Source organism: Pseudochaenichthys georgianus, chromosome 6, assembly GCF_902827115.2.
Source record: "Pseudochaenichthys georgianus chromosome 6, fPseGeo1.2, whole genome shotgun sequence".
Taxonomy (NCBI): Eukaryota; Metazoa; Chordata; class Actinopteri; order Perciformes; family Channichthyidae; genus Pseudochaenichthys; species Pseudochaenichthys georgianus.
The window spans coordinates 27,653,417-27,901,158 of NC_047508.1; the positions used below are offsets into that span (position 1 = coordinate 27,653,417).

The 247,742-nt window shown below is 41.3% G+C and overlaps 1 protein-coding gene and 2 long non-coding RNA genes across 6 annotated transcripts; 1 reads left to right on the top strand and 2 right to left on the bottom strand.

Annotated features, from left to right (window-relative positions):
* Positions 1-12,513: 12,513 nt before the first annotated feature.
* Positions 12,514-19,601, bottom strand: nr2f2 (nuclear receptor subfamily 2, group F, member 2). 2 transcript variants are annotated; one of them, XM_034084675.2, is made up of 3 exons: positions 18,381-19,601; positions 16,919-17,446; positions 12,514-14,941 (listed from the first exon to the last, which is right to left on the bottom strand). In XM_034084675.2, exons 1-3 carry the CDS (start codon positions 18,820-18,822, stop codon positions 14,667-14,669), a joined length of 1,245 nt encoding a protein of 414 aa, XP_033940566.1. In that variant the 5' UTR covers positions 18,823-19,601; the 3' UTR covers positions 12,514-14,666. The 2 variants fall into 2 exon arrangements, with proteins under 2 accessions (XP_033940566.1, XP_033940565.1); XM_034084674.2 differs by having other exon boundaries at positions 16,919-17,464.
* A 1,401-nt stretch (positions 19,602-21,002) lies between these two features.
* On the top strand, positions 21,003-25,690 carry LOC117448724 (uncharacterized). Its single transcript, XR_004552368.2, has 2 exons — positions 21,003-21,309; positions 24,931-25,690. It is a non-coding gene; the product is annotated as an uncharacterized lncRNA (long non-coding RNA).
* A 205-nt stretch (positions 25,691-25,895) lies between these two features.
* Positions 25,896-239,122, bottom strand: LOC117448725 (uncharacterized). Of its 3 annotated transcripts, XR_004552370.2 has the most exons (7): positions 238,970-239,122; positions 238,378-238,445; positions 63,532-63,636; positions 27,167-27,296; positions 27,019-27,081; positions 26,319-26,395; positions 25,896-26,018 (listed from the first exon to the last, which is right to left on the bottom strand). It is a non-coding gene; the product is annotated as an uncharacterized lncRNA (long non-coding RNA). The 3 variants fall into 3 exon arrangements; XR_011643458.1 differs by having other exon boundaries at positions 25,896-26,395; positions 238,974-239,122; XR_004552369.2 differs by having other exon boundaries at positions 25,896-26,395.
* Between the last annotated feature and the right edge of the window lie 8,620 nt (positions 239,123-247,742).

Below are 247,742 nucleotides of genomic sequence, written 5' to 3' on the forward strand. Positions count from 1 at the left end.
AGCTGACACACTGTTGGGTCGTTTTTTTTCTATAACAATGCAGCATATTATATAAATTCAAATGTAAAATCAACATCTGCAAGAAACTTTATAGCTTTCAAATACAAGTAGCTCCAAAATAGCATTTAATTACATTGACTGAGTAGATGTAGTTAGATACTCCCCACCACTGCTGCTGACAATAAATCACACTCATGTGTCTGCAGGCTGTGATCACTATCAGCATGTGCCTTCCAGCATGTTCTTATGAGAGCCTCCTCTGTGACATATGGAGATGCTTCCTCCCACAGCCACACCTGACTGATCCTCTCCTCTCTCTGCACAGATGATATCACACAGCTCACTGCGACAAGATTCCCAAACGGCTCTCCTTTACAGTGAAAACATGTCATCTGACCATGTCGCCCGGCATAACCCAAATATTGTGCATTGTTGTTGAAGAGAGGTCAGGAGACTTGTGAGTCGTGTATTTCAGGCTGTGTTCTCTAATTAAGTATTCATGAAGCAGCAGTGGGAGCAAAGTATAGGTTTACACCACACTGGTGGTTTCCGACAGCTTCACCCCCATACCCCCCACTCCCATGTGTAATGCTCGGCTTTCCCCCCGCCGGCAGACAGGCCATCATTCCTAGTGTACTTCCAGCAATGATATCGAAAAGGTTTTTTGGTCAAGCCAAAGAGAGGTCACTCTAATAATACCCAAGGTCAGTGGTGGGAGCCAGCGAGTCTCCCAGTCATTATTCATTTGTTCACAGAGTTAATGACAGTTGCAGGGCGATGAGAACTTGGAGCCAGTAGCCATGTGATGTCACCAACACATGCCAAAGGGATTAGGAGGGCAGGCAGGGGACAAGAAGTGTGGATTATACAGGGAGGGAAAACACACACTACAACCTTTACTGCGCCGTCACCAACCATGTTACTGCTGGAGTTATGACGCGCACACATGATGTCACATAATTATGACAAGAGGCAGATATCATTGCCAAAAATAAGGTTGAAATACACCTTTAAAAGTAGTTTCTGCTTGTCATTTCAAAGTAAAATGCTCTTTTGGGGCTTATTTAACATGTTTATTACCCGGGGTGTGATTAGAGAAAAGATCATTGAAAACACCATTTATTTACAGTCGTTTTGTGACTGTAATAATATGGATGTTTTCATGCTGGAAGATGATCCAACAATTTCTGTTTCTCTCATTTACAACCCTTTTTTTGTAGTTTATAGTCACTACATTATATATATCACTGTTGTATTAGCACAGCAACAACAGTGGCATAAAAACGGGATCCGTGGCTTTCACACAGAGAGAAGGAACAATGAACACACCTTATTCAGTCGCTGGGCAGGCAGCGAACAATGAACCCCTCCCTCCTGTCTCGCACCGTCTGATAATGACCACATCCTCCTCCACTGATAGCGCTCTCCTTTTATCACCCACATGGGCATAAATAGAGCTCAGATAAAAACATTTCAGCAGGGATATTGTCAACTGTGTTCCAGTAAGTATAAAATAAAAGGCCACATGTTGCAGTATATACCTGCTGGTCACTTGATCCACGAAGCAAAACGTTTTCCCCTTCTGTGCCTATAACGCTCCATATGTTGTTTTTGTCTAAACAAAAGTTGGTCCATCTCTTTGTTGTAAAGCAGATATTCAAAGGAGATTCTCTCGTGTTCTTTCAGTTGCATCTGCTGAATAATTAGAAAGAGAATACTATGCATTTGGACAAATTGCTGCAGGAATCCACCAGTGTGGCCTTTGTCTCGGCACCTAACATGCAGATAAAGTAGATTCCCTGTTTGAGCATAAGGTCAGGGTATAAATATGAACTGCATTTTGCATTACTTTCAGATGAGTGAAGCTGTCAGACCAATAATATGAGCTTTCAGTCCTACTTTCTGCCACTTATCCCCCATTCTAGGACCAAGGGGTCATGTGAAAATTGAAAGTGACAGTCAAAGCAGCATGTTGAACAGGCTGATTGGGCTGAGCTGTCACGGCCCAGATCAGAGCTCTTTAACACCAGGCCTATCAGAGGTCCTTCTGTTGGAGCCAATGGATCCCTATACAGGCCACTTTATAAGAAACTGAAATCAGACCGGGATAAGAGAATATCTCTAAACCAGGAAACAGTGCAAACAGCCACATACTGTACATGCTAGATTCTGAAGCGATTGATACAATGGGTTCCAAATGATCAACACATGTAATTAGCAAGAAAGAAACAAAGTTTTAATAAGTTGTCTAAAAAACTTTGAAGAATACTTTTAATAGCAAAAACAAAGCCTCAGGGTTCAGTGGAAGTTTTTGAGCTCTCATTTCCAGATTCACATGAATGAAGTCCAGTGGTTTTCCTTTGTGGTCGTTTGAATGAAAATGTTTGTATCACCTGTTTTGTGGATGATTTAATGAGCGGGTGATGCTGTCACATGAAAGATTTGTTACTTCATCGAAAGCATTCCCTGTCAATTTACATTTTGTTTCATATGCAGCATTGCATGAAGCTCAGTCGAAAGCAATCAGCTTCCCGTCATCCATTCAGATGATAATAAATCACGTCATTATCACTTTTACTTGGGTCCATCTTTGAAAGAGAGGGAGAATGAAATATTTTTGTCAGGTGGAAGAATAACTTATGATCCTTTTATGTCCTGCTGAGAACCCTTGAAAATAATAATACACCACAGCAGAAGCACATGAACAACTGAAAGGCGCCGAGTGTTATAAATCTGATGGGATTTGCATATTTTGCCTCCCCAGCAAGAAGCAAGCAAACGAAATCACATGGCATCTGAAAAAAAGAAGCGCTTACAAAACACTCAGAAGTTAGGGTTCACATTAAGAAGGACATGTTTCTCCAGAACTCACTTGTGATTGAAAATGTGAGGATTTCAAGGTAAAAGCTTCTTGAGGAATATTATTGATTTATTTTTGCATCTGAAGGACTCAAAGTCAAGAAAATGATCAATCAAGTAATCAGTCATAATGTGCTCATTTGACCTTTGTCACTCTTCTGTTTGAGCATAAGTTTCTCTTTATTCCTCTCTTATTTCAACTTCAACAGATTTACTTTATTACTCAGTTCAAACAGATGCTTTAAGAGCATCTAATACAGTCAAGCCTAGGCTGTCAAATATTGTTAGTTCAGTCCGAACACTGACACACAAGTTAGTGTCAAATGTTGTCTCATCAAAGTTTAACATTATGTTGTGTTTCAAGAAAAAGCTGTCAGATTTATCAATAAACATTTTCAATGTATTCATGTGAATCCTGCTGGTAGTTAGTTTTATATTTTTGTGATATCACGTACAGAAAGTGAGAAGAAGTAAGTAGGAGTTAAAAGACTGACACATATTTGTGTGTGTGTGTTGATATGAGAAAGAGAGGCAGCTTTGTGTACCGGTGTTTGGCTGCTGTTTTAAGTTTAAATAAATAACCTTTCGTATGTAATGTGATTTTATTTTCTACATGAAGTCAACAAATACATATATAACACTCCCAGTGATAAGCTGCCTAACTCACGTTCATCCGCTACTGATTAACTTGAACACTTGAAACGTGTTTGTTTTGTAATAAGGCAACTTTCCAAATGATGGAGTCATTCGTTTAAAATAAAATAGTTTGATATTTAAATAAGACTTAGCAAGTGATCACCACAAACAGTAGCTACATCAAAACATTGTGTTTGGCTCCGGATTCAGAAAAAGGATCAAAAGTTGGTCAAAACCTTAGCAAAGTGAAGCCAAAGTGGGGAGTTATATCCTAAAATTAATGACAAAGTGAAAACAGTCTTAATATAAACCCTTGTGTATTTTCCCTTCTGCTTAAATACTGCCAACATTGTTGAATGTTGAAAACCCACTTCCATATTTTAACTGTAAAGCTTGTCCAACAGCAACTTCATGAAACACTTCAGAGTTGTTTTCCTTCACTCCTCCTTTCTGTCGACACACACAGCAAATTAGAGGGTGTGTAGCAGGTTTTGTACATTACATTTCCTCACATACACACAGGGAGACATTAGAGACACTTGCTTTAATTGTGCGATACATGTTTTAATGTAGGAACAAAAACTTGGGCTCGCCTCCTTCCTCTAAAGGATCAGGTAAAAAGGCTCGTCTCCTGCCTTCCAAAACGCGTCCCATGTCCATCCCAACATCACAATTCTCCAACCCATGTTCTCCCTTTTTTTCTGATTCCACTGATCTGAGCTTGAAATGCGAAGGCAGCAAAGCACTAAGCCTTCAAACGTGTGATTTTTTCAAAAGATCTCTAGAAGCAATCTCTGCCTGACTGACCCCTGACAGCTGCAGATCTCTTTATTTCTCTCTGCTGGCACTTCATTTGGTAGAAAAGCTCTCAGATTCACACCTCTGTCAGGCAGCACAAGTGTTTATTATGTGCATACACACAGAATATCCCATACAGTGCACACCTCAAAGGCATGCAGTCTTTTGACAAACATCCTGGACATTCTGAAAAGAAACAACAACATATGTTACAGTAATTCATGTTTCGTCCTCATATTTATTGCTCCACCATCTTATTTCTTTGCTAAACTAAAAGTGATTAAATATATAGAGTGTGTGTGTGTGTGTGTGTGTGTGTGTGTGTGTGTGTGTGTGTGTGTGTGTGTGTGTGTGTGTGTGTGTGTGTGTGTGTGTGTGTGTGTGTGTGTGTGTGTGTGTGTGTGTGTGTGTGTGTGTGTGTGTGTGTGTGTGTGTGTGTGTGTGTGTGTTTTCTTTGCAGAGCCATGGAGACAGAAACGGTGGAGATGCTTTAAACTCTGCCCCTGCGTCCTCTGGATGATCTGTTCCTCTGTGCAGACACATCAAGTGAAATTGGTTTGACTTCCTCCTCATGTTTCCATGTCTTCTTCGTTTTTATTCACAATGAAAATAACTTGATTCCACACTTTAAACTCACTACAACGGCATGCTGGGGGGAGAAATGAGTTTAAATTATCTCATTGTGAGATAACATGGTACAAAGAAGTACATACTGTAAGTAGCAGTTAGATTTAAATTCACTATGTTATTGTTTTGGATTATAAATATCCACATCACAACAGAATTACCTGAACAATAGCATGTGTTCTTATGTGCAGTTTGTCTTTTTTTCATGATGGCAGCTTCTCCTCCGTCCCTGGGAGTGCAGGCTCTGCTGGTGCCTCCCTCCCTGGAAATGAGACTGCAGGCTCTATCATTAGATCGGATGGCAAGTCTTTATGCAAAGTGTTTTGCATAATTACATACCAAAGCCAGAATAGCCACCCTCACATTTTATGGGTCACAAAGCATCAACAATTGCTGCATTATTGTCCACCAAAGTCCAGCCCCACCAATGACAAGCAACGGAAAAGAGAAGTAGAAGAGAGAGAAAGAGCTCGTCTGCTTAATCTAAGCTTGGGAGATTGCATTTTCTTTCTAATAAAAAGTAAAGAAGATTATTCCCAACTTGTTTACATATAGTTGTAAAGTTCAGAGGACTGGCCAAGGCTGCAGGGAGTTTGATCCCCGAGTCTACAACATGAGAGCTCCATGAAGTGTCTGCAGGTCCTTCAGCTCCCAACTGTCTGTGAAGAAGTTTGATTTAGAAAAAAGGAAACTTTTAGATGGAAATTAAGAAGTTCTTCACTTGATTTTGTTCATTTTATTTAATTCAATAAAGTACTTTATGAATGGCAAAGATACGATCGTATTAAAATAGTTCAATTATTGTAGGGAGTGTATGTAAAGCAATAGCTGTAGTAGGACTTACTATTGTTATAGTAATTATAATCAATATGTTGTATTATTATTAAATAGGTTTTACTCAACAAATCGAGACTGCGGCAGATTTTAAAAGTCTTATCACAATTTCTAATTAAGTCAATTGATCTGAGCTTGAAGGTTTAATTTACAAATCATGTTGCTTAAGTAGAAATTAAAAATAATAATGATGAACTGAAATTTTAAAAAAGAAATCCGATTATATTAATTGCATTACCACTTTTATAGACAGCAGAAGATATCAGAAATCAGAAATCAGAAAGATAATTAAAAACGGGAAAAAAATCGGAGTGACAAAGTTTTATTTTTAGAAAGAGAAAAGTATTATTGTAAATATTATTGTAAAAATATCAGTGTAATAATTACTGAAAACATCCTACTGATGTAGCTAATATCCGCCGTGAACAAGCCGTTGTTATGTTCACCCCCAACAGAGAGAACAGGGTCACAGAGGAAAACACAAACAAGATACATTATAAATAACTACATTTAAACAGTTTAAGAGACTGGTGAGAACGGAGCATGGTAATACAAATACGATAATTCAGATAGTGAGGGAAAGGTCAGATATTTCGATGTTTTTTGGGAAATACTGTTTAAAAAAGCGATGATATTTGAACAGGATCTACTTCACGTGTCAAATAATATTCGATAGATGAGACATATCCTAAAGTGACAGATCAAACGGTTATCACTAAATATTTGTCAAGGGCATGAAATAAAAATAAACTAAATCGAAATGTCTCCAAAGAGGACGGCTCTGGAGACTGCAGTCATGAGGTGGTTTGAATTTAATGTGCACCATATAAATGTTATTCCCAAATAAAATGTCTTAATTTCACTATCCTGTGTCACTTTTGTGTTTCATCCTTATTTTATTTGTATCAGGACAACCCTTTATTTTTAATTGAATGTTAAATAAATGACAGAATGAGTTATCTTCTTCCATAATGTAATTGTACAATGTCAATTAAAATAGTTTATAACGTGTCCTTTGTGAAGTTCCCAGCTCAAATGATCTCACAGCAGTTCCACACTGACTTTAACATATATACATATTAATTTGATCGAGCCATTTCGCAGAAGAAAGTCAGACAGTACCGGTGAGCCACAGAGAGCCAGCCGGGGCACCGGAGCACAGCTGAGGTTAAATGTGCAGAATAGCGCCATCTCGCTGCTGCGGGCAGACTCTCATGCACTCTGTCTCTTCCTCTACTGCTGAGACCCTCCGTGAAGATTTGTCCTTTCATAAGGTTGACCGATTTCTGTGTGCATAGCCAGCTATGACAACAGCCTGCATGCTGCTGTCTTTTGGCGGCCACCAGTTATATGTGTTATCGCTGTTCATTAGTGCAGGGGGTCCCGGAGCGGGGCCCGAGACCTGCGGGGGTCAGTGAGGGGGGAGGGGTGTACAGCGCGTCCCCAACAACTTGAGAAGTAGGCCTACTGTCATTCTACTGAATCTAATTCAACAAAAAAATGATCACACATAAACTAGTTCCCAAATCTGAGGTCCCGGGACGCTCCTGGGTCACAGAGGGAGATAAACAGAATCCTCCGGAAATCAGAGGAATCATTTCATGTCTCTTGTGGGTCATGATTGGTTTGCAATTGCGCATTTACAGGATGTTTAAATGTGGTGAGTCTGGATTTCTGCCGTCTGTTTATGGACAGTGTAGCCTACTAAATCACATCCAGCCACGGGAAATGTCAGATGTGTGTCCTTGTGAACACATTATTATTACCAGGCGCTTCAGAGGCTGCTGACATGAGAAGGTGTGGGAGAGCCCGGACATGAGGGCAGGAGGAGAGGTGGTCTCACACTTATTATCTTCACAATGCTCTGTTAGGTTAGGTTGGTTTGAAAATTCAAAAATAAACGTTTGATATTATGCAGACTAAGGCGCAGTCATTTGTTTGGGGGAAATAGGAGTAAGAAAATCGTGCAATACGCGAGCTGTGCGGATTTCCTGCGAAATGACGGTTGGATGTAAGATCATTAGATTTATTTATTTATAAAAACAATGTTTATGTTACGATGCAACAATAAGAATATTTATTTCTAACAAAACCAGAATAAAAAATAACTATCCAACTTCAATAACAATTAAGACCTGTAGGTCAAATACTCGCAAATAAATAATGCAAACATGCAGCCAAAGACTTAAAAAAGAGGTTAAAACTGTATGCAGGTCTTTGTTTTTCCGTGTTTAATCATCTTCAGGAGGATCCCAATAAGCTGTCAGCCGCTCCCTCTGATCCATTTAACTGAGGAGCGGAACAACATGTGCAACTGCAAGGAAACATGCAGCCTAAATAAAACGTCTCGGGGCGGTGGTGGAAAAAACAATCCAATGATAAGATATTTTTGGTATACTGAAAATATTCGGCATGAATTTGCTCCCATGAGAAGCTTTCTATGAATTTATAGGAAAATTAGAAGGACATTGTAGGTCCTTTCTTCACCTGTAGAGTATGTGAACATGAAGTTCATTGTGTTGGTGGTGGAAATGATGATGATAAACAATGAGAGTGATGATGAAGAGTGGACGAGAGAAAACGCTCAGGGTGTGAGTACGTTTTTTTTAGGTACATTCAGTCTACCACCAGCTTCGACCATGAATTACGCCAAAATTAATTTCACAGTTTGCGGAGGCTTTGCCAAGTTCGTGTTTCAAGTTTTGGTAAACCACACGCACGCACGCCCCCACGCACACGAGAACGTGCATTTACAGGGAGAAACAGCAAAGCGGTGTGAAGTGACACGAGCGAAGCATGGCAGGTCTGCCCGCCTCATTAATGCAACATTGATTAAACATTTAGTACTTATTTGTGCAATTTATGCGGCATTTTACACCCGCATAAACTAATGTCCAATGTCTTCAATAATATCACCATCACAGAGGAAAGCACCTCAATTGTGTGACCACAGAGGGGAGAGATGAGTAAACAGACCTGCACAGTTGACACTGTCAATTAAGATGTCTTAATCAGGCATTTCTGCTTGACCCACACCCACGCAGAGGGGCCTCCAAACCACGCACGTGATCTCTAACTTAATGCGTGCGTAAAAGCTTCACTGTGGTCACATACATTCAGGTTCTTTCTCCAAACTGCTTGAGAGTGACGAGGCTGTAACATTAATGCATGCGACCCTTGGAAGACTGACAACACTGCGGTGCGCCTAATGGGGATCTTAATAAAGTATCTATGTACCCCGAGAAACAAATCGATACAAGATGTAGGCCTATGGATCGATACCTATGAAGTAGTCCTGATGAAATAATCCGTTAGGGTTTGGGGAGGCTGAGGCGCCTGTCTAATATCCAGGAGAGTGTTTGCGGTCTCTTCCCATCATCCCTCTGCTGACCGCTCTCCCCGTGTGTGATCGTGGATATAAAAAGAAATCAAACTGCATGCTTAAAAAAGCTGCTCCCTGATATAACTCATTATTTAATTCCCACCCTTTCTGTCCAGCTTCTCCGGGAGATGTGGTAATCTTTCAGCCATAAATTCACGTTTATATAATAAAATATAAGCACACGTTATGTTTACTCAGGGGGCCAAATAGTAGCTTACTTCTGAAAGTATTTGATGTGCAATATTCAAGCTATCATAGATAAAGTTGACTGCTCCACTGCCGTTGAGATAGGCTCACCGTGAGCGCGCTTGGGTTTAAAGGAAACCGAAATAGCCTCCTCAAAAATGGAGGAAATTCATCATGGGGTATATTCCCCCTCTTGCACTAGACGCTGCAGTTGTCTTTATCGCCCGTATTTATATCACCACAAAGAGCTGCGCCCCTTTTGAATGTCTCGCGTGTTTTTTCTGCTTTTTTTCATCCATTGAACTTTGCCATGTTGCTGTTGATTGGTCCGTCTTTCAGATTTATTTTTTCTCAATTTTTCTTTTCTCGAAAATGAAAAATCAACGAAGAGCCGGTTTCTGAAACGTACCTACCCCACCTTTAAGAGGGGCTATAATGATCCCTATAGTTTTAATATGTGACCGGTGTCTTGTTTTCACTTCACGCTCTCAGGAGTGCCTAATATTTTTTCTACAACTTTCAAACCCGCTTATAGCCAATACCAAGGGACATAAAGAGAGCTGATGTTGTCAACAACATGATCATATTTGTTTTGCTCAAATTATTTCCGGGGGTCATATTGGATGTGCAACAATTTAGAGAAAATGAGTTATCCCTTAATGTTATGTTATTTTAATACAAGCCTCTAAAATTGATTCCTGACTTTTTATGTAACCTTTGATCCTTCTGATCATGTTAAAAACGACAACATCACATGGGGACTCTCCTCTCGGCAGAGGTGTCCTCGCCATCTCCTGCGCTCACACACAGACACAGTGGGATACAGAGTGGATGACAGGTGCTTAAAACACACATTACTTGAAAAGTTACAGCTTAATAGCAGTCGGCAGCTGCTGTCGTGGTTGTGCGAGGAGGCGCTATTCCCTTTGTGTTAAAGTGAGCCGAGGTCTCCAGCTACAGTTCCGGGGTTAGCGGGTAGATGGCACACTTTTCTTACATTTATGGGCAGAATGCGGAGCCTGGTGCACTAAGTAGAGGTGAGGGGCAAGGGTTTATTTTAATGGCCAAAGATAAAGTGAAATAATGTTTAGACAAATACAATTATTCATATATAAATTGAAAAACAATAATAAGAAATTATTTTTCAAATAAACATGAACAAAACAAATGTTGCTGTTGATTCAGCCTTTATCTGGTGCTATCGCCAATTTGTTAGAAAATAAAAACGGCAAAAATATAAATGATAATATTAATAATATTAAAAATAATAACAATGATTATGAATATTTTTTTAATTAACGTAAGTGCACTAACAAAGGGAACATGTGGCCCATCCAGCTGAGCGTTTGACCTATAGAATACATTGTAAATGAACTGCGTTTTCTTAGCCTCCAATAAAACGCATGTTGCATGGGCTAATTTGTCATAGTAATAGATAGTGCCAATGTGCAAATAATGTGCATATTTGTCGCCTAACTGGTCACGTATGTAGGCCTATGTCTGTGTGAAATGGACGGAGGAGGAGCGAGACTGCAAACCATATTCTTATCTTATTACAGAAATAGCCCCACTAATAGCCCGGGAGCCCTGAATAAGTTCTCAGCTTCAGAGCGTAAAGCCCATCCAACGCCGGCCATCACCACCGACTCTCCTGCACACACATGCCCCGCAGCCTGTGGCGTTTATATTGGAAAGAGGGGGGGGGGGGGGGGGGGGGGTATAGGGCTACCAGCTCCTGTGTCAAAAAGTTCCCACGTCAAACAGACGTAAATAAAAGTGACGTCACAGCGTGTTACACCTCATTAGTTTTTTTGTGCATTGCTAATAAACGCACAGCAGTACAAATGATAGAGTCCAGCCTATACATCACGCTCTGACAATTGAAATCAGCCCGGTCAGTGTGCAGATCCATCCCAACCTCTAGAATGTGTGTTTTACTGATTCCAATAAATGGTAAAGGTTGGTGGAGAGTTTTTTTCTTTCCTTTATGGTTGTACTGTAAATACTTGGTCCAATAATAGGATATTGGCTCACTGGTGTGGGATGTGTATGTTTGATTATCAGTGTGGGACTGAGTGTAATATACCTCAGAGACAGTTTGGCTGGACACGCAGTGAGAGCAGCAGTGTGGATAAATAGTGCTTTCAGCAAGAAGCCGAGGATAAAAGACCATCAGCATCACATCATAATCATCATTTTCATCATTATCAACAGCAACAAACCACACACTCACACATCCACATCCACACACACACACACACACACACACACACACACACACACACACACACACACACACACACACACACACACACACACACACACACACACACAGCAGAAACCGTGGTGAAGTTGGCGTGCACCCATCCTGATTAAGCCTCCATGCAACAAGGATTTTTCTATTTCAGGCCTAACTCTCAACTAAACCAATACTACTGGTAATTAATGATAGGCCAAAGGTCTAGCCGACAACATCACAACAGCCCCTAAGCATATGATTGACATTTTAACCATAATTTCACTTTTTGGCTATTCATATTTTTTTACATGAATAATCCTATTGTTTTTTTTCGTAGTGTGGATGTTAATGAAGCTCAGTGCAGTTGTACATGAATAATGTAGACAATAGTCGTTTTTGTCATAAGAACATTTGGATTTTCAGGTTTTTTTTCTCTATCGATATAGCCTAACTTATAATATTTGGATGCTAATATGTATACTGTATAAATTCATGCCATTAATATTGATGTGAGTGTCCAAAGGTGAAACGCAAATAAGGCGAGTTGGGTATTTCCCAATGAGGGGGGGGGGGGATATACTGTTATGAAATGTTATTATCTGTTGAGGCAGGGAGCCTTATTACAACTGTTGTATCCCATTTCTCAAGTGTGACTGACATCTGCCTTAAATTCATTATTTCGAAAGCATTTTTGCCAAATTACTGTTTTTATAGAAAATATTCGGAAACTTGTAGCAAAAAGTGAAGGCGTTGAGCGAGCCTGTTGGCTGATTGATTAATTATTTTGTAATTCATTAATCATTTTCATAGGGCAAAAGGGCAACATCCTGCCACAGCAAATTGACTCCACACACACCCCCCTCTAGCCGACCACACGCACATAAACACACGCACACACAAGGACAAGTTCACACTTGCGTTGGGGAAGTCAAAAAAACATGGAAATACTTGATTTTTCAAATTCATAAATTATAATTTAATACCAAGAACAAATTTACAGCAGAATGCTTGTTTACAATAAGCTAACACAAACAAACAAGAATTGTGTTCAACTATAAACTTTCACACACACTCACATATATCACTTGCAATTAATAATAATAATAATCATAAAAAAAGTATCTATACGTTATCAATACCCTGCAGTCATATATTTTTATATATTTATATAAAAACGTGGGTCAGTTTAAACTGTTCATAATTACAATCATGTATCATTCTCTGGTCCATATGTGGCCACGAACAGCCAAAGATCAGTGTTCAATCAGTGATCCCTTTTAATTCAACCACAACATGGTGTTTGTGTGTGTGTTGAAGAAAAGCCATCAAAACAAGGACAAAATTGCTAGCTTCCAAATACACACACGCACGCACACGCTCTCGCGCACACACGCTCACGCACACCACTGCACCTGTCAAAGACCAAGGAGCAATAACACTAAAGTTAAAATATTGACTCCTTTTTCTCAAACCTGCTCACCCTGTTTAAGTCTGTATAGCCTAATAATGAACGTTGTTTCTTTTCTTTTTTGTTTCTTTAAATACAAGGGCTAGTGTACTGAATGCACAGATTATATCTATACAGTCAAAAAAGAGAGAGAAAACATTTACATTTATATATCAAAGGTAAAATAGGTTAGCGACCTGTGGCCATGCATTCACAGTCTAAATATACATGAAAAAGAAAACATTTGTAGTAATATGTATATACATTAAAAACATAACTTTCAGTGCTACTAGCTAAGTCTGCCACTCAATTTTGAAAACGTTGTATTACCGAGAAAAAAAATGGCAACCACAGATTTTTCTTAATCACATATACTTTGTATAAAGGAAAAAGTTGTTGAAATGAATTGACCTATATTTACAAGAATACTGCCTCTAATCAGTGTTTTTCAAGTGAAATACACGACTGAAGTTTAAAATCTAATCGAGTTCCCCCAAAAATGCTGTAGGCTTACTTTAACAACATTTTGATAAGAAATCACATCATGCTTGTCAGGCACTTAATGCTTGAAGTGAATAAAGGGTGACATTTCAGGGACGCTTTAATAATACTGCTATTAAACACTACTCTGTCTAGGCTTCAAACTTTTATGACCCCTTGACCTCTCCAATTTTTTTAAACAAGTCAGGTATGCTTTCAGTGCAGTTTGAAACCACTGCAAACAGCCTTAAATGCAAATATAACGCATTTAGAGCCACCTGTCTTAATACCTCTTTAACAGCAGGATAGGCAACTTGTAGGATCTTTTTTTATTGAATCCAATTGGGGAACTGATGCCAAATATTCAAAGTTGGATGAATTGGGGAAGACTTTTCAGCAAATAATTTGGAAAACAAAGTGGATCCTGTAACTTCATATTAATAAAGAGCAAAATGTTTTCGCTGGGTCATAAAGTTGAACATGAAGTCCAAAGAAACCCCCTTTTCCCAGATGGTATTGGTCATCCTTAGAATATAAGTGCGCTTGCAGCATTACGCCTAGATTATAAGCCTAAACTCCTATTGCTGTGGTTTTAATTCTTTTTAGAACTTTTTTTGTACACCTTTTCAAAATAAATCATTGTCTTAGAAAATAACACCACCTGTACTACAGAAATCACATAGGCCGGTTTGAAACCAGAAAGGAGGAACAAAGAAAGTACAAAACACAGCTATACATGGACACAGGACAAGTCATTTGAGAAAAGGAAATTCACGTTTTCGTATTTTCCCTTTCTCCTGTTTTTTTTCTTCTTTTTACCCAAATTATCATTTTTAAATGCACTTAATACTTAATGTTCCTTATAAGGATAAACAAAATCCCTTTCCCTTTTTTTCTCATTTTCTTCTTTCATTGAAAAAAATGAATCGAAGCAGGTTGTTCTGCATGAACACCGGGAGCTTGTATCTGCCATTTTGAAAGTTCAGTGGATGTCTCAATTTTTTTGGAGTAGGGGGGAATTCACAGTCATTTACGTCAATGTCTTTCTTCATGAAAGCCAGCCCCGTGTAACAGCCGGTTGGTTTTTTTATTCCTTCCACAAAAGCAGCTATAATCATTGTAGTCTCGCAGCCCCCCCCCCCCAACCCCACCTTTTGTTTGTTCGTCTCCTTCTTGGTTTACTGAATTGACATGTAAGGCCAGTTAAAACTGCTCCCCGAAAGCAACATATCCCTGATGAGAGTTTCAATTGGGGTTTTACCTACCAATCGGACGAAAAATAATTGTTCTATGACCGAGGAAGAGACTGTGCGGAGGGAAGGCAAGCGGAGTAACAACTTCCCAAACCGTGTGGGCTGGTTGGGGTACTGGCTCCGGACATATTCCTCCAGGGCGCACTGGGACTTCTCCTGCAAACTTTCCACATGGGCCACATCTGAGAGGCCACAAGCATCTGGGAAGGGGAAAGCAAATAAACATTAATAAAGTGTGACCTAAAGTGTTTCTCTCACGAGGAGCTTTCCCTCACTGTGGGGATATACAGGCGGAAATTGATAGCCTGTCACATTTAGAAGAAAAAAACATTTTTAGGAAATTATTTTATCCCTTTATATGTAAAAATCCAGGGTATTTGTTAAGAGGATTGTTCTCGTTACTACTATATGTTTTTAATCTAACAATTGTTATAGTTAAAACATTACGCTTGGCGAATTATTATCAAGGCACAATTACAAAAATATAATTGCGCACTGCGAACTGAGTTTTATTGATTACAGTATTTTATAATATATATTTTTTAAATAGATAGGCCTACATATATAGATTTTTTTTAACCGAACTTAAACGATGGGCTATGTTTTAAAAGCAGGTAATGTCGAATTTTGCTCCGCCACTCTTACTTCTCTGCTCCTCCTTTTATCGCTACCATACCTCGGTCATTTCCCTCGATAAAGCCACTTAAAAGTGAGCTAAATAATTAAGCATATTCATAGCTAAAGACAGCGTTTTAGATGAGCCTGTGTTTCGCTGTCAGAGGCAGAGCGAGGAGGAGTGGGGGAGAGAGGGAAAGACAGGGAGACCTACTGACCTTTAGTGAGCAGAGATTTAGCTTGGAAAAAGGGGCCCATAGCCTACGGAGTTGCCGTCATACTATACCACCAGAGACGCATAATCACTATTTTTGCTGCTGCATGTGGGCGGCTGATGATTATGTGCCAAAAAAGGCTTGTACGCGCATTGGTTAACTTTGTAAACTTTATGCATGACAACAACCACCAAAGTAGCAAATGCGTGTCATTCAAGCTACAACACAAGCCTCCGGTCTCAGGCATGGATCAGACCAATTAAGCCATCAGGGCTTAATAATAAAAATGAAATGACATGAGATGTGATGTGATTTTTTGGAATAGGTTTACAAACCATCACGAGAACAATGGTGGGCTAAATGAAATACAGAGGCTGATGGCTTGCAGGTATGGTATCATTTAAAAGACGTGCACTCACTCAAAACCCTGTAAATCTCTTTCACACGGATTTTTTGATTTCCCTCTTTAATGGTGGAGCTAATGTAACAAAATAACTGGGAAGTTTGGGTCCATGACCTAGTTCTGGAGCAAGTCCAAAGACGCCTTGAATCGGCGAAGAACAAATGTTCTGCAAAATAAAAATGAAAGCCGCCCCTCCTGTCACTGCTTAATGTCACACACTATTGTTACAATCTGACATATTTGCAATTACAGGGTTTGCATGGCTTCTACATGTTTTTCCTCGGACATGCATGTCCCCTAAATGACACGAGAGCGTTGAAACCTGCGCTTTGCTTTTACTGTGTGCAAATGGGACATTAGGCTTGTCTTTCTTTTTCTATTCCCCTCCCCCTCGGAGCCTGACATCATTTATATCTGTCATTCCCTACAAACAAGACGTGGGGTATACACACATTGATAAATGGCGGAAAAATGAAAATAAAGTCAAAGTGTAGCAATTCATCTGCAAGCTATTGGTTTTGCAAACAGTGTTAATAGCTAGATGTTATGATGCTTAAAGTAATTATGGTGAAGTTACCGGTGTTATTTAACTCAAGATTATCCTCTAATATTTCAGTCATTCTCCTCTGTTTTGTTGTTAATTTAATTTAACAAAAATGCTTGTACAATTTCCAGTAGCCTATATTTCTGTGTTTGTGTCTAATACATCAGTTTATTAATCAGTTAATTATTATAATTTAGGAGCCTCAATCCTATATTCAAAAGTCGTTGACCATGAAGGCAGCACATGTGTACATTTAAGCAGGATGTTTATCTAAGACAAACAACCACCTCTATAGGCAGTGTGGGTATATTTAGGTCAGCGTTGATTTAGCTGATGTCAGTGAGCATGTTAGTGACATTCACACAGACTTAACTTGGAGTGTGCCAGTCTATTGTCTTACCTGTGGTGAAGAGCACAATTGCCTTTAAGCAACTATATTCAGCAGAGTCAACGTGCAAAGCTTTGAGCTTCTCCACTTGTTCCTGGAAGATCCTAATGTGGTCCATAAAGGCCACCACTCTGTCCGCAGACATGGGGGAGGCGTGAAGGCCAGCCGCCGCCAGGAGAGGAGCCACATGCAGGGGCATGGAGCACTGCGCGGCGTTCAGCACAAATAACTCACTCCACGTCAGCCTCAGCAGAGCCACCTGGTCTGTGATCTGAAGGTCTGGAAAGAAGGGAATATTCCTGGCCCACTCCACGGCGCTGAAGAGCATCCTGGCTGCTAGTTCACAAATGTTCTCGATGCCCATGATGTTGTTGGGCTGCATGCACTGACTGCCATACCGGGACGTCGGGTAGGGCTCCGCTCTCAACAGAAGAGAGATATATCCGGATAAGTAGGAATGGCAGTGCAGTGGGTCTCCATTTGTCAAGGCGAACTGACCGTGGTGAGGCTGTGTGGGTGGCACCCGTCCCCTTTGCACCGCTGCAGTAAAAAGAGAAACTACAGATATTGAAGCCTGAATTCTACAAATCATCACACTATATACACTTAGGCATACCTTTCAAATATTATACATTTATGGCTGAATCAAGAATAAGCATCAACAAAATATATTTCACACAGCATGTTTGCTGTAGCCTACAATATCACAACACTCATACACACATTGTGTTATTGCATAGAGTTTTAAAAGGTCGCATAGATAATGAAGCTGTAGTGAGACATATCATTGTGAAACACACGCTTTAAAACACGTTTTACACATATGGATATGTCTTTAAAATTATGTTATTCGGCAACAGCAACATGAGCTGGCTGTGAAGGAACACAAAGAGGGCAAGGGAGACCTTGCATGTTTAACCCTTAACCTACTTAGCAATTCATCTTGTTTTGCCATAAAATGCAGGCCTATATTCGACATATATTCAAATAAATTCTTAAGGTTAAACGGAGGCTTTGTGTGCACGATTCAAGCTGATGTCCAGCTTCAGACTCCGTGAACATGCGGGAGAGATGTAGCCGGAACACGCTATCTCTTAATTCGGTACTCGCCATAATAGCGCAGAAGGACATATTGTTTCATCTATTCAGTACAGCTGTATGTCTACGCTTTGTCTAAATATATATTCGATAGCCCTAACCCGGCCAGGAGTCGGATCGCATTTGTGAAATGCAAGGCTATAATGCGCTGGAGCTGGATACAATAATAGAGCGGCTAAACGAAGACCCGGCGAGCCCCGGCTCAAGCACAGCAGAGAGCCGCTCCATGGCGAGCTGCTGCCGCACAGCCTGGGAGGGAAGAGTCGGGGGAGAGAACATGCTACGGGGGCGACATTACATGGTTTCATGTCTAGAAAAGCACAAGCACACTTACACACACTCACGCATATAAATCAGAAACATAAAGTCCCAATACCTTCCCGTCTCATGCCGACTTTCAGGCATTTTTTGAGGCGGCAGTACTGGCACTGATTGCGGTGGTGTTGGTCGATTGGACAATTCCTGTTGGCACGGCATGTGTAAGTGAGGTTCCGTCTTACGCTCCGTTTGAAGAAGCTTTTGCACCCCTCGCAAGTAAACTGGCCATAGTGTTTGCCACTGGATTTATCCCCACACACCACACACTCGATGTGCTGTGGCTGCTGCTTCTCCGTCGTCTGGTTCGTCGGCGTGGACTGTGTGTTGTTCGGGGGTCCTTGGACCGGAATCTGAGTGGTCGGAGGGGCGACCTGAGAGGACAGATTTAACTGGCCTGGTTGAGGGGTGGGAAGGGATAGTCCTCCTTGGGTTTGCGAGGAAAGGGTGCCTTGGGTGTCAGCCACATCGTCCTGGGAGCCTCTCCACACTACCATTGCCATATCTATCAGTCAACGTAAAGAAACTTTTTGTCTGCCGTTTTGGTGTCGCGGTGAATAATGTCTCAAGGAAACGCGATAAACTGTGACTAACAGGACACACAATGTCAAATCTAACCTACGTTGAATCCAGTCAAAATCTCCCGAAAACTGTCGATTTATTGCTGTTGGAGATGTCGCGAAGCACGTTTTCAAAACTGATGCGATGGCGAGCTGAGTCGCTGCCTTGCGCTTAAAGGCCAAGTCCAGGGGCGCTTACAGTCAGCCATCCAGTACACCCATCAATGGGAAATGTAGGCTAAATATTAAAATGATCAACCGATAGCATGGAATATTCAGAGAATGATGGAGCAGCTGGTGGGTAGGACCGTGTCTGCAGCAGCAAAAACAATAGTGAGCACACTGAAGCAGCTACTATCAAGTTCCAGCACAAGTCTTGAAGGAAATCACCAACTGGGTAAAAAAAAATGCGTCTTCTTCCTTTTCTTGTTGAGAGGTAGCGCCAGAATGCGCGCAGCAGAAGCCAATGTTTTTGGAGAGTCTGGACGGTGAAGACAACTCTTCCCAAAAAATGCTGAAAGCACTAAAAAACAAAAACCACAAAAACAAAGATCACAACCTACAAACCTCCTTCGTGCAGTGAAAAATAATAGGAAAAAGGAGTAGAGAATCAAAGTGATCAAATATGTTAAAAAGGCGGAGGTTAGGAAGTGATTTGCGATTGGTAGGAGCCGGGCTGGCAGAATGCTTTCTCTCTGATCAGCTCACTGAGCTCTCTATATAGTGAACTTTGACACGACTGCTGCAACTTAGCACACGTTACCATGGAGATCTGCTGCCATATAAGGAAGGAGAGTGTGTTTGACTGGTCAGAGTTTAGGGACCTCCCCCTCAACCCCATTGGCTAGTCGGCACTTGTGCTACTTGGTACCTTGCCAGAGCCAGCATGGAGGTCGAGAGGGCCGCTTGGTCCTAAAACGAGACGTGTTTCGGGAATCATTTTTTAGTCACTCAAATCGTCCATACTTAGAACATACTCAATTCCCGGTAAAGCACTAACAATTGCATGAAGAAATAACACCCTACCTTAATCCATTAATTGCCTCGTATCGCGTAACACTATATCTGTACATTTATCAAATACTGAAAAATCTAAAGAGATTTTGTCCCGTGGACACAGGTGCACCTTCTGCACATTATATTTGCTCATTATAATAAAAACTATTATTTTTGCCGTAATGTTTATCCTTTATATGTGAATATAAAAGACATTATACACATTTGAGAACACAAAGAGACACTCTGAGTGTATGATACATGATCATTGGAAGTGTGCATGTTATTTAGGATAAGTGTGTAAAACAGTGAAGACTTATATGCACATTTAAGGCAGACGCAGAATTTCTCCCCTTTTCTCCAAATGTGTTGCTTTATTTGGACAGGCCAATATAGGCTACTTATTAGCGCTTCTAATCACACCAGGTACCTTTCATCACAATCCACACCTCTTATAAAAACGTTATTGATAGGCTGCTGACATTATCTAGCCACCCGCTGTAGCCTGCTAATCCCTCACGGCCGCAAATATCCCCAACGCACCAGGTCAGAGGGGCCAGACCTGGGTCTCCAAAGTCAGAGCTCTTTCTTCATGTGGTCAAAACATGAAATAACCACATCTTTAAATAGGGTCTACTTTTTAAAATGTCCCTTGAGGTCAAAGGCCTTGCACATTAATGTGAAGATGAAAGCAAAGCCACTTCCTGATAAACAACCCTATAAAAGTGTTTTTTTTGGGTCATGCATTAAATTACACCTCGGATATCGCCTTATAATAAAGACAATCTACTGCTTTTGGGATGATTGCAAACACAGTGAGGGATGCCGAGGATGTAGAACGGGGTCAGTGTCTGCTCAGAGTGGCTGCTCTCATGGTTAATATGTTTTTAGACTTGTATTTAAACAGCGGTAAAGATTGGTTTACTTTAAACCCAGAGATCAAAGTTGAACTGCAGGTAAAACTTCACTTGCAGCCCTGCAGATGAACCTATAGCCTGGCTGTGTCAGTCTACAGAGAGCAGCAGCAGCAGCATGCTTTGTCCCAGGATCTATTACAGTATATGGGTGCCCCCTAGCGTATGAAGTTTTGCTTCAAATAAGATTCAATTTAGAGGAGCCATCCGACACGGAAACTGCTTCAGTCTCTTCTCCCGCATCGACCAAACTAACGAGCACCATTTTAAACTGATGACTGTTTGTTTAAATTCTGTTTTACAGGACTTGGACGGCAAAGCTTTCAGAGTTGCCAGAGTTGGATTTACTTTTTGCCACTTCAGGCAATCCCAGCGGTGGTATTTAGAGCAATTATGTCTTTATTCTAAAACAAATGAGCCGGTTTTATTTTGTCTGCATGATTACTTTGTCGGTTTCATTTACAGAAGCCGTGAAAACACCCCGAAATGTATCCGTTTCTCCAGGATCCGACTTCGAACGGTAAGTACGTTTTGCGCACTTTAATAGGATAAATCGTAAAAGTACCTGTGTTTTATTTCTCAGTTCTAAATTAAATATTGTCTAAATAAGCGGACAGCATTATTTGTTGAAATAAAATAAATATATGGCTGCAAACAACGCATATAGTAGCGTAAATACACGATGTTTCTAGTGCGCATTCAACACGGGCGTATCAGTCACTCATACTGCTTTTTTCTCCACGTGTTCATTTATATGATGAGTACATTAAGCCCAACTAGGTTGCAAATACCCATTCATAAAGTTATTTGATAGTGATAGAGAGGCAGAAGGCTGTATTCTTATAAAAACCAAATGCATATGTGTGTGGCTTCTTCCGTAGCAGGGTGCATCTTCTCTCTTATTCAGAATATATTTTGTCTTCTCTTTTTAGACACACTGCTCAGAATGAAACTGGCAAATCTTCGTCTCCAACAGACAGAATCAAACACAAAAAGCACGCTGTTTATTAAGAAAATGTTGGCAAATGTCTGATCATGCAAACACTTTGGAGAGCCGGTAAGAACAACTGATTCACATCATGTGTTGATGAGCGAGGAATGGGTAATATAATAATATCTTCGGAGCAGAATATCTTTTGACTGCTTCTGGAAATAATACGTCTTTAGGCTACAGCAAAGCAGAGATCCTGTGCGCCTTTTCTCTCGCACAGTAATATGGCCAAAACGCGCGTGTACGCCGCTGCTTTGTGTGGGCTAAGAGGAGAGAGGGAGGAGGGGGGGGGAAGTCAGAACAGACACCTGTCTATAAGTGTGCGAGCATGCATTGTGAGATTCTGCTTATTAGAAATTATAAGGAGATTAGAAGATGCAATAAGACCTGTGATTAGAGCTGTAATTAAAACCTGCCAACATATTTCATTTGATTGCAAAAATAAACATCCAGTGTCCTTAAACACAGCCTAAAACAGCAATGACTATTGTGTTATTATTATTATATTATCCTTATTATTAATTAGCTCTAATTCAAATTAATCATTATAATTTAAAATGACAATGTAATCATTATACAAAATTAAGAAGCAACTACATAAACAATATCCCTATTTCTTTCTTACATCTACATCTCTTACAATTATACATTATGCAGAGAATAAGAAAGCCTTTATAATGAAATGATAATAGCCTCAATTAACCTCGCGTAAATCTATACTGGGTTGAAAATTGAACACCTTTTCCACGCATAAACAGTTTCACACTTACACAATTGATTTGCTATTAAACCCTCTAAAAGTCTTGTGCTGCAGTTTTTATTTCCCGGGTTTAAAAGTTTCCTCTGTGTGATTAGCAGTTGTTCTGCCTTTAGTCAGAGGATAAAAGCACTATATGCTCAGCGAGCCTGCACACAACAATAGCGCTGCCCAACGGGACCAGTATCGATTAAGACGAGACAGAGGATGTCGCCTGCACTAAATATTTACTGATCACACACAAATAGCTGGATCTTTAACGATTTCCCATGCTCGGGCTGGGAGTAAGGACCAAATCACTTTATTATTGTTAGTAAAACAAAGCACACGCTCTGGAACACAGGAGTGGAGATGTGCTGATTGAGATAAGTGCAGCTAAATTAATCGATAGTGAGTAGATAATAGTTGAGATTTACGGCCGTGCAAAGAAAACGCTTTCACTCATGTATCAAGTTAAACTGACACGTGCACTGGGACTGGTCATTATTTGTATATGCCAACGCGCACTTTAGTCAAAACAGTGTAAATGCAACAGATTGTAGAATAAAACCAAATAACTACCAGAGTGAATTGGATTAAAAATGATCGCATATCAATCAGATTTTTTCTTTTAAGATATAGCCTAACTAATCTAAAAAGCAGAGTCATGCTGACGGCGAGAAACCGTCTCACACTTTTTGTAAAAAGTCAAAAACTGTGATGAAAGTGCACTTTAATCTCATCTGCGCCTTCACCGAGTGCTTCATGCAGATAGGGGGGGGGGGGGGGGGGGGCTGACCCGGGGGTCTCCAAGTTCCCGGCCTGATTAACCCCTGCAGACCCGCGCAGGAGCAAATGTTAACCAGGCTAATCAACTTCAAGAGTCTCATTGAATTAGACCACTGTGGAATCAGAACAAATTAAATCGTCCAATTTAAAAAATAACACCAGGAATATAACATGTTTTTGACAATTGGTTGAGATTCAACTTATCATAAAATATCAAAAATATACAATAATTAATGTCAGATAACACACAGGTTGATTAACTGTTGGAGGCAACAGGTTTGAGCTTTTGTGTATACAATTAAAAAGCAATATTTTAATATTCAAAACGCTCTTAAACAGCCTCAAATAGTTTTTTCCTGCTTGATAAAGATCACTAGATTAATGGTGGTTGTGCCCCAAAGTCACAGCAGTTTTATCTGCTGTATTGCATTATATTAGGCATCCTCTGGTAAAGGCTTATCTATACTCTCTTTATAGCATTGCTGTAGTAATGTTGCTTGAATGCAAAGATGAAAAAAAGGACCAATTAGTCAAATGTGTGCTTGTACATGTGGCTTTATTTAGGCAAAGAATATTTGCTGACCGACAGTTTCAAAAAGTTACATCAGACTCATATATCACAATAATCATAGAATAAATATAAGCTTAACGTAACATGAGCAAAGTCTCCTCATATAAGGATAGTTTAACATTTTAACAAATGTAATTAAAGATTTGTTTGCCATACAGGTTTTAACTCAATAAATTATCCCGTGTGCATACTCTTATAGAACGTAGTTTCTTTTGATTTGCCTTTTTTTCTTTGTGGTTGAATACTGTAGGTTACACTAAAGCATGGCTTTTACAGACTTTAATGGAAAAAAGTACGACTTTAAGTTATGTTTCTCTCTTTTTGGCATTTTAATAATATGTTATTACAGAAAATTGCATCCATTATACCAATTAACAACCACTTAGTGTAAACATGGTGTGTGTGTGTGTGTGTGTGTGTGTGTGTGTGTGTGTGTGTGTGTGTGTGTGTGTGTGTGTGTGTGTGTGTGTGTGTGTGTGTGTATATGAGCATTTGATTTTATGCACACATGTAAGCTATAGAGGCATATACAGTGTGAGAAATACTAACATGTATAACATTCACCTTTTTATGCTTCAGTGTTAGCAGACATACATGTACATGTCTTAGCAGAGACATAACAAGTTCATTCAGTGGCGTAGATCACTTTCACTCTGTCTGCATGCCCTAAGGGCTGCTATCTAAAAAGGCAATAGATCCCAGATAGCTCACTGTGTTCAATTTGCCAATGATAGATTATAGTGCCAATTTAAACAGATAGGGATCAATTTGTCTCAATGATCACTCTTTAGGCTGACTGCCAGCATGCTCTTAATGTATTTGTAAATGCTGGTTGTGTGAGTCGTGGCTGTTTAAGTGATCAAAACTATGGAATGGAGAGATGATATGAGAAATGATAAATTATGTGTTGTTTTGGCTGCTAAAGACTGCATTGATGGAGCATATGTGGTGATTACTTGAGGCAGATGACCAGAAGGTCAATGGTTTAACTCTAAGGACTAGCTGGGAAAGTCTAGGTAGGGGAATTGTGTGATAAGTGCTCTCTAACCCGTAGGAACCACTGCTGAAGTACCCTTCGGCAAAGCAGCTTAAGGCCCATCTGTCCCAGTGGAGCCACACAGCGACCGGCAGCACAACACCGCGGTTGTTCCCGGGCACTTGTAAGATGTGTCTCTTCGAGTGTGACCTACCCTCCCTCTTCTTTTTAAAAGAGGGTGAGTGGGCAGTCCACTCACCTCACTTTTCTTTTTTTCATGTACTCAGACAGTGAAAAAAGTTTTGGAGAGGACCTAAGAGAGAAAGCTGTGGCAGCATTCAGTCCTGAGCCAGACACGGTTCACATGTGGCCCCAAAGGCAGCAGACGGTGTATTGAATTACTGTAACTCAAGGTGTAATGTGGTAGCAGGGAGGGATATGTAAGAATTACACAAACGGATGTAGAGGAGGCGTACTTCAGCATCAGGTTTCTAATTCGGCTATAAAGTGTTGAATTGTATGCTTAATGTTCTGAAATGTCACCTATTACCAATAATTAATTAAAAAGGCAGCCATAGTGATCATTATTAGATTAATCAATTATATCAAACTGCTACTGTCCTGTTAACGTTGCATCTCCAGTTTTTCTTATAGGTGTTAATTTACACTAAACAATTACGTGGTTTGTAGGAGATAACCCGTCCAACTACGCTGGATCAACACATGCGTGTTGGTAAACTTCAAACCATAGCCGTGTGTCTTACAGTATGTGGTGTATAATTGCAATTTGCAGTGTCACACCAGCCACATCTATAACCAATAAAGTTTTATGACACCATATGAGCTGTGTTTGTCTTTAATGTTGTGCACTTACATTTCCAGAATGAATGTTTCCTGTTTTACCATGACAGATTAATGTAAGTGTGTAAATAAAGCTTTCTTTCCTAACTGGAACTATTGTTATAACTATATTTGTGACATGCTGAATGACATGTGAGAGTACATCTGACTATTTGTGAAATTATTTTCTATTTAGAGTCTGCGTTTAACTTCACTTATATAGCAAAATCATTTGTGTGAATACAAGAATGTGCAAATGTACCGTGTTTTCTCTCTGCTAGGCAAATGTTCACGATCTGAACATTTGTGAGGAGTAGAGTATTCTCCTGAAATTGAAACATAGTTATGATTATTAAACTTTACAGCAGAAACATATTATATGAGGCGCTTCTGCTAGTTCCAGGCCTAAAGACTGCAGGCTGAGAAATTAATCAAGCTGAAATGTTTCAACATAAGAACTCGTCTGTCAAAGTGCTGCAGAGATAAATTGTATAACTATGAAAAAATTCAGCAGCCTGTGAATATTGACGATCTTAACTACATCTTTACTTCCACAGGTATTTAACATTTGTGAATGGAACATATTGTATAATAACAAATACTGCCATTTTAAGTTTTTCACTTACACAAATCCACATGTGATCAATGGTCCTTAAGAACTGATGGAGGGAATAAAAGGAGAAGACCTTGACAACAGCGATGACTGCGAATGAAAAACACAAGATGTTCTTGGAGGGAGGATGACCTCAAGGGGAAAAGCCATTAAAATAACAGGAATCACTTATTTACAGGATCTTGGTTACTTTATCGTCATATGAGGACATGCAGGAGCTGCTTCTAGGGCTCACACCATGAGAGCCAATACTCCCAGGATGATGTCATCACAGTCAAATGTTAGACCTGCTCCACTGACAATAAACTGAGAGGGGATTTGTGGACATGTGATAGCGCCCAGAGGTTAGACAGAGCCATGACTTAATGTGTTCAGTTAACAGTATTTGTTATAAGGTTCCAGTTTAGGAGTTATTTGCCATTAACCATGGTGAGTGAGGAAGTTATTATAAACTTATTAACAACTTTTGTCTGTGTGAGTGTAATATTTTCTGTCTTTTTTCTGAATTTATTATAGACATTACTGACTTGAAACATGTGCATTCACCTTTCTAAACACACCATTTCATTATGCATCTACAGTTCTTTAACACTATAGTAATTTTTTTATAATACACTCAATGCACTTAACAGTGATTATACCAGACTATAAACAATTGTCAGTATTTGAATATGTAATCCTTGTAAGTGAGGACAAATTAATATATTCATTACCTGATATGTTGTCATACCAGAGGAGAGGTCTTCATGTTTATATTATCAGAATCAGAACAGGTTCTGCAAAAAATAAAACAAAGAAAAAGAAAGTCAAACGTAGAAGACGGAGTGTTGACATCCAAGATAATTAAAAATATGAACTCACAGCAAACACTTGTGGATGAATCAACTTGGTGTGTCACTTTTGTGGATCAATCACCAGGCGTAACGGAGCTGTTAACAGCAGCGGTGGCAGAGTCTGTCTGGGTAAGAGCAGCCAGAGCCTTCGGAATAAACTGTAGGGCATCAAAGCATGCAAAGAACAAAAATGAACTTATTAGCCAAGTGTTAACACTAGCAAGATAAGAGATAATACATCACCACTGTCTTTGTACTGAAAAACAAATGTTATAAACTGGTGTAATTTCCATGACAACAGCTGGCATGTGCCCTCGGGCAGAAATTGTCAAAAAGAGGGTGGCCACACATCGCTTGTGCTGTCTGAAGTTGAGAAGCCTCATCTGGCTTGCAAAGAAGGAATATCAGAAGGGAAAAAAAACAACACAGATCTTCAGTCGGGGGCCATTAAATTATTATTTTTAGTAAAGAAAGGCTTGGGGCAGTGGTGTGCTGGTACTGAGGAGGTAGGTCCACAGTTCAGTTCTCTCAAAGCTTTAAAATTCCTCTCACTCCTACGCCTCGCCTAATCTCAAAGTGCCGTCTTTGGTGTTTAAATTAGACGATAAAGAATATTCTTTCAGGGTTTACCTCATTAAAAACTTCATGAATAGTCACTGTAATGGTTTGTATATTTTTTGGTGGTAGTTGTGTTGATACTGTGGGCATCACACTACAGTATTTCCCAAGGACAACAGGTCATATCATGGTAAACTGTAAACATATAATTCTTCATTTTGAACTAAATATCTTTTTAACTACCAAATCAATTAAATAATCCTAACTCATACATACTAGGACACGTGCAGTTTGTATTAATTTACGAATCAACACAAACAACTCTGCGTGTAATATTCCTGACGTGCACTTTGGCACATGCTGTATGTACAGTAGTTACACCCACACATTGGCTCACAAACTGACTTGCTTATTCACTACAATACAACCAGAGATATTATATTGCTTCAATAATCTGGAGTGTGATAATCCTTCAGCCATAAAATCATTAAGTATGATAGTAATCTTTTACACAGCTTATTTCAGAGGAGGATTTATAACTTTTCAGATCATTAGACTGCTTTAGAGTATACACTAAAAATACCTACTGGTTAATTTTTTGATCCATATTTTTCTCTATGAATTAAACAGAATTAAAGCTTATTGACCCTGTAAAACATGGGTGACTATGGGAACATAAAAGGTAATGAACAACTATATAAATAGATTTAAAGAAAATCTATAAAAAAATGGTTGTGAACAAGAAAATGAGTATACTCAGTATGGGGACATGAGGAATCATTACTACAGGAGCAGCAGGTTATAATACAACAAATGGAATGATTGCATAGATGAATTGAAATCAATAAGCATTGATAAAACACATGTTCTAAGCCAGTGCACGTGTTATTTATGAGCCAGACTAAAAACTAGCAATGGTGTGATATTTGCCTCCTTTATCACAGGATATAAAACCCCCTCTCTACTTCTGAACTTGCTCATGCCCAAATCAAACTGTAGTGATAAAAAGTTGTCGGGAAATGTAATACATGAAATAAAAGCTACAGTTTCTTCAAACAGCATATTGTTTGCAGCTCAAGGTGAAAATAATACCATAAACTATAAGGGAGCCCATAATAATGTGGGTTCACACAACCGCGCTGCAAAAAAAAGTAAGGCACATTTCATCAAGCTAATTGCCTGTTTGTGAGAGGGAGCAAACTTTCCTACCACCACTCTATTATGGAAGCTCTTTCTTAATCATAAATAGAGCCCTTGTATCCCAGAGGGACTTGCTATTCTAATTTACAATTGAACTAAAGACCAAAGCTATCAATCTTTCACAGACACTTTATTTCTGCCCCCCTTCTCTCTTGTAATTGTGGTGACATAACCATAAACAACAGAGAAAAGGCTGCTGTGACTGATCTGTGGAAATGACAGCATTAACACATGAGCTGCACATAAGCACTCCCATCCGCTGGGCATGTGAGTGTGTGCACACACACATCAAGGTGGAATGAATATTAAGGGCATACACGCAGTGACACAGGCTTGATTTAAGTAACGTTATTAGGACTTCTTCCTGACACATGAGGATTAGGCGTAATACCCTTCACGAGTCTGAAGCAAAATATCGCAAAACACAAAAGTTTGTGAGAATAATGTAGACTTAAATCTAAGTGCCACTTCTTATAATAAAAGGTTCATAAGTAGTAATTTATGGCATTATTTGAGGTTATTATACAGCACTTTCTAGTGTTTCTTTTTAATCAGTTATTGGCCATTTATAAAAGGAAGTTGTGGTGTTAACCCTTTGTTTTATGATCATAATATTATGACGGTTGGTAATCCATTTACATGGATTTACAGGAATTAAGGCCATACTGTACATTTTGTAGTTATACAAAAAATACTAAGACATCATAAGGGGCAGTAGTTTCTGACATCCAATCTGTAGTAACTAAGTTGATAATAAATTGATTTGTTTCTTTACCAGAAGGTGAGGGGTCTGAGGGGTCTCCCTGATAAATGAAAAGCTCACTAAAAGGGCAAAGTGTCATGCTGGAGGAGGTGTTTATCCTCCTCCAGCAGAGAGATCTTTCACAATCTGTCAAACTAAACATGCTCTCATTAATGCTTTGTTCTAAGCATTGATGAATGATGTATAAAACATCGATACATCTGTTACATTTCTAAAATCATCATCAAGGTTGCCATATATAAGCCATAAGTGAGCGGTCCCGAGAACTAATTTATCATGTTACATACTTCCATGTGAAGCCAGCGCACAGTGTATACAAAACGGGAACATGTCTCCACAGGTTCACGTCTTCCACAAAGCCCTGCCAAGGTCTCCTGCTGTCAGCGTGTTGCTGGGGAGCCTCGGACACATTCCTGCATGCAGCGGCGGTGCAGTGTCACCACCGCTGCACCATGCCTCTGTGATGACTTTAATGATGAGTCTTTTCGTTAATGAGTTAATGCAAAAACTCTCAATGTCATCTCAAAGATAAGAGGGGAGAAAGCGGTGCATTGTACACATAATGACAGGCTCCCTGCATGCCCCTGAGATGTCACGGGTCAGCCATGTTAAGAATGTGTGTGCCCAATCATCCACTGATCTTTATCTGCCGGGCCTGCAGCTAACCATGACATGGGCCCAATCAGGGGTGCTGATGAATGGACAAAGGGGCCCTTGAATTGTTGAAGCTGCCACATGACTGCTTCTCTACTAAATCATGATGACATTAGCAATCAATATACCTATTACTGAACAAGTTATTAAACATGTTCTGAAAAGCAACAATCTTTACAAACTACATACAGTACGTTACAAGGGTTTGTGATGTTTGTGAGCAACGTCACTGGCAGGTGCATTTTTGATTTACAACCTTCCATACAGATGTTTATAAAGACCAGTTTATACTAAATGACATATTACAAAAGATAACCACAACGTATCTGTTTGTAAAACAACCTAATGTTTGAAATCATAAATTGGATTCTAGAGGCTGAAGAAAAGAGTCATATGCATCCCTGCAGTCAAAAACAAAGACAACAATTTGTACTGCGACTGAGTTTGTGATGCAATTTTAATCTATTCACACATTCCCCCAAGGACTGACGTACAAAGTGACAAATCAGGACCATATATGCTTTCAGATAGCACAAGGAGTTGGAGTATAAAAGGTTAAAGGGATAAATTCCAGGCGTCACTGACATCATAAAACCTGACAAATTGTAATAACGGACTGTGTAATCCACACCACTGTCATCCTCATGTCTTCAAGCTCCCACTGACACAGTTATAGTCTCAGATTCAAGTCTGCAGCCAAGTTTAGACAAAAAGGCCCATCCGGTCCGTTGGCATTTGTCTTGTTTTACATTATCTGAAATCAAACGCTCTATTCCACTCCCATCGTTCCAATATAGAACAATCAGCCCAGCCATAATGTGGGAATGTCTGTAATACTAACAAAAGGACGCTGACATTTATACCCAACAGACATGACTTGACGGGGCATGGATTCCTGCAGTGGCTTTGTGCATAATACACTAGACTGGGTGGATGGATAATGACACTTTATTACGGGGTCATTATGGCAGGTAGCTCTCAACGATGAAAAGGAAGATCTAGTCAACATGGACAGCTGTGAGACAGGTGACCCAACATATTAACAAAAATGGCAAATGGGCATTATGGGACCAATGAATTCAAAAGAAGCTCTGGGGATAGATCAACATAATAGATCGGCCCGTCTAAGGATTACTAAGATACGCATCTTAAGGCTGGTTTAAGGAACTATTCTCATCTATTGTGACTAAGCTTTCCCACAGATGAAAGATGAGAAGGGACAATCTGAAATATTACAAATGAAGTGTTAAACATGCTTTATAAGATGCTTAGCTTTAGTGCTGTCCTTGTCTCAGGTATCCTGTCTTCCTGTTTGATTATCAAGCTAGCAGGTAATTAATACATTGCATTTATAGTGTCTTCTGACTCTATTTGGGTTTACTGTGAACACATTTGTTTACTCCTAAACAGTTCAGTGTACATATTGACACAATAGACTAAACAAAACCTCAGATCACAACCTCTGGAACAGATGTGCGATAATAACAGATGTACTGTCACTGCTCAAAGACAGGCTGTGGTACAGTTGTCATTCTCGGTCACCGCTTTAAATAACATCAGGCCAAGATAGAAGTCATCACTATGAACTTAAGCAATGATAAAACCTTGCCAAACTCAAGTTTAACACTGTGCTTAAGAGTCGGGGAGCATTTTATGTGGTTTCCAAATTGTACAATCGATCTAATATCTGCTAATTCACTGTAGGAACCTGCCAGAGTCCAGACACATTTGGCAGTTATTTTGAGGTCAGACCTTTTTTCTCCCTCTTCATTGATTCCCTTCAAAAAAAAAGTTTCACGTCTTTCAAACATAGCCAGAGTCTCACTGGACCTCTCACGAAGCCCAAGAAAAAACAATAACAATAACTCCAGTGCAAAATTAAATGTAAAAATGACCACATCTGCATTTGTTCTATTCCAACAGCTCACATGGGGTCTGGTTTCTGTTGGTATATCGATACTTCTTACAGAACTGGGATGTTCATCCAGTTCTTTTGTCACTATGCCAAACGTTTACCCAATGAGATCAGTCTAGGTGGCTGCAAATCCTATAACATGAGATTAGCCATTTTGACTTCACAGACAAGAGAATGACGTTAACTAATGTATGAACAATAGAATACCTCTGTGTGCATTCTGATACCTCGCTGAGAGACAGCACTTTGTTCTGGATTCACCGAGTTTGCTTTGAATTTACCGTCACCACCGGATCACTTGAAGGGGTTCATTGCCGTTTCTACCTAATATGTAATCTTCAGAGCTAATTAAAAACAAAGGCTTGTTTGTCCTCTGGACTGTACTAGGGACAGAGCAGTCTATTTTCTTGTGTGAATTTCTTAAAAGTGCTCACCGCAGCAAGTGATTCTCATCACGCACAGTATGTGCTATTAGTGGGTCACACTTGATGCACAAGTGGTTTAACACTGTACCCTGTAAATAGATGTTAACCTGTCAATAGCAGGACTAATAAGATGGTAGTAGCTCCTTCACCTTTAGTTTGTTCTTGTTCCTAAGCGGAGGCTGCATTTGTTTTTTCTACATGAGGATAACCCTAAAATTCCCTAAAGTGTTTTCTCTAAGGTGACCCATAAAAGACATAGCTGTCAAAGACAAGATATGATGCGACAATCTTCCCCCATGTGTAGTTCATATAAGCCAGTGATGGTTCATATTACATTGTGTGTAATCTCCATGAACACAAGAATCTGTATGCATCCGGACAGGATTTAAGTTTTTGAAGCGCTCTGGTTCCTGTTTAGAGTCTAAATGTAGTCCTAGTAATATTGACAAACCAACCTGACCAGGCTTCTTTTTTTTTTTATGGAGCTGAAGTAACAACGTGGAGAAACAAAATGAGGCAGAATGCATGGCCGAAATGCATTCAGAAACCATCAGCTACTGTCTGAAGATGTTTTAACTTTTTATTAGCTAACTGGCTACTTGGAAAATAATCCAGTTGTAGACATTAGTCTCTCAACTCTAGCTTTATCTGCGTCTCAAGTTGCTAAACGGAATGTAAACAGCATTTATTTTCAATGCTAAGACTTAACTTTCATTTTCACAGTATTAGGTAGGAAAATCCAGTTTATTTGAGATTGCTTGATGATTGTTGCGCTTGCTATTGCACTCAAGTGTTTTTTTTGTGATTAAAAAGGCTCTTTTTTTATCTAACAAGCAACTTGTATTTGGCAGTTTACAAAAAGCAGCGCAAAAGAGGAACTGAACACAACTTATAAATCGCAAATAATATTTTTATTGCGATATTCAGGTTATCGCATATCGTGCAGCCCTTTTGGGCACATGAGGACTTGATCCAGTTCAAGTTTTTTTTAACAGACGTCTGATTTGTTCAGCTGGATAAGAGCCTACAATTGCGTTAAGAATTTGCTGCATATTATGGCTGCATTGCGCACATGTATCCACCAATGATTTATTTAAGTTGATGTTATCACACAACAATTAGTAAGAAAGACCAGTGGGAAGGTTCAAAGCACAACCAAGGGTGAAAGTCCCTCAGCCAGTGAACTTTGTAACCTGTGGGTTTTCCATGTGACCCCACCAATAAGAAATGCCTTAGGTAATTTAAATCAAGTGGAGGTGTGTCACTTTCAAACAGACTCAGCTGAATAGCCGTGCCAGAGCAGCATGCTGCTCCCCTGACCAGATGTGTGGGGCTGTTTTTATTACAAGAGAAGGAGAAGCTGATAGTTGCAGGTGCAAGGCTGACTTGAGGGCCAGCTTTGCAGGCCTTCATAAAGGGGATATCCATTGCCTGCGTTTAATCAGAGCCGGTGGGAAGGGATGGGATTCATTGCTCTTTGATGGAGAGCACTGTTATGAAGATGGACAGTCACTTTGCTCTCTAAGTGAAACCATCGTTTAGCCTCAATTCCCAGAGAAAAGGCCCATTTGTTATCCACGGGGGAGTGCAGCAGGGGTGGCTATGCTAGGTGGAGGCTGCATACATTTTCCACACAGTTCCAGTGCATACAATTATGGTCTGAGAAAACTGCCTATGCCAAAGCCAAAGTGACATACAATACACACACACACACACACACACACACACACACACACACACACACACACACACACACACACACACACACACACACACACACACACACACACACACACACACACACACACACACACACACACACACACACACACACACACACACACACACACACACACACACACACACACACACACCCCTGTGTATGAACTCTGCGTGTCTCTGCATGTGTGCATACAGGGTAACTCACATGTGTTATCTACTGTTAGTGCACATGTACAAATAGTCATAGTGCAACTGTGTTATTAATTTAAAACTAAACGCTGTAACATTGAAATATGCAACTAGTGCTGGAAAAGAAGATCAGTATCAGTTTAAAGACAAATAAACGTTTTTCTTTATTTTAACCATTTTTAAACTTTTGCTTTCTACAATATATGTACTGCAACAATGTAAAAGCTAAGTAAAAGCTTGGTGTAATAGCATACTTACTGCGATCAAGGTATTGTAAGAGAACATCAAACACTTGTTTAGGTAGGCAAAGATTGTGGTTACCTTTAATAAAAAGATGAACATTTATTTGACTATTAGTTGGGCAAAAACGTATGGTGTGCTGTGTGAAGGTCAGACGAGTTACATGCACATCAGACCATGTCTAACAATACTTCCTGCATTTGCTCTGTATGCTAATAAAGATGTGTCCTATCATCCAAAAATGAATGTGATTCTTTAAAGACACCTGGCTGAATTATCACCACTTTCCTTAGCTCCAAGAGTTGATTAGAAACCTTTAAAACAGTGGATCCTATTAACAGTCTGCCCACTGTTCCAGTCCTGACCTCTATGAGTCTGTTAAGATTCATTTGAGGACAGGTTTATCAAACAGTTTATTCTCTAACAGGAAAAGAATGAGCCTTGTCACAGCAAGTGACACGGTGAAGAAGACATGTCTATGTGTCGCCCTAATTCCTCACTTAGTCATCCAAGAGGATGAGAAGTACTCCATGTATCATTCTGATAGAGAAGGTCCACTCGACTTGTTCCTGATTTTGGACTCCAATTCTAATATGCTAAGTGGGAGTGTGTCTGAAAGGTTAATATATAGGAGACAGCCTTTGATTGGACATGAGTAATTGTTAATGATAATAAGTAACCAAATTAAAGATAATTCATTTGCTGAATTAGATCTTGTGTGACAGGCCCACAGCAGGACATAAAGACGCACTAGCAGAGACTCACAAAAAACTCAACACACTGTTATCAGGTCTGACATGTTCCTAGAAGTCTGGCCCCCTGCCACAGTATCCTGGCTTTAGCTTTTAGTGATTTTAAATCTCCTTGCTGTATCCACTTTCAGGAATTTTCCAGATCCATTGTTTTTGTTTCTAAATAACCACGCTTGACAGGCTTACCATGGACGACTGCTTTATAGTATCAGGGTATCTGTGTCTTTTCAGCCACATGTTGTATTTCACACTTGCATTGCCCTGTCTCAGCTATCATGGCTTTGTTGTGTTTAATGGTATCTCCAGCCTTGGACCACTGATACCAGCTGAGCGGTCAGAGTGTTAGCACTCCTCAATATCTATTACAATTAGTTTTTGATTAAGGAATCCTGCTTGGCTATTTGAAGCCTTTAATGTTGTGTCAACTGGATGATGATGGAGAGAGCAGCATGGACGCCTCCCAGTAACAAAGCGGCCAGTAAAAGGCTCCGAGTGAACCATTTTATCTTCTTAATGGAAACCAGATGACCTCTCTTTTCTTTTTTTCCCTCTGTTTTTTAATGTTGAAGTTTTTCTTGAGGCGATACCAACTCAGAGTACTCACTCACTCACTTAGGTAATCTAAGCCAGAGATTTTGGCAGCTTTATTTCCCCTTATCAACATTGGCTTCGGCCAATGGTTTTCACACTCTCATAGACCTGGAGCATAGCATACACATCAGCAGATCTACTACCCCAAAAGTTCCTCACAAACAGGATTTACTGAAACAAATGAAACTACATTTTAGTTTAAGTTAAATATCTCCTAAACTACATAGGAAAGGCATGTTTTGTATATTTAAATAAACTTGATTAATATTTGCGAACATTCTTAATGAATGTCTCTGCGAAATATAGTTCTTATCAGAAGAGAGTGGGATTAGGGGACTTGACAGTGTTTTAACAATTAATTCCTAAATCCTTATTTACATTAAAACGATTTGCTCTTAAAAAGATAATGTATTACTAAATATATCTTTAGCAAAACAAATCATAGACAACTGACTTTCATCAATTATTCTGTGGCACATAATCTATGTAAAATGCTGGATAATTTATTTATGATAGATAATTAAACTATTATGAAAATGTTATGCAGCAAACACTATTATAAAGTTTGAAAGCTGAAGCAAACAGTGCAAAAGTAGTCCAAAGATTGCATGAATAAAAAGTAGTCCAAAGATTGCATGAATAAACATGTCAAGAAGTCCAAAGGTCAAACGACCACACTGCCTTTCTGTATTTTAAAAAGCTGCAAAATATTCAAGATTCATGTTCGTGGCACCCTGGTGGTTTTGAGTGATGATCACATGTTGAAGCAATTCACTGAGAAATAAGTTCTCCCTTAACTCACTGTTTAGTTACGAGTAGAATGTGAGAAAGCAATACAAATACTTCTCTTAATTGTATCTAAATTAACAAAAAGATCTTCACAGAAATCCTTCAATGAGGGTCTGTTGAGGTTTAAAGTGCTTTTTCCTGCTTAGTCAAAGCTGGGATTGGAGACGCTCACTGTTACTCATTCTGACACTGAATAACTAGCAAACTTCCCTTTGAGTAGAAAAATGATAAATCAGCAGGGTGCTCAATTACTGATTACAAAAAACTATGCACAAACACTGTCTCACTCTATTATGTTTCCCCACAAACTGTAAAATGCAAACTTCTTTTCATGGTTTTTTATCAAGGGAAACATGAATTCTCAACATAATGAACATCTTTTCAATGTCTGACGCAGCTGAGGACTGCTAGCCCTCTCTGTCACACTCACAAACATGAGGTGGAGATAAAAAAGTCCTGGCATGCAAGCAGTCTGATAAGTCGCAGCTTGTGTAGTTTTGTTTAGTTTACTTAATCCCTGAGCTGGAAATGACCTTGTGAACTTAAGTTGGTTTGAATGTTTTTTCCCCTCTACTTCTTCTTTTCTCTTTCTCATTTCAATCAGTCAACAGCCACCTCTATATACAATACCTTCATTTCTTTCTTTCCCCTTTTCAAATATTCAAGGTGGTATAGGTGTAGCTGCCATCGTGTGTGTGTGTGTGTGTGTGTGTGTGTGTGTGTGTGTGTGTGTGTGTGTGTGTGTGTGTGTGTGTGTGTGTGTGTGTGTGTGTGTGTGTGTGTGTGTGTGTGTGTGTGTGTGTGTGTGTGCCACTGCCTCTGCTGTTTTACCAATAGGATCCAGTACTTTCAGTCTACTAAATTCACACATCACAGGTCAAAGATCGCTGTCCTAGAACAATTACACTCACTCTTTTAGCACCAGCTTCAACCTGCTTTGACCCAACATGCTTTTGAGCACACATGGCCTATAACCTTGCCAACCTTGAATGAATCATTACCATGACCTGTTTATCTGATTGTCATGCAGGTAACTATTAATAAGTGTTTGCCTCCCGATGACCTCTGAAAATGGGCATGCCGCCTTTGCCCCACAAATGTCATTCCTATCAGAAAAGTTGGTTATTTTTCTTTTAAAGTGGCTGCACCCGGGACTATAATAATTCAACTGGGCTAGCCTGATAAACACCACATTCATATATTTGATTCTCCACAACTTGTTTTCAATTTCTTTTGAAAACAGCCCACTCATAGTTCATCCCAAGTACTGGGTTTTCTATTATGTTATTACTTATATTACTTGACCATTTGGGAGAAAGCACAAAAGAGGGGAAAAAAAAGAAAGAACAAAACAAGGATTAATAGAGAGGCTAAAATTGAATCTGGCTGAGATTTCTATTGGCTTTGTGAAATCCTGCCATTTCCCAGTGGCCAGCCGTGTCGCCCATCTTGTGTTTAGCTGATGCAGAATGATAACTCACCAGTTGTCTTCCTCTGTGAGATGGGTAATATATAGCTGAGAGGCGCACTGACATAGTTATAGCTGTTGGTGTCCTCGAAAAGACAAGGAGAGTCAATTACGATAGCAGAGCAGAATGCCTGTACGAATGTCAACTCCCCGCGCAGACGGCTGTGATAAATAACACCTGACCTCACACCAGGCGGTGGTTTCTCTGCAGGGCCCGAGACAAGCCTGCACGTGGAAATGTGAAATCAAGGCAGAACGTGGGGCACTTTAAGAGAAAGGTGTAGGGCATTGCACGAGAGGACAGGGGACGTCTGAATGAGCAGCAAGACATGTCAGGAAACATACTGGTGTTTACTTTATGGCAATGCTGTGAAGATATGAAACTTCACTCTGGGGGTGTTGTGGCAGGCCCTGCTGTTATTCATACCTGCTTATGACAAGAAAAACAAAGCCCTGTCCTGCTCATACTCTATTTGTCCGCATGAGACATAAAGCAGCAGGTTGGTCTGCCCGGAACTCCCATTGCGCTCTTCTGAGTGTAATCTTTGTTGACAGAAAGCAAATGTGGGTATCAGGTCACTTTCTATGGCTTCCAGTAATGCACCAGCACAGTGTTGTGAACCCAGCAGAGACAGCGTGCAGATTGTTAATGATCTAAGTGCAGAGAGCTCTGGGCATGGCTGTGGACAGACTGGATTATTACTGACTGTAGCAAGGTGAGGGTAAAGCAGCACAAAAGTGAGCGCAGCTGAATGTTCTCACCCTCCGTCTGCACGTGCATGTCCTGTCTATATGCATGCATGCAAGGCGTGTGTGTAAGGGGCAGAGAGGGGCAAGTGGGGGAGTCCCAGGGGAGACATGCTGGCTGAAAGAGGGGAGGAATGAGCAACAGGCAGACACAAGGGCACAGGCAGATGTGTGCAAAGATAAATAAGGAGATAAATCACTGAGTGTCTGGGCCCAAGGCATTTGCATTCCTGAAATGAAACTCCAAGGAGAAACACTGGTGTGTACGGAGCTTCAGTGACTTTAAATACATACAGTGTGTATGTACATGAAATGTGTGTGGGGCAGAGACAAGATATTTTAACCCAGCAGCTTCACAGAAAAAAGTATCACATTACTACATCAACTATTATCCTGCATGCAACCCTTATGAAGTCAAGCAACTGCAACAACTCCTGGCTGGTTTAAGCTTTTATCACACATTGTTTTTAAATGAAATAATGAACTCGAGCAAATTGGAGGTAATTTTGATAACAAGCATTCCTCGGCTCTGCTTACATAAATGGTGGAAGGGGTCACCTCCACATTGCTTATTTTGAGCAGACTGTGTTTGATCTATAGAGGTCCTGGGTTGTCTCAATGTCACAAAGACAGACACTCCCCTTCTGGGAGTGCAGCACTCCGCATGTGATTTCATGTCCACAGAACACCTCAGATAAAAGTACGCATTTCAATTCATTTCCAAACCATGATCATATTTTCCCTTGCATTATGAGCTGTGTTTAAGTATCAACAGAGAGAAAATGGCTTTGGAATAGCCCTCGTGCTTTCCATGTTTTAAGAACACAATAAAAATATCGCAGGCTTTACAACGTATTTAACGCACAGTAAAGACATTTAGAAATGTACGGATTTCACTTCAGAAAGCAGTTATAGTGCTCTTTGAGAGTTATGCGAGTATTAAAAAATGATATTTAGCCATTCCAGCATAATCCTTCACCCTGGTCATAACTTCACCAGCACTGGGACTTTCCCATGAACAGAGCAGGCAGAGAGCTGCAAACACTCATGGTGGGAGGCTCTGGGTGTGTGGGAGGGAGCATGAAGGAGAGACTGTCATCACTAATTCCTCGCCAGGCAGTCCAAGAAGTGTTGACTAACTAATGACCGTGTTTAACAAGTGAAGTGTATCATGCTTGAGGAAACACAGCTGGATATGGGTCCTGTGCATTGAGTGACTTGGAGAAAACAATTCATTGTCTTAAATGCTATCCACCCACAGACAGTTTCTCAAAGCGAGGAGGATGCCTATTCATGAATGGAGCGAAGAGGGAGTTAAATAGGCAAAGGGAAACAGCTGGATTTTTTAGCAGGATGGTTGGCGGTTGGGTCACAGAGGCATATCTCTGTGGTACTGTGGTGAGAGTGGAGGATACAACGGTAGTCCAAGACTCGTAAATGAGGGGTAGAAGGATTAGGATCTGAGCGCAAGGAAAAGGAATGCAATTTCTCTAAAGGATGTGCAAAAAGGAGGAGAGAAACTGTTTCCTCTGTAAATCCTACTCTGTATCGACTTTGACGACAGCAGCTCATTTAGAAGAAATATGTCATCTTTAATAATAGGTCAAACTGAGTTCAGATGTGTTGTGGGAACACTATGAATAACATACATTAGACTGGAGAAAGTTAAATCACCTCTGTCTACCACAAAATACCACAATATTACATGGGATTTAAGCATATGTTATGAACTTGTCTGACAATTATTCTAACTCAAATGTGGCACCTGGCAGCTACACTAACATGTGTTGGGATGATGCAGTGGAGCCAAGTTAATGTTTTATATTATAACTACAGCTCTCCTGGCCAGACTAAGGCTCATGCTGTTTTGTATTTCTCTCAAGAGTGTGTTCATAACTCATCTCACATGCCAAGATTCTGTTTGCTTATAATGAGGCAGAAAGAGGGAATTTTATTTTACAGCATCGCTTTGGTTGAATGGTGAACTAGTGTTCCCTAAAATGTCCTTCTAATGAGCATGTATTTAGCTCACAATCATTTATGACCAGGCTTTGTCATATTTTGACCCTATGATCTAAATTTGTTTTCCATATTTATGGCTTCTCCATTACCTTATTACCTACCCCGTACAGTATATGCCAATTCAGCAAATCAGAAAGTTATTTGTGGGAATATTCACCACTTTTTCAACCCACTCTTCTAGATACTAATTTAATAAATATCCTTATAACTGAAAAGTATATTTGTTTGTAAGGAATATAACGCCACCTTTTTTAGCAGCGTGGCTCTAATGCAATGTCAGGAAACAATATATAGTTTGAAATATCTATAACAAAGAACATTTACTGATGTACAAAACTAAAATGGTGAACATGCTAAACAACAGCTTTGTAATTAGAAGGATGTTAGCATTATCATATTAGCATTTAGCACAAGGCAGTGCTGTGCACAAATAGGAATGCTTGACTTGAGCTTCAGTTTACTGAATGAACATTTGACAAAAAAAACAGCCCTAAGGAAAATGCTATTGTTGCCTAAACCTCATTAAGGAGGATCCAGATGAAAACCTTGGTCCAAAGTGTAAAACGATTCCTGTTCTTTGTACGTCTGACGATCTCTTTCATTGCACAATTACGTAACCTAACAAAGCATACTTGGCGAAAACAAGTATATAAATGTCATTTTTGCAAGACAATAGATTAGGTTCAACTTGGTCATTTTGCTGGAGGTTGTGTGACTAGAATGAAACGTTTTACAACAAAAGGTTTCCAATCAACATGATCCAGGCAGCATGTATTGTACCTTCATGTTGTATTTGGCAGAACAAATTATTAGGATATTAACATGAGACAAGGCTAATAGGTATGAATTAGAAACGTGTACAAAAACAGTACAAATTCAATTTCAGCTGTAAAAGTCAACCGCCTTACTTCAGCCACGCACGCACGCACGCACACAACACTCTGTGAGGAAGCTGTCCTAAGCCACTTCAATCTGTGCTATTTGATAGTGTTTGTGAAACGTTTACTTGTGACCTGCGCTCTCAAACTCCGTAAGCCATCCACATGACTGAGGGAAGTGAAGGGCCTTTTAAGGCCCTAAGTATTGCCAGAGTCCTCCTTATATTACTGATGATATCTGTCCTGAGGAGTTTGCTGACAAGAGCCCAGGGATCAGAAATAGCCATAAAGCAGATGGGAAATTACATCTTATCCAACACATACTGAAATGGCCTGTCTGTTGATAGAAAAGGCTCACTACGGTGTCTTTAAGCGGGGATTTAGCCTTTGACCCATCCTCCGCAAGCCCATGGACACTACTACATCACTACTCAATTGCCATAGATAGCTTTACACTGCACAGCATCACACTGTGTTGTAAAACTAGTATGTCTGAGTGCTAAATAGCAGTCAGGGAAATCCTTAAGCAAACCATCTGGCACAAGTACATAATATGTTCTTGTACAGACTTGAGCAAATAGATGGTATTGTTAAACTACAGTGATAAGACATGTTTGTACAAATTGTTCTGTATGCACTCTCACAGCACAGAGTTTGATTGAATATTGGAGAGACGAGAGCGCGAGACAACATTAATCCCTTAAGCCCTTCAATGATGGCCTCTGACCAGGCCATATGAGATCCACTACCCTCTACTAATCTGCTCCAAACAGTGACGAACTCAGAAAGTGGCTCTTGCATTTAACAAACTGTTGACAGCAGGATTATCCAGTTTGTGGCAATGCAAACGTCAGAAATCCCTCATAAATGCATGTTTCTTGTTGTAAACTTTAATTTATTTTTCATTTTACATGTTACATTTTGTTATGATATAAATGATGATACAGCTTGATCACTAGACCTCTGTGGGATAGATAAAGACAGATTAACAGCACTACTGTGTCTACTGTATCTATAATCTGAAAATAAAAAATAAAAAGTTGTGTTTATGCTTATAGCCACTTTCACACCAAGTACTTTGCCGTACTTAGTGCCCCGGCACTTATAACCCCAGGGCACTAAGTACCAATCTCGTTCACACCGGAAGTACTTTTCCCTGAGGGAAGATTACGCAAATGAGCCGCTGACGTCACTTCTTCTTCTGCTTTGGGTTTACTGGCAGGCCGCAAACAACTTTACGGCGTATACTGCCACCCGAAGTCCCCGGAGTTGGGGACTGGCTTCAGTAGAAGCTGCCCGGGACTCCCAGCCATGCCCGGCACTAAGTACTCTTTTTGGTGTGAACGTGACATAAGGGGTACTAACGGAACTAAACGGGAAAAGTACGGGGGAAAAGTACGGGGTAAAAGTACTCCGGTGTGAACGCGCCAAATGATAAAAAAAAAAAAAAGTATAACACTAACTTTCCTCTAGAAAAACACTACAAACACATACTCCTTTGTATATAAACATGACAAGTATATTTTAAGGATAAAACACTCTTACAACATTCATTGTCGTAGAATAGATATAAATTGTTATTCTTTTATAAGTAATTGGTATTAATTATCTAAGGACTTTAAAGCTGTAGTTAACAGTGTATTTCTGATCTACCAGGTCATGGAAGGGGCAAAAGTTTAGCTGGCACTTGGTCCTCGTCTTGACCTTGGTCTTTTCTGTGTATTCTGCAAGATATCTGCATACCTGTCTTTCTTTTTGTAATCAAGGTCCCTCACAGGAACTAAATGTTAGCCAGAATTGCTATAATAATAAGATTTGTAGTTTTACTTTGTAATTCATTAGTTGTTTTAAGCATATCAAATAGTATGATCAGTTTACATTTGTTTAATCACAAAGAAACATCAAAATGCTGGGGTCAAAGGAGGATCTTTTTTTTTTTTTTTAATCTTGCTTTGACACATGACTTTTGAGATCTCACAAAATGTGTTGCTTATCGCTGTCTAAGCCCCGAACCTACAAACAGAAAGGTACTATAGCATAAAAGAGTAATTAGGAGATATTAGGAGGTTTTACAATGTTGGACTACAATCAATTACATGTGTAAGTCAAAACAAGGCATACTGCCAGGCTTTTCAAAAACAAAACTTTACTAGAGCAGTGATTGGTTAGTCAAAAATGATTTTTATTTCAATACATTGACCTTTTATTTCAGACTGAGCATATACTCTAGCAGAGATCTATGATTTTGTCCTCTCATTTTTATGTATCTGGACAGTAATAAAATGTGCTCAGCTAATTAGCCCACTCAACCCTGCCAGCATCTGTGCCAACGGCACAATGATTGCTCAATAAGGTGACTGCTCATAATGTTCCTGTTCCTGTGGCGTCTTGGTTGCGACAGTTGACTCTATGGCAGTGCCTGGTTGGTGCGCACGATGCAGTCCATGGAGCTTTACTGTAATAGAAACATGGCCAAGTGTGGTTGTAGCTTTCCAAAGCCACACCTTTCTTTGCATTGTACTCTGCTTTAGATCTGAATCTGCTCGTCTTGAGGATGCAGCAATTCCATGTTTTCTCACCCATGAGCAATTTCCTTTTCCAGAGAGGGAAGAGTGATTGGCTGGGAGTTTGAGGTTCTGTTTCATCCTATAGTTCCCATGATCAAACCGATTAAAACTCACAGTTAGAGTCCCACTTCCTGATTTCGGGATTGGACAGTGGAGTTGTTGATGACAGTTGCCTGTCGCAAAAACAGTTTGGTAGCCATCAGGGACCAAAGCTAGACCCATTCAGTGAGCAGGAGGCATAATCCTGTTTTTAACCAGCCTGGCAGCTTAAGCGAAAATGGGGTCCACCATTTGGATTCACAGATGATGAAGCTGTCTTCCCAGCTGGCCTCTAATCTAACGGCGGGTGAGAGTACGCCATGTAGCTATGCCGCCACTCACCATAATATGCAGTCATCCTGCCATACAGTGAGCAGACACATTTGAGAACAGCCTGCAAAACTGAATGTTAAATCTGCCACTTTCTATTGTCATCATGTATTTTCCTTTGCAGCATCCAGACTTATTAGAGGACAATCCACAAGAAGCAAGGCAAGACCAACTCTCTTTATTCAGTCTAGTTCCCGTTTGTGACAAGCTCTTTTTGATTGGGCTCTTTACAGTCTGTAATTGCTGGACAGATTGGCAGTGGAGAGCACAGAGGTGGCCCTTTGTCTCTCGTGGACTGATGAGCCATAATGTGCAGAGTGGCGTTGCCCCTGACCCAGGCTCACCCAAGTTACATCCTCGCATGTTCTCAGATTGCTAGCTCAGCAGAAATTCAGGGGTTTTCATTCAGACACAGCAACCCAAGTTAACAGACACAGTATTTCTGAAGCATTTATTTGTAGTTTTAGTAACTACTATCAATCTGACAGACTTGATCCTTTAACGTTTTGGTTTGTTTTATTAATTCATGCATTTAACATCTTCATAACAAATACAAATTGTTCTGTTTATGTATTGAGAACATTACCTAAACAATGTCAGTATGTTTCTTTTTCTCCAACAACTTTGCTGGAAACAAAATGCCAATAGAGGAACACATTGTGGCAATTCAATTTAAAGTGGACCTATCATGCTATATTTGAAACCTATATTGTAGGGCCATACCTATATAAAGTATATAAATATATATATTTTTTCAAAATACCAAACAGATCCTGCATTTTAGCCATGCCTCATTTCGCTCTATTTGCTCTTTCCAGCCCTGTTTTTGCAGGGGGCTGATTCTGTGAGCTGCAACTGACCACACCCCCCTGCAGGAGAGGGGAGTTGGCAGTTACTTTGGCATTAGGGCAGGGATATCAAGATACTTTCCAAGGTTTGACATAATGAATTGTGCTACTTTTAAAGCAAGCAACGATGTTTTCAAATCTGTAATCAAAAAGCTCCTCAAAAACACTATCGAAGCAGTTCCTGCCGTTGCTACGTTAGTTCAAACAGTAACAACGGACTATTTTTCTTAGCAGATGCTTGTCAATTTAAATCAATACAACAATTTTTTCAATCAATAAAATCATTTTCTAAATCCAATATTGGGAGTCATGTCGTTACTTTGTTGAGAATGTGGCCATGTAATAAGCAGGATAATGTGCAGCAACGCACGATCTAGATCCCTCCGCTTTGCGTCGGGCTCCTGATCAGCCTGCCGGTGTTCTTTTCCCCATAATGACCGCGTCGGTATGATATGATTACATATGATTATATAGAGTCATTATTCATTTGTTTTAAAGCAGGAGGCGCAAACATTTGCCTCGGGGAGGGAGAAAAAGAGCCACAGCGGAGAATAAACAGAAGGGCAACCATGGCAACCATGCAAGGGAAGTCTTCTTCGCTGCTTTTGTGGCAGACTACAGCGTCACTTACAGGCCTGGCATATGTACTACAGCGTCTCCAGCGCTTTCGAGCAGCAATGGCCGGCCGTGGCCCAACCTCTCATTCCCCTGATTGGTGGAGAATTGACCAATAGCCGTAGCACCACCGTCCTGAAGTCAGGACAGTGTTCAAATCTCGATCAGTCTGTATCAGATCCGTTGCAGCCCCTTTTTTAGAGATTTGGGTATGGAGGAAAATAGAGAGGGTTGTGTTTTCTGACACTTGGTGAGTTCCCTGGAACACCGGGGATGCATATTCATTCATAAAAGACGTACAAAAGTGCATTTTGCATGTTAGGTCCCCTTTAAATGAAGTGATTGAATTTCATATTTTAAATGTAATAAATGAAGTTGTAATAGGAGCTTGTCTGTCTTTACACAGATCAGAAATCTGTCTTGCTTTTACATTTAATGTGACAGAGAGAAGATATAGCTTAGGCTTTATGTAGGCTAAAGGTAAAAAACAGGAATGGCAGACCACGTGGGTCACAGTATGCACTGGAGGCCAATATATCAAAAACGTTTAAAGATCCACAAGAGAGGAAAAGCAATGAAATTCTAATTGACCATTTGTGAGTTTAGGGAAAGGGAAACGAAAAAGTACAAAAACACAAGTGAATAATTTCAACTGGATATAAAGAGCTTAAACACACACACACACACACACACACACACACACACACACACACACACACACACACACACACACACACACACACACACACACACACACACACACACACACACACACACACACACACACACACACACACACACACACACACACACACACACACACACACACACACACACACACACACACACACACACACACACACACACCATGTATACATCACTTCAGGGGACATTACATTGACTTACATGCATTTCCTGGAGACTTATCCTAACCTTAACCATAACCAACACATGCCTAATCCTAACCCTTAACCTTAACATAACCCTAACCAAGTCTTCACCCTAAAATGAATGATTCCCCTCATGGGGACCTCCAATTTGTCCCCATAAGGGAGGCGAGTCCCCACATGTGACTATGTAAACAGAGTTAGGTCCCCACAAGTATAGTAATGACACACACACACACACACACACACACACACACACACACACACACACACACACACACACACACACACACACACACACACACACACACACACACACACACACACACACACACACACACACACACACACACACACACACACACACACACACACACACACACACACACACACACACACACACACACACACACACACACACACACACACACACACACCTCAGTGTTCTCTGGTTGGCTAGGAATCAGACATTTGCTGAAAGAAAAATCCCTCCAACTCCCATCCTGATAGAGTCTATTGAATTGCAGACCCCACACCAAGACTAATAGCAATGGGAATCAGCTGAAAATATGTGACATAATCACATTAGTGTCCTAAAGAACACAAAGCCTATAGTCAACGTTGCTTGATCAAGGCACATCTGGAGGGGAACGGGACTTGAAACAGAGTCCTGCCTTTCCCCTACTGAAATGAAAACAAGCTGTTTCACTATGCTTCCAGGCCAACGCAGAACAAGAACTTTGACACAGTAATGGATTGCTTCAGCAGCCGCACAGCTTAATGTGAAGATGCCAGAAAAAAAAAAAGAGAGAGAAGTGAAGATCTTGAAAGGTTTCAGAATAACGCCCACAGCTTTCCCAGTGCGTTTGAACTCTGACCTGAAAGACTGAACATTCAAAGCAGTTTTTCCTCCTTTTCCTTTGAAAGTGACTGTAAAGCTCTGTGCCGCTGTCCCATCTGCGTTAACAGTTGTGTCCTATTATTCCAATGGGGATATCTGCTCTGTATTTAAGTTGGTAATAGATAAACATTAAGAAAAAGCAAGAATAAAGAAAACACGCTTGCAGGTATTGAACAAAAAGAAACAAACGTGTCAAAGAAAATCCATGGAAAATAAATAAAGGATCATAACTTTTCTAAAATTGTGCACAACAATTTAGAGTATCCAGCAGAGCACATATAGAGAGGTGACAGTCATTATAACGCCTTTCGCTTCAGTCCAAGTGTTCTTTTAAAATATGAATGCCAGTTAATATTTTCCAGAGGTCCCTTCTACACACTTTTAATGCCCACTTTTTGTCTTCTCTATATCCAAGGAACAAAGACTGGTTTCTGTTTCTGCTCTCAGCCTGCTGTGCGAGTAAGGGCCTGGCCAGCCCATTAACACCCACCTCAACATGTTCCATTCCAGCATTGGGAGCTAATTACAAACACTGGCTAGGCTTAAAAACCTCTTATAGACAGCAAAGAAAGAAAGAAAGAAACAGCGAGAGTGAGGCGTTTGAGGGCGTTAGAGGGAGAGAGAAAGAGAGAGTCGGTGGGGTCTTAAGAGTGGGGAGGCCCCAAAGAGGCTAATGAATCCATAGGCAGCTCCACCGCTCTGCTACTGCGTAAATAGTTGTTCACTATATGCACTGCTACTTAGGCAAAATGGGGCTTCAAAATGCTCGGCTTTTGTCACTCATCAAATTCCTCAAGAGCACAGGCGCTGAAAGGTGTGCCTGTGTTTTATTCTCCTTGTGCCTCTCTTTCTTTTCTTCCTTTCTATCCCTGTGAAGTGGGGGGTAGGTGGGCCAGCAGGAGTGGCCATAACCCCTAAGGTGAAGCTGTTCAAATCTGAAGATAGAGAAGAGAGAAGGTGTTAATAAAAAACATTGGTATGGAGGGTTTAGAAAATGTGGTTAGTAAGGACAGCTTGATGTTGGTTTTTATATTTTATCAAGTGTATTTTTCTTTGGAAAATAAAACTATTTAATCTGTACTTTGATATGCCCTTTTCACAAAATAAAATGTAACATTGTCACATCGAAAAGAAAGCTTTAGCTAAACATTTATAAAACTTTACTAAAGTAATTTCTCTGAAACTACCTGGTGTGTAAATACAAAAGGATGAGAACCTTTCAAGGCAATGAATCTTTTGTAAGTTAGGATCAACTCCTTTGTGTCAGAAAATGTATTCTAGGATCTAAAACATTGAAAGAGAAAGTCAAAAATCCTTGTGAAGCGACTGCCCCGCTTACCTTTGTAGTTCAAACTACAAAGATACTGCAGTCTTCTACTGCAGATCTCTCCCCTAATAAATCTTTGCAAAAGACACATGACATGCATGCGGCTGACATTCGCTCCAAGCTGTGGTTAGCGCAGTAGTTCCCACATGTAACTGTCTCTAATCAAGTCCCATGCCTCGCCGCCTGAGGCACAGAGATCAGACAGATCTCAAAGTGTGCCATCAACCACAAATTACAGCCCTTGATTTGAGGTTAACTGAGAGCCACTCCTCTAAGAATAACAGAGACAGTTGTAATACCTAGATTGGCATAAACCTGTGACAGAGCTTAGGAGTAACACTTGGTATCACATTTGGTATAGAACCGTGTATTGTTAAAGTAAAGCAGGTTAATAGGGACACTCTTTCTTTGGATAGCGAGTATATCATTATGTAGGATTTGTCAGAAGAGGGGAGAGCTGGGGGTCTTGGCCCAAACACCTCGACTCGCTGATAGTCTGGTCTAGTTCCATAGCATGTGTGTAATCCAAATTATTTTTGACTTTTTGGAACACTAAAGCCCTACGCAGGTTACATCTCCAGATGCCAAATTCCTACTACAGAAACCCGTAAAAATAAAGAGAGAAAACTGTTTTATTTCACCTCACACGGAAGGTTTTATCATGTGTACTTTTTGGCACGTAAATAAACAGAGCATGGGTGAGCGGTAGCCTCATAAGAAGCAGCACAATGACAAGCTGGGTGCCAGAGTTTCACTTTTTTATGTCCAGGCTTACTTTGCAGTCACCTTATTCAGCGCCTTTAGTTACCACATCATAAAGCTGAGGCAGATATTTTCTCCTTCTCCCGGCACCTACTGCTCCTAAATCTACTTTTTAAGAATGCGTGAACTCGTTTGTTGAGATGTGAGCCAAAGTAAAGCAAAAAAATGAGTCATTAGTTGACTGTGGCGGAGGGGTGCCCCAGATGTAGCCCTCTCGCTGGCTTAACAGCAGAGTGTGTGTGTGTGTGTGTGTGTGTGTGTGTGTGTGTGTGTGTGTGTGTGTGTGTGTGTGTGTGTGTGTGTGTGTGTGTGTGTGTGTGTGTGTGAGTGTGTGTTTATGTGGCTCGTAGGCAAGCAGCCAAGAGAAAGCGGCCTCCTACTGTTTAATGACAATACATTTACTGCCCCACTCCATACTGCTCTTGTATTTTGTAAACAAGGTTAATGCTCCTTTTAATTGAGCACCTGGTGACAGAATATGACTTTGCTTATGGTGACATTTACCTGAAGACTTCATCCAACCACAGGTCAAGCTTTTTAGAGCTTGCAAATTAAAATGCACAAGTGTTTGAAATTTCTACATCGTGCTCTCCAGTTAATGGTGCTTATATTCTCACTCCTGCGTGTGAAAGTCTGCATCTAACTCTAATTATTCGGCACATATTTCTCTAGCACAGTCTTCTGTTATTATTCACAAAATGAAGTGAACTTGCTAAGAATTACGCATTTCTTATTCCATCTCACTTAAGGTGGTTCTTATTCAATAAATAAAAACTTAGAAGCCCTTTATCACCTCAAAAGAGGGATTATGGCTAATTGAGCATTGTAGCCAGATAATTGGGCCCGAGGACCCATCCACATGGAGAGAATAACCCTCCTAGTCTGATTCTGAAAAAGAGACAAAGCCAGGGGGTGGAGTAATGTGAGTTAAGGGATTCTCACCAGCTCTTGTGAGAGCTTGTTTCACATACACAGCTCAAAGTGGAGCTAATAACTTAACGCTAGTGTGTTTTCACTCTTGAGGGGTCTTTCTCCTTGGAACCTAGAACATTCTCCCAGATCCTTTGGTAAGGACTCTTGAGGGACTTTGTTGAGCTTGCCAAATTCTTTACAAAGACTCTCCCTCTCTTTATCTGCCTCTGCCTCTGCCTCGCTTTCGCTCACACACGCATGAACATACGCTCACCGCTCAACACTCAGTGCTCAACACACACACACAACTGTTATTACTGGCAAAATAAACTTTTTCGAGCTAAAGTCGCAACTTGTTTTGGTTCAGTGAATAAAATGCATGCTTCTCTAAGAAAATATTCAATAACTGATTTAATAATTGCATAAACATTTGCTTTTATTTTTGGCTGAAGAGAGGATCAAAACTGGCCCGTCTAAATATGAACTCCACTACAAACAGATCAGATAGAGACTGACCACTTTAACATTCACAGGATAATCCCGACACACCCTTCTCTTTATTTTTACTTCGCTATAGTAATTAAAAATGTCTATAAATGCTTGTTAACTAAAAAAACAAGGAACAAATATCAAGCAAACCAATACAGTTCAATGACATGTACTATACACATGGTACATTAAACACTTTGCTTTTATTCAACTATTTTACTCAACTTCTAAACTACTTCAAATGAGGGCTAAACCTGACTGTGTCTTTCCTCCATAATGTGAAGGTACATTCCTGTCATCACTGCACAACACAATAACCATATCTACTGTTCTTCCTTTTCCTGTTGGTAAAACTGTGAGCTCAGTGTCCTGTCTCTATATCTGCAAAAACACAATGTGTGAAAAGCGCTGGAATCAGCACTGACCAGTCTCACTATCACCTTCTACATACAGCGCATTGTTGCAGGGTCAAGGTATCCCACTTCCTCTTTACATAACAGGCCTGGGTATACAAGCAGCTTTTCTTTTAAAGTGTGCCTCCATACCTATTAAATATATGTACACAAATATTTTCTTTTCAAACGATTTTCCTCCATTTCCTCCTCCAAGTACCTCAACGCAGTGAGATTTTCTCCCAGAAAATACTCTTTAAGTCAGAAGCTAAGCTAGTGGAAGTAAGTATAACACTGCTAATGGGGACTCAATCCTTCTGCAGTGACCCTTACCCTCTCCCATCCTATTTCAAGACAAACAGTCCACGACTGCCCTTGACTCCTCCTCTGGTGTTGCAGCTTGATGGGCATCAGCTCTCTCTAAGTGTGACCCTTGGTTGACAGTTCTCTCCAAGCCCTGAACTTAAGCTGCCTCTTTCTAAGCCCGGTCTGACGACAGGGGCATCAAGTGATCACCGGTCTCGGTTTGAGAGCACGCCCCCCAGTGGGAGGCTTGTTAGTGATCCTCCATTGCTCACAAGAGGAGATGCCCTTCCGTTTCCACTGTCTAGAAACTGTACTCTCAGCGAGTGCAGGTAAGAAATTAAACTTCCCAGTTTTATCAGTTCACAAATCGAAACTATGGTCTCAAATTCCCCAGATTAACCCATTGTAACGACATAAATGTAGTGTGTTCTCCCCACAGGCATCCCTTCCCTTCATTTCAATCAATCACGGAAAGGCTATTAGAATTATTTCATTCATTCTGGATAAGGTATTATTAGGGGTTAGTGTCACTCGACCACTGAAAACAACATGTACTCGTCCATAACCCTTTAGTACAGATGGCAGAGATAATCCTATCAAGAAATCACACTTCTACACATTACACACCGACTGTTTAAAGATCAATATGCATACAACTACATAGCTCTAAGAGAATTTCCAATATTGATGGTCCACAGTTGCTAACACAACTCTAATTGTGCCGATGCAGCTGTGCTCACCATCAAGACCAGGTTTCAGATGAAATAATGGGTAAGGATTTAATAGCTAGCATTTTCTAACTGAGCTACAGGAAAAGGTCACAATGAAACATATGGTGAATAATAGCTGAAGGAACGTCACAAGCAGTATGTTGCCTTCTGTTAATATCGCATCGGCATCTATCTGTGGTGACCTGTGTGGCGACTCTGGGATGAGAGGCAAAGCATTCTAAAAAGGTCAAAGATTTACTTTGTCTAAATGTTTCTCTAAATGTGACTCCAACCAAAACAAACATTTTAAAATTGCACTGTCTCAGCGTTTGAGGAAATGAAACTCTGTCTACTGTCATTGTGAAGTTCTACCCTGGGGAATAGATAAAGAGTTGAAATAAATAATGCTACAGTAATTGAACTACAGAATTTGCTAAGGAGCGATCTGGAAATTCATTTAAAGCCAGAACTCGGAGATAAGAGAAATTAAATGCTTAAAAGAGTGACCATTTGTGGTGGTGTTACATTGTTGTTGCGTCACGTACTAATGTTAACCTGGATTTATTTCAATGGATGCTCACATTGTGCAAGCAAGTGATTTTCAAAGGGGATGTGGGGACTTTAAATGTCGACAAGGCAAAAGGAAGTACTTCAGCTATTATGTCAATCTGAAATTCTCTTTTAATCGACCTCTCTTTGATTAAAACACTTTAGTTTTTTGCTGCATCTAATCTAAAACCCAAACTGTTCTCTAGTACCAGATGCTAAATCCACTGACAGAGGTCAGCAAGCAAGCAGAGAGCATTTTCAGTATGTGTATAACAAAAAGACAAATCTAATTTAAATGTTTCCCATTGAACCTAAACCTAAACAAGATCACACAGTTTGAATGCAAACAGTGAAATGTTTAATTTGATTAGATAACAGCAACATCTCTGTGGCGTAGTAAAAGTGCTGCGCACTGTACGGAGGACCAGTGGTAGCAGTCAGCGGTTAAACCACAGTAGCAGAAAGGTTAATACACTCAGCACATGTTGCCTCTTACAACAGGTGGTGCAGCACGATCGGCAGCTCCCAGCATTCCAGCTTTTCCATGCTGGTGGCCCCTGGTATTCTTGGATTTACGCTGCCTCCCCTCCTTTCAACCACAGAGGCCTGACTGACAAGCTAATCGTTGGGCTGGGATCCCCTCAGCTATTGATTCCATTGCAACACAACACCTCCCAGTCAATGAAACTGCAATATAATGCTTGAGCTGCAAAGAAAAGGGGAGTATTAGCGTGTTGAGCAACTGGAAGAAATGTGCTGCTCCTGCTGCCTCCGCTGCTGGCTCCTCGCTGCAGCTGCTGGTAGGTAGAAACCGAGCGGCACAAATAAAGTAGGGAAAAATGTGTCTCAGGGGGTGGAAGCTTGAAGGGGTAGGTTATTAAAAGCCACAAAGTGGAGCCCATGCTGGGCATAGAGAAATAGCCGCAGCATGGTAGAGGCACAATGGAAAAGAAGGGGGTCTGCTTTCTAAATTGTTCTAATCCTTTGAGTGTTTTATTTCATTCGGTTTTGTAGTTTAAAAACACTGCCTTGGATTGTTCCTATGCTTAGGCTCAGCTACAAAACATCTAAAGCGGTAGGCTTTTTTAGACCAAATATACTTTTTGTAGATCAAAAAGCACAATTGCCGTTTGATAAATGTATTTAATTTTTAATAAAATATATATTATTATTATGTTCCAAAAGTAAAAAATGATATTCCTTAAGGTGTCCTTATAGATTACTGTAGAAAACAATTATTTGATCACTTCTTTTATTTTTTAGAAATCAATAGCCAGCTACAGATATTGATCTGTGAGGCACAATGGCTGCAACAGTAACCGCAATTAGTCGTATTACTGTTGGTTCCAGTCATTTAGTCAAGTATCCAATTTCCATGCTGTGTGAACACTTAATTAAAACAAATGTGTTACAAATATATATTGGGGATCAGCAGCCTTCAAAAAGCCTCTTGTGGCTTGGCGAGTCAATGCAACAAGGAGGATAGCAAATCAATGTTGTTGGTCACTAATGCTATAGGGATTTAATCAAACGTGAATACTAACATAACACCCAGAGAGGACAGTGGCATTATGGCTATCTGTGAAAAAGACCAAACGTGCTGTGTGTGTCCAGTAAGACTTGAATATTTGTATTATATTTGGTCACAAGCATGTCAAGATAATTGAGCAAAATATATTTGGATGCAGTCCAGGCTGTTAATTCCGTAGCCGACGTGCAAACCAATTATTGGTAGCACAGGCAAAATCTGTTGTTACTGTACAGCATATAAGCAGAGGTCAGGATAGTTCATGCTCACATAAGAACAAACTGAAAAGGGACATACACAGCTTATAGCAATTCAACCTGATGAGGACTGAGACTAAAACGGCTTTCTATTAGCAACGGACAATGTAAAAACAACGATATATAAGTGTAGCGCATTTATTTGATAAACCCATTGCCCCATTGATGATCAAGCAGGGTCAAAAGAAATGTCAAAACAACCTACTTCTGTTGCTGGTTTCCTTTGAGATATATATACTGCTCCCCAAAACTGGTCGATAATGTGCAAATGGCACATTCACACATTTTCACTACACATTTTTTACTATTCTAACTTCTCCTAATGAGTTTTTGAAGCATGTGGTTTCAAGAGTTTAGGGAACTTAATTAGACACAGTGTAGTTATATACATCCGGCAACCGGGAAAAAAAAACCTTTCCAAGTAAAACTGAGCTGAAAAATAATTAGTCAATCATTAGAGGTAAAACAATATTTTTAAAAATAGGGTTCAAAAGTATGTACCATTTTTCAAGACCGTTTAGCAAAGCCAGGTAGGGAATGAGCCTTGTGTAGGATCCTATAAATCTCAAAGCGTCTGGGTCACTTAGTAACCAAAACCAGAGCTCAAATTGAGCGTCGCTCACTATAAAGTTTAGCAATGAAACGATTAGTTATTCTAATTATTTTTACCTTTAATAAACTATTTGTGATGAAAAGTGCCCAACCTTGAAACAGGTATGACTCTATGCAAAGATGCCCTAATCATTTTGTCGTGTTCAAGATAATGAAGGAATCAGTAGCAGATGGTTAGTGCCCCATAAATAGCAGAGGTAATTAGAGCGCCTGTCAAAATAGAAATGTGCTGTTGGTTCAGGTAACAACAAAAATGCAACCGATTCTATAACTGATGGCCCAAGTTTTCTCAAGGGTGCTCGGAGAATCCCTTAAAGAGCAGAACAGATGATTAGATCATCTTTAAGAGTGTAATTACTGGTTGGTTAGTGTTTTCAGGATGTTTCCCAGTGCCAGATGTGTTATTGGACCCAGTGCAGATGTGTGAGTGTTATCCTACAGCTAAGAGCTAGAAGATTAAATAAAATGTTTTCTGCAGTTAAAGGGAGAGGAGTACTTTGAAGAAGAAATGCTGAGAGCAGCAATATAAATGTTCATGCTGTATTCATGGTTACCATTTGTTCCAGTATACAGAGGATATATTAATGTTTTGTTTATAAAATCAAGCATTGATGGTGCACTTCCTCTGTGAACCTGAGTAGACAGTGACATGGTTTCCAAGAGATATATTCCATATGTTTTATTTCAGCTAATGACCTTATAACTCAAGTTTGTGGATATTTTAAAATGGGCCGGTCTGTGATTTATGTCAGGGTAATGCACTTTAAACAAAAATGCATAAATATAAAAAAAGTACTTAAAGTCCTCTCTGCGCACGATAAAGTGTAATCCCAGTTTTAACGTTGCATAAAATAAATAAACTTGTATGTGGTGCTGCATGATTCATCGTTTAAATATGACAGCAGCTGTTATTATTGCAAGGCTTGTTTTCTTAAATTTATTTTAATTGGATATTAGAATCTAGGTTACAGTTTTTCAGGTCATTCTTTAAGGGAGACATGGGCCAAAATATCTTCAAGTACAAGAGGGCCAAACTGAATATTCCCTGTCCCCAAACAATGAGCCTATGCTCTGCATAAACAGCACTGCTCCCACAACATTGTTCAGTCCTCAGCCATTTCTAGGCCAAACTGGGACTCCCGGGGGTTTACAGAAATACCCACAATATCAGAGCGCCTTTTTATTTCTTCTGCGGCTCACCTTTGTTGATTCAGAGAACCACAAAAGTCAACTAGAGCAGCTCGACATCTGACAACAAAAGGTCATGAAAACCCTCCCTTTTGCTGGGTTTTGGAGTTGGCAGCACTTTTGTTCTTTTAACAATATATATTTATAGGCAAATCATACAAAACAATCCACAGTACACAGTAAATCGAATGGATTTAATGTGAGTTAAATAAAATCTGTAATGATATCACACGTCATGTAAAAATAACCAGATGTCACAAAATGAACACCATTCACCCAAAGTTTATACCTACCTTATAATCAAATCCAAAGATTTATCTACAATATAAATGATTATCTTCTAATGATCAGTCATGAGTCATCAACTCATAGTCGATATTTGTGTTTCTAAAATACAATTCTAATTGAACCGTGTTCAGAAAAGCCCCCCTTACAGTTCTGCAGCATGTAACTTGTAACACTCGAAATGTCAGGCATTGCACAGCAAATTACTAATTTCCTGTCTGTGTGTACGGCAGCAGGAAGTGAGAGATACATCCTCCCCTCTGGCTGAAGGGAAGGAAACAGTGTGAATGGAGAGGGGATGTCACTGACCTCTCTGAAGAGAGTCAAGGCTTGACCTTGAAGCCTCGCTGACTAAACAGAGGACTTAAATTACTCAGGGCTGAACATGGATATCACCAGCACAGCTCCCTAATGATCTGATCCTGTGTGCATAAAAATGATTCCTTCATAGAAATACATATTTTAAGTTCAGATCGATTATATATAGTTTCCAATTTGTCACAGAACTAATGTTACTGATACAGACCATAATCTTAACTGAAGCACAACCAATTGTGTAACTTTATTCCATGTTATACGGATTCCCAGTATTCGTAGGTTATTACAGACAGTGGCTGTTATCAATATCCACCTTAGGTGCTTATCCAGTCGAATAGACATACTGTCCTGAAGTCAGCACTCATCCCACAAAACCTAACATGCTACATGTGTTGGATCATAAAGGTAAGAAGCAACTTCCTGGATTTATGAGCCTACAACATGGGATGAAACCATTTGGTTTTTATTATTCCATTTACTCTTAGTCGGACCACAAAGTGGTTCTGAGAGCCTGTTTTATGTATTCAGCTGCCTTCCCCTCAACAAGCATGTGGAGCCGCTTAAATAAACCATCAACCAGAGCACAGCTGCAACAACAACCGATCGATCGGAGGCAGGTTACCGTCTGAACACTGCGCCGCCAGCACGCTGGCTTCAGCAGGTGGGGTGGGAGTTGTAATTTGCTGCTGAAGGGCTTTTGTGCCTGCCTGACTTCAGAAAAACTGTAACTTGTGCCTCCCTTGATAGATAGCCATGAAGGCTGATAGAATGTGTGTGTTTGGGTGAGATTCTCCGCTGTATAAACAATCGACTCCCTACCTTCCACAACATCTGGGAACTCTCAAGTATTGAGGCAGAAACAAATAACCAGGGACTTGTTAGTTTCTGATTAGATTTTAAACAACTCATCATGGCTCATGGAGTTCCCCTCACTGCGCTGCGTGGCCAGTCGCACAGGAATACACAAGATACAAAGAAATCCCAAGACTAAAAACAAATGAACATCAGTATTCAGACGTAAACAAAAACATATGCTTACATGTTTTTTGAGATTTCAACCAGTTTAAAAGAAAGCCTTTTTTAGTCAAAACAAAACAATTGGTCCAACCGCTCAAAAGACACGGCCTAACTGGCTTGACAAACATGGCAATCTCTCAGTGGTATTTAATTCCTTGAATTCTGTGTTCTCACTCTCCATAATCTCCTCCTTCAAACAAAACAAGCAGCATCAGATTCTTCTCCTCGTAGGTCAACTCTGTCGTGTTTGCCAGCTCTTCTTCAATAAAGACCGTCCACAGTATCAGTAATCCTGTTGTCTGTCTAAGTGTAAAGTCTGGATGAGTACTGTGAGTAAAGTCTGGACCTTTCTTAGGGTTTGAAAACAACTTGGGAATTTTGCTTCACAGAATTCCAATGCCAGCCTAAACTGCATAAAATAATCTGTTTGCAGAAGAGAGAAGAAATGTCAGAGTGAAATCTATCCACAAGAATGGACTCATAAACCAATTGTATACATGTTTCTTGTCTCAAACGTATAATTGTGCATACTGTAAGTACCAAGCTGGAGCCATAATTGGATCATCATGTTTTTTTTTACTTTTATTGGCACAGCTGTACAACCTGTCTACCCAGTTCTACAACAAGCTGCAATGTAAAACAAACTGTATCTGCCTCCCACACCTCGTTGTGTTCTAACTGTGTATCTGCAGTATGTCCATGTGTTTGACTAACGTCTACAAGTTCTCTCCCTCACTCCCTCTCTCACACATAAGATCACACAATCGTGTCGGCTGCAGCTGAACTTTTGCACTGCAGCATGGCGCAGGTTCTGCCCCTGCAAATCCGGTTGCCAGACAATCTAAGCCAATTACAGTATGAGGGCAAATGGTTAACCTCTATAATATACATTTCCCAGCCTCTTTCTGTGAGCTTGCTTGTCATCCCCGGAGAAGAGTTATGCACCAGGGCCCAGTGTCCCAGGCGACCCGGTTTGAATTGGCTCAATTCATTAAGCCAGGACCCGTGCACAAGCCCGAGTTCACACGGCGAAGACACTTGCAGCAAACAGCTGCTGCACATTCCTGATGGGAGGGCCAGGCAGATGTCCAAGGAAAATCAAAGGGAGAGACAGGGGAAAGTTTATGAGCCAGCGTTTGCCAACCTCAATGAGAAGCTCTCCATCCCCTCCTCAAAGACAGGGTGCAGCTGGCGGAACTCGTGGCCCTGTCCTGTTTGGGGCTCCCCTGGTTCTGCCTCTCCCACTCAAAACACTGCAACAACTCAACATGCTGACAACATCAGTGTCTCCTCTGTGCTCTCTATTTGAACCACAACCACTTTGGCACAAGCAGCGGTGGTCTGGCTGAGGGGAGTAATAATAACATTTTATTTCTTTGACATTGTTACAGCGAAACACATTGATTGTTCCACATTAAACCTAAAAAAAAGAAATAGGTAAGAATGTGCAGCCTTTATAAAAATAAAAAAAAAGATAGGCTGTTATCACTTTGTCCGGTATCTGCTTAGAATGTGAAAACATGTCATTAGGGATTTGTTTTGTACTCATTCTTTATTTGATTAAATTGAGTCAAACATGAGATGCCACTGGAGTTTAAAAAGTGCAATCTGCAAGGTTATTTTAACATATAAATGACAGGTAAGAGCTGGTGTTTTTGGAAGGAAATTATCACTTTGTATTTCACTAATGATGATAATTGGAAACACATGGCTTTTAACTGCTGCGTTAACAAAAATGACTAATGTAAACAAACCTTGAGATTGGTGTCTGCTTAGGATTTCAAAACATGTCATTTGTACTTACTTTTTTTTGATAATCTTAAGTGAGAAAAAGATAGTATTGGGATTTAACAACCCAATCTGCAAATATTTTATTTAAATTCAGGCATATTTTACATTATGGAAAAGCTTGGTAGGAAATCTGTATTTTGTGTTTCCCTAAAAGGATCATAAGTGAAAATATATGTTTCTTACTGCCCCTTTTACAAAATGTACTAATGAATACAAGCATTTTACAGATTGAGAGAACTATTGTAGCTCGATGTATCTCGGATCGACCCTTTAAAGTCTCCAGCGCCGCACAGTCCTCATTCATCACCTCACAAACAAGGAGAGGAGCATGGTCATGCTTACACTTCTCCCCCTCTGATACTTCTTCTTTGTCCTGCATGCCACCTCCTAACCCACTACTGTCTCAGCGCTGTCCCTCTTCACCCCCCCCGCTCATCTCCACCCATTGCACACAAACACAGCTTGATGCCAGTTGTAATCACTGTTGGACACAATTTCAGGGACAATTTGAAGACTATTTATTATCCTTGGTCAATACAAAACCAGAGACAAGCATTTTCTGGATGTTCATTTGAAACCTATTGACAGGTTTTTAAGTGGATAACTGAGATGGTAATTACTGAACATGTGTAGTTTTTATGTGTTTTCTTTTTTAATTGAAAATAATTTGATTCATTCAGAATGAACACATTTCAATTTCTTCATATTCTCCTGATTTTTAACCCCATTTCAATTTGAATTCTAACTACTTTGTTGACATTTCGCGCCATACAGTTCATTTATCTGTAATGTAAAATTGAGTCCAACATTTAATCTACAGTGGTGAGTAAGCTCCTGCCTGGTTGCTAAATTAAATTTGAAGCCTGCGAGAGTTCCCCCGGGAGAAACAAGTGATAAAACTACCGGTAAATGGTGCTGTATCCATTCGTGGCCTCTTCAGATTAGGTGGATGGGACAAACTCCCCTCCAGGGGAAAGTTCCTCAGCAGGGCTCCAGGTAACACAAACCTCTTAATCACACATGACCTGGCAGCTAAGAGAGAGTTAAGCAGCAGCATGGGGCCTCCCAGTGTTCCCTCCCTTCCTACCACATCATTAGCCCAGGCACATGGCCCGCCTGTATCCATCCCACTGTTTACAAACATCACCAGCAGCAACATGCCAGGGAAGCTGTGGCTTATTTTAGAAAACTTGCTTACGATGAGTCGGAAAGCCCCACAATCCATACTAAACTACGGGAATCAAGTAAATTCCATATTAAGCCAAGACTTTGGTGTAAACATTTGTAATCTGTTGTGCCAAATGTGTCAGACTGCCGCTGCACCATGCCAGTATGAAAAAAAAAGCATTATTGTTTCTCAGCAGCAAATACAAATCATTACAAACACATAATGTGAGGCATTTACAGCTGACAAATAGGGTGTTTGTACAGCATTGTGTGGTATAGATATTTTCTTCAGCATAGTTTAAGTGCTGCACATGCACAAGTTCATTTATCAAAGTGAACTTTGAAGGGGAAAACATCCTGAACTGCGGTTGAAGGTTTATATGTCATCAGTCATTAGAGCGGCCCAGGGTGTTGTTGAGTTAGAGGAATGGTCTGTGTGCCCTTGGAAACAGCAGAAGAAGGTCTACAATATTTCCGTAGAAGAGTCTATAAATATAGGAGACAGTTAGTACGTTCATCTGCAGCAAACATCGGCTTAGCATTGCTGTGTGAATGTATCGTGACATCAGCTGGGTCTGATCACAACCTGTGTAGGAATACTCTTAATCTCTAACATAATCAATCAGTTGTAATTAATTATTTAGCTTGATTGTGACTTTAAAGTAAATTAAGGTTTTTGTGGAGGTGACCAATAGATATGGAAACTTTACACGGTCAATTAGGTCCAGTTTAGATGCAACAGTTGAGCTGGTCATGGGTGCATAACAGAACAGTTATTTAAAATGTAAAATGCTAAAAGATTCAATTTGCTTTCAAGGATCATGAAAATGAAAAAAAACTATTTTGGAATGAATATATGAAATAGTGTTAAATCATTGTGTACTCCTTTAAATCAGAAATCCTTAAACAGGCTTTGACGACTTTATGGTCACCTGTTGAGAATGAAGCCACAATGAGTTGTTACTCTTACTAAGACCTAATTATTATATTATTATCATATATAAGTATTATTACATATTTGATGAAAAATACAGTTGCATGGCAATAATGTTTAAAATGTAATGCCTTGAAGTAGTTCAATGTAATTGCTACATTTTGGAGTGCATGGCTTTGGCAACAACTTTGGCAAAGGGCAAAGGCTAAAGGAGGTCTTTAAGACCCGGGGCAGTGTGTGCGCGGGCTGGAATGCAGAGGGAGGCTTGTAAATTAGAGACCTAATGAAAACTCTCTGGTGTCCAACTGAAGCAATCATCTGGTTAGAATCAACCGGTTATTTCACTCAATGGCTAATTTAGAAGAAACGTGCATGTTCCATTTTACACACCTGCAGTTTGAACTCAAGGCAGTGATCCCTTCGGCAAACCTTTTTCTTTACTTATTTTTAAAAGCTGGGTAAAAACAATAAATCAAAGTCTAGAAATCCCATATATCTCCAAATACATCTGAACCGACCCACCAGTTGTAAATAACTGATGATGTCGTAAAATCTTGAGTGTAACAGCATCTTTAACTCATTTGTTCTAAAGGTTACCGCACCAATGACTTAACTGCAAGAGCTTTCTCTAAACATGGAAACGTTCAATAATTCCACCATTCTTCATTTAAGATTTCATAGCATAAAATAGAATATTTTGTTGCATAAAAAACAGGTCTCAAACTTCTCCCCAAAGACGTGGTCACTACCTTTCTTGGAGTTATTCAACCTTTCACCCACTGGGCCTCCCGAATCTGACCTTTAACCAGATGCCATTTGCTTAAAATCTCCCTGCCAGTTTCAACCTCTGGAATCTGCAACACATTATAAGAGAAGGGAACAAAGGCAGTAGATTAGCGGCCAGCCTGGTTATGAGTTTGCTGATACAATTTTACAAGGGTCAAATGCAATGATAGGGAAAACAAGTCGAGGCAGAAAAGGTGTTCCAGAGGCTCACACTAAAGGCTGCTAATGAAGTTAAAAGCAATGTCTTGGTAATGCTATTTTCAAAAGAAAATAACACACAAAAAACACATTGCTGAGAACTACTGTATATAGTATATATTTAAATATGACATTCAAATTAAGTTGTTTAAAAAAAATAAACTGTATATGTGTACATCTGCAAACCATATGTTTTGTAATGCTAGCAGAACATTGTCTTTAAGTTCCAAGAAATGCTGTTGCACGCCTGTGTTTTTTTTTTACCCTTTCCAGTAGCTACATGTGGACTGAAAGTCAAATGATCAATTTCTACTGTTTTCACTTCTAGTCTTTGCTTGCTTTAAATGCCTTTGTGGATTTTGCTCCCCCTCAATCCCACATCATCTCCGTTAGAAAGTGTGTTTTTGCCAGGGAGGGCGGCAGTGAGTGGAGGTGCTGATGTATTGAGCAAAGTTGCTTGTCTTTGCTGAAAGCTTTTGTTTCCTGGGGCTCTCTATTCATCACAAAGCCTTTGGTGGGAAGAGACATAAAGACAGGCCCTGACCCTGGTGTGAGACCTTTGACCTTTGTGAACCCAAGGGGACAGATTTTCAGCAACTGTGCAATCACTATTAGTGGACCGCAGGGTCTGTAGTGGAAAATGGCTGGAGCCAGACAAAATGAATGGAGGGACATGGTGGGAAAATCTGGTAATTTATAGAAGTTGAGAGTCTATTTCAAAAGAGGTGATGGTGGATCAGCTGACATGTGGGGTCAAAGGTGATGTTTGGGCATGATTTCCTGCCTGTGTTACTGTAACATCTGTGTATTAAGAGACGTCTGGGACTAAAGCATTTTGACCCTCAGGGACATGATCAAAAAAACGCGACAAAGATGCTGATGTCATGGACCACTTTTGACATCAGGCCGTCTGGATTTACCTTCGGGCATAAAAAATAATCACAGCATTAAAAAATAAAATGTCTATTGCTATGAATTATTGCAGTGCATTTAAACATTTTAATGCTAATTGTAGCATTGAATAAAAGTAAACTTGTTTTAAATGTTTGAATAACCTACCATCACCACTTTAAACATCACACTCCATTAAATCGACTTTTAAAGACAAAATACTCTCCGGTCATGGCTCTCCTATGAGACTGGCTGTGATAAAGTGGATCGTTTTGGCTCCTGCACTGTCATCTACAAGTGTCCAAGTAAAGAAATACTGGGAGTCCCCAGCCCCAGGGCTAGCCATTAAGTAAATTGGCCTCTCTAGACCTATAGCTGTGTCACTGTCCGTGACGAGCTGCCACCTATTTGACCCATGCAGAGGAGTCCAGTGCTGACCAGCAGCTGTTCTGTGGGCTTGTCTGTCCAAGCCTGGGAAGTGGTTCCTAATTAGCCTCCCACACCCATAAATGTGTCCAGTAGGTCAGTCACTCCACGCTCATTGATCGCACTGATGTGCTCCGTGCTGAGGGTTGACTTAAGCTCCTCCATCAAAACAATGAGAGGCAGTAGGTGACACAAGCAGCCTGCATGCGTCAAGAAGATCCTCAGAGGTAAACATCGCGATGGCGGCAAACAGATTAAATAGCTGGAACTGATTTTTATTGATTTACAGTATCCAAAAATAGAAAATGGTGTTGAATAATGTAACATGTGATCCTGGATGGTAGAGGTGAAACAGGTTGGAAATAGAATATTTCTTGTACCGTTTCCATCGTCGCCGGTGTTCTCCTAAGATTTATCTCTAATGTCCTATTACAGACATCATGACCGGGTCAATACTCAAGCCGTAACAATCGCTGGTTATGACGGTAATGATAAATGGACGGAGCTACACTCTGGTCGGGCACAATATCATCCCTGGCATGTCACACACAAGGTCCTCTTTTATCCAAGTCACAGGAAACAAGGCTCGAGGGCCTGCCCTCCACAATCACTTCCCCAGATATTTTTCTCGTCCTTTTCTACCCTCCATGAGTTTTTTTTCTTTCATTTAGCTGGCCTCCACCAATAAAAATGCAAGCCAATTTTCCAGCGCATTAACCCAGGAGATCTTTAATACACAAGAGTTTTGGTGCAAAGGGGACTGCGAGGCCTCATGGAAAGATGGATGGGCCTGCCGACTAAAAGTGGGCAGTTTTCCCACTGCCCTGGTCTCAGCCTGGGACAAAGGCCTCATTGAGTGTGATGCTTGACATCAGCATCATAAACTAGTCATTGCTACAAAGACTCTGACACTTTAAAGTACCAGCTACTGCCGCTTTCTTTTCTCTCCGGGTTACAGAATTGCTTAGGCTAATCACGTCAGTGGCAGTTGTTCTTTTTGTTCTGCAGATGCCGATACAAAGACTCTTAATGTAAAATAATGTCAAGAGGAATCGCTTGTGAGCATTTTACTTTCCGTTATTTGCACTAATCCAGTTCATTCTGATTTTGGGGACACTTTTGGCGATGAGCAGTCATTGCTATGGTTTTGTGCACGAGCTGGCACATACAATAAAACTAATCCTTCATGTTACAATGTGTTGTTTTCATAATGTATTTCCAAGTTTGCATTCAAAACGTTTCATCTGCAAGTGTGTCACTTCTGATGTACACTAAATGTTTTATTTTTAAGAAAATAGATGCCCTTACATGAAGCATTGTAAATAATACTGTATAATCTTTATGAGTTGTGTTCAAGTTCAATGCTATTGTATAATATGCATTAAATGTATCAATTACTGTAGCATTGTATGGCAAAAATGTATACGAAAAATATAATTAGTTTAAGCATCACGTCAATTGTCTTGAGGACATACTGTATTTTGATACATATGCATGAATCTGATGACAGTCGATAACATATTTCTGACAGCAATTAACTCAAATGTGTTGCTGATCAAAAACAATTATTAACAGATGAACAATTAATTATTATTTGAATTGACAACATATACGAGTTCCAGTATTTTCACAACAGAGGATTATGCAACAGAGAAAACAAACCTAGCTCAATAACCTTAAGTCGTGGCATCAATAAGACGAGGAGTGTTCCCGTGTCAATGGGAGTCTGATCCTCACACATGATGTCAGCTCAAAGCCAGTTTCAGATTCTCAATGTCATGGAAAGAGGCAAGGGTGCACTTTAATAGATTAAACACTGAAAGCCAGACAACTGTGCTGCAAGGGTAGTGCTGATGGATGCAGTCACATTTCATATGAATTGCAACCAAAGTAAAGGCTGCACTGCATGAAACCTAAACAGCATGGAGGAATTATTTCAACATCTTTAGCTGGGGAAAAACATTTGTAGGAAAATTGCTTCTATAAAAGTTTTGCAGGAAATAAAAAAAAAAATTAGAATTTAAGACATTACATTTCGAAATAAATTTGTCTTAAGGTATAATAATCTCTTTTACGACGCACTTAAGAATTAGAAATAAACTGCTTACTTTTTATATTAAAGATGAACGCATAAATGACATCTCGTATGATGGCCGGCTATTTCAACGTACATTATCAGTTATATGTGTAATTTACATTTATCTACATTGTCTTTATTGATCAAGTCATAATGATGTTTGACTTTAGGTAATAATTGCTCTCAAGGGCCATGGCCGCAGTACATTAGAGGACAAAGCATCTTAATAGAGAGGAGTGTGTAAGGGTGACAGAAACAGTGTTTTCATGTGTTTGAGTCTGTGTGTGAGAGAGATTGAGTAAGGGGGGTGGGAGGGTGTTGAAGGGTGAAGCACAGAGGGAACTCATATAGAGGGAAACAGCTGCTTCACTTTACTAACCCCTGGAACAATGTGAAGATAGTATGTTTGGACAGGTTTGGGCAAGAATGGAGGTCAGCAAACCTTTAGGGGAGATGTCAGTCGGAGCTGTCACTGGAAACACACAGTGAAATTACATTAGTCCTTACTGGCACTTTCACTGGGCTCCAATCCTGCAGGGTAATATATGACAACAACATATATATTTTCTTCTTAGCTAGCTCCTGTTTCTTGCCGCAGTGAGCTTGTTACGTGGATGCCATTCTCACAAAAGTAAAAAGACCACCTGTCCCTGATGTTATTCTGCATGGATACAGAGGGGTCCGAGAGGGTCTGATCACAGGCCTAAAAGAAGGCAAAGAAGTGTGACACTATTCATCGTCGTGACTGACAACTTCGCAGCTGCCCCGTCGATCTATAGGCTGAAGAACTCCACTGTGTTTTTGTCACCTATTTACTCAGGCATGTGTAATCGATCCTTCGTGTGTTTGGAAAAAAGAATAAAGAATAACTTCAAGGTCTTGAGATTATCACCCTTGCCAGCTGGCTCCCATGTGCCTTTGAGTCTATATTTAAATACTGTAAAATTATGAAGAATGAGTGGACAAGGAAACCATTACATATTGGCAAGCAGCAGCTTAAACACACTGCTCTGAGAGTGTCACTTCTATACATTATGTGTGGAACAGTGTATTGTCTATCCTGTCATGATTTATGAATGTTTTTCTAGTCTGAAAATGAATATAATTTGTGTCATTATTTGAAACATTTCAGTTCCACTTTTAAATTGTCAATCTAAAATGTTTTGAAATGTTATAATAATCTGATTAAGTGGTAAAATCTAGTGCACCTTCACTCTAAACCAGCATCCACGCTGTCTTCTCTGCTGAATGACTGCCGCATTATTCTGTTAATAGTTATCTGTCCTCAAGTCCTTGACCTCTTCGAATTGTAAACACGTTTTTAACACCACTCTCAGCACTCTTTGACCAAGGCAGTTTTGTCGACAGAGGGGCTCGGGAATAAGCAAGCGGGGGCTGAACCTGTTCCGGCCTGCACTGCCCTCTGCAGCACCTCTGCTCCACACTCAGGCAAATTTCTCCCAGCGCTGCTAGATCACACGGGTTAATCTCTTCTGACCCCGACTCCTCAAAAGCACAAGGCTGGCTCTTTTGGACTCAGTCCCGGTGTGAGCGCAATGCAGTGCCATAGAAGTAGACCCCACACATCCCCTCGCTCCCTGGCACCAGTTTGCAGACTTCAGAGTAGAGAAGATAAGGTACAAGAATGTCAGGAAGTCTGACACCAATGAGCAGTATGGTAAACAAACAGATGCAGACGTCTGCTTGCATCCCCTGCCCCTTAACGACCCTCAATTCCACCCTTTTAAATGTCAAGCTGTGAAATATGGTTCCTTGGTAGAGCTGTTAGTTAAACACATCACGCTGCATTAACAGAACTGTCGAACATCTGAGCATTCAAAAACAAAATGCCAACATTTTCAAGATATATTCACATTCAATGAATATCAAAAACCAAAGTGTGAATTTCGTGACATAAAATAAAAAACATTATTAATAATTGCTTAGTGCTTACTATATAAATGGCTTCACAAGCAATACTACAATAAATCTACCTTACATGCCAGCAACAGTTAGCGCCGTATTTGTCTTCTTGTGTCATTTAAAAAAGGTCAGCAGTTAATTACATATTACAAAGCTAGTATGTCCTCACCTAATTTATACTCGTTCTGCATACATGGTGAAACAGTCCCACTGCAGCCCGTTGCCAAGGCCCTTAGGTGCAAATCACATAGTATTGTCTGTGGTATGTCCACAGAGGTTGCATGTAGCCCTGAGGGGAAACACCGACTAGTATACATGCGTAGAAAGTAAAAGGAAGAGAGCCGGATTTCTTTTGGGATACCAACGCTCTGATATCCTTTCACAGTACTTTGATCCCTCTGGTGTAGTGAAGCAAAAAGCCAATCATTCTTAACTGCATAAAAGTTAACAGAGCATGGCCTGGTATTTAGCTTTATGTTTATCTGTCTTATTAATGTGGGCGAGAGGAGCGCGGCCTGTCGCTGCGGGTCAGATTGGCAGGTGTTGATCTGCTCTGACGCTGTGATTTCACAGCCTCTTTGCTCTCTGCTGCAGGTGAGAGAAATGATGCTCGCTTTAATAGGAGACTGACATCTGTAGGAGTTTCACACGGCTCAACAACAACAATAGTCACACTGCTTTTTACTTTGAGCTTTTCTTCCTCAAAGAAAAAATAAAGCTGCAACGAATTGTAATAAGTGCGTTAGGGGTTGAAAAGAGACAATTCGTTGATCGGCTAAATAGGCAGTGCTTTGAGATGGCATCTGGGGGACAAGTGAGTGGCAGGGGGGGAAAGCAGATAAAGAAATGTGAGCACGTTTTTACACATTCTGAAAGCACAGGCAGTCCTGATGAAGATGATAGAGTGAGGCTCTGATTAACCATCCGGTAAGCAGGATGTGTGTCCCTGCCAGAGCAGACAAATGGAACTATTGTAGTGCTATGACAGTCTTTGATCATTTCTGTGTTCAGGGAGATATCTTCATCAGAAGTGCTTCTTGTTAAGGCTGTCACACGCTAGCAGGCATAAATATGTGCACTGTATTATATTACATACAATAATTACATTGAACAGATGAGTGCCCTCGGGCAAATTTGAACATTAAAGCACATGATTTGTCTTTTTACTCATTTAAATCCAAGTATTATTGAGCTCTTTAAGATCTGAGGGAAGTGCATGCAAATGTTATTTTCAATCTTAATGGCACAGTATCTAACGAAATGTTACAAATAAATGCATCTTATATTCATATGTTCTCAGTCTGCAAATAATGTGATGTATGGGTGGTGCGTACTCTAGTATGTAGATTATTTCAGGCTAACTGACAAACATTAAGATGTTCAGCAGTGGACCAATTGACCTGCAGCAGACAGCAGAAACTGTTCACAGCCAGAAGCCCATCTGTATGGTTCCACTGAATATGCATGGGGCTAAGCACGGTCTACCCTGAGCCATTAATAATCTTGTCATCATAGCTCAGAACTCCCAAGTTATTCACTGATTGTCTAACTTTCTCACAATCCTCTGACAACTCCCAAATGGCTACACAGACGGGAGTCAAAAAGCAATACCTTCCAAAATGAAAGCAATGGTTCACTTTGTTTAGCGGGATTAAATGTTTGGTGACTTTGCGAGGTATTTGCCCTCACGCATACAAAAAATAAATCTTGGCTGTGTGCAAGACATTTTTAGATGTATGTTAAAGTACAACTGTTTCAGTGTGTGTAGCTTTGTGTAGCTGTGTGTGCATGTGGGAGCTGCCTTGGCCCTATAGTGAGCAACTATCAGGAGGGAGAAAGCGGGGGGTAAGAAGACTGACGCAAGGTAGCATTTGCAATTGGGAGGTTTTGGTTTCAGGCTCTCCAGTCATCAATCATGCCGGGCCTATTCTGTTCTTTGACAGCTCACTACAAGGCTTGACATTTAACACTCACGACCCTGCACCAGGCTGTGCTCAAGACCAGAGACTTCAGAAAACACAAAAATTGAATAGAATGACACTTTTCCCCTCTTTGGTAAGTGGGAGAACTGAGGCAAAGCAGATACAAATTAATAATTCCCATCTGCAATACACTTCACTCTGGAGAAATTACTGCTTAAAACCCTGTGTTCCCCCCTTTGCCCCTCACTCTGACATACACAAAAGAGCTAAATGAGAAAGTCAAGAGGCCTCCAGGCCTATTAGACTAAACACTAATATGTTTTTTTATGTGTAGATGGACTCTGTGAACTTTGTGAAAGGCAGCTTTTAAACTTACAGGCTACAAATTCATTAGTAGTGTTTTGGAAAAGGGAAACCAAATATACTTTTATAGTTTAATTTTTTAAGTTTGCGATCCAGCATGATGTAATCTAGATGAATTGTACAGATTTTAGCTGCCCCTGGTATCAGACGCATTCATATTTCAGAGAAATAAGCTTATGTTTTGTGACCACATTTGGTTTCCTGCTTCAGTACGGTGCAATAAATGAAGTAATAATATTGAAAAAGCACTGCTCTGATCATAACACACACGACCTGACATGAACTGGATAATGCAGCACTAAGGCCTATGAAATACCAGATTTACCAAATTTGAACGGGGTCGGTTTTTTTCTTTCAATAAGCACATCTGTCAGTCCAGGGATGACACAATGTGACCTAACCAATTCTGTAGAAACTGGTTCAGCAGCATTATATAACAAAACCCAAGCACCTCCTGCTCTCTCTCCTCCACACACACACACACACACACACACACACACACACACACACACACACACACACACACACACACACACACACACACACACACACACACACACACACACACACACACACACACACACACACACACACACACACACACACACACACACACACACACACACACACACACACACACACACACACACACACACACACACACACACACACATACATTTTGGTGACCCATGATAACTTAACAAAGAGCATGCTTTTCATTTACACTGTTTCCTCTCAGGCCATACAAGCAAGGACCTCACTGTCTTGCTTGCTTCCCTCATGGATTTAGTATGTGGTTACCGATAACATCGCCTGGACATCAACCATATCCATTCACTCTTATGTCAGGGAATTGATAGCTTCTTTTGGATTGTGTGAGCCAAAGAAAATCTCCTCCATCTTTGTGTGTGTGATACGCTCTGCTTGCTGCATACTAAACATGTTGCCAGACAACTGGTCATGTCTTAACTGTGAAACTGGCAACTATTGTTCGTGCTGCTATTGAACATGCCTCAAACGACTCCAGGGGCAACCTTTCATCTCCCACAAGGTACCAGAGCTCTTAAACTGTGTAGTTATTTAAGGCATTTACCATTACAACAGGAGCCAATGTGGTTAGATAAGCTAGATAATAATAGAACCATAAACAAACATTATTTTAAAAATGAAGTTATTTTTAATTATGGGTAAGGTGCATCACCATCACACTATGTATCTATTAGAAAATCAGCACAAATGTGGTCCTGCAGTTAATCACATGTGTCCCTTGAGTACTTCTGTTCTTCTTGTAAATAGTTCACTTTTTAATGTTTGCAGAGAGCTGCATACATCCAGAGCACACAAAATATGCATGCACACAGACACAGTGCAGATGATTGTGCAGGCCATTGGCTGTGATGTCATCATAGAAAACCTATTTTCTGAGAAACATTCATCAGATTATGACTAAAGCCGAGCCTTTCTTGCAACACTCCACTAGCTGCACCATATGGTTGGGTCCTAAAGCCATGGGTGGAGGGTTTAATGACAGAGCGGATGTGCAGCGCACATGCCGAGGGATGTTGGGGGATGGGCTAAAAAAAACACTCATCAAGTCTTTGGCCTGGAAAGGCTGTGCAAGGTCAGCTGTGCGGCGGGGGCAGGGTGGGGGAGCCAGACACATGTCTACAACAAAAGGCAGGTGACTGAAGCTAAACTTTGTATGGAAAACACTAAAGTGCACAATTAAACATTTCCAATCTTGTATGTTTAAAAAAGCATTTTTTTACATGGTATTTCATTATTTAAAAGGTCAATCAGGGGCTGACCTGATTAGTGATTAATAACAACATCTTTCCTAAAATACACAAGGTCGATAGTAAAGGCACAACACCAAAATATAGTGACATGGAGATCCAATCCTCTTGGCAAATATGCACAGCTGCCAGTGTGGGGTGTAGGGATGAGTAAATAAAGATGGACTCATAATTAATGTTTACTAAGGCTGATGCAACTGCATGACATTTCCACCGCTGCACGACTTGTCCACTGACCACAAATGATCCCGATAAACACTTTCTTAGTCTGACATCTTTCCTTTAGAGCCGCACACATAATTGTATTTCTCTGGCCAACTGTGCATGCTTATATTACCTCGTTTCAGCGGGTAAATCGATCTGAAGTAGAAGAAAATAATAATAATTTGCAATACAATACAGAGGTTGATTTGACGACATCTGATTCTCTGCCCTCCAAACATAATGAATATGTATATTTGTAACCCCTAAGTTTCAGAGGAAGAAATCACTTGTTTTTTAGTCGGTGCTTACCACTACAGACAGAGCTTTAGGTAATATGAGCCCAGCAGTGGTGAGTTGGGACATGGGGCAGCCTGAGGAGGGAGAAGGCAGGGCAAATGATTGATGGAGTTGTGGTTGGTCTATAAAGGTCTGCAAAGAGTGCTTGGAGATAATCAGAGAGAGGGTGTCTGCAGGCCTCATAACCCCCCCCTATCGCACACAAATACACTGACTCAAGAGACGAGATGAGACGGGAGCCTCCGAATTATTAAGCAGACAGAGGCACTGATGATGAAATTCTGAAGGTTGGGCGTAACAAGAGGCACCTTACAAGGGTCACAACCTTTTCCTTGCTGGGTGTTTTGTTCTTTGTACCCCCCTCACAACATCACCTTCCCACCTTTGTGTTCACTGGGGGGCAGGTGAGTGGGGGGAGTTGTGTTACATCCCTGTTTATCTGTTCATGACCTCTAGCCGGCAATTCTGCACTTGATAAGAGGAGGGCTCGCCTCATAATGTGCACGGCAGCTGATATCAGCCCTGTATCCTTGTGAAATTGATTACCAAGGCCTAGGGAGCGTGCAGAATATAATAAATAGAGATGACACATAAGGCACACATGGACTTGTAGGCTGATGGGTAACACTGCCTCAGCAATTACCTGCTACCCACTTAAAACAGGGGTCATGCAGGGCAGGCTGGCAGTGGAAGGAGTTATGGTTATTTCTTATTTTCTCTGCAGGGTAAGACACTGTGAAACATCTCTCTCTCCCTCTGCTTATACATGTGTCTGTGTGTGTGTCTGTGTGTGTGTGTGTGTGTGTGTGTGTGTGTGTGTGTGTGTGTGTGTGTGTGTGTGTGTGTGTGTGTGTGTGTGTGTGTGTGTGTGTGTGTGTGTGTGTGTGTGTGTGTGTGTGTGTGTGTGTGTGTGTGTGTGTGTGTGTGTGTGCGCGTGCTAGCAGGTGTCTATACTTGATGTTTAGGTATAAAGACAAGGATAAGGTGTGATTAAAAGAGATTATTTTAACTATAGTATAACTAAGAAAAACATTAAAATAAAGGTAAAGGTTTTATTTTTCAGTTTTCAATTAGATGTATTTGCTTATTGAGAGCCTTTGACTGTTTGGTATGCAACTTGGCTCATCTCTCTGAATATTGAACATCATGTTTGATCCAAACAACTACTTTAGTTTGATTTTGTTTATGTCTATATAATTATATTCAATGGGTTATTTCTATTCGTAAGTGTGCAAATAAAATAAATAAGTCCATTTGTGTGAAAATTGTTAATTAAAGAGTTGAGAATGAATGATAAGCTTCTCATTGGGAGGTGATATGTGCCACAGAGCATTGATGATGAAGCTGTAAAAGGAAGCTCCTGCTCGACCTCATCTGAGTCCACAACCACGCCTGAACCAATGAAATCGTTGGGGCCTCTGTATGACAAAACCATTGCACAGTACTTTTTCATTAGTCAAATGAAATCAATGCACTGTTTGAAGCTAAACTTATGATTTTCTATTTACATCCTCTTGTAGCCTAAATGACGTCACAGACAGATGGAACGGAAAATATAGGCCGTGTATATAAGTGGAAAGATAGACAACATCACTTTTGTTGATAGTCATCAACATTATTAGCAGATCAAAGCCGTCATTATATAACAGAACAGCATAGTCATAATCATCATTGTGAGAATACAATGGCTTTTACTATTTCAAGGCAAGGCAAGTTTATTTATATAGCACTTTTCAACACAAGGCAATTCAAAGTGCTTTAGAAAAAACGAAAGACATTAAGAAAATGGCATTTAAAATCAGTCATTAAAAAGAAAAGATAATAAAATAAACATTAAAAGAAAAAATACATGGATAAAAGTTAAAGTGCAGTTTAAGATATGAATAGTTCAATTAAAAGCAGCGACAAAAAGAAAAGTCTTTAGTCTGGATTTAAAAGTAGTCAGAGTTGCAGCGGACCTGCAGGTTTCTGGGAGTTTGTTCCAGATATTTGGAGCATAATAACTGAACGCTGCTTTACCATGTTTAGTTCTGACTCTGGGGACAGAAAGCTGACCAGTCCCTGAAGACCTGAGAGATCTGGATGGTTCATAATTTAGCAGGAGGTCAGAAATGTATTTTGGGCCTAAACCATTCAGTGCTTTATAAACCAGCAGCAATATTTTGAAATATATTCTTTGACACACAGGAAGCCAGTGTAAAGACTTCAGAATAGGAGTGATGTGATCCACTTTCTTAGTGTTAGTGAGGACTCCAGCAGCGGCGTTCTGAATCAGCTGCAGCTTTCTAATAGATTTTTTAGTGAGACCTGTGAAGACACCATTACAGTAGTCAAGTCGACTGAAGATAAAAGCATGGACAAGTTTTTCCAAATCCTGCTGTTTCAATTTCATCTCATAACATTTACAGTTGAGACATTTTGTTAATCATCTTTAATCTGTGTGCCCTTTATTACGCCACCGTCTAGTAACTGTTCCTACATCTGCAGAGGGACCATTATCACTGCCTGAGGCGAAGAAGATGCCAGCGCTGTTTTTCTTGTCATCAAGTTCTGCTTGATGACTAATAATCTGTTACATTACAATTGCAACACATCCCCAAACCAAAAACATTGGATGTATTCTTCCATGTGGATGCAAACGTTTGATTGATCCTTATCAAATAGGATAATTAATTTCCATACATTATAACTTAAGTATCCAGCCAAACAACTTGCAAAACTATAAACACAACCTATTGTAATCTACCAAACTATCCTGGTATTAATCAGCTGTGTGTTGCATCTTGTTCCTGATCATTTATTGCAGAATAACAAATAACAAACAATCTATCACATGCTCCTTGCCCTTTCAAAAAACACTTACTTCAAAGGACAGGGGGAAAGTTTACAGGATGTCCGCATTCCAAAAGGGTCATCATACAACAGGTTGGAAACAAGCGGGGTTATGAAAATCAGGCCAACCTGTTACGATGATGATAACTTGTGAGAGAAAATGCTAATTTCTCAATCGTTATTCTAATAATTTGGCTGATTAATTGCAAAAGTAAACACTTTCAAATTGGTGATGATGCTTTTATCCAAATTAAAACAGTAACAAAGTAACACTGTGATGAACAACACATTAGCGGCCAACACTGCAAACAACACATTCAGGCTGTTGTTGTGTCTTAAAAGAAATCACAGACATTCCAGTTGATTGTGTGCTGCATATTTAATTGGCCCAAATGAAAATGTATCTATTCATGTTCTTAAAGTTTCCACCTGAGATATCGGAGCGAGTGTGGCGCATAATGTATGGTTCATTTCCAAAACAGGCACTCCAGTTGCTTAATGTTAGCATAAAGCAGGCCATGTAGATGTGCTGCTTGCGGTTTCAATGAAGAAATCTGAATGGCTGTAAGCTGCCAGGCAAACCTTTATATCTATTTGTTCCACTTGTCTGGCTCTCAATGAGTTTAATCAGCTGAGAAGAAGCCGTGAGGGGGGTGTTGCCTTACCCGCCCATACATTAGAGAGCCCCCCCAACCCCCCCCTGCACCACACACTCACACTCAAACACACACAACCCCATTCTCTGTGCATCGATGTGAGAGTTGAGGGTCTCCCTCTCCCCTGTTGCCTTACGGATTATCAAGTACACTTCAATTACTGCCGATCGATACACTTCTGGCTGCAAAAGGGAGTGTGAGGGAAATTAGACAGACTTTGGGTATGGCCGTGACTACAAAGCAATGGATTAACACTGATATGCATCTCTTCATTTACATCAGGAATGGGCCCATTCTCCATCAGCACACTGCACTCTCCTCTGCTCGGACGTACATTCACATAGGCTTTAAAGGGGACTTTTTGAAAGATTGCTTCTTTAAGTGCTGGGCAAGGTGAGGGCAAGCCTGTCATATACTGTAGGAAGATTAAAACCTACTGTAGTCACAACTGGAAAAGAGCCACTGTAACCGCAGGCTTTCAAAGTGAATAAAAGAAAAGAACCATTTATGTCATCATGATAATACAATGTCTTTGTAGGGGTGTCTTGTGTGTGTGTGTATGTTGTGCTCCAAATTGGCCCGGACTCATTAAATGATTAAAGACACACTAATCCCAAAGTGCTTCACTAAGATTTACAATCCAGCCAGGTTCAAATATTTGCTGTAAAAGAGAAAAAAAAGGAGCATTTCCACCCTTAGAACATGCGTGTCAGCAGATAATACAATGGCTGGTGGCTTGGTAGGAAATAATGCCGGAGTACTCGTCCTCCTAGACTGAGAGGAAAGGGAAATGAAAGCAGTGCTGTGGAAGAGGATAAAAAAGAAGTAAAAGTGTAGGAAGAGATAAGCAGTGGCTGTATCCCCCTGAGGCCGGCTGTGAAGGTCTCCCAAGCACGGCCCCTGATTCTGAACCCCCTCCAGGTCATCTGCCCTCGCTCTCCCACCCTTCCTCTGTACAGAGGCAGTGAAAACAATCCAACACCTGGGTTCCCCCTCTGCTGAGCGCCAGATACAATACTACACACTGCCGACTACATTTTTCATCTGCAGACAACACAAGCTCAAACACAGAGAAAAGACAGAGCGCTTTGTGATTAGATCTTGTCATAACAAAACAAAAAAATCTCCTCTCTGGTAGGTTATTGTGAAGGCCAGGTAATAATGACTGCAATTACAACATCTGTTAAGACATTATTATCGACTGACCTTCAAACATTCCTAAAACAAGAAGTCATTGATGTTTTTTTTATTTGCAGACAAAAACAGCTACAGGGTTTAAGCTAAACTTTAGCAATCATCTGCATGTTTTCCTCCATTTCCAATTAATTAGTGTGACAAATATTATCATGCGCTCTCTGAAGCTTGTGAACCCAACAGTTTGTTTTGGTTGTGATCATTTAGATATGTCTGTCACTAAAGCTTGCGTTTACAAGGCCCGCTGAACCGTATCCACTTCTCTCATCTCAGGGTCAGAGTCACATTACACATTACTACCCAGAGTGGGAGTTCAGTTTTGCGTCTAAAATGGCCTCCCTCTCCAAATAAAGATGCCTCTCTATTGAAGGCTCCTCACTCCACCATGAATTTGCCCCCCCCCCCCTCCTCCTCCCCTCCCTCCTTCCCTCCCACTGCAATCTGTCCTGCCAGCTCCCACGGTTTGTCTTTGGAAGTGATCCGTCCCTGAGCGTTGAGCAGAGCCACTTCATGTTCACATCGGCCCCAGAGGCATTCCTGCCTGCCCACTACTCTTGCTTTCTTTTGTCAGCCAAATGGATACCAATTAAATCAACTGTTCTCCAATTAGAATTTGGAAGAATCTATCTTGTTCAGTGTTCTAAATCCCACTGCTTGACTTCTTTCTCTCATGTAGCTCCTTTCCTAGAATCAGTTACAGAGAAAATGAGACTAGTTATTTCCTGCAATGGGATACTCCTGGGTTTCTTTGTTTTGTTTCTGTTTGTTCAATACATTAAAAGTGCATTTAGGCAAATGTTTATAGGACTGTACACAAGGGACATTATTATGGTGCAAGTTAGGTTGGGGGCAATGGTCAATTGTGGAAAAGAGAATCAGGACATTGTGACAGAAATCCCCAAAGCACTGTGATCGTGAAATTTACATAAACTGGAGCTTCTGTCTTTAAAAAAAAAAAAAGAGCAGTTTCTCTTTATTTACTGCAGAAAACGAAGGAAATTAACTACATTTACGCACCTGGATACTCACACACTGACCCCACACAGAGGCCACTATTTGATTAATACAAGAAGGGGCATATCTTAATCTGCAGACAAGGACAGTGAATGGTTTGGACTAGAGCCACGTCATTATTGCCTAATAGTCGTGTTCAGAAAGTATGCCCCATTGTGTTTCATATGACCAGGCAACACCCCCCCTGCCACTCAAAATCACATCCAGCTAAACAAACCAGCAGGCCTGCTTCCTGTGGAGCAGCGATCCAGATCCCAGGCACAGTTCAGCCCTCTGCTGCCTGCTGCCACCATCCACATGTGGACCGCGCAACCTGCTGCTTACTCCCGAACCTTCAAACTAATACCACATTTGTCTGTTTAGCAGAGTTACCCTAATTTTCAAATCCTAACTTGGTTAACTTTGCTTTACATTAGCCACTTGTTAGCTTAAGAGTACTGTTAAGTAATCAGCCCCCTGTAGCGCCGCAGTAATAGAATCACAAATCAAGTCCTCTTGCAATGTAAAGACAATAAAGTGAGTTACTAATGAGGGAGGCAAATGTGTTCTCCCTGATTTGTTCGTAATTTATTGACGTTTAAATAGTCCTGATAGAAAAACAAAAAGCGCAATTACAAGAAGCAAAGCCCATAATGATAATTTGGTAATATTTTTATATACACAAAACACTTTTCTTCACACTTTCAATTATGCCTTCCAATATAAGGAAGTTTCATTCTTTCTTATTGTTGTATTTTTATATCTTGGAATAATATTAAGTAACAAAAGGGTAAATGTGAGTGACTGTCAGAAGAATATTTTAAATCAATAATACTTATTCAGCTTTTCCCTCCATTAGAATGGCTAATATGTAAATAGTGTTGCTTGGAACCTTCTAGTTTTGGAAGTTTGACGGCCCCCTACTTTTACTTTGTTATGCTTATCTGCTTTAAGAAAGGAGCCTTATTGTGTCCGAACAATGGGAGCCCTTTTATGTCCATCACTGAACAAAGATGGCAACTGACATTGTGCAACAAAGTGAACTAACTATTTCAAACTGTTTGCCGACTTCATTTGTCTTTAGAGTTAAACAGTATTTCTAGACTTAAATATAGAACATTGACATATTAAAATGATTCACGACTGCATAATTGGTATTTTTTAACCAAAATATCTCATAGCCACAAACAAAAAAGACTAGCATTTCTTTTTTTACATTTAACACTGGTGTCTATATGTATACACTATATCAATACTGTATGTATGTATTTACATTTTTTTATGAATGCACATTTTTATACTTAATATACTGATTAGCTGGAAGATAAAGGAAATGTGTCCTTGTTCTCTGAAGTAAGAACAAACCTTATTTGGTCTTCATTTCACATTCGTGTGCAGTACCATTTATCCTCGAGTGCTGGAATCACATCTGGCACTAACTATGTCTAGAGTGCATTTTTCTTCAGTAGGTATTCTGTTACAGAGATAATAGAAATTATGTTAAAACATTAACTGACTGTATTAATAATGTGTTTGTACAATTCACCGGATGGTTATAATAAAAGTGAAATCTTGGACATGTGTAACTATTATAAAATGTTTGATGACAGATGACCATTCCTCATGGCACAATACATTATTTACGGATTAGCTCTGAACCCATATAAACAGTATCAGATATATGTTGATAACACAAATTAAATTTAAACAAAGTAGACATATATAAAAATATATGACTGTATAATAAAGACCATAATCTCATCTCATAATAAGACTTTGTTCTGTCTATCAAAACTTTTGTTTAGTTTTAGGGTTCTAATGTTGCCAAATCAGGAAATGTCATTCTATCCGGATGAAGACCGCCAACCAGTTTATAAATGAACTCGCTTCTTTTCCAACACTTTCCGACCCTCAACCTCAGAGCTGAACTCTGAAATGCCTCCAGTGGGGAAACCATCTGAGTGAGCTCTTAATGAACACCAAAATACACCACTTGTTATTCCAGCTGTTGACTGACTATAAACACACAGACTACATCATTTTAACTCTTCAAAGTAGCTTGATTTATATCATACTGAACAGAATTAATATGCATAATTTGTATCACATGGACAACATTACCAAACATGACTGCATGAGTCACATGAGAATAGAATGCCATAGGCAGTCACTGCCACCCACAGTTTAAAACCTTATCCACTGTAAGGTAAATAAAGGAACAATCACTGAGTTTTTTTTCCACTGACTAATTCCAGAAGAAGAAAAAAAGAAAAACAATTAAAAGTCCCTTCCCCTTCCCATCCAGACTATTCCCACGCATTTCTTGGCAGAGCTCTGCTGATGATCTCCAGAGGCTTTGCTTCTTGAGGAACTTGTCAGGAAAAGATCCACATTTCCCAGGGATGAGTGTGGGTGAAAGTGAGAAGGAAACTGCGAGACAGAGCAGAAGTTTGAGTACAAGCCAAAAAGCGAGAATTAAAAGTGAAAAGAAGAGTTCATGTATTGACAGGGGGAGACATGGGGTTAAGAATTTGAGGACTGGGCTCAGGCTGCGGGGGATTTGTGATATCCACAGAGAAAGAAAAGAAAGAAACTGAATAGAAAAAATGGCACCTATCTGTCAAGGATCTCTCGTTGACTTTTGTATGATAAAAGAAGTGATGGCATTAAGGAGCCAAGGGAGAAATATAGATCCTTTAATATCACTTTTGTTCTTCAAACTGTGACCCACGGAACACAAGTGCATTACTAATCAGTTTAACCCTGTTATACTAATTCAGCTCTGTAGTTTCACATGATGTGTGGCTGACAAGTGCCAGTCCCACTCCAGAGTCAGTGTGGCCCTGAGCCCTGGCCAGGGCAAAAGCCCCGACCTCAGAGGCATGCTGACCTGGCAGGGGCACACCTCTCATGGCATTTTGACATCAGGTTCAGAGACAATGGAAATCTCTCCAACAGCATCTTATAGACTCCTCAACCTGCCACTATTATGATATTATCCTTATTCAAATGAGGGTTCATTCCTTTTGTTTTTTGATTTGTCCTCACTGACATTTTGTTGATGGACTGGGTCAGTGCTATGAGTAGTGGGTCACAAGCTGACAAAAATGTCAAAACTGGTTTCCTTTGGCTTTTCTAACACAACACAAGCACACCATGCCTGTTTGCTTTATCTCTTGAAATGAGGAAACAATGAGACAGACGAGTGACTGAAATCTGAGAGACCTAAAAAATGCTTCATATGTTTTACTTTCTAGGTTACATTTAACATTTGAAACAACTAAATTACTCTATCTTACACAATAAATACTGAATGACAATTGAAACGTGTGCTGTGCTGTAATAAAAAACACATATGCAGTGGCTTAATAACAAAAATACCAGCTTTTCAGCACTCATTTAGTCCGTTTCTTATGATTTATAATCTCAGTCAAGGATAACTATCTTGTTTTCTTTCACTCTGTGCAGGACATGTTCATCTCAGGGGATCTCCAAGCTCCAAGCCCATCAGGAAGTCACTACCGTCACGCCTGTTAGGTCAATAAGCATTTTGTGCATCAGAAGAGGCCCTACTCTCAGACATATTTATATTATGCAAACATGGCCATTCCTCTTACTTTATGTGCACTTTATCTTATGTAATGCTTTGATACAAGTTGTATGTGCTAGCTGTAATGCTGTGTGAGGGCATTCTGTGGGACTTTGCTGAAGGGAAGGATTTGTTTATCTTTCTTTTAAGATTGTTGTGCTTGAGCGGCTCACCATTGAGATGCTAGCATCACACCTCTTGGAAAGGGTTATACATCATCTATCATCATACAAACCTTGAGTATTATAGATTACAACGTGATCACCTAAGATTCCTAAAAATGTACCCTCAATTAAGAAGCATACTGGACTCAATACTTGTGTTGATTAAAAAAAAAACCTGGAGCCAAAGCTATCTGCAAGCCAAAGGCGAGAACTATTAAACAGTTGAGCCCCGAGCCTATTTTTCAGGCCTCAGGCTCGAAAATGACAGTTCCAGAACAATTGACTATATCTTCACTTTAAAAGGGGTACATTAATAATCTCAAAGCAATGATAAACCTGTGAGTTGGATGTAGAAGAGTCAGAATCAATATAGATTATTTTTATTTTAAAGTAAATTCAGATTGAACATAGTAAAAAAGAAGTAAATTATAGTGTCCGTCCAAAAAAAAAACATTACTTATAGTGAAAACCACCCTTGAATGATGGGATAGCAGACTAAAAGCTTTAGGAATCTAAACTATAACATATAATAAGTACCCTGTATCAAGATTGATGCAAAACAAGTGATATTTGACTTTTTTAGAGAGATTTAGAAAAGAAAACCACCTCTGGGGTCATTTGGTTGCATTTTCCATATCTATGGCCCCCCCTGGTCGAATTTCATGATTGACACCTCTTTTGAACTGTTAGAGCCAATAGAATCGAGGGGAAGTTCCTAAAATCCATCTAAACGTTACCCATTGGTGAATAGAGTGATGCGTAGCCAGAATGCCCAAAACCGGAAGCTGTCATACACTCTCGTAACAGCTAATATGAAATCTCCATTATTGACATAAATATGAAGATGGATTATCAGTAATCGTTTCAAAGTGACACAGGCACATTGGATTAACCTATGGATTAACCTTAAGCAGCGTTTTTATCGTTTTGATGCCATTGAACACAACTTTTGATCAGAACAACAGCATAGCTAAGAATTTCTCCTGTGTTTGCTCCGTAATGTTACGTGTTGTGATGTCTATGTTTGCTTCCCCTGTCGCGAGTTCTGATCGCTCAGTGATGATACTTGTATGTCTGGAATCTGTGGAATCTCAGCTTGCGAATCAATATCTTGTTTGTGCAGATATGATAAGTAATAAAGGTATTTTCCTTGAGTTCTGTGCTATTGCGTCAGCGTCGCTCGGGGCTAATTCAGAGCCTTTGTTATTACCCTTATGTTTTGTTTAGCTAAAAATTGTTAATATTGTCTGAAAGCTGAGTTTCTTCCTGTTAAGTGAGTATGACACATTCGTAGTTTAGAGCTATGGGGTTTAACTGGTTAAACAGTCTCATACCATTTAGAAATATTTTATTTCATGTACATAAGGTATTCAGTTTACTAGAAATAATTAACACAATGTGTTTTTTTAACTGCCATTACACCAGCTAAATATTACACTGAACAATTCCCTGTACAACAGCTGCACTTCAAAACGTGGATGTTTGATGAGCTACACTTCAAGCTGAGCCTCATTACAAAGCAATACATCCCCATCATTGCATTGCTGTTGTCAATGGAATGGCTCAAGACATTAGAGAACAGACTGACAGCCAAAGCCTGGAAAGCCCTTACAATACTAAAGATCCCAGTGTATGACTTAATTCCAGGACTTACCCTTTGATATCAATGTAAAGTCTCAAATTCTCAATGTATGCCCAGTACACTTTGAGATGGATAGTGTTATATTTTAAAAAGATATATTGAGTATTGCGGGTTTTTAGAACAGATAAATGACTGTGCAATGCATTGTAAGCTGCATTGTAACCAGTTACATCCACACCATCTGAGAATCAGCAGTAACTCATTGTTTTACATGATATGGGTCTTATGTCTCTACTTGGTCACAGGCTACCAAAGTGTAAAGCATGTCAGTTTGTCTTTATTAAGCAACAAGCGAGTTTAATCAATGATAGGGAAACTGTATGCTTTCTTCTCTCTAATGTGCCATTAAGAGCCATTCAGAGTGACTGAACAGTTGTCACAGAAAGTGGAGAAACACTGAACAATCAATGATAGTTAAGAACTGTAATTTATCACCTTGCCACAACCGAGGGTTCGCAGAATGAGCCCTCCTGCTTGGAGAGGAGAATGTGTTGGGGGAAGCTTGGGCGACATGGTGGACGAGCCACACAAGGGTCAGGGCCCAATTACTCTTCATCTACTGCTCCTCATCACCACTGACAGAAGCACAGTTCAATTGCTGCATTATCTAAGCATATCAATAGTGCGGAATTAAAAGACATTGATTTTTCCCAAGTTTCTTTTTTTTTCTCCTTTTAGTCAAAAGAAGGAAGAAAGAGCTGCTTCACTGAACTGATGTTTTTAAATTAGTAAAAGCTATTGAGATTGAAAATTGAACGGGAGAAGTCCGTTATGTTGCTCTTTGTAACACACTGTTTGAAATAAATGCAGTCAGCTTTATGAAAGTTTTAAGCATGGTAAAACAGATGAAATATGGTAGCTTTAATGTGAACGTTCTGCTAATACTTTAATGTAAAACAATAACAGTCAAAAGTCTGTTCAGCAGGGCTATGTAATATAAGAAAATATAAAAAGCAAGGTTCCTTTTTTTTACGTTTCTGATACACCCTTCTTTCTATAAAGTAAGAGTTCACTGTAAGGTGGAGTCTTGATCGTGGGTATAGTAGATCTTTCTTTGAAAATGACCCAATAGACATAAATAAAGATTTGAGCAATCACACATCAATCATATTGTGCATGAACAGTCAGAAGGGCCATAGCAGGAAAGGGTTGAAAGGGGCCAAAAAAAGAGAGAAGAATTTCAATTTCAAGAGCATTATTATTTTCATTAATCATAGCCCTGCCATCAACCTATCCTTATGCCTTAGTGAGGGATCTATTATACGCTCCATTTAGCCTCAGCCATATTACCTCATATGTTTTCCTGGCTGACCAAATAAGACTTAAGAGATAAAACAATTTACTGTTCATTATGAGCCATGTCACTGGAATCAATCTATTAACCTGTGTTAACTGGAATGGCTGGCAAGATCTCATGAACTGTATGGCAGGAGGGAAAATGGATATTTATGTTTTGTATGTCCATGGTCGTAAAATGACTGGGCATTTAATTAGCTCCCTCCAACTCAGTGGACGGCTTTATATTTCCGGTGGCCAGGGCGCCCTCCTTGCCTTTAAGCAGCCCCTGACCTGTGAAATATTCTAACAAATTAGCTTCTATTGTGAAGCCAAAAGGTGCCATCAATGAGGAGGCGCTCCACTGCACCTAAAGTATGATGGTAGAGGCAAGCAACAGAGCAGAGAACCTTGACATGATTGAATTAACCCTTTGTAGGAAACGTGCTGATAAGGATTGTGGTGGAAGGTGGGTTAAAGGGTTGCATTATTTGTCTCGTCTGACAAGAAACAGGTGCCACGCCTGAATCTTACTTCCTAAACACAAAGACTTTGGATGGACCCCCCAATTAACCTCAAGAGATATTTCTATTGGGATATTCTTTCTTTGTTCATGCTTTAATTTATAAATGGTCTGTGTCAAATGTGAGAAAACAAGACAAGAGGTTACAAGTTTGCTAGCATGTTGGTGTTCAGTTGCTATACTGTTAGCTACTTTAGTCTAGCGTGTTTACTTCCAAAGGCAATACTTTTTATTGACCATCTCTACTCTGGCAGTGTTAAGACTCAGAACTTCATTTGCTCTTTGCTGCCATCAGGAACCAGCTAGTTTGTGAAGCATATACAACACACAGCATACAAGTATTGAGCAACAAGATGAAAACTGCACCTTTTTCAAGCCAATATTTGTTGTAATTGGGGTTGCAGCCAATCTTGATAAAAATGATACATAGAGATTACAACGAAATGACTGTGATGGAGCCTATTGGAAAAGTGTATTACAGTGCAATCAGTAATGCGTGTGAACATTGAGAAAGCTATAAAAAATGCACATATGTAACAACACTCAAAAAACATGTTTATACTGGACTGGAATATGTTCATAAATATGCCAATAAAATATGTTGGATTCTGTTTGGATTACTGTTTTCAAATCATCACATTGTCAAATACTTCTGAACCAGGTTACTGACATTATCATATTTTTAATCAGACTTCAACACCTGTGACACTTTCCATCATGAAAAGAGAGGGTGCCAACTATAAATATATGTTTGGATAGAAAATTAAGTTCATAGGTCACAGGCATGATATGCAAGCTAACAGGGGGTCAAATGTGCTTATTTGTTTTTTAAGTCAAGACTGATTTGGTTAAGAGTGGGAAAAGGTCAGCATGACATGAAGAAGAGATTTGGCTCCTGCAGTGGGATCCAAACACACATCACTGAGCGAGCGACTGGGAGCCTGAGGATGCTGCTATTGTTGGAACATGGGTCTACTGGTTAAAACAAGGCCATACATTCCTCACCACATCTGCTTTTAAATATATAAAGACAGTTAGAATGCAGTTTTCTATCTTAAAATGGAAAAGTCTCAGAATAAAACGTGTCGGATTGTGAATGAAAAATATGCCTGCATTAACTCAACCAAAGAACCTGTCCAGCAGATTATTAAGCTATCACGATGGGTAAACACCATTGAAAATCAAAATGTTAGCTGGCGGGGCCGGTATGTCGGATGGTTTACCCAAGGAAATGTATGTACCTTATGGCTTTAGCATACAAAGGGAAACAAATAAATAAAGGGAAGAAAGGATCCCATACCCCAGTATTGCCTTTAGGGGACTCGGAGTGTGGAGAGGACAATGGGGTCAAAGCAACTTGATTTGTATCTTGTGTCCTGTGGGACCAGAGAGTACACCAGTCAAATCCAAGTTACCTGGCCTTTGGCTACCCCTTTGCTCCTAAACAATAAGCTGATACTACAAGATGTCTACCCCAGAGGTGCAGAAAAGAGGAAGGGAATACAATTGTGTGTGTAATGGACAGAGGGGGGGGAGGAGAGAAAAAGGCAGAGTTGGGGTTATAAAAAGGTATGATCACAAATAATTGCAAAGCTACGAGGGACCATTTTGAATCAGACTTTTTATATTTCAAAAGTTGGCTCCACCAGGTGAGCTGCTGGGGCACCATTAACAAAAAAAATCCTAAACAAGTTACAAAAAGTCAAAAGGACAACAGCAAAAGCTCTGTGAGGATGAGTCCTAGATCCTATATATTACACCTACCAAGAGAAATGTTATGTTTAAAAGAAAAAATGTTATGCGGTCTAGATAAGGTTTTTATGGTTATATTTAACTGAGAGGACTTAAGTGAAAGGGGACCTATCATGCAAAATGCACTTTTTGATGTATTTTATACATACATATGTGTCCCCGGTGTGCCGGGGAAGTCACGCAGCATCACAAAATAAAACCCTTTCTCTTTTCCTCCGTACCCAAATATTTAAAAAACGGGGGTACAACGAGCGGATGCAGATTTGCTGCCGATATGACGTCAAATCGGCGGCGGACCCACAGAAAGTTGCTATCAGAAACAATGCCTGACGTGTTTTGGACGTAATCTCGTCTTTGTTTACATTAGCCAGCTTCGCTAACACTCAGAGCTAACCTGTACTGTGTAGAGCACATGTGTTTAAAGAGCAGGAAATAAAAAAAGAACTCACCTGGTGATAACCCCACAAGAGAAAAAGCATTTGAGCTCCATACTGCTTCAGAAATAATCCTTGATGTGGTTTAGAACATGATGGAGTTTTATCACAGCAGAATTTAACTTTATCTCCGGTAGAATTCTGATCAGGCATTAGCTCTGGCCTCCTTTTTTGTTTTTTCAAGCTAAGGACCCGAAATCTGCGTTTCTCTAACAGGGCTGCAAATATATACATATATATGTGTCCAATATAGCATAATAGGTCCACTTTAAGGCTAAGAACAGATGGGCGTCAACATTGACACAAGACTGGACATGTTTACACAATAGAGTCTGCAATGATTTTGAAATATTATCATCTTTCACATCTTTGATTTACATATATTTTGTTGATACCATATTACAAAATGTGAATACAAATAGCATGTTAGCTTACTTAATGCCATGTTAATGTGCTCTGTGAAGAAAGTTTTAATTTCAAATTGTCAGGCTGCCATCATCATAAGCCATTTACTCATCAGCATTGTTATCCCTGAAGTGTTATTGTAATCTGACCATGTCACACTGTGATTGTTTCACAGTATTCAAAAAACCATTATACTACCATTTTACTGATTTTACTGCATCAAACTCACTGTCATTTGGATTTGTAAGGCATTATACACCCAGAATAAGCAAAGAGTCAGAGTCAAATATGTTAATCCCTTGTTGTTATTATTCCAAGCACGCATGACCTAAGAAAACCCACATTGTACGGTATATCCTTTTTTTCATTATAATCCATGCTCAATAGACAAATAAAAAAAGAAAACGATGAGGTCTAAGATAGCAATTTGTCTTAACACACGGAAAGCATATCTAGGCCAGGCAGGGGGAAGTGATTTGGCACATACATTGTAAGCTCCTTGTAAGATATTCTGTGAAATATGCATCCAGGTCATCCCTCTGTTTCATCATCATCATTATCGTGAGTAGATACTGACCACCACCTAACAACGTTCTTCTTGACAAAGCATTTATTATTTTTTGCACACCAGTCAAGCAACATGGGATCAATTGAAATATTCAAGAGGAATCACATTTCAGGTATTTTGAAAAATTCAAAAACCATCAATGAGGTTAAAGCAACATTAATAAACATATGAATGGCAGTCATAATTGTATGTTTAAAGTAAGTGGATTGGTTATTTTCCTAAACATGAAATCAATTCTGCATCAGCTTTTATGTTTTTTGATAATAAATGATGCTTCAATGCAATACGTCTGCTTAAATAAAGGAACAGTCATTTAACTCAAAACTGTCTTTTCTGTACCATCGCCCTAAATCAATAACCTTAGTGAATAATGTGTATTCTGAAGTGTGCATTTATGGTTTTATTGGTAATCCTGCTGACAGACGGCTGGGATATTTCAAGTTCATCATCACTGCATGACTGTGTTTTGTAGTGGCCAACAATGGGAGAGTTGTGCAAACCCTGATCTCCAGGGTTATTGGATTGTTTCGATTTATTGGTGAGGTGATTGCATCCTTTATTAGCCTCCACCACCGTCAAACATCCCTGGTGATTGATTTGATTGAGTGATACCCTTGTGTATTTTGACAAAGCACTGATGAGGTGTGTTACAAGAAGCAGCCAACTGATAATGATTAGGTCTTAGTGACCCAAGAGCCTTTTGGGAATTCCTATAACTTCTAGCAGATTTAAAGGGTTTTAGGTGCTGAAATTATTTAAGAAAAACCGAACAAAGGAGAACAATGAGGTAAAGACTAGTGTGTTATCTGCATATTTTTCATTTTAAGATTGGTTAGTAGAATCTACAGTATATTAAGGCGGCACTAATACAATGGGTCTAATGACTATGTGTAATGGGAGAGTGGTCATATACAGTATAATGTTGAGAGACGGTATTTAGTGTCTTTCGGCTCATTGTTTTGGTTTTCCGGCCCATAACAACAGCTGTTTTCAATGTAAAACTAATAAAGCCACTCAACGCTACCTGCTCAGCATCAAACAGCAGACAAGTTAGCACCAGCTGTTGAACAAAGTGAAGCATTTAGATAAAAAAGGTTAAATCAAAAGAGGGCCAAAAAAGAGTGAATGTTGGATTTACATTAACCAGGTATGACAGAAACACAACTCTAAATACAAAAATAAATATTGCTAAATGTTAGCTGGATGTGTAAATAGGCCATTGCTAGCATTATGGTAATGAATATATAGGTGTTATTTAGTCAATGTTGTGTTTACAGCTTGTTACACTGCCTCCAATTGACTAATATAAGATTAAATAAATACAAATGTCCAATTAGGTTAAACAAAACTTGTTCTTAACCAAGGGTTTTTTCCACACTCCATTCTTTTAAAAGGGTTAATTTGACAGACACAGGTGTAATAATAAATTGGTAATGCTGTCGGCCAGTTAGCCGAACCCCAGAGGTAATTAAATGTGGAGCGTCTCTTCACACTCCTCTAACCCATAGAGAGGAAATGGCTCTGGTAGCCTATTATCACGCTATGATATGACATGACTCACATAAATAACAACCACAATGTAGGTTTTTTTCCCTATGCCATAGGAGTTCATCTGCAGTGTATTGACATGTTTGGGCTTCCAATGAAAGTGTTAGTGAAAGCACGGTGGAAAATCAATATAAAAATATGACCTAGTTTAAATGAGGTTGTGAGGTTACTGCGCTGTGATCACAGAGCAACAAACCAACACTTTCATTCATATCATCTATAGGGGGTGGGTTAAAGAACTGAAAGAGGAAAAGAGAATTACAGGACATCATGCACAAGGGGTTCCTGAAATAGAGTGTATAATGGATGATGAATGTTACAAAGCAATGCAAACATGCCTAAATGTAGCAAAAAGAGGTTGTTCATGGTATTACACAACACCAAATCATCTCTCAAATGTTAGCATTGCCCTCACTTACAGTTACAGTTCTTATCTAACAGGATTCACTTGAACACAAGCTTATTTATTCATGTCAAATTGAATTATAGACAATGAAGCACTCATTCGCTATTATCATTCATTCTGCTTTTCATTCTCGAATAAACTGCCTCGAATATCTACTGAATTGCCGGTGCAGTACATTATCTTCAATTCCTGTTTCTAAAACACTAGTCTTTATTCCTTCCACTTCCACTGGTCATTCCATGACTGCCTTTCTATTTTTGCTTGGGTTTATTCAAAAGTAAATTACTAGGGCAGTAACCAATGCTGGACTCACCTATTTGTGTGTTTAATTGGCCATGTTGTCGCTGGAGTTAATTGGTTCTCTGAGTCCAGGTAGTTACTAAATGTTTGCCAGCATTAGAACCTCAGCACTTTTCCATTAATGGTGCGTGAAATGAAATGTTTGATACTGCAAATAAAATCAGTGATATTCAAGGATGTTATGGTTGGTAATGTGTTGAAACTGCCATTTAATGGGTCCTGGAAGATTGGGGTAGTGTCAGCCGGAACCGCCTGGGCCCTCTCCTGACATTGCTAGTTGCCTCTCCATTCCCTTAACGACTGTCTACACTGATTACACAGACCCCCCGAAAGCTTAAAGCTGGGGAAACAGTCTATATTAGTAGTCCAATTAGAGTCATTAGCATATTCAACTTCATTTTGATGCAATGATTATGCTGCACAAAATATACACCTTATGTGGAGGAAAATTACAGTCAACAGAAATGTCTACAAAATAAAAAATAACCAGGTTTGTTAAGGAAATGGGGAATACCGTGCAACAGTTACTTTATTTAACACTGTGAGGAAAGCTAAGGCTGAAAACCAACATTATTATATTTGAATAGCACTAATGTGAAAGACGTGTTGTTTAAATGAATATTCGTTAAACTATGTTTTTGAAGGTGCACTAGGAGTGATGCAATCTTGTGAATCTAAACAAAAATAATAATGAAAACACCACTCTTTTCCTCAGACCTCATTGTCTTAGTTGGTCTCTATGAGCACTAAGATTGAAGTTGCTGCAAAAAGCAGTTAACTGTGCTACCATTACTTTGCAGGAAGATCAAATAAAAGATGCGATCAAATGTATTGGCCCACAGATGGATACACTGCAAAGGAAGGTAAGATTATCTATGACTCTCCTCACTTAAATGCTTTACTGTTCATAACATTAGAGGAAATACAATATTCAGTTCAACCACTGGGGAGAAAATACTTCATTTTGACTAATAATGAAAATAATACAAATCAGTTTAAAGCATTTTTTGTAATATTGCTTGAATTGAGTCATTTATCAATATCATATTGATTTAACCTCACGAATGATGAACAATTACAGAGATATATTCCGAATAGTAAATAGACCAGCCACAAGAACGGAGCAATGTAAAGCTGTGAGCAATCTGGATTCTCATGACAACTCTGACAATGATAGATGGTGGATACAAAGCAGCGCTGTTTGTGAGAGAGAAGGGTGACAGACAGGTTTTAATGAGCACAGCGGTGTGACAGTATCAGATGAGAATGGAAATGAGGCCTCAATCTATCTCTGCAAAGGTTATGTCCCAATTTCATAAGAACATACAACCAGACAGTCTTTAGCAATGTAATTGATTTCCTATTTTTGTGTCACTGAATGGACACTGTGATATGGAAAGTCAGCCTCTTCCGCACAAATTAAGGCTTTTGTGTTTTCCTTTTAATTTAATTGACGTTGTGTCTTCATTATTATTCAATCATTATTGTTGTTAAATTGTACCCCTTACCCCAAAATGTATAAACTCAAGGTTCAAAGTAAAACATACACACACTGTATTAAAAAATAACAACTAAATACATATTTAACTATTTCACCCAGAGTGCATTTTTACTCGACACGACACTGAACAGTGTGACATCGAATATGTGCTTCAGGCCGTGGAAATCAATGCACACATGTTACATTTACGACTCATAATTCCTAGGTCATTCATTGTTAAGTGAAATACTATTGATAAGGCAATGCACAATGTAACCTATTGAAAACCCATAAAACCCATATTGAGCTATGTGCAAAGTGCGACTTGTGGGATGTACTGAGAGAGAAACAGTTAAATATGTGTAAGTCTATCATGACAAGTACAATTAGTGATATTATTAACACAGATAGTAAGTGCAAGTTAATCAATAACAGGGCTGTAGCTATTTTATTATGACAAAAATAATTGGCAACCATATCTATATTTCATTTAATGTTCCCCATTCCCCTAATTTTAGCTTCAGAAGTATGAAAATGTGCTGCTCATCTCTATTTCTATATTGAGTATCTTTACATTCTTGAGTGTTAATCCAATGTAAAAAAGCCAAGCTATTTGGTGAGATAACTTTAAACTTCAGGAAATTACAATGGGCGTCATATGTTATGTTAATGATACGTTATTTCTGAAAATATATCAGACCTAATCAAGAACAAATAACCTGTTTTTCAATTAGTTTAAATATTACATTTGGAGCTGGGATACTTACAATAGTGGTGACTAAATTCAAGAGCCATATAATTACTATTATTATTAATAATAATAATAATAATATATTTTATTTCTATAGCGCTTTTCTTGAACCCAAAGACGCTTTACATTTGGGAGGGAGGGTAGACAAACAAAACAAAAACAAAGCCAAAAAGAAACAAAACAAAACAGAAAAGCAGTCAGGAGGAAGTTGGTTGGGGGGGCGGGGGGGGCTTATGGATACAGAGTTGAAGAGGTGGGTTTTGAGGCGGGACTGGAACAGGGTGAGGGACTCAGACTCACGGAGGTAGTGGGGGATTACACAAAGATTGAGTTGCTCTGCGCTTCTTCTTCTTCTGATATTGTTACCCTATATTTACACTGAGCTCACATGCAAGCTGTGTGCAGTAGTATTTGAGTGTTGTATGTTTTGTAATAATGGACCAAGAGTCTCTTTAAATAAAGATGATGATGAGTAAAGAATTGTGTTGATTTGGCAATTATATAAATGAATAAACTAATATCATAGTAAAGTATTCATAGTAAGAACCTTATCACATGTTGGGTTGTGTATCATATAAAGAAACAGGTTAAAAACAAGGTGGAAGAACACATACACCCTACCGTATAGCATCTCCATCTATATACTGAATAACACATTTCAAACTGATAGTGTTCAATTGATCAAACTGTTTCCCCACTTCGGTTTCTTTTTATGTGGGTAGGTGAAATGTTTACATGTTCGTGGTTCAAATATTAGCTGATGTTTCTGGAGAAAAAATACCTCTAACTTGTGTATACATTGGTAAACATGCAGGCAGGAACACGGGTCTGTTCTTTGCGATAAATATTCAGCTGCTGATGACTGGACAAGATAACAGATGTGTCTTCAGGGGTTATCGCGGAGGCTGCCACATTTGGATATATTTTATCAGAGTTTATCTGTTATCTGCTTAGCTAGTGGCTACGGCAAAAATGACAACAGAGGAGATTTTGAATCAAAATGAGATTGTACTTAGTGAAATCAATATATCTTTCTCTACATAACCTTTTGTGAAATGCATGGACAATGATGCTACATTTCCTTCTGCTTTTAAATGTTAATAGAGCATTTTGTAAATGGCTTTAAAGCACTAACTAATGTTTATTTCACTAAAACGTCTAGCTTTTTTGTATTAAAGAAATGTCAACTATGCCATACCAAATAGTGTCATCAACATAAAGATCATGTTGTATTATATATCAGTTAAATACATATAAGGATCTAAAGGTTAAAAGATAAAGAATATGAGATAACCAATCACATTTAATCGAAGCCTGTATAAAAGTGTGTCCCTGGTGATTTGCTTGATGGAAAACACACACTCAATCCGTTGACAAATAAGTGAATATAGTAGATACAAATTCTATTTGCTACCACCTACACTTGGTGAGAGAATAACATTGTAATTAATAAAACACCCAAAAGCCAACATCTCAGATTTATTCTATACCTTTTTAATCAATTAGGCCTTTGAAGGTGGGACCTCTTTTGAAAGAGGCTTTTAGATTAATCATATTATCTGCAGGTTCTGAAACAAGAATGGTTCTTGACCTCCTCTTCCATAAGAATCCATTATCTTAAACTATCACAGTAATCCTGGCTTTGGGAGGGGAGAGAAGGCAGCAAGAATCAAGCCTAATAGATAGCAAATAAGATTAATCTATGATCTAAGTGCCGATTACACTTGGCCCTGCCCTTGAACACTCAGGTGTAACCTTGAGATCTGCATCCACTCTTAGCAAGCAATTGGATTGAAAGTCCCTTAAGGGCCTCGGGTGGTGGGGGGACACTTTGCCAAGACCTTACCCCCGAGAGATCAAAGGCCAAGCAGCTTAACCCTTACCAAACCGAAGGTGTTAAATATCATAGGTAATGGCTGCTTATAACAAATCTATGAAACCATTTCATTCTGTATGGCTCCTTCACATTATTAAGCATATTTCGAATAATGTTATGTATCTTGTCTTATTAAGTGGCACATACAACATACTTGGCCCACTGAAATCTATGGGGAATGCTTTCTTTTTTCAAACCGGAATATAGGAGTTTAATTAGGTTGATATAAGCTAATTTAATGAAGCTATTTTGATAAATCTTATACAAGCTGCCTGAACGTATTCTCTATTAACCAGAGAGAGAGAACAGGTAGCAGCAGGTAGACATGTGGCTCTGCTCTGAATAATTGTTTTGTGATGCACTGTACATGTTTAACATATGGAGATCAATATATAAGACTTTCACTCAAGGTTCAGATCAGCAGCACGGACGAAGCGCAGACAAATACAGACGGTGGATCGATGCTCCCCTCAGTTTGACTCTGAAGCTGACTATTTGATTAATCTGCCGGGGCGGCCGGGGAAGAGAGACCAGGCATACAACAGCTGATAGTTTCATGCCATTAGGATGGCTAGAGTAATGACATTTCATTTAATTTGTCAGGAAGAGAGTGCTAATGTTAAAAAGCTTTTGGGTAATAAAAAAAGTCTTGAGAGATGTGAGGGAAAGCCTTAAGTAATTATTCTGTGTATCTTGGGTCCTCATGATGGAATATTTACATTACTGTCATGGAGGTCCTAAGAGTAATTAAATTAGTGAGGTGGGTAAGCTCTTTATTCTCACATTTTCTAGCCTTTTTGTGAAAGAAAAGATGTGGACAAAGCCACTTTTCCTCATGATGGAATTGCTTTGCAGTCGAGCCACGGCATGCAGGCTTACTGAATGACTATTATTTTATAGCATATTAAGTGAATACCACCTTTACCCCTTTGAACTTGAGTGTGTGCCGCAATCCAAACCTTTGACAGTGCACAATAAGCTTCAGTAAAGGCTTTCCTGAACATATCACTCTGGTGTGGTGCTTTTTAATGCATCATTTACATTTATGTTATCTTGAGTTTGTCTGTCAAATTAGCACATAGCGCTCATCTGTTAAACCTCTAAACTGGAGCCGTAATATAAAACGGCTGTCACCGTGCTAAGAAGCAAGTTGCTGCTGACAACTGCAGAAGTTAAGAAAATAAATGGTATGATGAAATAATGAATGATATGTATTAGAGCGGGAACAAGGTTAAGCGTGATGCTATTCCAGTTTACACTCCAAGGGTACAGGCTCCATGATGGTGTTAAAAAAGGTCTTCAGAACAAAATAATCATAAATCCAGCAAGCTGTGTGTTGCGTCTGACATCTCTATCAGGGTATATCAGCATCCTTTCTCACTCTATTCGAGTCTTACCAAGACAGATGTGTGAAAGGGCCTGGAAATGTATCTGACCGCTGGCTTACTCTAATGAATAACTTCCACTTTAGGTCTTGCAATGTAAGCAGAAAATCCACCTTGCAGACGCCGGAGCCCCGTCATGAATCTAACTCGACAGCCAACATAATATAAAGGCGACAACACTTGTATGACTTCCATTTTCTTTGCTATCTATTGATTTTCAGTTAATAACGGAGGGAAATACTAAACGTCCGCGCTGAGTACCTAATAAATCCTGTCTGAGCTTTTTTATTGAGGCGAATTTAATAAAAGCAGTGGGCTAGGCATGGGGATTTGTCTCAGTGAGGGCAGACACAAAATAGGGAGGAGTGGGGAAGGGTAAACCCACATACTGAACACTCATTCAAGTCTGATAACCATGGTAATTTATCCGTCCATTTATGACTGTTAGCCTTTTACATTTAAGAAAATAATACGTTTGTTATTTTTTTTTAATTCTTTTTTTGTATCAAGATCAGGCAAGTTAATATAGTGATGACACTGTAAAGGTAGTTCATGGTAAGTTTAAAAGCTCTGGCCTGATTGTCAAAAATATATTCCATCTCTCCTCAAATTCCTGGAGGCCTGAGTGATAGCAGACGCATTATTAACAATAAATAGCTAATGACATGACTGCAAATAGTAACTAAGTGGGGAAAAGCATCAGTCCCCAGGGTGAAACATGTCAACCAATGCTTAATTTGTCCAGCATAAACATCAAAACATTTCATTAACTCAGATATCCGTACATTTCAAAAGGAAACTAAAGAGAAAATGTCTATTTAATTTAAATCAAGGTAGGAGTACTATACCACAATCTCTTTTTTCCCCCTCAGGTGAAAAGAAAGAGACAGCCCAGATGGGTCGCATGAAGGTACAACATCAGCTGTAGCCATGATGTCAATCGGTTAAGGCAGGGCTGCACTGAGCCAAAGGTCTCTGTGAGGTCTAATTATGTGCCTTTGAGGGATCATTTAGAGCACAGCACATTAAGTTTTCAACGCATACCACAAAACAAAAATAACATGTGAAGCCGAGGTTGATCAAATGTTGCAGTTTCACATTCAGGTTCATTACTAGTGCTTATGTCAATGTCAATGACTTCTTGACCATTTAATGTCTCCCTATTACAGTTAAGAATGCAATAACCGCTCTTGTGCACAATCACATGATCTAATCTAAAACACAGATTTCCGTGGTATTTAAATAATGAAGATAATATTTTTCCAACATGACTTTTTCTCCATCTTAGTTGAGGACAGAGAGAAAATAAACTAACAACCAAATAAGGCTCTTAAAACAATCAGCACAAAAATCACCCTGATAAAGACAACCCTACCTTGGACACCATCACATCAACATTTAAAAAGGAGCTATTACACAGGACTTATCCTAAATGTGCATACTTAATTTTAAGGTTTTGTACTACTCCATTAGGCCAGCACACAATGCTTTATTGCATCATGAACAGTGCCTTCACAAATCACATAATCGTTTAGTCAAATTGAAAAACAGTATAACAATACATACACCTGTGACAGTGCTAATGCTACCTCTTTATACTATTTGATATGGTTCAGCCATTTAAGTCATGAGCATATTTTAAAGCAAGAAGTATATTTCATATTCATACAACTACTGTAGCACACACACCCATGCATATACTCAAACTCCACCTATGTAGTTTGCAATTCAGGATCTCTGTTATATGACTCAATTGTCTCAAGTAATGTTATTGTGTTCCTTGATAACATTGGTGTCACAGTCTTGCAATTTGACCGGCTCATTATTTCTACTTGAAGAAAACAAACCTATTCCACTAAACACCCAAACATCAATAACGTTTCACTACCAACATATGTGCACCTACAACTGGGTATAATTGTAATATCAGGATGTTTTCATAACACAACACCCACTCTTGCTAAATAGTTATGTACAGTACATAATTCTAAGCTCTCAAACATATGCTCTTGATTCTCCTTCCTTCCATCTTTGACACTTTAGGAAACCTACAGAGTGGAGTTTTGCTAGTAGTTTTGCTAACACTAAATCAATGAGCCCTGCAGTGTCATTGCGGTGATGTTCTATTCTCATCCCTGGTTTTGTACCCCTTAATGTTGTCTTGCAAAATCAATGAACAAACAGCAATTGTCTCACTGCTTTCTGCAATTGATGGATGGCCAGCAACCCACTGTAGCGGTAATAGTCTCTAGCTTTCATTCTACTAAATGCAGGGAGACACACAAGCAGATGCACAGAGAATAGTGTTTTAAAAATGTTTGTTGAAAAAGTGAAAACTTTGACATGTCTGGGGCGCTAGACAAAAAGCTAGAGGATCAGAGGAGTCTTAAGGAATCATCCTCTGGGCACCATGAATGTCTCTAAATCTGTCAATAATCTATACAACTTATTTTTGCATTAAATTACTACTATTACTATGATAAGGAATACAAATAATGAGATTAATGACTCATATAGAACTCAAAGTTTAGCTCTTGACTTTTGAGTTGAGTTATACATACATATATGACAAAACAGTTCATTTAACCCACCTTGACTTTCGAAACATCTGAAAATAGGCCAATAGGTTATATGAGAATTGACACCAACTGAAATGCACACATACCAATGTGTTTTAGTGTTTTATCAGGTGGACTGAATAAATAAAAAAGCAGCATTCTTTTGTCTGACTTATCATAGGAAAGCTTTGATAATCAGCCATTACTAAAGCATTCCCATATTGTCTGTCTTTACAAATGTGTCACTTACTCACTTCTAGTCAAAACATTGCAGTAATATTGCTTTTTCCAAACCCCCGCGGCAAAAAGTTCTCAACACTGGCTGTGTCTCTCTTTGATTTCCTTACCGCCCTTTTGTTGCATGAGAAAAGCCACTCAGGGTCAAGCCATTAAAGGACTACCCTCAGAGTGGCCAAATTTTCTCACAATTGAAAGCTAGTGCAAGAGATTAACAGACAATTGATTCAGGGGAAGAGGGAAACCAGGTATACAGACATGATAACCTGTACAGGTTAAGTATCAACAGCAGTGACGATTACTATTATCTACAATTATAATTCAGTGCCAAGAGCAAAAAAATGAGTAAGTACTGTTTAGACAAAGTCGTTTGGACTAAAACAATTACAAAGCAACACAAATGCTAAAATACCCTGTACCCTTTGACTTGTTATCCAAATACTTTTTACGAAGAGTGATAACATTGTCTACACCAGTGGTTCTCAACCTCCTGGGTTAACTGTTAAGCCCTGAGCCTGTTTTTCAGGTCTCAGGCTCGAAAATGACATTCCCAGAACAAATGACTATATCTTCACTTCTAAAAGGGGTCAATTAATAATCTTTTTTCTCAAAGCAATGATAAACCTGTGAGTTAGATGTAGAAAAATCAGAATCAATATAGATGTTTTTAATTTAAAGTAAATTTAGATTGAAAAAAATGATAATGTCCGTCCAAAAAAAAACCACATTACTTATAGTGAAAACCACCCTTGAATGATGGGATAGTAGACTAAAAGCTTTAAGAATCCAAACCATAACAAATCATAAGTACCCTGTATGACCTTTTTAGAGAGGTTTAGAAAGAAAAAACCCACTTCTGGGGTCATTTGGGTGTATTTGCCATATCTCTGGAACCCATCGGTTGATTTTGGAGATTGACACCACTTTTGAACCGTTAGAGCCAATATAATCGAGGGGAAGTTCCTAAATCCATCTAAACATTACCCATTGGTGAATGAGTGATGCACAGCCAGAATGCCCAAAACCGGAAGCTGGGTTACGGCACTCATACACTCATACATATGAAAACTAGTTTTTGACATAAATGTTATGATGGATTATCAGTAATCATTTCAAAGTGACACAGAGACATTGGATTAACCTTCAGCAGCATTTGTATGCATTTTAATGCCATTGAACACAACATGATCAGAAAACAGCAAAGGTAAGACGTATTTGCCGTTTTGGCTAAGTAAAGTGAAGTTGTGTGTTGTCTGGTTTTGCCTTCGCTGTGGTGAGTTCTGGTCGCAGAGTGATGATACTTATATCATTGGAATCCGTGGAATCTCAGCTTTCATATGATATCTTTATTGTGCAGATCCGATGAAGTATAACATATTTATACCCTGAGTTATGTGCCAAGTGCGTTAGCACTCTTTTGCTTAGTGCTAATTCAGACGCTTGGCGTTAGAGTTTTGTTTCGGTAAATGGTTCATATAGTTTATTCCTGTTAAGTGGGTATGACACATTAATAGGTTGTTAAATGTTAAGAAGCCCTGGGACACAGTTTCGTGAATATTGTTGTGTTTAGCCCCGGGGGCATGGGGCTTAACAGGTTAAGGCACTGAAGCAAGTGACTGAAGTTATTGCAAGCAAAAAATAAGTTATTTAAAGTTGCTCTCCCAGTATGCACTGGGTGAGTGGTAGATTACAGTACAGCCTGAACAGGTTACTCATCATATACATTACACATTTAGACAGGAAAATATATCACAGATATAAATAATTTAGAGGTTTCATTTAATCGGAACTGCATGTTTTTGTGGGAAGGGGGGGAATAAACTGGAGCTCTAAAAGACTGTAGTATTTCCTTACTGTGCTCCAAAATATAATTATGTAATTATACTACAAGCTATTTTAGTTTAATCTGTGTAACTTTGTATTTCAGTTTTGTTTATAAGAGGCTGTTAGGGTTTGTTGGTAGACAACATCTGCCCAGAGAGTCTCAAGTAATTAAGTAGCAACATTTAAATAATCCTAGTTATAAACATCAAGAACACTGGTTTACAGGACTCGAAAACATATGGTAATTTACTTTTAGTTCACTGATATAATATATCGACCCATATCCTGAAAACACACATCACCTCACACACACACACACCACCATTAACATATTGTGAGAAGAATCATTGCTTGATTGGACGTAGCTTTTAAATACTGCAGAGGTGCAGGAACCCAGTAGAGGTCTTTTAATTTCCTCCATCATGATCAATCTACAAATTAGTATCTATGAAAGATTCACAACATGTCTTTTACCGGAGCAGCAGTAGAGTCAAGTTTAAGTACACAATAGCAAGCAAACTATAAATCTGACGATGTACACTCTAAGATTTAAATTATTCCAACTAAATGTCAGTGAAACATTATTCTTTCACCTCAACCAATGTTATCCAAAAACCTTACATATACAAAGGAACTACAACTTTTGAAGCTTACCCAGTATTGTACACATATTGTATAAATATATGATGTATGTACTGTATATGTTTTATGTTTCCACCAACAATTACGAAGATATCTGGCTTTTGAGCTGCTAAATTCTCCTTTATGTTAACGGGCTACTTTACTAATTGTCATTTGGTGCTGAGTGACCAAATATGATGCAAATGATAGCAGTGAGACTGAAGCAAGAGTGACAGATAGTGAAGAGTTTAGCTCTCTAAAACAAAATTCAGTTAGATTTAACTGAAAACAAACTTTCTTATTTCCTTAATTTAAATGTTCAATTTCTCATAGAGTTTGTTTCCAAAAATGTAACATAAGGCTATAAATATATAATTCAGTTTGTGCATCTCAAAAATCAAGCTTTTGTTCAGCTGAAAAAATGTCGGACTTTCACTAAACCATCCAACATTTTAGCAAGAAAAAAATGAAATTTCAAGCCCTGGCTATATCCTATTCTTAACGTTTTAAACAACACAGCCAGTGGTAAAGAAGTACATATATATGCATGTCCTGATCAAAAGTCAACAAAATAATATTCAATAAAAACAACTGTTTAACATACTGTTAAATCCTCACGACTATAACAATATTTTGCACAGGATCCTGTATTTGTTTAGGGGAGTGTGTCAGCTCACTCTTAATAAGTCGAGCAGGCGGCAGCCGTGGAACAACAGTTTCCTGTGTTTTAGAGCATGTGGTAGCAGACCTTCTCCATCTACTCAGCTGCTATTATTCTGTCAAGAGCTGCCGTGTTTTCCCGAGAAAAAGGAAGTTATTTCATTTCCACCCTTTGTCTCCGTTTGAATGCGAGCGACGCTCTTTCAGCAATATTCACTCATTTCAACTCCCCTCTCGATCCTAACCAAAATATACAGCCTTTCTTTGGCCTGTAACTCTTGTTGGTTGCTGAAAAATAGGAATTTCCTCAATTGGTCCTAGCTTCAGCAAATTCCTGCCTTTCCATCAGCCGTACAGACAGATAGCTAATAGATTGATGATAGAGAGGAGATGCAAGATGAGAAGAAAAACAACTAAGTAGACAACAAAATATCTAAAATGTCCAATGGAATGTTATAAAAAAACATGTTGCCTTTTCAAAATACGGTAAGGTGCATCCTGATCTCCAACATTAATACATGTTTCCTATTGACAGCCATATGTCTGAATGTGTGGCCGGTTTGGCTTCCTGGCTTCATGTTTAAGAAAAATTAGCCAAAGAGCCAACACAAGTGCGGAAGGGCCACTTTATATTTGTAGTAACCATATGCTTAAACACAACTTTATGCAATTTGTTGCAATCTAGGGGGGGGAGTCCAGCCCACTTGAAAAAAAGATTAAACTGTCCTTGTCAAGAAAGTACTCAGTACCATTGTCCATGTACTATACATATGTGGAAATGCATGCCATTATAGGGCAAATGATGCCCATATGTGGGTTGAATTCAGGTTCCACAAACAATGTTTATTTGGATATTTGTATATATCTGTGTAATATTCATTTAACATTGTATTGGTATCCAATGTTCAGCAATTGGTCTAAAGCAAAGATGGCGGAATTGTTGTGGAAGATTGGGTGGACAACTAAGATTCATTTAAAAGGGTTATTGGAAGTTGAGAAATGGGCCATGTAGGAATGTGAAATATATCTGAGTTTCTTGATTTCATTGTAGTGTGTAAAAACACCAAAATCCTGCATGAAATCAGTATGTGCTTCCACCAGCCAGCAACCAACAGCATTTTCGTATGAGGCCAACCTGATACAAAGATAGGCCAGTATTTATGCCAGGCCAGCTGATGTCAAATGTCTCACCCAGCAGCCACGTGCTGGCCAGCTCTGGAGAAACAAACCACAGTCATTCTATACGACTTGCAGCCCAACTTTATGATGAAAGGATTCAGGTAAGAAAATGGTGAATTGGCCTTTTAAGTGCTGGATTAGCAACAAAAACCGTCAGGATTTAAAGCAATAATTGCAGAAATCAATGACATCAGAAAGGCCAGGAACACTCTGTAGACTACACCTTTCCTTCAAGGCAGACTTGCGCTAATAATTGTACTGCCGCCATGATCCTATTTGATATAGAACTAGTTGTCCATGCTCCAAAGATTCATAATCTAAAAGTCACAGGCGTCCTTCACATCCCACCACTCTTGTTATTGTTGCTGCCTGACCTGCATGGCCTCTCCAAAAGACACACTTTGCTTTGCAGGACTGCTGTTAATCCTTGGAAAGAGCTATGAGCTTCCCCATCTGCTCCTGAATAACAGGTAATAAAAACAGTAGGTTTCTTTTTGCAGCACTGTGTGTAAGATTTTATAATCTAAAATGTCATCTTAGCTTATACCAACGGATATCTTAAAGTCCAGATCAACTGTTTTGGGTTTGAATTATGTTTAATTCCCATGAAGCGCATTTTTTCCTTTTGAGAAAAGGTTTATTCTGTATTTTCATTTTTGGCTTTTGTCCACTGATGTGCACAATATATGACCTGTCCTCCTGCTGAGGGGAGCAGACACATTAGGAGCAATGAAGCTAATGATATCAGAGCACTCTATAGAGAACATCAGTGCACAGGGATGACAAACCTGTCAGAAGGCATAATCTAGGAGGAGGTCGTAACATCCTCAGAAAACCGTAGCGATTTGCACTTCTTTCTCTGCCATCCCCTAATAATGGAGCACCAATAAATTCCTAACCTGCCACAAGGCAGCGAGTTCACAAGTAATAGCCAATAGCATTAAGGGATGAAACATATCAAGGAGACTGCTTGTCTTGCATGGCGCACAGGACCTTGTTTAGGTCTTAATTTCCAAAGAAGCCCTGAAACCGTTCATCACTGGCTTGTTTCGGCTTGAGGAGTCCTATTTTTACACTCCTGTTAGAAATATGGTCTGCATCACTAGACATCCTGTAGGTGTGAAACAACAAAATACTCCTTTGACATTTACCAGAGGTACACACATTGTAATGCAGTAGCTTTAAGATTGGGGCAAAGTGGCATTGTCCTGCCCTGGAATTCACTAGCGAGTTTAAAGAGTTGATGAACACAGTTTTAATGATAGTGTTGCAATCACATGCATCTCAAAACCATGAATTATTCATTATGAATTACAGGTGTAATATAATGCAACTGCATCAGAAACAGATTTGTCTTTGCAAATATAAATCCAGGAGCGTTGAAATAGCAAGGACCAAGTGTAGCCCAGCAAGTGGCGTCTTCATCCAATCAGGTGGCGGAAGGGTTAGTGTTGATGTGTGAATACCATAGACTGGTGAACAGAGGTGGGGACTCGAGTCACATGACTTGACTTGAGTCGGACTCGAGTCGCATATTTTTGGACTTGAGACTTGCTTGACTAACATTGATAAAAGACTTGACTTGACTTTGACTTGGTATTCATGACTTGAGACTTGACTTAAGCTTGAGACAGATGACTTGAAAGGACTTGACTTTTTAAAATTAAATATTTGCGTTTGTTTTTGTAGTGAGATATTTAGTTTTTTCGAAACGTGATTGGGTGATTATAGCGCCGTGCGCGCAAACCTGGCAACCCACTAGACGGCAGGAGTGTCAGTTAACATGGCAGCGGCTAGCGTTACTCCACAAATAGTCAAGTTTGGATTCAAGGATTATTTTGTCGATGACGCTAATAAGAAGAAAACAGCGGTATGCAGGGTTTGCAGCATAAAGATCAGTGACACGACCACCACAACATCCAACTTCATTCGTCACTTCAAAAAAAAACACAGAGAAAGGTGCGTGCATGTGTTGTGTTAGCTAGAAAGCTAAGGTTAAGTTTAAGCTACGTTAGACTTGGTTTCAAATCGATTAAGCATTGCAAAGAGAAGACTAAACGGTAAATGAACACTAGAACCTCCAAGGGATTCATTTTTGACTAACCCCGATACTGACGGGCTGTCAGGAGAGGGGGAGAGAGAGAGAGAGAGAGAGAGAGAGAGAGAGAGAGAGAGAGAGAGAGAGAGAGAGAGAGAGGAAAAGAGAGGCCTCGTTTATTGTGTGTTATTATCAGAAGTTACTGTAAACTTTTGAATAATGTAGTTCATCTACTTTTAGTAGTTTGTTTAAATGTTTTAATTATGTTGTTTTTGTTTGTAGAAGTGCATCATTCCTTGATTTATTGTAAAATGAAATCTGTTATGATGATAAACTGAAGCAATTTCAAAATGAACCCAATTAAGTGAGTTTTAAATTGTCCTACTTAGTTTATAAGGAAATTATGAAGAGGAACAAATTAAATGATTTGAAAATGATATCTATGTAGGTGCTGACGCTGTTGGCGGTTCTAGTGTTAACAGACATTTTAATTAAATATGTGTAATGGCAAATGCCATATATGATTTTCTTACCTGGAATTCTGCCTTTTTGAACAGACTTTTTGATTGAGTCCTAGCTATATTGTCTGCAGTTCTAGGGTTAATATTGATCTAATATGATTGTCATCGGTCTAAATTAGATTTAAAATGATTAACTGTGTATGTACTGAAGATCATAGTGTGGGTTGAATCCATTTTCATAACCACTGTCTTTTAACTGATTTAAATGTGGAAACTGAGCTTATTCATCAGAATTTGACTTGACTTGCTTGACCTGAGCAATGACTTGATTTGACTTGCTTGACTCTCATCACAGTGACTTGGGACTTGCTTGATACTTGTAGGTCAAGACTTGAGACTTGCTCATGACTTGCACATGTAGGACTTACTCCCACCGCTGCTGGTGAATACAGATAAAACAGCTATTTTGAATATTACAATATTGCTTAAATATAGGATTTGTGTGGTCTTTCATTGTAAGATCTTTAGTTCAGGGACACTTTTCCTCGTGTAAGGTGTCTGTGGGGGTACAGTATATCAAGCCAAAACAGTTACTGTATTAGATCTACCTTACTGATATATTCCCTTTGCATGTGAATGGAAATATGTTATAAAATGATTACAGATGTGAACTATGTATTTTATTGGGTGAAATATGTGATATTTATTGTGTCAATAGTTCCAAATACAATATTCTCACAGTGAGAAATGTGAGATAACTCTCTTTCTCCTCTTGTTGGTGTTTGTGAGAAGTGTGTTATGACAAGATGTATGTATTTGGATCAGGAGAAAGGGAAGCGATGTTTCGTCTCTCCAACATAGGTAGGATGTCAGAGATAATAGAAAAGATTGGTGAATGGCTCTGCATTTTGAAGCATACCTGTGTTAATCCTGCTCTAGATTGCTGTGCTGAGACTGCTTGTATTTACATATGCAGAGGGCCCTGCTGTTTTGAGCACACCATTGACAAGACAGAGCAATTAATCATCCCCAAATCCTCCCGCCGTGCAACAGACGACCCTCGCAGAACATGCTGCCACAGACGGTGTGCAGGTGTGAGTCAAGCTGCAAGAAACATTTTCAGAGGCAGCCTCTTCCTCAATCTTCCCTGTTTGTCACAACTATCTCTGTAGTCAACAGAAATCATACATCTCATTTTTGCTCCTGCCCCCTTTTTAAAGAATATGTTCTAATGCTAAATTAATTTAAATTATTTAACAACTTACTGAAAATAATGTAGAACACTATCATCTTTGTTATATGGTGTTATAAGGCTGTTTAAGTACAGTTAAAATATGATATTTTTGGGTTTACATTTTATTGAATGCTCATTTGATGCCGTACTTACCATATTATCTTTTCTTTTGCTGTTTTAGTATAGCGGTTGTCTAAATGTTGAATCCTTATTTTATTAGACACAAGGCGTCTATTCAGATGGAGTGAACAGCTCTCCGTAAAATGTGAATAAATAAAGATTTTTTACACAAAAGGAACAAAATAATGAATGTTAAGTTGCTTTAATTTCGCTATATTAATAGGGTCACTTTTGTTTGTAGTAAACGTACCTATATAAAGGTTGAGTTCTTAGCAGCGACTCTCTCCCCCAGTCTTTATGTTCTCTGTCTGTAATATAAAAAAGAGAAACCAAAATAAAATGTAAAAAGAAAGAAATGAACTATTTTTTCAAAAAGGCAGCCAATTAATAAATACATGTTTTAATTGTAAGTTAATTATATATTTAAAACTCTCAGGGAATAACTATAGGTTACTTACGTAACCCCAAGCGCTTCATCGCGGAGCAAACAGAAGCATCAATCTCATTACGCCAAACCTGATTGGCTGGTGATCTTGACGTCAGCGTCAGGGAATCCACCCCCTTATAAGTAGCTTGCGCTACGTCGCATGCGTCATTCAAAATAAGCACCTCTTCTCGCTTCACCATAGCAAGGAGGGCCGTCTGGTGAGACATCTCACTACATGTTACTCTGAGTACTGGGGTTACGTAAGTAACCTATAGTTCTCATTCATAACACTCCGTTCGATGTCTCACTATGGGATATTGTAGCTCCCGTATTGCCAGACGAGCTTATCTCGAAATTCACCAAACCAACCAGAACTTAACAGGTAGAGCTCTGACTCAACAAGGTGCCCAGCACTGCTCGGGCCACACTAGGAGCAGAGACGTCTAGCCTGTAACAGTGGACAAAAGTGAGCGGCGAGGAACAGCTCGCCGCTGCACAGATGTCTTGGATGGAAACACCCTTGAACAAAGCCCAGGATGTAGCCAGACCACGAGTCGAATGAGCACGCAGATCCGAAGGTGCCTGCAAACCCTGACTCGTATAGGCCAAAGCAATTGCCTCCACAATCCAGTGGGAGAGCCCTTGATTAGTAACGGGCTTGCTCCTCTGAGGGTTAGCCCAGGACACAAAGAGTTGGTCATTATGACGAAACTCTTTTGATCTGTCCATATAGGTGCGTAAAGCACGGACTGGACACAGCATATCCGGCTGCTGTTCCCCGGAGGAACACAGCGGCGGAGGAAATGCCTCAATGTCAATTGGGGTACATGAACCAACCACCTTAGGTATAAAGGCAGGGTTGGGCTTCAACAACACTCTCGTTTGCCCTGGGGCGAACTGAGTGCATGAAGGATGTACAGATAGCGCATGAATGTCACTGAATCGCTTGGCGGATGCCAGGGCCAGTAACAGCACTGTCTTGAGTGACAAGTGCTTCATGTCAGCTCCTTCCAGGGGTTCAAATGGGGTTAGAGTGAGCCCATTTAAAACCACTGCCAAGTCCCATAAGGGCACCAGTGACCTGGAAACAGGGAGGAGCCTGCGAGCCCCTTTCATAAAACGGCAGACCATGGCTAGCCGTCTTTCCCTCAAAGCCCACATGGCATGCAGCAATAGCAGCCAGGTACACTTTGATCGTAGAGAAAGCTCTGTGTTTATCGATCAAGTCCTGTAGAAATGATAAAATTACCCCGACAGGACATTGAAAAGAGATGTGTCCTTCTTGAAGGCACCACTCCTCAAACACCCCCCACTTACAGTCATAAAGAGACCTGGTGGAGGAAGCTCTCGCACTCTGAATAGTGTTTATCACCTTCTGAGGTAGTCCCACTGTATTCAGATTGTACCACTCACGGGTCAGGCCCATAGTGCCAAGCGCTCTGGGTGTGGGTGAAAGATCGCTCCCCCCGCCTGAGACAGTATGTCCCTGCGTAGTGGGAGCTGCCATGGCTGCCCGCACAGCAGCTGATATATCTCCGCCAGCCAGTACATTGCGGGCCAGTGCGGAGCTATCAGGATAAGTGTGTGGCGTTGTTCCCTCACTCTGGCCAGAGTTGGGGGTATCAGAGCCAGGGGTGGGAACGCGTACAGAAGGCCCGGAGGCCAAACGTGCGCGAGCGCGTCCACACCTAACGGAGCATTTAAATCGTGCATTGAAAAGAACAGCTGACATTGAGCATTTTCTTTCGATGCGAACAGATCTACCGCGGCTCTGCCGTAACGCACCCACAGCTGACTCACAATCCTTGGATGTAGAGTCCAGTATGCATATAGTGGTGCACCTCTGGACAGTAGATCCGCCCCGAGGTTCATCACTCCTGGTACGTGCGTCGCTCTCAGAGAGAGGAGACGTCCGCCGCTCCATAAGATCAGTTTGCGTGCCAGCATGTGTAACTGGAGAGAACGCAAACCCCCTTGGCGGTTTATATACGATATTGTGGTCGTATTGTCTGTCCTCACGAGGACATGATGTCCTCTGAGAAAAGGCAGAAAGCGTTTTAGGGTGAGGAACACCGCTAAAAGCTCCAGGTAATTTATGTGCGCCCGCTGGAGGTCTCTCACCGGACGACCTTCGTAAATACCTCCCCAGCCTGTCAGACATGCGTCCGTGGTGACCACCTTCCGTGAAAGGACAGCACCCATAGGCACGCCCCGTACTAGAAAAGTCGGGTGCAGCCAGTGCCATTACGCATTTCACAGTAACCATTACTCTCCGCGCGCCATGACGCGCAGGGTTTAGTTTTAGAGCGGCTACCCAGCGCTGAAACTCCCTCATGTGTAAGCGTCCCAGTCGTACGACCAGGATGGCTGACGCCATGAGCCCCAGTAACCGCTGGCATGATCTGAAGAGAACATGTTTGCGCAGCTGGAAATGAGCGAGACAAGCTCTGAAAGCTTTCACTCTTTCCGCTGACAGGCGGGCTGTAAAGGGCACCGAGTTCAGGTGTAAACCCAGGAAGAGTACAGTCTGTGCTGGGCACAGCATGCTCTTCTTTGTGTTTATTATGAAACCCAGGTTGAGCAGGTGCTTTACGAGGACATTTGTCTGCGTAATAGCCTCCTGCTCCGACTGTGCGAGAATCAGCCAGTCGTCTAGGTAGGTCGCCAGGCGAATGCCCTGTTGTCTTAACGGGGCTATCGCGGCTTCCGTACATCGTACAAACACTCTTGGACTGAGAGACAGACCGAAGGGAAGTACTCTGTATTCGTAACAGATCCCCTGAAATGCGAACCTCAGATATTTCCTGTGTGGGTAATATACTGGGATGTGGAAATACGCATCTTTCAGGTCGACTGATGTAAACCAGTCGTTTTGTCGCACGAGACGCAGCAGAGATGTGTGAGTGAGCATTCTGAATTTGTATCTTTTTAGATATGTGTTCAGAACCCTCAAATCCAGTATTGGCCGAATCCCGTTCCCTCCCCGTTTGGGAACGAGGAAATACTTGGAATAAAAGCCGCTCTGACTCTGCTCGGCGGGTACTATAGATATAGCCCTCTTTTCTAGAAGTGAGAGGATCTCTCTCTCTAGAATATGGGCTGACTCTCCTCGGGCTTGTGAATACAGAATGCCCGAGAAACGAGGGGGGGTGACAGCGAATTGGAGTCTGTAGTCCCGTGTTACTGTCTTGAAAACCCAAGCAGATGTTGTGAGCATCTCCCACTGTATGCTCCTTAGAGCCAGCGGAGATGTCACGTCTCTTACCCTCTGAGTCTCTATTTGTTGTGTTATGGGGCCCTCTAGTGTCTGAACACGGTGGTACCCCATTTCGACAATCCCCACCGACACTGCGCATGCGCATGACGGTGGCGCCTTCACAACCCCAGCCGGCACTGCGCATGCGCGTGACGGTGGTGCCTTCACAGACCCGTCTATTATCCGCCTTTTGAGAGAGGCCGTAGCTGCTCTCAGAAGGGGAACAGTTGACGGACTGTTTATTGTTTTTTTTTATTTTCTTTGAGCTGCGCTCTTGGCCTGAAATGGTTTATGTGAGAAACAACAACAATATTGTGACATGTGTTTTTGCGGACTTGAAAATGGTATTGAGGCATCTCTCGAGGCAGCGGGAACCCATCTAGAGCTGGGGAACCGTGGACTTCCAGCTCTGTCACAGAGGGGAGAAGAGGGGGCTGTCAGGCCGCCCGCTTCTTCTTCCTCGACTGCTGGCGGAAATTCTGGGTTGGCTGCGCCTGGGCTGCAGCCGGAACCGGAGATTTTCTAGGCCAACTCGCCCTCGTCTCCTGCCTGTGCTGGGGACTCGGGGCGGGCTGCGACCTCTGCTGTTTCGGTACTTTGAACCAGGGTTCGAGGCAGCTTGGGGCGAAGGACTGCCGCTGTGAAGGCAGCGGCTGGACCCTACGAGGGAGACAGAGGTGGAGGGCCTCATCCTCCTTCTTTTTTGACTCGCATCTCCTCTGCATGGAGGCGAGAGCGGAGCGGAAAATCCCCTCGGGAACGATGGGCATGTCTAGCACATCCTCCTTTTCCCGGTCTGGGAGGTTGGTGAGGTTGAGCGATCTAGCTCTTTCCTGCACCACCATGATCCCCATTGCCTTGCCCGTGGCCTGGACGGCGCAGCGTTGAACACGAAGACAAATGTCTGTGATCGCGGCCATTTCGTCCAGAACGGCCGGTCCAGGATTGCTTGACAGATCCTCGCAGAGCTCCGCTTGGTATGCGGTTAGCAGCGAGGAAACGTTCAAAGCCCTGGCGGACAACGCTGCAGCTCGGTAGGACCGTTCAGTCATGGTCGACTGGAATCGGTCCGCCTTCGCTGGCAGCGTGGGGTTCCTGCTTGGTGACGGGACCAGCCTCGGTAGGAGGTGGGCTTCCACCAGCGGTTCCATAGGCGGTATGCAGAGCAGGCCGAGCCTCTCCATACCGTCACAGTCTAGGGAGGAGGCACCCTGGATTGGGGCCTTGTTGCTAAAGGGCCGGTCTCTCCACGAGACCGACACCTCATCCAACATCTCCGGGAAGACCGGAAGGAGTTGCCTCTTTGTCCTCGTTGCTTGGGGAAAATGTTTCCCCTCGTAACGGGACCTGGAGGTCTCCTTGGCCATTTTGGGCCACGGGATGTCTAGTCTGGACGCGGCACGCTGACACACGGCCTGCAGGTCCATGCTCAGACAGGGCGAAGCTGGTGTGCTATCGCCCAGGAGATCAGCCGACACGAAGATATCGTCTTCTTGCTCATCCGAATCAGACAGGAGGAACTCAGAGGCACCCTCTTCGTCCTCCATATAATCCAATTCCAGGACATCCTCCGCGGGTGAAACCATGGTGAGGTCCAGCCGGGAGCCCCAGCTTGGTAAAGCGTGGGACTCCGTTCTGCAGCTGTCGCTGTTGATGAGCCCCAGTCCGACACAGTGCGGGGCTCAATCTCTGCGGCGGACGCCCCCGCGTCTTGATTGCCAGCCGGCAAATCAACGGACATGAGGGGGTCCTGTCCCGACAAGCTAGCTTGACGTGCTAACCGTCGGCGGAGGCTCTTTACGGTGAAGCGGGGTTGTCAATAGTCTCATGGGCGTGTTCCAGCCCGAGGCAGGACGAGCAGACCTGGTGTGAGTCTGTGCCTGATATTTTCAACCCGCAGCCGCAGAGCCGAGCCTCCGAGATCCTGACTCCTCTGGTGTGAGGGAGAGAGGCGTCCATCTTGTTCGCCGCGTGGCGTGGAGAGGACCCTGCTCGTAACAGGTATCAGGAGAAAAAAAGAACGGTGTAGATCTTTGTTCTCAAAGAATATTAACTGGTGTGTTAATATTTTTTAATCTTTTCCTCCTCTGTGAGAGAAAAAGAAAAAACGTCCTCGCTACCGTGGTGTCGGTAGTGAGGGAAAGCAAGCTAGTAACAGGTGTGTTTTTAGCTTGAAAAAATCAAAACCTTACCTTAATTTCCGAGGAAAGAAACGGCGAGGTCGATTATAATACTAACTGGTGTGTTAGCATTAACAGTCTTCTTGCGAAGCAGAAGAGTAGCCGGCGAGCGCCCGGCGACCGAAAGTTAGCTTTGGGTTCAGTCTGTGGACTGTTAAGCTAGCCCGGCTACCATCAAGATGTGCTCTGAAGCGAGAAGAGGTATTTGAATGACGCATGCGACGTAGCGCAAGCTACTTATAGGGGGTGGATTCCCTGACGCTGACGTCAAGATCACCAGCCAATCAGGATTGGCGTAATGAGATTGATGCTTCTGTTTGCTCCGCGATGAGGCGCATCCCATAGTGAGACATCGAACGGAGTGTTATGAATGAGAACTCTGTATACATGTTTACCTTTCGCCCTCTGACGCAGATGCCCAGCCTTGGGCAACCGCTATCTCCCTTAAGGAGGGGCTGCCCTAGCATTTTGTTGTTGTTACCAGTTTCTGACCGGGCAACTCTCTGTGAGAGATAGTTATTGTTGTGGGACACCTGGAACACATCCTTCTCGGGGTGTAGATGACCCCGAGCCATAAGCGACAACAAATGTGATTCAGTGTCCTCAGCTGTTTAGTCTATCTATTGAAGAATGTTGATTATTACACTCTGAACTAGTTCAAACCTCGAGCTACAGGAGGATTCTTCAGAATTGATAGTGGCATCTCAACCGTGTGGTCAACTCGTGGCCCGTGACATGTCTTGTGAATTCTCTGGCCGAAGCTCCAAATAAAGCGTCAGTGTTTTCCATCAAAGTTCCAGCTCTCCTCGTGTCTCTCTGAGTCCTGTCTCCATTGCTTCAGAAGTTTCCCCCACAAAAACCACATTGAGTGATTCTTGGTCACTGGGGGGGAGAATAAGCCTGAAACAAGCTAATGGACATCCAACCCTGACATATTACCAAAAATATACTGTGGAAAGCTGTAATGATCCAGTCTGATGCTGAACCGGATGTGTAAAGCTTGATTAATAGAGCTTGTTTTCCCCAATAAAATAGCTTCTTGATGAAGAGGGGTTTGAGAGCTCAGAGACTCAACAGTATATCATTTCTGAATCCAAGCCGCCACAACAACGAGCTAAAGCTAGCCTAATAGGGGTATTATCTTTAGTTTAACTGCACTAAATTTGGCATGTTTTCTAATATTGGTAATGACTCCATCTTAAATATTACACTTTTCTTTGTGTGTTTAGAAACAATTTACTACCTCGTCTGCATTCACTGCATACAATATCTGGACTACTACATATGTTTGTCGTGCAGTAAATCACAAAGGAACAGTGAAAATACAAAACTTAAATGTGTGTGCAGCTAGCAATTGTCCATGCCAACAAATCAGATACTAGGTTGTCTTATATCATATCAAGTGGCATTGCCTCCCAATCGTTTTCAAACCCCTGGAGCAAGGGAAGATTGTTGAATTTCTCTGAAAACCATCTGCTTGTTGTGAACAACAGGGGATAAGAACATGTTGAAGAGTAAGCTCTCCAGATAGCTTGCATTGGCCTCTGAATCATTTGCCTTTAACGTTCCTTCTGGCATCCCGTCTTTGGAGATACCAAATCCACAAGCCTTTGGGAGGTTGGACTTGTTCAAGAGTTGAGATATCAGCTGTCTTTACTTTGAATGTAAGGGTAGCATCTAAGTGAAACACGGCGTCTTACAATTGTATTTTCCACCGTTTGCAGTTGCTCTTCTGTGATAACCACAATCGGCTGTAATGAGATGAATATGAATTGGTCTTAATAAAAGGCAGGGCCTAGAGCAGGTTGGAAAAATGACACCTTATTATCAAATACATTGCCCCTACAGCCAAGGGCAATTTGAAGAAGAGAAAATAACACCATTGGTTGTATGAACATCTGCTCCCTGGGCATTTGATTTCCCAGGCAGATGTTAGACCCCAGCTGCTATCACAAGATAATTTGTATGTTTGTGGAGAGAGCTCCCATTTGGCTGTTCTGTTGATGGTTATGTCTTGCTTTTGTGAATCAGCCAGCAGTATTATTAAGTATGTTTTACAGTCTCTCCCACCCCAATGCCCTCTATGCCCCTAACTGCATTCATCCACCTTACATTTTTTTTAAATATTGTGTCAGACTAAAGGTTAGCTGAATATCTTCCTCCCGTACGCCGTATACACAACATTGTTTGTGTGTGGGTTTATGTGCATACTGTACATTACAACATGATACAAGATAAGCTGGAACACATGTCCATGTGCTTGGCCGATGTTAGCCAATATTATTGCAGATATATCGTATCAGTGTATAAAGCCGCTCTTAGTTACAAAAAAATACATTACAAAAAACGTGTAAATTGTTGTTTGCTGTTAACATTGTCAGTTACCTTAAGTATTGATTCTAATATCAATGAAATTCCAGTCCGCCTCAACACTAAGATAAGGTATGTTTTGTTTTTTTAAATAAATCCATGATTTAATTTATATTCACCTGTATGTAATTAACAATGAGCTAGGTCACAAAAACGTAACAATTTATTTACTTTTCTTTATCTTTTGTTCATTCAGTGACCCAGAGAATTTGCTAATTTCCCCTCTGTGGGACGAATAAAGGTATTCTGAGACCCAGTCATGATGACAACACTGGAGTCAGAAAGATACTCCCAGAGAAACCAAAATCAACAGGATCTCATTGATCTTTTTATGTCATCCTCTGCGAGGCTACTCTACTTGTAACATTATCCGCAGGCATGAATTGTACAGTATGTAAAACACCAGATAAACAGCGCTGTTGTTAAAGACAGAGATCAAACATGATTCAATTCTACAGTGAAATGAGACTGTACACACTACCTACAGAACAATAGCCTCAATTTATAGATTTTCTTATACTGCGGGATAAAATAACCTAAAACTACAATCAGCAACATTTGAGAGGCTAGCATATGTTTGGATTCACCATAAATGTGATGTATTGGAAAATAATAATAATAATATATTTAATTTATATAGCGCTTCTCATCTGCCAAGACAAATCTCGAAGTGCTTGAAAAGAAAAGATTCAGTTCCAAGCTAGCAGCATTCATAACTACATATTCGCTGTAATTAGAAGCCCATTTAATTTCAACGCTACAGCATAAAGACCACTGAATCTCTACATGTAAGACCATGTCCGTGGCAAAGTGGCCGCACCCTCTCCTCCCACTGGGCCCAGCTCAGGTAATGTCATCATCTGTGACATGTGAAAGAGTAGGCAGTCTACGGAAAGATAACTCAAAAGAGATTAGTCCCACTCCTGACCCGGGAAGAAAAATGTAGCATTATCTTCTGGAAGAGAAGCATGTCAGAGCCGCACAGGTCTTCACTGACCCCACCACTCCCCACTATTGTTGAAGGCTTTAAATTGTCCCCTCCCAAGTTCAGAGTCGATTTGTTATCAAATCAAGCGTCGAGCATCTGATTCATTGCTATTCAGCACTCAGGCTGATTTATATGCAGAATGTAAAACAGATGCCTTATGCGATACATATTTATGGTGAGCCCTGCTCTCACAAGATTTATTATAGCTTCTTTCATCGGGGTGTGCATGAGCTGCGCTATGATGACTTGTATTTCCTCTCAGCTGCCAATGCCAAACTCATTAAAAAGAGGTGTGACTATTAATATACATTGTAATACTGACAGCTCCTAATTTATAACCCAAGTGCATGTTTGGGGTTTCTTCTTTGCTTGCCTCTCATTATTGGGGTGGGGGTAGTGATCCTTTTGTATCTTCAAATGTGTGTACATCTTCATGTGCATTTGCTTTTATGACTCATGGGTGCACATCTACAGTATACAGTACATGTATCATGCAAATCATTTTTTAAACGCCTTTTTGTTCTCTTATTATATCTCATATTGATTTATTGGATGTAGTTCTTTGACCCTTATATACTGTGCTCCGGGCAAAATGAAGAGTAAACCGTCTCATGGAAGGTTTCAGCTTACCGCTGTACAGCTCCTACACACATTCATGTAAACAGATTTTAAAAGGCTGTGCATTCTGAAATAGCATCCATACACATTCACACAGAGTCACATGGCTGATTATTAGTCATCTAATTTGTCAATCAAGTGGTTTATATGAAAAGCATAAGGGCAACAATGAGTTGTGATAGTCTGAGTAAAACCAGGTCAAATCAACTAAAAGTGCAATACCAGGTTTTATTTTAAACATATTTCACTACAGTTCTTGTTTATCACTAGCAAGAATCCGCAGAATACATTGTATGGTTTTAGCGACTTATTGAGACTTATTTTACATAGGCATACAATATTCAGACCATGTGAAAGTCTAGCTTATGAAAAAGAGGAGGATGGATAAACCAGGCAGAAATAATATAAAAAATACTTATATATACTGTAGCATGCGTCTTTACAAGCACAATGAGCAGACAACTGTGGTGAAGTGGAGTAATATTTAGGGAGGCCATGGTGAGGAAATTGTTCGGACAGTGAATGAACTCATGACCACAAAGGTCAACAAAAAGACAAACGTCAACAATGCTCTTTATCTAGATAGAACGCTTACCTAGATCTTTCACGTTTGTTGGTTGTGCCCAGTTTAATCCCTTTATCAGACAAAGATTAAAGATTGTCAGATTAACACTGTCTGGTTCCCTATTATCACATGGTTTAAACGTGTAAATATAACCAAATAAGCACTTTTGCCTTTTGCTTTGAAATCAAATCATCCGTCCTTGTCAGTATATGTCCGCTTTATCTTGTCACATGATACGTGAATAAGCATTGACAAGACGCTTAGTATTTTACAACAGATATTTTCTTTTTATCTGGATATTGAATTTAAGTTGTTAGCTAAAAGAACTCAAACAGACAGTGAGGGGAGGTCAGGTAATGTAATGGACACCGACAAATACCAGAAACACGACTGCTGAGGAAAGCATAGCAATATTACAAAAAACGTTGATAAAATCGATTTGCAAAAAAGTACTAACCTAGCCTTGAATAATAAAAAAAAAAGTGCCTTAACAGCCCTTCTGACTAACCAGCCTTTCAGAAAAGCTATTAGAGCCCCACCCACATGCTGCCCATGAACAAGCTGCTAAAGTCTGTGTTTTAATGACATTAAATGCTGATAAGTGTACTGACTATGTTTAACATTTTCTAACTGACAACTTTTCTTCTATCCCTTTAGATGTCAAACAATGCTCCCTCATTCATAAAACACAAAATTCCTTAAAATCAACTTCCGAGATAAAATATTTCATAATATAATATGAAGATAATGTAACAAGAGCTGTGAAATTATGTTGACTACCTTGCAATCACCAAGAACAGTTTCAAGATACTGTCCTGTAGTGTTATAAACTACTGTGCAGTGTAATTGTGAGAGCTTAGTCTTCAAAGTCATGGGTGTATTATTCAAACTGGATTTTCTAGATCGTATTTCCTCTGTAGCAACGCACCCACGCCGCTGCTTCCCTCTGCTTCCCTTTAATCGCAGTTGTATTTTTAGTCTGAAGAAAGACTGCTAACAGTTTTTGGGAGGGCCCGCTGACATCCTGCTCTAATTGTGTCACCCCTAACTTTGTTCCTGCATGATAGCACTGCATCAGGTCATTTCATTAGCAAATCAAAACAACCCTCCGATCTTAATAGCTAGTTGGAATTGTGGCATGTTTAAACACGTACTAATTTAGGACTATTCCTTTTAGACCAACAATTGTCACCAAAGAGGAAAACTACCCTTTCATTTAAAAAAGGAAAAGCTAGTATCATTCTGATTGACACAATAAGCAACATAATAGTGGGACTTTGTTACAGATATCATCTAACTAATGATCTCTCTTTATTTTCAGCCGGGTCAGTCTGTAGCTGATAATTTATATTTAACGTATAGCTGTTCATATGTGGAGCTAACATTAGCTTTTGCAGCCAGAGAAGCTTTAATTTTTCATTAAAGAAATAATTAAACACTTTCAGCTTAACCTCATACACTCTCAGGGTTTGATCCAGACAAGGACATCACCCAATACATAGATATATATCTATAGCTGTCATTAAATATGAAGATACAGCCAGAAGCTGGTTAGTTAAGCTTAGCCAAAAGAGTTATACATGAAAAAAAGCTTGCTTGGCTCACTGCCAAAATGTGTCTACTATCAAATGATATGCTGTTAGTCGACTGTAAAAAGTCAGGTTGTAGTTTCATGGTGGACATCCTTTTGGCCGGGCGCTGTAACTTCCTAAAGTTTCAGCAGTCTCTACAACCGGCAACCTCACGGTGCAAAAAGGCCACAAAAGTCACTTTACCTGGCAGGAGAGGAGTGTATGCATCGTAAATATTTTATGGTAAGGGTATGTCAATTAAAACTTGACTAATAGAAAGTAAAGAATATACTTTATATTATAGGACACCATAGGGAAATGCTTAATGAAAATATAAGTTGAAAATGTTTGCTTTCTGTAAATACAACTGGCTTTTTTGTCAACATTCGTCATTTAAATGTTGAAATTGATTAGGAACCTGCTGGAGATACATTCATTCTTCATCAACTAACTTCTATGGGAATAAACATTTTTATAATTGTCTAAAACTGTTTAAGTTTGAAGTTAAAACGTAAAACTCTCCTTTTGGTTCAAATGAAGCTATTTGCTTTGGTAAACCGTCACAGACCATACCTCAACCTGATGAAACAACACAAGGGAGTGCAGAATAATAGATAAAAAATGATTTTTATGCATGTATCATTTCAGGTTTCAAACGCAGCCAGCCCTTTATCCCCTTGTCTGGCTCTGTGCATCGCTCCCTCAGCCCACACTCGAGGTGCTTTTATGTTACACGACAACTCGAATTTGAGCCCAGGGGGACTCTTTGGGTCCCTGAGCGAGAGAGCCCCAAAAAATCTATAGACCAGATGCATGATGTTATATGGTAGAACTGGCAAACACAAAAGGTCTAAAAACAAAAGCCATGAATTAACTGAAGGCTTTCAACAGTGTGTTTTCAAAACAGCCCAGCTGAGAGCTCTCCTCCCTCTTCGTCACTCCCTCGCTCCATCCAGCATTACCCCGGCTCTCCTTTCTCCCTCACCCACATCTCCCCTCTTTTTCACCGTCTCCTCCTCGCCGTCTTATTCTCTCTCTGCCACCCCCCGAGACTAAATGCTTAAAAAAGAAAAGAAAGGACACCATTTTTGCTAATTAGTTGAGGACTTAACAGGCACAGGATATGCTGCCTTCGTTTTTCATCTGCTGTCCACGGGCTGTCGACTGTCCTGTGAAGTTGAGCCTGTGTGGCTAAAAGTAGAAGAAAGGAGCAGGGTAGACACACATAAATGCCTCAGTGGAGATCCTGAACAGGCCTCCAGTGGGGGTTGAGCTCAAAATGGGGGCCAATCATTAGTATTTAACATTTGGGAATAAAGAAGCCTTAAATTAGAAGTGTAAATGGCTCTGTGCCCCACCTCCTTCCTTAGAAGTGTTTACAGGCTTTTTCTCAAATTAGACCTTTTTGGGATGTTTGTATGTGTGGTACAATACACAATAAATAATTTCATTTAATCAACCTAAACACAAATTAAGCCTTCAAAAAATGTAAAGTATGATTCATATTACACTTCTCACTTTATTGTTTTTAAGTTGAGGATTAATCATGTCAACAACATTATGCTTTTGATCAAAAATAGAATAATGTTGAAATATAAGGAATCTATATTGCAACCAGTATCAAGTTGATTTATGTAAAATGTACCTAAATGTGTCCTGCTGGAACTTGTGCAGTAATATATCAAAACTCTCTCTGCAGGATGTTTCAGTAGACAGTGATCTATGTTGGTCTTTGCTAAATGTTACATTTGTAATGTTTATGCAAATGACATGTAATGGATTGATCTTAGGCTACAGTATATGCAATGTGTAAAAAACTGGTTTCACATATATTCTATAAAATATGCTGTTTATGGGTGGAGAAATATATTCAAATCTATTCATTACAGTTGCAGTCAACACTGTTCAAGCAACCATAAACCATGTCCTGCAAAAGAAAGTGAAAAAACTAGCAAACAAACTAAAGTGCAAGGCACAAAATTGATTTACATTTCAAAAACCAGCAGGTCAGTTACAAGGTTATTCTGAGAATACGTCTTAATAATCACATTAAAATATGCATGACTACAGCAGACAGCTTTCAACTATAAACCCTCTTAATACCCATAACGTGTTTCATGTCATTGAGTCCGAGGGGGAAGGAAACTGACGTGGTAAGCCCGAGCGTCTGAGGTTTAGAGAAGCACAACAAAGTGGAAAATTAACAGCGTGGAAACTTAATAAACAGTTGTTTCACTGCAGCACAACTTAGGGTAATTCCCGCAGGAAGAGAAAGGCCAACAACAGAGGAATGGCAATGAGAGTCGCAGCGGAGGTCTCTGCTGCGTGGAGACAGGAAGTCAGGGGTGAGGAGAGGGAATCTGAGAGTCAGAGTTCACCAATCACTATTAAAAAGAGGGCAGAGTGTCTCTGGCTTCTAACAGCCCTTCACCACTTCTGCCCTTGAAAGTGATGTTGCAGATATATTTCCTCCTGATAACTGAATCAGATAAAGCATCTGTCAGAGGCGGGATTGGTGCTTTTGTTGTCATGTCCTAAAACACTTGTATTGAGATCTCTAAGAGGCTGTTATATTGCTTGCTAAAAGGAACAGGATAAAGCAGCGTGGGCAGCTAGCATCCTCAGCTACTTTGCTCAAATGGGTGTATTTATCAGAGATGTAAGACACACATCCTATAAAACCAAGGGCACCAGAGAAATTCCTCACATGATCACCGCAGCCCCATAACTGTCTGGGACAAAAATGGAGGCTGTGCCGTATGTCAGTTATATGGAGCAATAACCAACTTAAAGAAGTGCGGTAATAGAGCCATTTACCCAATCCTGAAAAATGAGGAGGACCCCCCCCCCCCTCTGACCCACACACACACAAATAGCTGCAGAGGTGCAGAAACACATGTTTAAAGTTTGTGATCTCTGTTATTTTTAAGTTTCAAAATATTCCTAATATTTGATAAACCTTGTATTTTAAGATATGTATAACGCAAATCAAAAATGTGGAATAAAAAGCAATGGACGGGCAACGAAAAATGAGTGATTATACCTTTTATTTATTTTTAATTATCAATAGTGTAGTTGCCTCAGATGTCTCTTGTACTCCTGTTTGATTGGATGTTGCAGCGTATGGCTATAAAGATGTTGTTTCATATGTTTACGTCTGATGAAGATCTATTACCGACACTTACACTTTTAATAAAGTTAGTGCTGAGCGTGTGCTACAAATTAAACATTATTTTGAACTATTTATTTTCTCCAGTGCACCCGTTTACTGAGGACGCATCAGTATTTTAGTCAATAAAAAGGGATGAAAATAAAACCTTTACTAATAAAGACTGTTCATATAACATTCATTTAACAAGTTGAAATGACTTATCATGAAGCTAGTGAAATAAGGATGTAAAGAATAATTGAAACAATTCATTACTAATTACTATATTTTGTATTAATCAAAAAAACTGTAGTCTGCTTGTTTCAATACATGAGAAATGAAAAAGCCATCATATGGTATTTGTACAGTAAAGTACATGTAACAAGATGTTGAATCTGCAGCCATTGATATAAGAGCTTGTCACAATGTATTAAATGTTTTCTTGCGGGTGTTGTGGTTTGTCTTGTTATTGTTGTTGTCATCGCGCTGGCTGTTCTTGTCACACGTTAATGCACATCAGCTCAGCACATTGACTTGTGTTATTGAAATTGTTAAAGATTGCTGATGCAGGGCAGCGAGCACAGAGTAACTCAGCTCGCTGTGCTTCTTTCTTTGACAGTCAGCATGGACGTGCTGAGTAATGTGACTGCAGTAAACTACAAGTCTCACGTATATTGCTGGAAAGTGGAGCAAAAATTACCAAAAGAACCACTGCTGCTGCTACCGGTAAATCTGTTGTGGAAAAAGCCTATGGCAGCATGGCTATTATTGTGTACTAGGGAGACAAATAAACTTCCCTACAGTATATACAACAGCTGTTTTGTTTTGTATTTATGCTTGTAGTCATAGACACAGAGTACAATCTCATAACAGTAGAAGCTGGGAGAGTGTGTGAGCAGGCATGTTGTTCAGGAGTCGGGCAGGATTACGTCTGAAACGGGAGCAGTGGGGGCCACTTGAGGCAGGGCAATTGGGCAGACTGTGAAGCAGGTCTCCAATAGAAATGTGCTTATTTATGTAATCATGCAAGAAATATCTATTCTCTTGCTGGTGAAAGCATTTAAGATGGGAACCCCAAGCTCCTGTTCTCTGTGATTCAGGATGAAAATAACAGTATAACTGCTCCCCCTGGTGTGCTTCTCCCTGCATTGCCTGGGAGAATAATCTGCGGTGTAATTAGTATGCACCCTCAGGTCAAAGTACCGACTTGGTAGGAGTGCGTTTTCACATAATGCTCCAGCTCGGTAGCCTTTCACTCACCTCTCCTGGCAGCAAAAAGACTGGACCGTATTCCAGCACTTCACTGAATAGAAATGAGAAAAGAAATTTAAAAAATACAGAAATCAACCCGAACATAATTGCTCAATTAAAAACATTTCATACCACAGTCACAATGTCAGTGTCTCTTTAGCTGATTTTTGAGTCTTGGGTGTTAAACCTTGATGTTGAAGAATTAAGATTTATTTCTCTGTCGGGGTTCCTAAATGGAGAAAAAGAGATACACGGAGCGGCTCACTTTCTTTCCCTCGCCTTCCCACACACAGACATACTTTTCACGCTCACACATACACAGACTCCTTTAAAGACAAAATGTACTCCTCATAATTCAGTAAGCTCATAAATCACAGCAGGTTAATGCTCCACAAAACCCCTCCAACATCCTCTAAGTGTTAAATCATCACTTTGTGGAGGGAGTGGGAGCACAGACAGGAAAAGGGGACGGGCGAGCAAAATAGATAGTGCTGTACTTTTAAAAGTATGAAGTCTGGGAGTGTGTAGATCTCGCCCTTCAGTCAAATATGTTGCCATGCAAGGGATTAGAGGTCTGTGAAGCACTAGGTCTTGACCTGCAAGCCTCTGAGCCTGGCTGTAACCTGACCCAGGACCAGGTGTATGCCTGTGGGTCAAAGGGTTGGGAAAGCATGCAACAAAAGACAGCTCCTCAATAAAACCCTCACCGTTCCAATTAACCGTTTTAAACCTTGTTTTCAGACTCATGCGGTGTACAAGCACACCTTTGCAATGTGCGGTGAAAAGCCTCATATTCCCTTAATTGTAGAAGCCCACACAAATGTCAACTAAATGAAATGTGTAGTGTGTGTGTATCCTAATAGAGAGAATGTTAATGGCATGCTTACTCCCTGCACCCGCCCGGCTTTGCTTTTACTTTCAAAATAATTTACTGCTCCTTTAAAGCACCCCGTCATCTGCAGCCAGAGACCCATAACTGTCATGTGAGTCGATCATTTACCCAGCGATCTCCTAAGTGTTACGTGTTAATGGGTGGAAGCTGTGGAAAACATAGGGAAATAACTAACACCTACAGAACCAACAGATCATCTGTGCAGAAAGGAAAGCTGTATCATTTCATAACACATTCAGGACCGCAGCGGTTAATCAAGCTACCTGCCAAGGGGAGCGCCATATCTCAAGAGCATGTCAGAGGAGAAGTCTTTAAGTACGCTCATGTGGGACTGTATAACTGAGTGGGATTCTTCTTTCACTTACATTAGATGTTGACACCAGGGAATTGGGAACATTATATTTTGCTGTGACAAGGTTAATGTAATGTAATGTAGGCCTCTAATATTCTGCGCTCATTTTTGGCCGTCCCGGGTTTAATTGTTGAAATGGAGAATTTAAAGATGAAATAATAATATACACATGTACACACACACACTTCCATACTGAACCACTTCCCAGACCGGCACATGATTACGTTTCTACATGTTCAGAGATCTAAAATAACAAAAATAACTGCGTAATTATCGTCCTGATTATTTCAATATTTATTAGGCATTCCAGGCTGGGTTGACCTAGCGGCTGAAATTGACTGCACTTGAACGAGCCTGCGACCGGCCGGCCTCAGAGGGTTATTAATTGCTCCAGCATGCCCTTGCACAATGTGTTTGGATAGGTGTTTCTTGTTGCTAACAAAAAAGCCTTTGTATTGCTTCACTTTACTCTGTGACTCAATTAGGGAAGGAAATGAGAGTAAATACAAAAAGCCATTGTCTTTCTTCAGGACACAGCTTGAGTTGAAGATGTTGCATAACTTTACAGTATCTTCTGTGTTATATGTATTAAGATGTATAGCTGCATAAAGGGAGAAGGTCAGGGTGAAGGGGCCGTGCTGGTTATACAAGAGGTAACCAGGCAGCGCTGTTGATACAGCCCGTGTTGTCTTAGATTCAGATCTTTTATAGTGCAGATTCCAAGAATCATTAGAAAGTGCCTTGAAGGGAAAATCAACATTAAGTGAAACGGCATCTGCATCATAAAGTAAATAGCTGCAACTAACAATTATTTTCATTATCTATTTTAATTAAGATTTCACAAAATGCTGAAACGTGTTTATCAAAACTAACTAAGCCCATAGTGGTATCTTCAAATTGCTTGTTTGATTTTTTAACAAGGGTCCTAATAAGAATGTTACCATCACATAAATAAAAGAAAACTAAGAAATGTCTAACATTTAGGGACCGGGAAAAATGGTTCAGCTTTTAAGTTGTGAAAATGAATCATCAAATGAATCAATCATCGTTCTGTCGTTATGTCTTACAAACTAATTGACTAATGGTTTTGGCGCGTATACGGTACAACCTCAGGTTCAAGTTACTGTATATTTACTGATACAAGCCAACAGTGTGACAAAAATAAAAAAATATATGAGTATAAAGTATGATTATTTTGTGAATGGTGTAATCCTGTCAACATACATCCCAAGTGCATCAACACCTTGAAATCATAGCTTCCAGAGCGTTTCCTCTGTAACACAGTGTTCACCGTCTGCTTTGTTTCTCTCCTCACCTCCTCGCCTCTCCCTGCTCAGCTCCTCTCACTCACTCTGCTAGTCTTGGAAAGGGGTTTCCTAGCGAGGCGAATTCCAGCGTGCACTTGCCAAGTGACCCATGACCATGGGCGGACAAGGTTACCAGTCATGACTTTTACAGCCGGTTCTGCCTCCACACGATTCTCTGTGTCGCCCGGCCTGAAATAGTGAGTGGGATAGTGTCTGTAATGAAAGCGCAGTACAGAGAGGCTCAGGACCAACCTGCTGTTCTGATGCCCTCCAGGCTCCAGCTGACAAAAGCATCAAGACAATGACAGCAAAGTATGAGAGGTGAACAAAACCCCAAAGGATGTTAGAGAGACAGGGGAGCAAAAGGTGACAGAGCACTAGGATCCACACGCTAAGAAAAAGTGCAATTTAGCACCGATACGGCTCCTTTGTCTCGTACAGTGCACCTGTGCGGCAGAGCTAAAAGCTGCCATTTTCAAGATGTGGAATATAATACAAATAAAACAAGGTATCATAGTTGGACATTGTTGGTCTTAAATGTACGGGAGCAGTTTATACTCTTCTGAAGACGTGACACGTACATGTAACCCTGCTCTAATTTTCTGACCGTTTTGAGATAAAAGTGGAAGTAGTTTTATATCTTACGTAACAACATTTGGTAATAACAATTAGCGGCCAATCATGCAACAAGTATTTAGAATTATACTGCATTTCAAAGATTTTACCAGCAAACTTACAAAGTAGATTATATTATACTTTACTATGTTATTATATTCTCTAAGACTGAAAATACTCACACCTAATTTGTCATCACTTATTGAAATAGATGCTTCAGTTCTTTGTAATACTACTGCTTTTTGTCAACGTAGTGATAAAAACCAGATAACACACCAGACCTGTTCTTTCTATTGTTTACTGCAAGAACAAAACCCCAGTACTACAAAGAGACGTCCAGTGTTGACATGTACTGTAGTCTCCAATCCGTCTCAGAGTAACACTATGTGACAGCATGGTCAGTAAAGGCTGATGTGAACTTCAGTCATGCAGGACGGCACAAACTGTGCTACAGATACAGTCCTGTAAAATGATCTCATATAATGCAATAATCATGCTTTAAGATATTACGGGTAACATGGGTATTCTCAGCATGCCAGAAATACTAAAGCTGACGTGCAAAACAGCATGTCAACAGCACAAGGAACAACCATGCAAGGTTTTGCAAGGCATGATGCTTCCAAGATGTATTTAAAAAGCTCACACATTTAAGTAGTAATGTCATGAGAACCATTCAGTTAAAATGTGTAGAAGGCAAAAGTTGGTTGTTAAATGTAGGTTTTGGCAAGGAACTTATTCAAGTTAACAGTTTTCTAAAGGAAATTTCCAGGCAATATAAAATAGATATTAGAGAGGCAACAATGACCCGTTAAACTTCCTAGTAAAAACATTTATTCAACTGGTAATAAAGGATTGTACATTCATTGTAGTACATGGGAGTTTTGTTTTTCGTGGAATGTACCGTATTGTTATGGCTTTATTAATTTCTGGTATTGTGACATCCCAACAGTTCAGATCTCCTGAGACGAATGTGTGAGTTCAGGATGCTGTTTTGGAAACAACAGATTTGTGCTAAAAGCCTTTTGTGTTTAAAGACGCATCGAATGTGTTGCTGTTTAAAAATGAAGGGGGAAAAGAGGACTGAGGCTTCAGGTCTATGTTAGCTTTCCAATAAGAACTGTGGTGTGGTTAGTTACACACCACATACGGGCAGAGGGTATTGCTGTTGGCCATGTTTACCGCTTATTATTTAGAGTTAATAATTCATTGTGGTACCTAAATGAGTAGTATTTTACTAACCAGCTGTGAGGCAGATAAAGCAAAGAGAACTGAATATTAAATATCGTATGGGAAAAAACATGATTGGGTCTAAATTCATAATAAAGAATATGCCAGATATATTTGCATTTAAAATACACATCTAATGCTATGGAATACAATTCAAGTCAATCAAGTTGTTATATGTTGAATGATGTTTGCTTTCTCACTCTAAAATAATAATTATATCAGACTCTTTTAACTCACGGCTGCATCCAATGGTTTAAAAATGTATCTAACAGTAAAGGTTAAACAGTAGAAGGCAGGATAAAGCAGTGAATAATCTGCACAATAAGGCTGTTGAAGATCAGTAATATTCTTTGTATCCATAAACAGCTCACACACAAAGCCCATTGATAGGTCAGGCATATGAGTTGTGTGTGGACAACACAGTATACACAATACACAATACATATGTGTGTGACATACTACAAAAAAAGGCTGTAATGCTAAATACGGACACATTTTAATAAAGATTATTATTGGTTATGGAGAAAATCTAATATCATAGTAATTGTTTCAATCTTTGCCTAGATATTGTGGACTTGACTATTAGAGCTTTTACATTTTCATATCAAAATATTGATATTTAGCGCAGACCTAGTTTGTACATGTTGTTGTTATTCAATGCAAAAATAATGTATGTAAATATACTGCTACCTTTTGAGCATTCAGATTAGAAAAAGAGACTTCACATCAAGAATGTAGCCCACCCAATACATTCAGGATTTATTTCTCTCTGGAGCTTTTGTTTGTCTTTAAAGATTGCTTCAAGGGGGAGACAGAGGACCAAAAGGAGATTTGAGAGAGAAAATCATGCATGAGTGGCGGCTTATGCAGGGATGACATAGTCAGTGTGTGGTTCATGAGAGTATGAGCTCCCAGTCCCCCGGGGTGCACACCCTGTCAGAGAGATCATAATAAAGTGTCATCTGTACAGCCAGGGGCTAAAGTTCCATGCTGGTGCTGAGACCAGAGGAAGACTCGGCACTAACTGATGCCGAGCCTCAGAAGGTTTCTGTACGGTGAACACACACGCCTCAAGATAGGTGTGAACAAGCTTTGCCTCAAAAATATCAATGGCACGGGATCACTCTCTCTCTTTTAGTGATTTCCTCTCTTTCTAATAAATATCACTGGACATTGGAAACATCTAACCCTGCTTAAACCAGATAATAAAAAGCTGGATATGTGTATTAGTATTTATTCCTTACAAATGCAGTTGTGTTGAGGATGTGAGGCGATTACCTTGTGCTGTGTTCTCACAGTGAATGCTGGTGGTGAGAGGGGGTCGGGGTGGATAGTGGGCGTAGAAGGTGCAGTACTATGACACTGGAGGCCAGGGTTTGTATCATGAGTCCCTTGTGAGGTTAGGTTTAGCCAACAAAGCTTGGTGAAGCTAGTGATTTCAGTTCAATGTAAACATGTTGTATCTGGTGTTTTAAGGCAGTGTTGACTTTCTCAGTAATTAACCCTTTAATCAGAGTGTAGAGTGAGCAACTAAACACACCCTTCAAATAAGTTGAAATATAATGCTTTAGTTTCCATTAGCATGTATTAGGTTGCAAGAGCCGATATGATAGGAAAACAAATTAAATACATTATCAGTAACCGTGTTACCGAAACAACATGTACTGTAACTGATGCGACCTACCATATTCATTCAAGAATGTATCCTTAATATGGCTATTACAAATCGTAACCTAGGCAGCATTACATTAATTTAAAGCATACAATTAGCATATACAAATATATATGAAAGTGCTGCTGTAAAACACAAACAAAAGCTGAACATTCTAACATTTATGTAGGTAATACATTTGCAGCTGAGCTTACAATATATACTATAAATATAGCAATGCATTTAGCTCCTGCTTTGTAACCATCCTCTGGGGGTCACACAGAGTTGGTCACTCCTCTGGGGGTTGACCTTTCAGTCACTGCCGCCCTATAGTGTGCTGATGAGCTCTGTAGTATCACAGACATAACACATGGACGCTTTGAAATAATACACACAACATTAACATGGATCTAGTGAGGCCGACACATGAGCCCTCATGGCCCACCCACTCTCACTCTAACAACAACTAGGAATGGCACTTGCAGGCACGGGGGTCAATTGTACAAGCTCAGTCACTGCAGCGTCATGTGAGGAATTTTTCACCAACCAGCTCCCAATTTCATGGCAAATTTCCACCCCGGACTACATCTGTTTGGGGAATGTAAAGCGAAGCAGCAGGGGGCAGTTCTCCTGGATTAAGTCGGCTCCTCAGTTTATCATTCATCAGACAGCGGGGGTTAGAGTACAGAAGAAAAAGGGAAGAGGGAAAAAATCCCTAATTTTCTACAGCCATACCTTCCTTTGTACTTCAGGATTAACGGCAGGGCTGAGAGGACCTGATGAGTGTAAAGCTTCAGAGGAGAGCAGGGTGAAAGAAAGCCAGATCAGAACAGAGATACCATTCGAGAATCTCATAAATCAAGAGTGCTTATGGCGGGGGAATACACTCTTAAACACCATCTGGACTTTCCAACCTCAACATTTATTTGGAGCTGTCTCTGTTGGGAATATGCTTTTAAGGACAGAGTTTTATTCAGTTTCGCTACACTTAAGGAGGCTCGCTATATGTTGTCTTCTCTTAGTACAACGGCATGGACAATAGGCGGTACAGCAGCACTGATGTACAGCTTTAAAGCAAACAGTCGCCAAGCATGCTAAAATGACAACCAATAAAAAAAAAAAGCCTGTGTCACCCGGTCTCCATGAACATCATGTTAGTCGCCGTGACACCCAGGCCTCTCGGAGAGATAAGTGTGATTCTCTCGGAGGCCTTCACAGCCCTGCCGGCTTCCTGCAGACACCTCTTCCTTTCTGCGCTTCCTGATGTTATCATAATCCGGGACCCAGAGTGGACCTTTGTGGCTCATGGCCTCCTTTTCCGCTAGCACACGTGTGCGTCACATTATCTGCTGAGAGGCCAGACTTTGCATCCTGTCAGGTGGGGGAGGGGTCGTACAGCAATGTCGGGAACAGGAAAAGGAAGTGGACACAACCAGGATTAGGTGAGAGAATGGAAGGAACAGAGTACAATATCTATCCCCGTCTCCCTTCAATAATTTATAAACAACCTTGTCATATTTTCGAAACTGTACAAAACAGGTTTTGTACTATGTCAGCACGGTTAAAGGCGTGCAGCGGGAACCAAACTGCCTGACCCCACGGCGAAGAGTTCCTGCATTCATTGGCATTCATGCCAATCGGCTGCTACAGTCTGGCATAGCTAGCTCTTAAGTGCAATAGGCTGAGGGGTTATAACAAATAAAAAAAAAAAATGGGTTTCTCGGTGTGTGTTTGTGCGAATGTTGGTCCATCACTTGGCTGTACTGAGTGAAAGTCAAGCCATGAGCTTGGTCTGGCTCTGCTCACTTAACTGGGCTTGGAGCTCTTGTTTCAATGGATGCCTAAGTAGAGTTTGACTTTGAAGGCTTTGATCCGGAGGCAATGCTATGGCATTTGACTTCTAGCTAAAAAAAAGCAGTGTGTCAGACCTCTGGGGTCACTGGGATCACTTATAGCAGCTGAAAATAACCAGTGGCAAGCCACGATTTGGGGAATCTAAAAGAGGCCTGACATTAGCAGGTGCCCCGAGGTAGAATAAAGACAGCTACAGAGCAGGTCACTGACCTTGGACCACAGAGAACTTCTTTTGCTTTTTCTATCCTTTTTTTTTTTCTAAACCCGAGGGCCTGGTTTCACTTAGCGGAAAGGTTCTTCAGCTGAACAACAGCACTACTTCACTACTGCAAAATGGAGCACCCATTACTAAAACACAATCAGGCCCCTTTTTTAAGAACCTTTGTTGAGCACTTATGTTACATTTGATTGAAAGGGCCATCATCAGAAGTGCTTTTGTTCTTTTGAGGGAAGTATAGGGATTTTAACATAACATTTGAGAACATTATTAAATAATGAGCAGTCCAACAGCCATTTTGCAAACTACACTGTATAACTTTCTTTCTTTTCCTTTTTTCACTCCTTCTCCTTAAGCATTAGACATGCAGTACTGCTGTAGATATGACAGTGAGAAATCTGTGTCCAATCAGATGTTTACTTGTAACCACAGCACACAGTGTACAGATGATCAGAGTTACCAATACTGTGTGGTTTACATGCAGATGTAGTGCTTCCATCGCTTCATTTGCTGATTCAGAGAATCTATATCAATTAAGTGCTTATTGATTTTTACTTTAGTGGTCATTCTGACTACATAAAAGAGACAACTTGTTTCTAAGCTAAAATAACTACTGCGAGGAAAGTTGCGTTTTACTTCTTACATACAGTAGTACCAGAAAAGGACTTTGGAAGCTCATAACTGTGGCATTTAAGCCTCTGTGTATTTTTGTTATGAGGTCATTATAAATACTATTGCCATCGAGGGGGAATGGTTTAGGGATACTCCAGATTCATAAAAGATTCATAAAATCAACTATTTTTTATAAAGATTCATAAAATCAACTCTTTCTAATAGGCCAAGTTTTTAACGTTGAAATAATACCACAAGTAAACAAAAATCATCTTGAAACACATTCAACGTGTCTTAATCAGATCCCTAGCATTACACAACACGTTGTCAGGGTAACAGTAGTATGCCATTACTAGCTTGCAAACACAATGAACTGTAAAGAATGGCAACATTGGGGTTCTTTGAGATGTGTTATGTAATGTGGATAATAAAGCATCACTGAGGCAACTCATACGATTCGACAACAGTAATACCTCTATCCTGTGTGACTCAAGCAGGTGCTCTGTATTGCTGGGACCTTTCCTAATTCCAACGACTGAATCCATATGTTGTTCTCATTCCTAAAACAATAAACTGTACATGATGGACAGTTTGATTTCCTGCAGAGCCATTCCTGGACTGATTGATTCCACAATGATCACCTGGACTGCTCATACAGGTTATGGGTGTTAGGTCCCAAAGGGAAACACAGATATGTTGTAGCACAAGAGCATCAACGTACATGCCGCTGCTCAACCTCTAACTGCTCTCTCTGTCCCCTGTTTTGCTCAAAATAAAAAATCAATGGGGCACAGATGTACACAACTGTGTTTACAAGTTCATCTCAGGACGTAAGGCCACAGAGGATTAACCCCCAGACAGGCGGTAGTTAGGATTTCAAGCTTTGTACGTGCAAAACAGATCAAGAGGAAGTATGCCTCTAAACACGCAAAACAATTCATTTCCCTACTTCACAGTAAAAGTGTATCAATAAATAGTAATAAACTGTTCCTACTGTACATGTCATGTCTGGTCTTTATGATATTATTTAATGTTGTTGTATTTAGCCGACAACTGTTACATACGCCATCATTATCAGGTAATGCAAATACATTGTAAAGCTAGAAGAACGTTCATTTACCAGTGGCAGTAGAGATAATTATTCCTATATGTAGCCATCATTTCATTGAAAAAAGTCAAGGAAATTGGTAAATAAAGCACTTATATTTCTCTCGAACAGCATTTTGAAAAAGGCTTTGAAAAGCATTTTTAAGGTTCCAAGAATATGACTCATACATGTCTCTGTTAATTCAGACTTCCCCATTAAATCGCCATGAGGTCAGAAATGTCCATACAGCGCAGATACATTTCTAACATGTGAATAAAGCGTTCTGGTTCACTCTGGGATGAAAACAACCGGGTAAGGGGGGGGGGGGAATCATTCAGAGCACCAACATGCTCCTAAGAGGATAGACCCATTTCATTTTAATGACCCCATCGCCTTTTCTATTTTGCCACCATCAGGACAATCCTACAATGGTAGAGCTTTAGGAACGCTGTTTGTTTAGTGGAACGCTTTTGTGTTGCAAGGTGTAATGAACATGGCAGGCTGCTGGAAAGGTTTTATTCTTTTAGTCGCGTTAATCCCTAAACCACACACTGCCCCTGCCTCAGCTGCTGCTTGCCCAAATAAGAATGGAGCCCTAATAATGGCAGTAATGCTGCCAGTGGAGCCTTGGTGCTCCATTACAAAGACTCCCACTGGCATTGGCTTTGCAGGCAGAGAGGGGAGACATCTGCATGGGTCCTAACAAATGTGCAAATTATTATATATTTCCCAATTCTGGGGTTTTTAGACTGGGAATTATGTTGTGTATTCAATGAGGTTTCAAAACAACAACAACAACAACAACAACAACAACAACAAACCTCATTAATAGATTTATAAAGGCTACTTAATATGTTTCATTATTTAAAATAAAAACAACAAAGTATTTCAACCTCTCAAGAACTCTTTAAAAAAACTCAAAGCAAGGCCAATTCAAAAGCCATCGGAACGCCTTATGCTTTGTGTTTAAAAAGCACAGGAATCTTTGAGAAAGAATACACAAAATTGCTGCTTTTCAAATTTAACATCATATTTAATGGTCTTGAAATACAGTAGGATGCAGCATGAGGGTGAGGAAGAATGTGAGGGAACAGAGTGCATGAGGCAGACGGGGAGAGCAGAGACAGATCTATACATGTCAGGAAATAAGGTAGAAAAGGTTATTTACTTGACATTGATCTGTTGTAGCGGCAGCAGAGCTTGCCCTGTTTCTCTTTTGTTAACCTTTAAGCCCGAGTATACTCACAAATGACGGGGGAGTCACCTAACACGTTTAAATTATAGATCGAAGGAGTTCACACTCCCTCCGTCAATGACTGGTGTCTTTATAGTTACAGTCATGACATTCTTTTAAATATATATAATAAATACAATTTGACTATGATTGAGAATTGAGTTTCCTTTTAAAACACAAAGCCAGCCGTGCCACATCTTTACTAATTCTGGAAGTATTATTATGTGCATTACATAACGAGTATGTGTTTTAACATGTTTTACATTTGGCAAAATGGCACACTCAAAAAGGTTAAAAAAAAATCAATTTGGATCAACTTTAGCAAATGTGCAATCATTGTCAATGCTTCCCTTGGTTGATTTACAATAAAGGTCCATCATTGCCATACCATTCAAATGTGTTCGTATGTGAACCCAAAACAGGAAGTGACGAGTTAGCATCATAATTTTTCACAACAATAATTGATTTGAAGAAAACAGAATCATATAAGTACATCAGGTTTCATAGAGCTAAAACATTTCAAGTGCTACTCAACTGGCTTTAGGTAAGCCAGTCCTTTATTAGTATATAAGTGCTTTGTTAATAGTTCTATCGCTCGAAGTGGAGTCGAAATAGATGAGTTTTCAGTCTGTGCCGGAAGGTATGTAAGCTATCTGCTGTCCTGATGTCAATGGGGAGCTCATTCCACCATTTTGGAGCCAGGATAGCAAACCCACGTGTTTTTGCTGATGGGAACTTGGGTCCCCCTCGCAGTCATAATATGAATAATAATTAATGTAAATATATTATTCAAGACTTGCTGACCAGTATGTACAGTGGCAACTAGTAGTTGACCTGTGGGTGCAAACTCTACTGTTCAATGTTAAACAATGTCATTTTACATTGATGTGCATGTACTCTTAAATGACGGGCACAACATCATGGAAAAGGGCTATTTAATGTAATATATGTAACAATTAGTAAAACGGCAAACACCACCCATCACTTAACTTTAACTGTGAAAATGAGATGTTTCCTGAATATTCAAAGGGCAAGTACAGTAAGCAAACACATAAACTGATAAGGATTTAGTGAAAAGGACATTGAGTGCAGACAGAAGGGTCATGCTGCTGCACATCAGCAGGGCCTGGCCCCCGCCCAGAGAGCACTTCCACACATCCATCATGTCTCTTTTCTACTCCATGAAGATGGCACAGACCTGATGCACTGAATGAGGAACTATTTGTTCTTCCATATGCCAGTACTTGTAATCGCTTTCTCAGGATCATGCCAAATGTTGCCCTTTGCCAACAAGGGCCACATGTTTCCACAAAGGAAAGTCTGGCAAATGGTCTGCGGGTGATTTTGTATTTTTCGGGCTTCAGTAGGACAAATCCTGATAATAGTCAAATCAGTAAAAGCATAGATTTTTTATATTTAGAGAAGGTAAACTCCTAAAGAGAATGATTAAGTGTTCAGAGCCTAAACAATTGGAAAAAGTGTTTACACAAAAGAGTCAAACATTTCTTATACTTTCTTTCTTTCCGCAGTAGATGCCCACCTGAGGGCATGTTGAGTCTGACTGCTGACACCAATAACCTCTCACGTCCTTCTACCTACACTGTTGAGGCATTGTAATTTCAACATATAGGATTTTTTCATTGGCCTCACTAACTGACTGAAACTTAACCAGTCTCACCGAGTCGGCCGGGCTGCTAAATAAACATGCATTGCTCACCCAGGTTCACAACCTTTCCTCAAAGCACCACCATGTGCTCTAATGGAAACATTCAATATTGCGCTAAAGGCGTTTTTTTTCCCTCCTTTGTCCCATTCCTGAATTTCATTTAAGTACGACAAAAATTGCTGCATACGAGAGCCAAATGTATGTAAACATTCATGGTAAACTATGAATACTTGAGTAAATACATGCCTTGCTTTGTCACAAGGGTCATGCAGCCCTATAAAAAAATAAAGAGAGGAAAATATATACATATTTGAAATGGCCCTATACAGGTGCATGTGGAGCCACTTCTCAGAAACCAGTCCATTGTGTATTCTGGTGGCTCATTTTCACAGAGGAAGTGGACCCGTGGGGTGAGGTGACCCTAAAAGAGCCAGGAAATTTGTTTTTTCCTCCTGAACTTGGCTATATCTCACTTTCTAGAGGTGCCTGTCCCACTCACTCACTCTCAAGGACCAAGCCAATCTCCCTTTGTAAATAGAACTATGTTTTATAATTCCCCCTCTCTCTCAGATGACCATATCAATAATGCAGAGGAACCGCATCTGTCCAGAGCCATGAGATTATTTCTGTGATTTGGGCTGACGGTTATGGTAATAGTTTGGCAAACAATCTACTCTAGCAACAATGACCACAGATTACAGCTGTTTTCAGATCAGAGAGACTGCGGAGAGGCCCATGATTGATTGCTCACCAAGAGACAGAGTCAGGCACTTCAGACCCCCACATCTCACTTTTGCCTCTGTAGGGTGATAATGGAACAATTCCTCTATTTCTAATCTTCCTGGGAATTCTGCTATATTTGAGATATACAATGCCCTCTTGTATACTTTAAAATGTTTATACTCAACAAGTGCAAGACTGTTTTTATCTTATGACTAAGATGTAAATGTCAGAAAAAGATTATTGTTAACATTGAAATCATCAATTGTTATCTTGCAAGATGCTGTTTTTTTCCTTAAAGTTACTGTAAAGGCTTATAATGTGTTGAATACCTCACCAGAAACAACAAATCATGCTTCTTTCTGAATTACTCTCATCTGGGCCGTGTAGCTTGTTATTCATTTACATGTGTTGCAATAGATTTATTGTTTCTGTATATACTGAAACAACAGGCCCATTCAGCCCAGCCCATTAATTTAGATGTCTTTGTTTATAAGCATACACATATTTCTGTTTGTTTATAAATCACTTGTAAACACTATCATCAAAGAGCTAATCCTGCCATTCAACACTGTACAAGCTAATATGACAAGCTAGCTTACCTCAGAAAACAGTTCCAACAGTGGTATGTCAACGGCAGGATTGTGCTGCATGAGGAATACAAAATGCATATTGAGCATCACTGATTTTTACAGATTTCTGTCCCCATTTCTTTCTTTCTTTAGCAAAATGTTGGAAAATATATAAATATATATATTTATAATAACAGTTGTTGTACTTCGAAGAGCAATTCTTCTCATGTATTAGCTTTACATACTATGAATGTCTTTCTTATTAATTTGTTGTTTATTTGAGTCTACATATGGGAAATATCCTACTGAAAGGATCCGTCATGGTCAGCATTGCCAAGCTTTTCTGGGACAATCAAGATTTGATGTAATCTTTAGTTAACATGATGACGTTACAATTTCATTTGGATTTGATTGTCAGAAATACAAAAATATATATATTAAAATGCACCTATAAAAAATAGAGCTCAATGCATGGTTTTCATACACCTTCTGATGCCCAAGCATGTATACAGCCTTCCCAATATATCATGACGGTAAAACTGAGTCAAACACACTCACTCTCTGCGCATCATGTCTGCCAGTATGAGCAGTTTGTATCTAAATACCTTAGCTATCCAACAAAGAAGAACATTATTTATTAATGACACAAAAGCTGTAACACCATTTGGCTAATATACATTTGCATATTTATTAAAAAAGTAGACATGTTTGATTAATGGCATCCAGCCCTGTCACATGAGGATGAGGAGAAAGCTCATGGATCCTTGATCAAACAGCCCTGATCAGCATGCTTGTCTTTCAACACTGTTCTCTACCAATGGATGAATAGCTGGTTATGCAGTATTATACACAGTTAGAAATAATTATGGAGCATTAAACAATTATGTTATGGCACATTGCTTAATATATAAATATGTTGCAGTTTAATCAAGCCCTAATCTTGTAATTTGAGCAACACACTGACATTATATTACCTGAGATGGCTGTATTAGCAACACACTAATTACAAGTTAGTACACTGTATTCAACTGTAAAATAGGCTGTGGAAACACAGGCTTGCCTACCCTTGATTCAAAGGGGAAAAATAAAAAAGAGAATAAAAAAGTGTCTTGACGACAAGGACATTGTCAGATAAGTGGAGAAGGGCAGTCAGAGAGCTATTTAGAGTGACGGTAAATGGCCTTTTTACCATTTCAGCTACCCCTGCCCCCCTTCCCCCGTTTAGGGATGGCATTAGAGACTGCAGACTGACATACATTTTTTATAGCTTCATAAAGTCGTCCAATGACCAGGTCACCCTTCTCATAACTAGGGAGCAGAACGCTTGAAAAAAGCCATTCATCACCATGAAAGGGCCTGCTTGTCCAAGCGCCTTCAAACATGCACACAGTCTGGCAAGAGACGCTCAGCACAAATGCTAACGTACTTCTGCCACTAATGCCAGATGACCTTCTCACATCTATTAGCGGGCTGGCTGACGCAGAGGGCACACACGAGCCCCTCTTGTCTCCGGCAAAGATTTCAATGACAAGGAATGGAAAATATCATGCATGATAATGGCTGTTGCCACCAACAAAGCAATCTTTGCCTTTTTTTAAGCAATAAAAGGTAATGTCAGGTGAATATTAAATAATGTTTGATTTATTATACACGCATGAAATCTTTGTCTCAAAATATATTGTCCTGTAAATTAGTCGTTATTGTAGAGGTGCAGTTAGAGGTAATATAACAGAATAACATGACATGCTTTTTTAAATGTGTCCCCTTTGATTTGGCAGGCCAGAAGGACCTCCAGTGCAGAATTGGAACGCCCCTCACAGACAAACCATCAGACCACCAAACCCCATTAGTGGGCAATTAGTGACAGCTGGTGGGTTGTCAGCCTGGTAATGGCCTCAAAAGGAGTACCCACGGAATACAAAAACTACCAGAGATGCAACGGCTTAAACCTTGGCGATAAAAGTCAAAACAGATAGCTTGTATTGAGGAAGTTCATGTCCATTCATCTCTATTTCTACATGTATAATACCATGTCAATTTGAGATATTTTGCATTTTATAAAAGAAAAAACGATATAGGATGCGGCCTCAAATGTTGAGCCTTGTTCCAATATAGACACATTCATCTAATCTCATTTTACCTACAGTATAGCTGTGCTATTTTGGTGTTCCGCCAGTTCCTCTTATAGCTGGCCTTTCAATTTCAAAAGCAAGGGCTAAACTGTGAGAGGCACAAGAGGTTGGCGGGCAGAGAGGAAAGAGGAGGAGGAAGAGGAGGAGGAGGGGGTGAAGTAGTTTAATAATTTATTTAAGAGGGAAAGAAGGCAGCCGAGGGGAACAAATAGTGTTTCTCCCAGAACCAAGCCCTCCTGACCCCGGCCCTGCGTACCTGAAGCCCAAGCCCCATCGCATTAGTGAAATTCTTATTTGATGGCATTTTAATATTCTGCCTTGATGACTTTTTAGCAACATTTACTTTCTGAGGTCTCGAGCGCTTCCCCCAGAGGAAATGAAACATGTCAAAACCCATTACGAAAAAATCAAAATTTAAATACCTCAGCCGTGTTAGCGGTAATACACACAATCCCCACCGCTCAGAGGCAAGGCTCACAAACACTCATCTGCTTGCCGGCTCGTAATGAGTCTGTTTGATGGGTAAGCGATTTGTGGGTCACCGAGCATACGTTACAGATCCAATTTAACCCTTGATTGCTTGTACTCTGGAGGACCTGGGAAAACGTGTTATTGAAATTTAATACCAGATCATTTCTTCTTCCTCCCATGCAGGGACAAAGGTATGCTTACATGACTCCGTCGATGGCCTGCAGATGGGGGAGGCAGTGGGAAACGCAACCAAGGAAGAAGAGGGAGAGACGAGACAAGAGAGAAAAACAAAGACAATTTTATGCATGAAGGCAATCCTTGCCTCATCTGCAGGTCTTGCTAAACACCAATCCAATTAGCCCCTGAAGGCGCTACACTGAGCACCAACTCAATTGAGAATTGTTTTTCTATAATGTGATGTATCACTTTTATAATACTGTTTATTGCTGTTGATTGTCAGCGTTGACACTCGGAAAAGATGAAGACGGATTCAAGGAAACAGGGATCCTTCTCTTCCACAGGGATATACTGTAGGGGCAGAGTAGCCTTAGATGACAATTATTAAAAGTAACCTGTGCAGATGTCTTATAAACAAACACTCATGCTAACCTCGTTTAACCAAAACAAGAGTGTTTTTAAGCACAAACCAACATGGTCAATGTGTTTCCTTACTCAAAGACATCTGTAAACCTGATCGTGTGAAATTGGCTAGCCGTTTTCATCTTTCCTGATAATTTCTGGAAAGATGTTTTCTTGTAACATCACCGTTAACAGCTAATTGGTGGAATAGCAGGAGGTGTAATATAGCTTCCACATATGCATTACCGCCTATGCAGTCAGCTGGAATGTGTCTTGTTGCCCACATGTTTTGGCACAGAGCAGAATATATGAACAAAACAGGGAGACAATATTCAAGACAGTCCTCTATAGCGCCTCAAGAGACTATAAACTCTCCATTCACATACAATATGGATATCAAAAATAAATGACTGAGCAACTATTTTTCAAAGAAAATGTAATATATCCCATGAATCAAACGCCTTAGCTTTGCTAACATATGCATCCATAAAGCTGTTTTTGTATATAATTCATGTTTTAAGAAGATATTAGCCATTCAGAACAGTGCAGTTATATTTGCTGCTCAAGTGACAATGACACTTCATTGTCACTTGAGCCTCTTCATGTTTAGATGTATTTGGTGTCTTAGGAGACTCTTTACAGTTCAAAGAAAAAAAAGAAGATATGTTTTTAAAATCATACTTTACTTACCAACCACTGTTGTCTGACACATTTTTGTTTCACTTCATATTGAGTAATACCAGAGCTCTGAATGGAGGGGGGACTTTATGGTAGGCGGGCTAATTGAGAGCTCAAGTGAGCAGTCGGCAGGCTGGCATGGCTCATTCAGTGTTTGTCATTAGACCCGGCTGCAGCGAGAGAATAGAGTGCACTGCACCATTGGTGTGTAACCAAGATTTATGCTAATGTCCCACTGCATATGCTTATTCTACATATCTATATTAAACTTAATAGACTGTTACATTGCTTCTTAACCCCGGCTTCCATACATGATTACCTTTTCTGATTTCTTTGCAAAATGGCATATAAACACGGGGCAGGGATTTTATCAGCGTGTCAGTGGGTTTGTTTCCAGTGGCAGCCCATGGCTCTCATAATCATTTTGATACTTCAGGGACTCTATCAAGAATACTTGCATCAGAGGCTACAGTTAACATATCACCACGAAGCTAGAGTAGACCTTCAGGTTTCCTTCTCTACATTTACCCATGATATGTCAGTAATTACAAGATTTTAAGTACTGTCCAAGTAACTGTGACGGAATATTTCTGAATAATTAAATGAGGTAGCATATGTTACGTGTATTGAACAGCATTTTCTATCAACAATGCCGAACCATGATTTATCAGCTTAAAACCCTATATCGAATAAATACTATATAATATTTACATGAAACTGTTCAACAGTATATTTCGGCCCTATCAGGGGTTTGGCAAATACACACTATATTTACAATCATATATCAGTAAGATAAAAATACATGCAGAAAAGTGGGCCTACCCTTCACAAAGGTGCGCAAGATACACATTTTAGGAGCCATCCCTCAAGTCTACCAATTGTTATAATATGACCGCATCGAGTGGTATAAACCATAATATACATGGTGGATTGTTGTAACATGTAAAAGTGTCAGGCTAGGGCTCTGACTAATTTTCATGGGTGTATTTTTGGTAGTATTGGCTGATGAGATGACATTTCCAGAGGTGTAGAGAGGAGTATTCATCGCCTGCGCCCATTTGGCATTTTGGTGACTCGCCCTGCGCCATTGAGAGCTGCAGTAGGGTGTGCCATTGGTGAACCAGGACGTTGGTGCCAAGGATGACAACGTCCTCCATCTGCCAATTAGACCATGTCAACGCATAGCCTTTCAGCAGACTGATAGACTGTGTAATAGAGGACATCAAGGGGATATGGTTTATTCTAAAAGTGTGTTGCCACATTTCTCTGCACACGGTGAATTTGACTGTATTTGGTACTTTGCACTTTGAAAGGCTGTTTAACGTCTTCCACTGTATGAAATGTATTAAGTAAGTATACAAGTCTTTAAAGGTCCCATGATATGGCCATTTCTACTGATCATAATTCCATTGTTGATGTCTACTAGAATAGATTTATATTGTGCAATTTTCCAAACTCACATTAGTTTTCTCATACAGCATCTCTGTATAGTATGTGTATTCACTGAATTTCACTCTGTCCTAAACGCCTTGTTGGAGCTCCGTCAGATTTTTGCTGCTCAAGGAGTGTGTGTGTGTGTGTGTGTGTGTGTGTGTGTGTGTGTGTGTGTGTGTGTGTGTGTGTGTGTGTGTGTGTGTGTGTGTGTGTGTGTGTGTGTGTGTGTGTGTGTGTGTGTGTGTGTGTGTGTGTGTGTGTGTGTGTGTGTGTGTGTGTGTGTGTGTGTGTGTGTGTGTGTCCATTTGGACCAATGGGTTCATTTGGGTATGGGCACATCATACTCAGGAAGAAATCAATGGAAAAAGACAAATCTCCAACGAGGCGTTCTGGGGCAGCATATACATAGACAGGTATTTTCTGTGATAGAGTTTTACTCGCTACAGGGTGTACTTTGAGGGTTTGTGACTTTGTAGACCGTTTACATGCAGAAAAACCTTCATAACACACAAGGGGACGGGTAATAACCGGAAAAGCATAACATGGGCCCTTTAACTTACATGCAAAGCTAACAATTGAACACTTTAGTCAATACAAATTTGGACAGAGACTGCAATATGAAAAATGTTTCTTATTTTGGAGTTCCTTTTGTTCAAATATAAATACTTATTAAATATTCCTAATTATATTTATTAGAACATTTTCAAATGCTAGGAGTCTTGTTTTTCTGAGAATTCCACATTACAACATTTGAAATCTCTATGGAGATAACAACATGCTAAATTGAGTCCAACCTAAAAAACCTATTAAAGAAATCAGTTGTAACCTGTATGTTATATATTTAACTTAAGAGGGTAACAACAGTAACATGGAGAAATAAGGGTTAACAGTGTTGGTGGTGTCAATACAGCAAGCTGCAGGGAGCCACTTAAGTGCCATGCTAAGCTGACCAGAGCTCTACTTGCCCTAAACAGACCCTGGGCTCTCACTTTCAACTCCCTTTTCCCCCACACTACCCATTTGAAAGGCTCTTGACTTACAAATTGCTACTTTAGACTTGGTTTCATTGTAGCAGCTTTCTAGGAAGAAGGGAACAAGCATGTTAGGGACAAAAAGGCCACTCAGGACACTCATGTGGCTCATGCACTGCAGCAGAGCTGGTCCTTGGCTAACAGTCAGCACATTGTTTTCACTTGTCCCTCAAAGCACAAACCTCAGCGCTGTCAATAACCTCTCTATCCATTCTCTAACCTTCCCATCTTTTCAATCTACTTGGACGACTTCCAAGAACCATGAAAAAAAGTTAAAATGTCCTTGATATAAGCCCTCAATAGCTCAGCGTAATTCCCTCTTTAAATGTAAGACAAAAATATCAGGGCTCTTTAGCATGCCAATGAGACTGCACAGAGAGCAGTGTTCCCAGTGGACCGGTGACAGGAAGGAGGACAAGTCCTTCCTCTGCATAAAAGGGCCCTGTGTAGTGGAAAGCAACCATCTGAGGTGATACGCATGCACACAATCCCCCAAACAGTATTCTAATACATAGATATTGAAAATGTAAACAACTGAAACCTGTGTTCACGCTAATGCAGAATGTCCAGATAATACATTTGCTTTATTATACAACGTATATCAGCACTAAAAGTCAAGGCCTTATCTTGTAAACATTTAATCACCTGCAGAACATGTACTGTACAGCTATCATTCACATTTACCATTATCATAACAGCCAGCTTTTACATCTCCAATCTCATTGAACGCAAAGCAAGCCGTTTTCTTTCTTAAATAATAAACTAAAACCTAAAATACCACACAACAGCCTTGTACATTCTATCACACTCATCATGGCAAATAATTGAAAGAGTTATCCAATGAAATATTAATTAAATTATTGTGGGGATTTCACTTAAGCGCACCATTTTCATAATTGTTCCATAAATTATATTTTCCAGTACATTTGCTTTAGATGGATAATTAATTTCCGGCTTTACCCTTTTCAATTGGATTTTGTTTGTGTATGTGTGATTATACACACAAGTTAAGCTTTTAGTCATGCACAGAATTGATAATGATCATATATATATAAATTTGACCAAGAATTTGAGAGAATCGAGAAGGTTCGGGCCAAACAGATGCACATTACAGTGATAAAGAAGATACAATGATGGATTTGTGCTTCCACACAGCTACTGACCACTGTGGGTCCTTAATATAATGACAACATAACAAGATATACAAAAATAATACAATAGAGCCTAGGTGTAATGTGAAAGGATCATTTAGAAGCTAATGGGCGAGGTACTTCCCCCTCAGAGTTGGTGGAGACCAAACAGCGCTACAAATTGAGTTTATATTAAACTAGCCATTGTATACACAGATTGCTGATGACAGCTAATTAATTAAATGAATGTATATATATATATTTATATGCACAACAGATCATTAAAGGGTTAGCATGTCCAACATAAATCAGATCATAGTATAGATTTCCTCACAATATCAACATTGAATCATTGTTAAAGTGTTGGCATTCTAAATCTAATGAAATGATCTTTTTAAAATATCTTCAAATATGTCAAACTAAATATACATCTGCGTGAAACTGTTGACATGAACAAATGTAACTCGGTACTCTCACTTTGTTCAACAGTAATGAGAATAGAACACACATAGAAACCCTAGTCTTCGTATGGCTGCTCCATGTTTGTACTATGATATTTCTTGTAGCTAGAAATGGCAGCTCAGTGTAGCTCCAGCATCTTGTGGAAGTGAGGCCACATTATCATTTCACACGGCAAAGACAGAAGGCAACATACGCCCAGCACTGTCCTTTGGTCCCTGTGACTCAAAGTATTCATCAAAACGTTGTGCTCTCCCATGAGCTTGCTGCCATATGCCGCTGGAAAATGTCACCAGTAAAAGTCATAATAATTCACTGGCTTCAGATCCGCATTTGATATTCCTGTTTTTCAAATATCGGGACCCGCATCTCGTTCTTTGGAGCTATAAGCTGCCCAGCAGTGAACAGAAGACAATTGTAATCATTGGCCTTTAAACCTTAAAGGTAGGCACACTATCTGTATGTCTATGTTACTTTACTGTAGAAACTCACTTTTACTTGAACATGCACAACACCCTGCAGGTATATTTTCACAGAAGGTTGATTTAGGTTTAATTGTCAACATTATTAAATGGTTAAATCTGACCCATAATAAATTATAGTTGCTTGACTCATTTAAACCAATTATCAAATAGACCTGAATCATTGGAACAGTCTTATTGGAAGGTGCGTTGAACCCAAATTTGGTATGTTGTATTTTACAAATATTATACATGCAAAAAGAGGATCAGGAAAAAAATAATCCCAAAAAAGAGGAAAGAACTAAAAATGTGTTTAGAAAACTAAATATACTTGTGTTTTGGGAGTAGCCCCAAACACATTGTTATTAATATAGTCACTTGTTCATTTTCTATCATGTGTTTCAAGCAAAATATGAATCTGTTGAAATGTTATCCTTGTCCACTTAAACTGGAGAAACATGTGACCAATATTAAACCGTCTAAAAACAGACTGCCTGCAAGAGGAGGAAATCAGAAATGCAGTAATGTCACCACAGATATCTGCTACATCCATCAGTGTCCTTGAAACAATCCCCCTGACATATCTGTGAATGCTTAAATAACAGAACAAATTAAATACAAGTGACACCTACAGATTATTATTTTATAATTGGTTTTGAATACCAGCACATGGCTCCTTTGTGACCACTCTGCTCAGATAGCCCTAAAATCTGCATACATTTTAAAAGAGGGATGCACTTTGCGTGATGGCCCACTGTGGAGTTCAAAATGCAGGAGGGAGGGATAATGGTCTGTTGTAATCACAAAACTGGCAATGCAGAACAGACCGTGTAGAATAGATGTTTGGCAGGGAGTATTTTCTGACCACACGCTGCATCTAGCAAAAAGATTGTAAAGGATCATACGACATTGTGGAAACTTGTATTGTTGGACACGCACTTTAAAAGGTTTTAAAAGGAAACTGGGGGTTTTCCAACAGACAATATTTGGCAGTCGGATCTCTGAATAATGGCATTTTTTTTAAATGGTTGAAATCTGTGTTTTCCTTATTCATGCAAGGACAGAGGGAGGCAGAGAGGCAGCAGCATTCTGCGTGTTAGATGAGGGAGCTGTGCTGTTATCTTCTGATCCCAGAACTTCCCTTGGAGCACCGGAGTGAGTCTGTATCACGTAGTGCACCGTGCACTGGGACTGTGCAGCCTGCTGACAGGAAAGCTCGATTAGCGAGCCACAAAGAGGCCAATATAGAGGAGCACTTCCTCAGCCAAAGGGGGTTCGTCCGGAGAACACGCTCCAGCCCTCCTTCCTGACAGGGGACAGTGACAAACACACACTGGCTGGCCCACCTTGGGGAATGCATGATGGATTGGGATTTGGTTTCTCCGACACACGTGCACGCATGAATCACAACGAATACACGGAGCGATGTAAATAAATACATACACCCCTTTTTTTAAAGAAGAGAAACTGTAGCCTTTGTTACATTACTCAAACAAAACTGCTCAATTGATTTGGAAAGTTAAAAAGTTGATGTTCTTTAAAGAATACTGGCAGTGGTCCAGAGAAAGAGATGAGTATGTTTGGACTGGCCCCAGCCCTGCGCGTGCTGCCTTCACTCAGACAATGGGATGTAGATGTGGAAGTGGGCCTGGGCCAGATGAGGAAGAGGAGATAGCGAGGGTGGGATGAGGGGTGGAGGTGCGCCGAGCACAGACTGGTAGGCTGTTATGGGACCCTGTGGCGGAAGGGCATTGTTCAGCAGAGGAAAAACAACAATAAAAAACAACTCTTCCTGAATCTTTATATATGATTATGTGGAGAACAATTGAGTGGGTGGGATCCGCTACTTTGAGGATATTGAAACAAGCCTCTCCTTTGAGACTTGGAATGATCCTTTCACACCTTACTCTGGAACTCGAGCAGGAAAATAAAACAATGCAAGTTGCTGAGCGGGAAGCTTATTGATCAAGAACAGTGTGTCCATTGAGAGAGATTACAATGGCCTTTGGCCTGTGACACATTAAGCAATGAACTAGAGGTTAATGAGGGGGAAATTAAATGATTATGGATCTCTTTTTTCAAAGATACAGCATATTATGCATTAGGCTTGGTATAGTGCAAAGTCAATGCGTATTAAGTACAATTCAATTTTAAATTGACTCATCCTATGCAATTAGGGAGGTGCAGCAGAAGACAGGAAACATGTGTATATCATGCACAGAAAAACTATAGGTTACTTACGTAACCCCAGTCTCAGAGTAACATGAAGTGAGATGTCTCACTATGGATGCGCCTCATCGCGGAGCAAACAGAAGCATCAATCTCATTACGCCAATCCTGATTGGCTGGTGATCTTTGACGTCAACGTCAGGGGAAATCACCCCCTATAAGTAGCCTGCGCCACGACGCATGCATCATTCAAAATAAACACCTCTTCTCGCTTCACCATAGCAAGGAGGGCCGTCTGGTGAGACATCTCACTTCATGTTACTCTGAGGACTGGGGTTACGTAAGTAACCTATAGTTCTCATTCATAACACTCCGTTCGATGTCTCACTATGGGAAATTGTAGCTCCCGTATTGCCAGACGAGCTTATCTCGAAAATCACCAAACCAACCAGAACTTAACAGGTAGAGCTCTGACTCAACCAGGTGCCCAGCACTGCTTGAGTCACACTGGGAGCAGAACGCCCAGCCTGTTAAGAGGCGGACAAAAGTGAGCGGCGAGGACCAGCTCGCCGCTGCACCAGTGTCCTGGATGGGAGACATCCTGGACAGAGCCCAGGATGCAGCCAGACCCTGAGTCGAAAGAGCTCGCGGACCCGAGGGTGCCTGCGAACTCTGACTCGTATGGGCCCCAAAGCAATTGCTTCCACAAAACAGTGGGAGAGCCGTTGCTTAGTAACAGGCTTGCCCTTATAAGGGTTAGCCCGGGACACTAGGAGTTGGTCATTATGACAAGCACCCCTGATCTGTCCATACAGGTGCGTAAGCACGAACTAGACACAGCAAAACCGGCTGCTGTTCCCCGGAGGGACCCAGCGGCGGAGGAAATGCCTCAATGTCCATTGGGGTACATGACCCAACCACCTTGGGTATAAGGACAGGGTTGGGCTTCAACAACACTCTCGTTTGCCCTGAGGTGAACCGAGTGTGTGAAAAAATATGTACAGATAGTGCATGAACACATTACTGGCTCGCCTGGCGGAAGCCAGGACCAGTAACAGCACTATATTAGAGAGACCTGGTGTAGGAATCTCTCGCACTCTGAATAGTGTTTATCACCCTATGAGGGAGTCTCACTGTATTCAGGTTGTACCACTCACGGGCCAGGCCCATAAGGCCAAGCGCTCTGGGTGTGGGTGAAAGATCGCCCCCCCCCCCCCCCCCCGCCTGGGACAGTATGTCTCTGCGTAGCGGGAGCTGCCATGGCTGCCCGCACAGCAGCTGATAAATCTCCGCCAGCCAGTACATAGCGGGCCAGTGCGGAGCTATCAGGATATGTGTGTGGCGTTGTTCCCTCACTCTGGCCAGAGTTTGGGGAATCAGAGCCAGGGGTGGGAACGCGTACAGAAGGCCCGAAGGCCAAACATGTGCGAGTGCGTCCACGCCTCCACGGTGCGTTTAAGTCGCGCATTGAAAAGAACAGCTGACATTGAGCATTTTCTTTTGATGCGAACAGGTCCACCGTGGCTCTACCATAACGCACCCACAGCTGGCTCACAATCCTTGGATGTAGAGTCCAGTCTGCATAAAGTGGTATACCTCTGGACAGTAGGTCAGCCCCGAGATTCAACACACCCGGTACGTGCGTCGCTCTCAGAGAGAGGAGACATGGTGTCCTCTGAGAAAAGGCAGAAAGCATTTTAGGGTGAGGAACACCGCTAAAAGCTCTAGGTAATTTATGTGCGCCCGCTGGAGGTCTCTGCTCCAGAGACCCCTCACCGGACGGCCTTCGTAAATACCTCCCCAACCTGTCAGACATGCGTCTGTGGTGACCACCTTCCGTGAAAGGACAGCACCCATAGGCACGCCCCATACTAGAAAAGTCGGGTGCAGCCAGTGACGCAGTGCCGTTATGCATTTCACAGTAACCATTACTCTCCGCGCGCCATGACGCGCAGGGTTTAGTTTTAGGGCGGCCACCCAGCTCTGAAACTCCCTCATGTGTAAGCGTCCTAGTCGTACGACCAGGATGGCTGACGCCATGAGCCCCATTAACCGCAGGCATGTTCTGAAGAGAACATGTTTGCGCAGCTGGAATTGAGCGAGACAAGCTCTGAAAGCTTTCACTCTTTCCGCTGACAGTCGGGCTGTAAAGGGTACCGAGTTTAGTTGTAAACCCAGGAAGAGTGCAGTCTGTGCTGGGCACAGCATGCTCTTCTCTGTGTTTATTATGAAACCCAGGTTGAGCAGGTGCTTTACGAGGACACTTGTCTGTGTAATAGCCTCCTGCTCCGACTGTGCGAGAAGCAGCCAGTCGTCCAGGTAGGTTGCCAGGCGAATGCCCTGTTGTCTTAACGGGGCTATCGCGGCTTCCGTACATCGTACAAACACTCTTGGACTGAGAGACAGGCCGAAGGGAAGTACTCTGTATTCGTAACAGATCCCCTGAAATTCCCTTTAAACTGGGTTTTCTTTGGAAGTTTTTCCTTGTACGATGTGAGGGTCTAAGGACAGAGGGTGTCGTATTGTCATACTGATATTCTGTACACACTGTGAAGACCACTGAGACAAATGTAACATTTGTGATATTGGGCTATATAAATAAACATTGATTGATTGATTGATTGATTGATTGATTGATTGATTGATTGATTGATTGATTGATTGATTGAAATGCGAATCTCAGATATTTCCTGTGTGGGTAATATACTGGGATGTGGAAATACGCATCTTTCAGGTCAACTGATGTAAACCAGTCATCTTGTCGCACGAGACGCAGCAGAGATGTGTGAGTGAGGATTCTGAATTTGTATCTTTTTAGATATTTGTTCAGAACCCTCAAATCCAGTATTGGCCGAATTCCGTTCCCTCCTCGTTTGGGAACGAGGAAATACTTGGAATAAAAGCCACTCTGACTCTGCTCGGCAGGTACAATAGATATAGCCCTCTTTTCTAGAAGTGAGAGGATCTCTCTCTCTAGAATATGGGCTGACTCTCCCCGGGCTTGTGAATACAAAATGCCCGAGAAACGAGGGGGGGTGACAGCGAATTGGAGTCTGTAACCCCGTGTTACTGTCTTGAAAACCCAAGCAGATGTTGTGAGCATCTTCCACTGTGTGCTCCTTAGAGCCAGCGGAGATGTCACATCTCTTACCCTCTGAGACTCTATTTGTTGTGTTATGGGGCCCTCTAGTGTCTGAACACGGTGGTACCCCATTTCAACAATCCCCACCGTCACTGCGCATGCTCGTGACGGTGGTGCCTTCACGGCCCCAACCGGCACTGCGCATGCGCGTGGCGGTGGTGATTTAACAGCCCCAGCCGGCACTACGCATGCGCGTGACGGTGGTGCCTTCACAGACCCGTTTATTATCCGCCTTTTGAGAGAGGCCGTAGCTGCTCTCAAAAGGGGATTTATAGTTAGCGGACTGTTTATTGTTTTTCTTTTCATTTTTTTTAGCTGCGCCCTTGGGCGAAGCCTGGATGCGTCAGCGGAAAATGGTTTATTTAAACAATAAAGATGTGACATGTGTTTTATGCGGACTTGAGGATGACGTTGAGGCATCTCTCGAGGCAGCGGGAACACGTTTCGAGCCGGGGAAAGAACTTCCAGCTCTGTCACAGAGGGGAGAAGGAGGGGCTGTCATGCCGCTCGCTTCTTCTTCCTCTACTGCTGGCCGAAATTCTGGGTTGGTTGCGCCTGGGCTGCAGCCGGAACCGGAGATTTTCTAGGCCAACTCGCCCTCGTCTCCTGCCTGGGCTGGGGACTCGGGGTGGGCTGCGACCTCTGCTGACCTGGTACTTTAAACCTAGCAGGGTTCGGAGCAGCTTGGGCGAAGGGCCGCTGTTGCGAAGGCAGCGGCTGGACCCTTCGAGGGAGACAGAGGTGGAGGGCCTCGTCTTCCTTCTTTTTCGACTCGCACTTCCTCTGCATGGAAGCGAGAGCGGAGCCGAAAATCCCCTCGGGAACGAAGGGCATGTCAAGCACATCTTCCTTTTCCCGGTCCGGGAGGTTGGTGAGGTTGAGCCATCTCGCTCTTTCCTGCACCACCATGATCCCCATTACCTTGCCCGTGGCCTGGACGGCGCAGCGTTGGACACGGAGACAAATGTCTGTGACCGCGGCTATCTCGTCCAGAGTGGCCGGTCCAGGATTGCTCGACAGATCCTCACAGAGCTCCGCTTGGTACGCGGTTAGCATCGAGGAAACGCTCAGAGCCCTGGCGGACAATGCTGCGGCTTTGTAGGACCGTTCAGTCATGGTCGACTGGAATCGGTCCGCCTTCGCTGGCAGTGTGGGGTTCCTGCTTGGTGACGGGCCCATCCTCGGTAGGAGGTGGGTTGCCACCAGCGGTTCCATAGGCGGTATGCGGAGCAGGCCGAGCCTCTCCATACCGTCACAGTCAAGGGAGGAGGCACCCTGGATTGGGGCCTTGTTGCTAAAGGGCCTGTCTCTCCACGAGACCGACACCTCATCCAACATCTCCGGGAAGACCGGAAGGAGTTGCCTCTTCGTCCTTGTTGTTTGGGGAAAATGTTTCCCCTCGTAACGGGACCTGGAGGTCTCCTTGGCCATTTCGGGCCACGGGATGTCTAGCCTGGATGCAGCGCGCTGACACACGGCTTGCAGGTCCATGCTTAGACAGGGCGAAGCTGGTGTGCTATCGCCCGGGAGAGCAGCCATCGCTCCCGGCTTTGCAGCCTGAGCTGGTGACACGAAGATGTCGTCTTCTTGCTCATCCGAATCAGACAGGAGGAACTCAGAGGCATCCTCTTCGTCCTCCATGTAATCCAACTCTAGGACATCCTCCGCGGGTGAAACCATGGTGAGGTCCAGCCGGGAGCCCCAGCTTGGTATAGCGTGGGGCCCCGTTCCCGCGTCTCTTGCCGCCACTGGGTCCCGGCCTGATATGGCGCGGGAATACGGTTCCGCGGCTGCCGCTGTTGATGAGCCCCAGACCGTAATGGTGAGGGGCTCAGTCTCTGCGGCGGACGCCCCCGCGTCTTGATTGCCAGCCGGCAAATCAATGGACATGAGGGGATCCTGTCCGGACAGGCTAGCTTGTCGTGCTAATCGTCGGCGGAGGCTCTTCATGGTGAAGCGGGCATAATGCCCGCACGAGCCGGGGTTGTCAATAGCCTCCTGGGCGTGTTCCAGCCCGAGGCAGGACGAGCAGACCTGGTGTGAGTCTGTGCCTGATACCTTCAACCCGCAGCCGCAGAGTCGAGCCTCCGAGTCCCTGACTCCTCTGGTGTGAGGCAGAGAGGCATCTCGTTCGCTGCGAGGCGTGGAGAGGACCCGCTCTTAACAGGTACGTCGAGAAAAAAGGTCTTACCAATCTCTCTTTAATCCGGAGAAAAAAGGACAGTGTGGGTCTTTTTCCTCAAAGAATATTACCTGGTGTGGTAATATTCTTTTAATCCTTTTCTCCTCCGTGAGAAGAGAAAAGAAGAAAAAAAACGTCCTCGCTACCGTGGTGTCGGCAGTGAGGGAAAAAACAGTTGCTAACTTGAGAATCAAAACCTTACCTTAATTCCAGAGGAAGAACGGCGAGGTTGATTATAATACTAACTGGTGTGTTAGTACTATACTCTTCTGCAAGGCATAATAGGGTAGCCGGCTAACGCCCGTCGACCGAAATTAGCTTTGGTTCAGTCTGTGGACTGTTAAGCTAGCCCGGCTACCATTAGAGATGTGCTCTGAAGCGAGAAGAGGTGTTTGAATGACGCATGCGTCGTGGCGCAGGCTACTTATAGGGGGTGATTTCCCCTGACGTTGACGTCAAAGATCACCAGCCAATCAGGATTGGCGTAATGAGATTGATGCTTCTGTTTGCTCCGCGATGAGGCGCATCCATAGTGAGACATCGAACGTAGTGTTATGAATGAGAACAAGATATACAAAGACAACACAACTATAAATATATCCAATCATCCGTATGTATTAGGGGTGTAACGGTATACGTACCGAAATTATTCGGTACGGGCCCTTCGGTTCGGTACACGTGTGTACCGAAGTGTACCGAACTAATATAACGTTAAACGTAAAAAATTGAGAACGTGAACAACTTTTTGGAAGTAATCTCAGGTGCTGCGTCGCAGCATTCAGAGTAATTTGCTCACATTGGGTTCAACGCGTCATAGAGCGACCAAGTCATTTCATTGGACGAGAGGCATACTATGAGAGCTGGTCACAGGGATGCGTTCAAATGTAGTCAGTCATTTGAGGAACTGTCGAAATGTTGAACGCAGATAAAGTTGAGCTCGAAAATCCTCCAGCATCATTGAAGTCTCTGGTTTGGGAACAAAATAAAAATTTTTATTTGGGAACAAGGATGACGGACAAAGACAGGTGGACCGAACCAAAGCTGTTTGTCGGTATTGTTCAACTAAAATTGGTTACAATTAGCATTGTAGACATCAATTGGCAATACATCAAACTTGCACACTCATTTGAAAAGGCATCACCCGAACGTGAATATCACCGGTACCAAAAGAAAAAAGACCGAAGTGCAAACCCAACTCCCACTAGCATTTAAGCCTCCACCACTCGCAAAAAGTTCAGACCGAGCCAAAGCTATTACAAACGCCAAATATCCTTATGTTGCCATGTTAGCAAAGCGCTACCTGGCTGTATCTGCTACTACCTCTGTCCCTAGCGAGAGGGTGTTCTCCACAGCAGGAGACATTGTTAGTGCCAGCAGATATTTTGTATTTATTTGACTGAATATTCACAGTTTAATAATAATTAAAAACCCAAAACTAATAGTTTATGTTTTGTGAGTATTTCAGTTCATCGAAATGCTGCACCTTAATGTTTATTTTATTATATTTTGTATTTATTTGAGTGAATACATTATTCACAGTTTAATAATAATTTAAAAAACCCCAAAAATATGTTATGTTTTGTGATAATTGTTTCTGCTGTACTGAAAACGTACAATACCAAACCGTGACCTAAAAACCGAGGTACGTACCAAACAGAAATGTTTGTGAACCGTTACATCCCTAGTATGTATGTATGTGTGTGTGTGTACTGGAGAAATATATATACATTAAATGTATGACCAACTATTAATCAACCACAGAAGGTATCTTGTTGAGAGTGTACGAATGTGCATGAAACATAAAAAGCAGTTAGTTTTGTGTGTGTGTGTGTGTGTGTGTGTGTGTGTGTGTGTGTGTGTGTGTGTGTGTGTGTGTGTGTGTGTGTGTGTGTGTGTGTGTGTGTGTGTGTGTGTGTGTGTGTGTGTGTGTGTGTGTGTGTGTGTGTGTGTGTGTGTGTGTGTGTGTGTGTGTGTGTGTGTGTGTGTGTGTGTGTGTGTTGGCCACATGATGCCTAGATCCGTGTCTGACTTTTTAGCGGATACTGCTTGGCTGTAGATTTCACTAACCCTAAGGTCATGCACCTGATATACCTTTGAATCCCGCTGTTTGCCGGAGTGCAGATTCTTCTCAGGGGAAACACACGTCCACAGATAAGAGTCGGGTGTGATGTTGCACATCTTGGCCCTGAAGGCCTAGACATTGGTTTTCTCTTCATCTCGTTTTCACATTTTGCAGCTTTCCATTGATTTAATTCTGGCTCAATTCACGGACCGTTAAAGCAGGGGTTGTATGAGCTGGTGTCTTGTGGTCTGTAAACAGACGGTCAGGGTTATAGGCATTCAGGACAGGTCCACATTTTATCAGTGTAGCTCAGTGTGGACAGAGTCTTCCTGTTATCCCCATTACATACTCAATGTATCAGGATACCATTAGGTTCCTTAACAATGTATACAAAGTCTAGAACTGTAGCAAGAGTAATGATCAGATCAGAAGCTCCTCTTACTTACTTGTTACTCTCGTACTCTCCGATACAATATCTGAGAAAGAGTGTTATGAGTTTAACAGCTGTAAACTTTGCATAGGTAAAAATCATCCTAGAATGATCGGTCACTAATGGACTCTACTCATATCAAGGCAAGAAAACAACAATGTAATCGGTATGTTACTGCAATGTACACTTGGATTAAATTCTGTCAAGCTCCAGTATTAGAAATAGTGAAATGCTGTCTTTAAAATGGTCATTTCACACACATTTAGTTGGTCTAAGATGGAGAAAATGAGAGCCTTGTGTGCAAAGGAACCGTCTCATGTCTAAAGAAGAAAGCCTGAACCCACAGACCTTTTTCTTAAAAAGGTAAACATTGTATTACTTCAGGGGGGCCCGATGGGCTAGGAGGCCCCCATTTCACCAGGCTGTAAATGTCATCTTCTCTTTTACACATTAGTGACAAATGAGTCAAAGCTCCAGTGGCAAGAAAGATGCTTTGCCCTTCCTTCCTCCGGTCCAGGCAACTACAGTAGGTGGCTCAATCACAGGCAGTGCTTTGTACGTATACCATAAGTAAAGTATGTATATATATATATATATATATATATATATATATATATATACACACCACAAATAAAGAAATGACAAGATTCAGAAGGTATAGTGGACTATGCTTCCAAATGTAAGCCTGGTGGGATATTTCTAACCACTGCCCATCAGATCTGATAATATTTAAATATAGAACAAAATAATTGGTGTTGTTTTTCCCCCTTTTTATTGAAGTTGCTAAATCACCTAAAGTATCATTATCTGCTCAATCATGACATAAATTGTAATAAAAACGGAAGGAAGCGATTGACAGTTACAATATAAACACAATTGAATTAAAAGAGAAACAGCCTGAACAACAGTGGTACATCTCCAGAGCAGAGTATATAATCTCTAATATTGGCACTATAGTTATGTTGACCTATACTGTACCAACATGTCAACACAGTACAGCTAGAAGAAGGTTCCCATTATTTCCAATATTTAAAAAAACAATGCGCATTTTCTTCTTCTCTTTAGGGCTTTTATATCCCTTTATCTATTAATGACTTTGTAATGGTAACTTTCTTTTGTTGGGAGAAAAATAATTTAGGTAGGCCCTGCTAATTATAAAAGAGCTCAATAATCTCTAAGGCTTTTTCCCCCTCCTTCTCTTGGACTAACATTAGGCCGCCTTCTGGAAGTTCTGACCTGGGCCAGACAGCAAGGCTTCAGAACTGGCAACTGTCTCTCCGCGCCATTAATCAGGCACACAGAGGACTGTCTTCATCCAGATGGGGAGCCTCTCTACAACCACAGAAAAATAAGCAGGCTAATTAATTCTTATTGTTATAGACAGAGGGAGATTAGATGGAGAGAAATTGAGAGAGGGACGAGGAGAGAGAGTGGAGTCACCTTTAACAAAGCCCTGAATATACAATCATCTCCCTACATGGTCATTGTTTCTTCTGCAAAAATATATCTATGTCTTGAAATGCAGTATGACTGAAGGAGGAGGGCAGTGCGACATCACAGTTGGAGGTTAATGAATGATAAGAACCCGGGAGCGCTCAGGGACGGTGTGGCAGTGATTAGAGGGCCCCAATCAAACTTTGAGTCCACTTTAAGGATAAGTGAGATAACTTGGAATAATTCCCATTGGTTATTATTACTATTTAGCTACTCTAAATACATAGCAACACACTGATCTCTAAAGATACATGTGGGAGACCAGGGGCTACTATTCTATCTGCAAATGCGGTATTCCAGATTTAGCAGTTGTGGCAACAAGATGGGTAAATTAGGGATAGTGTCCACATCTACCCCCAGTAGAGTGAGATCTATATGGAGATGACTCACTACATACACATTGTCCAGGATACATTTACTTAAAGGACAAAGTGAAGAAAAAGTTATTTTATCAACTTAGCTGAAAACTATAGCGCTTGTTATGAATGAACTGAGACTGGGTGAGTTGCTATGGTAATGGATAATCTCATATGTGTCTGGTTTAACAGCACCTTTTGGAATACTCAGATTAAACCCACTGTACACTCCTGCTCAGCAGCCATCAGAAAGTTAGCTTGTGAACATGGTGGAGAATTACACAGCAAAGCTCCAGATATTTCTTACAAGAGTTGGTGGAGAACAAATACTGGCAAAAGAAGGTAAGAATACAATATTTAATCAGGTGAAAAGACAACAAATTCAAATAAATGCTCATATTACTCCTTGTTTGCTGGACATTAGGGGTGTAACGGTATACGTATTCGTACCGAAAATATTCGGTATGGGCCCTTCGGGTCGGTACGCGTGGGTACCGAACTAATATAAAGTTAAACGTAAAAAATTGAGAACGTGAAAAACTTTTGGGAAGTAATCTCAGGTGCTGCGTCGCAGCATTCAGTGTAATTTGCTCCCATTGGATTCAACGCGTCATAGAGCAACAAAGTCATTTCATTGGACGAGAGGCATACTATGAGAGCTGGTCACAGGGATGCGTTCATATTTAGTCAGTAATTTAAGGAACTGGCGAAATGGCGAACGCAGATAAAGTTGAGATCGAAAATCCTCCAGCATCATTGAAGTCTCCGGTTTGGGAACATTTTGGTTTCGCAGTTACGTACAAGGATGACGGACAAAGACAGGTGGACCGAACCAAAGCTGTTTGTCGGCATTGTTCAACTAAAATTGGTTACGTGGCGCTGGCAATACATCAAACTTGCACACTCATTTGAAAAGGCATCACCCGAACGTGAATATCACCGGTACCAAAAGAAAAATGACTGAAGTGCAAACCCAACTCCCACTAGCATTTAAGCCTCCACCACTCGCAAAAAGTTCAGTGCCATGTTAGCGAAACGCTACCTGGCTGTATCTGCTACCTCTGTCCCTAGCGAGTGGGTGTTCGCCACAGCATGAGACATTGTTAGTGACAGCAGATCTGCCCTTTCGGCAAGCAATGTGGACAAGTTCATTTTTCTTGAAAGAAACATGAAAATACAATGACAAGGAAGTCCTAATGTCAAACTAGTACAGTACAGTTCAAGTACAGATTATTTCAGTTCATCGAAATGTCTTAATGTTTATTTTATTATATTTTGTATTTATTTGAGTGAATATTCATAGTTTAATAAGAATAATAAAAACCCAAAACAAATATTTTATGTTTTGTGAGTACTAGGGATGTAACGATATACCAAATATCGTGGTATTTTTTTTTTTTTTAAATATATCTTTTTTTAAAACACTTTTTTTTGTTTTAAACCTTTATTTAACCAGGTGGTCCCATTGAGATCATCGATCTCTTTTTCAAGAGAGACCTGTCCAACATGGCAGCAAGTAGGTTACAACATGAACATAAAACAACAGATAACACAAAAGGACATCGTATTTACAGTGCTACATTTACACACCTAGAGATATTGACAAGTACCAACAGTATATGTATATCTTGCCCTGTCAATAAGCCTCACCTTCTTGGCAAAAACTGTATTGTTTTTTAAGTGGTGGAGAGAGAATGCACAGTTTGACCCACTGCTGTCACCCATGGCCAAAGCATATCTATGGGCATATATATGCCTCATAATTATTTGTGTGAACATAAAAATAATTTGTGTGTAAATATGTGATTTGTAAATGTAAAACACCATCCACAAATGCATTTAAAAGATTTGCAAACTCACAAATAAATGTGCAAGTGTAAAACGGATTGCAAATATGCTAAATATTTTCACAAATAAAAGAAAGATCTGTGAATATCTCCTTAACATTTACAACTTTCGATCAGGCATTTGTGAATCCATTTTGTATTTGTCGACCAAAAATGCGCTTGCGGATCTCAAATCTCTGCTCGTGGATCTCACATTTCTGCTTGTGGATCGTCTTTTTACACACATGGAATTTTGAGACATATTTTCCGCCGGTCTCTTCTAAAATCTACTCGTGTCACTCGGTTATTTTCGGAAACCACGTGATGGCCTGCTGATGATGACATTTCCGCATGATTTCAAAATAAGAGCATGATGGTTTGTTTAATGCTCTGTTTTTTTATTATAATGAACAGCGGAACGTTAGATGCATTCTTTATCACCATCATCATCATCATCATCATCATCATCATCATGTTATAGTGATACAGTTAGTTTGTGTTAGTTTATTTGTTCAATACAGCATATATCGAGCACTTTCGTTGATGTTGAAGTACAGGCTATACGCCTGTCCCGGGGGGAGCAGCTGGCAGCGAAGCAGCCCAGATAAAACTCTTTCTTCATTGTTTGTTGTGTATTCAGTCAAGCGGGTCAAAGTTACAATTGTAAGTACAATGTAAAGTCCTGTACTCTGCAGGTGCCGGTAAAGAGCAATACAATGACAAAACCTTTCCAAACAAAACAACCAGTAGGTAGCAGGCAGGTATAGTAGTAGGTAGGCAGACAGGCAGACAAACAGACAGACAGATAGACAGACGGGTAGATAGATGGATATGTAGATAGACAGATAGATAGACAGATAGATAGCTAGATAGATAGACGGACAGATAGATAGATGGATATCATATATAGATAGATACTTAATTCATCCCAAATTGTGAAATGTGTGGAAACAAGTATAAACACAATAACATATACAAATGAAAGCAAGTTTGCAAATCTGTAAATGCATTTGTGGATGGTGTTTTACATTTACAAATCACATATTTACATACAAATTATTTTTATGTTCACACAAATAATTATGAGACATATCTATGCCCATACATATCTCTCCGTCCCACTGAGGTGGCGTTAGACTTTTTCGCTGTCCGTCATTTTGACAGACAGGATCGTAAAATGTCCGTCATAATCCCTTATTACCCATCGGGTCTGAACAGAGAGAGAGAGCACGCTCGTGAACTGTCAACGGGGTGGAGAGGGGGGGGGCGCGGTGTTATGCCGTGTGTGCATGCACCTCGCGGGAGCGCGCACAGCGTAGAGCAAAACCTCCCAGACATGTATTGATCTGTACGGTAAAGTACGGTTTGGAAACTATATAATTTCCTTTTGGAGGGCATGCATAACACGGCATAACACCAGAGCCTCGCTGCGGGGAAACGTTGGCGCTGTTCCGAGTTTGTTCTAATCTGTCAAAATGACAGACTGCTTTCAGATTTTTCCGTCATTGTTAAATAAAATATTCGGTTAACGCGACCACTGCTGTCCCAGCAACATCAGTACCAAGCGAGAGAGTTTTTTCCAGAGCAGGGGATATTGTAAATGCCCAAACATCCCAGCTTATAAATACCTGGAAATGTGGACATTCTCATATTCCTAAAAACCTGTCTGATGATGCTGAGTGAGTAACTAGTGAGTTTGAGTTGAGTTACTTGAAAAACTAAAGTGAAACTTGATTTATTTTATTGCAGTGTCTGATTATTAAATGTCCTTGTTTTGTTTGGTAGTACTATAGGTACAAAAACACTGGTTTTCTTGTTCCAGTCTGTTACTGTCACTTTGTTTTTGACACTTTAAAATACTGCTATCCTACTAAAATGCTGTACATATCAGATTTATTATGTAATAAAGAAACATTTTCCGAGTAAAAATAATTTTTATTATATTATATATTATTCAATATTGCGATAAATACCGTACCGTGGACTTGTTATCGCGATATTATCGTACCGTGAGTTTTTGATATCGTTACATCGCTAGTGAGTACTAGTACAGTAAAGTTCAAATACAGATTATTTCAGTTCATCGAAATGCTACACCTTAATGTTTATTTTATTATATTTTGTATTTATTTGAGTGAACACATTATTCACAGTTTAATAATAAAATAAAAAAATATATGTATATATTTTATGTTTTGTGATCATTTTATCTGCTGTACCGAAAACGTACCGAACCGTGACCTAAAAACCGAGGTACGTACCGAACCGAAATGTTTGAGAACCGTTACACCCCTACTGGACAGTGTTTCAAAATGTCTGTTTACATCGTGCAACTTATTGGACTCAAATGTGAATCAAAGAGAAGATACGAGTACCATTTCTACAATCATGAGGCAGCAATTTAAAGCCCAGACAAAAATTATCAGATATACTTTTAAAAACTCTATATTGGTAGTGACCAAACAAGTTGATAATACCTCCAAGAGATGTCTGTATTCATAATGCAAAGATAGCAACATTACCAGGAAAATAAATAACCAAGAGAGCACCCTAAAGAATGAAAACTAAACCATGTAGCTTTGAAGAGAAGAGTAGTAAATGTGTTATTATGATGATCTTCCATTCTCTCTGCACTAACAAACAGACGTTAATGATGGAGGACGTCTCTAGAGAACTTGTACAATTATCTCATCTACCCTAAAGCCTCAACTACATCTGCGGATCCCCACCTGATAATATGACACACACGAAAAGAGAGGACGTAACAGAGAGCCGTCATTGTGCTTTTATGACTACACTAATGTTGACTCTGGCATTGACTCTGGCAACCGTCAGACCGCCAGAGTCAACATTAGTGTAGTGCACCACCATCCTGAGCTGCTTGTGTTTTTCGCTGATCCACTGTGAATTGCAAAATAGACTTGGGCAATATTTAAGGGGTAATAGTGTACAGCATGATCACTCAATATAATGCTAAATGAAAATTAAACTAATGATACAAAATGGATAATTCTTTCCTAAATGGTAAAAATCTGTCGAAAAGTAATCGTAATAAGATTTTCCCAAGTTGTTCAGCCCTTACACACATGTACCATTCTGATCATAGTACTGCAATTGAAGGTGAAATAATAACTATTGAAGTAATTGTGAGAAATACAATATGTATATAGATACAGTAAATAACATTGCATCAATTACGACACTATGATTTAACACGGTCATAGTCACTATTCAAAGCGAAATCTATATTACCGTAGGTCTCAAAGCACGACTAACAGTGAAGGCTTTATCCCTGAACCACTCACTATAGTGCTGCCTGACCAGATCCGGTCACAGTTTAAGGTTCGGTGTTAGCCTGTTATTTGACAGTCCTGTCCTCTTTTAAATTGTGTTTTGTTTATTTGCTTAAATATCCCTCTTGGTTTGAGTATGTTCATTAAGTAAAACCAACCGGCCTAATGGCCCGTTTTATGCATGCAGCCGTGGTGTATGGACCAGGGACACTTGCTCTCTTTCTTGTGAAGACATTGTCCCTCATGAACCTGTGAGCACGCACCTCAACCCCATGTGAGGCTGTGAAGGAATCTATTATTTTTCCAATCCGGAGGGAAGGAGAAAGGTCTCCAGCATCATTATTTTCCTTCAAAATGTAACTGACTTTACTGCACACCCTAATTTGCTTGCCGTAATTATAGGTCATGCTCCCCTTTTGTAATTTATAAAACCTTTTGTTCTTATCAATAATGAATGGGCTTTAGCAAATCATGGCGCTATAATATTTTGATATTATGAAAATGCTAATGCGTCAGGGACCTTAAGCCTTATCGGCCAGGTCCGATGCTCTATTAAACAGCCGGCAGAAGAAGTTGGACGCAAATTGCTTATGTTAATGCCCCAGTTGTACCCAGACAGCATGAGGAGTCTGCAATTAATTTCATCCAGGCGGTGGATGGACAGGCAAATCTATTTCCCTTCCACAGGATGGTGGCTCCCCCTCCTTTCTCTCAAGTCTCCATGCACAGAATTGGAAGGGCTATGAGAACAAGAGATAGAGGGTAAAAGGGAAAGTGAGAGGGGAGCCGTAACTTAGGAGCAATCTGTGACCTAATTGAACAGCGGCAAATAAGGGAGGGCCGTGTCAGGAAGACAAGAGGCGAGATCTTCATTCATTCCGCTGACAAGTGTTTTCACAACTTAAACCTGTTTTATTAATTATGTTTGACATTTCCCTAATTACTTTCATTTACATCAAATCAGCTGCTCGCAGACGATTAGACTGCATTACAAATAAGGCGGTGTTAGAGCACAGGGAGAGGATACTGACGGATTCTAAAGTGTTATTTCACTACAAGTAGCCTGATGTGATACCATCTCACACACTCAAAGACAACTCTTCTCAGTCATCTTGTTGGGTATGTTTTGTGTGCAAATAAAGAAAAAAAGGAGATGGTGTGTAAATAAACAAGTCTGCCAATGTTACAAATATTCATCTCTGCAGAGAGCAGTAAACTTATGAGCAGATATGTTTTAGAGCCGTTTCTCTGTTTCCAGTTATGAGCCCCTACGTTCAAAATGCCACACACAACGCATGTTATTTTGATCAAACCTTTAGATAAAAAATCATCCTCTCAGGAATATGCAAAAAGAGAGAGCGCTAAGGTACAGTAACTCTATCCTCTTCTTTTGAAAAACCTTCGTCAGGGCTCTCACCAGCTCTCAACTGGAGACCCCAAAACAATCCAACACTGTCCTTTTATCTGTAAGGACACGCTGCCTAGCTGATTCTCACAGAGGGGAAGCGTTTTGAAATAAATAAGTAGTTCTCCTCAATAGGTTGTGGGACAGCACCAAAAGGCTAAACCTGCATAAAAATACAACAATAAAACGATTCAATTGTAAAAATACGATAAAACAAATATGGTCGAAGTGATAATAAATTGTATTTATTCGATTAATAGTTTATGCAACATCAAATATATTCAGGGACCAAGACCACAAGAAAACCTAAGAAGCCAAGTCTCTCGTTTGAGAAGTTCGAACAGGAAAATCACTTTTTCTTAAAAAAAGATTCAATAAAATGTAATCAATTCTCCAAACAGTTGCCAATTAGTCTTCTGTCAATCAACAAATCGATATTTTTTCAGCTTTAAAACGCGGAAAAAGCTGATAATAAATGTGCCATGTGGATGCACTGTAGTCTCATTAATTGCATTCTTTGCGAGGCTGTCTGAGGAAAATGGAAGATCCTTGAACACACCTTTAACCTTCACTCTGACTGCTTGAAGGGATGCAGTGTGAGATTGTCTGTTTAATCCAAACAGCAATGATTCTTTCACTTTTAAATACATAATGGAAATAGATGAGTATGACTCGTAAAAATGTATACCTCAATTCTGCTTTTTAATTTATGGCCCACCCTCCAGGCACATATTATTCAAACATTAATATAAAAAAGTACTATACATCAAAAAGGTGTCAGCTTTCACTTTCCCTTCCATTCACAGTCATGCATATTATATGTAGACTAGGCTTGACTGCTACCCGACTTATAACAATTATACATTAAGGAACAGATTGATGGATTGATAGATAATGTCCATATTCTGCATTCAATATACTTACATTTTAATGACCTTTCCAACACCCTTACTTTTCACTTACATGTTTAGATAATACACTTTATGCAAATTGAAGAATTCTATAAATGTTAGATTTGTCTCCATTTATCTTTCTCTGGGTGAGAGACGCTCATTGTGAAATGTGATTAAAATCAAGTTTAAGCCATTGGTATTCTGGGTTTCATCTCCTTCCATATACAGTAGTCTCCACTTCCTCCGCTCACACACAAACACACTCAGAATCAAATCAAAGCTTGTGTGGAACTGAAAACAAATGTCATCCATCCATCAAAATAACTTCTGTCAAGTACAGAATAATACTTCCTTATCTCTGTAATCATTATCAATACTACCGAGATCAACCTCTGCTCAGGGGTAAATGAGAAATGGATGCAGGCTAATCATGCCGTATAATGTATTGATGTGCAATGTTCTTCTTACTAACAATCATTAACAATCCACTCATGAGATGTGATACTAACAAACTGTTTGCCTTAGCTACAGGGGGTTAGGTAAACACAGCTTTCCCCCCATTTTTTGTCCTCATCGGTTTTAGCCCCGTATGTTTGGTAATCGGCATTGGTAAGTCAGAAGACATCAGCTTGACTCTATTAATTACCACCTGATCCTTTCTTCCCGGATAATTAGGTACTCATTAGTTCTAATCAAGTAGTTACTTAATTATTGCAGTAATTAGTCTAATGGTCTAGCAAATTGAAGCTTTATCACTTTCAGATACTTAATGTTCTTGGCAGAGTACATCACAAGTGTCAAAGCTTGGGCTTTAGTAATCTAGCAAGAGAAAACTAAGTTTGTAACATGATATTGGTCTATTTACGTTTTATATGCATATTACACAATTTCATGATGAGTAGCTTCCCAAGTGAAATGTTCCGAGCCGTGGCACGTGAATTCCTTCATTTAGTGACAAACATACTGTGTAAAGAGATTTTTAATTTGAGAAATATATTTTTCTTTGATTTTAGCATAACAGGAAATCACACAGACAGACTGGGTTGCTGTGATTCACTCGCAGTACACTCTTTTCAAAAGAGGAAATAGCTTTGAAACCACGGACAGAGGGCAAGGTAAGCAGCAAGGCCAGTAAACAGGTTTTTTAAAGAATGCCTGGAATTCAGTTAATTCATTTTTCCCATTGGGTTGTTTCAATGTCCCGTCAACAGACATCAGGCGCCCGATGCACACAGGGTGGGGTGAAAGCAGCGCTCCGACATGGGGGCTCACCCGGGCCGCGGAGGGGAAAGTGAACGGGTTGTCTTCAAACTGCAATAAATTGGGCCCGGCTTGTCTGTCATCACCTCCCAATTAGCTGCACTTAATTGAGTCTGCCAGAGATGGAGGACGCTGGCAGGTGAGGAGAGGTGTCTGAAAGGTGCCTGCACCAGAACACACCAAAATCAGACAGAGCTCACTTGTGACCGAGACATCCTTCCCCCACCTTGACCCAAAGACCTTACAGGCAAGACAAAATAAATACATACATGTACACGCGACTGCTTACAAAATACAACACAGGAAAATCTGTCCAGGCACTACATGTATTCGCATTTAAGACTATAGCTTAGCCAAAATGTCTCAGAGCTGGAATATACTCAGAGTGGTCCAATACAAAATACCTCTAAAGAACTCTACCTTTATTTAAGCATAATGTATGGTTTATGGATGATGCCGTTTGTGATCCTTTTGCACTGTATTGATTTCAACGATGCGAGTGGTTTGTTTTTTAGCTCACCTGATTTATATAAATGGGTTGGATAAAATAATAGAAACACCCGTCAGAGTAATAATATAATTCAACAGCATCACAAATAACACCCTCCAAAATGAACTTAAAGGTAAATCAACACAAAAATGTAACACTATGTTGTACTAGACGTTTCTTTATTTAGATCAAGAATATAGGGGAACCAGCCTCTAAGAAAAATAAAACTGTTTCATACCCGGCCGGGTCAAAACAGAAGTTTTATGATTTTTTAAAAACAGACAAACTAGTCATCTTCCTGCGACCTATTTATCACTTAATGCCGAATGCCCCAAAAGATACATTCACAGTAAAGAGTAAAAGGCAAAACTCTGCAGTGCTTGTTGCCTTATGACAGGAGTGTGTGAAAACTGACACACAAGAGTTCTCAAATTGGGGCCCGGGGAGCCGAAGCATAAAATAACTTCAATCTCAGCAGCTCTCCAAGGAATAGAGCAGAAGTGCCACCAACAACAACTCAACAACAGAGAGGCGGGAAGGGGTGAAGGTAGGAGTTATTAGAGGATAAAACATGCCTCTCCATCTCTCTCCCTCTCTCTCAGGAACCCCAAGGATGATCAATGGATTTAGTCAGAGGGATATTCAAGCAGAAAATTGCTGCCTTTTTGCCTTTCTTTGAAGTATTTCCAGAATACATACCGAAGCCCCTGTCCACCAAGGTTGAAAATAACAGCACAAGTGCAGTCTCTACCCGTAGTCCTGGAAAGAGGTGGGGGAGGGTGTCGACGCGGGCAGCGAGTGTTAAAGGACGCGGGGAGGGCCTAGATTGAAACTTTGCAGGTATAAAATTGAAGGCAGCCAGCTGAACAGACGTAGTCAAAGTGTGGCTATTTTTCAAAAAGAGAACCTCAATGACCAACATGGAAACAAAAAAATAAATGTAAAAAAGAGCAGTCCCGGGGCCAAGGCACGCCGTACAGCTATGCAGACATGGTTGCATGATTTATTACATCCAGTTCACATCTATTTACTTTAAAGATCTAGTTAACTTTACTGCACAAATGTTTGCTTTGCCAGTAAATCATACTGTAGCACATTTGTTACTAAAATAATCCTAAAAAAAAAAACTGTATTTGATCCATATTCAAGCATTAATGGTTTCTCTTTATAACTTAATAAGCAGCAGATTGTTAGGGTCACACTGGTGTTGAAGGTTTTCTGAATGAGTGAATGATCCAGAGTGCACCGGTGAGAGGCTGAACTGAAGTGCTGCATAGTGAGGACCTCCGGGCCCCTGGGGGCCCCGGTGGCACTGTGCAGATGACAGCAGAGGCATGTGGCACACTCGTGGCATTATGGATAGGACACAGCGATGGGGGACCGGGCTCCTCAGTGTCCTGCTGTGAGGTGTGATGGCCTCATCTGTTCTCCCATCGCTCCTCTAATACATCTGCAGCACATTCCCTCCTAATTAAGATTCCTCTGTTCTATTTGTCATCGGCTGGAGGAGGAGAGCATATCACAGAGGGTAGTTTAGCCACAGTTTTTGGATTAATTGCTGGGCAAATCACCACACGCAAGAATGCTCACTAAGCCCAAGCAAGAATACTGGTGACGATACGTCTTTTTTAATGTTATTTTTACAGATAAGCCTCCATGGGGAATTGGATCTAGGAACAATTTTTCACAGCCTGTAACTCACTTACATTAGTTATGCTTAATAGAGTGCAGTGTTGTAGTCATTGTTTAAAAGAAAGGGTGTTTAACAGTGAGGGTGTATTTATTCCAGATAGATGCAGACGCTGTGTTTCATGTCCTATGTATGTTGTTTAATGATACACCAAAAATGGCATGGATATTCATTGTACTGACTTTCTATTACTTTAAAGATGCACAATGATACTGGTTATATTAATGGATATTGCAGTTCATGTCACACTCCAACTAAACAGCACCTTTGTTTATCAATGAGAAAAAGAAATGCACCAAATAGACCGTGGATGGGTCTAGTTTTGGGATTGTGTGTATAAAATGTTATCAGAACAATGCATCTAATGCTGGGACCCCAGAAAAGTGACTAGTGCCAAATAAAGACAGATCCATAGATAAGCAACCATCTAACAGCATTTAAGCGATATATTATTTGAGAATGTAATCAATCAAATTGTTAACATAAAAGCCTTGTTTTCTACATATCTTTATAAAAAATAAGTGCAATGCACATTCATATGCGCCGTCCTTCATACATGCAAACACTCCATTGCACAAAATACAGAATACTCCAGGTAAATCCTGGAGAATAAAAAGAAAAATCCTCCATTTCAGCACGGTTCCCATCATGTCAAGGGGAAAGGATTTCTTTTTATGGTTTAATTCAACAATAGCATTTGCGATTGGGGTTTTGGGCATCTCAAGGGCATTCCTGGTGAAATGAGTGAGACTGTGCACCATTTATCACAGCCTGACATGTGTCATGTTCCACATTCTGGTGCAGAGAGGTTACAGCTGAAGACAGCTCTCTCTTTGTTGAGCAGCCATCAAAGACAACATCTTGTATTTATCAAAAAAAGGGACCCTGACAAGAGGATAGGAAGTACAAAAGTGCTGTCATATGTTCTCCAAAGCCCTCATATTCAGACATATTAATCTGATAGAATATAGAAGAAATCAGAGGAGCAGTTATTGGAATGTATTCGACCATAGCCCCAGATCATTAGCGTGTTAACAGCCTAGTAAGAGATACACTACATGGTGCTCTTTCGGATCAAAAGATAGATAGACTGAAATACATACATGTGATATGGGATGAGGGTGCTGTACTGTATCTTAACACATCTTGAATAAAAGCAACATTTAAAATAATCTACAGGTTCCAAATAATAATTTCCAATCTGTACAAACATACAATAAGGGCCAGTGCGAACAGGGGAGAAACAATAGAAGATAAATAAAAAAAGACCCTGTACTACCGGGGTTATTATGATAAATATAGTATAATCATAGACTGAGTATAATGCACATTTCTTCCATCATTATTATCAATACAACACCACAACAATGCTACACTCAACACTTCTATCTTTTTATCCAAAATACTGTTCTTGATTTGTTTTAATTTGCCTGAATTGCCCTTTTTTTTATTTCCCTTAATGAATAGGTATTGGTGGTGTTGCTCTTGTCCAAACTGGCAGTGAAGCAATCCCCACACTACACTGGAGGAAACTGGGGACAAAATACTCAGCCCTGTCAAGTGGATATCTTCGTCCCACTACTCACATGTGGATTTATTGCAGGTAATTTCCCCAGCAACAGACAGTGCAGAACATGCATCTAGCACTGAGTGATTTGACAGTGTACGGGCGTACATCGATTTAATTAAACACAGAGTGCTCTATTTTTTTCCTTTTTTATTATTAAATTGAAGAATGACTTAATAGTTCTCAGTGATTTTCGAGATCCCACATTTTAGGCAAATTGTGTTATTTATAACCCCAAGTTCACAAGTTTGTCACGATGTGCAAGCACCTTGGAGAAACATTGTGCTAAAAAGGCTGTGACTTGTGTAGATGTTTTCAAATCTTTTACAGTATACTCACACTTAAAAGGGGTATGTTCATTGCTATTATAGAGAGGAACAAATGATGACAGCAACCAAAAACTCTTTCAATGTACTAATGGGCATGTGTTTAATATAATAATAATAATAATAATAATAATAATAATAATAATAATAATAATAATAATAATAAGGACTTGAAAACATCTAAAACTGTCTTCTTTAAGCCCCGCAGGAAAATAGATCATAGCCATGTTTGTTTGGGTAATTTGCTAGTTAGCTGATGAAGCTTTAAAGTCAAAACACAGCCACATTGTGAATCTATCAAATCCCACCCTGCTGTGAGTAGCTTGCCAAACCCAGGTTAAAACAGCCAGGTAACATTTTGTCAACACTCAACACAAGTATATTTATCTGACATTTTTGTGAGTAACAATCATCTAATGAACTACATTTCTAGAGATGTGATGTGGTAACAGAGACGCCTAAAACAATATGAACAGTTTAAATATATTTGCTATGTTAGCTCGTGCTTTCCCTAGAGGAAATGTACCAAACACCATCAGCGCCTCACAAAACAGCTCCCTTTAAAAAAGGCATGTTAAATGTCATTGTTTAAAGAGTGCATCAATAACTGCTGACATAGTTAAATGTAAAGTACCACACAGGGGGGAGGGGTGTGTATACAATTAATTAATTCTACTGGCACATTATTTATGACTTAATATGATATACTGGTGTGCTTTATAATAACACTGAATGTGCATATTTCTGGAGGAGACAGTGGAGTAATTATGCAGAATGCTTTTTCCCATGAATGTACAATATTAATTACAGGCACGGTTGTTTATCAATTGTGGAACACAGTTTAAAAGCTGTTTGGAAGATTGCCACGATGACCCAGCCTTGTCTCCTATCTTTTACTTTCAGCTGCTTAATGTGACACGAGGCCTCCCTTCACAGAACGCTGATATCCAGGTTAATAGAGGAGGAAGTGATGAAGGAGGTCCCATTGTGTTAGAAAATGAATCAGAACTCAATCAGAGATTCAAATGCAGGATAAAACTGATAAAGGCTAGGGAATAAATGAGTTAGGAATATTATAATTTGATTATCAAAGTCATATTTCTTTACATATGAAGACTAATTGACATATGATGGATGTTTGTTGACCAAACACCAACAGTAAGGGCTGCACATTTTGGAACAAAAATAAGAAATTGCGATTATTTTTGACTGATATTGCAACTGCAATATGATTTGTGATATTACAGCAAATAATCATTTCAGAAACATTATATAGATTAACGTTGAAAAATATATACTGTAACACTGATTATGGTAAGATTTTTTTTTTAACAGGGTCAGTACCACACCATGATTTTGTATATAGACTGGATAATACTGTTTGTACGCCAGGATTTCTCTGCAGAACCTTTCAGATATTTTCACACGTTTTGCCCCTACCAAATATTTCACTTACTGCAATAAAGATATTGCACTAGTTCCTTATTGCAATAACAACATTGATGCAAATCTCCCGTCCCAGCATACCCAAAGGTTTACTATCAGATTTAGATCTGGTGACCTGGAAGACATGGTTTGTTCAAACAACCATTCTGAGATGATTCAAGCGTTATGTTAAACTGCTGGAAGTAGCCATTAGAAGATGGGTACACTTTGGTCATAAAGGCATTGAAAGGGTCAGGAACAATACCCTAGGCAGGCTGACTGTGGTATTCTTACAACCTAAAAAGGTACAAAGATACTCCCTACAGTATAACTCTACCAATGCTGAATGCATGAATCAATGTGTTCATGTAGTTTGCACTAAACTCTGACCCTAACATCTAAAAATGGCAGCAGAAATCAAGAAAATCCAAGTATATCAGCAACTTTTGAAATACTCTAACCAGCCAGTCTGATACAAACAACTGTGGCACCTTTATTGTCCCATACATATCTTTCTTCCGCATTCTGAAGCTTTGTTTAACCTTCAGTAGATCGTATTCCCCATGTCTACCTTCCTAAAGGCTTTGAGTTACCTTAGCGCAGTGGTTCTCAAAGTGGGGGGCACAGAGGCATGCTAGGGGGGACGCGAGAGACCAGGAGGAAGAATGGTAATAAAACAAATAAAAGATAAAAAAAAAAAAATCATAATTAAAAAAATGATTGATTAGAAAATAATATGATAATAATAATAATAGATTTAATTCGTTAGCGCTTTTACAGGTGCTCAAAGACGCTTTACAGATATAGTGAAGGGAAAAGAAAAGGAAGGAACAACAAATAAACATATAGTTAAAGTTAAAGTCAAATAATACAAAAACAATCACACATTAAAAGCCAGATTGAAGAGGTGAGTTCTCATTCATAACACTCCGTTCGATGTCTCACTATGGGATGCGCCTCATCGCGGAGCAAACAGAAGCATCAATCGCTACTCCTTCTGCTTCGCAGGAAGACGGTAGTACTAACGCAGTTAGTATTAAAAATCGACCTCGCCCTTCTCCTCCCGAGAAAGTAAGGTAGGTCTGATTTTTTAAACTTGCAGCACACCTGTTGCTTGCTCGCTCCCTCTCTACCGACACCACGGTAGCGAGGACGTTTTTTCTTTTCTCTTCTCCACGGAGGAAGAAAGGATTAAAAGAGCATACTGTCACACCAGTCAGTATTCTCCGGGAATAAAAGACCCACACCGTCCTTTCCTCCGGATTAAGGACAAGGTGGTAACATCTTTTTCTCCCATCCTACCTGTCGAGAGCGGGCCCTCTCCACGCCACGAGGCGAACAAGATGGACGCCCCTCTCCCTCACACCAGAGGAGCCAGGGACTCGGTGGCTGGACTCTGCGGCTGCAGGTTGAAGATCTCGGGCACAGACACACACCAGGTCTGTTCGTCCTGCCTCGGGCTGGAACATGCCCGAGGCGCTATCGACAACCCCGGCTCGTGCGGACATTGTGTCCGCTTCACCGTAAAGAGCCTCCGCCGACGGTTAGCACGACAAGCTAGGTCAGCAGGACCCCCCCATGTCCACGGACCCGCCGACCGGCAGTCAATACATGGGGGCGTCCGCCACAGAGAGTGAACCCCTCTCCGTGTCAGTCTGGGGCTCATTATCTGCGATGGCTACAGAACCGGAATCCCGCGCCCTGGCAGGCCGGGACCCGGTGACGGCAAGACACGCGGGAAGCCCCAGCTTTACCAAGCTGGGGCTCCCGGTTAGACCTCACCATGGTCTCACACGCGGAGGATGTCCTCGAGCTGGACTACGAGGAGCACTACGAGGAGGACGAAGAAGAGGACGCCTTGGCGTTCCTCCTGTCCGAGTCGGATGAACAGGAAGAGGACACCTTCATGTCATCGGTTCAGGCTGCAAAGCCTGGAGCGAGGGCTGCTCTCCCGGGCGATAGCACACCAGCTTCGCTTGGTCTGAGCATGGACCTGCAGGCCGTGTGTAAACGCGCTGTGGCCAGACTCAACGTCCCGTGGCCTGAAATGGCCAAGGAGACCTCCAGGTCCCGCTACGAGGGAAAACATCTTCCCCAAGCAGCGGGGAAAAAGTGGCAACTCCTTCCGGTCTTCCCGGAGATGTTGGTTGAGGTGTCGGTCTCATGGAGAGACCGGCCCTTCAGCAACAAGGTCCCAATCCAGGGTGCCTTCTCCCTAGACTGTGACGGAATGGAGAAGCTTGGCCTGCTCCGCATACCGCCCATGGAACCGCTGGTAGCGGCCCACCTCCTACCGAAGGTGGGCCCGTCACCGAGCAGAAACCCCACGCTGCCAGCAAAGTCGGACCGTTTTCAGTCGACAATGACTGAAAAGTCCTACAAAGCTGCAGCGTTGTCCGCCAGGGCCCTGAATGTGTCCTCGCTGCTAACCGCTTACCAAGCGGAGCTCTGTGAGGACCTGTCGGGTAACCCGGGGGCAGCCACTCTGGACGAGATGGCAGCAGTCACGGACATTTGTCTCCGTGTCCAACGCTGCGCCGTCCAGGCCACGGGTAAGGTAATGGGGATCATGGTGGTGCAGGAAAGAGCAACCTCACCAACCTCCCAGACCGGGAAAAGGAGGATGTGCTGGATATGCCCATCGTTCCCTAGGGAATTTTTGGCTCCGCTCTCGCCTCCATGCAAAGGAGGTGTGAGGCGAAGAAGAAGGAGGACGAGGCACTCCACCTCTGCCTCGAAGGGTCCAGCCGCTGCCTTCGCAGCAGCAGTCCTTCGCAGCAGCAGTCCTTCGCAGCAGCAGTCCTTCGTCCAAGCTGCCTCGAACTCTGCTCGGTTTGAAGCACCGGATAAGCAGAGGTCGCAGCCCGCCCCGAGTCCCCAGCCCAGGCTGGAGACAAGGGCAAGCTGGCCTAGAAAATCTCCGGTTCCGGCTGCAGCTTAGGCGTAGCCAACCCAGAATTTCGGCCAGCAGTCGAGGAAGAAGAAGTGAGCGGCGTGACAACCCCTCCTTCTCCCCTCTGTGACAGAGATGGAAGTTCATTCCCCAGCTCTGATTGTGTTCCCGCCGCCTCGAGAGATGCCTCAAAACCATCCTCAAGTCCGCACAAACACATGTCACATATTGGTTGATTCTTTTGTTATAAAACATTTGCCGCTGACGCATCCAGGCTTCAGGACGAGGGCGCAGCTCAAAAAAATGAAAAGAAAATCAATAAAGCCAATAAACACCCCGTCAATTGTTCCCCTTCGGAGAGCAGCTACGGCATCTCTCAAAAGGCGGATTACTGGCGGGTCTGTGAAGGCACCACCGCCACGCGCAGTGCCGGCTGGGGCTTTAAGGGCACCACTGTCACGCGCATGCGCAGTGCCGGCTGGGGTTGTGAAGGCACCACCGTCACGCGCATGCGCAGTGCCGGCTGGGGTTGTGAAGGCACCACCGCCACGCGCATGCGCAATGCCGGCTGGGGTTGTGAAGGCACCACCGTCACGCGCATGCGCAGTGCCGGCTGGGGTTGTGAAGGCACCACCGTCACGCGCATGCGCAGTGCCGGCTGGGGTTGTGAAGGCACCACCGTCACGCGCATGCGCAGTGCCGGCTGGAGCCGTAAGGGCACCACCGCCACACGTATGCGCTGTGTCGGTGGGGATTGTCGAAATAGGGCACCACAGTGCTCAGACACTGGAGGGTCCCATAACACAACAAATAGAGACTCAGAGGGGAAGAGACGTGACATCTCAGCTGGCTCTAAGGAGCATACAGCGGGAGATACTCACGATATCTGCTTGGGTTTCTCAAGACAGTTACACGCTATCTGTTTTCACAAGCCCAGAGAGAGTCAACCCATATTCTGGAGAGAGAGGTTCTCTCTCTCCTAGAAAGGAGGGTTTTATCTATAATGCCCGCCGAGCAGAGTCAGATTACGCAGACAAATGTCCTCGTAAAACACCTGCTCAGCATGGGTCTCATAATAAAACTAAACCCCGCGCGCCACGGCGTGCGGAGAGTATTGGTTATTATGAAATACTTAGTGGCACTACACCCGACTTTTCTAGTACGGGCGCGCCTACGGGTGTCCTTTCACGGAAGGTGGTCACCACGGACGCATATCTGACAGGCTGATAGGGTATTTACGAAGGTCGCCCGGTAAGGGGTCTCTGGAGCAGAGACCTCCAGCGGGCGCACGTAAATCACCCGGAGCTTTTAGCGGTGTTCCCCACCCTAAAACGCTTTCTGCCTTCTCTCAGAGGACACCATGTCCTCGTGAAGACAGACAACACGACTACAGTATTGTGTATGAACCGCCAAGGGAGGTTGCGTTGTCTCCAGTCACACACACTGGCACACAAACTGATCCCTTGGAGCGGCAGACGTCTCCTCTCTCTGAGAGAGACGCATGTACCAGGAGTGATGCACCTCGGGACAGAACTACTGTCCAGAGGTGCACCACTCTATGCAGACTGGACTCCACATCCAAGGATCGTGAGTCCGCTGTGGGTGCGTTACGGCAGAGCCGCGTTAAATCTGTTCGCATAAAGAAAAAATGCTCAATGACAGCTGTTCTCTTTAATGCACGATTTAAACGCACCGTTAGGCGTGGACGCACTCGTACACGATTGACCTCCGGGTCTTCTGTACGCGTTCCCACCCCTAGCTCTGATACCCCCAACTCTGGCCAGAGTGAAGGAGCAACGCCACACACTTACTCTGATGTTTCCGCCCTAGCCCGCAATGTACGGGCTGGCGGAGATATATCAGCTGTTGTGCGGGCAGCCATGGCAGCCCCCACCACGCAGGGACAGATTGTCTCAGGCGGGGGGGGCGATCCTTTACCCACATCCAGAGCGCGGGGCACTATGGGCCTGACCCGTGAGTGGTACAATCTGAATACAGTGGGACTCCCTCAGAATGTGATAAACACTATTCAGAGTGCGAGAGCTTCCTCCACCAGGTCTCTTTATGACTGTAAGTGGAGGGTGTTTGAGGAGTGGTGCCTTCAAGAAGGACACATCTCTTTTCAATGTCCTGTCGGGTGATTTTATCATTTCTACAGGACTTGATCGATAAACACAGAGCTTTCTCCAAGATCACGGTGTACCTGGCTGCTATTGCTGCATGCCATGTGGGCTTTGAGGGTAAGACGGCTAGCCAACATCCTTTGGTCTGCCGTTTTATGAAGGGAGCTCGCAGGCTCCTCCCTGTCTCCAGATCACTGGTGCCCTTATGGGACTTGGCAGTGGTTTTAAATGAGCTCAGAATGACCCCATTTGAACCCCTGGAAGGAGCTGACATGAAACATCTGTCACTCAAGACAGTGCTGTTACTGGCCCTGGCATCCGCCAAGCGGGTCAGTGATATGCATGCGCTGTCTGTACATCCTTCATGCACTCAGTTCGCCCCAGGGCAAACGAGAGTGTTGTTGAAGCCCAATTCGTGTACCCCAATTGACATTGAGGCATTTCCTCCGCCGCTGGTTTCCTCCGGGGAACAGCAGCAGGATATGTTGTGTCCAGTCCGTGCTTTACACACATATATGGACAGATCAAAGGAGCTTCGTCTCAATGACCAACTCTTTGTGTCCTGGGCTAACCCTCACAAGGGCAAGCCTGTTACTAAGCAACGGCTCTCCCACTGGATTGTGGAGGCAATTGCTTTGGCCTATACGAGTCAGAATTTGCAAGCACCTTCGGGTCTGCGGGCTCACTCGACTCGGGGCCTGGCTACATCCTGGGCTTTGTCCAAGGGTGTTTCCATCCAAGACATCTGTGCAGCGGCGAGCTGGTCCTCGCCGCTCACTTTTGTCCGCTTTTACAGGCTAGACATCTCCGCTCCAAGCGTGGCCCGAGCAGTGCTGGGCACCTTGTTGAGTCGGGACTCTACCTGTTAAGTTCTGGTTGATCTGTGATGTTCGAGATAAGCTCATCTGGCAATACGGGAGCTACAATTTCCCATAGTGAGACATCGAACGGAGTGTTATGAATGAGAACTATAGGTTACTTACGTAACCCCAGTTCTCAGAGTAACATGAAGTGAGATGTCTCACCAGACGGCCCTCCTTGCTATGGTGAAGCGAGAAGAGGTGCTTATTTTGAATGACGCATGCGTCGTGGTGCAAGCTACTTATAGGGGGTGAATTCCCTGACGCTGACGTCAAGATCACCAGCCAATCAGGATTGGCGTAATGAGATTGATGCTTCTGTTTGCTCCGCGATGAGGTGCATCCCATAGTGAGACATCGAACGGAGTGTTATGAATGAACCCTGGGGTTACGTAAGTAACCTATAGTTTTTGTGAGTTTTTTTAAGGTGGTGCAGTCTCTGATGGGTTGGGGGAGTGAGTTCCAGAGGGAGGGGGCAGCGACGGAGAAGGCTCTGTCCCCCTAAGTCCGGTGATTGGTGCGGGTGGGGATGGATAGGAGGTTGGCTTCTGATGAACAGAGGCAGCGGGAAGGGGCGTGGTGGTGCAGCAGGTCTTTGAGGTAGGGGGGGCCTGATTGTTGAGGGCTTTGTGAGTAATCAGGAGGACTTTGAAATTGATTCTTTGACGGACGGGGAGCCAGTGGAGGTTCTGGAGTATGGGAGTGATGTGGTCTCGGGAGCGGGTGTGGGTGAGGAGGCGGGCAGCAGAGTTCTGGATATGTTGGAGTTTATTGAGGAGGTTGGATGGTATGCCGTAGAGCAGAGGTGCCCACGTCGACTGCGGGGGAAATGCTGGTAGATCGCGAGTCATTCATAAAAAAAAAAAATCCAGCTCCGTTAAAATAGACAAAACAGGTTTTGATCCCTCCTCCCTTGGCCTCCCTGCCACTTAATTCAGGAGTTTACTTGATTGACAGAAACTGATCTGTTAACCCAGAATGCAAAGTGATACAAAATCAGTCAAGTGCCGGGAAAATTCAAATGAAGTTAAACAGACAAACAAGAGACAAACAACAAAATGAGTTGTGTAAGAAGCTAAAGACATACCACTTCCACCCAGAATGGGAGGAAGAATATTTTGTTGTGATGTCACATTCAAAGGTTATTTGCCTTATTTGTAAAGCAAGCCTCGCTCTGCCAAAGAAAGGTAACGTGGAGAGGCATTATCGGAGTGTTCACAATGTATATGACAGCGACTTCCCTCCGAGTAGCGATTTGCGAAAGAGAAAGGTCATGTATTATTGCTACACAAACATTATCTTGCAGTCTTACGGCCCGTCAACACAGCGGCGTGCGTTGAAGCTTCCAACGCTTCTGCCCATTCACTTTGAATGGGGTGACGTCACTTTTAGCCGAACTGCATCGTGGGAAGCGATGCGGAGCGTTGCTGGCGTAGCTCGCTGCAAAAGTTGAGCAATGTTCAACTGTTGACGCCTCGGCAGAAGCGTCAGCCAATCGAATCATATGCCAGTACAAGCTCTAGCCAATCAAACCGCTGCTTGTGTGTCAGGGGCGGAGATTCATGTGATTGGTTGTTGGTCGAGTGTCAGACACGGCCGCCGGCAAGCGTCAACGCACGCCGCTGCTTCGACAGCTTCAAAACGGTTTCCAACGCGTCTGCCCATTCACTTTGAATGGGGTGACGTCATGTTGCCTCGCTTTTCGCCGAACTGAATTGTGGGTAGCATAGCGGTCCGTCTCCGGCGTCAGAAGTTGAATGTTTAACTTCTGACGCCGGAGACGCCGGAGTAGCCAGCGCCAGCCAATCAAATCCCGTTTCTGAAAATCTGACAGTTCAAGCCCTAGCCAATCAAACCGCGTCTAAGCTGGGAGAGATATACCGCCGTTCATTTCTATATTTCAAAAAAAGATGATACAAACCGGAAGAACCAGTCATGGAGTGAGGTGGCAGAGACAGTGGGTGAAACTGGTAGGTTTTCGCCTGTTTGAGGAGTTTATATATATATATATATATATATTGCTCGCATAAAATCCCCGGGGTTTTTTGCTTTGTATGTCGGGGCGGGAGATTCATGTGATTGGTTGTTGGTCGCGTTGCTCGAATAAAATCCCGAAGCTTCAGACACGCCCAGCTCCAAGCTTTTTTTGAAGCTGTAGTGTGGACGGGCTGTTAGTGTCGCCAACTCGTTTCTAACATGCAAAAAGACAAAAAAATGCGTCTATGGTCGGTGTATTTTTTATCTTTCCAATCGAGACGAGATCTCTCTCTCCCCGTCTGTGTGCGAGGGGGCGGGGCAGTTTACACACACGCAGCTGCTACATGCAGCAACACACGGAGGAGATGGCGGAGAGAAGCACTCCAAGGTGTGGTTAAATGTTACCCGTCTTGAGGTGGACAATGCTCGTTGCCAAGAGTGTTTATCATGTAAGGGCGGAGCAATTTGTCTAAACATTTAGCAAAAGTGCGTCTTCTCAGACGGAGAAATGCACCGGGTTCGACTGTCTTTCTAGCAGCTCTGTAGCCCCATCCACGAGTAACTTTTCCACGTCAGGTGTTATGTATGCTAGCAGCAACATACGGAGTTAACTCAATTATACAAACATGGGTTAATGATTAGAGGTAACTGAGTTATTTATGTTGTTAACATTTCAGCTATTCTGTTTACAGTTCTGTCATCAGATTATTTAATACGATTTTTTAAAACATTGTTGTTTCTTTTTATTTGAAATATTATTTATTTAATTTAAATAAAAAGCAGCCCAAGCGCAGCTGCAGCCCAAGCGCAGCCAACCCAGAATTTCGGCCAGCAGTCGAGGAAGAAGAAGCGAGCGGCGTGACAGCCCCTCCTTCTCCCCTCTGTGACAGAGCTGGAAGTCTACGGTTCCCCAGCTCTAAATGTGTTCCCGCTGCCTCGAGAGATGCCTCAACACCATCCTCAAGTCCGCATAAACACATGTCACACACTTATTGATTTTTCTGTCATAAAAGATTTTCCGCTGACGCATCCAGGCTTCGAACCAAGGGCGCAGCTCGAAAAAAATGAAAAGAAAAACAATAAACAGTCCGTCAACTGTTCCCCTTCTGAGAGCAGCTACGGCCTCTCTCAAAGCGCGGACAATTGACGGGTCTGTGAAGGCACCACCGTCACGCGCATGCGCAGTGCCGGCTGGAGCCGTAAGGGCACCACCGCCACACGCATGCGCTGTGTCGGTGGGGATTGTCGAAATGGGGCACCACAGTGCTCAGACACTGGAGGGCCCCATAACACAACAAATAGAGACGTGACATCTCAGCTGGCTCTAAGGAGCATACAGCGGGAGATGCTCACGACATCTGCTTGGGTTTCTCAAGACAGTTACACAGAGCTACAGACTCCAAGTCACCGTCACCCCCCCTCGCTTCTCGGGCATTCTGCATTCGCAGGCCCGAGGAGAGTCAGCCCATATTCTGGAGAGAGATTCTCTCACTCCTAGAAAAGAGGGCTATACTGTATCTATTGTACCAGCCGAGCAGAGTCAGGGCGGCTTCTATTCCAAGTACTTCCTCGTTCCCAAACGGGGAGGGAACGGAATTCGGCCAATACTTGATTTGAGGGCTCTGAACAAATATCTAAAAAGATATAAGTTCAGAATGCTCACTCACACATCTCTGCTGCGGCTCGTGCGACAAAATGACTGGTTTACATCAGTCGACCTGAAAGATGCGTATTTTCACATCCCAGTATATTATCCACACAGGAAATATCTGAAATTCGCATTTCAGGGGATCTGTTATGAATACAGAGTACTCCCCTTTGGTCTGTCTCTCAGCCCAAGGGTGTTTGTACGATGTACGGAAGCGGCGATAGCCCCGTTGAGACAACAGGGTATTCGCCTGGCGACCTACCTGGACGACTGGCTGCTTCTCACACAGTCGGAGCAGGAGGCTGTTACGCAGACAAATGTCCTCGTAAAGCACCTGTTTCATAATAAATACAGAGAAGAGCACGTTGTGCCCCGCGCAGACTATACTCTTCCAGGTTTTACGCCTGAACTCGTTGCCCTTTTCAGCTCGCTTGTCAGCGGAAAGAGTGAAAGCTTTCAGAGCTTGTCTTGCTCTTTTCCAGCTGCGCAAACATGTTCTCTTCAGATCATGCCTGCGATTGCTGGGGCTCATGGCGTCAGCCATCCTGGTCGTACGACTGGGACGCTTACACATGAGGGAGTTTCAGCGCTGGGTGGCCGCCCTAAAAATAAACCCCGCGCGCCATGGCCCGTGGAGAGTGATGGTTACTGCGAAATGCGTAATGGCACTACGCCACTGGCTGCACCCGACTTTTTTAGTACGAGGTGTGCCTATGGGTGCTGTCCTTTCACGGAAAGTGGTCACCACGGACGCATGTCTGACAGGTTGGGGAGGTATTTATGAAGGTCGCCCGGTGAGGGGTCTCTGGAGCAGAGACCTCCAGCGGGCGCACATAAATTACCTGGAGCTTTTAGCTGTGTTTTTCACCCTAAAACGCTTTCTGCCTTTCCTCAGGGGACATCACGTCCTCGTGAGGACAGACAATACGACCACAATATCGTATATTAACCGCCAAGGGGGTTTGCGTTCTCTCCAGTTACACACACTGGCGCGCAAACTTATCCTATGGAGCGGTAGACGTCTCCTCTCTCTGAGAGCGACGCACGTACCGGGAGTGATGAACCTCGGGGCAGATCTACTGTCCAGAGGTATACCACTTTATGCAGACTGGACTCTACATCCAAGGATTGTGAGCCAGCTGTGGGTGCGTTACGGCAGAGCCGCGGTGGATCTGTTCGCATCGAAAGACAACGCTCAGTGTCAGCTGTTCTTTTCGATGCGTGATCTGAATGCACCGTTAGGCGTGGATGCACTCGCGCACGATTGGCCCCCGGGCCTTCTGTACGCGTTCCCACCCCTGGCTCTGATACCTCCAACTCTGGCCAGAATGAGAGAGCAACGCCACACACTTATTATGATAGCTCCACACTGGCCAGCTACTGGCTAGCGGAGATATATCAGCTGCTGTGCGGGCAGCCATGGCAGCTCCCACTACGCAGGGACATACTGTCCCAAGCGGGGGGGGGGGGCGATCTTTCACCCACACCCAGAGCGCTCGGCTCTATGGGCCTGGCCCGTGAGTGGTACAATCTGAATACAGTGTGACATGAAGCTGACCCTGGCAGCTGCAAAGCGAGCCAGTGGCACTCATGCGTTATCTGTACAGTCTTCAGGCACTCGGTTCGCCCCAGGGCAAACAGAGTGTGGTTGAAGCCCAACCCTGCCTTTATTTTAAGGCGGTTGGTTCAGGTACCATATTTGATATTGAGGCATCCTCCCCGCCACTGTATTCCTCCGGGGAACAGCGGCCGGATTTGCCGTATCCAGCCCGTGCTTTACACACGTACAGGGACAGATCAGGGGTGCTTCGTCATAATGACCAAGCCCCTTGTGTCCTGGGCTATCCCTTATAAGGGCAAGCCTGTTACTAAGCAACGGCTCTCCCACTGTTTGTGGAAGCAATGCTGTGGGGCCCATACGAGTCAGAGTTCGCAGGCACCCTCGGGTTCGCGAGTTCTTTTGACTCAGGGTCTGGCTGCATCCTAAGCTCTGTCCAGGATGTCTCCCATCCAAGACATTGGTGCAAGCGGCGAGCTGGTCCTCGCCGCTCACTTTTGTCCGCCTTTTTAACAGTCTGGACGTTCTACTCCCAGTTTGACTCAAGCAGTGCTGGGCACCTGGTTGAGTCGGAGCCCTACCTGTTAAAGTTCTGGTCGGTTTGGTGATTTTCGAGATAAGCTCGTCTGGCAATACGGGAGCTACAATTTCCCATAGTGAGACATCGAACGGAGTGTTATGAATGAGAACTATAGGTTACTTACGAGGTCTCAGAGTAACATGAAGTGAGATGTCTCACCAGACGGCCCTCCTTGCTATGGTGAAGCGAGAAGAGGTGCTTATTTTGAATGACGCATGCGTCGTGGCGCAAGCTACTTATAGGGGGTGAATTCCCTGACGCTGACGTCAAGATCACCAGCCAATCAGGATTGGCATAATGAGATTGATGCTTCTGTTTGCTCCGCGATGAGGCGCATCCCATAGTGAGACATCTCACTTCATGTTACTCCGAGACTGCGGTTACGTAAGTAACCAATAGTTCTTTTTCATATGAGTGTTGAGAGATGTATCCATAGATCTCTTCATTTTGCTCTCAAAGTCCACCAGATTGATACATTTAACTTCAATATTTAAAAATAAATCTTCCCGGGGGAGCTTGCCCCACTATGTGAGGTCCACACACCACCTATAAAAATAGGTGTTTTCATCTAGTTCATCTGCTGCACTTACCTCAAAAAAGCCAGGTCAGGAAGCAATTTGGACCGTGATGTGCCATGGCATTACAATCTGAATCCTCTACATTATGTTGGATGAGAATCTGGACTCTGATCGTCTAAAGCACCAAGGAGGATTTGATCCTGGGGCCTTCTGTCTGAGGGTAGCATGTAATAATCATCTGACATAAGTGACCAAACACTGCACTGATGAGTGTACACTGGTAGTATTTTTTGTATGTTGTACAGTGTGTGCTAAAACCTGATATTTACCGCATAGGAGTATTAGAATTGGTGTGAGCTTAGGATGCGGGCTGTGGTTTGAAAGATTATATACACTGCTATTTTTAGATGTCTGAGTATTTTGTGTGTGTGACCACATTCAACCATGTACAAAGTTACCACAAAACTTGTCAGATGTGTACCTGATAGGGGTGTTGAAATGAATAGTTTCTATGATGCATCGTGATGCGGACGTGGACGATTCTGCATCGATGCAGGGACAGAACATAATCGATTATCAGGGTTCTTACACCTTTTCCAAAGTCAAATTCAAGCACTTTTCAAGGTGCATTTTCAAGCTTTTCAAGCAGCTTACAGCGGCACTTGTAAATTACATATTTATATGCACATACTTATACTCAAATTATTATTTCCCTACCTCACATTAAATCAGATGTTCTTTATGCTATAAACAACCAAATATGTGTTTTGTTATAGCATTCTACACGAGGATGGCAGTAAACATACGGTTAGGACAAACGTTTTATTTTGATACAATGTGACCAACCGAGCACAGTGTGAAGACAGCGAGGCCACAGAGCACACACTTTCTACATCATACAAAGATATATATATGTATATAAATTATAGACAAACTCCCCATAAAACGCACGGTATTTCTCTATCTAATAAAAACAGAACATAAGACTTTAATCTAAGTAACAGCATGAGGTCAGTTTCTGTGTAAGAGTTTTGGTTTTTACAATATTGATTTATCGTAAGATAAAATGTACAACCACTTTTTAAATCAGAAAATGAGGCTCATTGAGACAGACCGGATTCCAGTTTGGGTTTTAACATCCCTTCTCCATCGAGTGAATTTCTGTGGATTTATTCGCTACTCTGCGGCGGATAAGTACTCCGCCACAGGTCTGCAGAACACACGACTCCCTGAATGCATCCTCACACAACATGCAGGAGCAATCACAGGATTAAACTATTTACATGAAAGGAAATGGAAGTGGGAGACACACACCTTCACAAAAGTCCTTTTTTTTTTTTAAATACCAAACAGCATAGAAATCTATTGAGGTAAACAAACCGACATCTTACACAGCCACGGTAACAATTAGTTCCCTGCCTTCCTGACTACTGCAACACTACAAGGCCTACATATGTGTGTGTGTGTGTATGTGTGTGTGCGTGCGTGCGTGCGTGCGTGCGTGCGTGCGTGCGTGCGTGCGTGCGTGTGTGTGTGTGTGTGTGTGTCTGTGTGTATGTGTCTGTGTGTGTCTTTGTTTATTTTAAGTTGTGTACATTTCTAATATGTTAAAAAGTTATATGTATCTTACCAAGTGGTGGCCCTGAGTCCCCTGCAGTTTTGCTTGCAGAAAGGACTGCTCCACCAACAAACAAAATGCCTCACCCATATAATTCCCTAATTTTATTGGACACCAGCATGTCAGGTGACATTGTGTATATTTATAAAAATATATCTATGTAGAGGGCCAGTGTGAGATCGAAAAAAGTGGTGTGTTGCCTGAGGGCAACACTATGCCATAGAGGGTTAAATACAATTTTAAAATACTTGTACTTTCATTTTATGCAACTGTGTACTACACTTTTACTCCACTAAAGTTCGCCACTCTGCTGTTCCGTAGCACTGCTCCCCCTCCCTCCGGCTGAAATTATGAATATATGGCGTATAGTAATCAGATAACACGGCAGGGTCCGTTACAGTTTGTTTTCATCTGATTTCAAATAAACAAAGTCTTAGCTTTCCGAATATTAAACTTGTTTCGGCAAATTCAGATGATAAATACAGCTTTGAAGCTTCGGCATAATTACAAGCGGAGAACGGAGTAACTTAACGTCACAGCAGGCAGAACAACAGCCGGTGTTTCTCGTGAGTGTTTGCCCCGGGAAATAAACACAATACACACAAACGCAAAAATACACAAACACGCATACACACACTCGCGAGCTTCCCCCAGACCAGTACAAACGAAAATATGTTTCCTCCGTTAGAAAGCTAGGAATATCCTCTTTCCAACAGTGTATATAACTCAAAATGTGTCTTCGGGTCAATGCGACTGATTTCGATGGAGCAAGTTTAGGCACGAACTACCAGTAGAAATACATTGCTTTTAAAATCATTCTGTGTGACATGAAACACCACAGGATGGCGACTGACATAGGTACGCTCCTCTGAAATTATTGTCACCTGCCTACACACGCAATTATCCCACATTGAGTTCGCTAACGTTAGCTTAAACAAACGTAACATGCAACGTTAGCCTAAGCCAAAATGCTCTACTACGGCTTACCTTTCATGTGGCTCGTCAGCGCAAACTCTCCCATCGAGAACAACTGCATTTCTTTTTGGCAATGGTTTTAGGGTTTTAGCCATGGCTTGTATTTTTCTTCGGATAGTCAACGCTCGTTAAAACAGCAACCTCCTGGCATACTGTCATCTCTATATCTCTCATTAGAATGCCCAGATCAGGAAAAAAAACACTTGCAGGTCGCGCGCATAGCGCGGGAAGGCCGCAGCGGAGCTGTTTTATGTAGAAGCGAAGCAATTCTTTTCTTTTAATCTAAAAAGCGAACTATTCAGTCAGACAGCAATGTATTGTAAAAGTAAAGCATTTACATTTTCAAGCACTTTATCTCAATTTCAAGCACCATTCACAAAATTCAAGCACTTTCCCAACCTTGAAAACACCACGTCAAATTTCAAGCATTTTCAAGGATTTCAAGCACCCGTACGAACCCTGGATTATACACTGAACGAAAATATAAATGCAACACTTTTGTTTTTGCTCCCATTTTTCATGAGATGAACTCAAAGATCTAAAACTTTTCTATATACACAAAATAACCATTTCTCTCAAATATTGTTCACAAATCTGAAAAAATCTGTGATAGTGAGCACTTCTCCTTTGCCGAGATAATCCATCCCACCTCACAGGTGTGGCATATCAAGATGCTGATTAGACAGCATGATTATTGCACAGGTGTGCCTTAGGCTGGCCACAACAAAAGGCTACTCTGAAACGTGCAGTTTTGCTTTATTGGGGGGGTCCGAAAACCAGTCAGTATCTGGTGTGACCACCATTTTCCTCATGCAGTGCAACATATCTCCTTCGCATAGAGTTGATCAGGTTGTTGATTGTGGCCTGTGGAATGTTGGTCCACTCCTCTTCAATGGCTGTGCGAAGTTGCTGGATATTGGCAGGAACTGGAACACGCTATTGTATACGCTGTTGTAACTTTTTAGTTACTTAAAAAAGGGCTCCCATTAATGCCCTTATAGCCTTCATTTCAGTACTGTTATTGCATTGGAGATATGTTGATCAATTTGACATGCATTATATGCAATCTGGATTGCATCGATATTAGCTGGCTTTCCATTTTTGTATATTCTTTCTCCAGGTAGTTGGAAAAAGTTTTCCGTTCCATATGCCGTGTGCCGCCCGGACATGGTATCATGCTAACTAGCTCCCTGAAAGCGGGTGACTCCACTGTAGCAATAGCCTGCATGTGTTCTACAACATACCGTGCAATGGCTTTATCGACTTTTCCCTGGCTAGCAGTCCCTTGGTTAAAATCCAGCCGCTGTTGCTTACGTAGGTGGAGGAGGAGTGGCGTCGGCTGAGTCTGGGTCTGTGCCGGTCTTAGTTACTAGCTTCGTCCCAGCATGTTGTTTTTGCAGATGTTTTAAGAAATTTGAATTGCTGTTTTGGGCAGTAGATATGATCTTTGACCCGCCAGGACACAACTTACATTTAACGGAAACTTTATTTTCTTTGTGCTCGACAAAAGTGAAATAGTGAGAATATCTCCAGGTGGAGAAACTGGACTTGAGCTCCGCCACCGCCATGATAGTCTTGTTAGTAAACAACACAAACACGCCCACAACCCGTCTCCGCATGTGACACAGGAAGTATCTAAGTACATTTACTCAAGTACTGTACTTAAGTAGAGTTCTCATCTCTGTTCGCCTGGCTGTTGACTATATAAAAAAACTAACGCAGTAACGGAGTAACGCACCATGTAGTAACGGTAACTGAGTTACTGAATTTAAAAAGTAATGCGTTAAAGTACTAGTTACTGCCAAAAATAACTTTGTAACGCGTTAGTCCCAACACTGATTATCATGCTGCAACATGAGGTGATGGTCGTGGATGAATGGCACAACAATGGGCCTCAGGATCTCGTCACGGTATCTCTGTGCATTCACAATGCCATCAATAAAATGCACCTGTGTTCGTCGTCCATAACATACGCCTGCCCATACCATAACCCCACCACCACCATGGGCCACTCGATTCACAACATTGACATCAGAAAACCGCTCACCCACACAACGCCACACACGCTGTATGCCATCTGCCCTGAACAGTGAAAACCGGGATTCATCCGTGAAGAGAACACCTCTCCAACGTGCCAGACGCCATCGAATGTGAGCATTTGCCCACTCAAGTCGGTTACGACGACGAACCGGAGTCAGGTCGAGACCCCGATGAGGACGACGAGCATGCAGATGAGCTTCCCTGAGACGGTTTCTGACAGTTTGTGCAGAAATTCTTTGGTTATGCAAACCGATTGTTGCAGCAGCTGTCCGAGTGGCTGGTCTCAGACGATCTTGGAGGTGAACATGCTGGATGTGGAGGTCCTGGGCTGGTGTGGTTACACGTGGTCTGCGGTTGTGAGGCCGGTTGGATGTACTGCCAAATTCTCTGAAACGCCTTTGGAGACGGCTTATGGTAGAGAAATGAACATTCAATTCACGGGCAACAGCTCTGGTGGACATTCCTGCTGTCAGTATGCCAATTGCACGCTCCCTCAAAACTTGCGACATCTGCGGCATTGTGCTGTGCGATAAAACTGAACATTTTAGAGTGGCCTTTTATTGTGGCCAGCCTAAGGCACACCTGTGCAATAATCATGCTGTCTAATCAGCATCTTGATATGCCACACCTGTGAGGTGGGATGGATTATCTCGGCAAAGGAGAAGTGCTCACTATCACAGATTTTTTCAGATTTGTGAACAATATTTGAGAGAAATGGTTATTTTGTGTATATAGAAAAGTTTTAGATCTTTGAGTTCATCTCATGAAAAATGGGAGCAAAAACAAAAGTGTTGCATTTATATTTTTGTTCAGTGTAGCATAGTAACATTGCTTCCTGATCTTCCGGCCGCGGCTGGACAATAACGTTTTTTTGTTTTTGTTTTTTTCTGTCACAGGAATATCAAATCGGTCGGTGACGCAGAGATCAGGGAACAGAAGTGACAGCGACACAGCGACTCCAAACACGGAGCAGTATGCTTTATCCACCAACACAAGCACCAGTCCAGAACCAACAGCAGAAGGACCCGCTCTGAATCAGTCCGTGTCGCTGCGGCTCAGAGACACACATAGATTTATGTTTTTGAAAAACACTCGTTGTCATGTCAGGTTTTTGGTGGATTTAATCAAGTCTTGGATTGCAGAGTATGAATGTCCTCTTGATATTTTCAGACGATAAATACGTGTGTAAAGTTTGTGAAGGCAGGAGGAAAAAAGCTTCCGCGATCACAGGCCGTTTCTCAATCGCGAGGATGCTGGTTTGGTAGTCGCGTACTTCCAAGTCACTTCCTTCAGACACTAAGCAAGTATACTTCCAAGCCACGGCTTCGGAAAATGAAGAAGAATGGAACAGGCTAACAAGTGTGCCACTCTCTCTAACGGTTTCAACATAAACTGTACCGAAAATAAATACCTCACAATGTCTATCTAATTATGAACTTGCTTTACTTTCACGGAACACATTTATGGTGGTAACAAATTTATGGTGGTAACAAATTTAACAAAGTAACACATTTACCAACACTACACATTTTCTACGCCACTACATACTTACATTTAAATGTGTGCTGCGTCGGTTCAGCCATTCTCTGCAAGGGTTTTTGAAATTGGTCCGTGCGCAAAGCATTGTGGGGATTTTAAGGACGCGAAGTCTACCCATGTGCAGCCTCGAAATTTCCCCCAAACCAAGGACGCGGCCTCGGTGGAATTCCAAGTATGCTGGAGATTGGAACAGTACTTCGGCGGCACTCGATGACATAGCATCCTTGAAATATTGGCTTGGAAGGCAGTATCCTCGAGATTGAGAAACGGCCTCTGTCTCCTCTGTTCCTCCAAACCCCGCCCCCTCCCTGAAAATAATGAGTGACAGGCTTATTATTCACTGATTGAGATGATAAAACTAACTTAATCTCATACATGCATGGGATTAATGTAACAGTACGACTACAAATGTAAGTGTGCACCCACATGCAGTATTTTAGTTTGTATATGCCGTTTTAAATACTCCTGTTGTCTGCTGTGTTCAGACTCAAGTCATGTTAGTGATGCCACATTCAGGACATTCAGTGTCCTTTTTTGAGCAGAAGGCCGTTGCTAGAAGCTGCAGCTAGACTGCAGAAGTATTCGTTTTTAGTTTTTGAGGATGGAACAACTTCACACACAGATATAGGGAGGCTAGACCTATACAATTGGTTTACTTTGGTTTATAATTTAATGTCAAGACATTTATGTTATTGATTTCTGACGCACTTTCTAAATAATAAAAAGGGAGTTCACATTTGTTTTTAAGCGACCCAACGGAAGTTGATTGTAAAATGCGGCCATAACTCCGGCTAGGAAGGTCGTATCAACGTACTCCCGTCTCTAGCACCCCCGCAGCACGAACTACGAGTGAAAAAACTAAACTTACATGTAACTTCCGTTGGGTTGCTTTAAAGTCAAGCTTCAGTTTAAGATTCACCCTGTAATAGAAACATGTGATGGGGCATTACTAACCTGACTCAGATGGTTTGTTTCACCAAAGCATCTAGGAAAGCTCCATTGGAAGCCATTTGGAAAGGGCAGGCACTTTCAAAAACACTTGGCAGGTGATTGGATCAATCTGTCGATCACCTTCTATCATGGGCCACTTCTGATTGGTTAACAATGTCTGGTACATGTGGAGCACAGCACTTCTGATTGGTGTGGATGACTGACACACAAGAAAAAAAAAAATCAAAAAAGAATAATTGTAAAAAAAAAAAAAAATGTTAAAAAAATTGCAGGCTTTGCGATTTGATAATCGCATCATTTAAAATCGCGATTTCGATTTAAAATCGATTAATCGTTCAGCCCTATTGGGTATGTCTTTGGAGAAATGTTGTGACCATGATATCAGCACAAGCATTCATGATGTAGTTCCGATTAAATCAAAATGAAGTAGCATTGGAAGAGGGGGGAGGTCCGTGGAGGGGTCCCCTAACTAAATTGACATTTTAAGCATTCACATAAGGTTGCAGTGTTTTGATACATTTCTTGAATAAAGATTGCTAAAATGATAATCAGATAAGATTTGAATCATTTCTAATTGTGACAAACTATCTTTCACTATTACAAAACGTTATTTATCGAAAAGTGAGGGTCACTTTAAAAAAGTAGAGTCCAACTACAGTGATTCAGTTTTGAAATAACAGGAGGCTCACATGGCTCTGCTCACTGTGTATTGCATAACTGTAAATCCCAGTTTTTAAAGAGTTTTACAATTACATGGTTGTTTAGAAAAATACTCCATTATAATTTTGAGGAGTTTAATAAGTATAAAATATACTACTCCACTATTATTCTAAAAAGTTTTTAATTCAATGTAAGGCTCCAAACTGATGTATTATATTTTTAAGCACAGGATGTTATTGCTCTAGTCACTGATAATTGTCAGCCATCATCAGCGTGTCGCTTTCAGCCGCTCACTGATTGGTTGTATGGGTGTGTCAGTCATGTGTAGTTAATTAACAGCTCTCACTGAACGCTCCATGTAAAGGCCAACCCACAAGCTGAGTACAGCACCAAAGGGTAGAGAGAAAAATAAGGGAGGAATGGCTAGTGAAGAGTTTAAAACATAGTATGTTTAGACCCTTACAATGCAACACAATTTAAAATAAATAAATATGTTTTTATATAAAATCGGTCTCAACCCTTTTGGAAGTGAAATGGCAAATCTCTATGACCTTCGAAAGGCCATAACATGCAGATTTAAGTGGATAATACTTCCTTAATAAGTATTCATTTATTGTTGGCAGTACTACAAAAGTACTGAACTTGTATTTTTGCCTCGAATAAAGGAAACTATATATGTTCAATATTTTCCCTGACATTTTTTTAACGCAAATCTCTATGACCTTCGAAAGGCCATAACATGCAGATTTAAGTGGATAATACTTCCTTAATAAGTATTCATTTATTGTTGGCAGTACTACAAAAGTACTGAACTTGTAGTTTTGCCTCGAATAAAGGAAACTATATATGTTCAATATTTTCCCTGACATTTTATTTCCACCAAACTGCAGCGCTATCACTGGCAGTTTGGCGTTGCAGAAGAGTGGCTCTAAAAGGATTCCCTTATTACATTCCACTACTGCATGCATGTGTTGTGTTGCTGTTAGAGATGCCATGCTTGGATAACAGTGCTCAGCACGGAGAGGACAGGACCAGGTTACACTGTGCCATGTGTCTGCACTGCCCTCTACAGGATGAGGAGCACCCTGTGATCTTTGATATGTCCTTGTGCCTCCCCCCACCTCCCCCACCAAACATTTTTACAAGCACCCCCCCTTAAAGCACTCATGACCTTTTGCTCTACTTTTACACATGGACACAGAACAGGCTATTTCAGATATGATCTAATTAAGAGAGTTCATTAAGGTGGTAGGACATGAAATCTTCACCCTAAATTAAGTGCATGGTTGCACTGGGTGGCATCGTAAATCATTTGTTTACTCTTAGATCCTCTCATGTTTGAAAGTCATATGTTTTGTATTCCAAGTGGACCAGGTAAGTTTTAGGGTAGTTTTCTGTCCCCTTCTGCACTTCTCAGAGAGCACAGAGTGAGATTATCTGGAGTTAAAATTGCTGACCTGGATGGCAGAGAGCTTAACCAGCAGAGCAATTAAATCGTACAAATTAGGGATGCACGATAATTATCGGCCCGATAATTATCGGTCCGATATTAGGAATTATGACGTCATCCCGATAAACCGATAACAGTATTAATAGCCCCGATAATATACAATATTTTTTTTGGGTAAAAAAAAAGAAAAAAATACTGCGGTGTAGGTGGATTGGGATGAGGGACGCTTGTTTTTCACTCGACTCCTCCCGTTTTGCCAGTACTGTGGTGTTAGTGGTTTAGGAAGAGGGGAGTTCTTCACAAATCCAGCGCTCTCTAATACTTCGAACCTGATCAGTCACCTGAAACATCGCCATCGCTACGATGGTGTGTTAAAAGCGTACGAAGACAATAATACAATACTGCGTGTGTGTGTGTGTGTGTGTGTGTGTGTGTGTGTGTGTGTGTGTGTGTGTGTGTGTGTGTGTGTGTGTGTGTGTGTGTGTGTGTGTGTGTGTGTGTGTGTGTGTGTGTGTGTGTGTGTGTGTGTGTCTGCGCGCGCGCGTTGGAGCTATGTGCAACTCAAGGCATATGCTCGAACCGGAGCAGCCTGGACGCTGCAATAATGTTGCTGAGTGTGCTGACTTCTCCTACAATGTCCCGCTGTCTGCTTCCTGCATCAAGTCAAGTGCTCGGCGCAGTTGTGTGGATAGAGCGCTCCTCTGTTTTCATTTAAACAGCTCCTTATATCCGTTAGCGCAGCTAGCTAGCACCAGATGCTAACAACAACAATGCACTAAGGTCTCTCTCTTGCTCGCTCGGACCACACGTACACACACCCTCCCGGTCCTCCAGATGGTCAGTCGGTGCCTGCCGGTGAGCGTGGAAGTGTGGTCTGCCACAAGCGGGCGGCAGGAGCAGGGCTGTCAGCATCAGCTTGTAGATGGTATTTTAAACTCGATGCGCTCTGAAGCTACGGGGCGGCCGTGGAAAAAAAATACACATGCGTTAATCGCGTTAAAATAATTAGTGGCGTAATTTTTATTTTTATTATCGGTTATCGGTATCGGTCTTGAGAAGCAGGAAGTTATCGGTATCGGTATCGGTTTCAAAAAACCAATATCGTGCATCCCTAGTACAAATCCAAAAAAAGTCAGTTGTCCCAAGAAATCGAAGGGTCTAGTTTCTCTGCCTTTTTGTAGCAATCATAATAGCCTTGTCTTGAAACGTGCATATTAGGATAAAACAGGAAGGATTTAAATACACACTGGTTGATACACCGTGACATGTCTTTGCTGTTATTAAATAGCCTGGTGATATGTCGACTTTTCTACACCTATCTCAAATTATAGTGGCAAGCAGATGGTTGCCATAGAGCCACGATCAATATATTGGAAGGTGAGTGAGCCTTCTGCTAAATGTATAAATTGCCTAATTATGGGCAATCTGGTTTAATTTAAAGGGGACCTATCATGCAAAATGCACTTTTGTAGGTCTTGTATACATGAATATGTGTCCCCGGTGTTCCAGGGAACTCACCAAGTGTCAGAAAACACAACCCTCTCTATTTTCCTCCATACCCAAATCTCTAAAAAAAGGGGCTGCAACGGATCTGATACAGACTGATCCAGATTTGAACACTGTCCTTACGTCAGGACGATGAGAGGTTGGGCCACGGTCGGCCATTGCCGCTCGAAAGCGCTGGAGACGCTGTAGTACATATGCCAGGCCTGTAAGTGGCGCTGTAGTCTGCCACAAAAGAAGACTTCCCTTGCATCGTTGCCATGGTTGCCCTTCTGTTTATTCTCCGCTGTGGCTCTTTTTCTCCCCCCCAGAGGTTTCCAAACCTTGGAAAGTATCTAGATATCCCTGCCCTAATGCCAAAGTAACTGCCAACTCCCCTCTCCTGCAGGGGGGCGTGGTCAGTTGCAGCTCACAGAATCAGCCCCCTGCAAAAACAGGGCTGGAAAGAGCAAATAGAGCAAAATGAGGCATGGCTAAAATGCAGGATCTGTTTGGTATTTTGAAAAAATATATATATTTACAGTGGGGCAAAAAAGTATTTAGTCAGCCACCAATTGTGCAAGTTCTCCCACTTAAAAAGATGAGAGAGGCCTGTAATTTTCATCCTAGGTATACCTCAACTATGAGAGACAGAATGGGGGGAAAGAATCCAGGAAATCACATTGTAGGATTTTTAATGAATTCATTGGTAAATTCCTCGGTAAAATAAGTATTTGGTCACCTACAAACAAACAAGATTTCTGGCTCTCACAGACCTGTAACTTATTTTTTAAGAGCCTCCTCTGTCCTCCACTTGTTAACTGTATTAATGGCACCTGTTTGAACTTGTTATCAGTATAAAAGACACCTGTCCACAACCTCAGTCACACTCCAAACTCCACTATGGTCAAGACCAAAGAGCTGTCAAAGGACACCAGAAACAAAATTATAGACCTGCACCAGGCTGGGAAGACTGAATCTGCAATAGGTAAGCAGCTTGGTGTGAAGAAATCAACTGTGGGAGCAATTATTAGAAAATGGAAGACATACAAGACCACTGATAAACTCCCTCCAGAGATGTTCACAAGTATTTTTTTGCAAGTCCAAGTCAAGTCTCAAGTCTTTGGTCACGAGTCCAAGTCAAGTCTCAAGTCTTTGTGGGGTGAGACTTGATCAAGTCTCAAGTCTTTGGTCACGAGTCCAAGTCAAGTCTCAAGTCCCTAAAAAATAAAAGTCTCATGTCTCTTCTGGCTGTAATAAGCCTTCTATTGTCTGCTGCTATCCAGTCTGTTAAGAATACTGCACAGCTATATCTAAGAAATTCAAAGCATTTACTGTGTTATTATCACTCCTATATCTATTAGCATACAGTATCAGTACTGATTAGTTGTTTGTTATATGATCACTTTAAACGGGCTATTGCAATGCAATATGAGGAAAAACATCACACTTTAGCTAAATGCAAACAACTTATAAGCAAAACACTTCAGAATCAGAAATCAGTATCACAAATACTTTATTAATCACCCGCAGGGAAACTGTGTTAAAAGTACTTAAAAGTTCTGTGCCATTTGCAACTAAAGAACTATTGCTGCAATATTATCTGAAATATACTGAACTGGTGATATTAAAACATGACCTGTTCCAAAAGAGATATCTACCATTAACACCATTTACCAGCCAAATGCTGGTAAATCATGCAAGTGGCTGGTACTGTATGTTGCACGCACCAGCCAAAAATAACAATGGCAATCTATTGAGTGGCTGGTAAAATTTAAACATTCAATAGGCTAGCCATTTGGCCAGTGGACAAAAATGTTAAAATGTTACCTCTGCAACCATATTGTTTAATTACACTGGGTCTCTAATTACATCTTTTAAGTCTACTATAAATAAACATATTCCTCTATCCTCTCACTCAAACCCAGTGTAATGGTAACCTGATAAACCTGTAACATTAACGTTACGTGGTCAACAATAAACCTGTAACCTGCCTATACACCGACAGATGTATTTATGTATATAACTATGTATTGTTCTACGTTTAACGTTAGCCAGTAGATGGTGGCAGCGGAACGTAATGATTAACGTTACCGACCTTTTTTATGTCATGTCAAGAGTTGGATGTCAACGCCACTCAACGCAAACAAGCGTGACAAGCAAACATTCACTCATCTTTTCAAATATTCAGTTACAAAGCTAGAAGCAAGCTAAGTTAACATTACATAGCTGATGCTGAGCTAAACATGTTTGCTAACCGTCCATATGTGACCGACCTCTCCGGGTGAGTTTTCAAGTGCCTGATGAAATTTGACATTGTTGCACCAGCATCCTTGATTTTAATATTGCAGACTTTGCAGTGTGCGCTCCTTTTGTTGGTGCCGCCGGCGTTTTGTTCGTTTTGGTCGCCATGGTGTTACCATGATGTTAATGTTAAAGGTGGGGTAGGTAAGTTTGAGAAACCGGCTCGAGATACACTTTTTGTTATATTCCATGGAATGCTCTTAACATCCCGATAGCAATGAATATCTTAAGTGCTTTGACAAAAAATCCATAAAAAAATGTCATCTGTGGAAGCCGTAATACTGTAAAAAGCATGAACAATTATTTTAGCCGGCCCGGCTATAATAACTGGATAGCCTACCTGCCTGTCAGCCTTCCATCGGAGCACAAACTTATCTCGTGCCCTCATTGGTCATGTGCGCGTTCGTGTGTGTTGGAGGAGGGGCTCTGTAAGGAAGTGGCAGATTTTCTCCGGTTGTGTATTTTCAAATTCTAGTGATCTCGAGCCGGTTTCTCAAACTTACCTACCCCACCTTTAATACCCCAAAAATAGAAAACACAATGATTGTTCACGAGTCCCAAAACACGAGTCCAAGTCGAGTCCGAAGTCTTTTGAGCAGGAGTCCAAGTCAAGTCTGAAGTCTCTGTGTGTGCGACTTAAGTGCGACTCGAGTCCTAGTCACAAACTCGAGTCCCCATCTCTGTCTCCCTCGATTGGGGCTCCACGCAAGATCTCACCCCGTGGGGTCAAAATGATCACAAGAATGGTGAGCAAAAATCCCAGAACCACACGGGGGGACCTAGTCAATGACCTGCAGAGAGCTGGGACCAAAATAACAAAGGCTACCATCAGTAACACACTATGCCTCCAGGGACTCAAATCCTGCAGTGCCAGACGTGTCCCCCTGCTTAAGCCAGTACATGTCCAGGCCCATCTGAAGTTTGCTAGAGAGCATTTAGATGATCCAGAAGAGGATTGGGAGAATGTCATATGGTCAGATGAAACCAAAATAGAACTTTTTGGTAAAAACTTAACTAGACATGTTTGGAGGAGAAAGAATGCTGAGTTGCATCCAAAGAACACCATACCTACTGTGAAACATGGGGGTGGAAACATCATGCTTTGGGGCTGTTTTTCTGCAAAGGGACCAGGCCGACTGATCCGTGTAAAGGAAAGAATGGATGGGGCCATGTATTGTGAGGTTTTGAGTGACAACCTCCTTCCATCAGCAAGGGCATTAAAGATGAAACGTGGCTGGGTCTTTCAGCATGACAATGATCCCAAACACACCGCCCGGGCAACGAAGGAGTGGCTTCGTAAGAAGCATTTCAAGGTCCTGGAGTGGCCTAGCCAGTCTCCAGATCTCAACCCCATAGAAAATCTTTGGAGGGAGTTGAAAGTCCGTGTTGCCCAGCAACAGCCCCAAAACATCACTGCTCTAGAGGAGATCTGCATGGAGGAATGGGCCAAAATACCAGCAACAGTGTGGGAAAACCTTGTGAAGACTTACAGAAAACATTTGACCTCTTTCATTGCCAACAAAGGGTATATAACAAAGTATTGAGATGAACTTTTGTTATTGACCAAATACTTATTTTCCACCATAATTTGCAAATAAATTCTTTCAAAATCAGACAATGTGATTTTCTGATTTTTTTTTTTCTCATTTTGTCTCTCATACTGTAGTTGAAGTGCACCTAGGATGAAAATAACAGGCCTCTCTCATCTTTTTAAGTGGGAGAACTTGCACAATTGGTGGCTGACTAAATACTTTTTTGCCCCACTGTATATACTTTATATAGGTATGGCCCTACAATATATGTTTCAAAAATAGCATGATAGGTCCACTTTAATCAAACTATCAAAAACGTTAAAACATTTCTGATAAAATCATGATGATGGAAATAGTTTCCATTACATTCAAGTGTTCTCTAAAATTGAAAACTTTGAAGGACTACCAGTATAATATGTTTTATTTTGTATCGTTTTATTTTTTATTTCTGCAATTCCTCTGGGTATGGGAAGGTACATTTGCATTGAAAAAGCTCCAAGGAAGAGTTGGCTCCTCTCCCATTTGGCCCAGCAGCCTAATAAAAAGTCCTAACTACTCAACACATAATTTAAATCGCCATGTTGGAATAATGGATAGCATTGCATATAATAAGGTATTATAACTATCAGGGGATAAAGCAACATTGTGCAGCACTTACAGTAAATACATGACAGCGGGAAATGGTCATCAGCACTAATCTAATAATTGCTTGAAGAGGTACTTTGCATCAAAATGCAGTACAATGCAGAGCAATTACAGATTACATAATACATTTACATAAATATAACAATCCTGTTCTGCACACCCACATGCAAACACACATTCAACATGTTAAGTTACCTCAATCTTTAATTGAAAGCATCAACCTGTATCAAGATGTTCTCTTAATATTTCTCCAAACTGTTAATCAAACATTTACTTTGGATACAACATTCATCACTTTCTTATCAAATGTAATCCTAGAAATGGACGCTGAAGCATCCAGCAAGTGATGTTTTATTTGTGATCTGTTTTTTTACGCAATACTGTAAAATGTATCCTTAAATTACCTCCCCACGTCACTCTTCTCAGTGTATGCATGTGCATGCTCTCACACTCTGCTGAGCCCACTCTGTTTCTCTCACTGCCTCACCTGTCTCAACCTCTCGTCTCTTTTTCACGCTCTCCCTTCTCTTCTGTCTCTGAGTGGGGCAACTGAGGTAAATGTGCCACACCGCCCTATTTAGGTCGCATTAACAACACAGCACAGTTCACTTGCAACCAAACCCAGGGAACTTTGACTGCATAACGGCAAAGGGCAGTTCAGGGCACAACATGCTCTATGTTGATTCATCACCGGATGTAGAGGGCTAAATGCACCACAAATGGGTTCATGCTTGAGGCAAAATTATCTAGTAGATTTTCTTCGCTGTGATCCATCTTCATGAATCCAAGAAGCTTTCATAAAATCAAGGGGATCATGTTGCCTCTGAGTACTCTTACAAAATAAGGGCACTTGGGTCAAAAGAGGTCAAAGTGACCTGGCTCTTTAAGAAGTGGCAGCGGGAATTACTGACACTGTGCACAAGGACAGACAGACAGACAGAGCAGCTGCTGTCACGTTTAATGGCATCACAGATTGCTCTCAGAAGCACCACCGCTGGCTTTAGGTTCTTGTGTGATTTTAAGAGCTGGACAGAGTAGGCAAGCCTCACTGCTTTGTTGCATTATCCGCCAATGGGTGTCATACAGTACATTGTGAGGGGTAGGATGCTATTTTATACATCTTTGAAAATATGTCTCATACCTTGATGGCATTACTACACTCTTGCAAACAAGGATTAAAAAAAAAAAAGTCCTTATCTGAAAATCCAAAAGGCATCTTCTGCATTTGGACACTTTCCAGTCAGTTACATCACATTTATATAATGTTTATTTATTTTAAGCATGGCTGAGCACAGTTGAAGCTGCAGCTTGAGTTGAACCTCAGCAGCCTTATATTGGAGACTTGGCCAGTTTTGCCTTTACTGAGACGAGGGCTTCTTCAAAATATTCATATCCATTGTCCGACTGTCACATCTTTTAAACTCATCACTACAGTATATGATGGGATTTGTGATGTGTTGTCCTGCCACTCATTCTTTAACTGTCAAAATATACTTGCTTCCACATTAAGAGGGCAGCAGTGACAAGCTGTGTGTGTGTGTGTGTGTGTGTGTGTGTGTGTGTGTGTGTGTGTGTGTGTGTGTGTGTGTGTGTGTGTGTGTGTGTGTGTGTGTGTGTGTGTGTGTGTGTGTGTGTGTGTGTGTGTGTGTGTGTGTGTGTGTGTGTGTGTGTGTGTGTGTGTGTGTGTGTGTGTGTGTGCGTGCGTGCGTGCGTGCGTGCGTGCGTGCGTGCGTGCGTGCGTGCGTGCGTGCGTGTAACAAGCTGCACTAATCCGGCATGATCTGTGCCTCCCCCTCATCATCTCATTGGGTGTGAGGTCTTGGGTGTGGTTATTAAGGACACTGATCTTAGTGGTCCTTCTGCTTGTTCACTGATAATTCCTCAGTGGGCAGCTGCCGACGGGATCATTAAAAGTGACAGTAAAGTGCATAAAGAATATTTCAGATGAAGTGAAGACGTGAGGGTCAGTGTGTGTTGAGAGTACAGTGAAAAGTTAGGAAGTTGATGCTGGAGGGAAGCAAACTGACTTGTTCTAGCTCTGAGACTAAAGCAGGATCTGAGTGTCAGGACCTGTTGGAAGTTTAGAAGTACTATTCACAGTTTACACCCATGTCCAGGGGTGCCTGGAGTCCCACCCCCCAGCTACCCGTCCAAAAACCTTTGCCCTCTTCAGTTTAGCTGTCTCTGGGGTTAATTCCATGTCCTGGAGCTGAAACAACAGGATCACAGCCAGAGCACTAATACTCAATAGACACTGACCTACTTTGTTGGATTATACGGGGGGAAAAAACGGATCCGCTGCCCTAATGCCAGCAATGAAAACGATCTAATGGTCCCAACTGCTCTGTTTAATCTGAAAGCATGCTCATGTTATTAATTTCTCATTATGGGAATGCAGTTCTGCTGATGGGATTAAATGCCCTGCTCTGGCTCTCTTTCACTCGATGACCTCCTCCCCGCTGAAACACAAAATCTAAAAACCATCTGGCTGGACGCTCCCTCGTGTCCCTCGTTTATTTATATCTTGTATGTGTTTGTTTGTGAGTGTGAGGGGCAGTGACTTACTCATCCATTTTAAGACTTCAAGACAATTTGTAATTATCTAAGACATTGGAGGGGGCCGAGATTATGCTTTGAGTTATAAAATAAATTAATAAAATATGACTACAAGAAATATATTTGCTTTGTCTCTATAATCTATAATCATTTGGCACAATATAATGTTTGCCTTCTCACCATCTAGCAGATACATAAAACATCAACTCACCACATGACATTATTTGAAGCTTGTATAAATGGCTTTACAAGTTCTTTCTTTCTGCGCAAATTAATGCTCAAATGGACATAGAGTGCCCCTTGGCTGCTTGTACATCCAATTTGAACAATCAAAATCTATTTTTCTGGTCCATTACATCACCACCAGGGGGCACTTGATTCCTCAAGCATGCAGTGTTGTGTTTGACAAATTGCCATAGAGGTAACACGCATTCAGCAAGGGAATTAAGGAATAGGAATGGGTTTACAACAACCAGTCAACCACCCACTGAAACACCCCTGATTGTCTACGTGTATAATATGCTAAATCGTGACAGCCAGCAGCTGCAGAGGAAGCCATGTTTAGACAATATTACGCTCGGTCCATAACTCAGTATTAACAAGTTATTTGCCAGGCAAGTAGGAGGGAGTAAAGTGTAATTACATATAGATCTGGTGTTATACAAGAAGAGAAAAAAACAAATGGCTTCTTAAAATAAACAATATTTTATCTACAGATACATTATTGGTAGTAAACCTTGGTAAAACAACAATAAAGTCCTACCTAGGATGTAAATTCAGGCTTGCAAGTGCACTAGCCTTGTAATGACAGTTTAATCCAGGGTTTTGCCAACATGTAATATAAGATAAAATGTTTATGCTTTTACAAACATTTAAGAGGACTTCACATAAACTTGCTGTAAAGTAATTAGTTTTTAACAACAAACTACAGTATACTGAATGTACGACTGGTCTACATTTACCCTGATCTGTATCAACTACACAACAGAAACATCTTTCATCCGCGTATGCAGAGAAGCTTGTAGTCTTTGCATTTTCACCAATCTATCACAGCACATTTGGATATGAGGCAAACAATTCAAATGGCTGAATAAGCATAAAATATGTCCAAACCTGAGGCTTTCAGTATACCTAATAACACAAGCATGACATGTAATACATCATATCACCCATTACCGGTTAACCATATACAACTGGATGAAAATATGCAGGCTGTTGACAGATCACAAAAGGTATTTGCATTACCCTGTGGTATTTTCTGCTCAGTCCCCATGGCAGGAGATGTTTTTAGGCTGGGGGTATTAAGGGAATACTCCTTTACTGCTCTGTATCTTAACTAGAGCACCATATTGATCAAAAGAAAAGTTGTCTATATGGAAGTCCATTATAATTCTTAAACATTTATTAATTGTGACAGATTACTCTCTGAAGCACAAAATATACAAATGTCTCAATTTGTTGTAACAAATTCCAACTGTGATACTTTTAAAAGCGCTGCTGTAGCAAATATTTAAAGCTTGTACCTTTAAGTTCAAAGAGTAAACCCTGGGGGGCGAAGGCTATAAATTATTTGCAAGGGAAAAGGCATGATGCATCTTTTAACATGTGCAGTCATTTCAGAGTGCAAAACCTACAAATGTCATGTCCTCTTAAGATCAAAAGTAATTGGTCAGGCTGCACAACAAGGCAAAGGGGTAACGAGGCAGTTTGCCACTGTAACAGACTCAAATGACATACTGTCGGTGAGCTAATAGACCCCATCGCACCAGGATAGACCACAGTTTCACTCTGTCTTATCAAATTAAGCTAAAGAGCTGCACCCTTTATTAACCCATAAGTAACACCGTTCCTCGTAAAAGCTACTATGGCTTGGTCTCCATTATAAAATGTATCTTAATTTAAATAAGCATAACAGCACAATTTTACATCTCGTAAAAAATGCCATCAGACTACTAATGAATTAAAACTGTACTTTATTAAGGGGATGTATTAACATGACATGGGGCAATTCTGTGATCCAAAGAGACAAGTCGCTGAAGTAGTGTTCTAGGTAAGCCGAGGAGTGACATTGAAGTGTAAAGGCCATTAAGAGGGCAAAGAGGGGGATGGTACGCATTAGGGTTGGCTGACGGAGCAGTGACCAGAGCCCGTGGTGCTGAGGAAGAGGAGGAGGAGGAGGGTGACAACAAGGGAAGCAGGTGATGTGCTCCAAGTGGCCCTACAACACTCTGCAGCCAGCAGCATGCTCCTCTTAACCCGCAAGATATCAGATGTCACATCTAATAAATATGGCTCGGATAAATCAGGTCTATATTCACTTCCACACTGGGCGTTTTAAGCAGAAAATATATATATATTAAAACACTATTTATACATTGAATGGAGTAGAATTTCTTAAGATGTACAATTAGGGATATAATAAATAACAATATAGCTTGTCCATTATTATTTTTAGAAATCTATAAAATAATTACAAGACAACACGATTTAACTGTCAGGCAGATATTGAATTATTATTATTATTATTATTTTAAAGGGCACTTAATTCCTGGATTATGCAATCATATATAATAAACAAAAATAATTTGCCACAGAACAAGAGACAAGCAATCTAATTTAAAGCCATATTGTTGATTGTCATCCTGGCAAAACAAACACTGAATGGCATTGTTGTGTAAAAGAAGTCTGTAAACTCATCTGATGTGATGGAACTACATGTTTACATTGCAAACAATAGAGCTGCTGTTTGAAGGTGACGTTGATGCGGCTTCATATGTAAGAACGTGACTGTCAACCTCCCGTCAGCTGGTAAGTGGGTCACAGGACTGTACGTGACCCAGACAAGGGTCTTGCCCCTCAGGGTCATGGGCCAGTCAGGCATGAGGTGCCAACTGAGCGCCTCTGATTTGACTCCCAGTTAGGTGGCCTGGGCCGAAGCCCTGAGTTCAGCCCCTGGCCCGCTCTACTGACACAAGCCCAGGCTGTATGAACCCCGGGGTCCGCAGTCACAGTCACATGTCTTCTGCAGGACACTGCTGCAGTGTGCTCAGACTGACACCACTAACCCTCAGTTTCTCTGCTTCTCTCTCTGGCTTTCTTACATTAGCTCTATAAGTCTCTCTTAATGCTTAAACACTTCAACTAAATGCAAAATAATAACTTGAATTCACAATAATATTCCATAGGCTCACTTTTCTAAAAGATAATACAGCAAAATAAGGAGAAAGTATGGATCTATATGCACATATATCTAGTTTTCCTGGTCTTGGCTGACAGATTATAACACAGCAGAAAGCCGAGAACACTCTTCCCAAACCATGTAAGAGGTCTGCTGTTAGGCACTGAGGACAACCATTTCTACCATTTTGAGGACTTTTATGTGGCCCCAAAAAATGGTCTTTTAGCCAAGAAAAGTCAAAAAAGCAATTCTGTCCTACCTGCCCAGTGCCTGCTGATTGAAATCACAGTATTACAAATAGGGCAGACATCAGTCTGTCGCTGGACCCCCTGCCGTGACAGAAAAGCTTTTTCCAGGGCTGGTTGATGGACATGATTTATAAAGCTGTTGCAAGAAAACAAAAACTGGGCCAAAATGGACAAGAGGATATAAATGACATCTAGAATACAGTAGGGAGGCCTTAAAACCATTATGTACAGAAGAAAACCTTAGACTTTTAGCTATATCCATGTGAATGTCTTTGTAGGAACAACAACAACATCGCAGATGCATCTCCTTAATGAAGCTATCAAACAGCAAATACAATTAGAGTCACAGGCTATACACATCCAAATGCTGCATGGTCAGAAAGTTTGAGCGGGGGGGATATTAAAATGCAATTCTAATTAATTCAACTGGCCTCTGTAACCCTAAGACAATTCGTACTCCAGACTGTAACATCTTTATTGATCCTGGGAATGCTTCAGTGGACTCCCTGAGCTTATCTCACCATTAAAAGCATCTCTGGTGAAGAACCACGATTTAATTAGATGACAATCACTGTTAACAATGCGCGGCTAGCATCAGAACATTTGCACATTACTGCTGGCTGTGATAAATTCCAGTATCTCAGCAGGGACGACTCGCAGCCTTCACTTAACCCGCTGTTAACAAGATAGTGTCGCTTTATAACTTCATAATAAAAGGAGGACAAAGGGGGACATTAAAAATATCTACAATCATGACAACATATTTTGGCACATGCGTACACACAGGATGTTATTGCTCTGCTGTAAAACTTTAAAAGACAAATATTGAGGTTAAGTGCACCAGAGTTAATCCTACAGTACATCACTTTCATCACAATCAGCCATGCAGTATGGCTATATGAGCAATGAAGGAAAACAACCACTGGAGGGCAGCGTGCAATTTAAACAATCGGAAATGATATACATTACACACAATGATATGATATAATGAAGAGGAGTGGGTGAGTTTATGTTGGTGGTATTTTCCAGTGGAAAGAAATGCATTTTAGCCACTCATTTACATATAAATGATGCACTTTGGTAAGACGCCAAACTACACTACAACAATTTATGTAATTTAGAAAACACAGAGGTATAAGACACTATCACACCAATGTTCTCAAGAGTATGATTTGTGCCCCTTCACAATCAAGAGATAAATGAATATTTGACCCAGAAATGTAAATCTTAATAGAAGGTCATCAGGACAACAATGGGAAGACACAGTATTTTTGGCAAGGAGCATAGGTGGAGGCCAGGGGCTAATAGCAATGAGGGATTTGTCAGTCATTCCTGTATTTAATAATCCCAAGCTCTCCATTTTCTGCTGTTTGTTTATATTAACCTCTGGTTGAACCCTCTTTAGTGGCAGCCTCTTTTGCCAGAAAGTTCAGTGAACATTCAGCACGGAAGCGGAGAGCATGTCATCTCGAATCTATTAGCCCACAGGGGAGATTGCAGCCTCTCTTTCTCTCTCTTTCTCTCCCTCTCTCTCCCTCTCTCTCACTCTCTCGCACACACTAGGTGAGCTTCTAACCCACACATTTTCCATACTGATGGTGCATGTAACTGAGATTATTGCACACAGTGATCTCATTCTGACCTCATCTTCTCACTCATGCCTAATAATCTCATCATTCCACGCACTATATCACTCTACCCCATAGCTCCACCAAACTGAGAGACTGCAGCTAAAGAAACACGGAAGAGCACACTTTACTTTATCATTTCATAACTTAGTATTTTTGTTTTTGTTAGTATGAAAAAAGGATGTGAAATGCTGTACATGCATTCTAAACTGCTTATCGGTTGTTCTAGAGATATCCACTTTAAGGAAGCAAAACTAAAAAAGTAATGCTAAAATGATACATATACAAAACTGTTCAATCAGTAAACATGTAAGTATTTTAAAGTATAAACAGTAAAAAGGCATATCATGTTTTGGTAATAGGTCTAACACATTAAAGTGTCATTATTTTAGTGTTAAAGCTTGTTGAGGTGAAGCTAATTACAGCTATTTTAAATATTTTGGGATGTTTTCATCCATAGAAATGTTTGGTTGTTTTTTAACCTCATCACATTTTTAACTGCTAAGTAATAACATCTGTCAGAAATAATGTTGTGTAGTAAAAAGCAGGGTAAAAAGCCGTCAAAGAAAATCTATTTAAATATTTTCTTTGTTCATATGAAACTTCCTAAATAGGGTGCTCATCATAGACTGATAAAATGTTGACATCCTGAAAGCAGCTTTCCTTTAACACTATGGTAAATGTAGTTGGTTACTTCCCACCCCAGCTGCCAACATGTCTCCTCTCCCCATGGGCCAAACAAAGGTCATCATGTACCAGAACACAGCACATTTGATCCTTGGAAAACATATAGAACAACCTTGGACTGTTACAACAACACATGAACATGCTCTAAAACTATTGTTTTAAAATGTTGGCATCTTATTCAACACCAACTTGTACATTATCCACATGAACAAATGTTACTTAACCCGGGAATAATGCTGTGCTTTTTTCAATTTGTAATCAGTTCATGCACAGGATATTTCAAAGGGAACTCAGAGTACTAAACCTCAGATTTGAAAATATTTTGTTGATGAAAATTAAATAAAGTGTCTTCCTTGTACTCGCATCATACTGTATAACTCTTGATGTATGCCGATTGAAGACAGCTTTGTGTAGCCTTTTTTGTTCTATTACCAGCTGAGTATTTTCTTCTAATTAGTGGTTGTTGGTTCAGTATCCGAGAACGAATGACTGATGCAGAAATGTGTTTACAACTACTGTGATTTCATAATATAACGGTAAAATAAACATCAGTTTAGGCAATTTATTTTCATATTACAAGCATAAGCTACTTTACCTATTCTCAAAATCAGAAACAAAAAGTTATCTAAAAGTTTTTATTGTTTGTTATGTCAAAATGCTTTGTAGGTCCAATATTACACAAATTAAATGATCCCGGAAGATAAAAAATACAATTACAATTAAAACTTGTTTTTGGCTCATAACAGTAACGGTACATCCACACGGTTCCGTCGTGTGCTTCAACGGAGACGCTTCCCATTCACTTTGAATGGGGTGCCGTCAAGCTTTGCCCAACTGCATTGTGGTTCCGTCACGTCGCTTTGCCTCCATTGCTCGCGCTGAAAGTTGAGAAAAGTTCAACTTTTCAAGCATCGACGGAAGCGCCAGCCAATCAAATCATATGCCAGTACAAGCGCTAGCCAAATCAAACCATGTGCTTGTGTGTCCGGGATAGGAGATTCATGTGATTGGTTGTTGGTCGCGTGCCAGACATGCCCACCGGCAAGCTTCAACGCGACGGAACCGTGTGGACGTTCCGTAAGGCAAGAATACTTAATAAAAAAAATGCACAACACATTTCAATTTAAAAGGCATACAAGTTTTGATTATATTAACGTTTTTTTACTTTTTTATTTTCTGCTTACTGCATTGTCAGTGTGAATAATGATACTGGGCTACATAAGATGTAATGGGAAAGTAAGCTCATCATGTTCAAGATTTATATAGATGAGTAGATTCATACAGAATGTAAAATGTGATATTACGTTGAATAAAAAAACAATTGTTCCTGCACTGCCTTTATACGGCCACCTATGTGACATGTCTCAGCTCTCCTATCTATCAATTCATTGTCGATGTGAAGCACCATGACATCTTTGTATTACTGCTCAGGTTGTTCAAATCTGAGTTTTGTTGTACTCCGCATTGAAACATAGAAATATCCAACTTATGTAATGCAATCAATATTATTTGCAGGTCTATGTTAGACACATTATATTAAAAAGGCATGCCAGTATTGGCACACTTTAGTCAAATGGAGCTCATCAGAGTGTGACAGTCTTGTTTCTGGGCCACTGCACATTTGATTTTCCTCCTTTATTACTTCTACAGATGACAGATTCATATCTCCTTCTTATGTCACTATGTTGATAACACGAGGCGATGTGACATGAGATTAGCTGCAGGTAATGAAAAACTCTGACTCGAAATTCAGTCAATGCACTTCAAAGAATAAGTTTACACTGTTATTCTTTGCCACTCACACAGAATACAAAGATAGTTTTGTTGTTAATAAGGATTATAGTACTGTAATATTTGTTTTATAGACATCAGCTGTAAATATTTGTGTCTAAATGGTTGGTGGATACTGGTTAAATTAAGATCAATCATTTCTGTTAGTTATAAAAAACAACAGTTTCATAGTTGGACCAAACCGGTGCATAATTGCATTTTTAAGAGAACCTCGTTTTACACACCAAGGTCTGTTTATAGCTATCGGGAAGTACAGTAGTATGACATGTGTGAGGGGAAAAAAAGAGTAATCCGACTTCTGTAGCCTTTTCCTGTTCTCTGCTTGAGGCTAGCTGCTCAAGGTGACATTAACTTCTACAAGCACAACACAACTAACTGACTCCCTTGACTCCCACCCTTTTTGTGTCCATTGTGAGTCAGATGTTATACGAGTGCTAAATCCTGAGAGTCAAGACCTGAGTGAACCCAACTGGTACTACAGAATCTGACACCTAACCTGACCAAACGTGCACTTGCTTTTTTTACTGGAAAAGTCAGAGAGCGACAGGAAGATGTGTTTTATATTTTAAAATAACACCCAAACCTGACCCAAGCCTGAAACTTGATGAGACCCCACAAGAGGTTTAAAAGTTAGAGACGGGAAAATTATAATTTTTACAAATAAAAAATATTTTTACTAAGAAATATTAACACCTGATATTACAAGAAATTGGAATTGTTTGAAATGTTCCTAATAATGTATAGGATGGCACATTCAATGGAAACCAACTTTGATCCAATGTCATTTAAATTTAAACAGTTGCACAAAGTTGTTGGTAGATTGTTTTGCATTGAACATAGTTATGTTCTCAAAATACAAAAAGCTTCTTATAAGAAAAACAATGAATAAAAAAAGTGTACTTACTGTATGAGGGTATGCTTTGCTAAACTACAACTTGATTATGATCTCTTGGTTCTCAAACCCTTTTCTTGCACCAACAACACTGAACTCTTAACTTTTCCCACACTCCCACATCCATTACATAATAAACAGAAACTTCTTATTTTATTCATACAAATTCAGCAAGATTATTCCTGTAAACCTCCTCCTGGGATAGGGGGTAAAACTCATTAAGCATGAGTATATCCTTATGGGAGAAGTGGATTTCATCCTCATTAAATACATTTCAGTATCCCCATTTATCTTGCTGGCCCATTTTCCTCATAAAACATGCTGCTTAACCTGGGCCAGCGTCTGAACACCAGATAACCGCCAGCAAATACCCATGGCATCACTGCACTTGATCATATTTAAACAGCCGATTCTCTTTCTTAATTTCCAGAGGCGTGTTCAGATTAGTATCCGACCATTTGCTCAGACAGTCACACTCTGGGACACTAGAGAGTTAATACAGCACCTTCTATAAGAACCGCTTTAAGATTCATGAGGGTGGAGCAGGCTACAGTAGTTTAACATACACTCAGTTAACATATACCCTTCCAGGCTAAAGAAGTAATTGAAGAACTTCCTTTGCATGTCTGCAGGTAAAAAGGTATGTTTGATTTTGGACGGTGCTGCTTGAGAAATAGACACAAAGGGCAGAATGATGTTGGAGTATAATCCTTCCTATTTAACAACTAGGGGGGGGACTTTAAAACAAGCAGACAGATGGAGTCACATCTCTACCGTTTGCTTAAAGAGTGATTATGGCTGACACGTTCGCAAACAACAGGCCCTTGCTAATCTTGAAGAATCAGGGCAACGGTAATATTGGAAGTCATATCTTCAACTCAAATGTTTTTTTTTAGCATGAAAGCTTTGTTTGATCAAATCAACACTATTGCCAAGACTTTAAATAAAAAGTACACCGTTTTTAGGTATATGTACTTTACTTTATATGATTGCATATCCAGTTTGCTCACTCACACTTGCTGAATTTCACAATTGTGTCCATAGGTTATTTCCGTTTAAGCTGAAGGAAAGGATAGTCCATTAATCTAATCACGATGTTTCTACTAAATTGTTGGAATTAAACAGAGACGACATATGTTCTATTACAGAGCCAAAAGTACATTCAATTTGACATGACAGCAATCCCCAAAAGCATACTGTAGGAGCTATAAAAAGACAATCCAAGTACAAAATAAAAATAATAATATTTGATCAAATGTGTAAGCTTCCTCACAGATGGGTGAAACCCAAAAGGTGAGGTTACGTGTTTTGAAGGCATCATGTCCCGTGTACAGTACATGTATGAGGGGTTAAGTGAAGGTAAAGGTTTGGTTGCCTCCATATTGCTCCCCGTCGTCAGCAATAAGCAGCTACAATGTGTCTTGAAAGTGAACTTATAAAAGTTTTATGGAACTCAGAGAGCTTAAGTGATATTCCCAAGCTCTGCAGTAGCCTGCAGCGTGCAGGATGTCTGCTTATATTAATTTCATGGAGTTTAAGAGGTCACCAAACTCATTTGGAGATTCTTACTCATTTATAAACTCTGCAACCCTTCTGTTCTGCAGTGCTCTAAGCTACTGGTCTTGAGATGCTTAAAATGTACATGGAATGTTATATGGCTAGGTGGCAAAAGATATAGTGCATTTGGAGTTGAAAGCACATAGGGTTGTATGAAATGCACTTTCAAATGACATTTACCTGCGTTTTAATGAAAAGTAAGGTGAGCAAGCTGGTGTTTTATCTCTGTTGTGTTGGGAGCAGGGCTGGAGCAGGGGGGGCTGGGTTAGGGATAGTGGCTTCGCAGGAAATTGGTTTATCCAATATACAGAAGATTTCCAATAAGACAATGGACTTCTCGGAAAGCAGCTTAGCTGAGGAGCAGCGAAACCCTGAGGGTGAAACTGAGTAAATGAGCTCACTAGCAGGTCTTAACTCTCATACCGACAATGAAACAGAAAATATGGAGCATTCCTTTCAATTAAAAATGAAGTTAAGACACTAAAGCAGGACTATAAAGGGGAAGTAGTTAAGGCTCAGCTTAAAGGTTAATCTGATGGAGCTCTCTCACACTGACCTCCCCTCAGAGCAGCCTGACTCACATATTGGGGAAAGCTTCACTGTCCACAGACGCCCTTTGACAGAGCCAGTTTGTGGCAGTCTTACATCCGCAGCAGATCTCCCAGAGAGAGTGTTTAAAACCAATGAGGCCTCACATCTGTGCTGGGACTGAGCTTGGTCAGGGGGTAGAGGGTGATTAATTGATGGTCACATCTCGCTGACTGCTGCCCACACTGCTTTGATGAAGAGGGATTAGGTTGTGCACCACAGGCTCAGCTGATAATAGGAGAACAGAAAGGAAATGCTCATGTCACGCTCCATGGCAAGGATTTCAATCAAAGAACCACTTCATTCAGAGAGCAAAGACTTTTTAAAACAAGTCAAATCCTTAGCTTCCTGGAGCCCATCTTTAGAGCAGCTTTCTTTGGAAAGTAACTATGTCGCAATAAAAAAAAATTAAGAAAAAGGCATCTTTGTAATTGGCTGCATTATTGTGAGGAACCATATCTTGAGAAGAAAAAAAAGAAAACACTGAATGCAAAAGTGCTTATTTCTTTGAAATGCCCCTTAAATATCATGAAAAATATTATGCTCGCTCCAATGTTGTTCTCTGCGGAGATAGCCTTATTGATACGGTAATAGAGTGGTGCAGTGACGCGTCCTAAAACCCGGAAGTAAGCTTCTTCCGGTTCCCTCGACAAAAATGCCATGCAATTTCTCCATAGGATTTTGGAAAATAGTTCGAAATAAGGTCTGTGGTTGACACACATTTAAGAGACGGATCACGTTTTGTTCAATCGGATCATCTCCACATGTCTACCCTACTGTTATTATTTTCTAATCATAAATCTAATCGATATATTTCACTTCTATGAAAGTAAAAGAACTTTTTTTTTTACTTCATTTGCACTTGTCAGTTCGAAGTAGTTCCACGAGGAACTCTTCTTTGAACGTACCGCTTTGTTCCTCTTTCGTTGTGTTGTTCTCACTGTTCTGTATATCGCCAATGAATCAATCACACGTGTGACGGAGAGGGGGGGTCGGTGGGGGGTTACTGTAAACTGGCTTCCTCCAAGTTTACAGTAAAACAAACTGGTGGTGTGACCAATGGCCATTTACAATTATTAATACTATTACTATTATTAGCATTAGTCTATATTTTGGTTGAAACCTAGCCAGGAAAAAAAAGAAAAACATAAATAATAATAAAAAAATATATAAATAAAAATAATTTTCGATTATGGAGACTGTAACGAATATTCGAAAAATCGAATAATCGCTGGCATCCCTACTCCGGTGTGAAAGCGCCTAATGAGTGTGTGTTTGTCTTCAACGTCACATTTTTCATCTGTTCTTTTAGTTTTAATAAATGTCAATAATACTAACCTGATTCATATCAAGTTAATTACAGTTACACAAATCCATGGTCTCGAAAGCATAAGTATTTGACACAATTAATAAACTTCACTGAAAATAGCTAGAATACTATAAATTAGTCCACATTGAATTTGAAAATATGATAGAATCATCCATGAATAAAATAGTACATTTTCCAGCAACAACATGGTACATATGATGAACATGGACGTCATTGAAGGTAAGTGATCGTCTTGAGGTTGTAAGGTTTCGGTACACTTTCATCTATCTGAGCCTTTATTTAGCCCCCTATCCTGTCCCGCTACTTGCTGAACTGAGATCAGTCTGCAGTTTTCCCTAGAGACAACACTAATGTCACATACTGACTTGGCACACCAATATTTCACATCCAAACCAAACCTATTAAGGATGACTACTTACCATAGACAAGATATGTCCTTCACAGTGGCAACCTTCACATCCAGTGTTTTCTCAATCTGCACACACCCACACATACATGTCCACATACACACAGACATGCATATTCTTTGGTGATATATTTCATCTGCTGCCACATGTGATGGTGTTGTCCTGCCTACCAACACCCTTATCATACCCTTGAAATCTGTAAATCACATACTGTACTGTCCCTGGGCCACTACTTTTCGGATAACAATGAAAATGTAGCCCAGGACAAGTATGTCAACTTAAAGTGTGAATGATTTTGTTCACTATTTGAAGAAATATGGTTGTTTGATTAGAACTTTTAAAAATAAGCAGGGTCCAACCTCAGAACACACAAACAACTGTCGATGTCTGCATGAATTATTAATGAATGCTCGCAAATGTCTTTATCTGCCAGAATAAACAACATGTTTGGAGAAAACTACAAAATATTTTCTCAATTTCATTTGCATTCACGCTATCAAATCAATGATCTGTTGCTAAAGTCCAGACGGTTACATTGTTTCTATAGTGCATAGTGATAACTAAAACTGCAAAATGGGTACAACCAGTTTCTTTTTCAATCTGATTTAGGATTTTTTTGACCTGAGAGACTCAGAATATACACCAGAAAGCATGTTGTGAGTTACTATCAGGAACACATTCTATATTTAGAAGCTTTAATTGCTGTTTGGGCCTGTATTTTGCAATAAGAGGTTGTTAAAGCAGGTGTGATGATAAGAGTCATTTTTGTGCCATAATCAATACAAATATAGGACAATGTTGCCTGTTCTGCATAAACATTACCTCAGCTGTACATCTCCACCCACATCAGTGCAAACAAGTTCACCTGAAAACAGGTAATTACCCACAACAGGTGCAAGAGCACAGGAAAAGAATAGCACAGCATTGTTGAAAAACAGGCCTGAGTCTAATGATGTGTATGTCAGTAACCAGATGTATTTAGAAGGTTTGTTTTCCTTGCCACTGATGGCCAGTGAAAACAACATGTGTACACAACACCGACACAACAGTGTTTGCAAACAGCTGCCGAAATTACAAATCCAGCAGCTATAGAGCAATATGTAATCTATATGGCACTAACATGTTTCTATTCATCGGGTGACTGTAAGATATATTCACTCTCATTTGAGCTCTGACTTTGGTCACCACCAACTTCTGGGTGAAATATCTGATTGCTGAGACACTAAGACTTCACTTTATTGGACCAGCTAACTGTTTCTGTTTTATGCAAGTAGCAAGCAGTGGATTTTTAGAGCAATGCAGTGTTGAGAGTGAACTGAAAAGTGAGAAAACTAAAAAGGTTATAAACCCATTATCATTGTGTTTAAATATTGACTAGACACTTTGTCGGTGATTTGATTCAAATATATTTACTATTATGCCAATGAATGATTCAATAGATTAGGGTTTACAGTGCATCTGCTTCCTGTTGTGAAGAACAGAAGTGTTTGATTGATGTTCTCCCCTATTCTATTGAACTATACAAAGGAACTCTCCACCTTGACCGCTGTATTAAAGTAAGAAGCCAAAGTTATCAATCGAGGTGTTGAGAGGAAGGGGAGTCTTCTCAACAAGCCATGCTTTCTCAGCTTAATGGATCATACCGTGCTGCAGAGAGCAAAAGAGAGAGAGAGACAGAGACCGAGTGAGTGAGACGGAGAGAGCAAGATGTTGCTTCTACTCTATGCTTTTGACTGATTATGCATTTTTTTCTTCTTAAGCTATTCATAGGAGATAGATTCATCATTCCAATTTGTCAAGCTAGCAAAGATTTCAATTAATTATGTGCAGCGAAAGACTGGGAGTATTAGGCCTCTCTGTCAGCACTAGTCTGAGTCCCCATTTACCGGACTCAAAATAAAGAGGTATCAGAGAGGTGCTTGGATCCACCAGTAATTAATTTGATGAATGCCTTAGCGGCACAAATAGTGGCAGCCGTGCATCTTTTCATCAGACACCAGCAGCCGTCTCCGTGCTCGGTGCTAATTTGAAGGGGGCAGCTCATCTGTATAGTGGATGTGTTGGTGGCTGGGTCTATTCTTCAACCGATGTGCTCACAGCCTCCTGCTGTCCAGACGGTGTGTGGGGCCCTTATGTTTTCTGTCAACTTTGTCCTTGTGCCAAGCAACTTGCTCCACTTAGTGCCCAGTTTTTTGACTTTGTGGCGTGAACTTGATAATGGGGGGCCGGCTGGATTAATGGAAGGTACAGTCAGGTTGTTTCACAGCTGCTGCTCCTCCACAAGGAACACCATGTCAATTACTGTACCAAGCAGTGCTGTTCAAATGGATGAACATTGCGATTATAACTCCAATCTGATGAACTACCAATAATCCATTAGAGGAAAATGTCTGATTACAATCTTAAGGGATAAAGGTTCATCTTCGCAAAGAAAGATGAAGAAGGTAGCACGGTGGGAGGTGTGATTGGGCCAATCTAAAATGATGGATCATATTATTGTTATTAGGTGAAAGCTTCGATGGCGGCTATTTGTGATGCACAACGTCAATGTCGACAGGAGCCTCAGCCGAACAAAGAAATAATTGGACTGGTGCCACATAATTCAGGTTCATATTTTCACAAGTGGGGGAATCTCATTATAAATCAGGTCAGCCAGTGATACACGAACATAAATCAAAGAGAGACATAGCTCCAACAATTAGATAATTACTAGACCACAGTGTCACCGCTGCTGAGATGCCACTAAGGAGAGGATAAAGTAACAGCACTAAGAAGCCACTTTCTGCAAAAAATGATACAGCAGAAAAAATTAAAAACATTAAATGCATGAATTAAATGTTGATAAATTGATGTTGGCTATTTGCTTAAATGTTGATGTAATGATTTTGGTGATGATAATGACGTTTTTAAGCAGTTATATACAAATAAAAATGAAAAAGATTACCAACTATTGCTTTACATCAAGTAATTGTATTAGCCGTCACCTTAGTTTAACTACAAATGCTGTCCCCTGATCACCCCTAGAAGTGTTTCCATACGTGTTGGAAAGGATCTCTTGACAGCATGATAGCACAGACTGCCACTGACCCCTAGTGTTGCTCAAATGTTGAGCTGCGGCATTTGAACTACAGTAGGAAAGCCTGTTACTCTAATTACATCTCCAGCCCTTGATAACCCTAAGGCAGGAAAGCAGCCTGAGATCCGAGGCAGGGGTCCAATTGACCCCAATTGAAAGTGTCATTTCAGAGGATTGCCAAGTTAGAGATGCTCTTGCAGCCCAGGATGAGCGGATGGTAATTCAACGTTCCTCCTCACCTTCATTGTTTCATTTTCAAGCAGCTCTTCCACTCTGCCCCCCTCTGCTCGGCTGGGCGGGTGTGGAGCTGCCTGTACGGTTCTCATGTCAAACCACAGTGCAAGGAAGCTCCAACAACAGTCAGAAATTGAGGTCACAGCACAAGAGTGAACCAACTGGAACAGATTGTTGTGAAACCTCCAGGCTTTTGCAGACACGTGTTGATCCCAGCACAGTGTGTCCTAGCATTTATCTTCCCCAGCCCTTCTTCAGACGCCCTGACGGCAGCTTGTGCATAGCAAGAGTGTCAGGACTTTCAACTTCAGTGCAAGCCTTTTTTATGATCACATGCACCACACATCCCTAAACATACATGACCTTTATGAACCAGCATGCTAAAAATCTAGTTCTAATATTCAAATGGAAGATTTTTTTGTGGTTTAAAATTACAGGTATTCTTAGTTTACGTTTTATTCCCTTTTTGCACTGCTGTTCGTCTGGATTTCAAAACGAGGTGTATAAAAGATGAGGAAAATAAATTATTAAAAATATAATTTTTGGGATTTTTGGATTTCTAGAATATAAAGTGAAGAAAAAACTAATCCTGGAGTTTATTATGCGTGTTTTTATCTAAGAGGAATCTTGAGCATAATCGACAACTTAATTGCAATTTTTTTCCCATTTTTCTCTGCATTATTATTATAAGCAATTTTTTGCACGATCACTGTGTCTGCAATATAGAACAGTGATCAGCATCTATTTAATACAACAACTTTTGGACGTTCTGTGACACAAAATCCTTGTGAAAATCTGTTTGGAGTTGGATATTTTACTTTGAAAATTGTTTAAATTCCAATCTAAATGTAAGTTTATATCTTGCATGTGTGCCAGCAACATTTAAGGAGATTTATGCTGGAAATATTAGATGACAGTTAGCTTTTGTCTAAGCCCAGCTGAACAAAATGTAAATGTCTCATTAGATCATTGTCTCTAAGGCACTTTAAATAGATATTAAAGCTGCTCTGCATAAGCCCCATCTGTTCTACCATATATCCCCATGGAGGAGAGGCAGTGTTTTAAGGCACAATTGATCCTTTTATAATGTCATGACCATTGTATGACCCATTGCAGGGGGCGTGTATGTTCTTGGGGGGGTGGGTGGTGGACGGCTTGAATCCACACACACATCAGCAGCAAAAAAGTGTTATGGTGTGCTGATGGGCAGTGGGAGGGAGACAGGTAGAACGTCTGCGTTTAAGCACACTCGGATTCAAAGTGTCGTCTTGTGTTAACTGGCCACATTTGGCAACATTTCTGACAAGCTGTCATTACTGTCACTTTACATGAGAGCCAGGACAGCAAAGAGGGAGCACTGACAACAGATTGACCCCAGATGCTGTTCATTTGATTGATATCTCTACAGACAATGATCCTTTTTCTGCACTGCAGTGGTGGTTACATAGGGAGGCGTTGGGAGGGGGCAAATACAGGAGAAATGTCACACCAGGGAAGTCAGCGAGGCGTAAAGCCCTGCCTGACGAGCGCAGGGTCAGTGGCTCCTCTCTGCCCCCTTTATGCCCCGGGTAAAATGATCTAAGTGACTCTGGACCTCTGCCACCGATCTGCTGGAGTGCAGGAGTCAAGCGCGTAGGCATGGCAGAGTGAAGCCTGGCAAGAGAATCGCTGGTAAAACTGCATGTACTGTAGTGCGCTATCGCCTAGAGGACACACTCCTTTTTTGGTGGTTACATTACATGTTTTCCATAACTAGGACACGCTAATAAGACAAAATATTTACATTCCTGCAACTGTTCCATTTCAGACCATATATATATATATATATATAAACCAATCGGAAGCTGATGGTGTTTCTGTATTCATAGCTGGAGAGTTGAGCCTCCCAGTAGATGGATAAAGGGGAGAGGTTAAGATTACATTGTTCTGGTAAATTACTTGCACAGAATGGCTGCAAGGCAGAAGCCATATCAGTGGATACATCCTTAAAGACTGCAGCACAGAATGTATAATATGTCAGAGCGAGCCGCTGGTTGTGTGCCGTCTGTTTGATGATCAACCTTAATTAAATGTGCTAATAACATCTTTGTCTCAGTTCATTTCAGCAGGTGCAGACTGCAACACACGTACACAAAACAAACTACTTTTCTTACTGACATATACCACAATGATATCCATTATCCATACATTTACATTTACAATATATATAGTTATGGGAGCATTTATAAAAAAGGTCTTGTTGTTATTTATAGAGGATTAAATATACTTGGTAATCCTCTCCATGTTGAGGGCTTCACAGAAGCTTCATATTATCGGTGATGTAGTCACTATATTTTATGAAAATCGAAAAAGGGGTTTTCTGGATGTTTACAATTAACGAGCAAAGTATTTACATGTGTTTGTGTGTTAAAGAGTCAGCGGGAGCAATTTATGTGGCAAGCTCGTCACTGTGGAGGGTAATAAGGTCAGAGAAAAAAATAACCCAGGGGCACATTTCCTAGCAAATGCGCAGAAACACACATTCACACAAATAAACACACACACAAAAACCCACACCACTGTCCCAGCCTTATGTTGCAGAATCCAAACCAATCGAGTCAATTGCCAGAAAACATGACATGACCTTTCAGATTCACTGAGCATCAACCGTGAGTGGGACTGGCGTGCTTTCCGTTTCAGCGCACCCTCTGCCCCTCCCTCCCACTCCGTCACCCCCAGGGCACGAAACCCTCCACAAATAATGACTCTCGGTGGAGTCTCTACTCTACAAGACGGAGCCAAAAAAACTTGACTCTGATCTTGACCCATACTTAGGGTACTCTCACTATTAAATCATCCCTCACAGGGCTTTGACTGTTTGAACATTCAGTCACCATAAATTGAAAATGAGTAAGGTCAAGTTCATGTTTAGACATACTCTGGTCAGAATATACATTATGAGCTTTACAACATGCACAGTAAAAAAGAACAATATATATGTTATTATGTGAACAGCAGGATCCCATTAACCGAGTTGTTAAAGAGTAGGTTAAATGTTCTATTGTCTTCAAGCTCTTGCATGGCAGAGAGCAAAACCTTTACGGCCCGTCCACACAGCGGCGTGCGTTGAAGCTTCCAACGCTTCTGCCCATTCACTTTGAATGGGGTGACGTCACTTTTAGCCGAACTGCATCGTGGGAAGCGACGCAGAGCGTTGCTGGCGTGGCTCGCTGCAAAAGTTGAGCAATGTTCAACTTTTGACGCCTCGGCAGAAGCGTTAGCCAATCGAATCATATGCCAGTACAAGCTCTAGCCAATCAAACCGCTGCTTGTGTGTCAGGGGCGGGAGATTCATGTGATTGGTTGTTGGTCAAGTGTCAGACACGCCCGCCGGCAAGCGCCAACGCACGCCGCTGTGTGGACGGGCCGTTATTTGCCATATAAACAATTTTAATTTCCCCAAATTGCTCAAAGTACGTAAAGTATTATTTTGTTTAATTGTTAATGGTGCTACATGTCTACTTACACAAAATACATGTTTTTATATCTTTAGCAAATTGAAGAAACACAAAGCAAGAAGAAAGATACAGCCACATGTGGACATAGTTATCAAACTAAGTTTGACATGGTCAGAAACATAATCGCTGAACAGACTTTAATCAGAGAACAGCTACGAAATAAGAAGGGATATATTCCCTCCTAAAAGCATTTTAAAGCCTTTGAATAATACACATCACTTGTGTAATATGACTACCACCTGCTGGTTAAGAAACACATTCTGACATCCATATCACAGATATCTTGCATGATGTCACTATTCAAAAGTGCAAGACAAAAATGTTACACTTTGAGGTTTATACCTATAAAGGACATGGAGCAGGTTGAAAGGTATCAGGCAACATTTACATAGAGTTGCTTTGAGTGGCAGACCTCATAAAACACGTTTTCTTTGTAACCGAGACAAATGTTGTACAAACTCACATCAGCTTGTGTCTATCAACCCCAACCAACGAATGTGGTCAGGTTTGAATACAGCCACTACAAAGAAAGTGTAAATGCATCTTGGTATTATGCCATATGTCCATCAAACTATGGCAACAGAAATGTAAGCGGTTGGCTTAAAGAAAAACAGTGACCAAAAACTGTTTTTAACCATATTGAGTTAATAGTGGTTCTTGAAGGATATTTGCATAACAAAATCATAATTTGTAATAATAATTGCATTACTATTGTGATGACTGCAGCAAATACTGCTGTATTTAATCTACACAATACATCACTCAGCTTTAACTTAAATTATTTGTTGAGGTCAACTGTGCTTCTTTATTGTTTTTGTATTTCAAATATTCAATATGACACCCGTTTTAAATGTGAACTGTAAGTAAACCAACCCCATGTTGAATATGTGGTGGTTTCATTCTTATAAAAACATGACAGATCTAAACAGGTGAAAGTCTGTGGTGTTTGAATTCTAGCAGACAAAGTCAAAATCCTCAACAAGCATAACATCCTGAGTTGGGAAGATGTAATAAAGTATAGGAACATCGTTCTGGTTAACAAAATCCTGCACAATACAGCCCCTCCACCTGTTAACTCATTGGTTACTCAACGTAACAACACCAGACGGACCACTAGAAACTCCACACGTGGCGACCTATCGGTCCCATTCAGGAAGAGTACTTTTGGTCAGTCGTCATTCTCGGTCATAGCAATACAAAACTGGAATTCTCTACCCACTCAAATCAAAGACATACATACACATCCCACCTTCACAGCTTACTCAAAAACATGGTTCACTGAGAACTACACCTGCACACAATAGTCTGTGTTGAGTATGGCGTGAGTGTTACATGTTGTATTACATTTTGTGATCATGGATGTTGCCCCTTGTTTCTGTTATGTGATTGTGATGTGCTATATGTGACATGTACTGTATATAGTAACGTGTGTTGTTTATTGTTCTCTTTTTTACATTACATTACATTGCATTTAGCTGACGCTTTTATCCAAAGCGACTTACAATAAGTACATTCGACCAGGAAGACACAACCTTGAAGAAAACACAATCATATAAGTACATCAGGTTTCACAGAGCCAAACATTTCAAGTGCTACTCAACTGGCTATAGATAAGCCAGTCCTTTATTAGTGTATAAGTGCTCTGTTAGCAGTTCTTTGTTAGTAATTCTATCGCTCGAGGTGGAGTCGAAAGAGATGAGTTTTCAGTCTGCGCCGGAAGATGTGCAGGCTTTCTGCCGTCCTGATGTCAATGGGGAGATCATTCCACCATTTTAGAGCCAGGATAGCAAACCCACGTGTTTTTGCTGATGGGAACTTGGGTCCCCCTCGCAGCGAGGGTGCAGCGAGTCGTTTGGCTGATGCAGAGCGTAGTGCACTTGCTGGGGTGTACGGTTTAACCATGTCCTGTCTGTAGGAAGGGCCAGATCCATTCGCAGCATGGTATGCAAGTACCAGTGTCTTGAAGTTAATTCTAGCAGTTACCGGAAGCCAGTGGAGGGAGCGGAGGAGCGGAGTGGTGTGGGGAAATTTAGGAAGGTTGAAGACCAGACGAGCCGCTGCATTCTGGATGAGCTGCAGAGGTCGGCTGGCACATGCAGGTAGACCAGCCAGGAGGGAGTTGCAGTAGTCTAGGCGTGAGATGACGAGAGCCTGGACCAGAACCTGCGTCGCTTTCTTTTATCCTCACACCGGTATCTACTTGTCTTTCCTCCTTTTTATTTTATTTTATATATTTTCTTATAACTAATGCTGTTGATATATTTTAATTTTAAGGGTGTCTATTACCATCTGGCCGGGGACAACAGCTGGAAATTAGCCATGTCGGCTAAAGCTGCACCATTTACTGTTTTTGTGACAGTTCATCGATGTGATGTGCTAAGTTCATTGATGGGGACTGTCCACGACACTATAAATAAATAAACTAAACTAAACTAAACTAAAAATGTCAGGGGTCAAACAACCAGGTTGAGGCAGTGAGTGGACTAATTCTCGGGTTGTACCGCTGTTCTGCATGGCGGCATCTGATAAAGTCATGGATCACTGAGGATTGTAGCAACTGACACTCAACAGTGAACCTAAACAATGTCATCAGCAACCTTAATGGTTAGCCACTGAGCTGAAACCAAGACTCTGTTACTCACCAAGCCTTCGAACATATGATCTCTTTGTAATTCAGCAGAGCAGAACTGATTGTCTTTGTTGAAAATATTCTAAATACTTGGCTGTTTTCCTGCTGAGTTTATAAAGAGTACCGTTATAAAAAACAACTTCAAAAATATCAGTAACAACTTCGATTCAGTTTTTCTAAAGCGACAACTATTCTAAAATATGACCCGTTCATCATTTGGAAATGATAGCAATTTCCAGTCTTGTGTTTTAAATGTTGGTAGATGGGCTTTTCACATTTTCTACTTTTAAATGACAGTCATTTTAAAAATGTATCCCATCAACAGTATATTCAAGTAACTCATTGTGCTATGGAGAATTGTTTTTTTTCATTCCCCAGTTCTATTTAAAGTCATCGATAGTTCTGTAAACAAACACTGCAGTATATTATGAGGGTAATGTTACAAGAAAAACGCAGTATATGTGAATTGCAGTTACTGAGCTAAAACATGCACAACCCCTCATATGGTATTATGAACACAAATTCACAGGCACACATTACAACGAGAGACCATTTTTATCATGGAATTAATAAATAAAGCTCAATGCGCTTACTCTTTCAGCATTTATTAAAAAAATGTTGAAAAAGGTCAAATGTCAGGTCTTTTGAATGCTGTTTTTTTTTTTTTTTTGCCTTTGTTTGTAACCCACTATTTCTTATCTTCCTTCTCACTAAACCGATTTAAAGTCTGCAACAATGCAAGGTCAAGCACATTTAACCCTAGACTAGACAGCTTAGTCCACTGTCAAATCTGCATCATCAAATTAATGTCAGGCTACAACTCTTTTTACCCCTCTGAGAGGGTAAACCTTTGTGACACACAGCGGGGATGATCCAACAAGTCCCTTTTCATTTACTTCAAAATGAGGAAGGCGGAATGATATGGGGCCAAAAGTCTTAATACAACAATCTTATTTCATGGAGGATACTGCCCTTTCCCCTCTTTTTGTGCCTGTGGAGTTGATTTGAAGTCATGGTTAGTCCTTTTGATACGAGAGTGGGTCAGAGCAATTTGCCACCTGGTGAGGAAGGGGAAGTAGGGAGGTACATTTTTTAATTGTCAGGTCACTTGGTGCAGGGACAGAAGATCCTTTGGGCACATTGTCTGTCTTTGTGTGCGGGGGCAGCCATCTGAAATCCCCTGCCTCATTATGAGAGAGGGAAGATTAATTGACCAGTTCACTAACTGGCAGCCTCAAGACTAGATCGACTTAGCAAGGGAACTCACCAATTAAGAGTGGACTACAGCACCTTTTCTTTTACCAAGAGCAATCCTTTTTATTATCATTAGTCTCTATAGTCCTGTAAGGAAGATCAAGTTGCCCTTTGTCAAAGGCACAGGAAAGACTATAGGGTGTGACAGCGTGATTTAATGTTAGGGAAATCATGGTTTACTCCAACAGCACTGCTCAATAAGAAGGCAATAAACATGAGGGACCAAATCAATTTGATAACAACACTGACATGGAAGAGGATAAAGTGACCAGTACGTACGTACGTACGTACTCTTATCTAACCTAATTATTTACACAAACAGGACACAAGAGTTATCAGGAAGCCAGATATATCAAATTCATGAAATCTTTTAGATACTACAGCAGAACTCTACAGAGTGATCCAGGTCACATTAATTGGAAACCCATTATAAATATAAGCACAGTGTTCAAAAAATTAATTATTATATTTTTCAACAGAAGGCAAGGCCAATTTCCTCTATAAACTGCTACCCAGGTGTGACATTCTGCTCTGATCAATCTCAAAACAGCTTATTTTTTATTTCATTTCCCCTTTTCTTTTTCTTGGTATTTCAATTTCAGTGAAGGATGCTGGAGCAACCATTCAAACGCGCACACAAAGCATTCAGCATCTGAATTCACACCTGGGATTTTCAAAAAGCAGTTGTGATGAAAGCTTTTCAAAACAGGTTAAGGCCTTGAAAAACACCACAAAGTGCATTTTATTTCCGCTACAACATTTGTCGTATTTATAATACATGGCATATCGGTCCCAAATTTCCATTTATATTCGTCAACACAGACGTTGCTGTTGTCAGACCACCATGTGCTGTGGAAAAACTAACCGGAGGGGATGGATATGTCATGACCACGGATGTGTCAGAGATCTGGTGCCAACACCTATCGGTTCCCAGGGAGCTTGCATCTCCAATAACAACGCTGACTTTGACATGAAGCATATAACACATTCATACGTATATACACACACACACACACACACACTTGAATACTCACGCACTCTCGCTTTGTCTTTGTACGCACACAAATGCTTTGGGGGGAAAAGAGAAGATGTCATCATCACTCTCTTCGGGAGGCCATTATGGATAGGGAGCTAATATACTGTGCAGATATTCCAGCATCTTTTTCACCAAGGGCTGCATATCCCTTGTGGGTGATCGGTAAAATTGGTTGACATTTTCTTGGCTCCAATTAACCTTCGATTTGACTCTCAGTTTTGTCTGTCTTCTTTTATTGTCCTCTTGAAAAAGTAGCAAAGGGATAATGCGGTTGAAGCAAAAGGGTTGTTTCCCGATGTTGCCCATTTCCTTTTCAGACTTAATTGCGCTCCTTCCCTGAGGATGACCACCAAATTGACAAAATAGACTGAGTTGAACAAGGCAGGGATGATCCTTAGCATTTGAATAGTTAGATGTACAGCAGGCTAACAAAGCAGTTGAAATAAGATAGTTGAAGCAGCTTGTTTCATTAATGTGTATGATTATTACACATCAACACATTTCATATGTATGATTACATTTGCAACCATTTAAAGATGGTGGAATGCAAATTACAATTTCATGATCATGTCTTTGTTTACCTCTGTAAGAAAGAGGAGACATAATAAAATAACTAAATAAATAAAAGAACATTGGTATAAGCATAATCCTTGGCCATGTTTTTTTTGGGGGGGGAAATGAAAATAAATTAAAAAATCTGAGCACTTCTCCATAAAATATCGTTTAAATAAAGATGAGTGCCAGTATGTTTCATAAGACCTGGCCAATAAGTATACACAATATTGTGGCTGTTTATTTTATCCTATTCTTACAAATAATGTTGTTTTTTGGTTTGGTTTTTTGTTTCTTTAAGTAGTTGAGTCCAGTGTTATTTCTCTAGATGAATAGGACTTTTATTTAACCCCGAGCGATAGAGTTGTGTTTGGGGTCAGTCACTTGTGGGATCTGGGTTTAAGCACCTATAATCATATATGTTTTCTGCTGTATAGCGCCCTTCCCCCATCCTTTACTGTGGTTCATTCAGAGGTCATTGAATGCTTATGTTAAAGTATGTACTGTAGGATTTACGCATGTATGAACCAATTTCAATCAATGTTTATTTATATAGCCCAATATCACAAATGTTACATTTGTCTCAGTGAACTTCACAGTTTGTACAGAATATCAGTATGACAATACGACACCCTCTGTCCTTAGACCCTCACATCGTACAAGGAAAAACTTCCGGAGAAAACCCAGTTTAAAGGGAAAAATGGGAGAAACCTCAGGGAGAGCAACAGAGGAGGGATCCCTCTCCCAGGACGGACAGACGTGCAATAGATGCCGTGTGTAAATCGAAAAGATAATACATTTAGAACATAGGTAGTCCAAATGTTTGGAAATGCATGTGTCTATAATAATAAGATGAATCCACGAGGATATCCATCCAGGACCTATGATCCAGGACCACAGCAACAGGATCAGCCACGACTCAAGATCCCGGCGTAGATAGACACCAAAGCAAAAGAAAGAAATTTGGGGAAGCTGGGTTAATCGGAACATGAGAGTACACAGGTACAGACAGAGAGAAGGAAGAAGTAAGGTGTCCCCCGACAAACTAAGCCTATAGCAGCAAAACTAGGGGCTGAATCTAATCAGCTCTAACTATAAGCTTTATCAAAAAGGAAGGTCTTAAGTGCACTCTTAAAAACGGATAGGGTGTCTGCCGCCCGAACACAAACTGGAAGCTGATTCCACAAATGTGGAGCTTGATAAGAAAAGGCTCCCATTGTACTTTTAGAGACTCTAGGAACAACCAACAACCCTGCATTCTTAGAACGCAATGCCCTAGTAGGACAGTAGGGTATAATGAGTTCTTTAAGGTAAGATGGCGCCTGCCCATTAAGGGCTTTGTAGGCGAGAAGAAGAATTTTAAATGTGATCCTGTGTTCTATAGGGAGCTAGTGTAAGGCAGCCAGAACAGGTGTAATGTGGTCCCTTTTCCTAACTCTGGTTAGTACACGTGCTGCAGCATTTAAAACTTTAGCACACTTTTGTTTTGCCCATTAAAGTTGTCACTAACGATCCTTTTTTCGACAGCAACACCGCTCAGCCCCAACTGTGGCGGACATTCTTTGAAACAACTGCTCTAACTTGACAAAAGAAAATTATTTTTGATAGTATCAGCATTATGCTTTTTCCTTTTTATTGCAGTGGTTTTGTATGAGGTACAGTTTAATAATACAAATAATAATAATAATAATAATAATATTATTATGTAATAATAAAATATTATAATTTCGCTGCAGAACAGTCTATTTTAGTTCATACCTTTTTGAGCATTCAACATGCATTTGCTCTTTTTTGTGTGGAAAAGGTGGAGTATGTACACACTCGATTTCAGCGTCAATTTAACAAACACGTTAACAGGGTGTATCCACGCTACTGCATAAAGTCTTCCATACAATAATCAATATTTCAATGCATCTCATTTTCCCCATTGTCTGTGGGGACTTAATGGCAGGAAAGTTGAGGTCATGTAGTGTTTCAAGCAAGGCAAGGCCACGTTGCGAAGCCGAACACAACTTGCGTACATTATTAAAATCCCACGGTCACAAGAAGCTCACATTCTATAAAACCTCATGGCAAAGGAAGTGGTGGTTGACTGCAGTTTGAACCCGCACTGAGGATACCAAGCATTACGAGATAGACCCCTCTCAGAGGGGGGGGGGGGGGTCAACTCAATGTTTCCTTGGGGGTATATGCATTGTAGGTGATATAAAGGAACAATCATGAGAGGAATGAATAAAGTATTACACAACTAAAGTTTATGAATTGTTATGCCCCCAGATAAACTTCCATTCTAGCTTTGCTAAACTAAACCCAGATCAATTAATTGACTAAAACCAAAATTGTATTTCTGTGCTCGAGCTGTTGACTTGCCATGTTTTTGTAATTTACAGGATGATATAGCTCAAGGAGAGAGTATGTGTTATTTCCTTTCCGTCACTGATAATGGTCACAATGAGAATATTTATATATATACCCCCCTTTCAAGTATGGCACTATGTTAACATGTTACTCTTCTGTCAAAGCACCATTTTTGTTTAGTCGTTGTCCTGTAATGGAGTCCTTACAAAAACATTCAGATCTGAGCTCAGATAACACTTTGAAATAAGGTTAGAGAGGCGTGTGCCCTTGTTTAAGAGAGGGACAGGGTGCACACACAGTTCCAGTGTCGTGCCCCAAATGCCCTAGCCCTGGTACGCAGCTACATAGGGCGAGGTTATACAGAGCCTCAGATCTCATAGGGCTGGAGTGTCGGCTCAACGTCAATCACAGTAATGTTGGCTGACACTTTAGTGAGGGTGGTGACAGGGCAAGGTTATGTGTCACTGTAAGCTCATGGCCTGCATCAAGACCCCGACTGCCAGAGCTCCGTCTCATGTGAGGGGCCACCCTTAGGGTTTGGGATCCAAATTACTATACCACACTACAGTTGAACAGCACCTACCAGCAAATTGCTCAGGCCCGTGGCTGAAGGCCTTCATTTCCTAAAATTGTAACCAAAGTTGCATGAAACACATCCTCATTAACTTTCCATTAGTATATGTAAGGTTGTTTTTTAAACCAGCATATTTTCTCTTGACTATTCTCCTCACAGCAAAATAGTAAACCTATTTATTTTGTTGCTTAAATTACATACTTATCATGAAAACATATATTTGTTGAATAATTGTTTCTTATCTAAATAGAGAATAATATCTGTAGATTGTATAGTCTATAAAATCAGAAAATATTGAAAAATGTCCATTACAAATTCCCAGATCCCAAGGTCCCTTCTTTAAATTGACTAACTACGACTGAACAAACGACGTTAATCATTTACCGCTGAGGTTAAGAATTCTTAAACTGAGTTGGAAAAATGCCTATTGTTCCATTTAAAATCGTTCTGGGTGCAATATCCTCATGAACCATTGAACAATCACGAATATATAACAGTCAGTCGTAGATCCATTCAGGACCTTCCCCAGTGTTCACCAAACCCAGAGGCATCTTTTTAAATGTATTTTTAAGATTACATTTATTAAACTAAAGTAATGACTTTTTAGCAGGTTTGTTAAACACTAGAAAATGTGATTGAGGGAGAGTCACAAACAGAGAGAGATATATACAATGAGAGTAAATGTGTGTGTGACGAGTCTAGTGTTGTCACCAATTCACGAGTCCAAGTCACTCTTGAGTCACCACTCTTGAGTCACCACTCTTGAGTCACCACTCTTCGAGTCCGAGTCCAAGTCCGAGTCACCTAGGGAGAGTCGTAGTCGAGTCCGAGTCCAAGTCACCCAAGGAGTGTCCGAGTCGAGTCATCATTACCTGTTTTCGAGTCCGAGTCACCCAAGAAGAGTCCAAGTCAAGTTCGAGTCACAAGTCTTCGTGTATTAATCTTCGTGGATATATGTGTTGAAATCTAGCTGCTCCTCTACATTGCTTTTATCCTGTCATGTTATACTAATGTGTCTATTGAACTGCTGTGAAGCGAGTTTGGCTACAAATCTTGTAGTAGGTGCTATACAAATATAAAGCTTATTACTAATATTAATATTATTGTAAATGACCTTTAATATGTCTAACTATATTTAAAATGAGTTACCTTTTAGAGAAGTGATTATATTTGTATGCCAATATTTTCTTATGGTAAAGTTTTCGCTTTGCACTTTTATTTTTATAGTAATAAGATCAGGACTCTTATTTTGAAGGAACTTTTACCGGAAGTGAATGGACAACGGAGCAGTATAAACACACATGTATAATGACGGATAGATGACTAATAAATTAACATATACTAAATAGTTACATTCGGTTTTTAGCACCTGGCTGATAAGGGCACAAGCTCTTACGTTGGTAATGATTGTATACAAGCAAGGGTGTGCAATAAACAGATACCATCAGTTGGAGAGTCTGACCATCATTCAGCCGGGAGCTACAATTATTAAAGTGAATGTTTAAATTCTATCAATAAAGATTAAGCCCCAGAAAGCACATGGCTACTTAGCATGCAAAATGATGTCATTCTGCATGTTAAGTAGCCATGTGCTTTCGTGTTATCAGCTGAATCTTTATTTATTTATTAGATCATGTTACTCTGATGATAGTGTTCAAGACAGCCAATAGAGTGGCGAAATCCCTCCCTTTCCGGTGGACCTCCATGGGATCTTATTTTGGAAAAATTATGTATTGAAGTCAATGGAGAGAGAAAGATTATCTTTTGATCCCGTTTGAATTGTGCCATGAATTACACATATGATGTTCGTCAATTTAAAAAGATAATTTTGCAAGTAAAAAAAAAAAAAATGTGTCCTAAAACTGTGAAGTAACACATTTGTTTGTGTGAAACGCTCAATGAACTACATCTCTGGTCTCGCAGAACAACACACGTCACCAAGACGTCACTACTGTCTTGTCAACAAAACGATTGACTACCCTCACTATCACCCAGTGGCGAACCGTGTCTATCACAACTGGACCTTCTGTAGACACACACACACCCCGCCGCCGCCGCCCCAGCTTAACATTTTGCTTCTTGCGACTAGATTTATGCTTCGAAAATTATAAAAGTAGGATAGACATGTGGATATTATCCGGCTGAACAAAACGTGATCTGTCTCTTAAATGTGTGTCAACCACAGACCTTATTTCGAGCTATTTTCCAAAATCCTATGGAAAAATTGCATTGCGTTTTTGACGAAGGAACCGGAAGGAGTTTACATCCGGGTTTTAGGACGCGTCACTGCGGTTCTCTATTAAGGCTAATAAAAATGACATGGTTGTAATGCTAACTAACGTGCTAGCTACTAGCTAGGTAGCTAACTTGATCCAGCCACTCCTGGTCCTTTCATCAGACGAGAAGCGAAAGAACGAGCAAGACCGATTGCTGGTATGATAACAACCTGGTACTAAGCACACAGTCATCTTGTTAAAGTTATCTTATCTTAGTGGAGGAAAAACAATTGTGTCACTTACGCAACTCTGGGATTTGTAGTCTTTCTAGTTACGTATTTTTCATAGTCTTATATTTCAACAGTTTTACGACAAACTGAGTTTTTTGACATGGAAATAATTTTTTAAGATTGACAAACATCATATGTGTAATTCATGGCACAATTCAAACGGGATCGAAAGATAAGTTTTCTCTCTCCATTGACTTCAATACATTATTTGTACTCTATATGTCTGAACTCGATCCTTAGAGTAAAGCCTTCTCTTCAATCTTTTTTCCACATAACGAGCATTTTGCGCTGCTCTTTTCCAATGTGGAAGCAGAATGTGTGAAAGCATACAGCACGATGCGGGGTGTGTCTCTAGACATCTTTAGACTGGAATAGCGGGGCCCAGTGCGTGAACTCGCCTCGCAGGTGGACACGCCAGAATAGTGGACATCAGACTCCAGAGAAAACTTGCTCGGGTCCAAGTCGGAGCGTCAATGTACAAGTCGAGTCCGAGTCATCGTGGGGGGAAAAATTCACGAGTCCGAGTCCAAGCCATCGTACGTGAGAATTCAGGAGTCCGAGTCATCGTGCGCGAGAATTCGAGAGAGAGAGAGAGATAGATAGATAGATAGATAGATAGATAGATAGATAGATAGATAGATAGATAGATAGATAGATAGATAGATAGATAGATAGAGAGAGAGAGATAGAGAGAGAGAGAGAGAGAGAGAGAGAGAGAGATTTCGGCCTGTCCACACAGCGGCGTGCATTGAAGCTTGCCGGCGGGCGTGTCTGAAGCTCGACCAACAACCAATCACATGAATCTCCCGCCCCTGACACACAAGCAGCGGTTTGATTGGCTAGAGCTTGTACTGGCATATGATTCGATTGGCTGACGCTTCTGCCGAGGCTTCAAAAGTTGAACATTGCTCAACTTTTGCAGCGAGCCACGCCAGCAAAGCTCCGCTTCGCTTCCCGCAATGTAGTTCAGCGAAAAGTGACGTCACCCCAAGTGAATGGTGAAGCGTCAACGCACGCCACTGTGTGGACGGGCAAGCAATCGACAAGCAAAACCACAACAATGTCGGACACGGACAATTTGCAAATGAGTTCTGCCTTTTGTAAACTGAATTTATCGATAATTAATGGCGAAAACATGGCGAAGTCATTTGAAAGATCTACTTGTCCGATATTGTAAATAACACGACCCTGCTTTTTCGCACACTGGCATTGTTGTGACCACTTTTAAGTTGTTGTAAATGTATTTAAAAGGTGAGATCTAAACATGTAGTGATGATGTGTTGCTCTGAATGTTCCTCCACTGGTGATGGATTGTTGAATTAGGCCCCTCTGAGTTGTGAATCACGTTCACCTGGGCAGTTGACATTTAATCAATAAACATCTGAACTGTTGCCCTGACCCCCGAGCTATAAGGATTTCATTTGGCTTTGCCAACACCAACGACTGCAAGACCCCCATGGATTTCCAAGGCAAACCACCAGTCACCTGTGGTCCATTTCAACTTCCCACAAGCGGATGAAAACAGAAATCTTATGCTCTATTTTCTGCAAGACAAATAATCAAATGTTTCTCACAGTGTATGGCAATACGGTGTAATCAGGCCTGTGTCAACAATTCAATAACAATGAAAATAATTTAGTTCAATTATAATGATGACATGAAAGGTCGGCCCTTTTTTCATGTAGATTTAAATTACTTTTCATTAAATTCCACACTTGCATCCTTTAAATAAAAAAACTGCAACTAGTCAAATTGTTACAACAATCTTAACACCTCAAACTGGTTCAAGACCAAAGATTGGAGAGAAACAGTAAAAGTATTTAAATATTTCCCTTAACTGTTACCACTAAGTAAGTACATGAACAAATTGCATATCAATTATTAAAGCCAGTGTTTGTGCAAAAGGTAACATTGTTTTTTTGTTTTTTTTTGGAGTTAAGTCATTTTATTTTAACACAAGATACTGAAACCTGATATAATGTGGCCATACCGCAATGAGTTCATGGAAGTGGCATACATGAATCTTTCACCTCAATAAATATTTAATCTTTGCTCTAAATCATTTACAGCAAAGCCCTTACTGTTATTCTTCAGGCAACATGTGCATATAGTGTACACGGTTTTATCCCCACTTCATCCCCTGGCTCCCTCTCTCCCTTTCCCCTCGCTCCCTCTCTATCTCTCTCGCTCGCTCCCTCTCTACCTTTCCCCTCGCTCCCTCTCTATCTACAGTATCTCTCTCGCTCCCTCTCTCTCGCTCCCTCTCTATCTATCTTTATCTCTCTGTCAGTAGGACAAGCTACTCAGTGGCCCGGAAATATGGCGCATTATGCCGCTCTATTGATCGTCATTCAGAGTTACACCCTAAATCTGAATGCAATGTAAATGATATGATGATTCCCTCTAAGGCAACATTAACTTTACTATCATTCCGTGTTTTCAAGTGCAAAGGTTGTCTTCATGAGACAATGAACTGAACACTAAGGTTCACTTAAGAGTGTGGTTGAGCTGGCAGATGAGCATACAACAAAAACAATTTCAGAGCCGTTATGTTTAAAAGATGGCAATAGCGTACCCATATGAGATCAATAACAACTGAATGACTCTTTTAATTAACAGACTGGTTTATTTCCTAAAACATGAAATCAGTTTAGCTTAGGAGTCAACTATGCTATCTAGTTAAGGGGTCAACTGGAGGTCATCTGGGGTTTCCGGCTGAATGAGTATGCATATGTCGAAAGAAACACTAGAATATGCATGGCTGCTACATGTATAAATGCCATGTTTAACTAGTCTTGCTTGTAGCTAGCCCTGTGTGAAATGTAACTAGAACTAATGTTGTCACATACTTACATTTACAACAGAAAGATTATAACTACTGAGTACAGGAGATCCATTTTTTTATCAAAAACCAACTGCCCCATTAATCCAGTGTACTGATGAGTTAATATTGTATAAAACGGACAACTCAGCTACAAAGATTTGTTAAAATGCACAGATAAACCATTAATCGGTTTTTTTGCACAATCGACACTATACCCTTTAAGTTTTTGTCACAGAAATTATTACTTTTATATTTTATTTTTATCTTATGGATCAGAAAATGTTGCTTTTTATTTATTCTGTAGACTTGTATCACTGTTGTTTTTCCATTTAAAAGCACACTATATTTATATCTCGATCACATTGTAGCCATGTGACTGTGTTTGTTGCAGTTTGTACAACATTTATCCCCATGACAACAATCTCTACACTCCTGTGGTGCACTTCATCTGTACAGGTAATGAATAAATAAAGATGACCTAACCTACTTGCCACCCCATCAAAAGCCTGATTATCAACTTTCACTTGATTCCTTTAACCTAAAATTGTGTGAATGTTTTACTGGGGTTGTTATACGGTTTTATTTTTTGCAATAATAAGTTAGTAACATGTGATGTAGTTGTAACCAGGGGGGTATACTGCGAAGCAGGATTTTCGCTTAGCCGGCTAAATTCAGGGAAAACTCCGGCTTTCCGGTCCTACGAAGCTGGTTCTCTTTTTAGCAGGCTAGATCTCCATGGTAATATATGCTAAGCAGCTAACCTGGTCGGGACCAGGTTAGGTTGCAGGCTAAGAGCTCAACTCAGTGAAAGCACCGCCTGCTGACCAATCAGAGCTCAGTGTGCGGAGTTTAAAGCGATCAAGTCATATTACAGGAGAAAGGAAATACAGAAAAGCTGCCGTCGCAGGAAAGACGGCCGGCAAAAATCACCGACTGTGTGAACGTGAACATTAATAGAATCACCTCCCATCTTCAGAGCAATCTGACTATTATAACATTAGCGTTAAGAAAGCTTACTTAAATATCGGCCACAACATAAGTAACCGGATCAGAGTACATTAAGTACAGTCCGCGGCATATCACTTCATAATGTATCATATATTTTATTATCTGAGTCAGCTGAGCCGTATCTGGCCGTGCAACACTCACAGTGTCACATACTGTATGCAGAAGTATTATTTTAAGCAACACATAAGTTGACGAAACACTCGAGACAAATGTAATTGAAGTCAGATCGTGTTTTAGACGGGGCAGTGATATCATAAACCTGTTAATGTACGCATTCAAACACTTTTTCTTTTACCAGCTGTATTCACCTTGCAGGTGCAGCTATGTGGCTTTTATCCTGGATAAAGTGTTTAAGTCATGGATGTTTAAAGTTTAACTTCTTCATTTTTGACTAGTATTAAAGTTCACTTTTCATTCAGGAAGTATGACGCTGCGCTGTCAGTGCGCTTCTCCATGTTTGTGATTGGTCGAATGCTCCAGATACCACCCCTTTCATGTGAGCGCGCACCTAACTAGATAGGACACGGCTGGCTTGAGCGATCCACTTGATAACCAGCGTCGTAGGACAGTTTAGCGAGAGCGCGTATGTTTTGGATTAGGCCAACCGGCTAACTCAAACATATCCAGGTTAGGTTGAACCAGGTTCGCAGTATAGGCCCCAGGAGCAGTTATCCTGACACTTATCATAACAATCTATGCAATATGAAGATTTAAAGAGTTATGCTATGTATACGATTGATTGTTTGCTCAGCCAAAGGAAATGGATCCATTGAACCACATGCAAATCAGGTCCAGCTCTACTCCATCAAAGGAGAGCTGGTACACTTTTTCAGTTTACTTTCAACAATAACAGTTATATGTGACAGACAGCTGGCTTTCAACTATAAATAAAGGAAACAAAAAGGAAAGGAAACAAAAACACAAGGATCAATAGTATCTATAGACAAGAACAGAAACAAATGTTATTTTCCACAAATCAAAGCAATAGAGAGCAGCAAGCAGCATGTGGGTTATGTGTATAACACCACTAAGCCTTGCTTTATGATGTCTATTATGTAAACAATCCCTACCACCAACAGACAGTTATAGCAAATCAAATCACAGCTCCTGGAATAATCCATGTGAAATCTCTCAACGCTGCACCCGCAAAAAGTTTCTCCGCCAGAACTTGTGATATAACTTTTCCACAAGATGTCCTTAACTCTGCCTCAGTGATACATTTCACTGAAATGACTTTACGTCTGGGAACTTACAATTTGCATTCAGCTGAGACTAAATAAATCCATGACAGGAGAAATAGGAACGTTCAGTCTCTGTGTCACTTTCATTTTCTTTGCCGTAAAAACAACAATCACTTGAACAGGTTTTTACTTGAATCCTTGTGGATGGCAATTAAATTAGCCATATGCAACATGTTCTACAATAACACTCGCACCTTGACAATACCAGTGGCATGGTCTGTGTGAAGAAAACACTTACCTCATCACTTCTGCCTTTCTGCTCTACAGTTGGAGTGTGTTCTCTTTCTCCATCTTGACCTCTGATTCCTGTTTTGACAACAATTATGTCATAATTAATATCAGTTTGACACTTTACATACATTTGATTTATTTTACTTTATCATAAAGCCGTATTAGCTAACATTACAGTTCAATATTAATCCTCATTGCCTTCGTTCTGATACCACACCTGTAATGACCACATTTGAGTACTATCAATATCAAAATCATGCTCTGTTGGCAACAGCTAAACAAAAATGCAAATAGTTCACTTCTTTGTTAGAAACCACCAGATGTTGTGTATCAGCTACACCAGATTGGGATCATTGGCAATAAAGGCCTATTTTGAGTGCATCACATTAGCCTTATCACCCACAATCTACGCCCAGTCCATGGTTTGCTGCTTTACATCAACTGTGTACATGCCTGACTTTGTGCTCTATTGAGACACAAGAAAAACACAGTCTCGAGTTTGAATCCAGTATAAACCACCTTTCAGACACTATGTAATATTACAGGAAACTACCAGGACTAACTCATGCAGGCTATTTAGCTTTCAGGCATAACCATACTTGCCAACCCTCCCGATTTTCGCGGGAGACTCCCGATTTCATTGCCCTCTCCCGGTTTCCTCCCGGGGTCATATTTCTCCCACATTTCTTCCGATTTCTGACAAAATCAGATTTACTCAGGACTGTTTCCACTCGGACTTTAATACAGCTACACCATTGTTTGGTTTCCATGGTACCGCGTCTCTTTAGCAGCGCGCTCAACTCAAAGTCTGAGAGGGTGAGGCAGATAGTCACAGAAAACTGAACAAGAATCGACAACTCTGCCCTCTGCTCACTCCTAAAATACAGGTGCAGCCCACACATATGCTCCATCAAGGATGGTGCTACAGGCCGCAAGGCAGTGCACTTACCACCACAATAAGCATGTTAATGTTAATCTAATACAGCTCCGGCGATGATCCACTAGCACCCCCCCCTCCGCGGTGGTTTTGAAATGCTCCCGATTTCTGAGGTCTCAAGGATAACACCAATGTACTTGTTTTAATGTATGCTTAGGTTTAGTGCACACTATGGTAAACCATCATGTAATGATAATAATTGTAATACCAGGCCCAATATTCAGTGTTACAGTAAGGGATGTAAGGGACCTGGGTGAAAGTAAATGTATTGGACATGGACATCCTTACTCTCAATATCAAACTCTTCCAAATTCTAGACAGGTGAAGTCCTTCTTGAGCATTTCTGTAGAAATCGGGAAAAACCCACTCATTTACACAAATCTTAGAGGCGTGTTTCTAAACTTGAATGAATACAGGTTAACAAAAAAAACAAGTTTAGGCTATTTTCAAATGATGCATTCTACTGCGTTTTATAACAGATTAAGTTATCCCCGCAATAACACACGGTAGGCTAGCTGCCAAGTGTGCTTGTGTCTAATGTTAGGCTGTGTAAGCTAATCGGCTAGCTTAAAGGTGGGGTAGGTAATTTTGGAGAAACCAGCTCGAGTGCACTAGAATTTGAAAATACACAGCCGGAAAAAATCTGCCACTTCCTCACAGAGCCCCTCCTCCAACACACACGAACGTGCACATGACCAATGAGGGCACGAGATAAGTTTGTGCACAGATGGAAGGCTGATATGCAGGTAGGCCATCCAGTTATTTTAGCCGGGCCGGCTAAAATGATTGGTTGTGCTTTTTACAGTACTATGGCTTCCACAGATGACATTTTATGGATTTTTTGTCAAAGCACTTAAAAGATATTCATTGCTATCAGGATTGTGACGACGGTAACTTCGTCACTATGGACTGACGGCTTCAGGCCGGGTAATAGGGCACTTTATTAGCGTGATTGCACAGTATATGTTGTCTGTGGCTAATGATTGTGTGCACCTGGTGTCCTGTGTTGTCTCCTCCCCCCTCACCTGTGTCTTGTTGTGATGATTGGAGTGTGGGTATTTAGGCTCTGTTGCCCTGTCTGTTGGGAGGGCTGTGTGTGTGTGTGTGTGTGTGTGTGTGTGTGTGTGTGTGTGTGTGTGTGTGTGTGTGTGTGTGTGTGTGTGTGTGTGTGTGTGTGTGTGTGTGTGTGTGTGTGTGTGTGTGTGTGTGTGTGTGTGTGTGTGTGTGTGTGTGTGTGTGTGTGTGTGTGTGTGTGTGTGTGTGTGTGTGTGTGTGTGTGTGTGTGTGTGTGTGTGTGTGTGTGTGTGTGTGTGTGTGTGTGTGTGTGTGTGTGTGTGTGTGTGATCCTTGTGGCTGCAGGATGTGGACAAAGAGAACAGCAGGATTGAGACTGTGAACTTTGTGCCTGTGTTTTTAATAAATGCCCACGCCGGGTTATATTTTTGGACGTTCTGCCTCTGCCTCCTTGCTTGGTCTGGGCCGCTCAACGGTCAGCTTCATATTTGGTGTCAGAAGTGGGATTCGACCAAGTAAGGAGGTGAAAATTACGGAGGAAAGAAGAGGGACCAAGGAGAGGAACCGCGGCTGGGGGTGGCTGTGCCTGGAACGGACCAGGGGGCCACAGCTGTTGAGGCAGCAGGAGAAGAAAGAACGATAGCAGAGTACGAGGGGGAACTGTCTCGTTCAAAACAGGAGAACGAGAGACACCGGAAACTACTGGACGCTGTTTTACAGCCTCAGCAGCAGGAGTGGAGCTCCAGTCTGGACCAGGAGGACCCAGAGCCCCCCCATACAATAAAGAGGAGCAGGAGGAACTCTGGATCAGTCAGGAGGCCGAGACTGTAGAGACACTGTGCTTCCGGGGGAGAGGGGGAAGGAAATGTGACGAAGTTACCTTCGTCACATTTCCTTCCCCCCTTCCCCCTCTCCCCCGGAAGCCCACGCCGGGTTATATTTTTGGACGTTCTGCCTCTGCCTCCTTGCTTGGTCTGGGCCGCTCAACGGTCAGCTTCACAGGGATGTTGAGAGCATTCCATGAAATATAACAAAAAGTGTATCTCGAGCCGGTTTCTCAAACTTACCTACCCCACCTTTAACGTATAATGCATTATTGGAATTCAAACGTTAGGTGAAGACTTTTGCTACATCTAAAAATGTAACATGTTATGCCAATAACTTTTTTTTTTAAGGAGACGCGTCTTTATGCTAACGTTAACTAACATTGGCTTAAACGTGTCGCACTTACCATTGTCGTCCTCAGTGCGCACTGACACAGAGACGCTTCAAACCAACAGGTGCAACACCCCCTTTCAGAAATACACTTCAGCTAGCTGGCAATTGTCATGTCGGACTCATTTGACTTTATACGAGATAGACCGGATATAATAACTCAGAATCACTTTTCTGTCAGCTAAAACTGTCCATGTCATAGGGGGGTTAGCAGCTAACGACCAAACTACGTTCAATCAAACAGAACATGTGCGCTTCGGTATTGACCAATCAGATTGCAGTAGGCGGGACTCCAGACCATAAAGATGGAACGCAGGCGCACACACAATTATACTACACTAATACAAAAAATACATGAATAAAACCTACATTCGTAAAAGCATTGTGAATAATATAGATGGCATTTTAAACAGTAGTTTTAATACATGCATTTGTGATATATCCTGCTAGCTATCTATTTGTATAGTGTCAATTATGTTTATATTCATAGTGTAAATTATACTTACAGTGTAAAGTATGTCTTCGCGAGACAAATGGAGGTGTAGGTCATTGTAGAGCAGAGGTGCCCAGTACGTCGACCGCGGGGGCAATGCTGGTAGATCGCGAGTCATTCATAAAAAAAAATATCCAGCTCTGTTAAAATAGACAAAACAGGTTTTCATCCCTCCTCCCTTGGCCTCCCTGCCACTTAATTCAGGAGTTTACTTGATTGACAGAAAAAGCGACCTATCGCTTTCCAGTCTGTTAACCCAGAATGCAAAGCGATACAAAGTCAGTCAAGTGCCGGGAAAACTCAAATGAAGGCCCATTCCCATGGAGTTTTATTTGAGTTTGTAGCGCCAGGAAAAGGGAGTCGGAGGCGGTGTATTCAGAACGGAGTTCCAATCTTTATTATCCATTTAGTTATAGAGAGGTCAACACAACGTCTGCTCTGCTTAACGAGCTAGCAGGAATGAGGGCTAACTCTACAGGTGTTCCCACTAAAGGGTCCGTGTGGCAACACAATAAGAGAGGTGAATTATGTCCAATAACGTGTCACCACACAAGCCCCCCCAGAATTCACGTATAAACAAAATCCGTATGGCGGGGAGGAACAATCCGCCTGCCCCCACGAGACCTGCGCACCGGAGTCGGTACAGCGACCTCTGCCCGTGCGGCCCCTGACAGAGGAGGGACCGGAACAAAAGGTCCACACTCCCTGACAGGAATCAAAGCCGGGGGTCGGCCCCGTCTCGGCGGCCGAGCCAGCACCACCGGCCGGTCCACGTCCAAGTGAGCAGCCTTCACCCGGTCAACCGAGACGTGCTCAGCCTTACCGCCCATGTCGACCACCAGGTGTTTTTCACCGTGTTCCAAAACCCGGAAAGGTCCGTCGTAAGGGGGCTGCAGGGGGCCTCTGTGTGCGTCGTGGCGGATGAAGACGTGCCCAGCTGAGCGTAGCTCCGCGGGAACTTGAGACCCCGGCGCACCGTGCTGAGTAGTCGGGACTGGAGCGAAAGCCTCCGCCGCGTCACGCAGAAAAACTCGCTGGGCCGTGGCAGACCAGGGAGCTGACGCATTTGGGAGGAAATCCCCCGGAACTCTCAGCGGCTGACCGTAGACCATCTCCGCTGTAGAACACTGCAAATCTTCCTTAGGTGCGGTCCTCAGGCCCAGCATCACCCAGGGCAGCTTGTCGACCCAGTTACCGTCCGTAAGGCCGGCCTTGAGGGACGCCTTGAGGGACGCCTTGAGGGACGCCTTCATGGAGCGATGAAAGCACTCGCAGAGGCCGTTAGCCTGAGGGTGGTAAGCGGTAGTCCTGTGCAGCTTGACCCCCAAACCGCTTGCCACAGCGTTCCAGAGCTCGGACGTGAACTGAGAGCCCCTGTCTGAGGAAATGTCTGACGGGGTGCCAAAACGACAAACCCACGTTGCAATGAAGGCCCGGGCAACGTCTGCGGCTGATGTCGAAATGAGCGGAACTGCCTCCGGCCAACGGGTCGTTCTGTCCACCATGGTGAGGAGGTAGGAAAACCCCTGAGAGGAAGGCAACGGACCCACCAGGTCAATGTTGACGTGATCAAACCTCCTCTCAGGCACCAGGAAACGCTCCAACGGGGCCTTCGTGTGGCGGTGCACCTTAGCGCGTTGACAAGCCACGCACTCCCTGGCCCAAGTCCTCACATCCTTTTTCAGCCCATGCCAGACGAACTTCGCGGCCACCAAGCGCACCGAAGGTTTAACGCCGGGGTGTGATAGGCCGTGCACCGCCTCGAACACAGAGCGCCTCCAGCTGGCAGGGACGACAGGCCGCGCCAGGCCCGTGGAAACGTCACACAGGAGAGTAATGCCCGCGTCGCCGAACACTACGTCCTCCAAGCGCAGCCCCGCGCCCTCCACCTTCAGAGCCTGGACGCCGGGATCTGTGACCTGGTCCGCCGCCATGCGAGTATAGTCCAGGCCCAACTGGACGGCACCGATGACGACTCTGGAGAGGCAATCAGCGACCAGGTTCGACTTGCCAGCCACGTGCTTAATGTCCGTAGTGAACTCTGATATGTAGGAAAGCTGCCGCTGCTGACGTGCCGACCAAGACTCCGCCACTTTTGACATGGCGAAGGTGAGCGGCTTGTGGTCGACAAACGCCGTAAATTCACGGCCTTCCAGCATGAAACGGAAGTGCCGCACGGCCAAATAAAGTCCAAGGAGCTCTCGGTCAAAGGCGCTGTACCTGCGTTCCCTGGGCGTCAGCTGGCGGCTGAAAAAGGCGAGCGGCTGCCAAGCGCCCTCCACCCACTGCTCGTGCACTGCACCGACCGCGTAGTCCGACGCGTCCGTGGTGATGGAGATGGGAGCCGTAGATGATGGGTGTGCCAGCAAAGCCGCCTGAGCCAACGCGGTCTTGACCTCAGCAAAAGCAACGTCCGCCTCTGCTGTCCAGTCGATCGCCTGGACGGGGGTCTTGCCTTTCAAAGCTTCATACAGCGGCCGCATGATGTGTGCGGCCCGGGCGATGAAACGGTGGTAGAAGGTCACCATCCCCAGAAACTCACGAAGCGACCGGGCTGTGAGCGGGCGAGGAAAAGCCGCAACAGCCTCCACCTTCGCTGGCAGAGGTGTCGCACCGCCCTTGTTGACGCGGTGCCCCAGGAAATCAATGTCAGACACCCCGAACTGGCACTTTGCCGGATTGATGATTAATCCGTGTTCGTTGAGCCGTGTGAAAAGGGCTCGGAGGTGGGACAGGTGCTCCTGCACTGAAGCGCTGGCGACGAGTATGTCGTCGAGGTAGACAAACACAAACGGCAGGTCCCGCAGTACCGAATCCATCAGGCGCTGAAACGTCTGAGCGGCATTCTTGAGTCCAAAAGGCATCCGCAGGAACTCAAAAAGTCCAAAAGGTGTTATCACTGCCGTCTTGGGAATGTCCAGGGGGTGCATGGGCACCTGGTGGTATCCGCGCACCAGGTCCACCTTGGAAAACACCCCTGTACCGGCCAGATGCGCCGAAAAGTCCTGAATGTGCGGCACTGGATAGCGGTCAGGCGTAGTGGCGTCGTTGAGTCGGCGGTAATCCCCGCACGGGCGGAACCCGCCGTTCGGTTTGGGGACGACGTGCAGGGGGGAAGCCCAAGGACTGTCAGAGCGGCGGACAATGCCCAGGCGCTCCATGGTTGCAAACTCCGCCCTCGCCACAGCCAGCTTAGAAGGGTTCAACCGCCGGGCCCTGGCGTAGACAGGAGGCCCCCCGGTAGTGACGTGGTGCTCCACGCCATGCTTAGTGGTAAGCGCAGAGAAGGTGGGCAGCGACAGGTCTGGAAACTCGGCCAACAGTCTGAGAAACGTGTCTGCCCCTGACAGCGAGCCCGACAGCCCGTCGTACGCTGCGCTGCCAAGTGTGCACACGAGGGAAGAAAACGTCAAGGCATCAATCAAACGCCTATTCTTAACGTCCACTAAGAGTCCATGAGCACACAAAAAATCCGCTCCGAGGAGGGGAAAAGAAATGTCCGCTGTCACAAAATCCCAGCTGAAACGCTGTCCTCCGATGCACAAACACATAGGCCTCACCGCCGTTAGCCGTCGTCAATCGCGGTCCGTGCCCTCCCCGGGTGACGTCTTCACTCGACGCGGGAACTACGCTCCGTTGAGCGCCCGTGTCACACAGAAACAGGCTCCCCGAAACGCTGTCGCTGACGAAGAGGAGCCTGCACGTGCCGCCGACGCTCAGGGCCACTACCGAGCGCCGGCCCCTCCGTTTCCCGGGGGTTTGTAGCTGCACGGAGCAATGCACTTCTTCGCCATTGTCCCGAAACGTGCGTGGTAAAAACACTCTCCGGTGTCTCCACGCCGGCTCGCCACAGCCGTGTCCGGCCCCCGCCATGCTGTCTTGACTGCAGATGGGCTGCTGCGCGTCGCGGCTAACGTCTCTGCACCGGGCTGTTGTGTAGCCAGGAAAAAACGATCCGCTTCCTCCGCCAAGGCCCGCGGCTCCGTGGCAGGCGTGTTGGCCAGCACCGTCTGGACCCGGGGAGGCAAGTGACGCAGGAAAATCTCCATGAACAAAATCCGGGGATCTTCCCCCCCTAGCAGATTTAGCATTTTCTCCATTAGCTGAGATGGCTTGCTGTCTCCCAGGCCTTGAATGTCAAGCAACTGGCGGGCCCTCTCCTTAGCAGATAAGCTAAATGTCTTAAGGAGAAGGGCCTTAATCGCCTCATATTTGCCATGATGTGGGGGGGCTGCGATGAATCCCACCAACCTGGACGACGTAGAGCAGCCCAGCGCTGTTACTACATGGTAGTATTTCAGGTCCCCGTCACGGACCTGTCGGCAGGCGAAGTGCGCCTCCACATGTGCGAACCATGCCTCCGCGGCGTGCTCCCAGAACTCCGGCAGCTTTACGAAAACATCGCGTTCAGCCATGCTCGTTCATTTTCCGGAAACTTTCTCGGAAACGTCAGGGTCACCAGTGTAGCGCCAGGAAAAGGGAGTCGGAGGCGGTGTATTCAGAACGGAGTTCCAATCTTTATTATCCATTTAGTTATAGAGAGGTCAACACAACGTTTGCTCTGCTTAACGAGCTAGCAGGAATGAGGGCTAACTCTACAGGTGTTCCCACTAAAGGGTCCGTGTGGCAACACAATAAGAGAGGTGAATTATGTCCAATAACGTGTCACCACAAGTTATTCATTTAAACTTTTTGTCTAAGAGATGCTGATTTGAAACCATTGTTACATACAGTTACGGCATTTCCTGTTTCTGCCGGAGAGAGGGGAGGCCGTCCCAAAGCTTGCTGCTGTATTTACTCCCTCCATCTGACAGGAGGGAGCCTCGTTGAGCTGCGAGTGTGGCTCCAGACGGAGTTCACTCCATCACGGAGGGGTAGGGTCGAGGGAGTGGTTTGGGATTGGGCCTCAGTTAAAGAGACAAACAACAAACTGAGTGCGGGACCGAGCAAAAAGCTAAATACATACCACTTCCACCCAGAATGGGAGGAAGAATATGTGTTTGTGATGTCACATTCAAAGGTTATTTGCCTTATTTGTAAAGCAAGCGTCGCTCTGCCAAAGAAAGGTAACGTGGAGAGGCATTATCGGAGTGTTCATATATAAATATATGCTAAGGTCCCGCTACTGACACGATAGCAGTCATTTAGTGCGCATATGTGTAATTAAACCCATGATCTCAAAATCTCACTCCAGCCAGGTACCCAAAGTTGGCAACCCATGGGCATATGACAGCGACTTCCCTCCGAGTAGCGAGTTGAGAAAGAGAAAGGTCATGTATTATTGCTACAAAAACATTATCTCGCAGTCTTAGTGTCGCCAACTCGTTTCTAACATGCAAAAAGACAAAACAAATGCGTCTATGGTCAGTGTATTTTTGATCTTTCCAATCGAGACGAGATCTCTCTCTCTCTCCCCGTCTGTGTGCGAGGGGGCAGGGCAGTTTACACACACGCAGCTGCTACATGCAGCAACACACGGCGGGGATGGCGGAGAGAAGCCTCCAAGGTGTGGTTAAATGTTACCCGTCTTGAGGTGGACAATGCTCGTTGCCAATAGTGTTTAGCATGTAAGGACGGTAACACGAGCAATTTGTCTAAACATTTAGCAAAAGTGCACCACATTCAGACGGAGGAATGCACCGGGTTCGACTGTCTTTCTAGTAGCTCTGTAGCCCCATTCACGAGTAACGTTTCCACGTCAGGTGTTATGCTA

Bases quoted from the DNA above. Each gene is read 5' to 3' on its own strand.
- nr2f2 (XM_034084674.2), bottom strand. From the start codon at position 18,822: ATGGCAATGGTAGTGTGGAGAGGCTCCCAGGACGATGTGGCTGACACC. The intron at 17,465-18,380 runs GTATTGGGACTT...CAATATCTGTAG, and splicing joins AGTCGGCATGAGACGGGAAG to TTTCTCTTTTTACTGCAGCG. The intron at 14,942-16,918 runs GTAAGACAATAG...TCCCCTTCCCAG, and splicing joins AATTGTGCTCTTCACCACAG to ATGCTTGTGGCCTCTCAGAT.